This window comes from Ranitomeya imitator, chromosome 8 (assembly GCF_032444005.1).
Source record: "Ranitomeya imitator isolate aRanImi1 chromosome 8, aRanImi1.pri, whole genome shotgun sequence".
NCBI lineage: Eukaryota > Metazoa > Chordata > Amphibia > Anura > Dendrobatidae > Ranitomeya > Ranitomeya imitator.
Window position 1 is genome coordinate 91,613,497 of NC_091289.1, and position 288,358 is coordinate 91,901,854.

The 288,358-nt window shown below is 44.5% G+C and overlaps 1 protein-coding gene and 1 long non-coding RNA gene across 2 annotated transcripts; both read left to right on the forward strand.

The window, feature by feature from the left end:
- Nucleotides 1–44,003: 44,003 nt before the first annotated feature.
- Nucleotides 44,004–217,596, forward strand: SEC22B (SEC22 homolog B, vesicle trafficking protein). Its single transcript, XM_069737155.1, has 5 exons — nucleotides 44,004–44,399; nucleotides 94,605–94,714; nucleotides 142,624–142,784; nucleotides 216,615–216,761; nucleotides 216,955–217,596. The coding sequence occupies exons 1-5, from the start codon at nucleotides 44,325–44,327 to the stop codon at nucleotides 217,107–217,109; spliced, it is 648 nt and encodes a 215-aa protein (XP_069593256.1). The 5' UTR covers nucleotides 44,004–44,324; the 3' UTR covers nucleotides 217,110–217,596.
- Nucleotides 217,597–256,266: 38,670 nt separating this feature from the next.
- Nucleotides 256,267–266,585, forward strand: LOC138647138 (uncharacterized). The gene is made up of 3 exons (XR_011314901.1): nucleotides 256,267–257,060; nucleotides 257,149–257,312; nucleotides 266,457–266,585. It is a non-coding gene; the product is annotated as an uncharacterized lncRNA (long non-coding RNA).
- Nucleotides 266,586–288,358: the final 21,773 nt, after the last annotated feature.

Consider the following 288,358-nt stretch of genomic DNA (forward strand, 5'->3'; position numbering starts at 1 on the left):
GTCAATGTTCCAGTATTGGTCTTGCTTTCTCCTGGATCGTTCTTGTGGCCTGTCTGCCCTGCATAAGCTAAGTTTTGCTTGTGTTACTTTTGTTTGCTATATTTTCTGTCCAGCTTGCTATATTGGTTTTTCTTGCTTGCTGGAAGCTCTGAGACGCAGAGGGAGCACCTCTGTACCGTTAGTCGGTGCGGAGGGTCTTTTTGCCCCTCTGCGTGGTTGTTTGTAGGTTTTTGTGCTGACCGCAAAGCTATCTTTCCTATCCTCGGTCTATTCAGTAAGTCGGGCCTCACTTTGCTAAAATCTATTTCATCTCTGTGTTTGTATTTTCATCTTATCTCACAGTCATTATATGTGGGGGGCTGCCTTTTCCTTTGGGGAATTTCTCTGAGGCAAGGTAGGCTTATTTTTCTATCTTCAGGGCTAGCTAGTTTCTCAGGCTGTGCCGAGTTGCATAGGGAGCGTTAGGCGCAATCCACGGCTACCTCTAGTGTGGTATGATAGGATTAGGGATTGTGGTCAGCAGAGTTCCCACGTCTCAGAGCTCGTCCTATGTTAGTAACTATCAGGTCACTTTGTGTGCTCTTAACCACTAGGTCCATTGTGGTTCTGAATCACCTGTTCATAACAGGATGCCCCCTTGTCCCTGTCTCATGTCTATGATTAAAAACATCATCAGAAAGGTCTTTGTACTGTCCCCTCATATATTTATACATTAAAATAAGATCACCCCTTAGTCTTCGTTTTTCCAAACTAAATAGCCCCAAGTGTAATAACCTATCTTGGTATTGCAGACCCCCCAGTCCTCTAATAACCTTGGTCGCTCTTCTCTGCACCCGCTCCAGTTCAGCTATGTCTTTCTTATACACCGGAGACCAGAACTGTGCACAGTATTCTAAGTGTGGTCGAACTAGTCACTTGTATAGAGGTAAAATTATGTTCTCCTCATGAGCATCTATGCCTCTTTTAATGCATCCCATTATTTTATTTGCCTTTGTATCAGCTGCCTGACACTGGCCACTGAACATGAGTTTGTCATCCAGCCATACACCCAGGTCTTTTTCATTGACGGTTTTGCCCAGAGTTTTAGAATTAAGCACATAGTTATACATCTTATTACTTCACCCCAAGTTCATGACCTTACATTTATCCCCATTAAAGCTCATTTGCCATTTATCAGCCCAAGCTTCTAGTTTACATAAATCATCCTGTAATATAAACTTGTCCTCCCCTGTATTGATTATCCTGCAGAGTTTAGTGTCATCTGCAAATATTGAAATTCTACTCTGAATGCCCCCTACAAGGTCATTAATAAATATATTAAAAAGAAGAGGGCCCAATACTGACCCCTGTGGTACCCCACTGCCAACCGCGACCCAGTCCGAGTGTGCTCCATTAATAACCACCCTTTGTTTCCTATCCCTGAGCCAGCTCTCAACCCACTTACACATATTTTCCCCTATCCCCATTATTCTCATTTTATGTATCAACCTTTTGTGTGGCACCGTATCAAAAGCTTTTGAAAAGTCCATATACACTACATCTACTGGGTTCCCTTGGTCCAGTCTGGAACTTACCTCTTCATAGAAGCTGATCAGATTAGTCTGACAGGAACGGTCCCTAGTAAACCAATGTTGGTATTGGGTCATGAGGTTATTCCTCTTCAGATACTCCAGTATAGCATCCCTTAGAATGCCCTCCAGGGTTTTACCCTCAGTAGAGGTTAAGCTTACTGGCCTTACTGGCGGAAAAGGAAGCAAGTTTCATGGAAACGGACTTACTCACAAGCACATCGTTAAATACAGTATTGAACTTGTCTACTCATGAATTGAGCAAGGCCCACTTATCGGTGTTATCTAAGGGTCTAAATTTTGGTTCGCCGGAAAATTTTGATATAGTCCAATTCAAAATTGACTTATTTAAGTAAGAAAAATGCATTTAAGTTTTTGCTTCTTCCACAGGTGCGGCTAGGGGGTCACACCCGTGTGAAACTCCCTGTTCAGTGGGTCCCTTTGGCTTTATGGTAAATTCTAGTACTGACAATGACACACAGGAGGATGCACTTTTATTACTTAGTCTTATGGACCCCGATGTCTCTTTCAAAATAAGGACGCCAAGTGACGTACCTTTTACGGGTGGAGTACAGTCGACCTTCATGCCTCCTGTTGCCCCGGGTGGTACTATAGAGGTTTTTGAGAGACAGGTCAAAAAGGAGGTAGAGGCACTTATTTATCGACACTCACCGTCTAATTTGACTGTAGAGGAAAAACTGGCTTTGAGAGAAATCAGTAGCTGGGATGATGTAGTGATCCGTGCAGCAGACAAAGGCGGTAATTTGGTGCTATTAACAAAAGAGTACTACATGTTGGAAGCCCATAGACAGTTAAATAAAACAGAAACTTACTGTATATTAAAATCCGATCCTACCGTGAAATTTAAGAACGATTTACGGACGTTGTTGAGACCATTTGTAGAAGATGGGATTTTATCTATGAGACAAGCAGAGAAGTTGTTCATGGATTTTCCAAATAAACCACATTGGTACCACGTACCTAAAGTGCACAAGTCACCAGTTACACCGCCAGGCCATCCAATAGTGTCAGGGGTGGGAACAGTAACAGAACCCCCATCACGTTATTTAAATTGGCTTTTACATCCCCTCCTCCCTGACAGTCCCTCCTACATACGTGACACCAAACATTTTTTGGAAATATTGAGAGGTTTTACTTGGCAGGATAACTTTTGCCTTGCGTCTATTGACGTGGAGAGTCTTTTCACACGCATCCTCCAAGCCCAGGGAGTGGAGGCAGTAAGAGAGGTTTTCTCCTATACCCCGACTGACAATAAGACTATAGCATTCATTTGTGATGGATTACGCTTTGTCTTAACGCACAATGCTTCCAAGTTTGATTCCACCTGGTTCCTTCAAACAGAAGGAACAGCAATGGGTACGCCTGTTGCATGTACCCTAGCTAATCTATACCTAGCGCTGTTTGAAAAACGCTTCGTGAATGTCGAGAATAACCCCTTTTTAAAACACATAAAACTTTATATAAGATTTGTGGATGACGTGTTTGTAGTTTGGGATGGAAACGAATCGGTTTTTCAGTCTTTTGTTAAACATCTGGAACAAGTGAATGACATGAATATGAAATTCACGTCGGTTTTTGGAGGGTCAAACTTAGAGTTTTTAGACGTGAGAATTTGGTTCGACGAGGGGTCGTTACAAACAGAGATGTTCCGAAAGCCCACAGCAACGAATTCACTATTACACTATCAGAGTGCACACCCGCATTACACCAAAAAATCTCTCCCTTACAGTCAATTTCTCAGGGTTTTGAGGGTTAACAGTAGCCAGGCTGGGTTTCAGCGACAATCACAGGAATTGTATACAAGGTTCAGGGAAAGGGGTAACCCTCCCATGATTTTGGATCAAGCTCTAGCAAAGGCAAAAGCAGAAGGTGCCGTAGGGGCGATACGAAAAGCGATACGAAACAACATAAAAAGTTCGTTTTTAGCTTTAAATTTGGTCCTATGGACCATTGTATAAGAACAGCTATAAGAAACAGCTGGCATATCTTAGAGAGAGACTCTATTCTAGCAGGTCCAGTGAGTAGAGGCCCGTTGTTCGCCTGCCACCGGGGAAAAAATCTAAAAGATGTATTAGTGCGCAATAGAGTGGTATCTAAACAAGATAATTGGTTAACAGCGGGTATTCCACAAGGTAATGTCAAATGTGGACACTGCAGTTTTTGTGCTTACCACTTATAAGGGAAAGTGATCCAAATGGGCCCTGTCCGACATGTAGTTCAAGACTTTATATCTTGTAGAACCACGTATGTGGTATATGTCCTGTTCTGTCCGTGCGATTTTTATTATGTGGGGAAGACCATACGTCCCCTTTTCATCAGATTTAGGGAACACTGCAAATCCATTAGCACTGGCAAAGGAGTCCCCAGACTCATAAGTCATATACGTACCCACCACGCAGGAAATGCGGCATGCCTGCGGTTTGCAGGTCTTGAGAGGGTAACCCTGCCAGAACAGGGAGGTGACCTCCATAAGCTGCTATTAAGAAGAGAGGGGAGGTGGATACTGAGGGTTAATGCAACAGGCCCCTTAGGGTTAAATGATAGAACCGATATGTCAGTCTTCTTGTAAAGTAATTTTGGTATTCTGTTGCAATATTCTGTGTTTGGGACTTGTATTTGTTTATTTTTAAGTTTGTCAAGTCATTTGTTCTACTACACATTGTTTTTAATGTTTCTTACCAATTAGTAGGAGTTTCATAGTACGGTGACGCACACTGGTGGGAGAGCACTCCTTGGGTGGATGTGCTTGAGAAGTCCTCCTACCTGACGTTACCATTAGACCCGTAGAAGCGCAGGAGCGCGAAACGGCCGTCGTCACTTGGAACCACAGGTTCTCCCTGCCATGCTCTGCTATTTTGCTATTTTATAATGCAGAGAACCAAAAAAGATGGACACAAGAGCTTAAAACTAACAACTTTATTAAGACAAATTCAAAGCATTACAATAAATACGTCAATAAAATCAAATACGTAAAATGCAAAAAGAGAAGAGAAGAGGCAAACCTAGTACCACGCACAACTACAGCTATTCAATGAGGAGCAAATCAATTATAGTTATTATGCAGAAAAGTCATATATATCTTTGTGTAAGGACATATGAAGATGTGACAAATTGATAAAAAGTGTATTAGCCCAATATTCAGTCTAATAGTAGAATAAACTAATAACAGTAGGTGGGCAGTTACACAAGAGAGAAAGCTCCAAAGTACCTAGCACGCAGCAGGGAAGTTCAACAGGTATATTGCCATATAAACGGGTGTCAAATGTAAACGTTATATGATAATCGACCCCTTATGGCTCATTACAAACATCTGGACAAGTGTCACATATAGGTGTTGTGAGATGACTCACCCCTAATGGCTCAATACAAACATATATTGCACAAAATCCCGGGAAGTCCCATGCAATGAAAGACCGAGCTAAAGTCAGAATAGTAGATAGGGAAAAAATGGAGAACATCAAACGCAAGGTATACCAACCTGCTGCTGCCGTGCGTGGAAGAGGAGGCCCCGACGTGCGTTTCGCAGGTGTTGCTTCCTCGGGGGGCGCTAGTGAGGGGTGAAGTAAGGATCCTTATATACCGAACTGCTAAAACCTCCAGGCGGCAATGGCGGAGCTTACCCAGGCACGGCTGTGGCTGGAGGCGGCGGAGTCGGCGTCCGACGTCACACAGCCGCGCCCCGCACTGACGCGTTAGTGGGAGGGGCCAGATGTGCGACGCAGAGAGGACGCGTATCCACGGCAACCAGGCCACGCCGACCCGGAGAAGCGCACGCCGCTCGGAGGACAGGAAAGCGACTGACAGAAAGTGAGCACCAGGAAGTCTACAAAGGACATGTGCACATACCTGACTGGACGGTGAGTGTAATAAGACAGGAGAGAAGGTGAGGACAAGCAGAGGTGCTCGCAAAGAGACCGGACACAGCTACAATAAGAGAAAATAAAGATATGTGAGTATGCTAATAAGTCATATGGACATTGATGCCAATAATAAGAAATACTGATCTGAGTAACGCCAGATAGTGCAACTAACTGATATAGGTTGTTACAAGAAAAAACATATAAACAGGGGAAAAGATAATAGTAAAAATGATAATAAAAATGATAGTAAAAGCAGACGAATACCCTGCAAATGTGGGATAGTATTGGTGATACTAATGATAATGGTGTGCCAAATATATAAAAAAGAAAAAAAAATAGGTGAAATATAAATATATGATGGAAAGGATATGTGGATAAAAAATAATAAATAAAAGTGGGACCAAAAAATGGGACCTAAAAAAAGAAAAATAGATGTGACATAAAAGCAGTGCATTAGGTCTTTTATTGCTGTGAAGAGATTGAATGATGAAGTAGGAGAGAAAGATAATCCCAGACTTAATACTTCCAACTGTGCATCAGTAAGAGAAACAGAGGAAAGGTTAATCACCTGTAATTTAGATGGTCCTGCGGTGTTGGTATAGGCACGTTTAGAAGAATTATATTTCCGGCTGTAGTTTGTACCCTTTCTTTTATTTCTACCAGCGGAAGAGAAGCGTTGTACATCCAGAGTCTCAGTTTTACCTTCAGCCGAGGATAGGGAGGAAATTGAGGAGGATCGTTTTGACAGCCGTGGTTTATACCACTTGTACACAGAATTGGTTTTGAAGTCTTGTACATCTCGCATAAATTTGCTGGTTTTAACCTCCTGGATCTCCTTTTCCCAGATGACAAATTGTCCATCAAGGTCCTTCTTGAAGACATCCATATCCGCTGGACTCGCGGACTCGGTGAGTTTTTTCTGTAGAGTCTCGATTTCACTCTCCATTGATTCCAGACTTTTTTTGTTTAGTCCAATAAGCAATTCAATAAGGGAACATGAGCATATATTGCAAGCTTCCTCCCATCGAGAGCGAAAAAAGGGGTCCTCAACGGGAAATGAAGGTAAAATTTTAATCCGAAGACCCCTAGGGATCATGTTTTTAGATAGATAACTCTCCAGAGTAGCCTTGTTCCAACAGATACGCATTCTTTTTTTCAACATAAATTTCAAATTGGTTTTAATTTCCATTATAGTCCCATTCTCTGTTTCACCACTAGGTGTCGCCTCACTCTTAAAAATTGCATCGATATGTGCCAGCCAGGATTGATCCCGTGCTTTCAGATCCATAGCCCAGGAAAGAGTGCTGAAACACACAAACTAGATCAGTAAACCTATAGGGAGGGCAGTCAACTTAAATGCTCCGCCATAATCAAGATAGTAGAAAACCAAAAAAGATGGACACAAGAGCTTTTTAATTTGTTAATTTTTGTGTACGTATCTATATTTATTATAATGTCACTAGGGGGCATGACGGGCGTCTGAAGGTGACGGGCACAAGGGGGCATTCTTTGCGTCTGGAGGAGAGAAGGTTTTTCCTCCAACATAGAAGAGGATTCTTTACTGTTAGGGCAGTGAGAATCTGGAATTGCTTGCCTGAGGAGGTGGTGATGGCGAACTCAGTCGAGGGGTTCAAGAGAGGCCTGGATGTCTTCCTAGAGCATAACAATATTGTATCATACAATTATTAGGTTCTGTAGAAGGACGTAGATCTGGGGATTTATTATGATGGAATATAGGCTGAACTGGATGGACAAATGTCTTTTTTCGGCCTTACTAACTATGTTACTATGTTACTACATTGTGTACTGTCAGCTCGTCTCGTACACACAAAAATAAATTTTATTGGTGTACAGCTCTCACTATTTGCCTTTTACAGGAGCTCCCATTAGCAGACTAACGCACTGCTTTTATGTCACATCTATTTTTCTTTTTTTAGGTCCCATTTTTTGGTCCCACTTTTATTTATTATTTTTTATCCACCTATCCTTTCCATCATATATTTATATTTCACCTATTTTTTTTTTCTTTTTTTTTCTTTTTTATATATTTGGCACACCATTATCATTAGTATCACCAATACTATCCCACATTTGCAGGGTATTCGTCTGCTTTTACTATCATTTTTATTATCATTTTTACTATTATCTTTTCCCATGTTTATATGTTTTTTTCTTGTAACAACCTATATCAGTTAGTTGCACTATCTGGCGTTACTCAGATCAGTATTTCTTATTATTGGCATCAATGTCCATATGACTTATTAGCATACTCACATATCTTTATTTTCTCTTATTGTAGCTGTGTCCGGTCTCTTTGCGAGCACCTCTGCTTGTCCTCACCTTCTCTCCTGTCTTATTACACTCACCGTCCAGTCAGGTATGTGCACATGTCCTTTGTAGACTTCCTGGTGCTCACTTTCTGTCAGTCGCTTTCCTGTCCTCCGAGCGGCGTGCGCTTCTCCGGGTCGGCGTGGCCTGGTTGCCGTGGATACGCGTCCTCTCTGCGTCGCACATCTGGCCCATCCCACTGACGCGTCAGTGCGGGGCGCGGCTGTGTGACGTCGGACGCCGACTCCGCCGCCTCCAGCCACAGCCGTGCCTGGGTAAGCGCCGCCATTGCCGCCTGGAGGTTTTAGCAGTTCGGTATATAAGGATCCTTACTTCACCCCTCACTAGCGCCCCCCGAGGAAGCAACACCTGCGAAACGCGCGTCGGGGCCTCCTCTTCCACTCACGGCAGCAGCAGGTTGGTATACCTTGCGTTTGATGTTCTCCATTTTTTCCCTATCTACTATTCTGACTTTAGCTCGGTCTTTCATTGCATGGGACTTCCCGGGATTTTGTGCAATATATGTTTGTATTGAGCCATTAGGGGTGAGTCATCTCACAACGCCTATATGTGACACTTGTCCAGATGTTTGTAATGAGCCATAAGGGGTCAATTATCATATAACGTTTACATTTGACACCCGTTTATATGGAAAAAACCTGTTGAACCTCCCTGCTGTGTGCTAGGTACTTTGGAGCTTTCTCTCTTGTGTAGCTGCCCACCTACTGTTATTAGTTTATTCTACTATTAGACTGAATATTGGGCTAATACACTTTTTATCAATTTGTCACATCTTCATATGTCCTTACACAAAGATATATATGACTTTTCTGCATAATAACTATAATTGATTTGCTCCTCATTGGATAGCTGTATTTGTGCGTGGTACTAGGTTTGCCTCTTCTCTTCTTGCATTTTACGTATTTGATTTTATTGACGTATTTATTGTAATGCTTTGAATTTGTCTTAATAAAGTTGTTAGTTTTGAGCTCTTGTGTCCATCTTTTTTGGTTTTCTACTATCTTGATTATGGCGGAGCATTTAGGTTGACTGCCCTCCCTATAGGTTTACTATTTTATAATGCAGCCTCAATAAAGAAAGGACATTTTGTACGGATGGTAAGTGCTCGTTTTTCTTACAGTTTTCATTGTTGCAAGCACTTTCTTTTTTCAATGAGCACCCGTATTCCGATGTGGCTTTAATAACGCTGACTAGTCCGAAGGAGGTTATACAGGTGTTCAGGAGCTGATTGTGCGTTATACTTTTTTTCTTTTGGTTTACTATCATTTTTTAGTTTCTTACTATTTACGTAGTTAAAGAATATTTTGGGATTATTTTTGCTCTCTCTGGCAATGAGTCTCTCTGTCTCAATCTTTGCTGCCTTGATTTGCGTTTTACAGACTTTATTTAATTTTCTGTATTTATTTAATGCTTCATCACTACCTACTTCCTTTAATTCTCTAAATGCTTTCTTTTTGTCACTTATTGCGCACCTTACAGCTCTATTTAGCCATATTGTTTTCCTCCTATTTCTGGTATGTTTATTCCCATACGGTATATTCTGTGCACAGGTCCTATCCAGGATGCTAATAAACGTCTCCCATTTTCTTTGTGTATTTTTATGTCTCAGGATATCGTCCCAGTTAATTGCACTAAGATCATCTCTCATCCGTTGGAAATTTGCCCTCCTGAAGTTTAGTGTCCGTGTAACCCCTCTACTACACATCTTATTAAAGGATACATGAAAACTTATTATTTTGTGATCACTATTCCCCAAGTGACCCCCAACCCTTATATTTGATATGCGGTCTGGCCTGTTGGTTAATATTAGGTCTAGCAGTGCCCCCCTTCTTGTTGGGTCCTGAACCAGTTGTAAAAGGTAATTGTCTCTCATAGTTGTCAAAAACCGATTACCTTTGCTGGAACTGCAGGTTTCTGTTCCCCAATCTATTTCAGGGTAGTTGAAGTCCCCCATAATAATGACTTCTCCTTGAGTCGCAGCTTCAGCTATTTGCTTTACGAGGATATTCTCCATTGCTTCCATTATTTTTGGAGATTTATAACAAACCCCTATCAGTAATTTATTATTTTTCCCCTTCCCCTTATCTCCACCCACAGGGACTCTACATTTTCATTAAATTCACCTATATTATCACGCCGGATGGGTTTTAAGGACGATTTTTACATACAGACACACCCCTCCCCCTCGCTTATCCATTCGGTCATTTCTGAACAGACTATAACCCTGTAAGTTAACAGCCCAGTCATGACTCTCATCCAGCCACATTTCAGTTATCCCCACCATGTCATAATTATGCTCCAACAACATTAATTCTAATTCGTCCATTTTGTTGGCGAGGCTTCTGGCATTAGTATACATACATTTTATGTAATCACTTAAATGTCCAAAAATAACGTAGGGCACTTCACAAATGCTATACCACAAAATCTCATGTATATATCAATGGGACCAAGAAGAGATCCCACAATGAAAGTATAAAATCATTTTTTATTATAAATAAATATAAAAACAAAACAGTTGATGAATACAGAAAAAAAGAAAAATACCTTACAAAGGGACGCCACAAGAAACAGAAATGAGTATAGGTATATATACAGTGGGGCAAAAAAGTATTTAGTCAGTCAGCAATAGTGCAAGTTCCACCACTTAAAAAGATGAGAGGCGTCTGTGATTTACATCATAGGTAGACCTCAACTATGGGAGACAAACTGAGAAAAAAAAATCCAGAAAATCACATTGTCTGTTTTTTTAACATTTTATTTGCATATTATGGTGGAAAATAAGTATTTGGTCAGAAACAAACAATCAAGATTTCTGGCTCTCACAGACCTGTAACTTCTTCTTTAAGAGTCTCCTCTTTCCTCCACTCATTACCTGTAGTAATGGCACCTGTTTAAACTTGTTATCAGTATAAAAAGACACAATCTGACTCCAAACTCTACTATGGTGAAGACCAAAGAGCTGTCAAAGGACACCAGAAACAAAATTGTAGCCCTGCACCAGGCTGGGAAGACTGAATCTGCAATAGCCAACCAGCTTGGAGTGAAGAAATCAACAGTGGGAGCAATAATTAGAAAATGGAAGACATACAAGACCACTGATAATCTCCCTCGATCTGGGGCTCCACGCAAAATCCCACCCCGTGGGGTCAGAATGATCACAAGAACGGTGAGCAAAAATCCCAGAACCACGTGGGGGGACCTAGTGAATGAACTGCAGAGAGCTGGGACCAATGTAACAAGGCCTACCATAAGTAACACACTACACCACCATGGACTCAGATCCTGCAGTGCCAGACATGTCCCACTGCTTAAGCCAGTACATGTCCGGGCCCGTCTGAAGTTTGCTAGAGAGCATTTGGATGATCCAGAGGAGTTTTGGGAGAATGTCCTATGGTCTGATGAAACCAAACTGGAACTGTTTGGTAGAAACACAACTTGTCGTGTTTGGAGGAAAAAGAATACTGAGTTGCATCCATCAAACACCATACCTACTGTAAAGCATGGTGGTGGAAACATCATGCTTTGGGGCTGTTTCTCTGCAAAGAGGCCAGGACGACTGATCCGGGTACATGAAAGAATGAATGGGGCCATGTATCGTGAGATTTTGAGTGCAAACCTCCTTCCATCAGCAAGGGCATTGAAGATGAAACGTGGCTGGGTCTTTCAACATGACAATGATCCAAAGCACACCGCCAGGGCAACGAAGGAGTGGCTTAGTAAGAAGCATTTCAAGGTCCTGGAGTGGCCTAGCCAGTCTCCAGATCTCAACCCTATAGAAAACCTTTGGAGGGAGTTGAAAGTCCGTGTTGCCAAGCGAAAAGCCAAAAACATCACTGCTCTAGAGGAGATCTGCATGGAGGAATGGGCCAACATACCAACAACAGTGTGTGGCAACCTTGTGAAGACTTACAGAAAACGTTTGACCTCTGTCATTGCCAACAAAGGATATATTACAAAGTATTGAGATGAAATTTTGTTTCTGACCAAATACTTATTTTCCACCATAATATGCAAATAAAATGTTAAAAAAACAGACAATGTGATTTTCTGGATTTTTTTTTCTCAGTTGTCTCCCATAGTTGAGGTCTACCTATGATGTAAATTACAGACGCCTCTCATCTTTTTAAGTGGTGGAACTTGCACTATTGCTGACTGACTAAATACTTTTTTGCCCCACTGTATGTGCATACAGCAACCATCTGCAAATGTCTGCTAGTGGTTGACACAAAAATTCTATGTCAAAAAGAATGCTGACACAATACCTACTCACAGTAAAGGAAGATGGGCAACATGTATGGATCAATACCCTGGACCCTATACCATCAGGACCCTAACTCAATATTTAGCCACCCCAGATACTAAATATATACGCCACAATCAATGGGCCAATACACAGGGCAAAGCTGCCTCAATAAATCCGGGGGGATAAAATAAGATAAAAATCGGGTACACATTACCTGCCACAGAGCTTCCCCTAGGCGTCCCTTCACCCCGACGCGCGTTTCGCCGCCAGCTTCTTTCGGGAGCGTGCCGGGGTGAAGGAGAGCCGAGCTTTTAAATCACAGATGTCCAATAGCCGGCCGGCAGTACGAGTCCTATGGCCGATGACGTAGGCGCATCGCGCGTCTGCCCTCCTCCGAAGCATCTCATTTCCTGCCGACGCTCAGTGACACGCAAGCCCAAAGGCTGCGTCTCAGTGTATGAGCATCATAGGAAGTGACGGAGGATCGGAACGGCGCGCATGCACACTATCGGTCTAGACTCCACTGCCGCTCAAGCCAGGACTACAAAAAGATGGGAGATAAACTAATAGATAATGAATACATGATGGGGGGATAATAGGCAACAAAACAACCAAACCGAAGAAAAAGAAAAGGGTGGTAACATTGACGTGAAGACAGTAGTGATAAATAATTATGATAATTATAATGGTGTCCATGATTAACTAAATATAAAGTGCATGACCACTGAATAAATCTAATATTTCATAGTGACGACACATAATAAATATACATGATAATAATGTGTTATAATACCGGTGAATACATAATGATGAACACCAAAAAGCGAAAAAACAGAACAAGAAAGCAGTAAACACATTGACAACAATAACAAAAGATGTGAATAATAACAAATAAAAATAATAAATGAATAAATAAATATAATAATTCATAATATAAAATATATGGCCGCTAAGTAACTACAACCACATATCTTGATAATTAAATAACATAATAATCATAATAAAAGTGCATACTAACATGATAAACCCCAAAATACACAGAGCTCCCTAAATTAATAATAATTTACCCCCAGTATAAAATACTGATATTATGAAATAAAATAAATATATATATATTTGATATCCAGTATAGGCCATAATTAAAGTGCGAGGCTTCTAGCATTAGTATACATGCACTTGATGTTCCTCTCTGTACCTCTATTCATTCTTAAATTATTAACTGTTCTAACCCCACCCCCCATGCCACCGCCACCCCCAACTTCCTTATTTGTGCCCAGGTCTCTATCTGCACTAACTTCCCCTCCTATAAAATGAATACCCTCCCCCCCCCCCAATTCCTAGTTTAAACACTCCTCCAACCTTCTAGCCATTTTCTGCCCCAGCACAGCTGCACCCTCCCCATTGAGGTGCAGCCTGTCCCTAGCGTAAAGCCTGTAGCCAACTGAGAAGTCGGCCCAGTTCTGAAGGAACCCAAACCCCTCCTTCCTACACCAATTCTTGAGCCACTTATTAACCTCCCTAATCTCCCGTTGCGTCTCTCTGGCGTGACATGTGGTACAGGCAGTATTTCGGAAAATACCACGCTGGAGGTCCTTGCTTTCAGCTTGCAGCCTAATTCCCTGAAATCATCTTTAAGGACCTTCCACCTACCTCTAACTTTGTCATTTGTGCCAATGTGCACCATGACCGCTGGGTCCTCACCAGCCCCTCCCAGTAATCTGTCCACCCGATCAGCGATGTGTCGGACTCGAGCGCCAGGTAGGCAGCACACCGTTCAACGATCCCTGTCTTTGTGACAGATTGCCCTATCTTTTCCCCTAATAATTGAGTCGCCCACTACCAGCACCTGTCTGGCCTGCCCTGCTCTCCTATTTCCCTCCTTACTGGAGCAGTCACTCCTCCGGCTTTCAGAGCAGTGCTACCCCTGTACTGGCACCCCCCTCATCTGCCAACTTAGCAAACTTATTGGGGTGTTCCAGATCAGGACTAGCCTCCCTGGCACTCTTCCCTCTACCCCGCTTCCTAACTGTCACCCAGCTTGCTACTTCACTGTCCTGCGGCTCCATCCTACCATTTCCCCCTCATCTATCCCACTGAGCGTCTGCTCAGTGAGCAGAAGACTCCTCTCCATATTGTCTATGGATCTCAGTGTTGCCAGCTGCACATTTAGATCCAGAATCTGGGCTTCCAAATGCACAACGTGCTCACATCTCGCACAGCAGTATGCACCCTCGACCGGCTGATCAAGGACTGCATACATGTGGCAAGATGTGCACTGGATGGCATTAACAAGAGTGGAGCACATTTCCTAATGGGGATTGCACCAGACAAAAGCTTTAACCCCTTTCTGCCATTAGACGTACTATTGCGTCCATGTGGGGTGGGCTTTACTTCCCAAGGACGCAATAGTACGTCATATGCGATCGGCAGCGCTCACGGGGGGAGCGCCGCCGATCGCGGCCGGGTGTCAGCTGCTTATCGCAGCTGACATCCGGCACTATGTGCCAGGAGCGGTCACGGACCGCCCCCGGCACATTAACCCCCGGCACACCGCGATCAAAGATGATCGCGATGTGCCGGCGGTACAGGGAAGCACCGCGCAGGGAGGGGGCTCCCTGCGGGCTTCCCTGAGCCCCCCGCAGCAACGCGATGTGATCGCGTTGCTGCGAGGGTCTCACCTCCCTCCCTGCTCCCTCCAGCCCCGGATCCAAGATGGCCGCGGATCCGGGTCCTGCAGGGAGGGAGGTGGCTTCACAGAGCCTGCTCAGAGCAGGCACTGTGAAGGCTGCAGCGCTGCATGTCAGATCAGTGATCTGACAGAGTGCTGTGCAAACTGTCAGATCACTGATCTGTGATGTCCCCCCCTGGGACAAAGTAAAAAAGTAAAAAAAAAAAATTTCAAATGTGTAAAAAAAAATAAAAAAAAATATTCCAAAATAATGAAAAAAAAAATAAAATTATTCCCATAAATACATTTCTTTATCTAAATAAAAAAAAAAAAACAATAAAAGTACACATATTTAGTATCGCCGCGTCCGTAACGGCCCGACCTATAAAACTGGCCCACTAGTTAACCCCTTCAGTAAACATCGTAAGAAAAAAAAAAAAAAAACGAGGCAAAAAACAACGCTTTATTATCATACCGCCGAACAAAAAGTGTAATAACACGCGATCAAAAAGACAGATATAACTAACCATGGTACCGCTGAAAACGTCATCTTGTCCCGCAAAAAACGAGCCGCCATACAGCATCATCAGCAAAAAAATAAAAAAGGTATAGTCCTGAGAATAAAGCGATGGAAAAATAATTATTTTTTCTATAAAATAGTTTTTATCGTATAAAAGCGCCAAAACATAAAAAAATGATATAAATGAGGTGTCGCTGTAATCGTACTGACCCGAAGAATAAAACTGCTTCATAAATTTTACCAAACGCGGAACGGTATAAACGCCTCCCCCAAAAGAAATTCATGAATAGCTGGTTTTTGGTCATTCTGCCTCACAAAAATCGGAATAAAAAGCGATCAAAAAATGTCACATGCCCGAAAATGTTACCAATAAAAACATCAACTCGTCCCACAAAAAACAAGACCTCACATGACTCTGTGGACCAAAATATAGAAAAATTATAGCTCTCAAAATGTGGTAACGCAAAAAATATTTTTTGCAATAAAAAGCGTCTTTCAGTGTGTGACGGCTGCCAATCATAAAATCCGCTAAAAAACCCGCTATAAAAGTAAATCAAACCCCCTTTCATCACCGACTTAGTTAGGGAAAAATTAAAAAAATGTATTTATTTCCATTTTCCCATTAGGGCTAGGGTTAGAGTTAGGGCTAGGGTTAGGGCTAGGGTTAGGGCTAGGGTTAGGGTTAGGGCTAGGGTTAGGGCTAGGGTTAGGGCTAGGGTTAGGGTTAGGGATAGGGCTAGGGTTAGGTTTAGGGTTAGGGCTAGGGTTAGGGCTAGGGTTAGGGTTAGGGTTAGGGTTAGGGCTAGGGTTAGGGCTAGGGTTAGGGCTAGGGTTAGGATTAGGGTTAGGGCTAGGGTTAGGGCTACAGTTTGGGTTGGGGCTAAAGTTACAGTTAGGGTTTAGATTACATTTACGGTTGGGAATAGGGTTGGGATTAGGGTTAGGGGTGTGTCAGGGTTAGAGGTGTGGTTAGGGTTACTGTTGGGATTAGGGTTAGGGATGTGTTTGGATTAGGGTTTCAGTTATAATTGGGGGGTTTCCACTGTTTAGGCACATCAGGGGCTCTCCAAACGCGACATGGCGTCCGATCTCAATTCCAGCCAATTCTGCGTTGAAAAAAACAGTGCTTCTTCCCTTCCGAGCTCTCCCGTGTGCCCAAACAGGGGTTTACCCCAACATATGGGGTATCAGCGTACTCAGGACAAATAGGACAACAACTTTTGGGGTCCAATTTCTCCTGCTACCCTTGGGAAAATACAAAACTCGGGGCTAAAACATATTTTTTGTGGGGAAAAAAAAGATTTTTTATTTTCACGGCTCTGCGTTATAAACTGTAGTGAAACACTTGGGGGTTCAAAGTTCTCACAACACATCTAGATTAGTTCCCTGGGGGGTCTAGTTTCCAATATGGGGTCACTTGTGGGGGGTTTCTACTGTTTAGGTACATTAGGGGTTCTGCAAACGCAATGTGACGTCTGCAGACCATTCCATCTAAGTCTGCATTCCAAATGGCGCTCCTTCCCTTCCGAGCTCTGCCATGCGCTCAAACGTTGGTTTCCCCCAACATACGGGGTATCAGCGTACTCAGGACAAATTGGACAACAACTTTTGGGGTCGAATTTCTCCTCTTACCCTCGGGAAAATACAAAACTGGGGGCTAAAAAATAAGTTTGGGGGGAAAGATTTTTTTTTTTTAATTTTCACGGCTCTGCGTTACAAACTGTAGTGAAACACTTGGGGGTTCAAAGCTATCACAACACATCTAGATGAGTTCCTTAGGGGGTCTAGTTTCCAAAATGGTGTCACTTGTGGGAGGTTTCTACTGTTTAGGTACATTAGGGGCTCTGCAAATGCAATGTGACACCTGCAGACCATTCCATCTAAGTCCTCATTCCAAATGGAACTCCTTCCCTTCCGAGCCCTCCCATGCGCCCAAACAGTGGTTCCCCCCCCACATATGGGGTATCAGCGCACTCAGGACAAATTGGACAACAAATTGTGGGGTCGAATTTCTCCTGTTACCCTCGGAAAAATACAAAACTGGGGGCTAAAAAATAATTTTTGTGGGAAAAAATTTTTGTTTTATTTTTACGGCTCTCCATTATAAACTTCTGTGAAGCCCTTGGTGGGTCAAAGCGCTCAGCACACATCTAGATAAGTTCCTAAGGGGGTCTACTTTCCAAAATGGTGTCACTTGTGGGGGGTTTCTACTGTTTAGGTACATTAGGGGCTCTGCAAACGCAATGTGACACCTGCAGACCATTCCATCTAAGTCTGCATTCAAATGGCACTCCTTCCCTTCTGAGCCCTCCCATGTGCCCAAACAGTGGTTCCCCCCACATATGGTGTATCATCGCACTCAGGACAAATTGGGCAACAAATTTTGGGGTCCAATTTCTCCTGTTACCCTCAGGAAAATACAAAACTGGGGGCTAAAAAAATAATTTTTGTGGGAAAAAAATTTTGTTTTATTTTTACGGCTCTGCATTATAAACTTCTGTGAAGCACTTGGTGGGTCAAAGTGCTCACCACACCTCTAGATAAGTTCCTTAGGGGGTCTACTTTCCAAAATGGTGTCACTTGTGGGGGGTTTCAATGTTTAGGCACATCAGTGGCTCTTCAAACGCAACATGACGTCCCATCTCAATTCCTGTCAATTTTGCATTGAAAAGTCAAACGGCGTTCCTTCCCTTCCGAGCTCTCCCATCCGCCCAAACAGTGGTTTACCCCCACATATGGGCTATCAGCGTACTCAGGACAAATTGTACAACAACTTTTGGGGTCCAATTTCTTCTCTTACCCTTGGGAAAATAAAAAATTGGGGGCGAAAAGATAATTTTTGTGAAAAAATATGATTTTTTATTTTTACGGTTCTACATTATAAACTTCTGTGAAGCACTTGTTGGGTCAAAGTGCTCACCACACCTCTAGATAAGTTCCTTAGGGGGTCTACTTTCCAAAATGGTGTCACTTGTGGGGGGTTTCAATGTTTAGCCACATCAGGGGCTCTCCAAACGAAACATGGCGTCCCATCTCAATTTCAGTCAATTTTGCATTGAAAAGTCAAATGGCACTCCTTCGCTTCCGAGCTCTGCCATGCGCCCAAACAGTGGTTTACCCCCACATGTGGGGTATTGGCATACTCAGGACAAATTGTACAACAATGTTTGGGGTCCATTTTCTCCTGTTACCCTTGGTAAAATAAAACAAATTGGAGCTGAATTAAATTTTTTGTGAAAAAAAGTTAAATGTTCATTTTTATTTAAACATTCAAAAAATTCCTGTGAAGCACCAGAAGGGTTAATAAACTTCTTGAATATGGTTTTGAGCACCTTGAGGGGTGTAGTTTTTAGAATGGTGTCACACTTGGGTATTTTCTATCATATAGACCCCTCAAAATGACTTCAAATGAGATGTGGTCCCTAAAATAAAATGGTGTTGTAGAAATGAGAAATTGCTGGTCAACTTTTAACCCTTATAACTCCCTAACAAAAAAAAATTTTGGTTCCAAAATTGTGCTGATGTAAAGTAGACATGTGGGAAATGTTACTTATTAAGTATTTTGTGTGACATATCTCTGTGATTTAATTGCATAAAAATTCAAAGTTGGAAAATTGCGAAATTTTCATAATTTTCGCCAAATTTCCGTTTTTTTCACAAATAAACGCAGGTACTATCAAATAATTTTTACCATTGTCATGAAGTACAATATGTCACGAGAAAACAATGTCAGAATCACCAGGATCCATTGAAGCGTTCCAGAGTTATAACCTCATAAAGGGACAGTGGTCAGAATTGTAAAAATTGGCCCGGTCATTAACGTGCAAACCACCCTTGGGGGTAAAGGGGTTAAATAAAAATAAATACAAAGTATTAATAAAATACAGACAGCAATTCAGTAATTCCTTCCTTGTTAACTGCCTGACTCCAAAGTCACTGAATCACAAGTCACACTTACCGCCGTTCACAGTTACGCTCAGGTCACACTCAGCTCGCTCACACTCGCTAAGCTGGAGATATAAAGATTTTTTTTTTCTTTTTCCCCTCAGCTGCAATCCACCTTGCTGCTCAATGCACTTCCAAAAAGGACTTGAATCCCAACCAGCTGCCCCTTTAAAACCCTTAATTATGAGCCTCCACCCTAAGTTAACCCCTTGTGAATATAGCTACTCCCAATTCAGCAACTCACACCAATTCACACAGGTATTTGTTAAAGGCTTTCCAAATACCTTTTCACTGAATCACAAGTCACACTTACCGCCGTTCACACTTACGCTCAGCTCACACTCAGCTCGCTCACACTCGCTAAGCTGGAGATTTAAAGATTTATTTTTTTCTTTTTCCCCTCAGCTGCAATCCACCTTGCTGACGCCCGAGGGTTGATCGCCAGTAACAAAAGCAGATTTGATAGCAGCCATTAGGGTTGAGCGAAACGGATCGTTCATTTTCATAATTCGGCGACTTTTGGCAAAGTCGGGTTTCATGAAACCCGATCCGATCACAGCGTGGGATCGGCCATGCGGTACGCGATCTACGCGCCAAACTCGCGTTTCATATGACGCGTTTAGTGCCATTTCTCAGCCAATGAAGGTGGACACAGAGTGTGGGCAGCGTGATGACATAGATCCTGGTCCCCACCATCTTAGAGAAGGGCATGGCAGTGATTGGCTTGCTTTCTGCGGCATCACAGGGGCTATAAAGAGGCGTGCACGCCGACCGCCATCTTACTGCTGCTGATCTGAGCATAGGGAGAGGTTGCTGCCGCTTCGTCAGAAGCAGGGATAGCGTTAGGCAGGGTACATTAACCCCCAAACCGCTTGTGCTGTAGTGATTTCCACTGTCCAACACCACCTTTTCTTTGCAGGGACAGTGGAGGCTAGATTTTTCTTCATCAGATCTGTAGCTTATTGGGCTGCCCTAGAAGGCTCCCTGATAGCTGCATTGCTGTTTGTACACCGCTGTGCAAACCAACTGCTTTTTTCAAAGCACAAATCCTTTTGCTCCTTCGTTTCTGCACAGCTATCTTGTTTGTTTGTCCATACTTTTGTGTGCAGCAGTCCTTTTTATTGCTGCCTGCCATACTTTTCTGAGATTATTGTAGGGAGATAGTAATTGTAGTACAGTCCCTTTTTTAAAAAATTGTTTTTTATATATCTTCAAGCCACTTTCTGCCCCTGAAACTGTGTAGTGTAAAACAGTGGGCCTCTATTTTTCTGCACTGTCCCACACCTAAAAAAGGAGATTTATATTGCCAATCAGTGCATCTGCGCCAGTCCTGTCTGTGGTATCTCTGTCAGTCATTTTCTGCCACAGAAACTATACTGTAATACAGTGGGCCTGATTTATTCACTAGTCTCCCATATAAAAAAAGGGGAGATTAATATTGCCTAATCTGTGCATCTGTGCCAGTCCTGTCTGTGGTATCCGTCAGTCATTTTCTGCCACAGAAACTATACTGTAATACAGTGGGCCTGATTTATCTGCGTCAGTCCTGTTAGTGGCATATCTGCCAGCTTCTTTCTGCCAATCAAACTGTGTAGTGTAATACAGTGGGCCTGATTTATTCACTAGTCTCCCATATAAAAAAAGGGAGATTTATATTGCCAGTGTGTGCATCTGTGTCAGTCTTGTTAGTGGCATATCTGCCAGCTTTTTTCTGCCAATCAAACTTAGTAGTGTATATTCTGTCTTCCTCCACGTAGGATGCTGTGTGAATTCCAACATACGGCTAAACCTTCATCCACATCCCAGTAAACAGACTGTGTTGATGCTTAAGTCTTATTTATTAGGGTGATGATAACCAAAACTATAACGTTGAACAACAATGGTGGACAGTATTCATAGTAGATGATCGAATAGTGAATGATGTTGATGTACAAGGTGGATGTTCAGTGAATAATCATAGTTGATGACTGATCATAGTGGATGACTGGTGAAAAACTGTAAAGAATAACAGCATTTCAGTATATGCACATACAGGGTGCAATCACATAAATAACTGGGACATTACAGCAGAAATTATACAGAGTGCATTACACAGTAATTCTGCAGCACTGCCCTATTATATACAAAGATGCATCTATCTAAATGCAGAGTACACATTAACCTAACTGCAAGCTGCAAAGCACAATCTGCCTAACTATATTTGACTGTAGGAGCTGCTGTTGTGATAGGCAATTCAGTAACACAATGTAAATAGCGATCAGAGCACATACAGTGATCTGACAATAACCCAAAATAATAGAACGAGCTCTGAGACGTGGGAACTCTGCAGACCGCAATTCCTGATCCTCTCCAAACACAACTAGAGGCAGCTGTGGATTGCGCCTAACTCTGCCTATGCAACTCGGCACAGCCTGAGAAACTAACTAGCCTGAAGATAGAAAAATAAGCCTACCTTGCCTCAGAGAAATACCCCAAAGGAAAAGGCAGCCCCCCACATATAATGACTGTGAGTAAGATGAAAAGACAAACGTAGGGATGAAATAGATTCAGCAAAGTGAGGCCCGATATTCTAGACAGAACGAGGATAGGAAAGATAACTTTGCGGTCTACACAAAACCCTAAAGAAAACCACGCAAAGGGGGCAAAAAGACCCTCCGTACCGAACTAACGGCACGGAGGTACACCCCTTGCGTCCCAGAGCTTCCAGCAAAACAAATAGACAAGCTGGACAGAAAAAATAGCAACAAATAGCAAAGAAGCACTTAGCTATGCAGAGCAGCAGGCCACAGGAATGAACCAGAGATACACAAGTCCAACACTGGAACATTGACAGGAAGCATGGATCAAAGCATTAGGTGGAGTTAAATAGAGAAGCAGCTAACGAGCTCACCAGATCACCTGAGGGAGGAAACTCAGAAGCTGCAGTACCACTTTCCTCCACAAACGGAAGCTCCCAGAGAGAATCAGCCGAAGTACCACTTGTGACCACAGGAGTGAACTCTGCCACAGAATTCACAACAAGCTGCATAAGGCTTAAATACTAACACAAACATAAGATGCATTAAACCTTTATAAACGTACCGAGATCCATTAGGACAGGGGTAAGAAAGTAAGCGAGACAGGAGCACGTGTGCCTCTCTTCAGACCAGAGGAAAATGGCTACTGAAGCTTGTCTTCCACAAAAAGAATGAGGGCGGAACTTACCCAGAAGACATTGCTGTTCTGAGTGAAAGATTGGTAAACAACATGAAAAGTAGGCAACTGATGACCTCCAGTGGCCACAACTTGAATTACAAGATAATTAACTTTCTGCACAATAAGATGGGCAGAACAGTGTAATACAGTGGGCCTGATTTTTCTGCTGTCTCCCACACATAAAGAGGGAGATTTATATTGCCAGTGTGTGCATCTGTGTCAGTCCTGTTTGTGGCATATCTGTCAGCCACTGTCTGCCACTGAAGCTGTGTACTGTAATACAGTGGGCCTGATTTTCCCTGCAGTCTCATACACCTATCAAGGGAGATTTAAATTCACAACAAGTTTGCGTACACCTTCTAACTGGTTTTACAGTACCATATAACGTTTGTTAGCTTGGTTACATTTTTCCAAGAATGAGGAAGTCTGGTGGAAGATGTCGTGGCCGTGGGCGATCATTGCCAGCTGGTAATGATGGTAGTGGTGGAGCATCAGGTGGTCGTGGGAAAAGCAATATAGCACCTAAGTCTCGAGTTGTTGAGCCAGCGTCATCGTCTGGCTACACAAGGCCTCGAACGCTCCCTTTTCTGGGAGTAGGAAAACCTCTTTTAAAGCCGGAGCAGCAGGAACAAGTTTTGGCTTTCCTTGCTGACTCTGCCTCTAGCTCTTTCGCCTCCTCTTTGGAAAGTGCAAAATTTAAAAGCAGCGCGTCGTCAGTGGATGTTCCCGGTCAGGAACAGGTCGCTTCCTTGTGTCCTTCACCCAGAACAACAGAGAAGGATGCGTCAGGCGACACAACAGGTTACTCCATGGAGCTCTTTACACATACCGTGCCTGGGTTAGAAAGGGAAATTGTTAATAGGCCATGCCCATTACAAGATGAATCAGACATGGAGAGCACAGATGCACAGCCACAGCTAGATTATTATGTTGTTCCATTGACTCAGATCACAACATTGCCCTCGCAGTGTACTGAGCCAGAATCTGACCCTGATGAGACTATGGAGCCCCGTCACGAACGCTATAGCACCGGCTTACACAGAAGAAGGTGCACAGGACAAAGAAGAGGAGGTCATAGATGACCCAGTTGTTGACCCCGATTGGCAGCCATTGGGGGAACAGGGTGCAGCCGGCAGTAGCTCTCAAGCGGAGGAGGAGGAGCCGCAGCAGGCATCAACATCGCAACAGCTTCCATCTGGCAGGCCCGTATCTGGCCAAAAACGTGTGTCAAAACCAAAAACAGTTGTAGGACAGCGTGGCCATCCGGTTAAATTAGCTCAGTGTGCAATGCCTGAAAAGGTATCCAATAGTAGGAAAAGTACAGTCTGGCACTTTTTTAAACAAGATCCACATGATCAGTGCAAAGTTATCTGTAAGAAATGCTCAAGGACCTTCAGCAGAGGTCAGAATGCGAAAAATCTAAATACAAGTTGCATGCGTAGACATTTAACCACCATGCACTTGCAAGCCTGGACTAACTGCCAAACGTCCCTTAACGTTGTTGCACCCTCTCACAATGAAGCTAGTCAGCAACGCTACATTCCTTCCCTCACTGTAAGCCCACCGTTTACCACACCACCTGCAGCAAATGTGGAGGTTTCGTCGCAAGGCCAAAGCAGTCAGGGAATCACCAGGTTCGTGGTAGGAAACACTGTATGTAGGCCAACTGCAAGAATACCATCACCAACCCTCTCTCAGTCTGCCATGTCCACCATCACCCCCGCTAGTTCCACCATATGCAGCACTCCAGTCCAGCTCACCCTGTAAGAGACTCTCCTTAGGAAAAAAATGTACTCATCCTCTCATCCGCGTACACAGGGTTTGAACGCCCACATTGCTAGACTAATCTCGTTAGAGATGATGCCCTACCGGTTAGTTGAAAGCGGAGCTTTCAAAGCCCTGATGGCCTACGCTGTACCACGCTACGACCTACCCAGTCGACACTTCTTTGCGAGAAAAGCCATCCCAGCCCTCCACCAGCATGTAAAAGACCGCATTGTCCATGCACCCCGGCAATCTGTCAGTAGAAAGGTGCACCTCACAACAGATGCATGGACCAGTAGGCATTACGTGTCCATCACGGCACACTGGGTTAATGTGGTGGATGCAGGGTCCACAGGGGACAGCCAGATTGTCCACAGACCGCAGTCGCACGACCTCTCCATCCGCAGCTGCCACTGTTGCACCTGAGGTGTCCCATTATGAAACAGCTAGTGGCAAGCGTCAGCAGGCTGTGTTGGAAATTAAGTGTTTGGGAGACAACAGACACACCACGGAAGTTCTGTCCGAGTTCTTGCAGCAAGAAACTCAGTCATGGCTGGGCAGAGAAAAGGCGCATGGGTGCAGAAGGCAGCCTGCAGCGTCCAGTAATACGAGACAGAGAAAAGGTGCATGGGTGCAGGAGGCAGCCTGTAGCATCCAGTAATACGAGGCAGAGAAAAGGCGAATGGGTGGAGGAGGCAGCCTGCAGCGTCCAGTAATACGAGACAGAGAAAAGATGCATGGGTGCAGGAGGCAGCCTGCAGCATCCAGTAATGCGAGGCAGAGAAAAGGCGCATGGGTGCAGAAGGTAGCTTGCAGAACCAAGTAGGGGAGGCAGAGTAAAGGCGCATGGGTGCAGAAGGCAGCCTGCAGCGTCCAGTAATACGAGACAGAGAAAAGGCGCATGGGTGCAGAAGGAAGCCTGCAGCACCCAGTAATATAAGGCAGAGAAAAGGTGCATGGGTGCAGAAAGCAGCCTGCAGCACTCAGTAATAAGAGGCAGAGAAAAGGCGCATGGGTGCAGAAGCCAGCAGCACCCAGTAATACCCCAGTAATACAAGGCAGAGAAAAGGTGCATGGGTGCATAAGGCACCTGCAGCACCCAGTAATACGAGGCAGAGAAAAGGCGCATGGGTGCAGGAGGCAGCCTACAGCACCCAGTAATAAGAGGCAGAGAAAAGGCGCATGGATGCAGAAGGTAGCCTGCAGCGTCCAGTAATATGAGGCAGAGAAAAGGCACATGGGTGCAGAAGGTAGCCTGCAGCGTCCAGTAATACGAGGCAGAGAAAAGGTGCATGGGTGCAGGAGGTAGCCTGCAGCGTCCAGTAATACGAGGCAGAGAAAAGGCACATGGGTGCAGAAGGTAGCCTGCAGCGTCCAGTAATACGAGACAGAGAAAAGGTGCATGGGTGCAGGAGGCAGCCTGCAGCGTCCAGTAATGCGAGACAGAGAAAAGGTGCATGGGTGCAGGAGGCAGCCTGTAGCATCCAGTAATACGAGGCAGAGAAAAGGCGCATGGGTGGAGGAGGCAGCCTGCAGCGTCCAGTAATACGAGACAGAGAAAAGGCGCATGGGTGGAGGAGGCAGCCTGCATCGTCCAGTAATACGAGACAGAGAAAAGGCGCATGGGTGCAGAAGGCAGCCTGCAGCGTCCAGTAATACGAGACAGAGAAAAGATGCATGGGTGCAGGAGGCAGCCTGCAGCATCCAGTAATGCGAGGCAGAGAAAAGGCGCATGGGTGCAGAAGGTAGCTTGCAGAACCAAGTAGGGGAGGCAGAGTAAAGGCGCATGGTTGCAGAAGGCAGCCTGCAGCGTCCAGTAATATGAGACAGAGAAAAGGTGCATGGGTGCAGAAGGAAGCCTGCAGCACCCAGTAATACAAGGCAGAGAAAAGGTGCATGGGTGCAGAAAGCAGCCTGCAGCACCCAGTAATAAGAGGCAGAGAAAAGGCGCGTGGATGCAGAAGCCAGCAGCACCCAGTAATACAGCAGTAATACAAGGCAGAGAAAAGGCGCATGGGTGCAGAAGGCGCCTGCAGCACCCAGTAATACGAGGCAGAGAAAAGGCGCATGGGTGCAGGAGGCAGCCTACAGCACCCAGTAATAAGAGGCAGAGAAAAGGCGCATGGGTGCAGAAGGCAGCCTGCAGCGTCCAGTAATACAAGGCAGAGAAAAGGCGCATGGGTGCAGGAAGCAGCCTGCAGCATCCAGTAATGCGAGGCAGAGAAAAGGCGCATGGGTGCAGAAGGTAGCTTGCAGAACCAAGTAGGGGAGGCAGAGTAAAGGCGCATGGGTGCAGAAAGCAGCCTGCAGCGCCCAGTAATACGAGACAGAGAAAAGGCGCATGGGTGTTGAAGGAAGCCTGCAGCACCAAGTAATACAAGGCAGAGAAAAGGTGCATGGGTGCAGAAAGCAGCCTGCAGCACCCAGTAATAAGAGGCAGATAAAAGGCGCGTGGATGCAGAAGCCAGCAGCACCCAGTAATACGAGGCAGAGAAAAGGCGCATGGGTGCAGGAGGCAGCCTACAGCACCCAGTAATAAGAGGCAGAGAAAAGGCACATGGGTGCAGAAGGCAGCCTGCAGCGTCCAGTAATACGAGGCAGAGAAAAGGCGCATGGGTACAGGAGGTAGCCTGCAGCGTCCAGTAATACGACACAGGGAAAAGGCGCATGGGTGCAGGAGTGTTGTGAATTCTGTTTTCGTACTCCCTCCTGTGGTCATGAATGGTACTTCGGCGAGTTCTGTCCATGGACTCCCTCTGGTGGCTGTGAGTGGAGCTGCTGCTTCTGAGGTTCCTTCCACAGGTGACGTAGTTTAGTCTTTGGCTGGCTGTTCTATTTAACTCCACTCAGATCGTTACTCCATGACAGCTGTCAATGTTTTTGTACTGGTTCAGTTCGCTCTTGGATCTTTCTGGTGACCTGTCTACTCCAGCAGAAGCTAAGTCACTGCTAGTTAATTATTTGTTCATTGTTTCCTTGTCCAGTTGGCTATCATGATTTTGCCTTGCTAGCTGGAAGCTCTGGGATGCAGAGTGGCACCTACGCACCGTGAGTCAGTGCGGAGGTCTTTTTGCACACTCTGCGTGGTCTTTTGTAGTTTTTTGTGTTGACCGCAAAGATACCTTTCCTATCCTCAGTCTGTTTAGTAAGTCTGGCCTCCCTTTGCAGAAACCTGTTTCATTTCTGTGTTTGTGACTTTCATCTTTACTCACAGTCAATATATGTGGGGGGCTGCCTTTTCCTTTGGGGAATTTCTCTGAGGCAAGGTAGGCTTTATTTTCTATCTTTAGGGCTAGTTAGCTCTTACGCTGTGAAGAGGCGTCTAGGTCGTGTTAGGTACGCTCCACGGCTATTTCTAGTTGTGTGATAGGATTAGGGTTTGCGGTCAGCAGAGCTCCCACTTCCCAGAGCTTGTCCTGTGTGAGTTTAACCATCAGGTCGTTCCGGGTGCTCCTAGCCACCAGGTCCATAACAGTACAGCTGGCCCAAAGTATTAATGCATCTCAATAGAGGGATAAGAGAAGTTCTGAGACCATTTTTTTTTCTCTGCAGTGTTTTTTGTCTTTCTTTTCCCCTTAACCTCTGGGTGGTTCAGGACACAGGTGTAGATATGGACATTCAAGGTCTGTCCTCTTGTGTGGATCATCTCACTGCAAGGGTACAAAACATTCAAGATTTTGTGGTTCAGAATCCGATGTTAGAGCTTAGAATTCCAATTCCTGATTTGTTTTCTGGGGATAGATCTAAATTCCTGAATTTCAAAAATAATTGTAAACTGTTTCTAGCTTTGAAACCCCGCTCCACTGGTGACCCCGTTCAACAAGTAAAAATAATTTTTTCTTTGTTGCGTGGTGACCCTCATGACTGGGCATTTTCCTTTGTGCCAGGAGATCCTGCATTGCGTGATGTAGATGCGTTTTTTCTGGTGCTTGGATTGCTTTATGATGAACCAAATTCAGTGGATCAGGCAGAGAAAATCTTACTGGCTTTGTGTCAGGGTCAGGATGAAGCGGAGGTGTACTGTCAGAAGTTTAGAAAGTGGTCTGTGTTTACTCAGTGGAATGAGTGTGCCCTGGCGGCAATTTTCAGAAAGGGTCTTTCTGAAGCCCTTAAGGATGTCATGGTGGGATTTCCCACGCCTGCTGGTCTGAATGAGTCTATGTCCTTGGCCATTCAGATCGATCGGCGCTTGCGTGAGCGCAAAGCTGTGCACCATTTGGCGGTATTCTCTGAGCATAGGCCTGAGCCTATGCAATGTGATAGGACTTTGACCAGAGCTGAACGGCAAGAACTCAGACGTCGGAATGGGCTGTGTTTTTACTGTGGTGATTCCACTCATGCTATCTCCGATTGTCCTAAGCGCACTAAGCGGTTCGCTAGGTCTGCCAGCATTGGTATGGTACAGTCTAAATTTCTTTTGTCCGTTACTCTGATTTGCTCTCTGTCGTCCTATTCTGTTATGGCATTTGTGGATTCAGGCGCTACCCTGAATTTGATGGACTTGGAGTTTGCCAGGCGCTGTGGTTTTCTCTTGGAGCCCTTGCAGTATCCTATTCCATTGAGAGGAGTTGATGCTACGCCTTTGGCCAAGAATAAGCCTCAGTACTGGACTCAATTGACCATGTGCATGGCTCCTGCACATCAGGAGGATATTCGCTTTTTGGTGTTGCATAATCTGCATGATGTGGTCGTTTTGGGGTTGCCATGGCTACAGGTCCATAATCCAGTATTGGATTGGAAATCTATGTCTGTGTCCGGCTGGGGTTGTCAGGGGTTAGATGGTGATGTTCCATTGCTGTCAACTTCGCCTTCCACTCCTTCTGAAGTCCCTGAGTTTTTGTCGGATTACCGGGATGTATTTGAAGAGCCCAAATCCGGTGCCTTACCTCCTCATAGGGATTGCGATTGTGCTATTAATTTGATTCCTGGTAGTAAGTTTCCTAAGGGCCAACTGTTTAATTTATCTGTGCCAGAGCAAGCCGCTATGCGGAGTTATATAAAGGAATCCTTGGAGAAAGGTCATATTCGCCCGTCGTCATCACCTTTGGGAGCAGGGTACTTTTTTGTGGCCAAGAAGGATGGCTCTTTGAGACCTTGTATTGATTACCGCCTTCTTTTCTAGAAAATTCTCGCCTGCTGAGCGCAATTATGATGTTGGCAATCGAGAGTTGTTGGCCATGAAGTGGGCATTCGAGGAGTGGCAACATTGGCTTGAAGGAGCCAAGCATCGCGTGGTGGTCTTGACGGATCACAAGAATTTGACTTATCTCGAGTCTGCTAAACGGTTGAATCCTAGACAGGCTCGATGGTCGCTGTTTTTCTCCCGTTTTGATTTTGTGGTTTCGTACCTTCCGGGCTCTAAGAATGTGAAGGCTGATGCCCTGTCAAGGAGTTTTGCGCCTGACTCTCCGGGTGTTCCTGAACGGCGGGTATTCTCAAAGAGGGGGTAATTTTGTCTGCCATCTCCCCTGATTTGCGGCGCGTGCTGCAGAAGTTTCAGGCTGATAGACCTGACCGTTGTCCAGCGGAGAAACTGTTTGTCCCTGATAGATGGACTAGTAGAGTTATCTCTGAGGTTCATTGTTCGGTGTTGGCGGGTCATCCTGGAATCTTTGGTACCAGAGATTTGGTGGCTAGATCCTTTTGGTGGCCTTCTTTGTCACGGGATGTGCGTTCTTTTGTGCAGTCCTGTGGGACTTGTGCTCGGGCTAAGCCCTGCTGTTCTCGTGCCAGTGGGTTGCTTTTGCCCTTGCTGGTCCCGAAGAGGCACTGGACGCATATTTCCATGGATTTTATTTCAGATCTCCCTGTCTCTCAAAGGATGTTGGTCATTTGGGTGGTTTGTGATCGCTTCTCTAAGATGGTCCATTTGGTACCCTTGTCTAAATTGCCTTCCTCCTCTGATTTGGTGCCATTGTTTTTCCAGCATGTGGTTCGTTTGCATGGCATTCCGGAGAACATCGTCTCGGACAGAGGTTCCCAGTTTGTTTCGAGGTTTTGGCGGTCCTTTTGTGCTAAGATAGGCATTGATTTGTCTTTTTCTTCGGCATTCCATCCTCAGACAAATGGCCAAACCGAACGAACTAATCAGACTTTGGAGACATATCTGAGATGCTTTGTTTCTGCTGATCAGGATGATTGGGTGTCCTTCTTGCCTTTGGCTGAGTTCGCCCTTAATAATCGGGCCTGCTCGGCTACTTTGGTTTCGCCTTTTTTCTGTAATTCTGGTTTCCATCCTCGTTTCTCTTCAGGGCAGGTTGAGCCTTCGGACTGTCCTGGTGTTGATACGGTGGGGGACAGGTTGCAGCAGATTTGGACTCATGTGGTGGACAATTTGACATTGTCCCAGGAGAAGGCTCAACGTTTCGCTAACCACCGGCGCTGTGTTGGTCCCCGACTTCGTGTTGGGGATTTGGTTTGGTTGTCATCTCGTCATGTTCCTATGAAGGTTTCCTCTCCTAAGTTTAAGCCTCGTTTCATTGGTCCGTATAAGATTTCTGAAGTTCTCAATCCTGTGTCATTTCGTTTGGCACTTCCAGCTTCTTTTGCCATCCATGTGTTCCATAGGTCGTCATTGCGGAGATACGTGGCGCCTATGGTTCCCTCCGTTGATCCTCCTGCCCCGGTGTTGGTCGAGGGGGAGTTGGAGTATGTGGTGGAGAAGATTTTGGATTCTCGTATTTCGAGCCGGAAACTCCAGTACCTGGTCAAGTGGAAGGGTTATGGTCAGGAAGATAATTCCTGGGTTTTTGCCTCTGATGTTCATGCTGCCGATCTAGTTCGTGACTTTCATTTGGCTCGTCCTGATCGGCCTGGGGGCTCTGGTGAGGGTTCGGTGACCCCTCCTCAAGGGGGGGTACTGTTGTGTATTCTGTTTTAGAACTCCCTCCTGTGGTCATGAATGGTACTTCGGCGAGTTCTGTCCATGGACTCCCTCTGGTGGCTGTGAGTGGAGCTGCTGCTTCTGAGGTTCCTTCCACAGGTGACGTAGTTTAGTCTTTGGCTGGCTGTTCTATTTAACTCCACTCAGATCGTTACTCCATGCCAGCTGTCAATGTTCTTGTACTGGTTCAGTTCGCTCTTGGATCTTTTTGGTGACCTGTCTACCCCAGCAGAAGCTAAGTCCCTGCTAGTTAATTATTTGTTCATTGTTTCCTTGTCCAGTTGGCTATCATGATTTTGCCTTGCTAGCTGGAAGCTCTGGGATGCAGAGTGGCACCTACGCACCGTGAGTCGGTGCGGAGGTCTTTTTGCACACTCTGCGTGGTCTTTTGTAGTTTTTTTGTGTTGACCGCAAAGATACCTTTCCTATCCTCAGTCTGTTTAGTAAGTCTGGCCTCCCTTTGCTGAAACCTGTTTCATTTCTGTGTTTGTGACTTTCATCTTAACTCACAGTCAATATATGTGGGGGGCTGCCTTTTCCTTTGGGGTATTTCTCTGAGGCAAGGTAGGCTTTATTTTCTATCTTTAGGGCTAGTTAGCTCTTACGCTGTGAAGAGGCGTCTAGGTCGTGTTAGGTACGCTCCACGGCTATTTCTAGTTGTGTGATAGGATTAGGGGTTTTGGTCAGAAGAGCTCCCACTTCCCAGAGCTTGTGCTGTGTGAGTTTAACCATCAGGTCGTTCCGGGTGCTCCTAACCACCAGGTCCATAACACAGGAGGCAGCCTGCAGCATCCAGTAATGCGAGGCAGAGAAAAGGTGCATGGGTGCAGAAGGTAGCTTGCAGAACCAAGTAGGGGAGGCAGAATAAAGGCGCATGGGTGCAGAAGGCAGCCTGCACCGTCCAGTAATACGAGGCAGAGAAAAGGCGCATGGGTGCAGGAGACAGCCTGCAGCATCCAGTAATGCGAGGCAGAGAAAAGGCGCATGGGTGCAGAAGGTAGCTTGCAGAACCAAGTAGGGGAGGCAGAGTAAAGGCGCATGGGTGCAGAAGGCAGCCTGCAGCGTCCAGTAATACGAGGCAGAGAAAAGGTGCATGGGTGCAGGAGGCAGCCTGCAGCATCCAGTAATGTGAGGCAGAGAAAAGGTGCATGGGTACAGAAGGTAGCTTGCAGAACCAAGTAGGGGAGGCAGAATAAAGGCGCGTGGGTGCAGAAGGTAGCCTGCAGCGTCTGTTGTGAGAGGTAATTCAGTACCACAATGGACATAGAGGTCAGTGCACATGAAGTGACCTGGCAATAACCCAAAAAACAAGAACGAGCTCTGAGACGTGGGAACTCTGTTGACCGCAATCCCTAATCCTCTCCAACCACACTAGAGGCAGCCGTGGATTGCGCCTAATGCTGCCTATGCAACTCGGCACGGCCTGAGAAACTAGCTAGCCTGAAGATAGAAAATAAGCCTACCTTGCCTCAGAGAAATACCCCAAAGGAAAAGGCAGCCCCCACATATAATGACTGTGAGTTAAGATGAAAAGACAAACGTAGAGATGAAATAGACTTAGCAAAGTGAGGCCCAACTTTCTGAACAGAGCGAGGATAGGAAAGGTAACTTTGCGGTCAACACAAAACCCTACAAAAACCACGCAAAGGGGGCAAAAAGACCCTCCGTACCGAACTAACGGCACGGAGGTACACTCTCTGCGTCCCAGAGCTTCCAGCAAGCAGAAAAAACAAATTGACAAGCTGGACAGAAAAAAAACAGCAAACAAATAGCAAAGAGGAACTTAGCTATGCAGAGCAGCAGGCCACAGGAACGATCCAGGAGGAAACAGGTCTAATACTAGAACATTGACTGGAAGCCAGGATCAAAGCACCAGGTGGAGTTAAATAGGGTAGCACCTAACGACTTCACCATATCACCTGAGGAAGGAAACTCAGAAGCCGCAGTACCACTTTCCTCCACCAACGGAAGCTCACAGAGAGAATCAGCCGAAGTACCACTTGTGACCACAAGAGGGAGCTCTGCCACAGAATTCACAACAGTACCCCCCCCCCTTGAGGATGGGTCACCGAACCCTCACCAGAGCTCCCAGGACGACCAGGATGAGCCATATGAAAGGCACGAACAAGATCGGGAGCATGGACATCAGAGGCAAAGACCCAGGAATTATCTTCCTGAGCATAACCCTTCCACTTAACCAAATACTGGAGTTTCCGTCTAGAAACACGAGAATCCAAAATCTTCTCCACAATATACTCCAACTCCCCCTCCACCAAAACCGGGGCAGGAGGATCAACAGATGGAACCACGGGTGCCACGTATCTCCGCAACAATGACCTATGGAATACGTTATGTATGGAAAAAGAATCTGGAAGGGTCAGACGAAAAGACACAGGATTAAGAACCTCAGAAATCCTATACGGACCAATAAAACGAGGTTTAAACTTAGGAGAGGAAACCTTCATAGGAATATGACGAGAAGATAACCAAACCAAGTCCCCAACCCGAAGTCGGGGACCCACACAGCGTCTGCGATTAGCGAAACGTTGAGCCTTCTCCTGGGACAAGGTCAAATTGTCCACTACATGAGTCCAAATCTGCTGCAACCTGTCCACCACAGTATCCACACCAGGACAGTCCGAAGACTCAACCTGCCCTGAAGAGAAACGAGGATGGAACCCAGAGTTGCAGAAAAACGGTGAAACCAAGGTAGCCGAGCTGGCCCGATTATTAAGGGCGAACTCAGCCAAAGGCAAAAAGGACACCCAGTCATCCTGATCAGCAGAAACAAAGCATCTCAGATATGTTTCCAAGGTCTGATTGGTTCGTTCGGTCTGGCCATTAGTCTGAGGATGGAAAGCCGAGGAAAAAGACAAGTCAATGCCCATCCTACCACAAAAGGCTCGCCAAAACCTCAAAACAAACTGGGAACCTCTGTCAGAAACGATATTCTCTGGAATGCCATGTAAACGAACCACATGCTGGAAAAACAATGGCACCAAATCAGAGGAGGAAGGCATTTTAGACAAGGGTACCAAATGGACCATCTTAGAGAAGCGATCACAGACCACCCAAATGACTGACATCTTTTGAGAGACGGGAAGATCTGAAATAAAATCCATAGAGATATGTGTCCAAGGCCTCTTCGGGACCGGCAAGGGCAAAAGCAACCCACTGGCCCAGCACAGCAGGGCTTAGCCCGAGCACAAATCCCACAGGACTGCACAAAAGTACGCACATCCCGCGACAGAGATGGCCACCAAAAGGATCTAGCCACTAACTCTCTGGTACCAAAGATTCCAGGATGACCAGCCAACACCGAACAATGAACCTCAGAGATGACTTTATTCGTCCACCTATCAGGGACAAACAGTTTCTCCGCTGGGCAACGATCAGGTTTATTAGCCTGAAATTTCTGCAGCACCCGCCGCAAATCAGGGGAGATGGCAGACACAATTACTCCCTCTTTGAGGATACCCGCCGGCTCAGATACACCCGGAGAGTCGGGCACAAAACTCTTAGACAGAGCATCCGCCTTCACATTTTTAGAGCCCGGAAGGTATGAAATCACAAAGTCAAAACGGGCAAAAAACAACGACCAACGAGCTTGTCTAGGATTCAACCGCTTGGCGGACTCGAGATAAGTCAAGTTCTTATGATCAGTCAAGACCACCACGCGATGCTTAGCTCCTTCAAGCCAATGACGCCACTCCTCGAATGCCCACTTCATGGCCAGCAACTCTCGATTGCCCACATCATAATTTCGCTCAGCAGGCGAAAACTTCCTGGAAAAGAAGGCGCATGGTTTCATCACCGAGCAATCAGAACTTCTTTGCGACAAAACAGCCCCTGCTCCAATCTCAGAAGCATCAACCTCGACCTGGAACGGAAGCGAAACATCTGGTTGACACAACACAGGGGCAGAAGAAAAACGACGCTTCAACTCTTGAAAGCTTCCACAGCAGCAGATGACCAATTGAACACATCAGCACCTTTCTTGGTCAAATCGGTCAATGGTTTAGCAATACTAGAAAAATTGCAGATGAAGCGACGATAAAAATTAGCAAAGCCCAGGAACTTTTGCAGACTTTTCAGAGATGTCGGCTGAGTCCAATTATGGATGGCTTGGACCTTAACAGGGTCCATCTCGATAGTAGAAGGGGAAAAGATGAACCCCAAAAATGAAACCTTCTGAACACCAAAGAGACACTTTGATCCCTTCACAAACTAAGAATTAGCACGCAGGACCTGAAACACCGTTCTGACCTGCTTCACATGAGACTCCCAATTATCCGAGAAGATCAAAATGTCATCTAAGTACACAATCAGGAATTTATCCAGGTACTCTCGGAAGATGTCATGCATAAAGGACTGAAACACTGATGGAGCATTGGCAAGTCCGAATGGCATTACCAGGTACTCAAAATGGCCCTCGGGCGTATTAAATGCAGTTTTCCACTCATCGCCTCGCTTAATACGCACAAGATTATACGCACCACGAAGATCTATCTTGGTGAAGCAACTAGCCCCCTTAATCCGAGCAAACAAATCAGATAACAATGGCAAGGGGTACTGAAATTTAACCGTGATCTTATTTAGAAGGCGGTAATCTATACAAGGTCTCAGTGAACCATCCTTCTTGGCTACAAAAAAGAACCCTGCTCCCAATGGCGACGATGACGGGCGAATATGCTCCTTCTCCAAAGACTCCTTCACATAACTCCGCATAGCGGCGTGCTCAGGCACAGATAAATTAAACAGTCGACCTTTTGGGAATTTACTACCAGGAATTAAATTGATAGCACAATTACAATCCCTATGCGGAGGTAGGGTATCGGACTTGGGCTCATCAAATACATCCCGGTAATCAGACAAAAACTCAGGAACCTCAGAAGGGGTGGATGACGAAATAGTCAGAAATGGGACATCACCATGTACCCCCTGACAACCCCAGCTGGACACAGACATGGATTTCCAATCTAATACTGGATTATGGACTTGTAGCCATGGCAACCCCAACACGACCCCATCATGCAGATTATGCAACACCAGAAAGCGAATAACCTCCTGATGTGCAGGAGCCATGCACATGGTCAGCTGGGTCCAGTACTGAGGCTTATTCTTCGCCAAAGGCGTAGCATCAATTCCTCTCAATGGAATAGGACACTGCAAGGGCTCCAAGAAAAACCCACAACGCCTAGCATACTCCAAGTCCATCAAATTCAAAGCAGCGCCTGAGTCCACAAATGCCATGACAGAATACGATGACAAAGAGCAGATCAAGGTAACGGACAGAAGAAATTTTGACTGTACCGTACCAATGGTGGCAGACCTAGTGAACCGCTTAGTGCGCTTAGGACAATCAGAGATAGCATGAGTGGAATCACCACAGTAGAAACACAGCCCATTCAGACGTCTGTGTTCTTGCCGTTCAACTCTGGTCAAAGTCCTATCGCACTGCATAGGCTCAGGTCTAAGCTCAGGTAATACCGCCAAATGGTGCACAGATTTACGCTCGCGCAAGCGTCGACCGATCTGAATGGCCAAAGACAGACTCATTCAGACCAGCAGGCATAGGAAATCCCACCATGACATCTTTAAGGGCTTTAGAGAGACCTTTTCTGAAAATAGCTGCGAGCGCACCTTCATTCCACTGAGTGAGTACGGACCACTTTCTAAATTTCTGACAATATACCTCTATTTCATCCTGACCCTGACACAGAGCCAGCAAATTCTTCTCTGCCTGATCCACAGAATTAGGCTCATCGTACAGCAATCCGTGCGCCAGGAAAAACGCATCGATATTACTTAATGCAGGATCTCCTAACGCAAGAGAAAATGCCCAGTCCTGAGGGTCGCCACGCAAAAAAGAAATAACGATCCTAACTTGTTGAACTGGGTCACCAGAGGAGCGAGGTTTCAAAGCCAGAAATAGTTTACAATTATTTTTGAAACTCAGAAATTTAGTTCTATCTCCAAAAAACAAATCAGGAATAGGAATTCTCGGTTCTAACATAGAATTCTGAACCACAAAGTCTTGAATACTTTGTACTCTTGCCGTGAGCTGATCCACACATGATGACAGACCTTTAATGTCCATTGCTACACCTGTGTCCTGAACCACCCAAATGTCTAGGGGGAAAAAAAGGCAAAACACAGTGCAAAGAAAAAAAATTGGTCTCAGAACTTCTTTTTCCCTCTATTGAGAATCATTAGTACTTTTGGCTTCCAGTACTGTTGTGAGAGGTAATTCAGTACCACAATGGACATAGAGGTCAGTGCACATACAGTGACCTGGCAATAACCCAAAAAACAAGAACGAGCTCTGAGACGTGGGAACTCTGTTGACCGCAATCCCTAATCCTATCCAACCACACTAGAGGCAGCCGTGGATTGCGCCTAACGCTGCCTATGCAACTCGGCACGGCCTGAGAAACTAGCTAGCCTGAAGATAGAAAATAAGCCTACCTTGCCTCAGAGAAATACCCCAAAGGAAAAGGCAGCCCCCACATATAATGACTGTGAGTTAAGATGAAAAGACATACGTAGAGATGAAATAGACTTAGCAAAGTGAGGCCCAACTTTCTGAACAGAGCGAGGATAGGAAAGGTAACTTTGCGGTCAACACAAAACCCTACAAAAACCACGCAAAGGGGGCAAAAAGACCCTCTGTACCGAACTAACGGCACAGAGGTACACCCTCTGTGTCCCAGAGCTTCCAGCAAGCAGAAAAAACAAATTGACAAGCTGGACAGAAAAAAACCAGCAAACAAATAGCAAAGAGGAACTCAGCTATGCAGAGCAGCAGGCCACAGGAACGATCCAGGAGGAAACAGGTCCAATACTAGAACATTGACTGGAAGCCAGGATCAAAGCACCAGGTGGAGTTAAATAGGGTAGCACCTAACGACTTCACCATATCACCTGAGGAAGGAAACTCAGAAGCCGCAGTACCACTTTCCTCCACCAACGGAAGCTCACAGAGACAATCAGCCGAAGTACCACTTGTGACCACAAGAGGGAGCTCTGCCACAGAATTCACAACAAGCGTCCAGTAATACGAGGCAGAGAAAAGGCGCATGGGTGCAGGAGGCAGCCTGCAGCGTCCAGTAATGTGAGACAGAGAAAAGGCGCATAGGTGCAGAAAGTAGCTTGCAGAACCAAGTAGGGGAGGCAGAGTAAAGGTGCATTGGTGCAGAAGAAAGCCTGCAGCGTCCAGTAATATGAGACAGAGAAAAGGTGCATGGGTGCAGGAGGTAGCCTGCAGCGTCCAGCAATACGAGACAGGGAAAAGGCGCATGGGGGCAGAAGGCAGCCTGCAGCGTCCAGTAATACGAGACAGGGAAAAGGCACATGGGGGCAGAAGGCAGCCTGCAGCGTCCAGTACTGAGACAGGGAAAAGGTGCATGGGGGCAGAAGGTAGCTTGCAGAACCAAGCAGGGGAGGCAGAGTAAAGGCGCATGGGTGCAGAAGGCAGCCTGCAGCGTCAAGTAATATGAGACAGAGAAAAGGCGCATGGGTGCCGGAGGCAGCCTGCAGCGTCCAGTAATGAGACAGGGAAAAGGCGCTTGGGTGCAGGAGGCAGCCTGCAGCGTCCAGCAATACGAGACAGGGAAAAGGCGCATGGGTGCAGAAGGCAGCCTGCAGCGTCCAGTAATGAGACAGGGAAAAGGCACATGGGGCAGAAGGCAGCCTGCAGCGTCCAGTAATACGAGACAGAGAAAAGGTGCATGGGTGCAAGAGGCAGCCTGCAGCGTCCAGTAATACGAGACAGGAAAAGCCGCATGGGTGCAGGAGGTAGCCTGCAGCATCCAGTAATACGAGGCAGAGAAAAGGCGCATGGGTGCAGAAGGTAGCTTGCGGAGCCAAGTAGGGGAGGCAGAGTAAAGGCGCATGGGTGCAGAAGGCAGCCTGCAGCGTCCAGTAATATGAGTCAGAGAAAAGGTGCATGGGTGCAGGAGGCAGCCTGCAGCATCCAGTAATACAAGGCAGAAAAAAGGTGCATGGGTGCAGGAGGCAGCCTGCAGCGTCCAGTAATACGAGGCAGAAAAAAGGTGCGTGGGTGCAGGAGGCAGCTTGCAGCGTCCAGTAATACGAGGCAGAAAAAAGGTGCATGGGTGCAGAAGGTAGCTTGCAGAACCAAGTAGGGGAGGCAGAGTAAAGGTGCAGGAGGCAGCCTGCAGCGTCCAGTAATACGAGGCAGAGAAAAGGCGCATGGGTGCAGGAGGCAGCCTGCAGCGTCCAGTAATACGAGACAGGGAAAAGGCGCATGGGTGCAGGAGGCAGCCTGCAGCGTCCAGTAATACGAGACAGGGAAAAGGCGCATGGGTGCAGGAGGCAGCCTGCAGCGTCCAGTAATACGAGGCAGAGAAAAGGCGCATGGGTGCAGGAGGCAGCCTGCAGCATCCAGTAATACGAGGCAGAGAAAAGGCGCATGGGTGCAGGAGGCAGCCTGCAGCGTCCAGTAATACGAGACAGGGAAAAGGTGCATGGGTGCAGGAGGCAGCCTGCAGCGTCCAGTAATACGAGACAGAGAAAAGGCGCATGGGTGGAGGCAGTCTGCAGCGTCCAGTAATACGAGACAGGGAAAAGGCGCATGGGTGCAGGAGGCAGCCTGCAGCGTCCAGTAATACGAGACAGGGAAAAGGCGCATGGGTGCAGGAGGCAGTCTGCAGCGTCCAGTAATACGAGACAGGGAAAAGGCGCATGGGTGCAGGAGGCAGTCTGCAGCGTCCAGTAATACGAGACAGGGAAAAGGCGCATGGGTGCAGAAGGCAGCCTGTATCGTCCAGTAATACGAGACAGAGAAAAGGCGCATGGGGGCAGAAGGCAGCCTGTATCGTCCAGTAATACGAGACAGGGAAAAGGCGCATGGGTGCAGGAGGCAGTCTGCAGCGTCCAGTAATACGAGACAGGGAAAAGGCACATGGGGGCAGAAGGCAGCCTGCAGCGTCCAGTACTGAGACAGGGAAAAGGTGCATGGGGGCAGAAGGTAGCTTGCAGAACCAAGCAGGGGAGGCAGAGTAAAGGCGCATGGGTGCAGGAGGCAGCCTGCAGCGTCCAGCAATACGAGACAGGGAAAAGGCGCATGGGTGCAGAAGGCAGCCTGCAGCGTCCAGTAATGAGACAGGGAAAAGGCACATGGGGGCAGAAGGCAGCCTGCAGCGTCCAGTAATACGAGACAGGGAAAAGGTGCATGGGTGCAGGAGGTAGCCTGCAGCGTCCAGTAATACGAGACAGAGAAAAGGTGCATGGGTGCAAGAGGCAGCCTGCAGCGTCCAGTAATACGAGACAGGAAAAGCCGCATGGGTGCAGGAGGTAGCCTGCAGCATCCAGTAATACGAGGCAGAGAAAAGGCGCATGGGTGCAGAAGGTAGCTTGCGGAGCCAAGTAGGGGAGGCAAAGTAAAGGCGCATGGGTGCAGAAGGCAGCCTGCAGCGTCCAGTAATATGAGTCAGAGAAAAGGTGCATGGGTGCAGGAGGCAGCCTGCAGCATCCAGTAATACGAGGCAGAAAAAAGGTGCATGGGTGCAGGAGGCAGCCTGCAGCGTCCAGTAATACGAGGCAGAAAAAAGGTGCATGGTTGCAGGAGGCAGCTTGCAGCGTCCAGTAATACGAGGCAGAAAAGAGGTGCATGGGTGCAGAAGGTAGCTTGCAGAACCAAGTAGGGGAGGCAGAGTAAAGGTGCATGGGTGCAGGAGGCAGCCTGCAGCGTCCAGTAATACGAGGCAGAGAAAAGGCGCATGGGTGCAGGAGGCAGCCTGCAGCGTCCAGTAATACGAGACAGGGAAAAGGCGCATGGGTGCAGGAGGCAGCCTGCAGCGTCCAGTAATACGAGGCAGAGAAAAGGCGCATGGGTGCAGGAGGCAGCCTGCAGCATCCAGTAATACGAGGCAGAGAAAAGGCGCATGGGTGCAGGAGGCAGCCTGCAGCATCCAGTAATACGAGGCAGAGAAAAGGCGCATGGGTGCAGGAGGCAGCCTGCAGCGTCCAGTAATACGAGGCAGAAAAAAGGTGCATGGGTGCAGGAGGCAGCTTACAGCGTCCAGTAATACGAGACAGGGAAAAGGCGCATGGGTGCAGGAGGCAGCCTGCAGCGTCCAGTAATACGAGACAGGGAAAAGGCGCATGGGTGCAGGAGGCAGTCTGCAGCGTCCAGTAATACGAGACAGGGAAAAGGTGCATGGGTGCAGGAGGCAGCCTGCAGCGTCCAGTAATACGAGACAGGGAAAAGGTGCATGGGTGCAGGAGGCAGCCTGCAGCGTCCAGTAATACGAGGCAGAGAAAAGGCGCATGGGGGCAGGAGGCAGCCTGCAGTGTCCAGTAATACGAGACAGGGAAAAGTTGCATGGGTGCAGGAGGCAGGCTGCAGCGTCCAGTAATACGAGACAGGGAAAAGGTGCATGGGTGCAGGAGGCAGCCTGCAGCGTCCAGTAATACGAGACAGGGAAAAGGTGCATGGGTGCAGGAGGCAGCCTGCAGCGTCCAGTAATACGAGGCAGAGAAAAGGCGCATGGGTGCAGGAGGCAGCCTGCAGTAATACGAGACAGGGAAAAGGTGCATGGGTGCAGGAGGCAGCCTGCAGCGTCCAGTAATACGAGACAGGGAAAAGGTGCATGGGTGCAGGAGGCAGCCTGCAGCATCCAGTAATACGAGGCAGAGAAAAGGCGCATGGGTGCAGGAGGCAGCCTGCAGTAATACGAGACAGGGAAAAGGTGCATGGGTGCAGGAGGCAGCCTGCAGCGTCCAGTAATACGAGACAGGGAAAAGGCGCATGTGTGCAGGAGGCAGTCTGCAGCGTCCAGTAATACGAGACAGAGAAAAGGCGCATGTGTGCAGGAGGCAGTCTGCAGCGTCCAGTAATACGAGACAGGGAAAAGGCGCATGGGTGCAGAAGGCAGTCTGCAGCGTCCAGTAATACGAGACAGAGAAAAGGCGCATGGGTGCAGTAGGCAGCCTGCAGCATCCAGTAATACGAGACAGATAAAAGGCGCATGGGTGCAGAAGGCAGTCTGCAGCGTCCAGTAATACGAGACAGAGAAAAGGCGCATGGGGGCAGGAGGCAGCCTGCAGCGTCCAGTAATACGAGACAGGGAAAAGGCGCATGGGTGCAGGAGGCAGCCTGCAGCGTCCAGTAATACGAGACAGGGAAAAGGCGCATGGGTGCAGGAGGCAGTCTGCAGCGTCCAGTAATACGAGACAGAGAAAAGGCGCATGGGTGCAGGAGGCAGTCTGCAGCGTCCAGTAATACGAGACAGGGAAAAGGCGCATGGGTGCAGAAGGCAGTCTGCAGTGTCCAGTAATACAAGACAGAGAAAAGGCGCATGGGTGCAGTAGGCAGCCTGCAGCATCCAGTAATACGAGACAGATTAAAGGCGCATGGGTGCAGAAGGCAGTCTGCAGCGTCCAGTAATACGAGACAGAGAAAAGGCGCATGGGGGCAGGAGGCAGCCTGCAGCGTCCAGTAATACGAGACAGGGAAAAGGCGCATGGGTGCAGGAGGCAGTCTGCAGCGTCCAGTAATACGAGACAGAGAAAAGGCGCATGGGTGCAGGAGGCAGTCTGCAGCGTCCAGTAATACGAGACAGGGAAAAGGCGCATGGGTGCAGAAGGCAGTCTGCAGTGTCCAGCAATACAAGACAGAGAAAAGGCGCATGGGTGCAGTAGGCAGCCTGCAGCATCCAGTAATACGAGACAGATTAAAGGCGCATGGGTGCAGAAGGCAGTCTGCAGCGTCCAGTAATACGAGACAGAGAAAAGGCGCATGGGGGCAGGAGGCAGCCTGCAGCGTCCAGTAATACGAGACAGGGAAAAGGCACATGGGGGCAGGAGGCAGCCTGCAGCGTCCAGTAATACGAGACAGGGAAAAGGCGCATGGGTGCAGGAGGCAGCCTGCAGCGTCCAGTAATACGAGACAGGGAAAAGGCGCATGGGTGCAGGAGGCAGTCTGCAGCGTCCAGTAATACGAGACAGAGAAAAGGCGCATGGGTGCAGGAGGCAGTCTGCAGCGTCCAGTAATACGAGACAGGGAAAAGGCGCATGGGTGCAGAAGGCAGTCTGCAGTGTCCAGTAATACAAGACAGAGAAAAGGCGCATGGGTGCAGTAGGCAGCCTGCAGCATCCAGTAATACGAGACAGATTAAAGGCGCATGGGTGCAGAAGGCAGTCTGCAGCGTCCAGTAATACGAGACAGAGAAAAGGCGCATGGGGGCAGGAGGCAGCCTGCAGCGTCCAGTAATACGAGACAGGGAAAAGGCGCATGGGTGCAGGAGGCAGTCTGCAGCGTCCAGTAATACGAGACAGAGAAAAGGCGCATGGGTGCAGGAGGCAGTCTGCAGCGTCCAGTAATACGAGACAGGGAAAAGGCGCATGGGTGCAGAAGGCAGTCTGCAGTGTCCAGCAATACAAGACAGAGAAAAGGCGCATGGGTGCAGTAGGCAGCCTGCAGCATCCAGTAATACGAGACAGATTAAAGGCGCATGGGTGCAGAAGGCAGTCTGCAGCGTCCAGTAATACGAGACAGAGAAAAGGCGCATGGGGGCAGGAGGCAGCCTGCAGCGTCCAGTAATACGAGACAGGGAAAAGGCACATGGGGGCAGGAGGCAGTCTGCAGCGTCCAGTAATACGAGACAGGGAAAAGGCGCATGGGTGCAGAAGGCAGTCTGCAGTGTCCAGCAATACAAGACAGAGAAAAGGCGCATGGGTGCAGTAGGCAGCCTGCAGCATCCAGTAATACGAGACAGATTAAAGGCGCATGGGTGCAGAAGGCAGTCTGCAGCGTCCAGTAATACGAGACAGAGAAAAGGCGCATGGGGGCAGGAGGCAGCCTGCAGCGTCCAGTAATACGAGACAGGGAAAAGGCACATGGGGGCAGGAGGCAGCCTGCAGCGTCCAGTAATACGAGACAGATAAAAGGCGCATGGGGGCAGGAGGCAGCTTGCAGCGTCCAGTAATAGGAGACAGATAAAAGGCGCATGGGGGCAGGAGGCAGCCTGCAGCGTCCAGTAGAGACAGGGAAAAGGCGCATGGGGGCAGAAGGTAGCTTGCAGAACCAAGCAGGGGAGGCAGAGTAAACGTGCAGGAGGCAATCTGCAGCTAGTTTGTCTCTGCAGTGCACACGGCGTTCACGGTGGTGGGAACCAGCAGCCCTCTAGTTGAAGCGGAACCTTCGTCTCACGGAACGTTTGTTCTGAACCAAGGCGGAAGAACTTAATGGGACACAGTGACCAGTGCAACCAAGAACTAGTGGAATAATCACGTCCGGCCAACTCATCGCTGTAGTTGTCAGTTTGTTGTGTGTTGATCATGGTGTTGCTTACAATGATCGCCAGAGTAGCGGACGGCCTTCCCCTGGCTGCGTCCATGCAGGAGGACGAGCAGGTGAGTGGGGCCCGGCGCTCCCTAATCCCAGACTTCAGCTGTAGGTGGAGCGGAGGAGTCACTGAGTGCAGGGCGCGTGTCCTTACTTTGCCATGTAGTGCTCCGCTCCCCTGTGCGGATGTCTTCAGGTGAACTGTCACGTATCTGCAGTGACCAGTAGTCGGTGGTGTTGGCCAGTAGCACGCTCTCTCGCCCTGCAGGCTGCCATCTCTTCTTTCCATATGTGCAAGTGTCCAGAAAGCCTGAGATTCACTCCCCAGCTTCACTTTAGTAACAGTTTCTTACATACAGAGTTTTTCCAGCCTTCATATACAAATTTAGGCCCAGTGAATGGAATAATGTATACTCACCAAATTATAACCCCCGTGAACCGAGACCAGGCTGCATTGGTGGTCTATGCCAGGGAGGAAGCGATGACATCCTCTTCTTGGGTCACTAAACCAGCGTGTCACCACCACAGCCACATCTGATGATTGTCGCAAGAACAGGCACGTTATTGCTTGTCATGACACAGACCACCAGGAAGGCCTGCCCTGGGTCAGTGGGGGACAGGGCAGGTGAGTATTCCTTATTTCATATGTTTTTAAAACAACGTTCCCCCTGTAAATATTCACCCCTTCATGACCCAGCCTATTTTGACCTTAATGACCTGGCCATTTTTTGCAATTCTGACCAGTGTCCCTTCATAAGGTAGTAAATCAGGAACACTTCAACGGATCCTAGCGATTCTGAGATTGTTTTTTCGTGACATATTGGGCTTTATGTTAGTGGTAAATTTAGGTCGATAATTTTTGCGTTTGTGAAAAAAAAAAGGAAATTTGGCAAAATTTTTTAATTTTTATTCTGTTAAACCAGTGTTATGTGACAGAAAATAGTTAATAAATAATATTACCCACTTGTCTACTTTACATCAGCATAATTATGGAAACAAAATTTTTTTTTGCTAGGAAGTTATAAGGGTTAAAATTTGACCAGTGATTTCTCATTTTTACAACAAGATTCATAAGACCATTTTTTTTTAGGGATCATCTCACATTTGAAGTCAGTTTGAGGGGTCTATATGGCTGAAAATACACCGAAGTGACACCATTCTAAAAACTGCACCCCTTAAGGTGCTTAAAACCACATTCAAGAAGTTTATTAACCCCTCAGGTGTTTAACAACAGCAGAAGCAACATCGAAGGAAAACATTAATATTTAAGGTTTTAGTCCCAAAAATGATCTTTTAGCAACAATTTTTTTATTTTCCCAAGGGTAAAAGGAGAAACTGGACCCCAAACGTTGTTGTCCAATTTGTCCTGAGTGCGCCAATACCCCATATGTGGGGGGAAAACCACTGTTTCGGCGCATGACAGGCTCAGAAGGGAAGGAGCGCCATTTGATTTTTTGAATTAAAAATTGGCTCCAATCTTTAGCGGACATCATGTCGCTTTTTGAGAGCATCTGTGTTAGGGGTCGAGTTCCTGCCTCTGCACAGGGGGAATCTCGGGCCATCTCTGCTGCGGTCTCCCATTCTTCTCCTGCCGCATTGGAGCCTGCTCAGCAGGGACGTCGGTCCCGGCGTCTCGCTCAGTCTGACTCTGTGCTAAGAATTACTGCTGCATTTCCTGCTTCTGCCATTGAAGTCAGTGCTGGGCAGCGGCGAGCGGACGTTTCTGGGGCTAAGTCCTGCTTTTCACGTTCTGAGCATGCCCAGAGTAAGATCTCTCAGTGGAGATCGAGGGTCACATGATCAGATACTGCAGCTAGGTCATTGGTCCTTCTTGGAAGGTCCTTGTAGGTGCTAGGACTAAGTCTTGCTTTGCACTCTGAGCATGCCCAGGGCAAGATCTCTCAGCGGAGATCTGGGGTCACATGCTCAGGTACTGCAGCAACTCCATTGGTCCTTCTTTGAAGGTCCTAAACGTGCTGCAACTATTTAAGGCTCGCATGGCCGCACGGCCATGCGCTAGTATTGACAAATGTAATCGTGTGTGTGTTGATGAGTGCAAGTCGTTCCTTAAAAAACTCATCCCTTTTGTATGACTGTTCGCGAAAGGTGTATGGCTGCAACCTAGCGCCCGGCTGAACGCACAGTGTTTACACATGAAACAGCGCCTACCGCTGTGTCCGCCAGTACAGTGCCACGCGCCAATAGAGCACTTGTTTAACCCAAGTCAGGGTGGTTAGTGGCTTCCGTCAGTACGGCACAGTTCGCACTCTCGTGCTATTTTATTATTTTTGTTGCGTGCGGTACTGCGGCCCTGTGACTCAACAGGGTTCGCTTCCTTCACATTGGGTGAAGTTAACCCGTGTGTGTATTCTCATTGTACCGCCATATCGTCCGTCTCTACTAGCAGCAGGGTTTTCACCTGCACGGTGGACCTCGGACTGCGAACGCACCTAGTACTATTACATCTTTAACTTGGTGCGTTCGCCAGTCCTAACAATCTGTGTGCCTAAATATTGGATCTCCCCCACAAGTGACCCAATTTTGGAAACTAGACCCCCAAAGAAAGTTATCTAGATGCATAGTGAGCACTTTAAACCAGGGCTGTGTAGTCGGAGTCGTGGAGTCGGAGTTAGTTTTGGTTGGAGTCGGTAGAAATGTACCGACTCCAGCTTTAAAAAAAAATGTATTAATATTTCATAATTGAACTTTCATATGAATTTTATAAATGTTGCTCAAATATATATGTTCTATCAAACTATGAACAACAGTGATAAGCAGTTCTTCTGGAGATAGAGACATTTCTTAAGGTACCGTCACACTAAGCGACGCTGCAGCGATACCGACAACGATGTCGATCGCTGCAGCGTCGCTGGAGAGCTGTCACACAGACAGCTCTCCAGCGACCAACGATCCCGAAGTCCCCTGGTAACCAGGGTAAACATCGGGTTACTAAGCGCAGGGCCGCGCTTAGTAACCCGATGTTTACCCTGGTTACCGTTGTAAATGTAAAAAAAAAAACACTACATACTTACATTCCCGGTGTCTGGTCACGTCCCTCGCCTTCAGCTTCCCGCACTGACTGAGCGCCAGCCGTAAAGCACAGCGGTGATGTCACCGCTGTGCTCTTGCTTTACGGCTGGCCGGCGCTCACCAGTCAGTGCGGGAAACTGAAGGCGAGGGACATGACCAGACACCGGGAATGTAAGTATGTAGTGTTTTTTGTTTTACATTTCCAACGGTAACCAGGGTAAACATCGGGTTACTAAGCACGGCCCTGCGCTTAGTAACCCGATGTTTACCCTGGTTACCAGTGAAGACATCGCTGAGTCGGCGTCACACACGCCGATTCAGCGATGTCAGCGGGAGATCCAGCAACGAAATAAAGTGCTGGACTTTCCCCAGCGACCAACGATCTCCCAGCAGGGGCCTGATCGTTGGTCGCTGTCACACATAACGATTTTGTTAACGATATCGTTGCTACGTCACAAAAAGCAACGATATCGTTAACGATATCGTTATGTGTGACGGTACCTTTTACTTCTTGTGTGTCACTGTTCTCCACTGCCCTTATCTAATCTTATACTTGGTTAACCTCATGCTGCCCCAACCCCCCTACTTAGTGTATTAAACTAAAAGTGAAAATGTGTTGCAAATTCTTAGTAGTAAAGCTCCTCCTCTAGACTAGATGTTTACTAGGTGTGCGTCTTCCAAGCATCTCACAGCTGCTACTCAGAAGAGGAAGACTCTAAAGGTACCGTCACACTGAACGATATCGCTAGCGATCCGTGACGTTGCAGCGTCCTGGCTAGCGATATCGTTCAGTTTGACACGCAGCAGCGATCAGGATCCTGCTGTGATGTCGTTGGTCGCTGCAGAAAGTCCAGAACTTTATTTCGTCGCTGGACTCCCTGCAGACATCGCTGAATCGGCATGTGTGATGCCGATTCAGCGATGTCTTCACTGGTAACCAGGGTAAACATCGGGTTACTAAGCGCAGGGCCGCGCTTAGTAACCCGATGTTTACCCTGGTTACCAACGTAAAAGTAAAAAAAAAAAAACACTACATACTTACCTTCCGTGTCTGTCCCCGGCGCTGTGCTTTCCTGCACTGGCTGTGAGCGCCGGCCAGCCGGAAAGCACAGCGGTGACGCCACCGCTCTGCTTTCTGACCGCTGTGCTCACAGCCAGTGCAGGAAAGCACAGCGCCGGAGGACAGACACGGAAGGTAAGTATGTAGTGTTAGCTTTTTTTTAATTTTACGCTGGTAACCAGGGTAAACATTGGGTTACTAAGTGCGGCCCTGCGCTTAGTAACCCGATGTTTACCCTGGTTACCAGCATCGTTGGTCGCTGGAGAGCTGTCTGTGTGACAGCTCTCCAGCGACCAAACAGCGACGCTGCAGCGATCGACATCGTTGTCGGTATCGCTGCAGCGCCGCTGAGTGTGACGGTACCTTAAGAAGTATTATCCTTTCAGCAAACTTTGCATCAGTTAACTGTGAGTACATGAGGAATAAAAGTATTAGCAAGTGGTCTGATTACTTATATGATGGTGAGAAACTGAATAAGCACGATGTTTAAATTTACTGTTGTAAAATATTTTGTTACAAATTGGCGATTTGTGAAGGAGTCGGAGCCGGAACCTGATAAAATCCAGGAGTCTGTGTCGCAACTGTGGCTTACCGACTCCACAGCCCTGCTTTAAACCCTCAGGTGCTTCACAAATTGACCCGTAAAAATGAAAAAGTACTTTTTTTCACAAAAATTTTCTTTTAGCCTCAATTTTTTCATTTAATTTTCACATGTGCAACAGGATAACATGGATCCTAAAATTTGTTGGGAAATTTCTCCTGAGTACACCGATACCTCACGTGTGGGGGTAAACCACTGTTTGGGCACACGGCAAGGCTCAGAAGGGAAGGAGCGCCATTTGACTTTTTGAATGGAAAATTAGCTCCGGAAAATTAGCTCCAATCGTTAGCTGAAACCATGTCGCGTTTGGAGAGCTCCTGTGTGCCTAAACATTGAAGCTCCCAGACAAGTGTCCCCATTTTGGAAACTAGACCCCCCAAGGAACTTATCTAGATGTGTGCAGAGCACTTTGAACCCCCAAGTGCTTCACAGAAGTTTATAAAGCAGAGCCGTGAAAATAAAAAATCATTTTTTCCATTCGCCACGACAGCACCCACGAGAGAGGGGATCCGCCCCTAGGAACAGGAAACCTACAGAGAGATAAAAGGGGCGGCCCCCCTCGCTCCTCAGTTGGTTTCCTGTTCCTAGATGGAAACCCTCAGAGAGAATCTCTGCATGTTAAGGAAGAGGAAAGCTCGTCTGGACTGCCGCCTGTACGTCTCTGCTAAGCGGCAGGGGCTCCAGAGCGAGTATCAGAGACGGGGGAATGTTCCTGCTGGCTCCCCCCTCTGCTGATCACGTCAGAATGGCTGTCAGAAACAACAGTCTCCCTGCTGGGAGAAGGTTGTAGCGCTCCACCGCAGAATGGCCGGTGAGTACCCGTGTTGTGGGTCCCCTCCCCGAGGCTCCGGTGTGCGGTATGGCGATGTCTGCGGGACGCCTTTCTCCTCCATGGCGGTGGATTCAGCCACATGGGGAAGGTTTTTTCGCACATGTGCGGTATGGTCGGCGTCCCGGAAGTAGTTCTTTGAACTTCCGGGGGCGCGGGGTCAGACTGGTGTTTCCTGTATGGACGCCATTGGAAGCAGCTGCGGTGGACGCTATGTCTGAGGCCCCTAATGCAAAAAGGTAAAAAAAAAAGAAGGGGGCAGGAAAGTGTGTGTGTGTCCTCCGGCGCTATAAATTACAGTGCAGCTGTGCAGGGGGTGCATCAGAATGTTTTCCCACGAGGATGTTTGTGAGCGCCCTGTGGAGGAGGTAGTTGCACCTAGTGTCACTATTAGAAAAAGAGGCAGTGGATTATCCAAAGTGAGCGACTCCACTGACAGGTCAGAAAGGAGGTCGTCTCATGGCACACCCCAGGCCGAGCAAAGGAGCCAAAACCCGGTATACAAGTATACTTCAGGGTGAGTGGTTTGTTTAGCTTCATGGAAGCTTATGTGGGTCTCCCCTCCTTATTTTTTAATAGGCGAAGAGGACTGAGAAGACCAAGCACAAGCAATGTGCAATATGTACTGAGCCCTTACCTGACTCATATACTAAAAAACTGTGTCAGGCTTGTATAGAGAACACCCTGCGGCAGGAAGAGTCCGTTAGAGTGAATGAGATACGCCTTATGATTCGGGAGGAGCTTCAGAGTTTGAAAGGAAGCAGTCCATCCATAAATATTGAAAGGAAAGTTAGCAGAGCATCCTCGCCTAAAGCCGACACGTCGGCAGAAAGCGGGGAGGTCGAGTCAGATGTGTCTCAATTATCGGCGTCATCAGATGAGGAGGACTATTTCTGCTTTCCTACGGATGGCATAAATAACCTGGTTAAGTCTGTAAGGAGTACTATGGGGGTTTCAGAATCAAAAGAACCCCAGACCCAGCAGGAGGTGATGTTCGCGGGTCTTTATCAACAGAAAGGCCATGTGTTTCCTGTAAACCAGGCTATAAAAGACCTTGTCAAGAAAGAATGGAGTAAAGGTCAGAAGGGGTTTGTGCCAGTGTCCTGTAAAAGACGCTACCCCTTTGATGATGAGGACTTGGCCACCTGGGCTAAAGTACCGAAAGTTGATGCAGCTGTAGCATCTACCGCTCGCCGCTCCTCTTTGCCAGTAGAGGATGCGGGTTCTTTGTCCGACCCAATGGACAGAAAATCTGATGCGCTTCTAAAAAAATCCTGGGAAGCCTGTGTTACTGCATTTAAGCCAGCAATTTCAGCTACATGTACTAGTAGATCCATGTTGGTCTGGCTGGAACAACTGGATCAGAATATCAGGAGTGGCGTCTCCAGAGAGAAGTTACGGGCCTCCATTCCATTGATTAAGGGGGCTGCGGCATTTATATCCGATGCCTCAATAGACTCACTCCGCCTGGCGGCTAGATCAGCTAGCCTCTCTAATACGGCTCGTCGGGCATTATGGCTAAAGAACTGGAAGGGAGATGCCCAGTCCAGGTCTAAGTTGTGTGCCATACCCTGCCAGGGTGAGTACCTCTTTCGATCTGTCCTGGATGACATACTCACTAAGGCGGGCGAAAGGAAAAAAGGGTTTCCTAATCCCTTTATTCCTTCCTACAGAAGGGCGTTCAGGAAGCCACCATTTGGAAGGAAAGGAGGCTTTAAGGACCGCTGGAGTAACAGGGAGTTCAGGCAGAAGGGCAATTTGTTCAACAAGCACCCCTTCAGACCAGCGGATAAGTTCCGAGAACCCTATTCCACCGGTGGGCGGTAGACTACTACAATTTGTTGAACAGTGGAAAGAGATAACGGCCAACACATGGGCCTTAAATTTAATTTCGTCAGGTCTCACCTTAGACCTCATCCGGATGCCTCCGGATTCTTTTCTTCTTACCTCCCTAAAATCCAGGCTACAGCAAGAGGCACTGGAAACTGAAATCAAATCTCTTTTGTCCAAACGAGTACTAATAAAAGTTCCATCATCTGAAATAGGAAAGGGCTTTTACTCTCCCTTATTTCTAATTACTAAGCCTGATGGGTCCTTTAGGACTATATTTAATTTGAGGAAATTGAACACCTTCATAAGACCTAAAGCCTTTAAAATGGAGTCCGTTCGGTCAGCCATTAAAAATTTATTTCCCAACTGTTTCATGGTGGTACTAGATCTTAAGGATGCTTACTACCATCTGCCTATACACCAGTTACACCAGCAGTTTCTTAGGGTAGCCGTTGTAATAGATGGTCAGGTTTGTCATCTGCAATACAGGGCAATGCCCTTTGGCCTATCAATGGCTCCGAGGGTCTTTACTAAATTATTGTTGGAAGTAATGTCTTTTTTTGCGGTTAAAGGACACACTAGTCATCCCGTATCTAGATGATCTACTAATAGTGGGAAGAGACTCCCTACAGTGTGAACAGAGATTAGAGGAGGTAGTTTTTTCCTTACAATCTCTTGGTTGGATTATTAATTGGGAGAAATCCAGACTCCGGCCTGTTACATGTCAGAAGTTCCTTGGTCTCCTTTTGGATTCGGTTGATCAAGTATGTTGGCTGCCAGATAGTAAAAAAACCTCCATAATTGATAAAGTGAACTTAGCAATAAATAGGCGTAGTATGACCTTGAGAAGTGCCATGTCATTGCTGGGGTCTTTAACTTCTTGTATTCCTGCAGTTGAGTGGGCACAATTTCATTCCAGGCAGCTACAGAAATTTGTATTACAAGAGCGTATTAAAAATCAGGGACGTTTAGTTCAGATAGTTTTTCTACCGTCAGAAGTGGTACACTCCCTTACATGGTGGTTAGATTGGGGAAATCTGTCAAAAGGAGTTCTATGGGTAATCTCTCCTTCAAATATAGTCACCACAGATGCTAGTCCTGAAGGTTGGGGAGCACATTTTCGAGATCTGTGGGTTCAGGGTCTCTGGTCCAGATCAGGATATAGTGATTCTTCTAATGTTAAAGAATTAAGAGCTAGATATTATTCCCTGCTCCACTTTCTTCCTCAGCTGCGAGGCTCTCACACAAGGGTCCTCTCCGACAACACCTCTGCGGTGGCCTATCTAAACCGTCAAGGAGGTACACGGTCAGACACTCTTATGGAGGTGGCATCAGACATCATAATGTTAGCCGAAGGTCATCTGTTGTCCTTGTCAGCGGTACACATAAGAGGGATAGACAACTTTCAGGCCGATTTCCTCAGTCGTCATACTCTTCATCAAGGAGAATGGATGCTCAACAGGAAGATTTTCAAAATGATAACAACTCGTTGGGGCATGCCTCAAATAGACTTGTTCTCAACAAGATCCAATCGTCAGGTCAGAATGTTTGCCTCCCTATGCAGGCTAGACAATCCAGACATACTAGATGCCCTTCAGGTACCATGGACATTCGACCTGGCATACGCATTTCCCCCATGGAATCTATTGCCCATGGTGATAAGGAAGATAAGAGAGGAAGGGGCAAGAGTTCTGTTAATAGCCCCCTTTTGGCCCAAGAGGCCATGGTTTTCATGGCTCAGAGCCATGTCAATTACAGACCCGTGGATTCTGCCTCTGACCGACAACATGCTGTCTCAAGGTCCGTTTTTCCATCCTCAGGTGAAGGGCATGAACTTAACTGCCTGGAATTTGAGAGGCAATTACTAAGCAGGAGAGGGTTTTCTAGTGGGTTGATAGATACCCTTATGAAGAGTAGAAAGCCTTCTACCACCAAAATTTATGTTAAGGTCTGGAAAAAAATTCTTCAGTTTCACAGTACACAAATTTCTTCAGAGGTACCTATATTTTCAATACTAGAGTTTTTGCAAAAAGGTCTAGAATTGGGACTTTCGGTTAATACTTTGAAAGTTCAGGTTTCAGCGTTGGGAGCTCTTTTCAGTTACGATGTCGCAGGTGATAGATGGATATCCCGTTTTATATCGGCATGTCAACGGTCGAAACCAATAAATATACCACAGGTGCCCCAGTGGGATCTATCTTTGGTCCTGGATGCATTGACACAAAGCCCGTTTGAGCCTATTCATGCAGCTTCATTAAAGAACATCTCGTTGAAAGCGATATTATTAGTAGCATTGGTATCAGCTAGAAGAGTGAGTGATCTGCAGGCATTGTCAATCGATCCTCCATACTTATCTATAACACCTGATAGAATAGTTTTGAAAACAGATCCATGTTACCTACCTAAGGTGGCCACTAGTTTTCATAGATCCCAGGAGATCTTATTACCTACCTTTTATAAAGACCACTCGTCTCCAGAGGAAGTAAGACTTCATACCCTAGACATAAAAAGGACTATTCTGGCCTATTTAGAGAGAACTAGGGACTGGAGGAAGAGTAGGGCCCTGTTTGTGTCTTTTCAGGGTAAAACCAAAGGATCCAGAGTCACGAAGGGGACGTTATCTCGTTGGATCAGAGAAGCCATAATCTTGGCTTATAGAGCCAAAGGAAGAGATCCTACAATGCATGTGGGGGCGCATTCTACAAGGGCCTTGTCGACTTCCTGGGCAGAAAGGGCGAACGTGCCAATATAGCTTATATGTAAGGCCGCAACTTGGGCTTCGCCGGGCACCTTTTATAGGCACTATAGATTAGACCTATCAGCTGCTTCTGATCTAACCTTTGGGGTTTCGGTTCTTGACACAGTTAACCCACCCAATCTATAGTTTCTGAAAATCTCTCGTGGGTGCTGTCGTGGCGAATGGAAAATACCGGATTACTCACCGGTAATGCTCGTTTTATAGAGCCCATGACAGCACCCATTCACATCCCTCCCTTTTCTTTGTATAGTTGCACGTGGTGCTTTTTGGTGAGGTGTAAATATTAGATATAGTATAAGGTTGTAAATATGTATATATGCCTAAAGCCTGTTAACTAAAACCTGGCGGCGGTTCCTCCTATTCTCTGTAAAACAACTGAGGAGCGAGGGGGGGCCGCCCCTTTTATCTCTCTGTAGGTTTCCTGTTCCTAGGGGCAGATCCCCTCTCTCGTGGGTGCTGTCGTGGGCTCTATAAAAGAGCATTACCGGTGAGTAATCCGGTATTTTTTTCCTCAAAAATTATTTTTTAGCCCGCAATTTTTTATTTTTACAAGGGTAACAGGAAAAATTGGACCCCAAAAATTGTTTTCCAGTTTGTCCTGAGTATACTGGTACCCCATATGTGGGGGGGAACCACTGTTTGGGCACACGGCGGGGCTCGGAAAGGAGGGAGCACCATTTGACTTTTCAAACGCAAGATTGGCTGGAATCAATGGTGGCGCCATGTCGTGTTTGGGGCCCCTCTGATGTGCCTAAACAGTGGAAATCCCTCAATTCTAACTCCAACACTAACCCCAACACACCCCTAACCCTAATCTCAACTCTAACCATGACCTTAATCACATCCCTAACCCCAACACACCCCTAACCCTAATCCCAACCCTAACCACAAGCCTAACCCCAACACACCCCTAACCCTAATTTTAACCCTGATTCCAACCCTAACTCTAATTCTAACCCTGACCCTAAGGCTATGTGCCCACGTTGCGGATTTGTGTGCGGAGTTTTCCGCACCGTTATTGAAAAATCCGCAGGTAAAACACACTGCGTAGGTGAAATATAACAAATTGCTATGATTGGCTGTTGAAAGTGAAACAGCTAATCAGAGCGATCGTAGCCACGTGGGGGCAAAGCCACCCCGGGGCTGAAGTACCACTCCCCCCTGTCCCTGCAGGTCGTGTGAAATTTGAGTTAACCCTTTCACCCAATCTGCAGGAACGCGATCATTCTGTTACGCAGCATATACGTCACAGGTTGGATTGGCACCGACTTGCATGACACATACGCTGTATCACAGGTCGGGAAGGGGTTAAGGTAGTGTTTAGATAACCCATTTAACAGGTTGTATAGCACTTTTTTTTTCACGTAGGGTGCAGACAGACAGCGTGATTCTTGTGCGAGGATCACATCGCAGGGCACGGACTGGTCTGATACCTCTTCCTACCTGATTGTGACAGTGTGATGTATTTCTATGCAGCGTTCACTCTCCGGTCAGGAAATATGGCTGTCTGTTTGCCCCATAACCCCTTCCTGACATGCGCCGTACTAGTACTTCTCTGCGGGACCTGAGTTCCCGCAAACAGCAGTACTAGTACGGCGGCACGATCGCGCAGCTTCACAGTGAGTGTCGCGGCGATCGCGTGCGGGTGTCAGGTGTATATGACAGCTGACACCCTGCAGCAATGCCCACGATCGGCGTTAACGCCGATCGTGGGCATTTAACCCCTCTAATGCCGCTGTCAGTAGTGACAGCGACATAGAGAGACATCGCGTAGGGACGGGGGCTCCCTGCGCTCTCCCACCGAAACAACGCGATGCGATCGCGTTGTTCCGGTGTTCCGGCAGGAGTCCCCGGATCCAAGATGGCCACGCGGTTCCTTCCGGGTCCTGAAGTGAGGTGGCTTGCTGGCGCCTGCTCAGAGCAGGCGCTGGAAAGCCTCCTGCACTGCCTGTCAGATTGCTGATCTGACACAGTGCTATGCACACTGTCAGATCAGCAACGAAAAAAAAAAAAATTCCCAATAAATCCATTTATTTATGTAAATAAAAAAAAAACAATAAAAGTACACATATTTGGTATCGCCGCGTCCGTAACGACCCGCTCTATAAAACTATCACACTAGTTAACCCTTTCAGTGAACACCGCAAAAAAAAAAAATGAAAAAACAAGGCAAAAAACAACGCTTTGTTATCATACCGGCGAACAAAAAGTGGAATAAAACACGATCAAAAAGACAAATATAAATAAACATGGTACCGCTGAAAACTTCATCTTGTCCCGCAAAAAAAGCCGCCATACAGCATCATCAGCAGAAAAATAAAAAAGTTATAGCTCTCAGAATAAAGCGATGCAAAAACAATTTTTTTTTAATATAAAATAGTTTTTATTGTGTAAAAAGCACCAAAACATAAAAGTTGCTGCTCATTAGAAGAAACGGACTCCCTGGTTAAAGCTGTCAGAAGCACCATGGGACTAACTGATTCTCATCCCAAAAAAACAGTCCAAGACCTCATGTTTGGGGGACTTGAGCAGAAGAAAAGAAGAGTATTTCCTCTCAATGATAAAATACAGGCTCTAATTAATAAAGAGTGGAAAAAACCTGTAAGGAAGGCCTTGCTTACTCCCAAAAGGAAATATCCTTTTGAGGAACCAGCATGCTCCTTCTGGGAAAAAGCTCCCAAATTAGACGTAGCTATTGCTAAGGCGTCAAAAAAGTTTGCCCTACCTTTTGAGGATATGGGGGTCTTAAAGGACCCCATGGACAAAAAAGCGGATGCTTTTCTAAAAAGTTCCTGGGAAGCAGCCAGAGGGGGACTGAAACCAGCAGTGGCCGCTGCTTGTACTTCCGGCTCCCTGATGGTATGGTTAGACCAGCTAGAACAGACCTGGGCAAGATGCGGCCCGCGGGCCGCATCCGGCCCGCCTGACGGTTGTAAACGGCCCGCCGCCCGCCACCCCAGGCACCGCTCGGCTCCCCTTCCCTTGCCGCCCGCCGCCCCAGGCACCGCTCGGCTCCCCTTCCCTTGCCGCCCGCCGCCCCAGGCACCGCTCGGCTCCCCTTCCCTTGCCGCCCGAGGCACCGCTCGGCTCCCCTTCCCTTCAGCCACGCCTGCGCCTGTGCGCCCTGCATTCAAACTCCTGTCCGCTGAGAGGCGCTGACCGCCGCTGGCACTTCCGCATCAGGGAAGCGCTAGCAGCAGGTGACGTCCCTCAGCGTGACACATGCTGCTGCTCTGCTCCGTTGCGCCGGTGTTCTGTGTGGCACTGCAGCGCTGTACTGAGGTCACTTGTGGAGTCGGACGGTGCCGGTGGTCGGTGGTAAGGGCTCTGGGTTATCTGCTCCTCAGTACTTGCGCACTGGGTCATCTGCTCCGCTGTACTTGGGCTCTGGGTTATCTGCTCCTCAGTACTTGTGCTCTGGGTTATCTGCTCCTCTGTACTTGTGCTCTGGGTTATCTGCTCCTCTGTACTTGTGCTCTGGCTTATCTGCTCCTCAGTACTTGTGCTCTGGGTTATTATCTGCTCCTCAGTACTTGTGCTCTGGGTTATTATCTGCTCCTCAGTACTTGTGCTCTGGGTTATTATCTGCTCCTCAGTACTTGTGCTCTGGGTTATTATCTGCTCCTCAGTACTTGTGCTCTGGGTTATTATCTGCTCCTCAGTACTTGTGCTCTGGGTTATCTGCTCCTCTGTACTTGTGCTCTGGGTTATCTGCTCCTCAGTACTTGTGCTCTGGGTTATCTGCTCCTCAGTACTTGTGCTCTGAGTTGTCTGCTCCTCTGTACTTGTGCTCTGGGTTATCTGCTCCTCTGTACTTGTGCTCTGGGTTATCTGCTCCTCAGTACTTGTGCTCTGGGTTATTATCTGCTCCTCAGTACTTGTGCTCTGGGTTATTATCTGCTCCTCTGTACTTGTGCTCTGGGTTATCTGCTCCCCTGTACTTGTGCTCTGAGTTATCTGCTCCTCTGTACTTGTGCTCTGGGTTATCTGCTCCTCTGTACTTGTGCTCTGGGTTATTATCTGCTCCTCTATACTTGTGCACTGGGTTATTATCTGCACTAATGAAATCTGGACATTATGGGGGCACTAATGAAATCTGGACATTATGGGGGCACTAATGAATGAAATCTGGACATTATGGGGGCACAAATGAAATCTGGACATTATGGGGGCACTAATGAAATCTGGACATTATGGGGCCTGGATAATCTCTGCATTGTTTAACATACTGTTTGTTCATGAAAATATAGCATATGTATACTACAGTATTGGGTAAAAATTAGTTAATTATATTAGTCCGGCCCTCTAAAACCATCCAAATTTCTCATGCGGCCCCATGGCAAAATTAATTGCCCACCCCTGAGCTAGAATCTCAACTCAAAGGGAGATCATCCAGAGACAGTAACATAGTAACATAGTTAGTAAGGCCGAAAAAAGACATTTGTCCATCCAGTTCAGCCTATATTTCATCATAATAAATCCCCAGATCTACGTCCTTCTACAGAACCTAATAATTGTATGATACAATATTGTTCTGCTCCAGGAAGACATCCAGGCCTCTCTTGAACCCCTCGACTGAGTTCGCCATCACCACCTCCTCAGGCAAGCAATTCCAGATTCTCACTGCCCTAACAGTAAAGAATCCTCTTCTATGTTGGTGGAAAAACCTTCTCTCCTCCAGACGCAAAGAATGCCCCCTTGTGCCCATCACCTTCCTTGGTATAAACAGATCCTCAGCGAGATATTTGTATTGTCCCCTTATATACTTATACATGGTTATTAGATTGCCCCTCAGTCGTCTTTTATCTAGACTAAATAATCCTAATTTTGCTAATCTATCTGGGTTTTGTAGTTCTCCCATCCCCTTTATTAATTTTGTTGCCCTCCTTTGTACTCTCTCTAGTTCCATTATATCCTTCCTGAGCACCGGTGCCCAAAACTGGACACAGTACTCCATGTGCGGTCTAACTAGGGATTTGTACAGCAGCAGTATAATGCTCTCATCATGTGTATCCAGACCTCTTTTAATGCACCTTTTAATGCACCCCATGATCCTGTTTGCCTTGGCAGCTGCTGCCTGGCACTGGCTGCTCCAGGTAAGTTTATCATTAACTAGGATCCCCAAGTCTTTCTCCCTGTCAGATTTACCCAGTGGTTTCCCGTTCAGTGTGTAATGGTGATATTGATTCCTTCTTCCCATGTGTATAACCTTACATTTATCATTGTTAAACCCCATCTGCCACCTTTCAGCCCAAGTTTCCAACTTATCCAGATCCATCTGTAGCAGAATACTATCTTCTCTTGTATTAACTGCTTTACATAGTTTTGTATCATCTGCAAATATCGATATTTTACTGTGTAAACCTTCTACCAGATCATTAATGAATATGTTGAAGAGAACAGGTCCCAATGCCGACCCCTGCGGTACCCCACTGGTCACAGCGACCCAGTTAGAGACTCTACCATTTATAACCACCCTCTGCTTTCTATCACTAAGCCAGTTACTAACCCATTTACACACATTTTCCCCCAGACCACCAAGCATTCTCATTTTGTGTACCAACCTCTTGTGCCGCACGGTATCAAACGCTTTGGAAAAATTGAGATATACCACTTCCAATGACTCACCTTGGTCCAGCCTATAGCTTACCTCTTCATAAAAACTGATTAGATTGGTTTGACAGGAGCGATTTCTCATAAACCCATGCTGATATGGAGTTAAACAGTTATTCTCATTGAGATAATCCAGAATAACATCCCTCAGAAACCCTTCAAATATTTTACCAACAATAGAGGTTAGACTTACTGGCCTATAATTTCCAGGTTCACTTTTAGAGCCCTTTTTGAATATTGGCACCACATTTGCTATGCGCCAGTCCTGCGGAACAGACCCCGTCGCTATAGAGTCCCTAAAAATAAGAAATAATGGTTTATCTATTACATTACTTAGTTCTCTTAGTACTCGTGGGTGTATGCCATCCGGACCCGGAGATTTATCTATTTTAATCTTATTTAGCCGGTTTCGCACCTTTTCTTGGGTTAGATTGGTGACCCTTAATATAGGGTTTTCATTGTTTCTTGGGATTTCACCTAGCATTTCATTTTCCACCGTGAATACCGTGGAGAAGAAGGTGTTTAACCCCTTCATGACCCAGCCTATTTTGACCTTAACCCCTTTACCCCCAAAGATGGTTTGCACGTCAATGACCAGGCCAATTTTTACAATTATGACCACTGTCCCTTTATGAGGTTATAACTCCGAAACGCTTCAACGGATCCTGGTGATTCTGACATTGTTTTCTCGTGACATATTGTACTTCATGATAGTGGTAAAATTTCTTTGATAGTACCTGCGTTTATTTGTGAAAAAAACGGAAATTTGGCGAAAATTTTGAAAATTTCGCAATTTTCAAACTTTGAATTTTTATGCAATTAAATCACAGAGATGTCACACAAAATACTTAATAAGTAACATTTCCCACATGTCTCCTTTACATCAGCATAATTTTGGAACCAATTTTTTGTTTTGTTAGGGAGTTATAAGGGTTAAAAGTTGACCAGCAATTTCTCATTTTTACAACACCATTTTTTTTTAGGGACCACGTCTCATTTGAAGTCATTTTGAGGGGTCTATATGATAGAAAATGCCCAAGTGTGACACCATTCTAAAAACTGCACCCCTCAAGGTGCTCAAAACCACATTCAAGAAGTTTATTAACCCTTCAGGTGTTTAATAGGAATTTTTGGAATGTTTAAATAAAAATGAACATTTAACTTTTTTACACAAAAAATTTACTTCAGCTCCAATTTGTTTTATTTTACCAAGGGTAACAGGAGAAATTGGACCCAAAAAGTTGTTGTCCAATTTGTCCTGAGTACGCTGATACCCCATATGTGGCAGTAAACCACTGTTTGGGCGCATGGGAGAGCTCGGAAGGGAAGGAGCGCAGTTTGACTTTTCAATGCAAAATTGACAGAAATTGAGATGGGACGCCATGTTGCGTTTGGAGAGCCACTGATGTGCCTAAACATTGAAACCCCCCACAAGTGACACCATTTTGGAAAGTAGACCCCCTAAGGAACTTATCTAGAGGTGTGGTGAGCACTTTGACCCACCAAGTGCTTCACAGAAGTTTATAATGCAGAACCGTAAAAATAAAAAATCATATTTTTTCACAAAAATTATATTTTTGCCCCCAATTTTTTATTTTTCCAAGGGTAAGAGAAGAAATTGGACCTCAAAAGTTGTTGTCCAATTTGTCCCGAGTATGCTGATACCCCATATGTGGCAGTAAACCACTGTTTGGGCGCATGGGAGAGCTCGGAAGGGAAGGAGCGCCGTTTGACTTTTCAATGCAAAATTGACAGGAATTGAGATGGGACGCCATGTTGCGTTTGGAGAGCCACTGATGTGCCTAAACATTGAAACCCCCCACAAGTGACACCATTTTGGAAAGTAGACCCCCTAAGGAACTTATCTGGATGTGTGGTGAGCACTTTGACCCACCAAGGGCTTCACAGAAGTTTATAATGCAGAGCCATAAAAATAAAACAAAATTTTTTTCCCACAAAAATTATTTTTTAGCCCCCAGTTTTGTATTTTCCCTAGGGTAACAGGAGAAATTGGACCCCAAAAGTTGTTGTCCAATTTGTCCTGAGTACGCTGATACCCCATATGTGGGGGGGAACCACCGTTTGGGCGCATGGGAGGGTTCGGAAGGGAAGGAGCGCCATTTGGAATGCAGACTTAGATGGAATGGTCTGCAGGCGTCACATTGCGTTTGCAGAGCCCCTAATGTACCTAAACAGTAGAAACCCCCTACAAGTGACACCATTTTGGAAAGTAGACCCCCTATGGAACTCATCTTGATGTGTTGTGAGAACTTTGAACCCCCAAGTGTTTCACTACAGTTTATAACGCAGAGCCGTGAAAATAAAAAATCTTTTTGTTTTCCCACAAAAATTATTTTTTAGCCCCCAGTTTTGTATTTTCCCAAGGGTAACAGGAGAAATTGGTCCACAAAAGTTGTTGTCCAATTTGTCCTGAGTACGCTGATACCCCATATGTTGGGGTAAACCCCTGTTTGGGCACACAGGAGAGCTCGGAAGGGAAGGAGCACTGTTTTACTTTTTCAACGCAGAATTGGCTGGAATTGAGATCGGACGCCATGTCGTGTTTGGAGAGCCCCTGATGTGCCGAAACAGTGGAAACCCCCCAATTATAACTGAAACCCTAATCTAAACACACCCCTAACCCTAATTCCAACGGTAACCCTAACCACACCTCTAACCCTGACACACCCCTAACCCTAATCCCAACCCTATTCCCAACTGTAAATGTAATCTAAACCCTAACCCTAACTTTAGCCCCAACCCTAACTGTAGCCCCAACCCTAACCCTAGCCCTAACCCTAGCCCTAACCCTAGCCCTAACCCTAGCCCTAACCCTAGCCCTAGCCCTAACCCTAGCCCTAACCCTAGCCCTAGCCCTAACCCTAACCCTAGCCCTAACCCTAGCCCTAACCCTAACCCTAGCCCTAACCCTAGCCCTAACCCTAGCCCTAACCCTAGCCCTAATGGGAAAATGGAAATAAATACATTTTTTTTAATTTTTCCCTAACTAAGGGGGTGATGAAGGGGGGTTTGATTTACTTTTATAGCGAGTTTTTTAGCGGATTTTTATGATTGGCAGCCGTCACACACTGAAAGACCCTTTTTATTGCAAAAAATATTTTTTGCAATACCACATTTTGAGAGCTATAATTTTTCCATATTTTGGTCCACAGAGTCATGTGAGGTCTTGTTTTTTGCGGGACGAGTTGACGTTTTTATTGAAAACATTTTTGGGCGCGTGACATTTTTTGATCGCTTTTTATTCCGATTTTTGTGAGGAAGAATGACCAAAAGCCAGCTATTCATGAATTTCTATTGGGGGAGGCGTTTATACCGTTCCGCGTTTGGTAAAATTGATAAATCAATTTTATTCTTCGGGTCAGTACGATTACAGCGATACCTCATTTATATCATTTTTTTATGGTTTGGCGCTTTTGTACGATAAAAACTATTTTACAGAAAAAATAATTATTTTTGCATCGCTTTATTCTCAGGACTATAACTTTTTTATTTTTTTGCTGATGATGCTGTATGGCGGCTCTTTTTTTGCGGGACAATATGACGCTTTCAGCGGTACCATGGTTATTTATATCTGTCCTTTTGATCGCGTGTTATTCCACTTTTTGTTCGGCGGTATGATAATAAAGCGTTGTTTTTTGCCTCGTTTTTTTTTTTTTTTTCTTACGGTGTTTACTGAAGGGGTTAACTAGTGGGACAGTTTTATAGGTCGGGTCGTTACGGACGCGGCGATACTAAATATGTGTACTTTTATTGGTTTTTTTTTTTATTTAGATGAAGAAATGTATTTATGGGAATAATATTTTTTTTTTTTTCATTATTTTGGAATATTTTTTTTTATTTTTTTTACACATTTAGAAAAATTTTTTTTTACTTTTTTACTTTGTCCCAGGGGGAGACATCACAGATCAGTGATCTGACAGTTTGCACAGCACTCTGTCAGATCACTGATCTGACATGCAGCGCTGCAGGCTTCACAGTGCCTGCTCTGAGCAGGCTCTGTGAAGCCACCTCCCTCCCTGCAGGACCCGGATCCGCGGCCATCTTGGATCCGGGGCTGGAGGAAGCAGGGAGGAAGGTGAGACCCTCGCAGCAACGCGATCACATCGCGTTGCTCCGGGGGTCTCAGGGAAGCCCGCAGGGAGCCCCCTCCCTGCGCGGTGCTTCCCTGCACCGCCGGCACATCGCGATCATCTTTGATCGCGGTGTGCCAGGGGTTAATGTGCCGGGGGCGGTCCGTGACCGCTCCTGGCACATAGTGCCGGATGTCAGCTGCGATAAGCAGCTGACACCCGGCCGCGATCGGCCGCGCTCCCCCCGTGAGCGCGGCCGATCGGCTATGACGTACTATCCCGTCCAGGGTCAGATAAGCCCAGGGCACCTCGACGGGATAGTACGTCTAAGGTCACAGAGGGGTTAATGACCTTGCCGTTTTTTGCAATTCTGACCAGTGTCCCTTTATGAGGTAATAACTCAGGAACGCTTCAACGGATCCTAGCGGTTCTGAGATTGTTTTTTTCGTGACATATTGTGCTTCATGATAGTGGTAAATTTAGGTCAATAAATTCTGCGTTTATTTGTGATAAAAACGGAAATTTGGCGAAAATTTTGAAAATTTCGCAATTTTTACATTTTGAATTTTTATTCTGTTAAACCAGAGAGTTATGTAACACAAAATAGTTAATAAATAACATTTCCCACATGTATACTTTACATCAGCACAATTTTGGAAACAACATTTTTTTTTGCTAGGAAGTTATAAGGGTTAAAATTTGACCAGGAGATGGAACAGGATCCTTGATGCAAACAACTGGCTAAGACGATGGTGCAGACAACAAGGATTCGGATTCCTGGACCACGGTGTGAATTACTTGTACGATGGACTCCTCGCCAGAGACGGACTACACCTCAACAAACCTAGGAAACACACATTCGCCAGAAGACTCGCTACACTCATCAGGAGGGCGTTAAACTAGAAGAAGAGGGGACGGGAAGAAAAACATTAGACTTGAACAAAGAAGATCCAGGAAAACATACTCAGAAGGGAGGTAAGAACATTTCTAAAACAATCCACAGCGAGGAGATTGGAACAAAACAAAATCCTCTAAACTGCATGCTCGCAAACGCCAGAAGCCTGACAAACAAGATGGAAGAACTAGAAGCAGAAATATCTACAGGTAACTTTGACATAGTGGGAATAACCGAGACATGGTTAGATGAAAGCTATGACTGGGCAGTTAACTTACAGGGTTACAGTCTGTTTAGAAATTATCGTAAAAATCGGAGAGGAGGAGGGGTTTGTCTCTATGTAAAGTCTTGTCTAAAGTCCACTTTAAGGGAGGATATTAGCGAAGGAAATGAGGATGTCGAGTCCATATGGGTCGAAATTCATGGAGGGAAAAATGGTAACAAAATTCTCATTGGGGTCTGTACAAACCCCCAAATATAACAGAAACCATGGAAAGTCTACTTCTAAAGCAGATAGATGAAGCTGCAACCCATAATGAGGTCCTGGTTATGGGGGACTTTAACTACCCGGATATTAACTGGGACACAGAAACCTGTGAAACCCATAAAGGCAACAGGTTTCTGCTAATAACCAAGAAAAATTATCTTTCACAATTGGTGCAGAATCCAACCAGAGGAGCAGCACTTTTAGACCTAATACTATCTAATAGACCTGACAGAATAACAAATCTGCAGGTGGTCGGGCATCTAGGAAATAGCGACCACAATATTGTGCAGTTTCACCTGTCTTTCACTAGGGGGACTTGTCAGGGAGTCACAAAAACACTGAACTTTAGGAAGGCAAAGTTTGACCAGCTTAGAGATGCCCTTAATCTGGTAGACTGGGACAATATCCTCAGAAATAAGAATACAGATAATAATTGGGAAATGTTTAAGAACATCCTAAATAGGCAGTGTAAGCGGTTTATACCTTGTGGGAATAAAAGGACTAGAAATAGGAAAAACCCAATGTGGCTAAACAAAGAAGTAAGACAGGCAATTAACAGTAAAAAGAAAGCATTTGCACTACTAAAGCAGGATGGCACCATTGAAGCTCTAAAAAACTATAGGGAGGAAAATACTTTATGTAATAAACTAATTAATGCTGCCAAAAAGGAAACAGAGAAGCACATTGCTAAGGAGAGTAAAACTAATCCCAAACTGTTGTTCAACTATATCAATAGTAAAAGAATAAAAACTGAAAATGTAGGCCCCTTAAAAAATAGTGAGGAAAGAATGGTTGTAGATGACGAGGAAAAAGCTAACATATTAAACACCTTCTTCTCCACGGTATTCACGGTGGAAAATGAAATTCTAGGTGAAATCCCAAGAAACAATGAAAACCCTATATTAAGGGTCACCAATCTAACCCAAGAAGAGGTGCGAAACCGGCTAAATAAGATTAAAATAGATAAATCTCCGGGTCCGGATGGCATACACCCACGAGTACTAAGAGAACTAAGTAATGTAATAGATAAACCATTATTTCTTATTTTTAGGGACTCTATAGCAGGGGTCCCCAACTCCAGTCCTCAAGGCCCACCAACAGGTCATGTTTTCAGGATTTCCTTTGCATTGCACAGATGATGCAATTATTACCTGGGCAAGACTAAGGAAATCCTGAAAACATGACATGTTGGTGGGCCTTGAGGACTGGAGTTGGGGACCCCTGCTCTATAGCGACAGGGTCTGTTCCGCAGGATTGGCGCATAGCAAATGTGGTGCCAATATTCAAAAAGGGCTCTAAAAGTGAACCTGGAAATTATAGGCCAGTAAGTCTAACCTCTATTGTTGGTAAAATATTTGAAGGGTTTCTGAGGGATGTTATTCTGGATTATCTCAATGAGAATAACTGTTTAACTCCATATCAGCATGGGTTTATGAGAAATCGCTCCTGTCAAACCAATCTAATCAGTTTTTATGAAGAGGTAAGCTATAGGCTAGACCACGGTGAGTCATTGGACGTGGTATATCTAGATTTTTCCAAAGCGTTTGATACCGTGCCGCACAAGAGGTTGGTACACAAAATGAGAATGCTTGGTCTGGGGGAAAATGTGTGTAAATGGGTTAGTAACTGGCTTAGTGATAGAAAGCAGAGGGTGGTTATAAATGGTATAGTCTCTAACTGGGTCGCTGTGACCAGTGGGGTACCGCAGGGGTCAGTATTGGGACCTGTTCTTTTCAACATATTCATTAATGATCTGGTAGAAGGTTTACACAGTAAAATATCGATATTTGCAGATGATACAAAACTATGTAAAGCAGTTAATACAAGAGAAGATAGTATTCTGCTACAGATGGATCTGGATAAGTTGGAAACTTGGGCTGAAAGGTGGCAGATGGGGTTTAACAATGATAAATGTAAGGTTATACACATGGGAAGAAGGAATCAATATCACCATTATTACACACTGAATGGGAAACCACTGGGTAAATCTGACAGGGAGAAGGACTTGGGGATCCTAGTTAATGATAAACTTACCTGGAGCAGCCAGTGCCAGGCAGCAGCTGCCAAGGCAAACAGGATCATGGGGTGCATTAAAAGAGGTCTGGATACACATGATGAGAGCATTATACTGCCTCTGTACAAATCCCTAGTTAGACCGCACATGGAGTACTGTGTCCAGTTTTGGGCACCGGTGCTCAGGAAGGATATAATGGAACTAGAGAGAGTACAAAGGAGGGCAACAAAATTAATAAAGGGGATGGGAGAACTACAATACCCAGATAGATTAGCGAAATTAGGATTATTTAGTCTAGAAAAAAGACGACTGAGGGGCGATCTAATAACCATGTATAAGTATATAAGGGGACAATACAAATATCTCGCTGAGGATCTGTTTATACCAAGGAAGGTGACGGGCACAAGGGGGCATTCTTTGCGTCTGGAGGAGAGAAGGTTTTTCCACCAACATAGAAGAGGATTCTTTACTGTTAGGGCAGTGAGAATCTGGAATTGCTTGCCTGAGGAGGTGGTGATGGCGAACTCAGTCGAGGGGTTCAAGAGAGGCCTGGATGTCTTCCTGGAGCAGAACAATATTGTATCATACAATTAGGTTCTGTAGAAGGACGTAGATCTGGGGATTTATTATGATGGAATATAGGCTGAACTGGATGGACAAATGTCTTTTTTCGGCCTTACTAACTATGTTACTATGTTACCAGCGATTTCTCATTTTTACAACGAAATTTACAAAACCATTTTTTTTAGGGACCACCTCACATTTGAAGTCAGTTTGAGGGGTCTATATGGCTGAAAATACCCAAAAGTGACACCATTCTAAAAAATGCACCCCTCAAGGTACTCAAAACCACATTCAAGAAGTTTATTAACCCTTCAGGTACTTCACAGCAGCAGAAGCAACATGGAAGGAAAAAATGAACATTTAACTTTAGTCACAAAAATTATCTTTTACCAACAATTTTTTTATTTTCCCAATGGTAAAAGGAGAAACTGAACCACGAAAGTTGTTGTGCAATTTGTCCTGAGTACGCTGATACCTTATATGTGGGCGTAAACCACTGTTTGGGCACATGGTAAGGCTCGGAAGGGAAGGAGCGCCATTTGACTTTTTGAATGAAAAATTATCTCCATCGTTAGCGGACACCATGTCGCGTTTGGAGAGCCCCTGTGTGCCTAAACATTGGAGCTCCCCCACAAGTGACCCCATTTTGGAAACTAGACCCCCCCAAGGAACTTATCTAGATGCCTAGTGAGCACTTTAAACCCTCAGGTGCTTCACAAATTGATCTGTAAAAATGAAAATGTATTTTTTTTCACAAAAAAATTATTTTCGCCTCAATTTTTTCATTTTCACATAGGCAATAGGATAAAATGGATCATAAAATTTGTTGAGCAATTTCTCCTGAGTACGCCGATACCTCATATGTGGAGGTAAACCACTGTTTGGGGACACGGCAGGGCTCGGAAAGGAAGGCGCGCCATTTGACTTTTTGAATGGAAAATTAGCTCCAATTGTTAGCGGACACCATGTCGCGTTTGGAGAGCCCCTGTGTGCCTAAACATTGGAGCTCCCCCACAAGTGACCCCATTTTGGAAACTATACCCCCCAAGGAACTTATCTAGATGCATATTGAGCACTTTAAACCCCCAGGTGCTTCACAGAAGTTTATAACGCAGAGCCATGAAAATAAAAAATAATTTTTCTTTCCTCAAAAATGATTTTTTAGCCTGGAATTTCCTATTTTGCCAAGGGTAAAAGGAGAAATTGGACCCCAAATGTTGTTGTCCAGTTTGTCCTGAGTACGCTTATACCTCATATGTGGGGGTAAACCACTGTTTGGGTGCACGGCAGGGCTCGGAAGGGAAGGCACGCCATTTGGCTTTTTAAATGGAAAATTAGCTCCAATCATTAGCGGACACCATGTCACGTTTGGAGAGCCCCTGTGTGCCTAAACATTGGAGATCCCCCACAAATGACCCCATTTTGGAAACTAGACCCCCAAATGAACTAATCTACATGTGTGGTGAGGACTTTGAACCCCCAAGTGCTTCACAGAAGTTTATAACGCAGAGCCATGAAAATAAAAAAAATAATTTATTTTCTCAAAAATGATCTTTTAGCCTGCAATTTTTTATTTTCCCAAGGGTAACAGGAGAAATTTGACGCCAATATTTGTTGTCCAGTTTCTCCTGAGTACGGTGATACCCCATATGTGGGGGTAAACTACTGTTTGGGCACATGCCGGGGCTCGGAATTGAAGCAGTGACGTTTTGAAATGCAGACTTTGATGGAATGCTCTGCGGGCGTCACGGTTGCGTTTGCAGAGCCCCTGATGTGGCTAAACAGTAGAAACCCCCCACAAGTGACCCCATTTTGGAAACTAGACCCCGAAAGGAACTTATCTAGATGTGTGGTGAGCACTTTGAACCCCCAAGTGCTTCACAGAAGTTTATAATGCAGAGCCATGAAAATAATAAATACGTTTTCTTTCCTCAAAAATAATTATTTAGCCCAGAATTTTTTAATTTTCCCAAGGGTAACAGGAGAAATTTGACCCCAATATTTGTTGTCCAGTTTCTCCTGAGTACGGTGATACCCCATATGTGGGGGTAAACTACTGTTTGGGCACATGCCGGGGCTCAGAAGGAAGTAGTGACTTTTGAAATGCAGACTTTGATGGAATGGTCTGCGGGCGTCACGTTGTGTTTGCAGAGCCCATGGTGTGCCTAATCAGTAGAAACCCCCCACAAGTGACCCCATTTTAGAAACTAGACCCCCCAAGGAACTTATCTAGATGTGTGGTGAGCACTTTGAACCCCCAAGTGCTTCACAGACGTTTACAACGCAGAGCCGTGAAAATAAAAAATCATTTTTCTTTCCTCAAAAATGATGTTTTAGCAAGCAATTTTTTATTTTCACAAGGGTAACAGGAGAAATTGGACCCCAGTAATTGTTGCGCAGTTTGTCCTGAGTACACTGATACCCCATATGTGGGGGTAAACCACTGTTTGGGCGCACGTCGGGGCTCGGAAGTGAGGGAGCACCATTTGACTTTTTGAACACAAGATTGGCTGGAATCAATGGTGGCGCCATGTTGCGTTTGGAGACCCCTGATGTGCCTTAACAGTGGAAACCCCTCAATTCTACCTACAACACTAACCCCAACACACCCCTAACCCTAATCCCAACTGTAGCCATAACCCTAATCACAACCCTAATTCCAACCCTAACCCTAAGGCTATGTGCCCACGTTGCGGATTCGTGTGAGATTTTTCAGCATTATTTTTGAAAAATCTGCGGGTAAAAGGCACTGCGTTTTACCTGCGGATTTACCACGGATTTCCAGTGTTTTTGTGCGGATTTCACCTGTGGATTCCTATTGAGGAACAGGTGTAAAACGCTGTGGAATCTGCACAAAGAATTGACATGCTGCGGAAAATACAACGCAGCGTTTCCGCGCGGTATTTTCCACACCATGGGCACAGCGGATTTGGTTTTCCATAGGTTTACATGGAACTGTAAACCTGATGGAACTCTGCTGCGAATCCGCAGCGGCCAAATCCGTACCGTGTGCACATAGCCTAATTCTAAAGGTATGTGCACACGCTGCGGAAAACGCTGCGGATCCGCAGCAGTTTCCCATGAGTTTACAGTTCAATGTAAACCTATGGGAAACAAAAATCGCTGTACACATGCTGCAGAAAAACTGCACGGAAACGCAGCGGTTTACATTCTGCAGCATGTCACTTCTTTCAGCAGATTCCGCAGCGGTTTTACAACTGCTCCAATAGAAAATCGCAGTTGTAAAACCGCAGTGAAAGGCGCAGAAAAACTGGTAAATCCGCAGCGGATTAGCACTGCGGATTTATCAAATCCGCAGCGGAAAAATCCGCAGAGGAACAGAATACGTGTGCACATACCGAAACCATAACCCTAACCCTATTCTAACCTTAGTGTAAAAAGAAAAAAAAAAAAAAAAAATCTTTATTTTTTTATTGTCCTTACATATGGGGGTGACAAAGGAGGGGGGGGGGGTCATTTATTATTTTTTTTATTTTGATCACTGTGATAGATTATATCTCAGTGATTAAAATGCACTTTGGAACGAATCTGCCGGTCGGCAGATTCGGCGGGCGCATTTTGGAAGATGGCGGCGCCCAGAGAGAAGACGGACGGACCCCGGCAGGATCGGTAAGTATGATGGGGTGGGGGGGGAGCACGGGAGGGGGGGTCGGAACATGGGGGGGGGTGGATTGGAGCGCGGGGGGGTGGACCAGAGCAAGGGGGGGTGGAACGGAGCACGGGGGGGGGGTGGATCGGAGCACGGGGGTGGTGGATCGGAGCAGGGGGTTGGATCGGAGCACGGGGGGTGATTGGAGCACGGGGGGGGAGCGGACAAGAGCACGGGGGGAGCGAAGCACATGACGGAGGGGAGCCGGAGCAGTGTACCCGACAGATCGGTGGCTTGGGGGGGCGATCGGTGTTGTGGGGGCACATTAGTGTTTCCAGCCATGGCCGATGATACTGCAGCATCGGCCATGGCTGGATTGTAATATTTCACCAGTTTTAATAGGTGAAATATTACAAATCGCTCTGATTGGCAGTTTCACTTTCAACAGCCAATCAGAGCGATCGTAGCCACTGGGGGGTGAAGCCACCCCTCCCCCCTGGGCTAAACTACCACTCCCCCTGTCCCTGCAGATCGGGTGAAATGGGAGTTAACCCTTTCACCCGATCTGCAGGGACGCGATCTTTCCATGACGCCACATAGGCGTCATGGGTCGGATTGGCACTGACTTTCATGACGCCTACGTGGCGTCATGGGTCGGGAAGGGGTTAATATGTTAGCTTTTTCCTCGTCATCTACAACCATTCTTTCCTCACTATTTTTTAAGGGGCCTACATTTTCAGTTTTTATTCTTTTACTATTGATATAATTGAAGAACAGTTTGGGATTAGTTTTACTCTCCTTAGCAATGTGCTTCTCTGTTTCCTTTTTGGCAGCTTTAATTAGTTTTTTACATAAAGTATTTTCCTCCCTATAGTTTTTTAGAGCTTCAATGGTGCCATCCTGCTTTAGTAGTGCAAATGCTTTCTGTTTACTGTTAATTGCCTGTCTTCTTTGTTTAGCCACATTGGGTTTTTCCTATTTCTAGTCCTTTTATTCCCACAAGGTATAAACCGCTTACAGTGCCTATTTAGGATGTTCTTAAACATTTTCCATTTATTATCTGTATTCTTAATTCTGAGGATATTGTCCCAGTCTACCAGATTAAGGGCATCTCTAAGCTGGTCAAACTTTGCCTTCCTAAAGTTCAGTGTGTTTGTGACTCCCTGACAAGTCCCCCTAGTGAAAGACAGGTGAAACTCTACAATATTGTGGTCGCTATTTCCTAGATGCCCGACCACCTGCAGATTTGTTATTCTGTCAGGTCTATTAGATAGTATTAGGTCTAAAAGTGCTGCTCCTCTGGTTGGATTCTGCACCAATTGTGAAAGATAATTTTTCTTGGTTATTAGCAGAAACCTGTTGCCTTTATGGGTTTCACAGGTTTCTGTGTCCCAGTTAATATCCGGGTAGTTAAAGTCCCCCATAACTAGGACCTCATTATGGGTTGCAGCTTCATCTATCTGCTTTAGAAGTAGACTTTCCATGGTTTTTGTTATATTTGGGGGTTTGTAACAGACCCCAATGAGAATTTTGTTACCATTTTTCCCTCCATGAATTTCGACCCATATGGACTCGACATCCTCATTCCCTTCGCTAATATCCTCCCTTAAAGTGGACTTTAGACAAGACTTTACATAGAGACAAACCCCTCCTCCTCTCCGATTTTTACGATCCTTATATATATATATATATTGAGTACCTTGCCAGTAATGAAAGGGGCAGCCGCTTTCCTGGCCGATGTGTCAGCAGATTCTATCAGGCTGACGGCCAGATCAGCAGTTTTCTCCAATGCGGCCTGAAGAGCTCTCTGGCTCAAGTGTTGGCCGGGAGACCTTCAAACAAAGTCAAAACTTTGTAATATTTCCTGTGAGGGAGAATTTCTATTTGGCTCCACTCTGGATGATATTTTGGAAAAAGCAGGGGACAAAAAGAAGTCCTTCCCCATCCTGACATATCCATCTTACAAACGTCCCTTTCGGAGTAAGAGATTCAACCGTAGAAAAACCCCTAGAACACAGGACAGGTGGGAAGACAAAAAGAACAAGAATAAGGGGTTTATATTCAACAAAAGCCCCACCGATACCAAAAAACCCTCACAATGAACTTTCGTCGCAGGTGGGAGGAAGATTGTCCCTCTTTTTCTCAGCCTGGGAAAAGATAACCAGCAGCACCTGGATTCTAGAACTGATAAGATCGGGACTAAAGTTCAGATTCCTCACTTTTCCTCAACCGTCTTTTCTGGTAACATCTCAGAGAGCTTCTCCGCAGGAGCGAATAGCTCTGAAAAAGGAAGTCGCAACATTGCTAAGCAAAGGGGTTCTTCTGGAAGTCCCTCCTCGAGAAAGAGGGAAAGGGTTCTACTCTCCGGTTTTTCTCAGGAAAAAAACAGACGGGTCCTTAAGGACAATTATCAATTTAAAGAAGTTAAACAAACACCTGATAGTGGTACCATTCAAAATGGAAACAATAAAAACAGCAGTCGAAATGTTGTTTCCGCGTTGTTTCATGGTAGTATTAGACCTAAAGGACGCATACTACCACGTCCCCATTCACAGAGACTTCCAAAAATTTCTCAGGGTGGCGATCGAGATCGAGGGGGTTGTAAGGCATTTTCAATTTGCAGCTCTCCCTTTCGGTCTCGCGATAGCCCCGTGTTCACCAAACTGATAGCAGAAGTCATGGCAGATGTAAGAAAACAAAACACCCTAATCGTTCCATACTTAGACGATTTCCTGGTGATCGGCCACTCTCCCCAGCATTGCAAAAATCAGCTGGAAATAGTCATGGACTCTTTAAAAAACTTGGGTTGGCTCCTAAATCTAGAAAAGTCCAGATTAACACCGAGTCAGATTCAGGAGTATCTGGGCATTACGCTAGATTCCATCTCCCAAGAGTGTCACCAACCCCAAGGGAAAATCCCAAAAATGGTGGGGCTAGTGTCCCGGGCAAGGGAACTCCCCTCTATATCGCTCCGAGAAGCAATGTCTCTTCTGGGGTTTATGACCGCCTGCATTTCCGCGGTCCAATGGGCCCAGTCACATACGAGGGAACTCCAGTGGCAGATATTGGTAGAGAAAATTTCTCTGGAAGGAAATTTAGAGAGTCAGTTCACCTTCTCGTCAAACACAACCCTCTCACTAAATTGGTGGACAAAGGAGAGCACTCTGAGCCGCGGCCTTCCATGGGTAGTCCCAATATCAAAAGTGGTGACCACAGACGCAAGTCCCATAGGTTGGGGGGCTCACCTAGACGATCTAGTGGCTCAGGGGACATGGTCAGACGACTTAAAAGCAGTATCCTCCAATATGAAGTAATTACTAGCAGTGAAATTCGCACTTATAGAATTCCTGATCCCCCTCCGCTCACATCATGTAAGAATATTTTCAGACAACAGGGTGGTAGTGGCCTACCTGAACCATCAGAGAAGGCACCCACTCTCAACCACTGATGGAAGTGACACACTCAATCTTACAGATGGCCGAGAACAATTTAGCATCCTTGTCGGCCCTTCACATAAAAGGGGTGGACAATCTCAAGGCAGATTACCTAAGTCGGTTCCACCTGAGACAAGGGGAATGGGAGCTGAACCAAACCATATTCAATCAGATCACAGAGAAATGGGGAACTCCTGTTATAGATCTCTTTGCGAACAATCTAAACCGAAAGGTGACCACCTTTTGTTCCATAAACCCAGTAGGGAACCCGGTGGCATTGGACGCCTTCCTAATTCCTTGGAATCACAAACTGGCTTATGCGTTTCCCCCAATCACATTGATACCGGCAGTTCAGAGGAAGATAAGGGAGGACAGGGCCCCAGTAATATTAATAGCCCCCTTCTGGCCAAAAAGGATTTGGTTTTCTTGGGTCAGGAGAATGTCCGTAACAGATCCTTGAGTACTCCCAGATCTGCCCAATCTCCTAATCCAGGGACCAGTAACACATCCACAGGTAGCAAGTCTACATATGACAGCTTGGAATTTGAAAGGGGGTTATTGATAGAGAAAGGCTTTTCTCAAGGTTTAGTGTCAACCCTCCTGAAAAGTAGGAAACTAACAACCACCAAGCAATATGGTAAAATTTGGAAGAAATTCCTCTCTTCCTCAGGCTCTAAAATGTCTGAAGGAATTCCGCTTAAAGCTGTATTAGAGTTCTTGCAAAATGGGCTAGAGAAAGGGCTAGCCACAAGCACACTTAAGGTTCACATTGCAGCACTGGGGGCATTGTTTAACTACAACCTAGCAAGGAATTATTGGGTCTCCAGATTCGTTAAGGCGGCAGAAAGATCTAGACCTTTACCCGTACAAAGGGCCCCACAGTGGGACCTGAATTTAGTCCTCACAGCCCTAACAAAACCCCCTTTGAGCCCTTAGAGGAACTTCCCTTAAAGATCCTATCCTTTAAAACCTCCCTTTTGGTAGCCCTTACTTCAGCCCGAAGGGTTAGTGACATACAAGCCTTGTCAGCCTGCCCACCCTTCACACAAATCCTAGATGACAGTGTGGTATTAAAAACAGATCCGGCATATTTACCAAAAGTGACTTCCCGGTTCCATAGATCCCAATAGATCTCCCTTCCCTCCTTCTGTCCAAACCCTAAAAACGAAGGGGAAAAAACATTACACACATTGGATGTTAGAAGGTGTCTCATCCATTAACCTGGAAGCTACTAGGGAGTGTAGGGAGGATAGATCTCTTTTTCAGGGCCCTCGAAAAGGCAAAAAACCCTCCAAGGGTACACTGGCAAGATGGATCAGAGATGCCATCAACCTCTCGTATACCTCAAGCGGGATGCCAGTTCCAGGGGAGGTTAAAGCTCATTCAACTAGAGCAATGGCGGCTTCCTGGGCAGAAAGAGCCGGCGCTTCAATTGACCAGATATGTAGAGCAGCTACTTGGTCTTCACCCTCAACTTTCTTTAAAGGGAACCTGTCACCCCCGTTTTTTCAGATTGAGATATAAATACTGTTAAATAGGGCCTGCGCTGTGCGTTACAATAGTGTATGTAGTGTAGCCTGATTCCCCACCTATGCTGCGAAATACATTACCAAAGTCGCCGTTATTGCCTGTCAATCAGGCTGGTCAGGTCAGGTGGGCGTCGTGACATCGCTCTTTTCTTCCCCAGCTTTCCGTTGGTGGCGTAGTGGTGTGCGCATGTCGCAGTGACGAATCCACTGTGCGCACGTGAAGAAGCTTGCGCAATCTGCGCTATTACCCCCTGTCATCGGTGGGGGCGGCCATCTTCCTGGGGCCGCGCGTGCACAGATGGAGTGCTCTGCTGCACGGGGCTTCAGGAAAATGGCCGCAGGATGCTGCGCGTGCGCAGAAGAGATCGCGGCGGCCATTTTCCAAAGTCGAGTTTGCATCTCGGCTTTGGGAAAATGGCCGCTGCGATCTCTTCTGCGCACGCGCGGCATCCCGCGGCCATTTTCCTGAAGCCCCGTTCAGCAGAGCACTCCATCTGCGCACGCGCGGCCCCAGGAAGATGGCCGCCCCCACCGATGATGGGGTAATAGCGCAGATCGCGCGCTGCTTCTTCACGTGCGCGCAGTGGATTCGTCACTGCGACATGCGCACACCACTACGCCACCAACGGAAAGCTGGGGATGAAAAGAGCGATGTCACCACGCCCACCTGACCTGACCAGCCTGATTGACAGGCGAAAACGGCGACTTTGGTAATTTATTTCGCAGCATAGGTGGGGAATCAGGGTACACTACATACACTATTGTAACGCACAGCGCAGGCCCTATTTAACAGTATTTATATCTCAATCTGAAAAAACGGGGTGACAGGTTCCCTTTAAGCACTATCGGTTGGACTTAACTTCTTCTTCAGACCTTACGTTTGGTAAAAGGGTTCTGGAAGCGGTAGTCCCTCCCTAATGTACAGTCTCTGCAATTCTCTCCGTGGTGCCGTGAGGGGGGACAGAGAGAATGGTAGTTACTCACCGATAACGGTGTTTCTCTGAGCCCATGATGGCACCCGTACATTCCCTCCCTTTGCGTGTGGGTGTGCACACTATTATGAATGCGTAGTTAAATATTCAGCAATAAGCACGCGGTATCACTATTAAGGCTTAGTAATGTTGAAACTATTAACCTGATATTCCCTTCATGCTCTGTAAACAACTGATGCGGGAGAGAGGTACCACCTTTTTATCTGTATGTTTCCTGTCCTTGGTGGGCGGATCCCCTCTCTCCGTGGTGCTGTCATGGGCTCAGAGAAACACCGTTATCGGTGAGTAACTACTATTTTTGCAATAAAAAGCGTCTTTAAGGCTACTTTCACACTAGCGTTAACTGCAATACGTTAAAATGCGTCGTTTTGCAGAAAAAACGCATCCAGCAAAATATTTTGCTGGATGCGTTTTTTCCCCATAGACTTGTATTGGCGACGCATTGCGACGGATTTGCATACGTCGGTATACGTCTTTTGATGGATGCATCGAAATTAGGCGACACGTCGTCTGGAAAAACGTAGATTGCAACGTTTTTTGGCTCCGACAAAAAAAGTGTCTCGGCGCATCCATCGGCATGCGTCTTTGGCTACAATAAAAGTCTATGAGCGACGGATGCGTCGAGACACGTCGTACGACGCAATGCAGCGCTGCAATACGTTTTTTTCTACTGAGCATGCTCAGAAACAGGATTTTTTTAGCCAATTGGCCAGACATCCCCAAATAGATGGATCCGTCGAAATGCTGTATGCGTTGCATACATTTTGCACTTTTTTGACGCATCCGTTTTTTCGGCAAACAGACGTTTTTGTGACGGTTTGCAGTTAACGCTATTGTGAAAGTAGCCTTAGTGTGTGACGGCTGCCAATCATAAAAATCCACACAAAAAAAAACGCTATAAAAGTAAATCAAACCCCCCTTCATCACCTCCTTAGTGAGGGAAAAATAATAAAATTTTAAAAAATGTATATATTTCCATTTTCTCATTAGGGCTAGGGTTGGGGTTAGGGTTGAGGTTAGAGTTAGGGTTGGGGCTAAAGTTAGGGTTTGGATTACATTTACTGTTGGGATTAGGGTTAGGGGTGTGGTTAGGTTTATGATTGGGATTAGGGTTAGGGGTGTGTTAGGGTTTCAGTTAGAATTGGGGGGGTTTCCACTGTTTAGGCACATCTGGGGCTCTCCAAACGCGACATAGCGTCCGATCTCAATTCCAGCCAATTCTGCGTTGAAAAACTAAAACAGTGCTCCTTCCCTTCCGAGCTCTGCCGTGCGCCCAAACAGTGTTTCCCACCACATATGGGGTATCAGCGTACTCAGGAGACATTGGACAACAACTTTAGCTGTCCAATTTCTCCTGTTACCCTTGGGGGTAAAAAATTGCGGGCTAAAAGATCATTTTGTGGAAAGAAAAAATGATTTTTTAATTTTCACGGCTCTGCATTCTAAACTTTAGTGAAACCATTGGGGGTTAAAAGTGCTCACCACACATCTAGATAAGTTCCTTAGGGGGTCTTCTTTCCAAAATGGGGTCACTTGTTGGAGGTTTCCACTGTTTAGGCACATCAGGGGCTCTCCAAAAGCGACATGGGTTCCGATCTCAATTCCAGCCAATTTTGCATTGAAAAGTCAAACGGCGCTTTTTCCCTTCCGATCTCTGCCATGCGCTCAAACAGGGGTTTAAAGGGAACCTGTCACCCCGTTTTTTGAGATTGAGCTATAAATACTGTTAAATAGGGCCTGCGCTGTGTGTTCCTATAGTGTATGTAGTGTACCCCGATTCCCCATGTATGCTGAGAAATAACTTACCAAAGTCGCCGTTTTCGCCTGTCAATCAGGCTGGTCAGGTCGGGAGGGCGTGGTGACATCGGTGGTTCTTCCTCAGCTTTACGTTGGTGGCGTAGTGGCGTAGTGGTGAACAAGCAGCGCGCGATCTGCGCTGTAATCCCTTGCATCGGTGGGGGCGGCCATCTTCCTGGGGCCGCGCGTGCGCAGATCGAGTGCTCTGCTGCACGGGGCTTCAGGAAAATGGCCGCGGGATGCCGCGCGTGCGCATTAGAGATCGCGGCGGCCATTTTCCCAAAGCCGAGATGCAAACTCGGCTTTGGGAAAATGGCCGCCGCGATCTCTAATGCGCACGCGCGGCATCCCGCGGCCATTTTCCTGAAGCCCCGTGCAGCAGAGCACTCGATCTGCGCACGCGCGGCCCCAGGAAGATGGCCGCCCCCACCGACGAAAGGGATGACAGCGCAGATCGCGCGCTGCTTGTTCACCACTACGCCACTACGCCACCAACGTAAAGCTGAGGAAGAACCACCGATGTCACCACGCCCTCCCGACCTGACCAGCCTGATTGACAGGCGAAAACGGCGACTTTGGTAAGTTATTTCTCAGCATACATAGGGAATCGGGGTACACTACATACACTATAGGAACACACAGCGCAGGCCCTATTTAACAGTATTTATAGCTCAATCTCAAAAAACGGGGTGACAGGTTCCCTTTAACACCATATATGGGGTATCCGCGTACTCAGGACAAATTGCACAACAACTTTTGGGGTCCAATTTCTCCTGTTACCCTTGGTAAAATAAAACAAATTGGATCTGAAGTAAAAATTGTGAAAAAAAGTTAAATGTTCAATTTTTTTAACCCCTTTACCCCCAAGGGTGGTTTGCACGTTAATGACCAGGCCAATTTTTACAATTCTGACCACTGTCCCTTTATGAGGTTATAACTCCGAAACGCTTCAACGGATCCTGGTGATTCTGACATTGTTTTCTCGTGACATATTGTACTTCATGATAGTGGTAAAATTTCTTTGATAGTACCTGCGTTTATTTGTGAAAAAAACGGAAATTTGGCGAAAATTTTGAAAATTTCGCAATTTTCAAACTTTGAATTTTTATGCAATTAAATCACAGAGATATGTCACACAAAATACTTAATAAGTAACATTTCCCACATGTCTCCTTTACATCAGCATAATTTTGGAACCAATTTTTTTTTTTGTTAGGGAGTTATAAGGGTTAAAAGTTGACCAGCAATTTCTCATTTTTACAACACCATTTTTTTTTTAGGGACCACGTCTCATTTGAAGTCATTTTGAGGGGTCTATATGATAGAAAATGCCCAAGTGTGACACCATTCTAAAAACTGCACCCCTCAAGGTGCTCAAAACCACATTCAAGAAGTTTATTAACCCTTCAGGTGTTTAATAGGAATTTTTGGAATGTTTAAATAAAAATGAACATTTAACTTTTTTACACAAAAAATTTACTTCAGCTCCAATTTGTTTTATTTTACCAAGGGTAACAGGAGAAATTGGACCCAAAAAGTTGTTGTCCAATTTGTCCTGAGTACGCTGATACCCCATATGTGGCAGTAAACCACTGTTTGGGCGCATGGGAGAGCTCGGAAGGGAAGGAGCGCTATTTGACTTTTCAATGCAAAATTGACAGGAATTGAGATGGGACGCCATGTTGCGTTTGGAGAGCCACTGATGTGCCTAAACATTGAAACCCCCCACAAGTGACACCATTTTGGAAAGTAGACCCCCTAAGGAACTTATCTGGATGTGTGGTGAGCACTTTGACCCACCAAGTGCTTCACAGAAGTTTATAATGCAGAACCGTAAAAATAAAAAATCATATTTTTTCACAAAAATTATATTTTTGCCCCCAATTTTTTATTTTTCCAAGGGTAAGAGAAGAAATTGGACCTCAAAAGTTGTTGTCCAATTTGTCCCGAGTACGCTGATACCCCATATGTGGCAGTAAACCACTGTTTGGGCGCATGGGAGAGCTCGGAAGGGAAGGAGCGCCGTTTGACTTTTCAATGCAAAATTGACAGGAATTGAGATGGGATGCCATGTTGCGTTTGGAGAGCCACTGATGTGCCTAAACATTGAAACCCCCCACAAGTGACACCATTTTGGAAAGTAGACCCCCTAAGGAACTTATCTGCATGTGTGGTGAGCACTTTGACCCACCAAGGGCTTCACAGAAGTTTATAATGCAGAGCCATAAAAATAAAACAAAATTTTTTTCCCACAAAAATTATTTTTTAGCCCCCAGTTTTGTATTTTCCCTAGGGTAACAGGAGAAATTGGACCCCAAAAGTTGTTGTCCAATTTGTCCTGAGTACGCTGATACCCCATATGTGGGGGGGAACCACCGTTTGGGCGCATGGGAGGGTTCGGAAGGGAAGGAGCGCCATTTGGAATGCAGACTTAGATGGAATGGTCTGCAGGCGTCACATTGCGTTTGCAGAGCCCCTAATGTACCTAAACAGTAGAAACCCCCCACAAGTGACACCATTTTGGAAAGTAGACCCCCTAAGGAACTCATCTTGATGTGTTGTGAGAGCTTTGAACCCCCAAGTATTTCACTACAGTTTATAACGCAGAGCCATGCAAATAAAAAATATTTTTTTTTCCACAAAAATTATATTTTAGCCCCCAGTTTTGTATTTTTCCAAGGTTAGCAGGAGAAATTGGACCCTAAATGTTGTTGTCCAATTTGTCCTGAGTACGCTGATACCCGATATGTGGGGGGGGACCACCGTTTGGGCGCATGGGAGGGCTCGGAAGGGAAGGAGCATCATTTGGAATGCAGACTTAGATGGATTGGTCTGCAGGCGTCACATTGCGTTTGCAGAGCCCCTAATGTACCTAAACAGTAGAAACCCCCCACAAGTGACCCCATATTGGAAACTAGACCCCTCAATGAACTTATCTAGATGTGTTGTGAGAACTTTGAACCCCCAAGTGTTTCACTACAGTTTATAACGCAGAGCCGTGAAAATAAAAAATCTTTTAGTTTTCTCACAAAAATTATTTTTTAGCCCCCAGTTTTGTATTTTCCCAAGGGTAACAGGAGAAATTGGTCCACAAAAGTTGTTGTCCAATTTGTCCTGAGTACGCTGATACCCCATATGTTGGGGTAAACCCCTGTTTGGGCACACAGGAGAGCTCGGAAGGGAAGGAGCACTGTTTTACTTTTTCAACGCAGAATTGGCTGGAATTGAGATCGGACGCCATGTCGTGTTTGGAGAGCCCCTGATGTGCCGAAACAGTGGAAACCCCCCAATTATAACTGAAACCCTAATCTAAACACACCCCTAACCCTAATTCCAACGGTAACCCTAACCACACCTCTAACCCTGACACACCCCTAACCCTAATCCCAACCCTATTCCCAACAGTAAATGTAATCTAAACCCTAACCCTAACTTTAGCCCCATCCCTAACTGTAGCCCTAACCCTAGCCCTAACCCTAGCCCTAACCCTAGCCCTAACCCTAGCCCTAACCCTAACCCTAGCCCTAACCCTAGCCCTAACCCTAGCCCTAGCCCTAACCCTAGCCCTAACCCTAGCCCTAATGGGAAAATGGAAATAAATACATTTTTTTTTATTTTTCCCTAACTAAGGGGGTGATGAAGGGGGGTTTGATTTACTTTTATAGCGAGTTTTTTAGCGGATTTTTATGATTGGCAGCCGTCACACACTGAAAGACCCTTTTTATTGCAAAAAATATTTTTTGCAATACCACATTTTGAGAGCTATAATTTTTCCATATTTTGGTCCACAGAGTCATGTGAGGTCTTGTTTTTTGCGGGACGAGTTGACGTTTTTATTGAAAACATTTTTGGGCACGTGACATTTTTTTATCGCTTTTTATTCCGATTTTTGTGAGGAAGAATGACCAAAAGCCAGCTATTCATGAATTTCTATTGGGGGAGGCGTTTATACCGTTACGCGTTTGGTAAAATTGATAAATCAATTTTATTCTTCGGGTCAGTACGATTACAGCGATACCTCATTTATATCATTTTTTTATGGTTTGGTGCTTTTATACGATAAAAACTATTTTACAGAAAAAATAATTATTTTTGCATCGCTTTATTCTCAGGACTATAACTTTTTTATTTTTTTGCTGATGATGCTGTATGGCGGCTCTTTTTTTGCGGGACAATATGACGCTTTCAGCGGTACCATGGTTATTTATATCTGTCCTTTTGATCGCGTGTTATTCCACTTTTTGTTCGGCGGTATGATAATAAAGCGTTGTTTTTTGCCTCGTTTTTTTTTTTTTTTTTCTTACGGTGTTTACTGAAGGGGTTAACTAGTGGGACAGTTTTATAGGTCGGGTCGTTACGGACGCGGCGATACTAAATATGTGTACTTTTATTGTTTTGTTTTTTTTATTTAGATAAAGAAATGTATTTATGGGAATAATATTTTTTTTTTTTTTCATTATTTTGGAATATTTTTTTTTATTTTTTTTACACATTTGGAAATTTTTTTTTTTACTTTTTTACTTTGTCCCAGGGGGGGACATCACAGATCAGTGATCTGACAGTTTGCACAGCACTCTGTCAGATCACTGATCTGACATGCAGCGCTGCAGGCTTCACAGTGCCTGCTCTGAGCAGGCTCTGTGAAGCCACCTCCCCCCCTGCAGGACCCGGATCCGCGGCCATCTTGGATCCGGGGCTGGAGGGAGCAGGGAGGGAGGTGAGACCCTCGCAGCAACGCGATCACATCGCGTTGCTCCGGGGGTCTCAGGGAAGCCCGCAGGGAGCCCCCTCCCTGCGCGGTGCTTACCTGCACCGCCGGCACATCGCGATCATCTTTGATCGCGGTGTGCCAGGGGTTAATGTGCCGGGGGCGGTCCGTGACCGCTCCTGGCACATAGTGCCGGATGTCAGCTGCGATAAGCAGCTGACACCCGGCCGCGATCGGCCGCGCTCCCCCCGTGAGCGCGGCCGATCGGCTATGACGTACTATCCCGTCCAGGGTCAGATAAGCCCAGGGCACCTCGACGGGATAGTACGTCTAAGGTCACAGAGGGGTTAAACATTACAAAAATTCCTGTGAAGCATCTGAAGGGTTAATAAACTTTTTGAATGTGGTTTTGAGTACCTTGAGGGGTGTAGTTTTTAGAATGGTGTCATTTGTGGGCATTTTCTGTCATATAGGCCCCTTAAAGTCACTTCAAGTGTGAGGTGGTCCCTAATAAAATTGGCTTTGCAAATTTTTTTGTAAAAATGAGAATTCGCTGGTCAATTTTTAACCCTTACAACTTCCTAACAAAAAAAAATTATGTTTCCAAAATTGTGGTAATGTAAAGCAGACATGTGGGTAATGTTATTTATTAACTATTTTGTATGATATGACTCTCTAACTTAAGGGCATAAAAACTAAAAGTTTAAAAATTGCATTTTTCAAAATTTTTGCCAAATTTTCATGTTTTTTCACAAATAAACGCAAGTCAAATCGAAGAAATGTTACCACTATCATAAAGTACAATATGTCACGAGAAAACATTCTCAGAATCACCAGGATCCGTTGAAGCATTTCAGAGTTATGACCTCATAAAGTGACAGTGGTCAGAATTGAAAACAGGCTTCGGGGTGAAGGGGTTAAAAAAATACTCTGTCAGCACAAAACAACTGTTTAAACCAAATACAGGTGCTCAGTGCATCATAATGTTTGGCCACACCAAGGGTGAGCTGAGTGAGTGCCTGTACTTGTTTGAATAGTCATTCTCATCTTATAAAACGCCGCAGCTGTATGTGTCGCAGGATGAGAATGACTGTGACAGCCTGTTTGTTGGACTCTCCATGCATGGGTTGTGACTGTTAAACAGCCACGACACATATAGCTGCGGCGGCGGACAGCTGATTATCGGGAGCGCTCCAGGTATCCAGGATACTCAGGCAGCTATTCGGTAAACACTTATCCAGAGCTATTCGATCATCCCTACGTATCACGTCCTGTCATAGACCTTGCCATTTTGATGGCAGTGTTTTTTTAATCCCTTAACGACCGCTAATACGCCTTTTAATGGCAGCAGTAAAGATGCCTTATTCCTCAGTGCCGCTTTTTAATGGTGGTGAGAAATAAAGGTATAGGGCCCCCCAGAATCTGAAAATCTCTGAGGTCGTCTTGGCTATCAGGGGTAGATGAGACCCTGGAGAACACAATTCGGGTCGGATTTTACAATCTTCAGTCTTGTTTTCAGCGTTAATCACTAAATAACGGCAATCGCAAAAAAAAAAGTCTGATTTCTCATTCATTTCTCCTCTGATATGATCTAGCATACCAGAGGAGATAGAAATGGGACCCCCCGGTACCTCCGCCATCCCCGTACCCTCCTGCTCCATCCCCTAGCCCTCCACGTCATCTTCCCGGAAGAAAACGGCAGGCGCATGCATAGTGTGCCCTCCGTGATCTGCCTGCTGTTACCCAGCAACAATAGGAGATTTTTCCTATTGGTTCATTTTGATTACTGTGATCAAACTAAGAAAAGCAGTAAAGCAAACCCCCCTTTATTTACCCTTAGGTAAACATAATGAAACTAAAAAAAAAAAATTTTTTATACTTTTTCTTTAACCCCTTACCGGCATCGGACGTACTATACCGTCCGATGCCGGCTCCCCTGCTTTGATACAGGGCTCCGCGGTGAGCCCGCATCAAAGCCGGGACATGTCAGCTGTTTTGAACAGCTGACATGTGCCCGCAATAGGTGCGGGCAGAATCGCGATCTGCCCGCACCTATTAACTAGTTAAATGCCGCTGTCAAACGCAGACAGCGGCATTTAACTACCGCTTCCGGCCGGGCGGCCGGAAATGACGTCATCGCCGACCCCCGTCACATGATCGGGGGTCGGCGATGCTTGTATATTGTAGCCATAGAGGTCCCAGAGACCTCTATGGTTACTGATGAGCGGTGGCTGTGAGCGCCACCCTGTGGTCGGCGCTCACAGCACACCTCCATTTCTGCTACATAGCAGCGATCAGCAGATCGCTGCTATGTAGCAGAGCCGATCGTGCTGTGCCAGCTTCTAGCCTCCCATGGAGGCTATTGAAGCATGGCAAAAGTTAAGAAAAAAAGTTTAAAAAAATGTGAAAAAAATAAAAAAAACATAAAAGTTTAAATCACCCCCCTTTCGCCCCAATCAAAATAAATCAATAAAAAAAATATCAAATCTACGCATATTTGGTATCGCCGCGCTCAGAATCGCCCAATCTATCAATTAAAAAAAAGTATTAACCTGATCGCTAAACAGCGTAGCGGGAAAAAAATTCGAAACGCCAGAATTACGTTTTTTTGGTCGCCGCGACATTGCATTAAAATGCAATAACGGGCGATCAAAAGAACGTATCTGCACCAAAATGCTATCATTAAAAACGTCATCTCGGCACGCAAAAAATAAGCCCTCAACCGACCCCAGATCATGAAAAATGGAGACGCTACGAGTATCGGAAAATGGCGCAATTTTTTTTTTTTTTTTAGCAAAGTTTGGAATTTTTTTTCACCACTTAGATAAAAAATAACCTAGTCATGTTAGGTGTCTATGAACTCGTACTGACCTGGAGAATCATAATGGCAGGTCATTTTTAGCATTTAGTGAACCTAGCAAAAAAGCCAAACAAAAAACCAATGTGGGATTGCACTTTTTTTTGCAATTTCACCGCACTTGGATTTTTTTTCCCGTTTTCTAGTACACGACATGCTAAAACCAATGATGTCGTTCAAAAGTACAACTCGTCCCGCAAAAAATAAGCCCTCACATGGCCAAATTGACGGAAAAATAAAAGTTATGGCTCTGGGAAGGAGGGGAGCGAAAAACGAATACGGAAAAACGAAAAATCCCCCGGTCATGAAGGGGTTAAGGTTGGGATTATGGTCAGGGCTGTGTTAGGGTATGTGCACACGTTGCTGATTTGTCTGTGAAATTTTCTGCACAGATTCTGCATCTCTTGGAAGAAAACGCAGGTAAAAATACGCACATTTTTGATGCGGATTTTCATATTTTTTTTTCATGCTCATTTGTACGCGTTTTTGTAGGCTAAATGAAGATCTATTATTTAAAAAAAAATATAATTGTGATGTCGTTTCTTGTCCAACCTCTTCATTTACATGCTTCATTCAAGAATAATGTTTACATACACAGATAGAGAGATAGATAATACCAAGTCCGATGTTTAGTAATAAACATAATAAAATGGTACATAGAGTTAAGTAAAGACACACACACACAATCTGCGTTAGGCCGGGGTCACACTTGCGAGAAACTTGCACAAGCCTCTCACACCTCGGTACCCGACACTGCCACCGCACTTGGACCGGATCGTTCAGATGCCTTGAAATACATGCAGCCTCACACTCCGGTCCCGAGTGCTGGCGGCAGTGCCGAGTATTGAGGTGCGAGGCTCATGCGAGTTTCTCACCTATGTGACCCCGGCCTTAAACGCAATATCTATTTAATTGAAAAAAAATGGTGTGGACTCACGCACACTTTTCTGCGCCAGAGAGGGAAAGCCAGCGACTGGGGGCCGATGTTTATAGCCTAGGAAGGGGTTAATACCTGCGGATCTTCCCAGGCTATGGATATCAGCCCACAGCTCTATAATAAGCCTTTACTGGCTATTAAAATAGGGGGATTCCCCCCAAAAATGGCGTGGGGTCCCCCTATAATTAATAGCCAGAAAATGCTATGCAGACAGCTGCAGACTGATATTCATAGCCTAGGAAGGGACCATGGATATTTCACCCCCCCGCTAAAAGAAACCAGCACTCAGCCGCCCCAGAAATGGCTCATCTGTTAGATGTGCCAATTCAGCACTTAGCCTCTCTCTTCCCACTGCCCTGTAGAGGTGGCATATGGGTTAATAGGGGTTAATGTCACCTTTAGGTGACCTCAAGCCGGCTTAGTAATGGAGAGGTGTCAATAAGATACCTATCCATTACTAATCCTATAGTTGTGAAATGGTTAAATAAACGCACAGCCAGAAAAAAGTGTTTTAATGAAATAAAACACTACAGGTTTTTACCATCTTTATTGTTCTGCCAATCCATGCCACGCCCCCGATTTCCTGCAAAAAAAATAATAAAATAAACCAACTCAAATACTCCCTGGTCCGATGCAGCCTATTTAATAATGACTGTCCCAAGACGATCTCCCCTATAGAGCAGTTCTCCTACATATTTCCTCTCTGTGTCTGCATTACAATGTTTTTGGATACTACATTTGTATGAGATTTTTTTTCTAAATAAAAGTTGTTTATTTTTTACCATGCCTTGTGGGCCATTATACATACTCCATTTTTTTTTTTTGCGAAATATGTCACGTTGAAGCGTTCCAGAGCTATAACTTCATAAAGTGACAGTGGTCACAATTGCCTTGGTCATTGAGGTCAAAATTGGCTGTCACTAAGGGGTTAAGAACATTGGCTTTCTCTAAAATAAAATTGCAGATATCAAGGTATTATTTTTCTCTTTCTGTGACCTACTTGCCCCTATAGACTGCTTAGAAGCATCGATCCTAATGACAGATTCTCCCTAAACTGCCACTTGTGTTTTTCAAAAAAACTCAGCACATTAAAAAACATTACTGTGTTTTGAGGATCTGCCATCATCTGACTACAAGGATATTGTAGCTGTGATGCTTGTAAGGGTATGTGCATACAGCAGCTTTTAGACTCCAATGTTCCCCCTCATGTTTTGAAGCAGAATACACTACAGTAAAACACCAGCAGTGTTTTTCCTGAATCGTTTTCTGGCACTTTTTTTTTTTTAATTCCAACTCCACAGCTCAGGTTCTGGGTTCAGTTCCACCAAGTACAACACCTGCAAGGAGTTAATTTCTCCCCGAGTTTGTGTCGGGTGTCCTCCAGGTTGTCTTTTTTTTTCTCACTGTCCAATGACCGACTGGTAGGGAATTTAGATGTGAGTCACAAAGGGGACAATGATGATGATGTTTGTAAAGCGCCGTGGAATTAATATACAGTACAGACCAAAAATTTGGACACACCTTCTCATTTAACCCCTTAACGACCGCCGGTACGCCTTTTATCAGCAGTAGGTAAGGGTACTTAAACCACAGCGCCGTTAATTAATGGCACTGTGGAAAAAGTGTATAGCACCCCCCAGAGTCATATTTTCTCTGAGGTCTCGGTTGCCGAGAGGTAGCCTAGACCCCAGAGAACATTATTCGGGTTGGTTTTTACTGACCCCTGTTTTGCGATCGCAGGTAATTAACCGTATACCAGCGACCGCCCCCCCAAAAATGCGGTGTGTTATTCTCTGTCCTCTGATGTGATCGCACATCAGAGGACAGAGAAATAGGGCGATCGGGGACCCTGTCATACTTACCGGTGTCCCTGGGTCCTCCTGCTTCCTCTCTTGGCCGCCAGCTTCTTCCTCCGGTAAGAAAATGGTGGGCGTGTGCACAGTGCGCCCGCCGTGATCTGCCGGCCGGCAGAGGAAGATTCTTCCTCCTGTCATTTTGGTCACTGTGATAGATCCTATCACAGTAATCAAAATAAAAAAAATAGTAAATAACCCCCACCCTTATCACCTCCTTAGTTAGGAAAAAATAATAAAATAATAAAAATGTAGGTATTTCCATTTTCCGGTTAGGGTTAGGGTTGGGGCTAGGGTATGGGCTAGGGTTAAGGTTGGGGCTAAAGATAGGGTTGGCATTAGGGTTAGGGTTGGCATTAGGGTTAGGGTTGGCATTAGGGTTACATTTGGGATTAGGGTTAAGGTTAGGGTTGGGATTAGGGTTAGGGGTGTATTGGGTTTAGGGTTGTGATTAGGGTTGTGATTAGGATTATGGATCGGGTTGGGATTAGGGTTAGGGATGTGTTGGGTTTAGGGTTGGAGTTAGAATTGGGGGGTTTCCACTGTTTAGGTACATCAGGGGGTCTCCAAATGCGACAGCCAATTTTGCGCTCAAAAAGTCAAATGGTGCTCCCTCCCTTCTGAGCTCTGCCGTGCGCCCAAACAGTGGTTTACCCCCACATATGGGGTATCAGCGTACTCAGGGCTAATTGCACAGCAACTTTTGGGGTCCAGTTCCTCCTCTTGCCCTTGCAAAAATAAAAAAAGTTGGGGGCTAAAAAAAATCATTTTTGTGGAAAAAAATGATTTTTTATTTTCACGGCTCTGCGTCAAACTTCTGTGAAGCACTTGGGCATTCAAAATGCTCACCACGTGTCTAGATAGGTTCCTTGGGGGGTCTAGATTCCAAAATGGGGTCACTTGTGGGGGGTTTCTACTGTTTAGGTACATCCGGGGCACTGCAAACGCAACATAACGCCCGCCAGACTATTCTATCAAAGTCTGCATTCCAAAAAGGCGCTCCTTTCCTTCCGAGCTCTGCCATGCGCCCAAACAGTGGTCCCCCCTACATATGGGGTATCAGTGTACTCCGCATAAATTGCTCAATAAATTTTGGGGTCCAATTTCTCCTGTTACCCTTATGAAAGTAAAAATTTGGGGGTGAAAAGATCATTTTTGTGGAAAAAAAATATGATTTTTTATTTTCATGGCTCTACATTATAAACTTCTGTGAAGCAGTTGGGGGGTTCATAGTGCTCACCACACATCTAGATAACCTCTTTGGGGGGTCTAGTTTCCAATATGGGGTCACTTGTGGGGGGTATCTACTGTTTAGGTACATCTGGAGCTCTGCAAATGCAACATGATGCCCGCAGACCATTCCATCAAAGTCTGCATTTTAAAGGGAACCTGTCACTCCCCCCAGGCGTTTGTAACTAAAAGAGCCACCTTGTGCAGCACTAATGCTGCATTTGGACAAGATGGCTCTTTTAGTTATGCTCCCTGCACACGCTGAAATAAACACTTATAAAATGTGCCAGGGAGGTGGGACTTTCCTTCCTAATCAGACGCAGCACAGCCATCATTCATACCCCCTTGGCGCCGCCTCCTTAGCGTTGTTTGAATCTGTCCAGGAGCCTGCGCTGTTATGGGATCCCTTGGGCATGCGCAGTTAGCACTGCCCATCTTCTGACATCATTTGATGTCAGGCTGACTGCGCCTGTGCGGCCGCGCTGCCCGAGATCCCGCCCTGCAGTGTCTTCTGATTTATTCACACTATGGGGCTGGGATTCATGGGCATGCGCAGTGCATATCTTCGCCTCTCACTCATCTCCCTCCGCCTTCTTGAGACTGTGCGGCGTCAGCTGATCCCTAATCGCCGCGGCATGCGATTCAAACAACGCTGAGGAGCCGGCGCCAAGAAGGTATATATGATGGCTGTGCTGCGTCTGATTAGGAAGGAAAGTCCCGCATCCCTGGTGATTTCACGGTATGAGGGGACACATTTTATAAGTGTTTATTTCAGCGTGTGCAGGGAGCATAACTAAAAGAGCCACCTTGTCCAAATGCAGTATTAGTGCTGCACAAGGTGGCTCTTTTAGTTACAAACGCCTGGGGGGGATGACAGATTCCCTTTAAAACGTCGCTACTTCCCTTCCGAGCCCCGATGTGTGCCCAAACAGTGGTCCCCCCACATATGGGATATCAGCATACTCAGGACAAATTGGACAACAAATTTTGGGGTCCAATTTCTCCTGTTACCCTTGAGAAAATAAAAAATTGCGAGCTAAAAAATCATTTTTGAGGAAAATAAAAAGGATTTTTTATTTTCACGGCCCTACGTTATAAACTTCTGTGAAGCACCTGGGGGTTCAAAGTGCTCACCACACATCTAGACAATTCCTTAAAGGGTCTAGTTTCCAAAATGGGGTCACTTGTGGGGGGTTTCTACTGTTTAGGCACATCAGGGGCTCTCCAAACGCAACATGGTCGATCTCAATTCCAGTCAATTCTGCATGGAAAAAGTCAAACTGAGCTCCTTCTCTTCCAAGCTCTGCCGTGCGCCCAAACAGCGGTTTACCCCCACATATGGGGTATCTGTGTCTTCAGGAGAAATTGCTCAACAAATTTTGTGGTTCATTTTCTCTTTTTACACTTACGAAAATAAAAAAAAATTGGTTCTGAAGTAAAATGTTCGCAAAAAAACAGTTTAATGTTCATTTTTTCCTTCCACATTGTTTCGGTTCCTGTGAAGCACGTAAAGGCTTAATAAACTTCTTGAATGTGGTTTTGATTACCTTCAGGGGTGTAGTTTTTAGAATGGTGTCAAGTTTGGGTATTTTCTGTCATGTACGCCCCTCAAAGTGACTTTAAATGTGAGATGGTCCCTAAAAAAAATGGTTTTGTAAATTTTGTTGTAAAAATGAGAAATCGCTGGTCAACTTTTAACCCTTATAACTTCCTAACAAAAAAAATGTTTTTTTCCAAAATTGTGCTGATGTAAAGTAGACTTGTGGGAAATGTTATTTCTTAACTATTTTGTGTGACATATCTCTCTGATTTAAGGGCATAAAAATTCAAAGTTTGAAAATTGCAAAAGTTTGGCCATATTTCAGTTTTTTCATCAATAATCCCAAGTAATATAGAAGAAATGTTACATCTAACATGAAGTACAATATGTCACGAAAAAAACAATCTCAGAATCAGCGGGATCCGTTAAAGCGTTCCAGAGTTATAACCTCATAAAGCGACAGTGGTCAGAATTGTAAAAATTGGCTCTGTCACTAAGGGGTTAAAGATTTGTCTGTATTTTCATGACTATGAAAATTGTACATTCACACTGAAGGCATCAAAACTATGAATTTACACATGTGGAATTATATACTTAACAAAAAAGTGTGAAACAACGGGGATGGTCTTCCAACAATCTTGAAGGAGTTCCCTGAGATGCTTTGCATTTGTTGGCCCTTTTGCCTTCACTCTGCGGTCCAGCTCACCCCAAACCATCTCGATTGGGTTCAGATCTGGTGACTGTGGAGGCCAGGTCATCTGGCGTAGCACCCCATCACTCTCCTTCTTGGTCAAATAGCCTTTACACAACCTGGAGGTATGTTTGGGGTCATTGTCCTGTTGAAAAATAAATGAGGGTCCAACTAAGCGCAAACCAGATGGAATAGCATGCCACTGCAAGATGCTGTGGTAGACATGCTGGTTCAGTATGCCTTCAATTTTGAATACATTTTTAACAGTGTCACCAGCAAAGCACCCCCACACCATCACACCTCCTCCTTCATGCTTCACGGTGGGAACCAGGCATGTAGAGTCCTTCTGCGTTGCACAAAGACACGGTGGTTGGAACCAAAGATCTCAAATTTGGACTCATCAGACCAAAGCACAGATTTCCACTGGTCTAATGTCCATTGTTTGTGTTCTTTAGCCCAAACAAGTTTCTTCTGCTTGTTGCCTGTCCTTAGCAGTGGTTTCCTAGCAGCTATTTTACCATGAAGGCCTGCTGCACAAAGTCTCCTCTTAACAGTTGTAGAGATGTGTCTGCTGCTAGAACTCTGTGTGGCATTGACCTGGTCTCTAATCTGAGCTGCTGTTAACCTGCGATTTCTGAGGCTGGTGACTCAGATAAACTTATTTTCAGAAGCAGAGGTGACTCTTGGTCTTCCTTTCCTGGGACGGTCCTCATGTGAGACCGTTTCTTTGTAGCGCTTGATGGTTTTTGCCACTGCACTTGGGGACACTTTCAAAGTTTTCCCAATTTTTCGGACTGACTGACCTTCATTTCTTAAAGTAGTGATGGCCACTCATTTTTCTTACCTGTTTTTTCTTGCCATAATACAAATTCTAATAGTCTATTCACTAGGACTATCAGCTGTGTACCCACCAGACTTCTGCACAACACAAGTGATGGTCCCAACCCCATTTATAAGGCAAGAAATCCCACTTATTAAACCTGACAGGGTGAAGTGAAAACCATTCCCAGTGACTACCTCTTGAAGCTCATCAAGAGAATGCCAAGAGTGTGCAAAGCAGTCATCAAAACAAAAGGTGGCTACTTTGAAGAACATAGAATATAAGACATATTTTCAGTTGTTTCGCACTTTTTTGTTAAGTATATAATTCCACGTGTTAATTCATAGTTTTGATGCCTTCAGTGTGAATGTACATTTTTCATAGTCATGAAAATACAGAAAAATCTTTAAATGAGGTGTGTCCAAACTTTTGGTCTGTACTGTATATAAGCAAAAAAAATATAATTTTTATATTTGTCTGTGAATTTTATTTTTTTTATGTAGTCTGGCCGAGATTTGCAGCAATATCAAAACCAAGCCAAACAGCTCTTCCGTAAATTAAATGAACAGTCGCCTGCTCGATGTACACTGGAGGCAGGAGCAATGACATTCCAGTGAGTAAATAAAAATAATTTCATTGTTTTTCATTGCTGTTGATGTATGAAGTGTTACTTTCATCTTCTGTCTCATTGCTATAATTTGTGTGCAGTTACACACCAGCTATTATACTGCATGTACTTGACCTGTAATTGTTTTATGCTCAGGACTTAGAACATTGAACATTCTTGTTTACATCCAAGTTGAAAACTGATTCATCCTGCCTTCACCTGAGGAGCTGGTATAAATATATTCCTGGGAGCCAAGAAGCCTGGATTCTGGATGATACATTGTATCTCAAACTGTCAAGAGAGAGTTGTTCAGCTGATATACCGTATATACTCGAGTATAAGCCGACCCCCCTAATTTTGCCACAAAAAACTGGGAAAACTTATTGACTCGAGTATAAGCCTAGGGTAGGAAATGCAGCAGCTACCGGTGAATTTCAAAAATAAAAATAGATGCTCCTTACCGTTCATTATTGCCCCATAAGATGCTCCATGTAAAGCTGTGCCACATATAATGCTGCATACCGTTCATTATTGCCCCATAGATGCTCTGTATAAAGCTGTGCCACATATAATGCTCCATATTGTTCATTATTGCCCCATAGATGCTCCATATAAAGCTGTTCCATATATAATGCTCCATACTGTTCATTATTGCCCCATAGATGTGCCATATAAAGCTGTGCCATATAGTGCTCTGCACCGTTCATTATTGCCCCCTAGAAGTGCCATAGAAAGCTGTGCCATATAGTGCTCTGCACCGTTCATTATTGCCCCGTAGATGTGCCATAGAAAGCGCTGCCATATAGTGCTCTGCACCGTTCATTATTGCCCCATAGATGTGCCATAGAAAGCTCTGCCATATAGTGCTCTGCACCGTTCATTATTGCCCCATAGATGTACCATAGAAAGCTCTGCCATATAGTGCTCTGTACCGCTCATTATTGCTGCATAGATGTGCCATATAAAACTGTACTACTGGTATATATAATGCTGCGGCTGCTGCAATAAAAAAAAAAAATGCCATACTCTCCTCTCTTGCTTGCAGCTCCTCAGCGTCCCGTCTCGGCGTCTCTCCGCTCTGACTGTTCAGGCAGAGGGCGGCGCGCACACTATATGCGACATCGCGCCCTCCAACCTGAACAGTCAGAGCCAGAGGACGGGAAGATGGAGCGGCGCCCTGCGTGTGGAACGTGGACAGGTGAATATGTAATACTTACCTGCTCTCGGCGTCCCGCTCCTTCTCCCGGACAGCTGGTCTTCGGGTGCCGCAGCTTCTTCCTCTGTCAGCAGTCACTGGCACCGCTCATTAGAGGAATGAATATGCGGCTCCACCCCTATGGGAGTGGAGTCCATATTCATAAGTTTAATGAGCGGTCCCACGTGACCGCTGAACAGGGGAAGAGCTGCAGCACCGAAGACCGTGGGACGGCAGGGGGAGCGCCGGGACTAGGTGAGTATGCCTCAGACCTCTCACCCCCCCCCCCCCTCACCCGCCGACCCCCACCGCCGACCGTGACTCGAGCATAAGCCGAGAGGGGCACTTTCAGCCCAAAAAATTTGGGCTGAAAATCTCGGCTTATACTCGAGTATATACGGTATTTAAAAGGGTCATCCGAGCCAACTACTTAGCGCACTGTCACTCTAGAATAAAAAGAATATTGCACAGTGTCAAGAGCCTACTGAACATCCATCGGAACTGTCAAATGATAATGCCCAGTCCCTGAAACAGACGTCACTAATGATGCTTCATTTCAGGGTGGGGGCAGACGGAGCTGAACTAACTGCAGCCTCTTCGTCCTGATGACATGTTGTTTGAGTATCCCTTAAACAGAAAAAAATGATCGGCATATCCAACTAGTATGTACAGGATATATTCACAGTATTAATTTGCTCAATATTCTCAATATCCTCCCCATCTGGGGGACTTTGTACCTCCACAATAATTATATCACAAAAGGCTTGATCACCTAGTGTAAGAAAATAAGTGACCTAGACTGAGGTACTGATAAAAACTAACAGTTTATTGAAAATCATTAAAAACAATGTATAAATACTACAGAGAAGAAAGGTATTGGACCTAAAAGGAGGGACACAAAAAGCCATAGGCTACATCCAAATCGTGGACCAGTTTAACATGTATGCATGATATTACATCCATACGAACTATACTCTATGTGCATCATAATATATGGTGAAACATCCCCCATAGAAATGTGCTAATATGATCTATGTCATGCGGAGGCGGGCTATACCCATCCTCTAATATGATACATGATTGTCAATAACAGGTATAGGATCTTATGTTAGAATAGGTATATTACCTTAAGGTCAGCCACGTGGATGTATGCCCCGGCGTCCCTCTGCCCCGACGCGCGTTTCGCACTGCTTCTTCGGGAGGCGTGACATAGATCATGGACCTTTTAGGTCCAATACCTTTCTTCTCTGTAGTATTTATGCATTGTTTTTTATGATTTTCAATAAACTGTTAGTTTTTATCAGTACCTCAGTCTAGGTCACTTATTTTCTTACACTAGGTGATCAAGCCTTTTGTGATATAGTATGTACAGGAGCAAGCTAGGACAATCAAGTCAATAAAACTAAGAAATAGTAGCCGCACTCTGAAATGCAGAATATTGAATCTGGAAAATTGGAACTGCATTACTGCCATAGATAATAGCTGAATGCTGCAATATATGTTTCCTCCCTCTACTAACCTACCTATATCCAACATTGCCATTTCCATGTGTGATTCCCACATTACTCCCCAGCAATATGTCCCTGTCTTGGGTCATACTTGATTCCGAGGCTTTCCTTCACCCCCCACATCCGATCACTGGCTCGCTCTTGTTATCTGCACTTCAAAAACATTTCTAGAATTCGCCCTTTTCTTACTTTCAACTCTGCAAAAACTCTCACTGTTTCTCTTATTCATTCACGTCTGGACTATTGTAACTCTCTACTGATCGGTCTCCCTCTTACCAAACTCTCCCCTCTCCAGTCTGTCTTGAATGCTGCAGCCAGGATCATATTCCTCACCAATCGTTACACCGATGCCTCTACCTTGTGCCAGTTATTACATTGGTTACCCATCCACTACAGAATCCAGTACAAACTTATTACTCAAATACACAAAGCTCTCCATGGCTCAGCACCACCCTACATCTCCTCCCTGGTCTCAGTCTACCACCCTACCCGCACACACTTCTTCTGCTTATGACCTGAGGTTAACTTCTTAAATAATCAGAACCTCCCACTCCCATGTCTAAGACTTTTCACGTGCTGCACCAATTTTTTGGAATGCACTGCCCAGGTTAATACAATTAATCCCCAATCCTCACATTTTTAAACGCATTTGTTCAGAGTGGCCTACCTCCTCAGCGAATAAACCTAACTATCCCTGTGTTGCCCATTCAAAATTTTTACCATAACCAGGTTCCTTGTATCATGTTCTCACACGCTTTATGCATTTAACAGCCCTCTTTGTCTGTACTGTTACATACTTACACTACAGACCAAAAGTTTGGACACAGCTTCTCATTTAAAGATTTTTCTGTATTTTTATGACTATGAAAATTGTATATTCACACTGAAGGCATCAAAACTATGAATTAACACATGTGGAATTATATACTTAACAAAAAATGTGAAACAACTGAAATTATGTCTTATATTCTAGGTTCTTCAAAGTAGCCACCTTTTGCTTTGATGACTGCTTTGCCACTCTTGGCATTCTCTTGATGAGCTTCAAGGGGTAGTCACCGGAAATGGTTTTCACTTCACAGGTGTGCCCTGTCAGGTTTAATAAGTGGGATTTCTTGCCTTGTAAATGGGGTTGGGACCATCAGTTGTGTTGTGCAGAAATCTGGTGGATACACAGCTGATAGTCCTAGTGAATAGACTGTTAGCTGCTTTTTTCTTGCCATAATACAAATTCTAAGTAAAGAAAAATGAGTGGCCATCATTACTTTAAGAAATGAAGGTCAGTCAGTCCGAAAAATTGGGAAAACTTTGAAAGTGTCCCCAAGTGCAGTGGCAAAAACCATCAAACGCTACAAAGAAACTGGCTCACAATGAGGACCGCCCCAGGAAAGGAAGACCAAGAGTCACCTCTGCTTCTGAGGATAAGTTCATCCAAGTCACCAGCCTCAGAAATCGCAGGTTAACAGCAGCTCAGATTAGAGACCAGGTCAATGCCACCCAGAGTTCTAGCAGCAGACACATCTCTACAACTGTTAAGAGGAGACTTTGTGCAGCAGGCCTTCATGGTAAAATAGCTGCTAGGAAACCACTGCTAAGGACAGGCAACAAGCAGAAGAGACTTGTTTGGGCTAAAGAACACAAGCAATGGACATTAGACCAGTGGAAATCTGTGCTTTGGTCTGATAAGCCCAAATTTGTGATCTTTGGTTCCAACCACCGTGTATTTGTGCAACGCAGAAAAGGTGAACGGATGGACTCTACATGCCTGGTTCCCACCGTGAAGCATGGAGGAGGAGGTGTGACGGTGTGGGGGTGCTTTGCTGGTTACACTGTTGGGGATTTATTCAAAATTGAAGGCATACTGAACCAGCATGGCTACCACAGCATCTTGCAGCGGCATGCTATTCCATCCGGTTTGCATTTAGTTGGACCAGCATTTATTTTTCAACAGGACAATGACCCCAAACACACCTCCAGGCTGTGTAAGGGCTATTTGACCAAGAAGGAGAGTGATGGGGTGCTACGCCAGATGACCTGGCCTCCACAGTCACCAGATCTGAACCCAATCGAGATAGTTTGGGGTGAGCTGGACCGCAGAGTGAAGGCAAAAGGGCCAACAAATGCTAAGCATCTCTGGGAATTCCTTCAAGATTGTTGGAAGACCTTTCTTGGTGACTACCTCTTGAAGCTCATCAAGAAAATGCCAAGAGTGTGCAAAGCAGTCATCAAAGCAAAAGGTGGCTACTTTGAAGAACCTAGAATATAAGACATAATTTCAGTTGTGTCACACTTTTTTGTTAAGTGTATAATTCCACATGTGTTAATTCATAGTTTTGATGCCTTCAGTGTGAAGGTACAATTTTCATAGTCATGAAAATACAGAAAATTTTTTAAATGAGGTGGTGTGTCCAAACTTTTGGTCTGTACTGTAGGCTGATAACCGGTTAAAGCAGCATTACATGAACACCAGGTTCTTACATTATGGCTGGTCTGAACAACGAAAGCAATTGTTACCATCATCCTTTCGTGTCTCCCCTATTTCCTCATAGATTGTAAGCTTGCGAGCAGAGCCCTTATTCCTCTTGGTATCTGTTTTGAACTATGTGTTTATTGTTTTGCTGTAATGTCTATTGTCTGTACAAGTCCCCTCTAAAATGTAAAGTGCTGCGGAATATGTTGGCGCTATAGAAATACAATTATTAATATTATTATATGAAGTATAGAAAAATATAATTGCAATATTGCTACTGAAAAAATTGCTACATAAAAAATTAAGGTACTTAGAGCATAAATTGGCCAATTCATGAGTCCAACAGCATTGTTGTCCTATAAATTGTAGGCTTTTCATCCCAGGAGAGGTGTCATGTCAGGTTAGGTCCCCAACAATAAGATACTTTTTGTCGTTGGCTGTTGGGCTCTCATGAATTGAACTATTTATGCTCTAAGTACCTTCATTTTTTTCTGTAGCATTATTGCAGTTCTATTTTTCTGTATTTCATATGTATGTATTACAGCATTCTATGGCAGTATTATTATTATTGTTCATTATTATAGTGCCATTTATTCCATGGCGCTTTAGATGTGAAAAGGGGTATGCTTAATAAAAATAAGTACAATAGTCTTAAACAATAAAATTCACTGACTGGCACAGGAGAAGAGAGACCCTGCCTGTGAGGGCTCACAGTTTAAAAGAATAGGTGAGGATGCAGTAGGTGATGGTGGAGTTGGTCGTGCAGCGGTATGGTGGAAAGAGGTTACTGCAGGTTGGTCTTTAGGTTCCTTTTGAAGACTTCCACGGTAGGTGACTCTGATATGTTAGGATAGAGAGTTTCAGAGTAAAGGGGTGCACAGGAGAAATCTTGTATGAGATTGTGGGAAGATGAGATAAGAGGGTGAGTAGAAAAGTAGATGTTGTGAGGATCAGAGATTGCATGCAGGTAAGTAACGGGAGACTAGGTCACAGATGTCTGGAGGAGACAGGTTGTGGATGGCTTTGTATGCCATGGTTAGGGTTTTGTACTGGAGTCTCTGGGCAATGGGGAGCCAGTGTTGGAATTGAGAAAAACAAGAGGCTGGAAAACAGTGGGGGGTGGGGGGGCAGGTGGATTAATCAGGCAGCAAAGTTTTGGATATATTTGAGGGGTATGAGAGTGTTAGAAGGGAGGCCACAAAATAGGAGGTTGTAGTAGTCAAGGCGAGTGTTGATGAGGGCATGCACTAGTGTTTTTGTAGATTCTTGATTAAGGAATGTGCTGATCCGGGAAATATTTTTGAGTTGGAGTCGGCAGTAAGTGGAAAGGGCATGGATATATGTTTAGAAGGAGAGATTAGAGTCTATAGGGTTACCCTGAGGCAATGAGTTTGCGAAAATGGGGAGAATGAGCAGACATTTACTTTAATGGATAGGTGTGTTGGGGGGGTTAAGTGAGAGTGGGGAAAGATGATGAATTATATTTTGTCCATGTTAAGTTTTAATCGAGATCGAGAAATCGAGAAGAGAAGGAGGGTGATATAGCAGACAGAGATTGTGGGATTCTGATTAACCCCTTTCTGACATTAAACGTACTATCCCGTCGAGGTGGGGTGGGCCCCTATGACCAACGACAGGATAGTATGTCATATGCGATCGGCAGCGCTCACGGGGGGAGCGCGGCCGATCGCGGCCGGGTGTCAGCTGCCTATTGCAGCTGACATCCGGCACTATGTGCCAGGAGCGGTCACGGACCGCCCCCGGCACATTAATCCCCGGCACACCGCGATCAAACATGATCGCGATGTGCCGGCGGTATAGGGAAGCATCGCGCAGGGAGGGGGCTCCCTGCGGGCTTCCCTGAGCCCCCCGAAGCAACGCGATGTGATCGCGTTGCTGCGAGGGTCTCCTCCCTGCAGCAAGGCCCGGATCCAAGATGGCCGCGGCATCCACGTCCTGCAGGGAGGGAGGTGGCTTCACAGAGCCTGCTCAGAGCAGGCACTGTGAAGCCTGCAGTGCTCTGAGACAGATCGGTGATCTGACAGAGTGCTGTGCAAACTGTCAGATCACCGATCTGTGATGTCCCCCCCTGGGACAAAGTAAACAAGTAAAAAAAAATTTTTCCAAATGTGTAAAAAAAATTAAAAAAAATGTTCCTAAATAATGAAAAAAAAAAATAAATATTATTCCCATAAATACATTTCTTTATCTAAATAATAAAAAAAAATAAACGTACACATATTTAGTATCGCCGCGTCCGTAACGACCCCACCTATAAAACTGGCCCACTAGTTAACCCCTTCAGTAAACACCGTAAGAAAAAAAAAAAAAACGAGGCAAAAAACAACGCTTTATTATCATACCGCCGAACAAAAAGTGGAATAACACGCGATCAAAAAGACAGATATGCATAACCATGATACCGCTGAAAACGTCATCTTGTCACGCAAAAAACGAGCCGCCATACAGTATCATCAGCGAAAAAATAAAAAAGTTATAGTCCTGAGAATAAAGCGATGCAAAAATAATTATTTTTTCTATAAAATAGTTTTTATCGTATAAAAGCGCCAATACATAAAAAAATGATGTAAATGAGGTATCGCTGCAATCGTACTGACCCGAAGAATAAAACTGCTTTATCAATTTTACCAAATGCGGAACGGTATAAACGCCTACCCCAAAAGAAATTCATGAATAGCTGGTTTTTGGTCATTCTGCCTCACAAAAATCGGAATAAAAAGCGATCAAAAAATGTCACGTGCCCGAAAATGTTACCAATAAAAATGTCAACTCGTTCCGCAAAAAACAAGACCTCACATGACTCTGTGGACCAAAATATGGAAAAATTATAGCTCTCAAAATGTGGTAATGCAAAAAATATTTTTTGCAAGAAAAAGCGTCTTTCAGTGTGTGACAGCTGCCAATCATAAAAATCCGCTAAAAAAACCCGCTATAAAAGTAAATCAAACCCCCCTTCAACACCCCCTTAGTTAGGGAAAAATTAAAAAAAAGTATTTATTTCCATTTTCCCGTTAGGGTTAGGGCTAGGGTTAGGGTTAGGGTTGGGGCTACAGTTAGGGTTGGGGCTAAAGTTAGGGTTAGGGTTGGGGCTAAAGTTACGGTTAGGGTTTAGATTACATTTACAGTTGGGATTAGGGTTAGGGGTGTGTCAGGGTTAGAGGTGTGGTTAGGGTTACTGTTGGGATTAGGGTTAGGGGTGTGTTTGGATTAGGGTTTCAGTTATAATTGAGGGGTTTCCACTGTTTAGGCACATCAGGGGCTCTCCAAACGCGACATGGCGTCCGATCTCAATTCCAGCCAATTCTGCGTTGAAAAAGTAAAACAGTGCTCCTTCCCTTCCAAGCTCTCCCGTGTGCCCAAACAGGGGTTTACCCCAACATATGTGGTATCATCGTACTCAGGACAAATAGGACAACAACTTTTGGGGTCCAATTTCTCCTGTTATCCTTGGGAAAATACAAAACTGGGGGCTAAAAAATAATTTTTGGGGGAAAAAAAAGATTTTTTATTTTCACGGCTCTGCGTTACAAACTGTAGTGAAACACTTGGGGGTTCAAAGCTCTCACAACACATCTAGATGAGTTCCTTAGGGGGTCTAGTTTCCAATATGGGGTCACATATGGGGGGTTTCTACTGTTTAGGTACATTAGGGGCTCTCCAAACGCAATGTGACACCTGCAGACCATTCCATCTAAGTCTGCATTCCAAATGGAGCTCCTTCCCTTCCGAGCCCTCCCATGCGGCCAAACAGTGGTTCCCCCCCACATATGGGGTATCAGCGCACTCAGGACAAATTGTACGACAAATTTTGGGGTCCAATTTCTCCTGTTACCCTCGGGAAAATACAAAACTGGGGGCTAAAAAATAATTTTTGTGGGAAAAAATTTTTGTTTTATTTTTACGGCTCTGCATTATAAACTTTTGTGAAGCCCTTGGTGGGTCAAAGCGCTCAAAACACATCTAGATAAATTCCTTAGGGGCTCTACTTTCCAAAATGGTGTCACTTGTGGGGGGTTTCAATGTTTAGGCACATCAGTGGCTCTCCAAACGCAACATGGTGTCCCATCTCAATTCCTGTCAATTTTGCATTGAAAAGTCAAACGGTGCTCCTTCCCTTCCGAGCTCTCCCATGCGCCCAAACAGTGGTTTACCCCCACATATGGGGTATCAGCATACTCAGGACAAATTGTACAACAACTTTTGGGGTCCAATTTCTTCTCTTACCCTTGGGAAAATAAAAAATTGGGGGCAAAAAGATAATTTTTGTGAAAAAATATGATTTTTTATTTTTACGGTTCTGCATTATAAACTTCTGTGAAGCACTTGGTGGGTCAAAGTGCTCACCACACCTCTAGATAAGTTCCTTAGGGGGTCTACTTTCCAAAAATGGTGTCACTTGTGGGGGGTTTCAATGTTTAGGCACATCAGGGGCTCTCCAAACGCAACAGGGTGTCCAATCTCGATTCCAGTCAATTTTGCATTGAAAAGTCAAATGGTGCTCATTTGCTTCCGAGCTCTGTCATGCGCCCAACCAGTGGTTTACCCCCACATATGGGGTATCGGTGTACTCGGTACAAATTGTACAACAACTTTTGGGGTCCATTTTCTCCTGTTACCCTTGGTAAAATAAAACAAATTGGAACTGAAGTAAATTTTTGGTGAAAAAAAGTTAAATGTTCATTTTTATTTAAACATTCCAAAAATTCCTGTGAAGCACCAGAAGGGTTAATAAACTTCTTGAATATGGTTTTGAGTACCTTGAGGGGTGCAGTTTTTAGAATGGTGTCACACTTGGGTATTTTCTATCATATAGACCCCTCAAAATGACTTCAAATGAGATGTGGTCCCTAAAAAAAAAATGGTGTTGTAAAAATGAGAAATTGCTGGTCAACTTTTAACCCTTATAACTCCCTAACCAAAAAAAATTTTGGTTCCAAAATTGTGCTGATGTAAAGTAAACATGTGGGAAATGTTACTTATTAAGTATTTTGTGTGACATATCTCTGTGATTTAATTGCATAAAAATTCAAAGTTGGAAAATTGCGAAATTTTCATAATTTTCGCCAAATTTCCATTTTTTTCACAAACAAACGCAGGTACTATCAAAGAATTTTTACCACTATCATGAAGTACAATATGTCCCGAGAAAACAGTGTCAGAATCACTGGGATCCGTTGAAGCGTTCCAGAGTTATAACCTCATAAAGGGACAGTGGTCAGAATTGTATAAATTGGCCTGGTCATTAACGTGCAAACCACCCTTGGGGGTAAAGGGGTTAATAAGGAGGTGTTATCCGGTCCAGAGAGGTAGATCTTTGTGTCATGAGCATAGAGATTATACTCAAAGCCGGTGGATTCTGAGCTGTGCCAAGCCTAAGATGTAAATGGAGAAGGTCAAGGGTCCTAGGAGGAGGTGATGTGGTAGAATGTCTGGTCTGTTAAGTATGAAGAGATCTAAGATACTGCCAAGTCTGTGATGTTAAAAGATGAGAAAATCTGTAGTAAGACTGTGTCAAAAGCAGTTGACAGATCCAGGAGAAGGAGGACAGAGTAGTGTAGTTTGGATTTGGAGATTAGTAGGTCATTGGTGACTTTAGTGAGGGCATTTTTGGTTGAATGATGCGGTCGGAAGCCAGACTGTAATCGGCCGAAGAGGGAGCAGGAAGTGAGATGGGAGGACAGTTCGAGATGGATGTTTTGTTCCAGTAAGTTTGAGGCATAGAGGATGGGTCAAGGGAAGGCTTTTTGAGGATGGGTGTGATCGAGGCATGTTTGAAGCATGAGGGAAGAACACCCATTGTTATAGTTTAAGGAGATGAATTAGGGTTGGGATGAAGACTATGGTGAGGTTTGGAAGGAGGTGGGACGGGATCGGGTCGAGTGCACAGGTGGTGAGATGTGATCTTCAGAGAAGAGAGGAAAGTTGATTTTCTGTAATGGTGGAGAAGCTGGTTTTGGAGGAGGAGGGCTGTGTGGCTGAGTAGTTAAGAGGAGGGGCTGTGTGGGCTGTAGGCCAAAGCTATCACTAGTGTCATTGATCTTCTGCTTGAAGAATGATGCAAAGTCTTCAGCTGAGAGAAGAGGGAGAAGGCGCTAGCGGAGAGGGGAGAGGATTGAAAGTGTTGAATAATTGTTTATGATTGTGTTACAGGGATGATATGTATGAGAGTTGAGAAATATGTTTGTTTTGCTGTAGTGAGTGTGGACTGGAAAGTGGTGAGGGACTGTGTGAATATGATGAAGTGGTCGTTGGAGTGGGATCTTTTCCATCACCGCTCAGCAACCTTAGAAGCCTGCCTCAGTTCTTTAGTCAGGCTGGAGTGTCAGGGTTGCCTGTTGAGTGTGATAGCTTTGGTGTGTGTGGGGGCAACCAATTGGAGAGCTGCAGCTGTTGTGGTGTTATATAAAGTGTCAGTATCATCTGCATCATGTAAGGAAACTATGTCTGCGAGAGTGAGAAGGGACTCAAAGTGAGAGCAAATCAAGTAGTCTGAGATTTCTGCAAGATTGTGGAGTGGGGATTGTGCACCGGGAGAGGAGAGAGAAGAGAATGTGATTAAATTGTGGTCAGAAAGAGGGAGAGGTAAGGTAGAGAGGTTAGCTAGGGAACATCGGTGGGTGAAGATGAGGTCCAGTGTGTGAGTGACTGCAGAAGACCATTGAACAAGACCGAATGAAGAAGATAGAAGTTTAGAAACGGCTGAGAGGGAGGTGTCAGTGGGGTTGTTAAAGTCGTCAACCATTCGCCAGGTAGTGAAGTGGTCAAAAATAGTGGTGGGTGGCCCTGGTGCGCGCTAAATGACAGCGAGTTGGAGATTGGAGGGGGTGTAGATGTGCACAGAGTGCACCTAAAAAGAGAGGAGAGTAGTAGAGGGTGGCAGTGGAATTGGGATAATAGAGCAATTATCTAACAAGAGAAAAACAACTCATCCCCTTGGGCTTACTGCTGGGGTAGGGGGTGTGAGAGAAAGATGGAGTCCCCATAAGTGCAGCTGGAGAGGCTGTGTCAAAGGGAGTGAGCCAGGTTTCAGTGATGCTGAGGAAGGAAAGTTTGTTAGTAATGAAAAGATCATAGATGTATGAAAGTTTGTTGCAAGACAGAGCGAGCGTTCCATAAAGCTGCTGTTAGAGGTGCTGGGCTAGTGGGGGCTAAGCGATAGATAGGTATAAGGTTAGAAAGGTTGTGGAAATTTGTGATAGATCGTGGATAGGAGGTACAAGTTACTGTGGGGATGTAGGGAGGAGGAGCAAAGAAAGTGTTAGTAGGTGGGAGCAGGAGAGGACATGAGGTGGTTGTGTTTGAAGACTGGATTGTATACTGAGGAGGAGGGGTGAGATGGAGGGAGAGATGGCCAGTTCCATACTAGGTGTAGGGATTTGAGGGGTTAGTAGGAAGTAAAGGACTATGGGGTGATAGTGAAGACAGTCACAGTACACAATGTTTAAGTATCGTGATCCCTTCTGGTTAAATTCTAGTATAATTCTGTATAATACAGTTATATGATGCAGGACAGACTACATCATGCAGACTTGTCACTCAAAATACATTTGCTAACAAATGCATTCAGGTGTGAAACATGGGGGGGGCGGGAGACCTGGACTCATCTTCATGATCAGTTAATCAAGATGAGCCAGATGTAGGATATTGCAGTCAGTAAAGAAAAATGGGGAGGGGTAGCAACACACCAGGGGTGAGTAGCAGAGACCAAATAATGTCAGGATTTGGAAAAGCTTGATTGCTTTGTCACAAATACCTGAGGGAAGAGGAGATAAATAGACGTGCTGATAAGAGAGCGATAATGGACGATAACTAGGTGCATTCCGTACCCATCACATTAAATTCTGCTACAATTTATCCCATCTTTTAAGATGCAGTATATGTGCATCTTCTCCCCTCCAACCAGCTGTCATTTACCGCCCTCCAGGGCTAGCCACCACCTTCTTCAACAACTTCACTACCTGGCTACTTAAATTCCTCTTCCCTGACATTCCCACTATCATCATGGGTGACTTCAACATTCCCATTGACACGTCTCTCTCAACTGTCTTTAAGCTTCTATCTCTCTCTTAATAATAAATTCAGCCGTGGTATAGTCCTCCCAAAAAATTGTCAACTCCTATAGGACTAAAACATAACTTTTACTAGACCAGTTAAAATAAGTACAAAAAGTGCAAGGTGCAGACTAACAGACAAACAAACACATGTGAGCTGCGCTGTAGATATAACTCAGAGAGTCTCAAAACAACACCAATCGCAGCATACACAATATCCTCTAAAATAATCCAGAACGCCCCCAGGCGCGGATTAGAGGACCCAATAGGCTTAAGTCACGGATATATGACACCCCTCTCTCTGTCCGCACTTTATAGGGTAAAGGGAACTAGATACACTACTGATACCCCATATACAAAGTGCTATGGACCGGGGTTACGAACAGTAAACACTCTGTAACATCACATACTGGCTTAACAACCTACCACTCGCGTGTTACCCTAATGAGTGCCTGTCCAATGATAGTAAGACTGGTAATAGAAAATACAGAACGGTCTCACCCGCCCGGAACCGTATATTAATTCCTTGTTCGGTACTCCATCTGGCGGTGGACACTATCCCCTCCTCTCCCGACGCGTTTCGGTAAATCTTCATCAGGGGGTGATTACGGGGTTCCTTGCATGTGCATCTTCCAGCCGACGCCAAAATCCGTGGTAGGCTGTTAAGGCAGTATGTGATGTTACAGAGTGTTTACTGTTCGTAACCCCGGTCCATAGCACTTTGTATATGGGGTATCAGTGTATCTAGTTCCCTTTACCCTATAAAGTGCGAACAGAGAGAGGGGTGTCATATACCCGTGACTTAAGCCTATTGGGTCCTCTAATCCGCGCCTGGGGGCGTTCTGGATTATTTTAGAGGATATTGTGTATGCTGCGATTGGTGTTGTTTTGAGACTCTCTGAGTTATATCTACAGCGCAGCTCACATGTGTTTGTTTGTCTATTAGTCTGCACCTTGCACTTTTTGTACTTATTTTAATTGGTCTAGTAAAAGTTATGTTTTAGTCCTATAGGAGTTGACAATTCTATCTCTCTCTTCCTCCTTCAGCCTCACTAAATGGTCTTGTGCAGCCACTCACAAAGATGGTCACACACTGGACCACATCTTCATCCTCCTCTGTTCCCTATTTAACCTTTCCAAGTCACATCACTTTCTGACCACAACCTACTTACATTCTCATCCCTCTCCTCTCCAGGTACCACTCCACAAACTTGCACAACCTCACAGAAATCTTGAACACCTTGATCCACACTCACTCTCCGAATCCTTTGTCCCGGTTACAGACATTAGTTACTTACACAATGCAGACACTGCTGCCGCTTTATATAACGCCACAAAAGCTGCAGCTCTCGAATCAGTTACCCCTCTCACAAATGCCAAAGCTCACAAAATCAGTAGGCAACGCTGGCACACCAGTCTCCCACTCCAACGTGCACTTAATCGCATTCAAACAGTCCCTCACTACTTTCAAGTCCTCACTCACTTCAGCAAAACAAACATATTTCTCATATCCTCCCTGTCTCACAACCCTAAACAGCTATTCAACACTCCCTCCCTACTAACCAGAATCCCACAATTTGTCCTCTATTTCATTCTTCTTCTCTGCTAGATTTCTAAAACTTAATATGGACACAACAGAATTCATCATCTTTCCCCCATTTCACTCAACCCCCTCAACTGACATATCCATTAAGGTAAGTGGTTGCTTGCTGCCTCGGGTAACCCTGGACTCTGATCTCACTCAAACCACATATCCAAGCCCTTTTCACTTCCTGCCGACTCTAACTCAAAAATATTTCCTGGATCCACACATTCTTTCATCAAGACTCTGCATAGACCCTAGTTTCTGCTCTCATCATCTCCCTCCTCGACTACTGCAACCTATTGTTTTGTGTCCTCCCTTCTTACACTCTCTCACCCCTCCAATCTGTCCTAAACTCTGCTGCCCGACTAATCCACCTGTCCCCTTGCTATTCCCGGGCCTCTCCTCTCTATCAATCCCTTCCCTGGCTCCTCATTACCCAGAGACTCCAGTTCAAAACCCTAACCATGGCATACAAAGACATTCACAACCTGTGTCCTCCATACATCTGTGACCTAGTCGACTGGTACTTGCCTGCATGTGACCTCCGATCCTCAAAACATCTCCTTCTCTACTCCCCTCTTTTCTCCTCTTCCAACAATCGCATACAAGATTTCTCCCGTATATATGTCCCCTACTCTGGAACTCTCTATTCCAACATATTAGGCTGTTGCCTACCATAGAAACGTTCAAAAGGAACCTGAAGACCTACTTCCGACAAGCCTACAACCTGCAGTAACCCTTGTTCCACCAAACCACTGCATGAACAGCTCTACCCTCACCTATTGTATCCTAACCCATCCCTTGTAGATTGTGAGCCCTCGCGGGAATGGTCCTCTCTCCTTCTTTACCAATCGATGAATTCTATTGTTTAAAGGGAACCTGTAACCAGGAATAACGCAGGTTGACAGCATTCTTAAGGTACCTTCACACTAAACAACTTCACAACGATATCGCTAGCGATCTGTGACGTTGCAGCGTCCTGGCTAGCGATATTGTTGTGTTTGACACGCAGCAGCGATCTGGATCCTGCTGGGAGATCGCTGGTCGGAGCTAGAAGGCCAGCACTTTATTTCGTCGCTGGATCTCCCGCAGACCTCGCTGAGTCGGCGTGTGTGACGCTGATTCAGCGATGTCTTCACTGGTAACCAAGGTAAACATCGGGTTACTAAGCGCAGGGCCGAGCTTAGTAACCCGATGTTTACCCTGGTTACCAGCGTAAACGTAAAAAAAAACAAACACTACATACTTACATTCCAGTGTCTGTCCCCCGGCGCTATGCTTCTCTGCACCGTGTGAGCGCCGGCTAGCCGTAAAGCACAGCGGCTGGCTGTCAGTCAGGGCTGGTGGCTCGATTACAGCGGCCCCTCTGTGTATTCAGAGTGGTGACAGAAAAGATTTATTTATGGTAAAGTAAATTTGTCCAATTAAAAGAGAAATGGTTGCAAAAATGTTTTACAGGATATTTTTGTTCAAACCCTTCAATTAAACCTGAAAGTCTACACGGCACTTGCATCAGTTTCATTTTAATTAAAAACCGTGGCAGGCAGAGCTCAAATCATGAATATTCCATCATTGTCCAAATTTTTCTGGACTTAACTGTATACTTTATAATGGTCTTCTCACAAATACCGTACATCTGCCTCATGGTACATGTAATCACAGGCGATGTGCCCAGCACGATCACCTCAAAAACTTTGCTGGACTGATAGCCGCCCTCGTGCAGTTACAGTGAGTGTCTTTGTCTGGGCCAGCACTGACACTGGCTGTCTAACTGATATAGTGGCCCGATTCTAACGCATCACGTATTCTAGAATATGCATGCCCACGTAGTATATTGCCCAGTCACGTAGTATATTGTCCAATCATGTAGTATATTGCCCAGTCGCGTAGTATATTGCCCAGTCACGTAGTATATTGCCCAGTCACGTAGTATATTGCACAGCGACGTATTATACAGCACAGAGCCACGTAGTATATTACCCAGCCACGTAGTATATTGCACAACGACGTAGTATACAGCACAGAGCCACGTAGTGTACAGCACAGAGCCACGTAGTATACAGCACAGAGCCACGTAGTATACAGCACAGAGCCACGTAGTATACAGCACAGAGCCACGTAGTATATTGCCCAGTCACATAGTATATTGCCCAGCTACGTAGTATATTGCCCAGCCACGTATGTAACAGGTTAAAAAATAAAAAAGAAACATATACTCCCCTTACGAAGAGCCCGTTGTAGTTCCGGCGCTTGTGTGCGGTGCACCCGGCAGCTTCCGGTCCCAGGATTGGTATGAGCGCAGGACCTGTGATGACGTCGTGGTCACATGACCATGACGTCATGGGAGGTCCTTCTCCCATAACATCTTTGGAAGCGGAACCTGCCGCTTGCAGTGCCGAGGACAGGACGCAACGGCGGAGGGTGAGTATAACGTTTTTTTTTTTATTATTATTATTTTTAACATTAGATCGTTTTACTATTGATGCTGCATACGCAGCATCAATAGTAAAAAGTTGGTCACACAGGGTTAATAGCGGCGTAACCGGAGTGCGTTACACCGCGGTCCGGTAACGCTGGCATTAACCCTGTGTGAGGGCTGACTGGAGGGGAGTATGGAGTGGGCACTGACTGACTGCGGGGAGGAAAGAGGGGCCATATTGCCGCCGGACTGCGGGCGTCACTCATTGGTCGTGGCAATGGTCGTGGGCATTTTGCCACGACCAATCAGCGACTTGGATTCCATGACAGACAGAGGCCGCGACCAATGAATATCTGTGACAGAAAGGCGGAAGTGACCCTTAGACAATTATATAGTAGATATACAGTACAGACCGAAAGTTTGTACACACCTTCTCATTTAAAGATTTTTCTGTATTTTCATGACTATGAAAATTTTAAATTTACACTGAAGGCATCAAAACTATGAATTAACACTTGTGGAATTATATACTTAACAAAAAGTGTGAAACAGCTGAAAATATGTCTTATATTCTAGGTTCTTCAAAGTAGCCACCTTTTGCTTTGATGACTGCTTTGCACACTCTTGGCATTCTCTTGATGAGCTTCAAGGGGTAGTCACCGGAAATGGTTTTCACTTCACAGGTGTGCCCTGTCAGGTTTAATAAGTGAGATTTCTTGCCTTATAAATGGGGTTGGGACTATCAGTTGTGTTGATACACAGCTGATAGTCCTACTGAACAGACTGTAAGAATTTTTTATTATGGCAAGAAAAAAGCAGCTAAGTATAGAAAAATGAGTGGCCATCATTACTTTAAGAAATGAAGGTCAGTCAGTCCGAAAAATTGGGAAAACTTGTAAAGTGTCCCCAAGTGCAGTTGCAAAAACCATCAGGCGCTACAAAGAAACTGGCTCACATGAGGACCGCCCCAGGAAAGGAATACTAAGAGTTACCTCTGCTTCTGAGGATAAGTTTATCTGAGTCACCAGCCTCAGAAATTGCAGGTTAACAGCAGCTCAGATTAGAGACCAGGTCAATGCCACCCAGAGTTCTAGCAGCAGACACATCTCTACAACTGTTAAGAGGAGACTTTGTGCAGCAGGCCTTCATGGTAAAATAGCTGCTAGGAAACCACTGCTAAGGACAGGCAACAAGCAGAAGAGACTTGTTTGGGCTAAAGAACACAAGCAATGGACATTAGACCAGTGGAAATCTGTGCTTTGGTCTGATGAGCCCAAATTTGAGATCTTTGGTTCCAACCACCGTGTCTTTGTGCGACGCAGAAAAGGTGAACGGATGAACTCTAAATGCCTGGTTCCCACCATGAAGCATGGAGGAGGAGGTGTGATGGTGTGGGGGTGCTTTGGTGGTGACACTGTTGGGGATTTATTCAAAATTGAAGGCATACTGAACCAGCATGGCTACCACAGCATCTTGCAGCGGCATGCTATTCCATCCAGTTTGTGTTTAGTTGGACATATATAGTACATAATTTCAGTTGTTTCACACTTTTTTGTTAAGTATATAATTCCAAATGTGTCAATTCATAGTTTTGATGCCTTCAGTGTGAATGTTCAATTTTCATAGTCATGAAAATACAGAAAAATCTTTGAATGAGGTGTGTCCAAACTTTGGTCTTTACTGTGTGTATATATATATATATATATATATATATATATATATATATATATATATATATGTGTGTGTGTATGTATATATATATATATATATGTATCTATGTCTGTATATATATGTACATATGTGTATATATATATATGCATATATGTGTATATATAGTTACATAGTTACATAGTTATTAAGGTTGAAGGAAGACTATAAGTCCATCTAGTTCAACCCATAGCCTAACCTAACATGCCCTAACATGTTGATCCAGAGGAAGGCAAAAAAACCCATGTGGCAAAGAGTAAGCTCCACATTGAGGAAAAAAATTCCTTCCCGACTCCACATACGGCAATCAGACTAGTTCCCTGGATCAACGCCCTATCAAGGAATCTAGTGTATATACCCTGTAACATTATACTTTTCCAGAAAGGTATCCAGTCCCCTCTTAAATTTAAGTAATGAATCACTCATTACAACATCATACAGCAAAGAGTTCCATAGTCTCACTGCTCTTACAGTAAAGAATCCGCGTCTGTTATTATGCTTAAACCTTTTTTCCTCCAAACGCAGAGGATGCCACCTTGTCCCTGTTTCAGGTCTATGATTAAAAAGATCATCAGAAAGGTCTTTATACTGCCCCCTCATATATTAATACATTAAAATAAGATCACCCCTTAGTCTTCGTTTTTCCAAACTAAATAGCCCCAAGTGTAATAACCTATCTTGGTATTGCAGACCCCCCAGTCCTCTAATAACCTTGGTCGCTCTTCTCTGCACCCGCTCTAGTTCAGCTATGTCTTTCTTATACACCGGAGACCAGAACTGTGCACAGTATTCTAGGTGTGGTCGAACTAGTGACTTGTATAGAGGTAAAAATATGTTCTCCTCATGAGCATCTATGCTTCTTTTAATGCATCCCATTATTTTATTTGCCTTTGTAGCAGCTGCCTGACACTGGCCACTGAATATGAGTTTGTCATCCACCCATACACCCAGGTCTTTTTCATTGACGGTTTTGCCCAGAGTTTTGGAATTATGCACATAATTATACATCTTATTACTTCTACCCAAGTGCATGACCTTACATTTATCCCCATTAAAGCTCATTTGCCATTTATCAGCCCAATCTTCTAGTTTACATAAATCATCCTGTAATATAAAATTGTCCTCCTCTGTATTGATTACCCTGCAGAGTTTAGTGTCATCTGCAAATATTGAAATTCTACTCTGAATGCCCCCTACAAGGTCATTAATAAATATGTTAAAAAGAAGAGGGCCCAATACTGACCCCTGTGGAACCCCACTGCTAACCGCTACCCAGTCCGAGTGTGCTCCTTTAATAACTACCCTTTGTTTCCTATCCCTGAGCCAGCTCTCAACCCACTTGCACATATTTTCCCCTATCCCCATTATTCTCATTTTATGTATCAACCTTTTGTGTGGCACCGTATCAAAAGCTTTTGAAAAGTCCATATACACTACATCCACTGGGTTCCCTTGGTCCAATCCGGAACTTACCTCTTCATAGAAACTGATCACATTAGTCTGAAAATATATGTATATATATATATATATATATATATATATATATATATGTGTATATATATGTGTATATATGTGTGTATATATATATATATATATATATATGTGTGTACATATATATGTTTATATATGTATATATGTGTATATATATATGTATATATATATATATATGTATGTATCTATAATATAACGCTGGGAGCGTCACTCTGTCCGAAGCCTTTATGGACTGCGCAGGCGCAAGCGCCGGCGCAGTCTGGCCCCCACAGAGTAACGCTCCCAGGAGATCGCGGTATGTGTAAGCACTGAACGCATACCGCGATCTCCACCGGAGAGTCAGGGACCGCCAGGAGGGTAAGTATATTCACCTTTCCCCGTTCCAGCGCTGCGTGCGGCTCCGTCTCCCGGCTCATCTGCTGTGACAGTACAGAGGGAGCGATGACGCGCTTAATGCGCGCCGGCGCCGCCCTCTGACCAGTCACAGGCAGAGGAGCCGGAGTGTGTCTTCAAGAAAATGGCGCCGGAAAGCGCGGACTGCGCAGGCCCCGATTCCTGCTGCTGGAATCGGCGCCTGCACAGTCCGCGATTTCCGGCGCCATTTTCTTGAAGACACACTCCGGCTCCACTGCAGGTGTGTCTTCAAGAAAATGGTGCCGGAAAGCGCGGACTGCGCAGGCGCCGATTCCTGCTGCCGGAATCGGCACTGATTCCTGCTGCCGGAATCGGCGCCTGCGCAGTCCGCGCTTTCCGGCGCCATTTTCTTGAAGAGACACTGCCGGCGCCATTTTCTTGAAGACACACTGCAGGTGTGTCTTCAAGAAAATGGCGCCGGAAAGCGCGGACTGCTCTGGCGCCGATTCTGCCAGCAGGAGGACCAAGAAAATGGCGGCGGAAAGGAATCAGGTGGCGCAAGTAACAAATTGCTGTAGCATGAGGCTGTGGCACTTCATGCCACAGCTATTTGTTACTTACGCCACCTGATACGGGGCATATACTATGGAGCATCTTATGGAGCAGCGTATGGGGCATATGGATGGGAGCAGCAAATTAAAGAATGGTGCCGCAGGATGGGAGCAGCACATGACAGAACGGGGACGCAGGATGGGAGCAGCACATGACAGAACGGGGGGTGCAGGATGGCAGCAGCACATGACAGAACGGGGCGCAGGATGGGAGCAGCACATGACAGGATGGGAGCAGCAAATGACAGAACGGGGGCGCAGGATGGGAGCAGCACATGACTGAACGGGGGCGCAGGATGGGAGCAGCACATGACAGAACGGGGGCGCAGGATGGGAGCAGGACATGACAGAACGGGGGCGCAGGATGGGAGCAGCACATGACAGAACGGGGGCGCAGGATGGGAGCAGCACATGACAGGATGGGAGCAGCAAATGACAGAATGGAGGCGCAGGATGGGAGCAGCACATGACAGAACGGGGGTGCAGGATGGGAGCAGCACATGACAGAACGGGGGCGCAGGATGGGAGCAGCACATGACAGAACGGGGGCGCAGGATGGGAGCAGCACATGACAGAACAGGGGCGCAGGATGGGAGCAGCACATGACAGGATGGGAGCAGCAAATGACAGAATGGAGGCGCAGGATGGGAGCAGCACATGACAGAACGGGGGTGCAGGATGGGAGCAGCACATGACAGAACGGGGGTGCAGGATGGGAGCAGCACATGACAGGATGGGGATGCAGGATGGAGCAGCACATGACAGAATGGGGGCGCAGGATGGAGCAGCACATGACAGGATGGGGACGCAGGATGGAGCAGCACATGACAGGATGGGGACGCAGGATGGAGCAGCACATACCAGGATGGAGACCATATACCAATATAAATGCTCGCCACCCGGGTGTAGAACGGGTTCAATAGCTAGTATATATATATATATTGTGTGTGTGTGTGTATATATATATATATATATATATATATATATATATATATATATATATATATATATATATATATATATATATATATATATATATATATATATATATATATATATATATATATATATGCATATATATGTGTGTGTGTATGTATATGTATGTGTGTGTATATATATATATATATATATATACTAGCTATTGAACCCGTTCTACGCCCGGGTGGCGAGCATTTATATTGGTATATGGTCTCCATCCTGCGTCCCCATCCTGTCATGTACTGCACCCATCCTGCGTCCCCATCCTGTCATGTGCTGCACCCATCCTCCGTCCCCATCCTGTCATGTGTTGCACCCATCTTGCGCCCACATTCTGTCATGTGTTGCACCCATCCTGCGCCCCCATTTTGTCATGTGTTGCACCCATCCTGCGCCCCCATTCTGTCATGTGCTGCTCCCATCCGGCGCCCCCATTGTGACATGTGCTGCTCCCATCCTGGTCCCCCATTCTGACATGTGCTGCACCCATCCTGCGCCTCCATTCTGACATGTGCTGCTCCCATCCTGCGCCTCCATTCTGTTATTTGCTGCTCCCATCCTGCGCCCCCATCCTGTCATGTGCTGCTCCCATCCTGTGCCCCCGTTCTGTCATGTGCTGCTCCCATCCTGTCATGTGCTGCTGCCATCCTGCGCCCCCGTGCTGTCATGTGCTGCTTCCATCCTGCACCCCCGTTCTGTCATGTGCTGCTCCCATCCTGCGCCCCCGTTCTGTCATGTGCTGCTCCCATCCTGTGCCCCTGTTCTGTCATGTGCTGCTTCCATCCTGCACCCCCGTTTTGTCATGTGCTGATGCCATCCTGCACCCCCGTTCTGTCATGTGCTGCCCTATTTTGTCATGTGCTGCTCCCATCCTGCGTCCCCGTTCTGTCATGTGCTGCTCCCATCCTGTGCCACCATTCTTTAATTTGCTTCTCCCATCCATATGCCCCATACGCTGCTCCATAAAGGTTTATGGCCCCCATAAGATGCTCCATAGTATATGCCCCCGTACACTGCTCCATTATGGTTGATGGCCCCATAAGATGCTCCATAGTGTATGCCCCGTACACTGCTCCATAAAGGTTTATGGCCCCCATAAGATGCTCCATAGTGTATGCCCCCGTACACTGCTCCATAAAGGTTTGTGGCCCCCATAAGATGCTCCACAGTGTATGCCCCCCGTACACTGCTCCATAAAGGTTTATGGCCCCCATAAGATGCTCCAGTGTGTATGCCCCGTATGCTGCTGCGATATATATATATATATATAAAAAAAAAAAAAACATACTCACCTATCGTCGCTGGACGCCGAGTGCTGGGGGGCCTGAGCAGGCGGGGACACCGGCGCGCTGTGGGGGTCAGGTGCCGGTATCGCCGCTAGCTCAGGCCCCCGACACTTGCTATATTCACCTGTCCCCTGTTCCAGCGCTGCGTCCGCTCCTTGTACCGGCTCCTCTGGCTGTGACTGTTCAGTCAGAGGGCGGCGCGCATTAAGCGCGTCATCGCGCCCTCTGAACTGTGAACGTCACAGGCAGAGGACCCGGAACACGGAGCCGCACGCAGCGCTGGAACGGGGGACGGGTGAATAAACTTACACTCCTGGCGCGTCCACGGTCCCTTCCTCTCCGGTGGAGATCGCGGTGTGCGTTCAGTGTTTACGCATACCGCGATCTCCTGGGAGCGTCACTCTGTGGGGTCCAGACTGCGCCGGTGCTTGCGTAGTCTATAAAGGCTTCGGACAGAGTGACGCTCCCAGCGTTATATTATAGATATTTGTGTGTGTGTGTATATATATATATATATATATATATATATATATATATATATATATATGTGTGTGTGTGTATATATATATATATATATATATATATATATATATATATATATATATATATATATATATACACACATATATATATGTATAAATATATATAATATGCATGTTACTATTGTAAATAAAAAAAAGTGTGTGTATGTATATATATATATATATATATATATATATATATATATTTATTGGTGGGAGCGTCACTGTGTCCGAAACCTTCACAGACTGCCGCAGGCGCAACGCCATAATGGGGGTGCATTATACAATATAGAGTAAGCCTATGGGGAGTGCATTATACTATATTGAGGACTATCTGATGCATTATACTATATGGAGGCTATCTAGGGGGCCATCATACAGTGTGGAGATTACAGTGAGGGGGTCATCTTAGTGTTGGAGCCTTCAAACAGTTTGGGGGCTACTAAGGGGCCAGTATACTGTGGGTGGTACTATACAGTGAAGGGGCATTATACTGTGTATAAAATATCATCATAACGTGTATAGGGGAGTTGTAAGGGGGGGGATTCGGGACATTATTCAATGTTAAGTGGGCACTTATTGTTATAGGGGAACTCAGGTTACTGTGACTATTAAAGGGGCACACAGGACAAAATATGGACACGGTTTTCTAGGGCACTTGCACCTGGAATTACTATATTATAGAGGGTTGCTTTAGAATTTAGAGGTCACAGAGAACCACACAGCAGGTGCAGTAATAGGGTCACATACGGCAGCAGTGGCTCAGTTTTGGGATATCAGCAGGATGAGGAGTTTGTGCAGGTTGGGAATAGATGGTGATGGCTGAAAATATGAGGCGTGAAATGTGTCTTTGTTGTTTTCTTTGGCTGGAAGAAGTTGTCGTGTCGGTCTGAGCCAGATGGAAAAGACGTGAAAAGTGACGACTCCATCAGAAAGAACATCAGCTTTTAGTTATCTACTATATAATTGTCTAAAAGTCACTTCCATCTGTCTGTCTGTCCTTCTGTCTGTCACGGATATTCATTGGTCGCGGCCTCTGTCTGTCATGGAATCCAAGTCGCTGATTGGTCTCGCCAGCTGCCTGTCATGGCTGTCGCGACCAATCAGCGACGGCCACAGTCCGATTAGTCCCTCCCTACTCCCCTGCAGTCAGCGCCTGCTCCATACTCCCTGCAGTCACCGCTCACACAGGGTTAGTGCCAACGGTAACGGACCGCGTTATGCCGTGGGTAACTCACTCTGTTACCGCCGCTATTACCCTGTGTGACCAAGTTTTTACTATTGATGCTGCCTATGCAGTGTCGATAGTAAAAAGATCTAATGGTAAAAAAAATAAAAAATCATCATATACTCACCCTCCGGCGCCTTTTCCGCTCCTCGCGACGCTCTGGTGACCGCTCCAGCAAGGTGGCAGGTTCCGGTGCTAAGGATGGTATGCGACAAGGATCTTCCATGACTTCACGGTCGCGCAACCAATCAGCGACATTGGCGTAGGATTTAAATCCCGCTTCGCTGATTGGTAGCGCCCAGCCGGCGCGACGAATCAGCGACATTGGGGTGGGATTTGAATCCCGCTTCGCTGATTGGTTGCTCCCAGCCGGCGCGCGAGACCAATCTGCGACATTTGCGCGGGATTTAAATCCCACTTCGCTGATTTGTCGCGCCCATTCCGCTCACACAGGGTTAATGCCAGTGGTAACGGACCACGTTATGCCGCGGGTAACTCACTCCGTTACCGATGCTATTAACCCTGTGTGACCAAGTTTTTACTATTGATGCTGCCTATATAATAGTAAAAAGATGTAATGTAAAAAATAATAAAAAAAAGGAAAAAAAACTGCTATTCTCACCTTCCGTAGTCCGCTGAGTCGTGCGCGGCTGCCGCCATCTTCCGTTCCTAGAGATGCATTGCAAAATTACCCAGAAGACTTAGCGGTCTCATGAGACCGCTAAGTCATCTGGGTAATTTCGCAATGCATTCTGGGAACAGAAGATGGCGGCATCCGCGCTTATCGCCAGAGCTTCGCTGGATTGGATCCCGGCGGGTGAGTATAGAACTATTTTTTTTTTTTTTTAACAGGGATATGGTGCCCACACTGCTATATACTGCGTGGGCTGTGTTATATACCGCGTGGCTGCTATATACTATCTGGCCAGTGTTACATACTATGTAGGCTGTGTTATGTACTGCGTGGGCTGTGCTATATATTTTGTGGCCAGTGTTCTATACTGCATGGGCTGTGTTATATATTTTGTGGCAAGTGATATAGACTGCGTGGGCTGTGTTATATACCGCGTGGCTGCTATATACTTCCTGGCCAGTGTTAAATACTATGTGGCCAGTGTTATGTACTGCGTGGGCTGTGCTATGTATTACATGGCCAGCGTTATATACTGCGTGGGCTGTGTTATATACCGCATGGCTGCTATATACTACCTGGCCAGTGTTAGATACTATCTGGCCAGTGTTATGTACTGCGTGGGCTGTGCTATATATTATGTGGCCAGTGTTATATACTGCGTGGGCTGTGTTATATATTGCGTGGGCTGTGTTATATACTGTTTGGGCTGTGTTATATACTGCGTGGCCACTGTTATATATTGCGTGGCCTGTATTAACGCATCGGGTATTCTACAATATGTATGTATGTATATAGCAGTCGCATAGTATATAGCACAGGCCACGTAGTATTTGTCTGCTATATACTAGATGGCCCCTATATACTACGTGGCCTGTGCTATATTCTATGTGGCTGCTATATACATACATACATACATACATACATACATATTCTAGAACAGAGGTCCCCAACTCCAGTCCTCAAGGCCCACCAACATGTCATGTTTTCAGGATTTCCTTAGTTTTGCCCAGGTAATAATTGCATCACCTGTGCAATGCAAAGGAAATCCTGAAAACATGACCTGTTGGTGGGCCTTGAGGACTGGAGTTGGGGACCTCTGTTCTAGAATACCCGATGCGTTAGAATCGGGCCACCATCTAGTTATCTATAACTGTGCTGTGATGTCTTATATGTTCTGTAGGACGGATTGGGGCGCAGGATTGGGAGCACATGACAGGATGAGGGCACAGGAAGAGAGAAGCACATGACAAGATTGAAGCGCACAAAACAGGATGAGGGTGCAGGATGGGGCCTGCACATGGCAGGAAGGGGGCACAGGATGGGGGCTGCACATGACAGGAAGGGGACGCAGGATGGAAGCAGCACATACCAGGATGGAGACCATATACCAATATAAATGCTCGCCACCCAGGTGTAGAACGGGTTCAATACTTAGTATATATACATACATACATACATACAGTGCCTTGCGAAAGTATTCGGCTCCCTGGAACTTTTCAACCTTTTCCCACATATCATGCTTCAAACATAAAAATACCAAATGTAAATTGTTGGTGAAGAATCAACAAGTGGAACACAATTGTGAAGTTGAATGAAATTTATTGCGTATTTAAAATTTTTGTGGAAATTCAAAAACTGAAAATTGGGGCGTGCAATATTATTCGGCCCCTTTAACGTAATACTTTGTTGCGCCACCTTTTACAGCTGCAAGTCGCACGGGTTATGTCTCTATCAGTTTTGTACATCGAGAGACTGAAATTCTTTCCTATTCTCCCTTGACAAACAGCTCAAGATCAGTGAGGTTTGATGGAGATCGTTTATGAACAGCAGTTTTCAGCTCTTTCCATAGATTCTCGATTGCATTGAGATCTGGACCTTGACTTGGCCATTCTAACAACTGGATACGTTTATTTGTGAACCATTCCATTGTAGATTTTGCTTTATGTTTGGGATCATTGTCTTGTTGGAAGACAAATCTCCGTCCCAGTCTCAGGTCTTTTGCAGAAACAGGTTTTCTTCAAGAATGGTCCTGTATTTGGCTCCATCCATCTTCCCATTAATTTTAACCATCTTCCATGTCCCTGCTGAAGAAAATCAGGCCCAAACCATGATGCTGCCACCACCATGTTTGACAAACATGCAAACTTTAAACAACACTTTTTATAGATATCTTTGAGAAATGGCTTTCTTCTTGCCACACTTCCATAAAGGCCAGATTTGTGCAGTGTACAACTGATTGTTGTCCTATGGACAGACTGTCCCACCTGAGCTGTAGATCTCTGCAGTTCATCCAGAGTGATCATGGGCCTCTTGGCTGCATCTCTGATCAGTCTTCTCCTTGTTTGAGATGAAAGTTTAGCGGGACGGCCGGGTCTTGGTAGATTTGCAGTGGTATGATACTCCTTCCATTTCAATATGATCACTTCTTGACAACTATGAGAGACAATTACCTTTCACAACTGGTTCAGGACCCAACAAGAAGGGGGGCACTGCTAGACCTAATATTAACCAACAGGCCAGACCGCATATCAAACATAAGGGTTGGGGGTCACTTGGGGAATAGCGATCACAAAATAATAAGTTTTCATGTATCCTTTAATAAGATTTGTAGTAGAGGGGTTACAAGGGCACTAAATTTCAGGAGGGCAAATTTCCAACGGATGAGAGAGGATCTTGGTGCAATTAACTGGGACGATATCCTGAGACATAAAAATACACAAAGAAAATGGGAGACGTTTATTAGCATCCTGGATAGGACCTGTGCACAGTATATACCGTATGGGAATAAACATACTAGAAATAGGAGGAAACCAATATGGCTAAATAGAGCTGTAAGGGGCGCAATAAGTGACAAAAAGAAAGCATTTAGAGAATTAAAGGAAGTAGGTAGTGATGAGGCATTAAATAAATACAAAAAATTAAATAAATTCTGTAAAAAGCAAATCAAGGCAGCAAAGATTGAGACAGAGAGACTCATTGCCAGAGAGAGAAAAAATAATCCTAAAATATTCTTTAACTACATACCATATATACTCGCGTATAAACCGACCCCCCTAATTTTGCCACAAAAAACTGGGAAAACTTATTGACTCGAGTATAAGCCTAGGGTGGAAATGCAGCATTTACCGGTGAATTATAAAAATAGATCATTCTTGCCCCATAGCTGTGCCATATAGTGCTCTGCACCGTTCATTATTGCCCCATAGCTGTGCCATATAGTGCTTTGCACCGTTCATATTGCCCCATAGCTCTGCCATATAGTGCTCTGCATGTTCATTATTGCCTCATAGCTGTGCCATATAGTGCTCTGCACCGTTCATTATTGCCCCATAGCTGTGCCATATAGTGCTCTGCACCGTTCATATTGCCCCATAGCTCTGCCATATAGTGCTCTGCACCGTTCATTATTGCCCCATAGCTGTGCCATATAGTGCTCTGCACCGTTCATATTGCCCCATAGCTCTGCCATATAGTGCTCTGCACCGTTCATATTGCCCCATAGCTCTGCCATATAGTGCTCTACACCGTTCATATTGCCCCATATCTCTGCCATATAGTGCTCTGCACCGTTCATATTGCCCCAGAGCTCTGCCATATAGTGCTCTGCACCGTTCATTATTACCCCATAGCTGTGCCATATAGTGCTCTGCACCGTTCATATTGCCCAATAGCTCTGCCATATAGTGCTCTGCACCGTTCATATTGCCTCATAGCTCTGCCATATAGTGCTCTGCACCGTTCATATTGCCCCATAGCTCTGCCATATAGTGCTCTGCACCGTTCATTATTGCCCCATAGCTGTGCCATATAGGGCTCTGCACCGTTCATATTGCCCCATAGCTCTGCCATATAGGGCTCTGCACCGTTCATATTTCCCCATAGCTCTGCCATATAGTGCTCTGCACCGTTCATATTTCCCCATAACTCTGCCATATAGTGCTCTGCACCGTTCATATTTCCCCATAGCTGTGCCATATAGTGCTCTGCACCGTTCATATTGCCCCATAGCTCTGCCATATAGTGCTCTGCACCGTTCATTATTGCCCCATAGCTGTGCCATATAGTGCTCTGCACCGTTCATATTGCCCCATAGCTCTGCCATATAGTGCTCTGCACCGTTCATATTGCCCCATAGCTCTGCCATATAGTGCTCTGCACCGTTCATATTGCCCCATAGCTCTGCCATATAGTGCTCTGCACCGTTCATTATTGCCCCATAGCTGTGCCATATAGGGCTCTGCACCGTTCATATTGCCCCATAGCTCTGCCATATAGGGCTCTGCACCGTTCATATTTCCCCATAGCTCTGCCATATAGTGCTCTGCACCGTTCATATTTCCCCATAACTCTGCCATATAGTGCTCTGCACCGTTCATATTTCCCCATAGCTGTGCCATATAGTGCTCTGCACCGTTCATATTGCCCCATAGCTCTGCCATATAGTGCTCTACACCGTTCATATTGCCCCATAGCTCTGCCATATAGTGCTCTGCACCGTTCATATTGCCCCATAGCTCTGCCATATAGTGCTCTGCACCGTTCATTATTGCCCCATAGCTGTGCCATATAGTGCTCTGCACCGTTCATATTGCCCCATAGCTCTGCCATATAGTGCTCTGCACCGTTCATATTGCCCCATAGCTCTGCCATATAGTGCTCTGCACCGTTCATATTTCCCCATAGCTGTGCCATATAGTGCTCTGCAACGTTCATATTTCCCCATAGATGCTCCACATAAATCTGTGCCATTGCTGCTGCTGCTGCAATAAAAAAAAAAAAATGCCATACTCACTTGTCTTGCTTGCAGCTCCCGGCGTCCGGTCCCGGCGTCTCTCTGCTCTGACTGATCAGGCAGAGGGCGCCGCGCACACTATATGAGTCATCGCGCCCTCTGACCTGAACAGTCAGAGCAAGAGGACGCGAAGACAGAGCGGCGCCGGGAAGATGGAGCGGCGCCCGGCGGCTGGAACGGGGACAGGTGAACATGACATACTTACCTGGTCCCGGCGTCCGGCTCCTTCTCCCGGACAGCTGTCTTCGGTGCCGCAGCTTCTTCTTCCTCTATCAGCGGTCACCGGCACCTATGGGAGGTGGAGCCGCTTATTCATTTCTCTAATGAGCGGTCCCATGTGACAGCACAGAAGACCGTGGGACGGCAGGGGCAGCGTCAGGATCGCTGGGACTAGGTAAGTATGCCTCAGCGCCCTCACCCGCCGACCCTGCCACCCACCTTGACTCGAGTATAAGCCGAGAAAAATTTGGGCTGAAAATCTCGGCTTATACTCAAGTATATACGGTAAATAGTAAGAAACTAAAAAATGATAGTGTTGGCCCCCTTAAAAATAGTCTGGGTGAAATGGTGGATGAGGATGAGGAAAAAGCCAATATGCTAAATGACTTTTTTTCATCAGTATTTACACAAGAAAATCCCATGGCAGACAAAATGACTAGTGATAAAAATTCCCAATTAAATGTCACCGGCTTAACCCAGCAGGAAGTGCGGCGGCGTCTAAAAATCACTAAAATTGACAAATCTCCGGGCCCGGATGGGATACACCCTCGAGTACTGCAGGAATTAAGTACAGTCATTGATAGACCATTATTTTTAATCTTTAGAGACTCCATAATAACAGGGTCTGTACCACAGGACTGGCGTATAGCAAATGTGGTGCCAATATTCAAAAAGGGGACAAAAACCGAACTCGGAAACTATAGGCCAGTAAGCTTAACCTCTTCTGTGGGTAAAATCCTGGAGGGAATTCTAAGGGACGCTATACTGCAGTATCTGAAGAGGAATAACCTCATGACCCAGTATCAGCACGGGTTTACTAGGGACCGTTCATGTCAGACTAATTTGATCAGTTTCTATGAAGAGGTAAGTTCCGGATTGGACCAAGGGAACCCAGTGGATGTAGTGTATATGGACTTTTCAAAAGCTTTTGATACGGTGCCACACAAAAGGTTGATACATAAAATGAGAATAATGGGGATAGGGGAAAATATGTGCAAGTGGGTTGAGAGCTGGCTCAGGGATAGGAAACAAAGGGTGGTTATTAATGGAGCACACTCGGACTGGGTAGCGGTTAGCAGTGGGGTTCCACAGGGGTCAGTATTGGGCCCTCTTCTTTTTAACATATTTATTAATGACCTTGTAGGGGGCATTCAGAGTAGAATTTCAATATTTGCAGATGACACTAAACTCTGCAGGGTAATTAATACAGAGGAGGACAATTTTATATTACAGGATGATTTATGTAGCCTAGAAGCTTGGGCTGATAAATGGCAAATGAGCTTTAATGGGGATAAATGTAAGGTCATGCACTTGGGTAGAAGTAAGAAGATGTATAATTATGTGCTTAATTCTAAAACTCTGGGCAAAACCGTCAATGAAAAAGACCTGGGTGTATGGGTGGATGACAAACTCCTATTCAGTGGCCAGTGTCAGGCAGCTGCTACAAAGGCAAATAAAATAATGGGATGCATTAAAAGAGGCATAGATGCTCATGAGGAGAACATAATTTTACCTCTATACAAGTCACTAGTTCGACCACACTTAGAATACTGTGCACAGTTCTGGTCTCCGGTGTATAAGAAAGACATAGCTGAACTAGAGCGGGTGCAGAGAAGAGCGACCAAAGTTATTAGAGGACTGGGGGGTCTGCAATACCAAGATAGGTTATTACACTTGGGGCTATTTAGTTTGGAAAAACGAAGACTAAGGGGTGATCTTATGTTAATGTATAAATATATGAGGGGACAGTACAAAGACCTTTCTGATGATCTTTTTAATCATAGACCTGAAACAGGGACAAGGCGGCATCCTCTGCGTTTGGAGGAAAAAAGGTTTAAGCATAATAACAGACGCGGATTCTTTACTGTAAGAGCAGTGAGACTATGGAATTCTCTGCCGTATGATGTTGTAATGACTGATTCATTACTTAAATTTAAGAGGGGACTGGATACCTTTCTGGAAAAGTATAATGTTACAGGGTATATAAACTAGATTCCTTGATAGGGCGTTGATCCAGGGAACTAGTCTGATTGCCGTATGTGGAGTCGGGAAGGAATTTTTTTCCCCAATGTGGAGCTTACTCTTTGTCACATGGGTTTTTTTTGCCTTCCTCTGGATCAACATGATAGGGCATGTTAGGTTAGGCTATAGGTTGAACTAGATGGACTTAAAGTCTTCCTTCAACCTTAATAACTATGTTACTATGTTACTTGCACAGTGCTCCTTGGGAAGTTTAAAGTTTTGGAAATCCTTTCGTATCCAAATCCGGCTTTAGGCCACATTCACATGTTGCTTTTTATTCTGCGGGTTCTCCCGCAGCGGATTTGATAAATCTGCAGGGCAAACCCGCTGCGGTTATCCCTGCAGATTTATCGCGGTTTGTCCTGCGGGTTCCGCTGCGGGTTCCGCTGCGGGATTTACCCCTACTATTGATGCTGCATATGCAGCAATATGCAGCATCAATAGTAGTGTAAAAATAATAAAATAATGATGATATACTCACCCTCCGACGTCCCGATCTCCTCGGCGCTGCAGGCGGCGGTCCGGTTCCAAAGATGCTGTGCGACCAGGACCTTCGGTGACGTCACGGTCATGTGACCGCGACGTCACTGAAGGTCCTGGTCGCATAGCAAACCTGAGACCGGACGGCCACGTGCAGCGCTGAGACTTCCAAGGGTGAGTATACATGATTTTTTATTTTTATTCTTTTTTTTCAATACAAATATGGTTCACGGGGCCTGGAGGAGAGTCTCCTCTCCAACACCCCGGGTGTAACCCGCACATTATCCGCATTACTTCCCGCATGGTGGGCACAGCCCCATGCGGGAATTAAGTGGATCAATGCACTTCTATGGGTGCAGAATCGCTGCGATTCTGCACAAAGAAGTGACATGGTCCTTCTTTTTTTCCGCAGCAATTCTGCGCGGTTTTTTTCGGGTTTTTCCGCATCATGTGCACTGCGGTTTCTGTTTTCCATAGGGTAACATTGTACTGTACCCTGCATGGAAAACCGCTGCGGACCCGCAGCGGCAAAATCGCCGCGGTTCCGCAGTAAAAAACGCACAGTGTGAACATGGCCTTAAACTTCTCCACAACAGTATCACGGACCTGCATGTTGTGTACCTTGTGTTCATCAAGAGGATGATAGATAGTCACAAGCCAACAAACAAAGAAGAACTGCTTACATTTTTTGCGCCAGAAGCAGCGTGGAAGACTGGTGGAAAGCATGCCAAGACACATGAAAACTGTGATTAAAAATCATGGGTATTCCACAAAATATTGATTTCAGAACTCTTCCCGAGTTTTAACATTAGTATGGTTGTTTCTAAGTGATTATGAACTTGTTTTCTTTGCATTATTTGAGGTTTGAAAGCATGTTTGTTTTTTGTTTTTTTTAAATTTGACCATTTTACTTTTTTGGGGAAAAAAATACAACATTTATTGCTTGGAAATTCAGAGACATGTTGTCAGAAGTTTGTTGTAGCCCTGCTCTGTGTAGCAGAAATGCTCACTTGCTATGAGCGCTGACCTCTGGGAGGCATACCCCGGTTGTCATGCTAACCCATCCGGCCATGTTAAATGCCACTGCCTGAATTTGACAGCATCATTTAAAATGTTAACAGGCGCGGGTGGATCACTATTCCACCCACGGCTGTTAGGGTCACATAACAACTGATCAGATCAGCTATCATGTGCCGGAAAAGGTCTCATTGCCGAAGCCCACACCAAATGGGGGGCGCTTTGTCGGATATATCTGTCATTGGACTTTAATGGGTTAAGGATAAATGTATAATTTTCACTTAAAGGGACACTGTCACCTGGATTTGGAGGGAACAATCTTCAGCCATGGAGGCGGGGTTTTGGGGTTTTTGATTCACCCTTTCCTTACCCGCTGGCTGCATGCTGGCTGCAATATTGGATTGAAGTTCATTCTCTGTTCTCCATAGTACACGCCTGCGCAAGGCAAGATTGCCTTGTGAATGCGTGTACTACGGAGGACAGAGAATCAACTTCAATCCAAAATTGTAGCCAGCATGCAGCCAGCGGGTAAGGAAAGGGTGAATCAAAAACCCCGCCTCCATGGCTGAAGATTGTTCCCTCCAAATTCAGGTGACAGTGTCCCTTTAAAGAAGCACTCCCATCAAAGTTATGATCCTATTAATACTCTTATTCCTTGTCTATTTTGCAATCATCACATTATATAGCACTGTGTACTTACAATTGCTCATTTTGCTTTTCTACCCTGATAATTCTATTTTCCATTAGGTCTAAGACATCACGTGATTAAAAACAGACTAGCTGAATCCTCCTAAGCTCTATGTAGAAACAGGAGGTCAATTTTCCCTGTATCACTCATAAGTCACTGCAAAAGTTTCTGGCAGGGGAGAAGGGAAGCAGCCCGGTCAGGAGTAGAGAGGAGCAAACTTGTTCGGAAAACGTTCACCAATCTCAAATTCATCACGAATGTTGCACATTCAGATTCGTGTTCGGATTCCCGAGCATTTTTCCTAAAAATCGGGAACTTTCAGCTAAAGTTCAGTAAATCATTGAGTTTCCCCTAAGGCCTCTTTCCGGTAGAAAAAGGTCCTGCACACGTGCACACTGATGACACATGATTGACATGGATGGATGGCACTTTTCTCCAGCGCCAGGTGCTGAAGACAGCTCACATCACTATCCCCTTCTCGTGCTGTAATGCTGTAATCAGCGCTAGCTATGTAAAATGTTGAGAGTTGTATTCTACTGTTAACAGCGGGAGCAGGCGGCAGCTGATGGGATTATTCATCAGCCGCTGAATGTGCTATAAATATTAAAATTATGTGGAGTCCCCCTGTATTTTTGATAAACAGCCAGGCAAAACTGAAAATATTGATTATCAAAAATAGAGGGGTCCCCACACCGTATTTTTATTTAAATAAACAATTTAAAAAATGGTGTGGGATATCCCCCCCTATTTTTACATCTTTTCCCACAGCACTCGCACTGACGTTAGTGAATTGAACAGGCTTTATAGTCCGATCATGCAACAATGCAGCCTGCCAATATAGATGTAACATAGCAAGACCCATCTTCTTCTTTGTGAACAGGTGATGAATATTGTTGTTTATTATTTTAATTCTGTTACAGGAAACATTGGCATCAGTGGACTGGGCGATGACATGAGTATGGTTTACTTTAGATTCATTAAAGAAGTCTGTGTCGTTCTGTGTGGTTTTTTTATACAATATCACAGCGGTTTAGTAATTGGGGGCATCTTATAGATGCCTCTCCATTACTACTCTCTGGGCTTGATGTCCTACATATCGCCTTGCTTGCCACCACACCAGGGCAAAGAAATAATGATTGTTAATTTAGTGACCGGTCTGGGCCAAGGGTTGTGAAACAGCTGGTTAAAAGAGGGGAAGGGTACATCCAACATGATTGGGGAAAAACCGAGGTCACGGTGGAAGGAAGAATCGGCTTGGTGATCGAGGTGTACGTCGGGTAGGTGGTAATGTTACTGAAAGCTTTGATGAACAAATACTGTTTCGTCCTATCCAAAGATGACGGACAACACCTGATACTGGACGGGCTACTCGACTCCCTTTCTTTGGCAGCCGCACAGTGGTACTCCTCGTATGTGAGGGCCAGAAACTGCATGTTCTCCAGGAGATGGCGAGCGCTGCATCAAGCAGCCTCTCTTCCTCCACCTTAGCATCACACATAGTACAATCCCTAGAGGTGGCACCCCAATTACCCTTGTTTCCCCTTCCTGTGTCACAACCCTCCGACCGACCAACCAACCAATTGACTGTGGTGAACCACAGATGGATGAGTCTGCAGAGCTGTTCACCCACTCTATTCCATGGGCAGCAGCTGTCTGCTCCAAAGATTAAAAAAATCAAGAGGAGGAAAGCATCTGCACCGATACCCAACATTTTTTTCAGTTGGATCTGGGGCCGGATGAAGGCGGGTCTGAGCAGAATCCAGACACTCCTCAACAAACGTTAACCCCCGTGGGTGGAGGTGATCCTGATGACTCGGATGCCTAAGGTGCATGTAGCTGTACTGTGCTGTCAGGGCTGGAGGAGAAGGAGGGTGACTCTCAGGGTGAGGAGTGGAAGAACAGAAGGGATGACAGAGGTTGTAGATTCCACTTGGTGTGAACCCAGAGGCATGCAGCCGAGTAGCTCAGCAGAGGAGGAGGATTAGGATACATTTTGGCTTGCCACACAGACAAAGAGTGATGCAACCAAGCAAGCACTGCATCCTCACCCTCAACTCTGGCTGTGGGCCAACCGCTGTCGCAGGTCTGTAGTACTCAGGGGCTGCAAGGGTTGCCTAACCTGGGCCTATTTCAAGGGCACAAAGGATGACCCAACTCACATTATCTGCCAACCTTTGCAAAAAATGACTCAGTACCTGAAAAAATTACAATAATTTAACTACTACATACATGAACCTGGGCATGCGCGATTAACATTTGTTAGTCTGGGAATCTCACTGCCTAAAAATGCAGACTAGCGGGCCTCGCTAATCACCGGTCATCCCATCAATTGCATCTGTTACTTCTTCCTCCTCCATCACTGTGACAAGTGTTCTCACACAGATCTCCGACCGCATAGCCTCCAATTGTTTACCCCCTACAGGCAGGGTGAGTGAGAGCCAGTCAGCTGTTACGGAAGTGGAGATGCCTGCTGTTTCTTTTTCAACGAGCACACCACATCTTTCTCAATCCACCATAACATCTCCGCCTGCACCTCATTCAGAGTCCAACCATTTGTCCTGTTAAACCATACTCCACCATCTCTCAGCACAGCAGCCAGACCTCGGTGCCACAGTTGTGGTCGCGTAAAATAATGTTTATTCGAACGTCCATGACAGCACAACCTAGGAGATTGGATCCGCCCTTCAGGAACAGGAAACCTACAGATACAAAAGGGCAGCACTTCTCCCACGCATCAGTTGGTTTCCTGTTCCTGGAGGACAGGATGCCTACAGATTGTCATCTTGACAATAGGATTCCCAGACCGGCTGTCCGACTCAGGTAGCGAGGGGGTCTCCTACCTCAGTCAGTGAGCGGTCCCTTGAGACACCACGGTGGGCCCAGGTTGCGCTCCACAACAGTATGCGGAGCAGGTGGAGCGGGGTTCGGAGGATTGCCTTCTCCAGTTCCAGCGCTGGTAAGTAAGTATGCCCCCGATTCTGTCCTGGTCCTCCTGTCATGCGGTGGTTGGCGCCAGCCGGCGTGGCGTGGCGGCATGCATGGGGGCTGTGCCGGGCCTTGGCGCTGCTCCGCTGCCCTCCTGCGCGTCCCCGTGCATTCATTTGAGCCCCGGAAGTGACTCGGCAGGTGGGCAGGGTCTGAGCGCCAGTCTGGAAGTCAGATGCCGGCCGGCTTTTTTTCTTATGGGCGCCCCGAGTCGCGGCGGTGCGGGGCGGTGGTTTTAGCGACGGGGGGAGCACAGAGGGATGGGATAGGTAGCGTCCCAATGGGGGGTCGAATCCCCTGGCTACACTTACACCTGCTGACCCGGATGCGGGGGAGGGCTATATAAAGCACAAGACATGCTGCAGGGTTGCTTTTTAGCCCATTACTACAATGAATGAGCCGGAAGCTCCCGTAGAGCAGGAGCGTGCCTCAGAGAGGTCCCATGCTAACTCCCAGCTGAAGAATCTTGGACGAAGCGAGCAGCCCAGCCGCAGAGGTTCCAGGCTGAAGGATCCAGCTCGTCCCTCCCCCCCCCCCCCATGATCCGGTACCCTGATGCAGTATTCCCTTATTTATTTTTCTAGGGGAAGAAATGCTCTGGTAAAGTGAAAAACGGAGTGTGCCCTTTTTAATTGTCCCTTGCCAGATACCTGCCCTAAAAAGTTGTCAGCCGTGTTTACGACAGACGGTAGAGGATTAAATAAAGGGGAGCGGTAGTCCCTAGTTAAGGCGTTGTCCTTTACTCATTCCCCCACTTTCACAGGTGGCAGAAGAAACCCCTGACTTCACCGAGCCCATGAGGGTTCAACAGTTCTTAGGCCTAATCCTAGACTCCCAGAATCAGGAATGCCGTCTGCCTCCTGAAAAGTCAGTCCACCTACACTATCAGGTCCTGAACGCCTCCAACAATCCCACCATGTCTCTGAGGAAAGCCATGTCTCTTTTGGGCTCTCTCTCGTCCTGTATTCCCGCTGTCCGTTGGGCCCAGTTCCATACAAGGAAACTGCAGGGCAAGGTTTTATTACATCAAAAAATTCTTGTGGGTTATCTTAAGGGCCAGCTGACTCTATCCCGAAATACTATAAAATCCCTCAATTGGTGGCTAGACAGAAATAATCTATCCAGATTGGACCCCTGGGAATAAAACATAACCCGTATTGTCACCACGGATGCAAGCCCTTCCGGTTGGGGGGCTCATATGGGTGGGGTTTTCGTCCAGAGCCTATAGGAGCATCACCAGGTAGTGATGTCTTGTAACCTGAAAGAGTTAACAGCTGTGGAACAGGCGGCTAAAACACTCCTTGTGTATCTACAGGGCCATCACGTACGAGTGTTCTCTGACAATCAGGTCACCGTGGCGTATATAAGTCACCAAGGCGAGACTCGTTCCATACCGCTGATGTATGTAGCAGAACGGTTGTTCCAACTAGCAGAGCATCATTTTCTGTCTTTAACCGCTCTGCACATAAATGGAAAAGACAACACCACAGCGGATTACTTAAGCCGCAATCTCCTAAAACAAGGGGAATGGTTCCTAATAACCTCCATCTTCGACCTGATTGTGCAGAGGTGGGGTCAGCCAGAGGTGGATCTCTTCGCCACCAGAGAAAACAGGAAGGTGAGATGGTTCTGCTCACTAAATATCAGAGAAGACCCTTTGGCAGTAGACGCCTTCTTAGGAAAGTGGGACTTCAGGCTAGCCTATGCCTTCCCTCCACTGTCTCTACTGCCCCTGGTGATGAGAAAAATCAAGAAAGGGCGAGAGTTATAGTAATCGCCCCGCTTTGGCCCAGGAGGACATGGTTCTCTTGCCTCAGGACTATGTCAGTGTCCGACCCGTGGCTCCTACCAGACATCCCGTATCTCCTATCCCAGGGCCCAGTCTACCATCCTCAAGTGGATGGCCTTCATCTGTTGGCGTGGATTTTGAATAGTCACTGCTGAAAGATAGAGGTTTTTCCCCAGGCCTGATTAATACCCTCCTTAAGAGCAGGAAAGTAATCACGACCCAAATATACGTCAGAATTTGGAAAAGGTTCCTTCAGGACATAGGGGTGGTAGCCGGCCAATCAACACCGATAAATGAGATCCTTGAATTCCTACAAAGAGTTCTGGACATGGGGCTATCCACTAGTACCCTTAAAGTACAGGTGTCAGCCTTAGGAGCTCTTTTTAGCTGTAACATCGCCGGTAATCACTGGATCGATAGGTTCATTAAGGCGGCAAGTAGGTCCAGACCAATGATGAAAGATAGGGTTATGCTGTGGGATTTAAACCTAGTCCTCATGACAGAGGCCCCATTTGAACCTATATCTGCGGCCTCTATAAAAGTTCTATCCCTTAAAGTAGCCTTCCTGGTAGCACTGACTTCAGCTCGTAGAGTAAGTGGCATCCAGGTGTTATCCAGGCGTCCTCCTTATACACAATTTACGGACGATAGAGTTATACTTAGACCTGACCCAGCATACCTGCCTACGGTAGTCTCCACTTTCCATAGAACACAGGAAATAGTCCTCCCGTCCTTCATCCCTAATCCTACTAACGGAAAGGAAGAGAAACTCCACGCCCTGGACGTTAGTTCGATGTCTCCTAGAATACCTGGCAGTTACTGATCCCTGGAAAAAATATAACGCCATGTTTGTCTCCTATCAGGGCACTAGGTAGGGCCTTAGGGCATCAAAAATCACACTAGCTAGGTGGATCAGGGAGGCTATTTCACTAGCATACATTTTAAAGGGCAGGTCGGCACCTGGAAGACTGAGGGCGCATTCCACTAGAGCCATGGCAGCCTCATGGGCTGTGAGATCGGAGGTTTCGATTGACCAAATATGTAAGGCTGCTACTTGGTCCTCTCCAAGCACTTTTTTTTAACCATTAAAGACTAGATCCGGGTGCTTTCTCAGACATCTCTTTTGGTGTAAGGGTGCTGCAGGCTGTAGTCCCTCCCTAAATTAGTTTTTACTCTGTAAATCTCTCAGGTGGTGCTATCCTGGACGTTCAAATAAAGTCTGTTACTCACCGGTTAACGGTGTTTTTCGAAGGTCCATGACAGCACCCGTATATTCCCTCCCTTTTTTCTTTAGTTCTGGGTGTGCACGTCTTCCTCTTATGATCCACATTTTAGTGGATTACTTAGTAGTAATAGTATTGTACATAAATCATGTCATTAACCTTGGTGGTTCTCTTGGGCTCTGTAATCCAACTGATGCGTGGGAGAGGTGCCGTATCTGTAGGTTTCCTGTTCCTGAAGGGCGGATCCCCTCAGGTGGTGCTGTCATGGACCTTTGAAAAACACCATTAACCGGTAAGTAACTAAGACTTTCCTCCTACACTTGCCAAAGCTATGACCTTAAACTCCACCATCTCCAATCTGTTGGCCACAGAAATGCCTTTCCGCCTGGTGGATACAAATGCTTTCCGAAAGCTGATGGCAATTGTAGTTTCCCAGTAGCAATTGCCCAGTTGCCATTACTTCTCAAAGAAAGCTGTGCCTGCACTACACCAGCATGTCTCAGACAACATCACTCGTTCCTTGAAAAATCTAAGTCTGCCAAGGTGCATTTCACCACTGACACCTGGACGAGTAAACATAGCCCGGGGCATTACATCTCACTGACTGGGTTCTCAGTGACTCTGGTGGCTGTGGGAGCAGGTGGACAAGGGTCTGCTCCACAAGTCTTGCAATCCCCAAGGCTTACGGGACAATCCTCTGTATCAATCACTTCCTCCACTGCTTCTGTCTCCACCACCTGTGTCCTCATCCTCTCCGATAATGGGATACGCGTTCTAACTGTGCAGAGATCATCCCCCCAACCTCCGTACTGCTCAGCCAGGGCTTAACGCAGTCGGGCAGTTTTTAAATTAATATGCCTTGGAGATCGCTGTCACACAGCTCAAGAGTTGAGGACAACTATTCAGGCCAAGTTTGAGAAATGACTGTCTCCTCTGAACCAGGAGCCAGGGAAGGCTGTGTGTGATTATGGTGCAAACCTGGTGGCGGTCCTACGCTGGGGCAACCTCACACACGTGCCTTGCATGGCTCAAGTCCTCAACATGGTAGTACAGCAATTTCTCTGCCACTATCCCGGCCTGGATGCGCTACTGCAGAAAGCATGGTGTCACCGTGTGAACCAGCCAAACAGGAGGTCGGTCAACGGACGGAACAACTCACAAACAGCTGGATGGAAAAGGTGAGAGGAAGGCCCTTCCCGTAGGGAATGGTCACCACCTGAGCTCAAACCTGAGTCTTACCCTGCACTACCCTAATGCCCTATGCTGGTCCATCCCCCCATCACCGTCAGGATACCTCATCCCTAACTGTCACCTAACTCTGCCCTGGCTAGTGCACCGACCAATGACGGCCACTGGCCGCACCACTGCAGATAATAAACCGGGAAGTGACAGACACCTAAGGGGCAAGGTAACAAAAATTTCACACTTGGCTTTCTCTGCTGCAAAGCACTGCACAGCAGAAGAAAGGCACCAGATCAGCGAACTCAGCAGAAGCACAACTGCACCCAGAGAGCTCCTTACTCCAGCTTGGTCACTGCAGATTGCTTTAACACCGACAGTTAGCTGATGCATCAGGTGACCTTTTAAAGGATGGTGGGAGTAGTCACCGCCCACATCAGCTGACCCAGCAGCAATGCAATTACACCAGCTTGCCAGCGGGGAAAAACTGACATTAACCCCCGATAGTCCAAAAGGAAAAAAGGTTTAACTCCATGGAACCAGATCTGTGTTCAATTCCGCCATTCACACCCCGAACGTCATCAATTTCCATTACTACATAAGTCTTTTGGCCTACCGGTTAACCGTTTGTTATGCGATGTTCCCACATTGTGGAATTCCACTCTGCACATGTAGCAGCCATTGTGGCAGCAGTGACAAACCCTGGTGCAGTATGTCCTTTTGCATAGCCTGGTCCATCGCAGTGCGTATGTGGTGCAAATCACGCTTGCGGAGTGGGCACAGATGAAGGACTCTCTGCACAGTTTCGAAATGGCTACTAAGGTGGTTAGCGCTGACGACGCTGTCATCAGCAGCACTAATCTAGTCATCTACATACTGGAACACATGATGAATAGTCAGCGGGAGGAGGTGATGGTCCCAGATGATGAAGTGAAGCAGGGGAGGTTGTGGAAGGGATAACAATAACTCTTAAGTCCCGGACTGTCATCACACAGGCGGGTGCCATGAAAGGGTGGAATACAGTGATGGAGGGGAGCTCATTGTACCAGATAAACTGTTAATGAAGGTGCAGGAGCTGAGATGCAAATGGAGGAGGATGAGACGGAGGAGCTGATGGCCGCGCAACAGTCAGGAGATGAAGAGAATAATGATACCCTCTCTGTTGTCTGTGGTTGGTGGAAGGAGACAGAGGAAGAAAGCTTGAGTGTTACCTCACCACTAACACACCATGGACCTGGATCTCATGGAAAACGCATGACACATGAATGCCTTCTTGCTACACTATCTGCAACATTATGCCCATATTCTTATGGTTAGAAATAGTGCTGACTGCTCGGTTGCCACTTTGTTAGATCCACGGTACAAACGTAAATTTTGTCAGATGCTTCCCACCCCTGGAAAGGGACCCGCACGCCTGCTGGAGTATTAAAACACGCTTGTAGACCATCTTAAAGGGAAGGTACCGTGTTTGTAGATCATTAATAAATCACTGTAATGTAGCATAACATGCTGCTATAACCAAGTTTTAAATGCATGTGAAACAGATTACGTGTGTAATATGAGTTTAAAGAAGGCACTGGGGGCTGACATCTTGGTTTCACAGCAGTTCACAACACGATCAGTGTCATTTTATGGCACCCCATGGACATAGGGTCAGCGCCGGTCTATTATCTCCTATCTCTAACCTTGTAGCTGCTTTAGCAGTGAGCTGGGCACGCCTCTGTGGGCTGCACAACTCACTGCTGTAGGTGTGACTAGCTGCCATTTTATAATAGCCCAGTGCTATCTGCCAATCTCCTGTGTGCTTCTCCTGCTCTGTCTCCGCCTTCTCACACACAGACCCTGTGATCTCTGGTAAGCTGCATTCACAGCCTGCCTCTCTCTCTCTGCCATACAATGTATCTTTCCCCTCCCTCCACAATGCCTGGCCATTCTCTGCAGACCTTAATCTCCTCCTTCTTATCTTACTGAGGGATGAGTCACAGACAGCTCTGCTCAGATAATGCTGCTCCATACATAAACACCACATGTCTTCACTTTTCCTCCAGTCCACCATGCTGCTGAGCCCACTGTGTTTTGCTTTTTTGTAAACTCTGTAGCTGTGTTTCTGATGCAGTAACTGCTGGTGATAGCAGGTCACAGGGCAATCACACACAAAATGGCTCTGCCCTGTGATGCTGCTCTTCATTCTGCCCCAGGGATATTAGACCACCCAAAAGGGGAGGGAAATGGTGATGTCAGCAGTTACTGCCCCAATTTTCCAGCAAAGAGTAAGGCCACATTCACACGTTCCTTTTTTATCCTGCGGGTTCTCCCGCAGCGGATTTGATAAATCTGCAGGGCAAACCCGCTGCAGTTATCCCTGCAGATTTATCGCGGTTTGTCCTGCGGGTTCCGCTGCGGGATTTACCCCTACTATTGATGCTGCATATGCAGCAATATGCAGCATCAATAGTAGTGTAAAAATAATAAAATAATGATGATATACTCCCCCTCCGACGTCCCGATCTCCTCGGCGCTGCAGGCGGCGGTCCGGTTCCAAAGATGCTGTGCGACCAGGACCTTCAGTGACGTCACGGTCATGTGACTGCGACGTCACCGAATGTCCTGGTCGCATAGCAAACCTGAGACCGGACGGCCGCGTGCAGCGCTGAGACTTCAGAGGTGAGTATAACATTATTTTTTATTTTAAATTCTTTTTTTTTTAATACAAATATGGTTCCCGGGGCCTGGAGGAGAGTCTCACATTATCCGCATTACTTCCCGCATGGTGGGCACAGCCCCATGCGGGAAGTAAGCGGATCAATGCATTTCTATGTGTGCAGAATCGCAGCGATTCTGCACAAAGAAGTGACATGGTCCTTCTTTTTTTCCGCAGCAATTCTGCGCGGTTTTTTTCGGGTTTTTCCGCATCATGTGCACTGCGGTTTCTGTTTTCCATAGGGTAACATTGTACTGTACCCTGCATGGAAAACAGCTGCGGACCCGCAGCGGCAAAATCGCCGCGGTTCCGCAGTAAAAACCGCATAGTGTGAACATGGCCTTAAGCTGGTAAGTCTTACTATAGCTGCTTGAGGTCTAAAACGGAAAATGCTCCCCCTAGTGGTCAATATATATATTTTTAAGAAAATATATAATATTTTTCATATAGAAATGTTTGCAAACAGTGCAAACATTGCATTAATACATTTTATTTACTATTTTAAGCTTAATTTCACAAAAAAAAAATACAAAAAAACTGGTGGCACCTTCCCTTTAAGAGTGGTTTTCCCCAAGACAGCGGTGAGGCACACAGTGTGCATCTCAGTTATAGACTTCCAACCCCGGGAATGTCAAGTCGTCAATGCAAAAACATTAGCAGCAGCAGTGTAAGTGGTAGAAGTAATCTCTGTGAGTCATTTCACACATTTTTTTTTATACCAGCCTGTGGACCAGCAGAACAGAGTACAAGTATGACATGTTGTGAACAACTGGAGAGAATGGTGCAGGAATATCTCGAGCTCAATATCAATGCCATCTGGGGGGTGGTTGGCCCTTTTGCATTTTAGTCTTCAAAAATGAAAGAGTGGCCTGAGCTTGTCTGTCACACCTGGCAGCCAGTGTTCTCTCAGGTGTCTTCAGCGATTCTTCTAGTGTCCTAACGGATAAGCTCATCCGGTTTCCCCTGAAAGTGTAGACTACCTAGCTTTCATCAAGATGACCAAGTCCTGTATCTCCATTGACTTTTGCACCAGTCGCAGACTAGGCGATGGTATAGTTTTTAATGTGCTGCATTGATCTTGAATTATTGCATTCTGTGGCTCCTTTGTTGTGGCTTCTGTGCCTGCTGTTGCTACATCTGATGTTCCAAACCATTTTTTGAAATGTGAAGCTTCCAAGTTGGGTCTCCATCTGATGTGTTGCCTGTAGTGGAAGGAGGGTCAGAGACCCATTATACTATTTCTAATCTGGGGAAATTGATACCTCTTTAGAGGTGCTTGGCAATATTTTTTTTAAATGTTTGGACTCCAAGTTGGATCTCCTTCATGTGTTGCCTGTAGCAATAGGGCTCTCAAACCGGCAGGCCTGCACTTACTTTGTCAACTACCTGTATTACTATCCTTATGTTTCTAACATTAGTTGTCTACCAATGTGATATTTGTGCCACCTGAGTGTGGCTGAGAAAAATGGCAGTTTGAGCTGTTGCATGAGGTATCAGTTCTCTCAGCACAGCAGGCCTACACCGGTCCTTCACCCACTCCATCTTAATTTAAACTTCAGTTCAAAGATGTAAGTGCTGGCCCAGATCCTGATACCTCATGCATGGCCTATGGCTAACTGCTGGGGTGACATTATCAAATTTCTGCTGTGGGTGAATTGATGCCACTTTTCCTGGTGTCTGCACCTAATTTTTAAAATGTTTTGGACTCCAATTTGGTTCTCCTTAATGTGTGTTGCCTTAATTTGGCAGGGCTCTTAGAGCACCAGGCCTACACCTGTCACTCATCTATCCAACATCAGATCAAGCCTCAAAAAATAAGCCTTCACCCAGCCCCATATCCCGAAAAATGGAAACTCTACAGGTCTCGAAAAATATCAGCAAATGCAAAAACTTTTTTTCATTCAAATTTTGCATTTTTTCACCTCTTCAATAAAAAACATGTTTGGTATCTACAAACTCGTACTTACCTGGGAAATCTATTGCTTGTCAGTTTTACTATTTATTGAACATGGTAAATAAAAAAAATTGTGGAATTTCACTTTCTTGCAATTTCACTGCACTTGGAATTTTCAAGTCATTCAAAAGTACAGCTCATCCCGCAAAAACTATCCTTCATACGGCTATGTGGATGGAAAAATAAAAAAGTTATGGCTCTGGGAAGAAGGGTAGCAAAAAGCAAAAAAAAACAGAAAATCGCCTGGGGGAGGGGGAAGCAGTTAAATAGGGTAAACAAAAATTATCCCCCTTGAAAATAATTTAATAGATATGCATACCCCATAGTCTTTATTTATGTAGGGTGCTAGGTAGTATGAATTTATAGGATTTATCTGTAGGGTATTGTTAGTGTCCTGTGGCTGTGCCTGGCATCGAAGTGGGCCATTTTACATAGAGACTCCCTTTTTCTGACTCCTTTTTGGGGGCTTTTTTTTTCACTGTGTTTTATCTGTTTTTCTCTTTTGTTTTGCGGGTATTTTTAATGCATATGTAATCTATTTTAGGGGGATAATTTGTGTTCTCTACTTAATGATCCCCATAGTATTGATAGCTAGTTTTACTTCGAATTAGACACAATGATTTTAAATTTAGTGTACTAGCGTTCAAAATGTTGTCCACTCCAGCAGCACAGATTAACAGCATTAAATTTGCAACTTACTTTTAAAACAGCTGTTACTTGAATGACAGGGCTTTTGATATGAAAAAGATTCATGGATAACTCATTGACGTCATTAATCACTGTATAAATCATTTTTGTACTTCACTACAGCTACTTAATTGAAAAGGGCGTTTGCTATCTTGTGCTCTGTGAAATGTCATTTCCTAAGAAACACGCATTTGCTTATCTTGAAGATCTGTATAATGAATTTGATGAGCAACATGGAAAGAAGGTTCCCACCGTATCTAGACCTTACTCCTTCATTGAGTTTGGTAAGTTCTTACTATTTGTCATTCCTTTGATTGTTACATGTCAAACTTTAAACCAAAAAACACACAAATCAATGTCATAGCAAAGTGCTTTGTCCTAATGTAATGTAATAATTTTTTGCCCACTTACCGAATATACTCAAGTATAATCCGACCCAAATATAAGATGAGGCACCTAATTTTATCACAAAAACCTGGGAAAGCTTATTGACTCAAGTATAAGCCTGGTATGCTTGGCCACATCGTCTCTATCCTGGCATGCATAGCCCCCTCATCCCTATCCTGGTATGCATGGCCCGCTCATCCCTATCCTGGTATGCATTGCCCGCTCATCCCTATCCTGGTATGCATGGCCCCTCATCCCTATCCTGGTATGCATGGCCCTCATCCCTATCCTGGAATGCATGGCCCTCTTCCGAAAAACATTTGAAAAAAAAAGCCATCCTACTTGCCTTCCCTGTGCTCCCTTGCAGCGTTTTGTTCTGATGCCAACAGCTGATTTCAGCTCGTAAGCAGCGCATGACAGTAATGTTATGCACTGCTTACAAGCAGAGGAAAGCTGCCAGAATACTCGCTGCCCTCCACGTTGGTACTTTGGGCATGAAGCGCAGTGAATATTATTTTCTATTTAATTGTGATACAGGAAAGATATATATATATATATACTAGCTGAAGAGCGCGGCGTTGCCTGGGCATAGTAAATATCTGTGGTTAGTTATAGCACCTCACTTCTCTTATTTTCCCATCACACCTCTCATTTTCCCAATCACATCTTTCATTTTCCCCCTCACATCTCTCATTTTCTCCCTCACACCTCTCATTTTGTCCCTCACTCCTCTCATTCCCCCCTAACACTTGTCATTTCGACCTCACATCTGTCATTTTCCGATCACTCCACTATTTTCCCTCGCTCCTCTCATTTTGCACTCACACCTTTTCATTTTCACCTCACACCCCTCATTTTCACCTCAGTATATACATGTTTGCATCTCCCTTATATAGTATACACCTGTATGTCATCTCCTGTATATAGTATATACCTGTATGTCATCTCCCCTGTATATAGTATATACCTGCTGTGTCATCACCCCTGTATATAGTATATACCTGTATGTCATCTTCTATATATAGTATATACCTGTATGTCATCTCCTTCTATATATAGTATATACCTGTATGTCATCTCCTCCTCTATATAGTATATATCTGGGTCATCTCCTCCTGTATATAGTATATACCTGTATGTCATCTTCTATATATAGCATATACCTGTATGTCATCTCCTCCTGTATATAGTACATTCTTGTAGGTCATCTGCTCCTCTATATAGTATATACCTGTGTGTCATCTCCTCCTGTATATAGTTTATACCTGTATGTCATCTCCTCCTGTATATAGTATGTACCTGTATGTCATCTCCTCCTCTATATAGTATATACCTGTGTGTCATCTCTCCTGTATATAGTATATATCTGTGTGTCATCTCCTCCTGTATTAGACCTCGTTCACACGTTATTTGCTCAGTATTTTTACCTCAGTATTTGTAAGCTAAATTGGCAGCCTGATAAATCCCCAGCCAACAGGAAGCCCTCCCACTGGCCGTATATATTAGCTCACACATACACATAATAGACAGGTCATGTGACTGACAGCTGCCGTATTTCCTACATGGTACATTTGTTGCTCTTGTAGTTTGTCTGCTTATTAATCAGATTTTTATTTTTGAAGGATAATACCAGACTTGTGTGTGTTTTAGGGCGAGTTTCATGTGTCAAGTTGTGTGTGTTGAGTTGTGTGTGGTGACATGCATGTAGCGACTTTTGTGAGATGAGTTTTGTGTGGCAACATGCGTGTAGCAACTTTTTGTGTGTCGAGTTGCATGTGACAGGTTAGTGTAGCAAGTTGTGTGCAGCAAGTTTTGTACATGGCGAGTTTTGCGCATGGCGAGTTTTATGTGTGGTGCCTTTTGAGTATGTGCAAGTTTTGTGTGAGGCAACTTTTGCATGTGTTGCAACTTTTGTGCATGTGGCAATTTTTCCGCGTGTGCAAGTTTTGCGTGTGGCGAGTTTTCCATGAGGTGAGGTTTGCACTTGTGACGAGTTTTGCGTGAGCCTAGTTTTTGCATGTGGCGAGTTTTGCACGTGGCGAGTTTTGAGTGGCGACTTTTGTGTTTCGACTTTTATGTGGCGAGGTTGGTGTATGTGTGGTGAAATGTGTGCTGAGGGTGGTATATGTGTTCAAGCACGTGGTAGTGTGTGGCCCATTTTGTGTGTGCTCATATCCCCGTGTGTGGTGAGTATCCCATGTCGGGGCCCCACCTTAGCAACTGTACAGTATATACTCTTTGGCGCCATCGCTCTTGTTCACATCTGGCAGCTGTCAATTTGCCTCCAACACTTTTCCTTTCACTTTTTTCCCATTATGTAGATAGGGGCAAAATTGTTTGGTGAATTGGAAAGCGCGGGGTTAAAATTTCACCTCACAACATAGCCTATGACGCTCTCGGGGTCCAGACGTGTGACTGTGCAAAATTTTGTGACTGTAGCTGCGACGGTGCAGATGCCAATCCCGGACACACATACACACACACACACACACACACACACACATACACACATTCAGCTTTATATATTAGATATAATTGTACCGTGTTAGCCAGTAGATAGAAAAATATTTAGAATTGAGAGTCCTCAGTGGTTGATACCTTTTAATGGCTAACTGAAAAGATGGTAACAAATTGCAAGCTTTCAAGACTATTCAGGTCTCTTCATTAGGCATAGACTAATAAAAAATCTGAAGAATCACATATTTATAACACAGCACAGAAATATAATGCAATGGATAAGACCGGTGACGTGAAGCAGAACTACCAATATGGGAGAGTGATGAACAGTTGTGTCCATAAATATTGGAACAGTTCATAAATTATGAGCGTGAATGTTTTATTGTCCTCTGATTGGGGTCTGGTTCTGTGGTGTGATGCCCCCACAAGGTCTGAGGAGCAAATTCCTTGATTGATGTAAAAAGACATAAATCGCATAAATCCATATGACACATTCATTCCTACTCTGAGTGTCAAAGGTTGTTATAAGTTTATACTCCCAGACTCTTCTGTCTCTCTGAGATTTTAATGGTGCTGTGACCTGGGATACAAAAAAATATTTGGCCACAGGTAGATCCATTCTTTTTTCTTTTATTGTATGGCGGTGAGAATTCTCAGTTTTTGCCCTGTCTCCCCCACATACAGACCCCCAGTTGGACATTTAGTACAAATAAGTACACCACATTAGAAGTGACGCAGCTGAAAGTACCTGGGATCTTGTAGTCCTGATGTGAATTGGGGATCTTTATCTTGTCCGTGGTCATTATAAATGGACAGGTTTTAAATTTTTTCTGGTTTCAAGGAAAGGTTCCTGCAGCTGTTGGAGAGGACAGGGAGCTTCTGACAATGATGCTTCTTAGATTTGGGGGCTGCCTAAAACACAGTAGTGGGGGGTGTGGAAAAACGGATTGTAAGCGGGCATCGCTTTGTAGTAAAGGTTGTAATTTCCGTGCAGCTCACCTTAGCACCCCCAGATTTGGATTGTAGGTGACTACTAGATACACCCTGTTATTTTGTTCTTTGGCTTTGTAATGTAGCAGATGATTCCTTGATATTCTAGTGGCTCTTGTAATTTGGTTTTGAATTGTTCTTGGATCGTAGCCCTGATTCAAAAAGGTCTTTGAGGTGACCAAGGTGTTCATCCCTATCCATGGGGTTGGAACATATACGATTGTATCTGATGGCTTGGCTGTAGACAATAGAGTTTTTTTTATGTGTTTTGGATGGAAACTGTCCCATTTAAGGTATGTTGGACGGGTGATTGGCTTCTGATACAAGGATGTCTCTATTTCATTGTTTTGCAGCTTAATGATGGTGTCCAAAAAGTTAATTTCAGTACTGGAGTAGTCGAGTGTTAATTTGATGGTGGGATGATATTGATTAAACTGTTCATGGAGCATCTTTAGCTGTTAGCTACATTCAGCTGTGTCACTTCTAATGTGGTGTACTTAATTATTTGTACTAAATGTCCAACTGGGGGGGTCTGTATGTAGGGGAGACAAGGCAAAAACTAAGAACAAGGATGAATTTTCACCGCCACACAATAAGAGAAAAAATAATGGATCTGCCTGTGGCAAAACATTTTTGTATCCCAGATCACAGCACCATGGACATGAGATTACGTGTATTAAAAGGTAACTTCAAATCTCAGAGAGACAGAAGAGTTTGGGAATATAAACTTATAACACCCTTTGACACTCTCAGTGCAGAAAGGAATGTGTCACATGGATTTATGTTTTTTTTTTACATCTATTAAGGAATTTGCTCCTCAGACCTTGTGGGGGCGTCACAATACAGAACCAGACACCAATCAATGAACTGTCTGTTACAGGTATCATTCAACAAGGCAAAAATCAAAATTCACAACCTCCTATAACTAATTTGACACAAAAAGAAGTGTCTTTACGACTGAGCAATTTAAATATTGACAAATCCCCTGGCCCAGATGGCATTCATCCACGGATACTGAGGGAATTGAGCTCAATAATTGACAGACCACTGTATCTCATATTCTTAGACTCTCTTGTAACAGGGGTGGTGCCACAGGATTGGAGGATGGCTCACGTGGTACCAATATTTAAGAACGGTAAGAAGGTGGATCCGGGCAACTACAGTCTGGTAAGCCTGACATCAGAAATGTTCAAAATTATTGAGGGCATTATTAGAGATGACATGCAGAGATATGTTGTAGATAATAATATAATAACTGACAAACAGCATGGATTCTATGAGGAGGTGAGTGCAAATCTGGATGTAGGGAATGCGGCTGAAGTGATTTATCTGGACTTTGCAAAAGCATTTGAAACAGTTCCATATAACAGCCTTATACTGAAGCTCCATAAGCAGGGACTGGGGGAAACTACAGTGGGGCAAAAAAGTATTTAGTCAGTCAGCAATAGTGCAAGTTCCACCACTTAAAAAGAAGAGAGGCGTCTGTAATTTACATCATAGGTAGACCTCAACTATGGGAGACAAACTGAGAAAAAGAAATCCAGAAAATCACATTGTCTGTTTTTTTAACATTTTATGTGCATATTATGGTGGAAAATAAGTATTTGGTCAGAAACAAAATTTCATCTCAATACTTTGTAATATATCCTTTGTTGGCAATGACAGAGGTCAAACGTTTTCTGTAAGTCTTCACAAGGTTGCCACACACTGTTGTTGGTATGTTGGCCCATTCCTCCATGCAGATCTCTTCTAGAGCAGTGATGTTTTTGGCTTTTCGCTTGGCAACACGGACTTTCAACTCCCTCCAAAGGTTTTCTATATGGTTGAGATCTGGAGACTGGCTAGGCCACTCCAGGACCTTGAAATGCTTCTTACGAAGCCACTCCTTCGTTGCCCTGGCGGTGTGCTTTGGATCATTGTCATGTTGAAAGACCCAGCCACGTTTCATCTTTAATGCCCTTGCTGATGGAAGGAGGTTTGCACTCAAAATCTCACGATACATGGCCCCATTCATTCTTTCATGTACCCGGATCAGTCGTCCTGGCCCCTTTGCAGAGAAACAGCCCCAAAGCATGATGTTTCCACCACCATGCTTTACATTAGGTATGGTGTTTGATTTATGCAACTCAGTATTCTTTTTCCTCCAAACACGACAAGTTGTGTTTCTACCAAACAGTTCCAGTTTGGTTTCATCAGACCATAGGACATTCTCCCAAAACTCCTCTGGATCATCCAAATGCTCTCTAGCAAACTTCAGACGGGCCCGGACATGTACTGGCTTAAGCAGTGGGACACGTCTGGCACTGCAGGATCTGAGTCCATGGTGGCGTAGTGTGTTACTTATGGTAGGCCTTGTTACATTGGTCCCAGCTCTCTGCAGTTCATTCACTAGGTCCCCCCCGTGGTTCTGGGATTTTTGCTCACCGTTCTTGTGATCATTCAGACCCCACAGGGTGGGATTTTGCGTGGAGCCCCAGAACGAGGGAGATTATCAGTGGTCTTGTATGTCTTCCATTTTCTAATTATTGCTCCCACTGTTGATTTCTTCACTCCAAGCTGGTTGGCTATTGCAGATTCAGTCTTCCCAGCCTGGTGCAGGGCTACAATTTTGTTTCTGGTGTCCTTTGACAGCTCTTTGGTCTTCACCATAGTGGAGTTTGGAGTCAGACTGTTTGAGGGTGTGCACAGGTGTCTTTTTATACTGATAACAAGTTTAAACAGGTGCCATTACTACAGGTAATGAGTGGAGTAAAGAGGAGACTCTTAAAGAAGAAGTTACAGGTCTATGAGAGCCAGAAATCTTGATTGTTTGTTTCTGACCAAATACTTATTTTCCACCATAATATGCAAATAAAATGTTAAAAAAACAGACAGTGATTTTCTGGATTTTTTTTTTTCAGTTTGTCTCCCATAGTTGAGGTCTACCTATGATGCAAATTACAGACGCCTCTCATCTTTTTAAGTGGTGGAACTTGCACTATTGCTGACTGACTAAATACTTTTTTGCCCCACTGTATATGCAGATGGGTAAGGAATTGGCTAAATGACCGGAAGCAAAGAATTGTCATAAATGGTGCGTTCTCTAACTTATTATTATTATTATACATTTATATAGCGCCATTTATTCTATGGCGCTTTTCATGTGAGAAGGGACACATGTGAGAAGGGACAACTATAGACAAGTATAATGAACGTGAGCAATACAAGGCACACACAGGTACAGAAGGAGAGAAGACCCTGCCCGCGAGGGCTCACAGTTTACAGGGTAAATGGGATATAATCAGCGCTGGGGGACTGCAGGGATCTGTGCTAAGACCAACCCTTTTTAACCTCTTTATTAATGACCTTGTGGATGGGATTGAGAGGAAAGTGTCAGTCTTTGCTGATGACACCAAACTATATAGGATATTTGTCACGATTCACACCGTGACTGTCACCCCTACGTCATGGATCGGGGTGAGTTTAGGCCAACAGACGGCTATCACATGTGCAGGGGGACTTATCTTAGTTATCCCTCCACTGCTACACTGTGAAGAAAACACACACAAGGCTATTGACCTCTTTATTTACAGCAGGGGCTTATTTTAGTTATCTCACTGCTCTTACAATAAAACACGAACTGCAGGGATTTATGTATATCCCGCTTTACTGTTACGTTTGAAAACTTGCGGCTCTCTGGCGCCCCCTTACCCTCAGGTCAGATAAGGTACTGCACCTAGGGTAATTAGTCGCGAGAAAGGCTGCCTGCTATGTACTGACTATTGGGCACGCTGCAGCGAGGCGATATAACCACTCCCACTCAGGCAGGAACAATAATTATCAACGCCGCCGTCTGTTATGATAAGGTAATTCAGTACCACAATGGACATAGAAGCCAGAGCACATACAGTGACCTGGCAATAACCCAAAAACATAGAACGAGCTCTGAGACGTGGAAACTCTGCTGACCGCAATCCCTAATCCTCTCCAACCACACTAGAGGCAGCCGTGGATTGCGCCTAACGCTCCCTATGCAACTCGGCACAGCCTGAGAAACTAGCTAGCCTGAAGATAGAAAATAAGCCTACCTTGCCTCAGAGAAATACCCCAAAGGAAAAGGCAGCCCCCACATATAATGACTGTGAGTTAAGATGAAAAGACAAACGTAGAGATGAAATATATTTAGCAAAGTGAGGCCCGACTTTCTGAACAGAGCGAGGATAGGAAAGGTAACTTTGCGGTCAACACAAAACCCTACAAACAACCACGCAAAGGGGGCAAAAAGACCCTCCGTACCGACTAACGGCACGGAGGTACACCCTCTGCGTCCCAGAGCTTCCAGCAAGTAAGAAAAACCAAATAAGCAAGCTGGACAGAAAAAAACAGCAAACAAAATAACAATAGCAGAACTTTGCTATGCAGAGCAGCAGGCCACAGGAACGATCCAGGAGGAAGCAAGTCCTATACTAGAACATTGCCTGGAGGCCAGGATCAGAGCACCAGGTGGAGTTAAATAGAGCAGCACCTAACGACTTCCCCACATCACCTGAGGAAGGAAACTCAGAAGCCGCAGTACCACTCTCCTCCACCAACGGAAGCTCATAGAATCAGCCGAAGTACCACTTGTGACCACAGGAGGGAGCTCTGCCACAGAATTCACAACAGTACCCCCCTTCCTTGAGGAGGGGTCACCGAACCCTCACCAGAGCCCCCAGGACGACCAGGATGAGCCATATGAAAGGCACAAACAAGATCGGGAGCATGGACATCAGAGGCAAAGACCCAGGAATTATCTTCCTGAGCATAACCCTTCCACTTAACCAGATACTGGAGTTTCCGTCTTGAAACACGAGAATCCAAAATCTTCTCCACAATATACTCCAACTCCCCCTCCACCAAAACCGGGGCAGGAGGATCAACAGATGGAACCATAGGTGCCACGTATCTCCGCAACAATGACCTATGGAATACGTTATGGATGGAAAAAGAATCTGGAAGGGTCAAACGAAAAGACACAGGATTAAGAACCTCAGAAATCCTATACGGACTAATGAACCGAGGTTTAAACTTAGGAGAGGAAACCTTCATAGGAATATGACGAGAAGACAACCAAACCAAATCCCCAACACGAAGTCGGGGACCCACACAGCGTCTGCGATTAGCGAAACGTTGAGCCTTCTCCTGGGACAAGGTCAAATTGTCCACCACATGAGTCCAAATCTGCTGCAACCTGTCCACCACAGTATCCACACCAGGACAGTCCGAAGACTCAACCTGCCCTGAAGAGAAACGAGGATGGAATCCAGAGTTGCAGAAAAACGGCGAAACCAAGGTAGCCGAGCTGGCCCGATTATTAAGGGCGAACTCAGCCAAAGGCAAAAAGGACACCCAGTCATCCTGATCAGCAGAAACAAAGCATTTCAGATATGTTTCCAAGGTCTGATTGGTTCATTCGGTCTGGCCATTAGTCTGAGGATGGAAAGCCGAGGAAAAAGACAAGTCAATGCCCATCCTAGCACAAAAGGTTCGCCAAAACCTCGAAACAAACTGGGAACCTCTGTCAGAAACGATATTCTCTGGAATGCCATGTAAACGAACCACATGCTGGAAGAACAATGGCACCAAATCAGAGGAGGAAGGTAATTTAGACAAGGGCACCAAATGGACCATCTTAGAGAAGCGATCACAAACCACCCAAATGACTGACATTTTTTGAGAGACGGGAAGATCTGAAATAAAATCCATAGAGATATGTGTCCAAGGCCTCTTCGGGACCGGCAAGGGCAAAAGCAACCCACTGGCACGAGAACAGCAGGGCTTAGCCCGAGCACAAATCCCACAGGACTGCACAAAAGAACACACATCCCACAACAGAGATGGCCACCAAAATGATCTAGCCACTAACTCTCTGGTACCAAAGATTCCAGGATGACCAGCCAACACCGAACAATGAACCTCAGAGATAACTTTATTTGTCCATCTATCAGGGACAAACAGTTTCTCCGCTGGGCAACGATCAGGTTTATTAGCCTGAAATTTTTGCAGCACCCGCCGCAAATCAGGGGAGATGGCAGACACAATTACTCCCTCTTTGAGAATACCCGCCGGCTCAGATAAACCCGGAGAGTCGGGCACAAAACTCCTAGACAGGGCATCCGCCTTCACATTTTTAGAGCCCGGAAGGTACGAAACCACAAAGTCAAAACGGGCAAAAAACAGTGACCAACGAGCCTGTCTAGGATTCAACCGCTTGGCAGACTCGAGATAAGTCAAGTTCTTATGATCAGTCAAGACCACCACGCGATGCTTAGCTCCTTCAAGCCAATGACGCCACTCCTCGAAAGCCCACTTCATGGCCAGCAACTCTCGATTGCCAACATCATAATTTCGCTCAGCAGGCGAAAACTTCCTGGAAAAGAAGGCGCATGGTTTCATCACCGAGCAATCAGAACTTCTCTGCAACAAAACAGCTCCCGCTCCAATCTCAGAAGCATCAACCTCGACCTGGAATGGAAGCGAAACATCTGGTTGACACAACACAGGGGCAGAAGAAAAACGACGCTTCAACTCTTGAAAAGCTTCCACAGCAGCAGAAGACCAATTGACCACATCAGCACCTTTCTTGGTCAAATCGGTCAATGGTTTAGCAATACTAGAAAAATTGCAGATGAAGCGACGATAAAAATTAGCAAAGCCCAGGAACTTTTGCAGACTTTTCAGAGATGTCGGCTGAGTCCAATCATGGATGGCTTGGACCTTAACAGGGTCCATCTCGATAGTAGAAGGGGAAAAAATGAACCCCAAAAATGAAACCTTCTGAACACCAAAGAGACACTTTGATCCCTTCACAAACAAAGAATTAGCACGCAGGACCTGAAACACCGTTCTGACCTGCTTCACATGTGACTCCCAATCATCCGAGAAGATCAAAATATCATCCAAGTATACAATCAGGAATTTATCCAGGTACTCTCGGAAGATGTCATGCATAAAGGACTGAAACACTGATGGAGCATTGGCAAGTCCGAATGGCATCACTAGGTACTCAAAATGGCCCTCGGGCGTATTAAATGCAGTTTTCCATTCATCGCCTTGCTTAATACGCACAAGATTATGCGCACCACGAAGATCTATCTTGGTGAACCAACTAGCCCCCTTAATCCGAGCAAACAAATCAGATAACAGCGGCAAGGGGTACTGAAATTTAACCGTGATCTTATTTAGAAGGCGGTAATCTATACAAGGTCTCAGCGAACCATCCTTCTTGGCCACAAAAAAGAACCCCGCTCCTAATGGCGACGATGACGGGCGAATATGCCCCTTCTCCAAGGACTCCTTCACGTAACTCCGCATAGCGGCGTGCTCAGGCACAGATAAATTAAACAGTCGACCTTTTGGGAATTTACTACCAGGAATCAAATCGATAGCACAATCACAATCCCTTTGCGGAGGTAGGGTATCGGACTTGGGCTCATCAAATACATCCCGGTAATCAGACAAGAACTCTGGAACCTCAGAAGTGGTGGATGACGAAATAGACAGAAATTGGACATCACCATGTACCCCCTGACAACCCCAGCTGGACACAGACATGGATTTCCAATCTAATACTGGATTATGGACTTGTAGCCATGGCAACCCCAACACGACCACATCATGCAGATTATGCAACACCAGAAAGCGAATAACCTCCTGATGTGCAGGAGCCATGCACATGGTCAGCTGGGTCCAGTACTGAGGCTTATTCATGGCCAAAGGCGTAGCATCAATTCCTCTCAATGGAATAGGACACTGCAAGGGCTCCAAGAAAAACCCACAACGCCTAGCATAGTCCAAGTCCATCAAATTCAGGGCAGCGCCTGAATCCACAAATGCCATGACCGAATACGATGACAAAGAGCAGATCAAGGTAACGGACAAAAGAAATTTTGACTGTACCGTACCAATGGTGGCAGACCTAGCGAACCGCTTAGTGCGCTTAGGACAATCAGAGATAGCATGAATGGAATCACCACAATAGAAACACAGCCCATTCTGACGTCTGTGTTCTTGCCGTTCAACTCTGGTCAAAGTCCTATCGCACTGCATAGGCTCAGGTTTATGCTCAGATAATACCGCCAAATGGTGCACAGATTTACGCTCACGCAAGCGTCGACCGATCTGAATGGCCAAAGACATAGACTCATTCAGACCAACAGGCAGAGGAAATCCCACCATGACATCCTTAAGGGCTTCAGAGATACCCTTTCTGAAAATAGCTGCGAGCGCACCTTCATTCCATTGAGTGAGTACGGACCACTTTCTAAATTTATTATTATTATTATTATTTATTATTATAGCGCCATTTATTCCATGGCGCTTTACATGTGAGGAGGGGTATACATAGTAAAACGAGTACAATAATCTTTAACAATACAAGTCACAACTGGTACAGGAGGAGAGAGGACCCTGCCCGCGAGGGCTCACAATCTACAAGGGATGGGTGAGGATACAGTAGGTGAGGGTAGAGCTGGCCGTGCAGCGGTTTGGTCAATCGGTGGTTACTGCAGGTTGTAGGCTTATTTCTGACAATATACCTCTATCTCATCCTGACCCTGACACAGAGCCAGCAAATTTTTCTCTGCCTGATCCACTGAATTAGGTTCATCGTACAGCAATCCGAGCGCCAGGAAAAACGCATCAATATTACTTAATGCAGGATCTCCTGGCGCAAGAGAAAATGCCCAGTCCTGAGGGTCGCCACGTAAAAAAGAAATAATGATCCTAACTTGTTGAACTGGGTCACCAGAGGAGCGAGGTTTCAAAGCCAGAAATAGTTTACAATTATTTTTGAAACTCAGAAATTTAGTTCTATCTCCAAAAAACAAATCAGGAATAGGAATTCTTGGTTCTAACATAGAATTCTGAACCACAAAGTCTTGAATATTTTGTACTCTTGCCGTGAGCTGATCCACACATGAAGACAGACCTTTAATGTCCATCGCTACACCTGTGTCCTGAACCACCCAAATGTCTAGGGGGAAAAAAAGGCAAAACACAGTGCAGAGAAAAAAAATGGTCTCAGAACTTATTTTTTCCCTCTATTGAGAATCATTAGTACTTTTGGCCTCCAGTACTGTTATGATAAGGTAATTCAGTACCACAATGGACATAGAAGCCAGAGCACATACAGTGACCTGACAATAACCCAAAAACATAGAACGAGCTCTGAGACGTGGAAACTCTGCTGACCGCAATCCCTAATCCTCTCCAACCACACTAGAGGCAGCCGTGGATTGCGCCTAACGCTCCCTATGCAACTCGGCACAGCCTGAGAAACTAGCTAGCCTGAAGATAGAAAATAAGCCTACCTTGCCTCAGAGAAATACCCCAAAGGAAAAGGCAGCCCCCACATATAATGACTGTGAGTTAAGATGAAAAGACAAACGTAGAGATGAAATAGATTTAGCAAAGTGAGGCCTGACTTTCTGAACAGAGCGAGGATAGGAAAGGTAACTTTGCGGTCAACACAAAACCCTACAAACAACCACACAAAGGGGGCAAAACGACCCTCCGTACCGACTAACGGCACGGAGGTACACCCTCTGCGTCCCAGAGCTTCCAGCAAGTAAGAAAAACCAAATAAGCAAGCTGGACAGAAAAAAACAGCAAACAAAATAACAAAAGCGGAACTTAGCTATGCAGAGCAGCAGGCCACAGGAACGATCCAGGAGGAAGCAAGTCCTATACTAGAACATTTCCTGGAGGCCAGGATCAGAGCACCAGGTGGAGTTAAATAGAGCAGCACCTAACGACTTCCCCACATCACCTGAGGAAGGAAACTCAGAAGCCGCAGTACCACTCTCCTCCACCAACGGAAGCTCATAGAGAGAATCAGCCGAAGTACCACTTGTGACCACAGGAGGGAGCTCTGCCACAGAATTCACAACAGCCGTCACTACAACTACTCCCAAAGGCACAGAACACGGTATGCTGCCACCAGCTTCGATTAACAGGTCCGAAGCTAACCCAAAACAGCGTAATTCCCTTCAGAAGACTTAAGGTATGTTTTAGAGCAGGAAGAATGAATCTAGTATTTTAAATATTTTACTCCATAAAATTAGGCAGTGTTTTATCAAAATATTACAAGGATGTTACAAAAGAGACAATTGGAAATATGTACAAAGGTAATTATAACATAATGGGATTAAATGAGAAAAGGTAAAACTCGCATGTTCTCAGATCATTGCAGGCAAACCATGCTGGCCGGCAGAGCCCAGATGTCCCAGTGCATAGTACAGCTCCTCAGGTAAGACTCCAGGCTGGGCTAAGTGTAGACACTTATAAACTGCAGCCCTGTGACAGCACTAACAGGGCTGGTTTTCCCAGCTCCTCCCCTCTCCTCAGACTTAGCAAATTTAACACAAATTTGTATAATGCTCGTATCTCCGCTCCAGAACATGTCAGAATCCCAGCACACCCCTCATTCTTCTTATTTTACAATTGGCTTTCTATTGGTATCAAGTTCGGGCTAGTTGGGACACACAGTTCCGGAGAAATCCGTACTTTTTTCCCGTTGGAATTAGAGGCTTGCGCTTACAGTGGCTGATAGATCCACCGATGAAGATTCGCAAAATGTACTTATTATTTTCATAGCCCAAATCGGTGGCCCGATATCTCACTATAACAGGACAAAGAACCGCATGTCTTCAGAGGGATATCAGACCAGTTCTAGCTGGCACAACTGTCAACTGCAGCTATAGCGGTCGTAAAAATTCCTCTTCTACACAAACATTCCAGCAAGCAAAACACAGAGTGAAGGGGGGTTTTTAGCCCACAGCATGGGTCTAACAGGCAAAGCTATAAAATCATATTACATTTTGTACATTATCGTGACTATATTAAAATCTGACCTTGACATTGCAATATTGCAAAAGAAAGGGCAAACACTTGGCAAATGAGATTTAATTGAATTTTTGTATACCTCATTGAATCTTTGAGGAACAAAAATTAATTGAAGTTACAAAATCATTTAAAATACGGAAATGTATTAATTCATCAAAAATCTTTAAAATTCAGGAACAAACTGTACTGGAAAATGGAGGCTGTTTATGAAGTCCATACAAATGATTTTTTTCTGGAAATCAGTCTATCAAAATACTTTCACAATTTTAATCATGATAATTTTTATAAAAAGCTTGGTTAAATCCCAATCCAAAGTGCAAAATGCATAAGATTTTTGATTACCCTATATACTCGAGTATAAGCCGACCCAAGTAGAAGCCGAGGCACCTAATTTTGCCACAAAAAAACTGGGAAAACTTATTGACTTGAGTATAAGCCTAGGGTGGGAAATGTAGCAGCTACTGATAAATTTCAAAAATAAAAATAGATTCCAATAAAAGTAAAATTAATTGAGACATCAGTAGGTTAAATGTTTTTGAATATCCATTTTGAATCAGAAGCCTTATATAATGCTCCATACAGTTCATGATGGGCCCCATAAGATGCTCCATACAAAATATGTCCCATATAATGCCCCATAAAGTTTATGATGGGCCCCATAAGATGCTCCATACTAAAATATGTCCCATATAATGCTACATAAAGGTTAATGATGGCCCCATAAGATGCTTCATACAAAGATATGTCCCATGTAATGCTCCATAAAGGTTAAAGATGGCCCCATAAGATGCTCCATAGAAAAATATGTCCCATATAATGCTGCACAAAGGTTAATGATGGCCCCATAAGATGCTCCATATTAAAATATGCCCCATATAATGCTCCATAAAGGTTAATGATGGCCCCATAAGATGCTCCATATTAAAATATGCCCCATATAACGCTGCACAAAGGATAATGATGCTCCATATTAAAATATGCCCCATATAATGCTGCACAAAGGATAATGATGCCCCATAAGATGCTCCATATTAAAATATGCCTCATATAATGCTCCATAAAGGTTAATGATGGCCCCATAAGATGCTCCATATTAAAATTATTATTATTATAGTGCCATTTATTCCATGGCACTTTACATGTGAGGAGGGGTATAGATAATAAAAATAAGTACAATAATCTTGAACAATACAAATCACAACTGATACAGGAGGAGAGAGGGCCCTGCCCGCAAGGGCTCACAATCTACAAGGGATGTGTGAGGATACAGTAGGTGAGGATAGAGCTGGTCTTGCAGTGGTTTGGGCGATCAGTGGTTACTGCAGGTTGTAGGTTTGTCGGAAGAGGTGGGTCTTCAGGTTCTTTTTGAAGGTTTCTATGGTAGGTTAGAGTTTGATATGTAGTGGTAGAGAGTTCCAGAGTAGGGGTGATGCGTGTGAGAAATCTTGTATGCGATTGTGGGAAGAGGAGATAAGAGGGAAGTAGAGAAGGAGATCTTGTTCGGATCGGAGGTTGCGTGCAGGAAAGTACCGGGAGATGAGGTCACAGATTTCTGGAGGAGACAGGTTGTGGATGGCTTTGTATGTCATGGTTAGGGTTTTGTACTGGAGTCTCTGGGTAATGGGGAGCCAGTGAAGGGATTGACACAGGGGAGAGGCTGGGGAATAGCAGGGGGACAGGTGGATTAGTCGGGCAGCTGAGTTTAGAATAGATTGGAGAGGTGTGAGAGTGTTAGAGGGGAGGCCACAGAGCAGGAGGTTACAGTAGTTGAGGCGGGAGATAAGGGCATGGACTAGGGTTTTTGCAGATTCATGGTTGAGGAATGAACGGATCCGTTAAATAATTTTGAGTTGAAGGCGGCAGGAAGTGGAAAAGGCTTAGATATGTGGTTTGAAGGAGAGATCAGTGTCAAGGATTACCCCGAGACAGCGAGCTTGTGGGACTGGGGAGAGTAGGCAGCCGTTTACTGTAATGGATAGGTTCGTTGGGGGGGTCACGTGAGATGGGGGAAAGACGATGAATTCTCTTTTGTCCATGTTAGTTTTAGAAATCTAGCGGAGAAGAAGGATGAAATAGCGGATAGACATTGAGGGATTCTGGTTAGTATTGTGGTGATATCTGGTCCAGAGATGTAGATCTGTGTGTCATCAGCATAGACATGATACTGAAAACCGTGAGATTCTATGAGCTGTCCCAGGCCAAAAGTGTAAATGGAGAAGAGCAGGGGCCCTAGAACTGAACCTTGTGGGACTCCAACAGATAGGGGGCGAGGTGAGGAGATGGTGTGAGTGGGAGACGCTGAATGTCCGGTCAGTTAGGTATGACGAGATCCAGGATAGGGCCAAGTCTGTGATGCCAAGGGTGAGAGGGTCTGCAGCAACAGGGAATCGTCCACTGTGTCAAAGGCGGAGGACAGATCCAGGAGGAGGAGGATAGAGTAGTGTCACATGCTCTTGGCAGTTAATAGGTCATTGGTGACCTTAGTTAGGGCAGTTTCAGTCGAGTAGTGTGACCGGAAGCCTGATTGTAAGCTGTCGAAGAGGGAGCAGGAAGATAGATGGGAGGACAGTTCAAGATGGATTTGTTGTTCCAGTAGTTTTGAAGCATAGGGGAGAGGTGATATAGGGCAATAGCTAGATACAGAGGATGGGTCAAGAGAGGACTTTTTGAGGATAGGTGTGATTTTGGCATGTTAAAAACTGGAGGGGAAAACACCAGTTGTCAGTGATAGGTTGAAGAGATGGGTTAGGGTTGGGATGAAGACTGTGGCGAGGTTTGAGATGAAGTGAGAAGGGATCGGGTCAAGTGCACAGGTGGTGAGATGCGATCTTGAGAGTAGAATAGAGAGTCGATCTTCTGTAATGCTGGAGAAGTTGGTTTTGGAGGTGGAGGGCTGGGTCGTTGGGAGGAAGGGCTCTGGGGGTTGTCGACTAAAACTGTCTCTGATGTTCTCAATATTCTGCTTGAAAAATGTGGCAAAGTCTTCAGCTGAGATTAATGGGGAGGGAGTAGGTGCTGGGGGATGGAGGAGAGAATTGAAGGTGTTGAATAACTGTTTAGGGTTGTGAGACAAGGAGGATATGAGCGATGAGAAGTAGCTTTGTTTTGCTGTGGCGAGTGTGGTCTTGAAAGTAGTGAAGGACTGTTTGAATGCGATGAAGTGCTCGTTGGAGTGGGATCTTTTCCATCTCCGCTCAGCAGCCCTGTAAGCTCGCTTCAGTTCTTTGGTCAGGCTGGTGTGCCAGGGCTGTCTTTTGATTTTGCGAGCTTTGATATGTGTGAGAGGGGCAAGAGATTCCAAAGCTACAACTATTGTGGTGTTACATAGAGCTACAGTGTCATCCGCATTGTGAAGGGAACTTATGTCTGTGGGAGGGAGGAGGGATTCAGAGAGTGAGTGTAGATCAAGGTGTTTAAGATTTCTGCGAGGGTGTGCAAGTTTGTGGGGTGGGGATTGTAGACAAGAAGTGGAGAGGGAAGAGAATGTGAGTAGGTTGTAGTCAGAAAGAGGAAGAGGTGAGTTAGATAGGGAGCAGAGGTGGAAGAAGATGAGGTCCAGTGTGTGACCATCTTTGTGAGTGGCTGCAGAATATAACATTGCACAAAGGATAATGATGCCCCATAAGATGCTCCATATTAAAATATGCCCCATATAATGCTGCACAAAGGATAGTGATGCCGCATAAGATGCACCATATTAAAATATGCCCCATGTAATGCTGCTGCAATTAAAAATAAAAAAAAGGTCATACCTCTTGTCGCTGCCCACTGCTCCTCAATGTTGCCGGCTCTCTGCAGTGACTGTTCAGGCAGAGGGAGCGCACTAACCACATCATCGTGCCCTCTGACAGCCAGAGGACCTGGAAGACACAGCGCGGCAGTGGGACAGGTGAATATCGCATGGCTCACCCTCCCCCAGTCCTACTCACCCTCCTTGCACTGCATATCAGTCTCTGCATCTCGGGCGCCGGCATCTTTCTTCCCGTCTTCCTTCCAGTGCTGAGCGGTCAGTGATACCACTCATTAAAGTAATGAATATGCGCTCCACCCCTATGGGAATGGAGACATGTGCATATTCATTACTTTAATGAGTGGTACCACGTGACCGCTCAGCACAGGAAGGAAGACAGGAAGAGAGATGCCAGCGCCCGAGATGCAGGGACTGATATGCAGCGCCAGGAGGGCGAGTATGATGTCTTCTGGTCCCCCACCCCCTCCCCCACCGGCAATGACTCGTGTATAAGCCGAGAGGGGCGTTTTTAGCACAAAAAAATGTGCTGAAAATCTCTGATTATACACGAGTATATACGGTACTTTGTAAACATTATCACAATTTAAAGTTCTTAAATGCATAAAAAGTGCTGTTATAGTAGCCACTATATGGATATAAACCTAGCAGTTGCTATTTACTCAATTGGCCACTAGATGGTGCTTTTGCCATATATTAACCCCTTTTTATCGGTCGTCTATGACAGCACTACGGAGAGAGGGGATCCGCCCTTCAGGAACAGGAAACCTACAGATACATAAGGGCGGTACCTCTCCCACGCATCAGTTGGTTTCCTGTTCCTGGAGGACAGGATTCCCTTCAGATACGACTTCGTTCTCCTATCAACACCCAGGCCGGCTGTCCGACCCAGGTAGCGAGGGGGTCTCCTACCTCGGGCAGTGTGGACCGGAAGTCAAACGCCGGCCGTTTTTTTGCTTACAGCACCGCTGTCCTGCATGCGGCGGGGGGGGGGGAGCGATTGGGGGTGGAGGAGTGTCCTGCACGTGGGGGGGTTGATTTGGCCACACAGCTGCACATGTTCTGGATCCGGGGGAAGGGCTATTTATAGCCGAACAGAACGCTGCAGGGCTGCTTGTGTGCCCATCTGCAGCTATGGATGATTCAGAAGCTGCCGTCGGTCTGCTGGAGCAGGAGCAGGACAGATCCTCGGAGAAGTCCCATGCGAACCCCCAGCCAAAGACCCGCGGACGCAGTTATCAGCCCAGTCGCAGATCTAGAGAACAGGATCTGGACCGACCCCCCCAGTGATCCGGTACCTACCGCTACTGCCCGGGTAAGAGATCTTCGTGAACGTACCCTGATGCAGTCTTTTCCTATGTTTATTTCCTTAGGGGAAAAAATGCGCTGGTAAAGTAAAAAACAAGGAGTGCGCACTATGCGCTTGCCCTTTGCCAGACGCCTACCCTAAAAGACTTTGTCAGTCGTGTGTGCGGCAGACGGTAAGGAATAGATTGATGGGAACACTGTATAGCGGTAGCACCGGGTGAATTACATAGCCTTTTTCTCCGCTCCCATAGGTGGCGGAAGAGTCTCCTGATTTTATGTCAAACCTTAGGGAGATTATCAGGAAGGAGGTGAAAGATTCCCTGAAATCCCTGTCCCGCGGGAGCCCTCCAAAAGAAGAAGGGAGCCTAGCGCCTCAAATTCGGATTCGTCCGCTGGCCCTAGAAGGGTGAATGATTCAGACGCCTCTGGCTCCTCAGCATCCTCTTCAGAAGAGGATTCTAATCGTTTCTGTTTCCCGCTGGACCAGATGGACAAGCTGATTAAATCAGTTAGATCCACCATGGGGGTGGCTGACGAAAGGCAAGAACTTTCAGCGCAGGACCTAATGTTTGGCGGTCTAGACCCAAAAAAGCGTAGGTCATTTCCGCTTAATGACAAGGTTCAGAACCTTATCAAAAGGGAATGGAAAAAGGCAGAAAAAAAAGGCTCCTTTCCACCGGCCTTTAAACATAGATATCCCTGTGAGGACCCCCTGGTGAACATGTGGGATAAAGCACCAAAATTGGACGCAGCGGTGGCTAAGGCGTCTAAAAAATCATCAATTCCCTTTGATGACATGGCTTCCCTAAAGGATCCTCTCGATAAGAAGGCTGACTCATTTCTTAAAGGGACATGGGAGATGTCGGCAGGTGCCCTAAGGCCTGCAGTAGCTGCGACGTGCAGCCAGATCAATGATGGTCTGGCTGGATCAGCTAGGGTCCAAATTGGAAGAGGGAGTCTCCAGAGAATCCATGTTAAAATTCCTGCCAACAATTCAGAATGCCGCTGCCTTTCTCGCGGACGCATCTGCAGATTCTGCAAGAATGGCGGCTAGAGCGGCAGGATTGTCAAACGCAGCACGCAGGGCCCTGTGGCTGAAATGTTGGCCGGGTGACCTTCAATCCAGATCCCGTCTGTGCTCTATCCCATGGCGAAGGGGAATACCTGTTCGGTCCAGTCCTAGACGAACTGCTGGAGAAAGCCGGAGACGAGAAGAAGAAATTTCCCAGTCTACCGACCACTTCTTACAGGCGTCCCTTCGCAGGGAAAAGGTTCTTTTTCGCAGGAGACCAGCTAGAGACCAGAGCAGATGGGACGATAAAAAGAAGAAAGGTACTGGATATATGTTTGGAGGTAGGGGACGTCAGGAGCCTTCCCGTGAGGTCAAAAAACCACCCCAATGACTAGTCGCCCCGGTGGGAGGTAGACGATCTGCCTTCTACCCGGCCTGGTCCAAAATCTCCAGTAGCGGTTGGATTTTGGGAATAATAGCTACGGGTCTGCGGCTAGAGTTCTCCTCTATCCCTCAGAATTTGTTCAGAGTTACCCCACTCAGGTCCTCTCCAGCGGAACAGGCGGCCCTAGAAACGGAAGTTCACGACCTGCTGGTTAAGAATGTCCTATCAGAGGTTCCTGAAGGAGAACAGGGTAGATGGTTCTACTCTCCTCTATTCCTGATACGTAAACCTGACGGCTCCTTCAGAACAATTATTAACCTTAGGGCGCTTAACAATTTCCTGATCATACAATCATTTAAAATGGAGACTATTAACACCGCAATAAAGCTACTGTTTAAAAACTGCTTTATGGTAGTATTGGATTTAAAGGAAGCCTATTACCATATCCCCATTTATGCAGGACACCAACGATTCCTGAGGGTGGCGGTGCGGTTGGATGGGGTAGTCAGACACTTCCAGTATCGGGCCCTCCCCTTTGGCATATCGGTTGCCCCTCGGGTGTTTACCAAGGTAATGGCTGAAGTTATGGCACACCTACACGAGTCTGACATTCTAATAATCCCCTACCTGGATGATCTCCTTATCGTAGGTAAAACGGCGGATCACTGTCTGGAACAGTTACATAAAGTAATGTCGACCCTGGAGCATCTGGGGTGGATGCTAAACATTAAAAAATCACGGTTACAGCCCATGACGGTGTAGCGATTTTTAGGCCTGACCTTGGATTCCCAGGTTCAGGAATGCCGTTTGCCTCACGAGAAAATTGATCGCCTGCACCTTCAGGTGCTGAATGCCTAAAAAAAAAACACCATGTCCCTACGAAGAGCCATGTCTCTGTTAGGCTCTCTCTCTTCCTGTATTCCATCGGTCCGATGGGCCCAGTATCATACGAGGATACTTCAGGACGAGGTGCTGTTACAACAAAAAAGGTTGGGGGGATGTCTGGAGAGCCTGCTGACCCTATCCCAAGACACTATTGTATCCCTCGAGTGGTGGCTAGACCGAGAAAACCTGTCCTCGGGGGTCCCCTGGGAATATAATGTAACTCGTATAGTCACCTCAGACGCTAGCCCTTCTGGGTGGGGGGCTCACATGGGGGATATATTGGTCCAGGGGCTTTGGGATCAGTGTCAGATGGAAATGTCCTTCAACCTGAAGGAGTTGACGGCAGTGGAACAGGCAGTTAAATCACTCCTTGTCTATCTACAGGGCCACCATGTGTGGATATTCTCGGACAATCGGGTCACCGTGGCATACATAAACCACCAAGGCGGAACCCGTTCCAAATCCCTAATGTGCGTAGCAGATCGTCTGTTCCAGCTAGCAGAGCAACATCTTCTCTCATTGACGGCTCTTCACATAAGGGGAGCAGAAAACACTATGGCGGATTTCTTAAGCCGCAACACATTAAGGCAGGGAGAGTGGTCCCTGAACGGCTCCATCTTCGGCCTCATCGTGCATAGGTGGGGTCAACCGGAGGTAGACCTGTTTGCCACAAAAGGAAACAGAAAAGTGACACAATTCTGCTCTCTGAACCCCAGAGAAAATCCTCTGTCAGTAGACGCCCTCCTCATAGACTGGAACTTCAGGATAGCTTACGCCTTTCCTCCCCTGTCTCTACTTCCTCTGGTGGTGAGGAAAATCAGGAAGGACAAGGCCACAGTGATAGTAATTGCCCCCTTCTGGCCCAGAAGGATGTGGTTTCCATGCCTAAGGGCTATGTCAATATCCGACCCATGGGTCTTGCCAGACATCCCGGATCTCCTATCCCAGGGCCCAGTCTACCATCGTCGGGCGGTTGGCCTTCATCTGACGGCGTGGATTTTGAGCGGGCGCTGTTAAAGGATAGGGGGTTCTCTCCGGGCCTCATTAACACTCTGCTGAAGACCAGAAAAATAATCACCACAAAAATTTATGTCAGGATCTGGAAGAGATTTCTTCAGAACTCGGGGGTAATAGCTGGTCAGTCAATACCAATAGACCAGATTTTGGAATTCTTACAGAAGGGGTTAGATATGGGGTTATCCCCAAATACTCTTAAAGTGCAGGTATCAGCCTTAGGGGCCCTCTTTGGCTGCAACATTGCTGAGAATCACTGGGTCAGCAGATTCATCAGGGCTACAAAACGGTCTAGGCCAATTGTAAAGAATAGGGTCATGCCATGGGACCTGAACCTAGTCCTCTCAGCCATGACAGAGGCCCCATTTGAGCCAATTACTTCAGCCTCTATTAAAAATCTATCCCTTAAAGTAGCCTTCCTGGTAGGCCTAATATCGGCACGTAGGATAGGCGACATCCAAGCATTATCCGGGGTTCCCCCTTACATGCAGCTTAGGGATGATAGAGTAATACTGTCCCCTGATCCAGCATATCTTCCTAAAGTAGTGTCCAGATTCCACAGAACACAGGAAATAGTTCTTCCATCTTTTCTCCCCAATCCTACTAACGATAAGGAAAGGAAGCTACACACTTTAGATGTAAAAAGATGTATCCTGGAATATCTAGCAGTAACCGATCCATGGAAGATGGATAACGCCCTGTTCGTGTCCTATCAGGGTAGTAGGAAAGGTCATAGAGCATCAAAATCTACTTTAGCTACATGGATCAGGGAGGCTATTTCGCTGGCATACATCTCAAAGGGCAAGCCGGCGCCTGAAGGTCTAAAAGCGCATTCCACTAGAGCTATGGCGGCTTCGTGGGCGGAAAGATTGGAGGTGTCAATCGACCAAATTTGTAAGGCTGCTACTTGGTCTTCTCCAAACACATTCTATAACCACTATAGATTGAACCTGGGTGCCTCTTTTGACCTCTCTTTTGGTGTAAGGGTGCTGCAAGCTGTAGTCCCTCCCTAGTTAGTTACTCTCTGTAATTCTCTCCGTAGTGCTGTCATGGACGACCGATAAAGTCTTAGTTACTCACCGGTTAACGGTGTTTCTCGGAGTCCATGACAGCACCTGTTCATACCCTCCCGTCTTCTTAAGTTTTGGGTGTACACCTCTTCCTTTATTTATATAATTCACGGGTAGTGAATAGTTTATTATTGTATCATGGTTTATTATGTATGCTATTAACCTTCGTGGTCCTCTTGTGCTCTGTAAACCAACTGATGCGTGGGAGAGGTACCGCCCTTATGTATCTGTAGGTTTCCTGTTCCTGAATGGCGGATCCCCTCTCTCCGTAGTGCTGTCATGGACTCCGAGAAACACCGTTAACCGGTGAGTAACTAAGACTACCCCCAAGGGTGGTTTGCACGTCAATGACCAGGCCAATTTTTACAATTCTGACCACTGTCCCTTTATGAGGTTATAACTCTGGAACGCTTCAACGGATCCTGGTGATTCTGACATTTTCTCGTGACATATTGTACTTCATGATAGTGGTAAAATTTCTTCGATATTACCTGCGTTTGTTTGTGAAAAAAACGGAAATTTGGCTAAAATTTGGAAAATTTCGCAATTTTCCAACTTTGAATTTTTATGCAATTCAATCAAAGAGATATGTCACACAAAATACTTAATAAGTCACATATCCCACATGTCTACTTTACATCAGCACAATTTTGGAACCAATTTTTTTTTTTGTTAGGGAGTTATAAGGGTTAAAAGTTGACCAGCAATTTCTCATTTTTACAACACCATTTTTTTTAGGGACCACATCTCATTTGAAGTCATTTTGAGGGGTCTATATGATAGAAAATACCCAAGTGTGACACCATTCTAAAAACTGCACCCCTCAAGGTGCTCAAAACCACATTCAAGAAGTTTATTAACCCTTCAGGTGTTTCACAGGAATTTTTGGAATGTTTAAATAAAAATGAACATTTAACTTTTTTTCACAAAAAATTTACTTCAGCTCCAATTTGTTTTATTTTACCAAGGGTAACAGGAGAAAATGGACCCCAAAAGTTGTTGTACAATTTCTCCTGAGTACGCCGATAACCCATATGTGGGGGTAAACCACTGTTTGGGCGCATGACAGAGCTTGGAAGCGAAGGAGGGCAATTTGACTTTTCAATGCAAAATTGATAGGAATTGAGATTGTACGCCATGTTGCGTTTGGAGAGCCCCTGATGTGCCTAAACAGTGGAAACCCCCACAAGTGACACCATTTTGGAAAGTAGACCTCATAAGGAACTTATCTAGAGGTGTGGTGAGCACTTTGACCCACCAAGTGCTTCACAGAAGTTTATAATGCAGAACCGTAAAAATAAAAAAATCATATTTTTTCACAAAAATCATCTTTTTGCCCCCAATTTTTTATTTTCCCAAGGATAAGAAGAAATTGGACCCCAAAAGTTGTTGTACAATTTGTCCTGAGTACGCTGATACCCCATATGTGGGGGTAAACCACTTTTAGGGTGCATGGGAGAGCTTGGAAGGGAAGGAGCGCCGTTTGACTTTTCAATGCAAAATTGATAGGAATTGAGACGGGATGCCATGTTGCGTTTGGAGAGCTACTGATGTGCCTAAACATTGAAACCCCCCACAAGTGACACCATTTTGGAAAGTAGACCCCCTAAGGAACTTATCTGGATGTGTGGTGAGCACTTTGACCCACCAAGGGCTTCACAGAAGTTTATAATGCAGAGCCGTAAAAATAAAACGAAAATTTTTTTTCCCACAAAAATTATTTTTTAGCCCCCAGTTTTGTATTTTCCCGAGGGTAACAGGTGAAATTGGGCCCCAAAAGTTGTTGTCCAATTTGTTCTGAGTACGCTAATACCTCATATGTGGGGGGGAACCACCGTTTGAGCGCATGGCAGAGCTCGGAAGGGAAGGAGCATCATTTGGAATTAAGACTTAGATGGATTGGTCTGCAGGCGTCACATTGCGTTTGCAGAGCCCCTAATGTACCTAAACAGTAGAAACCCCCCACAAATGACCCCATATTGTAAACTAGCCCCAAGGAACTAATCTAGATGTGTTGTGAGAACTTTGAACCCCCAAGTGTTTCACTACAGTTTATAACGCAGAGCCGAGAAAAAAAAAATTTTTCCCACAAAAATTATTTTTTAGCCCCCAGTTTTGTATTTTCCCAAGGGTAACAGGAGAAATTGGACCCAAAAAGTTGTTGTCCAATTTGTCCTGAGTATGCTGATACCCCATATGTTGGGGTAAACCCCTGTTTGGGCACACGGGAGAGCTCAGAAGGGAAGGAGCACTGTTTTACTTTTTCAACGCAGAATTGGCTGGCATTGAGATCGGACGCCATGTCGTGTTTGGAGAGCCCCTGATGTGCCTAAACAGTGGAAACCCCCCAATTATAACTGAAACCCTAATCCTAACACACCCCTAACCCTAATCACAACGGTAACCCTAACCACACCTCTAACCCAGAAACACCCCTAACCCTAATCCCAACCCTATTCCCAACCGTAAATGTAATCCTAACCCTAACTTTAGCCCCAACCCTAACCCTAAGTTTAGCCCCAACCTTAACTTTAGCCCCAAACCCTAACTGTAGCCTTAACCCTAGCCCTAACCCGAATGGGAAAATCTAAATAAATATATTTTTTTAATTTTTCCCTAACTAAGAGGGTGATGAAGGGGGGTTTGATTTACTTTTATAGCGAGTTTTTTAGCGGATTTTTATGATTGGCAACCGTCACACACTGAAAGACGCTTTTTATTGCAAAAAATATTTTTTGTATGACCACATTTTGAGAGCTATAATTTTTCCATATTTGAGTCCACAGAGTCATGTGAGGTCTTGTTTTTTGCGGGACGAGTTGACGTTTTTATTGGTAACATTTTCGGGCACGTGACATTTTTTGATCGCTTTTTATTCTGATTTTTGTGAGGCAGAATGACCAAAAATCAGCTATTCATGAATTTCTTTTGGGGGAGGCGTTTATACCGTTTCGCGTTTGGTAAAATGGATAAAGCAGTTTTATTCTTTGGGTCAGTACGATTACAGCAATACCTCATTTATATCATTTTTTTATGTTTTGGCGCTTTTATACGATAAAAACTATTTTACAGAAAAAATAATTATTTTTGCATCGCTTTATTCTGAGGACTATAACTTTTTTTATTTTTTTGCTGATGATGCTGTGTGGTGGCTCGTTTTTTGCGGGACAAGATGATGTTTTCAGCGGTACCATGGTTATTTATATCCGTCTTTTTGGTCGCGTGTTATTCCACTTTTTGTTTGGCGGTATGATAATAAAGCGTTGTTTTTTGCCTCGTTTTTTTTTTTTTTACGGCGTTCACTGAAGGGGTTAACTAGTGATATAGTTTTATAGGTGGGGTCGTTACGGACGCGGCGATACTAAATGTGTGTACTTTTATTGTTTTGTTTTTTTATTTAGATAAAGAAATGTATTTATGGGAATAATATTTTTTTTTTTCATTATTTAGGATTTTTTTTTTTTTTTTTTACACATTTGGGAAAAATTTTTTTTTACTTTTTTACTTTGTCCCATTGGGGGACGTCACAGATCGGTGATCTGACAGTTTGCACAGCACTCTGTCAGATCACCGATCTGCCTTAGTGCTGCAGGCTTACCAAGCGCCTGCTCTGAGTAGGCACTTGGTAAGCCTCCCTCCCTCTTGGATCCGGGCCTGGAGCAGGGAGGGAGGTAGGGAGACCCTCGCAGCAACACGATCACATCGCGTTGCTGCGGGGGTCTCAGGGAAGCCCGCAGGGAGCCCGCTCCCTGCGCGACGCTTAACTATACCGCCGGTACACCGCGATCATGTTTGATCGCGGTGTGCCGGGGGTTAATGTGCCGCGGGCGGTCCGTGACCGCTCCTGGCACATTGTGCGGATGTCAGCTGCGATAGGCAGCTGACACCCGGCCGCGATCGGCCGCGCTCCCCCGTGAGCGCGGCCGATCGCTTTGACGTACTATCCGTCAAGGGTCAGATAGGCCCAGGGCACCTCGACGGAATAGTACGTCCAAGGTCAGAGAGGGGTTAAAGGGAACCTGTCACCCCCAAAATCGACGGTGAGCTAAGCCCACCGGCATCAGGAGCCTATCTACAGCATTCTGTAATGCTGTAGATAAGCCCCTGATGTATCCTGAAAGATGAAAACTAAAGGTTATATTATACTCACCTGGGCGGGCAGTCCGGTCCGATGGGCGTCGCAGTCCAGGGCCTCCCATCTTCATATTATGACGTCCTCTTCTTGTCTTCACGCTGCGGCTCTAGCGCAGGCGTACTTTGTCTGCCCTGTTGAGGGCAGAGCAAAGTACTGCAGTGCGCAGGCATCGGGAAAGGTCAGAGGACCCGGCGCCTGCGCACTGCAGTACTATGCTCTGCCCTCAACAGGGCAGACAAAGTATGCCTGCGCCAGAGCTGCAGCGTGAAGACCAAAAGAGGACATCATCTGATGAAGATAGGAGGTGCCGGACCGGGACACCCATCGGACTCGACCGGGACCGCCCTTGGTGAGTATAATCTAACCTTTTTCTCATCTTTTAGGATACATTGGGGGCTTATCTACAGCATTACAGAATGCTGTAGATAAGCCCCTGATGCTGGTGGGCTTAGCTCACCCTCGATTTTGGGGGTGACAGGTTCCCTTTAATGTGTTAACCTTTAAAGGGAACCTGTCACCCCCCCAGGCATTTGTAAGTAAAAGAGCCACCTTGTGCAGCACTGATTCTGCATCCTGACAAGGTGGCTTTTTTACTTTGGGTCCCTGGCACTGCTGAAATAATCATTTTTGAAATGTGTCCCTCATACCTCGAAATTGCCAGGGAGGCAAGTCTTTCCCCCCTAATCCGGTGTGCAGAGGCCCTGAGTGACGACTGGGAGGCTTCTGGATTAGGGGTGAAAGACCTGCCTCCCTGGCAATTTCGAGGTATGAGGGACAAATTTCAAAAACGATTATTTCAGCAGTGCCAGGGAACCGAAGTAAAAGAGCCACCTTGTCAGAATACAGCATCAGTGGTGCACAAGGTGGCTCTTTTAGTTACAAACGTCTGGGGGGTGACAGGTTCCCTTTAAGCCAAGCTTTTATCTATACAACAATTTCACACAATTACCGTATCACACAATGCCTTCATTATAACTTTGTCACACTATAATGACATTATACTCCCACATAATAGATCACTAAACTCTAGTGTTGAGCATTTCGATACTGCAAATTTTGGGTATCTGCCGATATTCGCTGTATCGGAATCCCGGTACCGAGTTCCGAGACTTATGCGATATCGGATACCGGAATCGGAAGTTCCCATAGTGCAATGATGCACTATAATGGAGTGTGGGCGGTGCGTGGGCGGAGACTGCGTGTGTGTGCTGGTGGGGTCTGCGCGTGCGTACTTGCCGGGGGTCTGTGCGTGCCTGCCCGGGGGTCTGCGTGCCTGCCCGGGGGTCTGTACGTGCCTGCACGGGTGTCTGTGCGTGCCTGCCCGGGTGTCTGTGCGGGCCTGCCGGGCGTCTGTGCGGGCCTGCCGGGCCTCTGTGCGGGCCTGCCGGGGCTCTGTGCGGGCCTGCCGGGGCTCTGTGCGGGCCTGCCGGGGCTCTGTGTGTGTGTGCAGGCATCGTCCGATGGGACTACAAGTCCCATCGGACGATGCCTGCTACAGTGACAGTGATTGACACATTAGCCAATGATGGGACAATAGTAGTCCCATCATCCGGCTAATGTGTTGAATACTTCAGTACCTGCAAAGAACGTAAAATAAACCGTATACTACCTGTCCGCCGTAGTCCAATTAATAACAAGTGTCCCACGATGATCTCCCCTCTAGAACAGTGACATCGGGTGATGTCACTGCTCTATAGGACCCTCAGTGACACACTGACAGGAGACAATGGCTCCTGCAGTGCATCACTGAGTTACTATAGTTCAAAGTCTGACTTTATGGCAATTGCTGTGTGGGAAAATTTCTCACACAGCAATACCAAAAGTGAGACTAGTGACTATTTTTTTTACAGCGGCGGAGGAATACAGTGCAGAAGGATATTTTCCTCCCGTCATTGTGTTCCTGAAGAGCGGTCGCATCAGCTGATGCTGCCGTTCTCCACGGGAGATCATCGTGGGACACTCGTGGATTTCTGCGGACAGGGAGTATATTGGTTGTTTGTTATTTTAATATTTTTTACAGGTGACACTGGCTTCGGGGATCAAAATGACAAGTAATGGTGAGTATGTAATCTATGTTTAATGTACTGTATGTCTACATGTATGTATTGTATGTAATGTATGAATGTACTGTATGTAGTATGTATGTATGTTGTATGTATATTTTTGTTTTTTTCATTCAACACATTAGCCGGATGATGGGACTACTACTGTCCCATAATTGGCTAATGTGTCAATCACTGTCACTGTAGCAGGCATCGTCCGATGGGACTTGTCCCATCGGACGATGCCTGCACACACGCACAGAGCCCCTGCAGCCCGCACAGAGCCCCTGCAGCCCGCACAGAGCCCCTGCAGCCCGCAGCCCGCACAGAGCCCCTGCTGCCCGCGCAGAGCCCCTGCTGCCCGCGCAGAGCCCCTGCTGCCCGCGCAGAGCCCCTGCTGCCCGCGCAGAGCCCCTGCTGCCCGCGCAGAGCCCCTGCTGCCCGCGCAGAGCCCCTGCTGCCCGCGCAGAGCCCCTGCTGCCCGCGCAGAGCCCCGGCAGGCCCGTACAGATCCCCGGCAGGCCCGCACAGACCATGCTCGCACACACAGACACGCACAGTGTCTGCCCACGCACCGCCCACACTCTTCCCCCCTCCAGAGTAGGATGTAGAAGGACAGAAAGGGCTTATTTTCATTCCGATATTTGTGTCACACTGACTTGCATTGGTATCGGTATCGGCGATATCCGATATTTTTTGGATATCGGCCAATCCAATCCGATACCGATACTTCTGGATATCGGAAGGTATCGCTCAACACTACTAAACTCCCTTTATTTGTTTTCTTGGGGAATATACCAAAGGCACCATGGATACCTATATGGGCATATAATGTTATTATAGTGTGACAAAGTTATAATGAATGCATATTGTGATAATAATTGTGCTAATGTCTCTAGTGCTTGTTTTTGGCAATATAGCAGTATAGTTTACTTGTTGCTAAATTGTTGAGTAGATAAAAGCTTGGTTTAACCCCTTTACCTCTGAGGGTGGTTTACATGTTAATGACCAAGCCAATTTTTACAATTCTGGCCACTGTCCCCTTATGAGGTTATAACCCTGGAATGCTTCAACGGATCTTGGCAATTCTGAGATTCTTTTTTCGTGACATATTGTACTTCACGTTGCATTTTTGTGTAAAAAAAAAAAAAAACACGAAATTTTACAATTTTCAAACTTTGAATCTTTATGCCCCTAAAACAGAGAAATGTGTCACACAAAATAGTTAATAAATAACATTTCCCACATGTCTACTTTATATCAGCACAATTTTGCAACCAAAATTTTTTTTTTAAGAAGTTATAAGGCTGGGTTCACATTGCGTTAGTGGGTGTCCGCTAACGGAATCCGTTACATGGCGAAATTGGCGCAAATAACGCTATGTAACGGATCAGTTAGCGCACCCATTGACCGCAATGTTCTAACGGATCGCTAACGCATCGCTAGCGTATGCCAATTTGGCATGCGTCAGCGATGTCCCGTTATTTTCGGACAGACCTCGAACGCTACTTGCAGCGTTCAGGGTCCGTTCTTCGCTAGCGCAGATCGAGCATCTGCGCTAGCGGGATCGCCAAACGCAATCCCTTTTTGGACATTGCGCTAGCACATTCCGTTAGCGTATGCGCTAAACAGATTGCACTAATGCAATGTGAACCTAGCCTAAGGGTTAAAAGTTAAAAAGCGATTTCTCATTTTTACAACACAATTTTTTTTTTTTTAAGGGACCACCTCACATTTGAAGTCACTTTCAGGGGTCTATATGATAGAAAATACCCAAACGAGACACCATTCTAAAAGCTGCACCCATCAAGGTGCTCAAAACCACATTCAAGATGTTTATTAACCTTTCAGGTGCTTCACAGAAATTTTTGGAATGTTTAAAAAAAAATGTGCAAATTGCCTCTTCTGAGAAAAAGAGGACATAAACTCTATAGCGCCGCCTGTTGGAAGTAGCGATCCTACAAGTCACAATCAACCCTTTAACGAGTTGTGCAATATGACTTAGGATAAAAGCCAAATCAATATCTCAATTCGCAGACACGGTGTTTCGGGCTGTTGGCCCTCGTCAGTGCGAAGCATGAGAACTGATTTGGCTAGGTGAGAGGCTCTGGACTGGGGTCTAAGGGGTATTGTTTCTCCTTATGGAGGGTGACATACCATCTCTGGCTTGTCAAGGTAAGGAGGCTTATTCGCCGTGCAATGAACACTTAACTTTTTTTTCACAAAAAATTTAATTCAGATCAAACATTTTTTTATCTTTTTTTATTTTACCAAGGGTAACAGGAGAAATTGGACCCCAAAAGTTGTGCAATTTGTCCTGAGTACGCTGATACCCCATATGTGGGGGTAAACCACTGTTTGGGTGCATGCCAGATCTCGGAAGGGAAGGAGCGCCATTTTACTTTTTCAACGCAAAAATGGCTGGAATTAATATCGGACGCCATGTCACATTTGGAGAGCCCTGATGTTCCTAAACAGTGGAAACCCCCAACAAGTGACACCTTTTTGGAAACTAGAGCCCCTAAAGAACTTATCTAGATGTGTGGGTCGCACTTTGAACCCCCAAGTGCTTCACCGAAAATTATAACATAGAGCCGTTAAAATAAAAAAAATAACATTTTTTTTCACAAAAATGATCTTATTTCCATCATACATGACGGCACCACGAGAAAGGGGATCCGCCCTTCAAGGACAGGAAACCTTCAAGATAAAAGGGGCGGCTCCTCTCTCCACATCAGTTGGTTTCCTGTCTTTGATGGGGAACCCTCAAGATGGACTTCTGAAGAACAGAAGAAGATGCCTGGGTCAGGTGGATTTGGGCAGACATTTGTTTGCTGCACCCGTCATCATGTACCAGTAGTCACCTCGGGGGCCATGTACTCCATGCACCCCTGAGCGAAGCATGGCCACAGCCCGTGAGGCAATGCCCGGGTGAAGAAATAGAGCATCGGAGGCCACGGTCAGTCAGTGCGGGAAGCTGAAGGCGAGGGACGTGACCAGACACCGGAATGTAAATATGTAGTGTTTTTTTTTTTTTTTACATTTACAATGGTAACCAGGGTAAACATCGGGTTACTAAGCGCGGCCCTGCGCTTAGTAACCCGATGTTTACCCTGGTTACCAGTGAAGACATCGCTGAATCGGCGTCACACACCCCGTTTCAGCGATGTCAGCGGGAGATCAGCGACCAAAATAAAGTCCTGATCTTTCCCCAGCGACCAACGATCTCCCAGCAGGGGCCTAATCGTTGGTCGCTGTCACGCATAACGATTTCGTTAACGATATCGTTGCTACATCACAAAAAGCAACGATATCGTTAACAAAATCGTTATGTGTGAAGGTACCTTTACTTAGACAATTTCCTGATAGTGGGGAAAAACTTTTCTGTGTCAGGAGCAGGAGGGAATAGTGATGGACACTCTACGGACACTAGGATGACAGCGGAACATCAAGAAATCCAAACTGGAGCCAGCAATGGTCCAGAATTTCCTGTGGATAATGGTAGACTCGGTGGCGCAGGAGTGTCGCCTCCCAGAGGAAAAAGAGGAAAAAATCAAACAAATGATTATGACAACATTAAAAAAAACAGATGACTTTAAGAAGAGCCATGTCGGTGTTAGGGTCCCTAACCTCCTGCATTCCGGCAGTAAAATGGGCCCAGTTCCATGCAAGAGAACTGCAATGGTGTGTGCTGCAGAACGACCTGGAACTTCAGGGGCAGCTAGAGCAAAAGCTCATTCTCCCGCTCTCTGTACTCCAATCACTCGGATGGTGATTACAGATAGTCATCTCCGAGAGGAGTTCCCTGGACATTCACAGCCTCCAAAATAATCACAACGGACGCCAGTCCATGGGGGTGGGGAGCTAACTCAGACACACTATGGGTCCAAGACCCCTGGGCTCAAGAGGAAAAAAAATCTATCCTCAAACGAGTGGGAACTCGTAGCAATCGAAAAAGCACTAAGGAGGTTACTTCCACACAGGGCATCATGTGAGAGTCCTATCGGACAATCGAACTGCGGTCGCATACGTGAACCACCAGGGGGGCACCCGTTTTCGGTCATTGATGCACATAACCAAAAGACTCATCACTCTAGCCGAAAGGCATTTCCTCTCATTATCGGCCCTGCATATTCGAGGTGTGGACAATATAAAGGCAGACTTTCTAAGCAGGAACCACTCAAGGCAAGGGAATTGGTCGCTACAGAAGTCAATTTTTCATCGAATAGTACACATGTGGGGAAGACCCAGTGTAGACCTCTTTGCCTCAAAAGCCAACAAGAAAGTTCAGAAGTTCTGCTCCCTGAACCCAGACAGGCCGTTGGCAGTAGACGCCTTCAGCATAGAATGGACGTCAGGACTCTTGTATGCCTTCCCACCTATATGTCTAATCCCAGCAGTTCTGAAGAAGATCAGGGAGGACAAGGCCAATTTAATTGTAATAGCTACCTTCTGGCTGATAAGAACGGGGGGGAACGGAGCGCTATTTGCTTATTCAAGTGAATGGGTCTGTGCACATGTCAGTGTGTTTCCACGGACCGTGTGTCCGTGAGCAGAACACACTGACATGTCCATTTTTTAATATCAGCACGGGCCATAAAATGTCCGTTGTGTCCCACGCCGTAATCCATGTCCAGGTTTCAACCTGGACGGTGCCAAGATGCGACCGTCCCAGCTGAAAACCACTGGTGACTAAGCTGCTTGGGAATGCAGCGACGGTGACCGGAGGTGACGTCATAGAGCTAACCTCCGGTCACTGAGTTCCGTTCCAACCGGGCTGAGCTGCGGTGACTTCTGTGAGATCCCCTCTAGCACCGTGAGCCCTGAGCGCTTACTGTGCTAGCGGGGATCTCATCGCAGCTCAGCCCAGCTGGGAACGAAGCTCGGTGTGACCGGAGGTTAGCTCTATGACGTCACCCCCGGTCACTGATGCTGCATTCCCAAGCAGCTCATTCACCAGTGTTTTTTTTTAGCTGGTGGCATCTTGGCACCGTCCAGGTTGAAAACTGTATATCCCCCAGATATGGATTACTGCGTGGGACACAATGAATGACAGGTACGGTATATTGTTGTTTTTTTTTCATTTTACTTTTGTTACAGGAGATAGAGGGCTTTGCTTGGATTAGGCGTGGTTGTAAGTTTAATTAAGAATAACAAATGTCTGTCATTTTTTTTTTCAAATAAAGAACTTTATTCTGGCTGTGTCTTTATTTACCATACAACTATATGATTAGTAATGGATAGGTGTCTTATAGACGCTTCTCCATTACTAAGCTAGTAATACTCGATTCTAGTATGAAGTGTTTTACTATGGGAACGCAAACTTAGGCTTAAGAGATAACGGTCATCAGAACTGTCACGGACCAAAAAGGAGCCATCTGGCACAGTAGCCAATTTTTCTTCTGCTTCCCAGAAGAATATCGGTGACATCAACCCCACAACTGTTACCCCACTTGCCACCGCTACAAGGCAAGTGGGAAGAGCTGGGCAAAGTGCCAGAATTGGCACATCTAATGGATGTGTCTTTTCTGGGCAGCTGGAGGGTCAATATCCATGGCCCCTTACCAGCCTGAAAATACCAGCCCCAGCTGTGAGTTTTAGCTAGACAGGTTGTCAAAAATGAGGGGGGGACCCTACTCCGTGTTTTTTTTTTTATTTTTTTAATTATTTAAATAATTAAAAAAATATGGCGTTGGGACCCCTCTATTCTTGATATCCAACCTTGCTGACAGCTGAGGTTTGCAGCCCCCAGCTGTGAGTTTTGTTTGGCTGGTTATCAAAAATGTGGGGGAACCCACACCGTGTTTTTTTTTTTTAATTAAGATTTTTATTTACAGCGCAGGAGCGGCAGATGAATACTTCCATCCGCCACTACTGCTGTCACTGTTATAAGCAGCAGGGGTAGGCTGATGGGAGTAATAGTCCCATCAGCCGCTGCCTGTTGTCTCTTTTATTACTTAAATGTAACTCTCATCATTCTACCCTGCTCTCACCGTTCGCCGGCAGAGCAGGGGAGAATGATGAGAGCCGTGTTCAGCAGCCAGCACCGCAGAACAGCACTTACTGTAACGCTTCTTCCCTGGCGCTCGTCCTTGTGGTACTGATGCGGCACACGCATGCCACACGTGTGATGCAAGTATTACGCACACGAACACTGACATCTCCAATACCGGAAATATCAGGACGTGTGAAAGAGGCCTTATAGCGGGTTTTTATGTTTGGCTGCTGTCACACACTAAAAAATGGTTTTTATTGCAAAAATAGTTTTTGCATCACCATATTTTGAGAGCTATAATTTTTCCATATTTTGGCCCACAGCGTCATGTGACGTCTTATTTTTTGCGGGACGATTTGATGTTTTTATTGGTACCATTTTTGGGCACATGACATTTTTTGATCGCTTTCTATTCCGATTTTATTCTTCGAGTTAGTATAATTACAGTAAAACCTCATAATTTTTTTTATGTTTTGGCGCTTTTATACAATAGAAACTATTTTACATTAAAAAAAAAATTATTATTATTTTTGCATCCCTTTAGTCTAAGGCTAGTTTCACACTAGCTTTCGGCAGGGCTGCGGACTTACTCAGTGAAGCTCTGCCCACTGCCGTGCTTCTTCATTCAGCTCCGCCTACGGCTGCATGCGGCGTGGGTACCCTATCTTTAACATTGGGTACGCAGGCCATGCGGATGCCTCATGCGTTGTTTTGACGGTGCGGCGACCTGCGCCAAACGCAACGAGTTACAATTTGGTGTGGTTGCCGCACCGTCAAAACGACGCATACGGAGGCATCCGCATACATCCGCATGGCCTGCGTACCTAATGTTAAAGATAGGGTACGCAGGACACATGTAGCCATAGGCGGAGCTGAATGAAGAGGTGCGGCAGTTGGCGGGGCTAAACGGAGGAAGTCCGTAGCCCTGCCTAAAGCTAGAGTGAAACTAGCCTAAGAGCTATAACTTTTTTATTTTTCTGCTGATAGAGCTGTATGGGGGCTTGTTTTTTGAGGGACAAGATGATGTTTTCAGCGGAACCATGTTTATTTATATGTCTTTTTGATCGCGTGTTATTCCAATTTTTGTTCGGCGGTATGATAAAGCATTGTTTTTTGCCTTGTTTTTTTTATAGTGTTCAATAACTAGTGGTATAGGTTTATAGGGCGGGTCTTTGCGGATGCGGCAATACCAAATATGTGTACTTTTATTGTTTAGATTTTTTTTCATTAAAATATTTATTTGATAGAATAAATATTAATCTATTTATTCTTTTTTTGAAAATATTTTTGCAATTATTTAAAAAAAATTTTTTTAACTTTTTTCTAACTTTTTTTTACTTTGTCCCACTATGGGACAATCATTTTTTGCAGGCTGATTGCTTCTATGGCATGCAGATGAATAAGCAGCTGCATGTCATATAAGCTGTCAGTGCTGCACTGACAGGGAGACTTGGTTATCATGCACTGCGCATGATCACCAAGTTTCCTAGCTCTGGTGACCCGGATGTCTTCATGACGACATCGGGTCACCATGGCAACATCGGGACCCCGCCTAACGCCATGGTGTCTCCGATGCAAAGGCAGAAGGACCGTCAGCCCCTGCACCGCCTTCCGGAATGCTGCAATCGTGCTCGATCGCAGTATTTCGGGGGTTAAAGTGCCTTGAGCGGTCTGTGCGCTCTTGGCATTAGTCAGAATCAGCTGACACCCGGCGGCGATTGGCCTAGATCCCGTCGTGATCGTGGCCAATCGCTGAGACGTATTATTCCGTCCATGGTCAAATTGGCCCGGGTCATATGGACCGAATAGTATGTCTGATGTCAGGAGGGGTTAGGCTGCTTTCACACATTATTTTTTTTTCCGTCAGGCACAATCCGGCGAATTTTGAAAAAAACGGATCCGGCAAAAGTTGCCGCCGGATCCGTTTTTTTCCCATAGACTTGTATTAGTGACGGATGGCCTCACGTTTCACCCATTTTTCACCAGATCCGTTGAAAATTCATTTTCCAGTGGCCGGAGAAAACGGACATAGGAACGTTTTTTCTGTCCTTCAAGAAAACGGACAGCAGCCGTCCGTCGTTAGCTATAATGTAGTATTTCCCAAACTCCAGTCCTCACGGACTCCAACAGGTCATGTTTTCAGGATTTCCATAGCATTGTACAGGTGAGAGAATTCCTGATACTTCCATCACCTGTGAAATACTAAGGAAATGCTGAAAACATGACCTGTTGGGGTCCGTGAGGACTGGAGTTTGGGAAACACTGCAATGGAACCCTATGGCGCCGGATCCGTCAAATGATGGAATCCGGCGACGGATTCCGTTTCTTTAAACAAATCATGCATTTTCCATTCTGGGGTCTCTGTCTCTACTAGTCGGATCCGGCGAAAAAACGGATCCGTCACATCAGTTTTTCACAATTTGCAACGGATCCATTTTTTCAAAATTCGACAGATTGAGCCTGACTGCAAAAAACTGATGTGTGAAAGTAGCCTTAAAGGGAATCTGTCACCCCAAAAATCGTAAATGAGCTAATGGTACCTTCACATTAAGCGACGCTGCAGCGATCCAGACAACGATCCGGATCGCTGCAGCGTCGCTGGAGAGCTGTCACACAGACAGCTCTCCAGCGACCAACGATGCTGGTAACCAGGGTAAACAGGGCCGCGCTTAGTAACCCCATGTTTACCCTGGTTACCAGCGTAAAAGTAAAAAAAAAAAAAACTTCATACTTACCTTCCGCTGTCTGTCCCCCGGCGTTCTGCTTCTCTGCCCTGTGTAAGCACAGCGGCCGGAAAGCACAGCGGTGACGTTACCGCTGTGCTCTGCTTTCTGGCCGCTGTGCTTACACAGTGCAGAGAAGCACAGCGGGGGACAGACAGCGGAAGGTAAGTATGTAGTGTTTGGTTTTTTTTACTTTTACGCTGGTAACCAGGGTAAACATCGGGTTGCTAAGCGCGGCCCTGCGCTTAGTAACCCGATGTTTACCCTGGTTACCAGTGAAGACATCGCTGAATCGGTGTCACACGCGATTCAGCGATGTCTACGGGGAGTCCAGCGACGAAATAAAGTTCTGGCCTTCTAGCTCCGACCAGCGATATCACAGCAGGATCCTGATCGCTGCTGCCTGTCAAACTGAACGATATCGCTAACCAGGACGCTGCAACGTCACGGATCGCTAGCGATATCGTTCAGTGTGAAGGTACCTTAAGACTACCGGCATCGGGGGCTTATCTGCAGCATTCTGTAATGCTGTAGATAAGCCCCCTATGTGACTTGAAAGGTAAGAAAAACAGGTTATATTATGCTCACCAAAACACCTAAGCAACAAGGATCCCTAAAATATAACCTTTATTAAGCAATAATTTAAAAACTCTCTAATCATGAAAAAACGTAGTAATAATATATTTAACAATTTGTGTACCTGTTAGGTCCTAGGAAAAGAATAGGGGTAACCAAGGACAGATAGTATCTATAACCTAACATCTGGGAAAATTGTAACCAAAATATAACACAAAAATAATATATATATGAGAATATTCCCAGTAGAACTAATTCTGCCCTGGTAACGGATCAAGACAGTTATCAGAAACATATACTACAAAGAAGGGGGGGGGAGGAAATAAATCCAAGAAGATGACCTTATGTCTTAAATAAAATTGCTTTATTATAAAGTGCAAGGCAAGGGGACAATGATGACAACAGAGTCATCCAACAGTACTTAAAAGCAAATAATGCATGTGGGACACTGAGACAGCTGCCTACCAATCCATAGTAACAAATTAGTGCACCACATTAGTGCAACAAATAAGAGTTGCCAGGGCAATATGGGGCGGACACTGAGGCGCTGCGCTTACCTAGGATCGGTCTCTCTTTGGGGTGATGTATCCATGTTTATTATCGCTTTATATAGCTTCTATTAGTGTCAATGTTGTATGTTGTGCTTAATACTATTGTCTATTACATTGTGACTTGTCAGCACCTTAGTCTATTATGACTTTATTTTTGCCCCATATTGACCTGGCTACTCTTATTTGTTGCACTAATGTGGTGCACTAATTTGTTACTATGGATTGGTAGGCAGCTGTCTCAGTGTCCCACATGCATTATTTGCTTTTAAGTACTGTTGGATGACTGTTGTCATCATTGTCCCCTTGCCTTGCACTTTATAATAAAGCAATTTTATTTAAGACATAAGGTTATCTTCTTGGATTTATTTCCTCCCCCCCCTTCTCTGTTAGGTCCTAGGGAGTCTCTACGTTGGGTCCTACCTAGCAGTGGGGGTTGGCACCCTAATTTACTGCGGTAGGCGCCCCCACTCCGCGTCAGCTTGACCCTCACAAATCCCTCGAATTCCCTAAATAAGGAACCCTAGAAAAATCTGACAATATCCCTATAGGAAAAAATTCTACCTGACAGTGGGGGTAGGCACCCTAATGTGAAGCGGTAGGCGCCCCCCACTCCGTGTCGACTGACCCTAGGAATCCTTTGGGGTGCCAACCCCCACTGCTAGGTAGGACCCAGCGTAGAGACTCCCTAGGACCTAACAGGTACACAACTTGTTAAATATATTATTACTACCTTTTTTTCATGATTAGAGAGTTTTTAAATTATTGCTTAATAAAGGTTATATTTTAGGGATCCTTGTTGCTTAGGTGTTTTGATTTTTCTAGGGTTCCGAGTTATTTCTTTTTTGGTTTTGTTCTATATTATACTCACCCAGGGGTGGTCCCGCTGCGGTCTGGGTCCGATGTGCGTCGCGGTCCGGGTCCTATCTTCATACGATGACGTCCTCTGCTTGTCTTTCTCCCGCAGCTCCGGCGCAGGTGTACTTTGTCTGCCCTGTTGAGGGCAGAGCAAAGTACTGCAGTGTACTGCACTGTAGTACTTTGCTCTGCCCTCAACAGGGCAGACAAAGTACGCCGGAGCTGCGGCAGGAAGACCAAATGCTGTAGATAAGCCCCTGATGCCGGTGGCCTTAACTCATATACGATTTTTGGGGTGACAGATTCCCTTTAAAGGTGGTAAACACATTAATATATGGCAAAAAGCACCATCTGGTGGACAAATGAGTAAATATGGTAGGTTTATATCCATATAGTGAATACTATAACATCACTTTTTATGCATTTAAGCACTTTAAATTGTGATATTGTTTACAAAGTAATCAAAAATCTTATGCACTTTTTTTTGCATTTTGCACTTTGGATTGGGTTTTAGCCAAGCTTTTTAAAAAAGTTATGATTAGGATTTGTGATGAGCGAATTTGCTCGTTGCTCTGGTTTTCCAGAGCACGCTCGGGTGGTCTCCGAGTATTTGTGACTGCTTGGAGACTTAGTTGTTGTTGATTCAGCTGCATGATTTACAGCTGCTAGCCAGCCTGAGTACATGTGGGGGTTGCTAGGGAGTCCCCACATGTAATCAAGCTGTCTATCAGCTGTAAATAATTCTGCTGCAGCGAAGAAAACTACATCTCTGCGAGGACTAACAAATACTCGGAGATCACCCGAGCAACGAGTATATTCGCTCATCACTAATCATAATTAAAATTGTGAAAGTATTTTGATCGACTGATTGCCGGAAAAAATCATTTGTATGTACTTCATAAACAGCCTCCATTTTCCAGTACCGTTTGTTCCTGTATTTTAAAGATTTTTGATGAATTAATACATTTCCGTATTTAAAGTGATTTTGTCACTTCAATTAATTTTTGTTCCTCAAAGATTCCATGAGGTATACAAAAATTCAGTTAAATCTCATTTGCCAAGTGTTTGCCTTTTCGGTCATCTTATTCAGATCATTTTGCAATCTTGTAATTTCAAGGTCAGATTTTAATATCCTACATAGTTTGGTGTCATCAGCAAAGACTGACACTTTCCTCTCAATCCCATCCAAAAGGTCATTAATAATGAGGTTCAGAAGAATTGGTCCTAGCACAGATTCCTGCAGTCCTCCAGCGCTGATTATATCCCATTTAGAGAGCTCACCATTTATGACAACTCTTTGCTTTCGGTCATTTAGCCAATTCCTTACCCATCTGCATATACCGTATATACTCGAGTATAAGCCGAGATTTTCAGCCCATTTTTTTAGGCTGAAAGTGCCCCTCTCGGCTTATACTCGAGTTATTGTCGGCAGGGGGGGTAGCGGCGGCTATCACATCAGGAGGGCGTTAAACTAGAAGAAGAGGGGACGGGAAGAAAAACATTAGACTTGAACAAAGAAGACCCAGGAAAACATACTCAGATGGGAGGTAAGAACATTTCTAAAGCAATCCACAGCGAGGAGATTGGAACAAAACAAAATCCTCTAAACTGCATGCTCGCAAACGCCAGAAGCCTGACAAACAAGATGGAAGAACTAGAAGCAGAAATATCTACAGGTAACTTTGACATAGTGGGAATAACCGAGACATGGTTAGATGAAAGCTATGACTGGGCAGTTAACTTACAGGGTTACAGTCTGTTTAGAAAGGATCGTAAAAATGGGAGAGGAGGAGGGGTTTGTCTCTATGTAAAGTCTTGTCTAAAGTCCACTTTAAGGGAGGATATTAGCGAAGGAAATGAGGATGTCGAGTCCATATGGGTCGAAATTCATGGAGGGAAAAATGGTAACAAAATTCTCATTGGGGTCTGTTACAAACCCCCAAATATAACAGAAACCATGGAAAGTCTACTTCTAAAGCAGATAGATGAAGCTGCAACCCATAATGAGGTCCTGGTTATGGGGGACTTTAACTACCCGGATATTAACTGGGAAAGTGAAACCTGTGAAACCCATAAAGGCAACAAGTTTCTGCTAATAACCAAGAAAAATTATCTTTCACAATTGGTGCAGAATCCAACCAGAGGAGCAGCACTTTTAGACCTAATACTATCTAATAGACCTGACAGAATAACAAATCTGCAGGTGGTTGGGCATCTAGGAAATAGCGACCACAATATTGTACAGTTTCACCTGTCTTTCACTAGGGGCACTTGTCAGGGAGTCACAAAAACACTGAACTTTAGGAAGGCAAAGTTTGACCAGCTTAGAGATGCCCTTAATCTGGTAGACTGGGACAATATCCTCAGAAATAAGAATACAGATAATAAATGGGAAATGTTTAAGAACATCCTAAATAGGCAGTGTAAGCGGTTTATACCTTGTGGGAATAAAAGGACTAGAAATAGGAAAAACCCAATGTGGCTAAACAAAGAAGTAAGACAGGCAATTAACAGTAAAAAGAAAGCATTTGCACTACTAAAGCAGGATGGCACCATTGAAGCTCTAAAAAACTATAGGGAGAAAAATACTTTATCTAAAAAACTAATTAAAGCTGCCAAAAAGGAAACAGAGAAGCACATTGCTAAGGAGAGTAAAACTAATCCCAAACTGTTCTTCAACTATATCAATAGTAAAAGAATAAAAACTGAAAATGTAGGCCCCTTAAAAAATAGTGAGGAAAGAATGGTTGTAGATGACGAGGAAAAAGCTAACATATTAAACACCTTCTCCACGGTATTCACGGTGGAAAATGAAATGCTAGGTGAAATCCCAAGAAACAATGAAAACCCTATATTAGGGTCACCAATCTAACCCAAGAAGAGGTGCGAAATCGGCTAAATAAGATTAAAATAGATAAATCTCCGGGTCCGGATGGCATACACCCACGAGTACTAAGGGAACTAAGTAATGTAATAGATAAACCATTATTTCTTATTTTTAGGGACTCTATAGCGACAGGATCTGTTCCGCAGGACTGGCGCATAGCAAATGTGGTGCCAATATTCAAAAAGGGCTCTAAAAGTGAACCTGGAAATTATAGGCCAGTAAGTCTAACCTCTATTGTTGGTAAAATATTTGAAGGGTTTCTGAGGGATGTTATTCTGGATTATCTCAATGAGAATAACTGTTTAACTCCATATCAGCATGGGTTTATGAGAAATCGCTCCTGTCAAACCAATCTAATCAGTTTTTATGAAGAGGTAAGCTATAGGCTGGACCACGGTGAGTCATTGGACGTGGTATATCTCGATTTTTCCAAAGCGTTTGATACCGTGCCGCACAAGAGGTTGGTACACAAAATGAGAATGCTTGGTCTGGGGGAAAATGTGTGTAAATGGGTTAGTAACTGGCTTAGTGATAGAAAGCAGAGGGTGGTTATAAATGGTATAGTCTCTAACTGGGTCGCTGTGACCAGTGGGGTACCGCAGGGGTCAGTATTGGGACCTGTTCTCTTCAACATATTCATTAATGATCTGGTAGAAGGTTTACACAGTAAAATATCGATATTTGCAGATGATACAAAACTATGTAAAGCAGTTAATACAAGAGAAGATAGTATTCTGCTACAGATGGATCTGGATAAGTTGGAAACTTGGGCTGAAAGGTGGCAGATGAGGTTTAACAATGATAAATGTAAGGTTATACACATATATATATATATATATATATATATATATATATATATATATATATATATATATATACATTTTTTTCGGCCTTACTAACTATGTTACTATATCATACAATTATTAGGTTCTGTAGAAGGACGTAGATCTGGGTATTTATTATGATGGAATATAGGCTGAACTGGATGGACAAATGTCTTTTTTCGGCCTTACTAACTATGTTACTATGTTACATGGGAAGAAGGAATCAATATCACCATTATTACACACTGAATGGGAAACCACTGGGTAAATCTGACAGGGAGAAGGACTTGGGGATCCTAGTTAATGATAAACTTACCTGGAGCAGCCAGTGCCAGGCAGCAGCTGCCAAGGCAAACAGGATCATGGGGTGCATTAAAAGAGGTCTGGATACACATGATGAGAGCATTATACTGCCTCTGTACAAATCCCTAGTTAGACCGCACATGGAGTACTGTGTCCAGTTTTGGGCACCGGTGCTCAGGAAGGATATAATGGAACTAGAGAGAGTACAAAGGAGGGCAACAAAATTAATAAAGGGGATGGGAGAACTACAATACCCAGACAGATTAGCGAAATTAGGATTATTTAGTCTAGAAAAAAGACGACTGAGGGGCGATCTAATAACCATGTATAAGTATATAAGGGGACAATACAAATATCTCGCTGAGGATCTGTTTATACCAAGGAAGGTGACGGGCACAAGGGGGCATTCTTTGCGTCTGGAGGAGAGAAGGTTTTTCCACCAACATAGAAGAGGATTCTTTACTGTTAGGGCAGTGAGAATCTGGAATTGCTTGCCTGAGGAGGTGGTGATGGCGAACTTGGTGATGGCGAACTCAGTCGAGGTGTTCAAGAGAGGCCTGGATGTCTTCCTGGAGCAGAACAATATTGTATCATACAATTATTAGGTTCTGTAGAAGGACGTAGATCTGGGGATTTATTATGATGGAATATAGGCTGAACTGGATGGACAAATGTCTTTTTTCGGCCTTACTAACTATGTTACTATGTTACTATGTTACATGCTCACCTGCTCCTGACACGGTCCCTGCATGTCCGATGATCTCCGGAGCCGGCAGCTTTTCCTGTGTTCAGCAGTGGTACCGCTCATTAAAGTAATGAATATGGATGCATATTCATTATTTTAATGAGCGGTACGTGACCGCTGAACATAGGAAGAAGCTGCCAGCTCCCAGAGACCATCTGACAGTGAGAAGCTGCCAGGGACCGCGCTGGGAGCAGGCGAGTATAACGGGGGAGGGTGAGCATTGCGCGATATTCACCTGACCCCGTTCCACCGCCGGGCGCCGCTCTGTCTTCCATGTCCTCTGCCTGTGACTGTTCAGGTCAGAGGGCACGATGACGTGTTTAGTGTGCGCCCTCTGCCTGAACAGTCAGAGAGCCGGAAGACAGAGCGGCGCTCAGCGGTGGAAAGAGTATTGGTGACTATCGCAAGTGCCGGGGACCTGAGCGACGAGAGGTGAGTATGTGATTTTTTTATTTTAATCGCAGCATATGGGACATAGTCTATGGAGCATCTTATGGGGAAGTGTTCCCCAACTCCGGTCCTCAAAAGCCACCAACAGGTCATGTTTTCAGGATTTCCTTAGTATTGCACAGGTGATTGAATGCTTGCCTGTCCAGGTGATGCAATTATCACCTGTGCTGCAATTATCACCTGAGCAATACTAAGGAAATCCTGAAAACGTGACCTGTTGGTGGCTCTTGAGGACCGGAGTTGGGGAATACTGTTATGGGGCATAATCTATGGAGCATCTTATGGGGCATAATCTATGGAGCATTTTATGAGGCCATCAACCTTTATACAGCATTGTATGGGGCATAATCTATGGGGCATCTTATGGGGCCATAATAAACATTTATACAGCTTTGTATGGAGCAAATGTTTCTTTGGAGCATCTTATGGGGCCATTATTAACCTTTGCAGCATTGTATGGGGCATATTTTAATATGGAGCATCTTATGGTGCCCATCATGAACTGTATGGGGCTCCTGATTCAATATGGATATTCAAAAACACTTACCAATAAAAGTTAAATTAATTGAGACATCAGTAGGTTATCTATTTTTATTTTTGAAATTTACCAGTAGCTGCTGCATTTCCCATCCTAGGCTTATACTCGAGTCATTAAGTTTTCCCAGTTTTTTGTGGCAAAATTAGGGGTCTCGGCTTACACTCGGGTCGGCTTATACTCTAGTATATACGGTAGTTTCCCCCAGTCCCTGCTTATAGAACTTCAGTATAAGGCTGTTATGTGGAACTGTATCAAATGCCTTTGGAAAGTCCAGATAAATCACATCAGCCGCATTACATAGTTATTAAGGTTGAAGGAAGACTTTAACCCCTTCATGACCTTGGGATTTTTCGTTTTTCCGTGTTCGTTTTTCACTCCCCTCCTTCCCAGAGCCATAACTTTTTTTATTTTTCCGTCAATTTGGCCATGTGAGGGCTTATTTTTTGCGGGACGAGTTGTACTTTTGAACAACATCATTGGTTTTAGCATGACGTGTACTAGAAAACGGGAAAAAAATTCCAAGTGCGGTGAAATTGCAAAAAAAGTGCAATCCCGCACTGGTTTTTTGTTTGGCTTTTTTGCTAGGTTCACTAAATGCTAAAACTGACCTGACATTTGGATTCTCCAGGTCATTACGAGTCCATAGACACCAAACATGACTAGGTTATTTTTTACCTAAGTGGTGAAAAAAAATTCCAAACTTTGCTAAAAAAAAAAAAAATTCTAAATAAATAAATTTAAAAAATATATATTATTCCCATAAATACATTTCTTTATCTAAAAAAAAAAAAAAAAAACAATAAAAGTACACATATTTAGTATCGCCGCGTCCGTAACGACCCGACCTATAAAACTGTCCCACTAGTTAACCCCTTCAGTGAACACCGTAAGAAAAGAAAAAAGAGCCAAAAAATAACGCTTTATTATCATACCGTCGAACAAAAAGTGGAATAAGACGTGATCAAAAAGACGGAAATCTTGTCCCGCAAAAAACGAGCCACCACAAAGCATAATAAGCAAAAAAATAAAAAAGTTATAGTCCTGAGAATAAAGCAATGCCAAAATAATTATTTTTTCTATAAAATAGCTTTTATCGTATAAAAGCGCCAAAACATAAAAAAAATGATATAAATGAGATATCGCTGTAATCGTACTGACCCGACGAATAAAACTGCTTTATCAATTTTACCAAACGCGGAACGGTATAAACGCCTCCCCCAAAAGAAATTCTTGAATAGCTGGTTTTTGGTCATTCTGCCTCACAAAAATCGGAATAAAAAGTGATCAAAAAATGTCACGTGTCCAAAAATGTTACCAATAAGAACGTCAACTCGTCCTGCAAAAAACAAGACCTCAGATGACTCTGTGGACCAAAATATGGAAAAATTATAGGTCTCAAAACTTTTTTGCTATAAAAAAAAGCGTCTTTTAGTGTGTGACAGCTGCCAATCATAAAAATCCGATATAAAAAACGCTATAAAAGTAAATCAAACCCCCCTTCATCACCCCCTTAGTTAGGGAAAAATAATAAAATTAAAAAAAATTTATTTATTTCCATTTTCCCATCAGGGCTAGGGTTAGGGCTAGGGTTGGGGTTAGGGTTGGGGCTAGGGTTGGGGTTAGGGTTGGAGCTAAAGTTAGGGTTAGGGTTGGGGCTAAAGTTAGGGTTGGGGCTAACGTTAGGGTTAGGGTTGGGGCTAAAGTTAGGGTTAGGGTTGGGGCTAAAGTTATGGTTAGGGTTTGGATTATATTTACGGTTGGGATTAGGGTTGGGATTAGAATTAGGGGTGTGTCAGAGTTAGGGGTGTGGTTAGGGTTACCGTTTAGATTATGGTTAAAGGTGTTGTTGGATTAGGGTTTCAGTTATTATTGGGGAGTTTCCACTGTTCATGCACATCAGGGGCTCTCCAAACGCGACATGGCGTCCGATCTCAATTCCAGCCAATTCTGCGTTGAAAAAGTAAAACAGTGCTCCTTCCCTTCCGAGCTCTCCGGTGCGCCCAAACAGGGGTTTACCCCAACATATGGGGTATCAGCGTACTCAGGACAAATTGGACAACAACTTTTGGGGTCCAAGTTCTCTTGTTATCCTTGGGAAAATAAAAATGTGGGGGGCTAAAAATCATTTTTGTGGGAAAAATAAGATTTTTTTATTTTCGCGGCTCTGCGTTGTAAACTGCAGTGAAACACTTGGGGGTTCAAAGTTCTCACAACACATCTAGATAGGTTCCTTGGGAGGTCTAGTTTCCAATATGGGGTCACTTGTGGGGGGTTTGTACTGTTTGGGTACATCAGGGGCTCTGCAAATGCAACATGACGCCTGCAGACCAATCCATCTAAGTCTGTATTCCAAATGGCGCTCCTTCCCTTCCGAGCTCTGCCATGCGCCCAAACAGTGGTTCCCCCCCACCCACATATAGGGTATCAGCGTACTCAGGACAAATTGGACAACAATTTTTGGGGTCCAATTTATCCTGTTACCCTTGTGAAAATACAAAACTGGGGGCTAAAAAATCATTTTTGTGAAAAAAAAAAAAAGAATTTTTATTTTCACGGCTCTGCGTTATAAACTGTAGTGAAACACTTGGGGGCTCAAAGCTCTCAAAACACATCTAGATAAGTTCCTTAGGGGGTCTACTTTCCAGAATGGTGTCACTTGTGGGTGGTTTCAATGTTTAGGCACATCAGGGGCTCTCCAAACGCAACATGGCGTCCCATCTCAATTCCAGTCAATTTTGCATTGAAAAGTCAAATGGCGCTCCTTCCCTTCCGAGCTCTGCCATGCGCCCAAACAATGTTTTACACCCACATATGGGGTATCGGCGTACTCAGGACAAATTGCACAACAACTTTTGTGGTCTAATTTCTTCTCTTACCCTTGGGAAAATAAAAAATTGGGGGCAAAAAGATCATTTTTGTGAAAAAATATGATTTTTTATTTTTACGGCTCTGCATTATAAACTTCTATGAAGCACTTGTTGGGTCAAAGTGCTCACCACACATCTAGATAAGTTCCTCAAGGGGTCTACTTTCCAAAATAGTGTCACTTGTGGGGGGTTTCAATGTTTAGGCACATCAGGGGCTCTCCAAACGCATCATGGCGTCCCATCTCAATTCCAGTCAATTTTGCATTGAAAAGTCAAATGGCGGTCCTTCCCTTCCAAGCTCTGCCATACGCCCAAACAGTGGTTTATCCCCACATATGGGGTATCAACGTACTCAGGACAAATTGTACAACAACTTCTGGGGTCCATTTTCTCCTGTTACCCTTGGCAAAATAAAACAAATTGGAGCTGAAATAAATTTTGTGTGAAAAAATGTTAAATGTTCATTTTTATTTAAACATTCCAAAAATTCCTGAAAAAAAAATGGTTAATAAACTTCTTGAATGTGGTTTTGAGCACCTTGGGGGTGCAAAAAAATTTTGGTCCCAAAATTGTGCTGATGTAAAGTAGACATGTGGGAAATGTTACTTATTAAGTATTTTGCATGACATATCTCTGTGATTTAAGGGTATAAAAATTCAAATTTAAAAAATTGCGAAATTTTCAAAATTTTCGCCAAATTTCCGTTTTTTTCTCAAATAAACGCAAGTTATATCGAATAAATTTTACCATTAACATGAAGTACAATACTGTTATGAACTGGTGGTTTAGGAGCAACATGGGACGAGCTCTGAAGGAGGTGGTATCTGTACTGACCGCAAACCCTGAACCTAGCAGCGCAACTAGAAATAGCCGTGGGGGGTACCTGACACTACCTAGACCCCTCGGCACAGCCTAAGATCTAACTTCCCCTAAAGACAGAAACAGGAAACCTATCTTGCCCCAGAGAAAATCCCCAAAGGAAAGATAGCCCCCCCACAAATATTGACGGTGAGAGGAGGGGAAAATAACATACTCAGAAATGAAATCAGATTTTGGCATAGGAGGCCATACTAGCTAGATAGATAGGACAGGACAGGATACTGTGCGGTCAGTGTTAAAAACTACAAAAATCCACACAGAGTTTACAAAAATCTCCACACCTGACTAAAGAATTAATCCATACTGACAAGCTGGACAAAACATAGAATGCACAGAACAATTAAGTCCACAGCATGTGGACAGAAATGAGCAAAGCAAGAACTTATCTTTGCTGAACTGGACAGGCTATCGGGGAAATCCAAGCAGAGATGTGAATCCAACCAGGAACAATTGACAAGTGGCACTGGCTAAAGGGAAGAGCCAGGCATAAAAGCCGAGCAGAGAGACAATTAGTGGAAGCAGCTGCAGACTGCTAAATCCAAGGATCAGCCATTCCACTTAAAACCACCGGAGGGAGCCCAAGAGCAGAACTCACAAAAGTGCCACTTACAACCACCGGAGGGAGCCCAAGAGCGGAATTCAGCATAATAACAGACGCGGATTCTTTACTGTAAGAGCAGTGAGACTATGGAACTCTCTGCCGTATGATGTTGTAATGAGTGATTCATTACTTAAATTTAAGAGGGGACTGGATACCTTTTTGGAAAAGTATAATGTTACAGGGTATATACACTAGATTACTTGATAGGGCGTTGATCCAGGGAACTAGTCTGATTGCCGTATGTGGAGTCGGGAAGGAATTTTTTTCCCCAATGTGGAGCTTACTCTTTGCCACATGGGTTTTTTTTGCCTTCCTCTGGATCAACATGTTAGGGCATGTTAGGTTAGGCTATGGGTTGAACTAGATGGACATATAGTCTTCCTTCAACCTTAATAACTATGTAACTATGTAACAATACGTCACGAGAAAACAATGTCAGAATCGCCAAGATCCGTTGAAGCGTTCCAGAGTTATAACCTCATAAAGGGACAGTGGTCAGGATTGTAAAAATTGGCCCGGTCATTAACGTGCAAACCATCCTCGGGGCTTAAGGAGGCTAACAGTATAATTTTTTAGTTTCTTACTATTTACGTAGTTAAAGAATGTTTTGGGATTATTTTTACTCTCTTTGGCAATGAGTCTCTCTGTCTCAATCTTTGCTTGCCTACATCTAGGTTTGCACTCACCTCATCATAGAAACCCAACATGTTAGACACAACAAAATTATTTTGTCACTTCAATTAATTTTTGTTCCTCAAAGATTCAATGAGGTATACAAAAATTCAAATATATGAACTATTTCAAGAAAGTGCAGCCCATGATTAAAGGGCACCTAATATATGTATGGACTAATTGTATGGATCTAAATGAGATTTAATGTAGATAAATGTAAAGTAATGCACCTAGGACGGAGTAATCCTATTGCTGCATATACATTAAATGGGAGTTTACTCAAGATTACAGATCAAGAGAAGGACTTGGGTATTCTCATTAAAAAGTAGGCTGAGCAGCAGTACTCAATGTCAAGAATGTATAAAAAGAGAGAGAAAATCCAGTGATTCCAACGTATTATTACACCTTTATAAATCACTGGTGAGGCCACATCTAGAATATGGGATCCAGTTTTGGGCTCCACATTTTAAAAAGCATATTCAGAAGTTAGAATCAGTTCAGTGACGGGCAACTAGATTATTACAAGAGATGGAAGGCCTTTCATATGAGGAGAGGTTGCAAAAGTTAGGCATGTTTAGCTTAGAAAAGACGCCGCAGAGGGGATCTCATTTACATGTATAAATATATTTGTGGCCAGTACAAAACACTGGCACATGACTTTCTCCTTCCATGGACCGTGCTGAGGACTAGGGGGCACTTATTACAGGTGGAAGAAAAGCGATTCCGACAGCTAAACAAGAAAGGGTTCTTTACAGTTAGAGCAGTTAGACTGTGGGATGCCCTACCACAGGAGGTAGTAATGGCAGACACTTTAACAGCCTTTAAGAAAGGGCTGGATGATTTCCTTGATACACATAACATTGCGGGTTATGGCTAGATAAGTGATGAAATGTACAGTTTGTGGAGAAAGGTTGAACTTTGATGGGCCTAGGTCTTTATTCAACCTACGTAACTATGTAACTGTGTACATGCATGAACCTTCGCATGCGCAATCATCATGTGTTACTCTGGGAATCCCTCTGCGTTAAAATGCAGACCAGCGGACCTCAACAACCATCATCCTCCTCATCAACAGCATCTGCTGCTTGTTCCTCCACCTCTGTTTCCATTCTAACTATTGTCATGCAGGTCTCCGACTGCAGAACCTCCAGTTCTTTACCTGCTCCAGTCAGGCTGAGTGAGAGACCGTCAGTTGTAATGGAAGCGGACATGCCTGCTGTTTTTGACCGATCTCCGAGAACGAGCACAGCATAACTTTTATCAATCCACCATAACATCTCTGCCTGCACCTCACTCACGGTCCAAGCGTTTGTTCGGTTCACTGTACTCCGCCCTCTCTCAGTACTGCAGCCAGTCCTAGGTCCCGCAGTTGTGGTCACATAAAATATTGTTTTCGCCTACACATGACAAGGCCAAGAGTCTGAACTCCACCATCTCCAATCTTTTGGCTAGGTACAGACGGTTTCCAAAAGCTGATGGCCGTCGCAGTCCCCCAGTACCTGTTGCTCAGTCGCCATTACTTTTCTAAGAAAGCTGTGCCTGCGCTACACCAGCATGCTGGCAAGCCACCTCACCCGTTCCTAGACTAAATCTATGTCTGCCGGGGTGCATTTCACCACAGACACTTGGATGTGTAAGCATGTCCAAGGGTGTTACATCACGCTGACTGGGTGACTGTGGGGGCAGGCGAGGAAGGGTTTGCTCCACAAGTCTTGGAATCCCCAAGGCTTGCATCACTAACCTCTAGTTAACACATCCTCCACTTCTTCTGCCTTCTCCACCTCCTCTAGGGCCTCCACCTGCGCCCTCATCCTCTGCCCTAATGAGACACGCGTTCCAGCAGTGCAGAGCAAATCCCCACTACCTCCGTATTGTGCAGCTCACTGCAATCAGGCAGTGTTAAAATTGATATGCCTTGGAGATCCAGGGATTTATAAGGGTTAAAAATTGACTAGCGATTTAGCATTTTTTCAACAAAATTTACAAAAGCATTTTTTTAGTGGCCACATTACATTTGAAGTGACTTTGGGGGGCTAATAATGACAGAAAATACCCAAAAGTGACCCCATTCTAAAAACTGCCCCCTCAAATCCACATTCAAGAAGTTTATTAACCCTTCAGGTGCGTAACAGGAATTAAAGCAATGTGGAATAAAAAAATACACATTTTACTTTTTCCGTAAAAATGTTACTATACCCCACATTTTTTTTATTTCACAAGTGTAACAGGAGTAAATGCACAGTACAATTTGTTGTGCGATTTCTCCTTAGTATGCCGATACCTAATTTCTAGAGGAAAATACTGTTTGGGCACATGGCAAGGCTCGAAAGGTAAGGAGCACCATTTGAATTTTTAAATGCAAAATTTGCTGGAATCATTAGCAGATGCCATGTCGCTTTTGGTGAACCCCTAATATGCCTAAACAATGGACACCTCCCCCATGAGTGACCCCATTTTGAAAACGAGACCCCTCAAGGAATGTATCTAGATGTGTTGTGAGCACATTGCCTGTGAAAACAAAAAAAATCTCGTTTTTCCCACAAAAATGTTCCTTTAGCCCCAGTTATTTAATTTTTACATGGGTAACCTACAATTTGTTGTGCAATTTCTCCTGAGTATGCCGATACCCCCATATGCGGGGGGAAACTATTGTTTGAGCGCATGGCAGGGCTCTGAAAGGAAGGAGAGCCATTTGACTTTTTTAACTCAAAATTGGCTGGAATCGTTAGCAGACGCCATGTCGAGTTTGGAAAGCCCCTGATGTACCTATACAGTGGTAAATCCCTCACAAGTGAGGCCATTTTGGAAACTAAACCCTTCAAGGAATTTATCTTAAGTGTGGTGAGCACTTCAAACCCCCAGTTGCTTCTCAGAAGTTTATAGCGTTGAGCTGTAAAAATGTTGGTTTTGCCCAAAATTTTTCATTTTCTCAAGGGAAATTAGCAAAATGGACCATACAATTTGTTGTGCAATTTCTCCTGATTACACAGATACATCATGTGGTTGAAAACTACTTTGAGGCACAGTGGAAAGCTCAGAATGGAAAAAGCGCCATATTGGGAGTTCAAATTTTGCTGGGATGGCTTAAGGATGCCATGTCACACTAGCAGAGCCCCTGGGTTCCAGAACAGCAGAAGGACAGAAGTGACACAATTTTGCAAAGTACACCTCTCAATGAATTCATGTAGGGGTGCAGTGATCGTGTTGACATCACATGTGCCTCACAGAAATATATACCACTGACCGGTGAAGAAAGAATACCGTATATACTCGTGTATAAGTCGAGATTTTCAGCACATTTTTTTGAGGGGACAATGCATACCCGAGTTAATAAGCTTACCCAGTTTTCCGTGGCAAAACTAGGTGCCTCGGCTTATACTCGGGTCAGCTTATACTCAGGTAGATACAGTAATTACATTTATGCCTCTAAAATGTTTTTAGCCCCAAATTTTTAATTTTCATAAGGGCTAATTGGAAAAAATTGACCCCTTAGTTTGTTGTGCAATTTTTCCTGAGTACGACAATACCTTATATGTAATCAGGAACTACTTTTGAGGGACAGTGCAAAACCCCGAAGGGAAGTAGCGCCATAATTTAGTGCATATTTTACTGTTATGGTTTACGGGTCCGCTACAAGACCGCTAAATCATCTGGGTAATTTCGCAATGCATCACTGGGAACGGAAGCTGGCGGCAGCATCGTGCGAATCGGTGGACGGCGGTAGGTGAGAATAGCACAATTTGTTTTTTTTTATTATTTTTAACATTATATCTTTGTACTATTGATGCTGCATATGCAGCTGGCAGACATTACATCTGTTACCGGAGCATTTGTAAAAGCCTTTTATTGATAGCCATGATGTGGGAGTTTTTCTTTACACACCATGCTGGGAGATAGTATATTACCCAGTGTGCAGCCTCTCCTAGCCACTATTCTGCATCCATTCTGGAGGATTGTGTATAAGGATTTATCCTGATTGACTATAGGGAGATATTAGAGTATTATCTGCCTGATTTTATTGTACTGACTACTATAAGTAGTGGAAAACGTAACCTGTGTTTCAGAAATGTCATTTAGATTTGTGTTATCAGAATATAGTAAATCAGCACATGGGATTTTGGAAACATTTCTGTGTGTGTGTTTTATGATAGGTTTTTTTGTATCCCCTGTCAAGCAGCCTGTTAGTAATAGCACTGCTCTTCTTGTGAAAACTTTCCTCGTTGGAGCAGATTCTTCTCACTCTAGTGAGCTCGCCCCTAGGAATAGCATGAATGGTGTGTCAGGGATGTGCGCTTGAAGACATCAGGATCGTGTTACCAGAATTGTTTTTTCTGTAAAGAGAGGTATTAGCCCTGTGTGTTATGTTGCTGCCTGTGAGAAGCACGTCTAGAAAGGGGACTTCATTTGATGGAATACCACAAGTAAAACACAAGTTACATTTGTTATTATTCAAGTAAGGCCTCTTTCACACTTCCAGATAATTACGGTACTGGAAAAATCGGTACCGGAGTTATCCGTGTCAGTGTGCTCACGTGGCACATCATTGTGGCACACGTGTGGCAGCCATGTGCCGCCTGAGGACCTGCAGGAGACAGCGCTACAGTTAAGCGCTGTCCCCTGCTTTTGGTGCTGAAGCCGGCATTCATTCCTTCTCCCCAGCAGCGTTCGCTGGAGGGAAGGAATGTAAAATCAAGGTTTTTTTATTTTTTTAGTTAAAAATAAAGTTTGTGGGTCACCTCCCACCTCCCATCCCCTGTGCGCCCGCCGACTTGCAGAAAAATACTCACCCAGCTCCTGCGATGTCTCCTCTCAGCAGCCGCCGGCAGCTTGTCCTGTGTGAGCGGTCACATGGTACAGCTCATTACAGTGATTAATATGCGCTGAGTGAGTATTTTTCTGCAAGCCGGCGGGCGCACAGGGGATGGGAGGCGGGAGGTGACCCAAACTATATTTTTAAGAAGAAAAAAAATTGACTTTTCATCTCTTCTCTCCTGCGAGGAGAAGAGATGAATGCACTAATCCAAGAACAAGAAGACTAACACAAAAGCAGGGATCACCTTATAACAAAGTAACAAAATATTTTTATTGCACACCAAAACCTACAACATGGACGTATAAAAACAATTAAAAAACATTAACGCCGCTCAGTGTGATTATAACCAAATGGGTACATCATATAGCTACATAATACCAAATATTCAGAAATATATATATATAAAGGACCATGGGGTACCAAAGGTTGAGTACAGAGTAATAGAAAAATTCAAATATATTTTTCCAGCAGCAATTGCAATATAGTTGATGATTGGCACCAAATATCGGAGAGGGATTTATAACCATAAATTATTAATTATTAAACAGGGAAAATATACCATATACAGCATACTAATAATGGGTTAAATGCCCATTTGGAAGAAAAAAAATCCGTTACACAACCCCTGAAAAACAATTCCTCCTAAGGTTACCATGAAGCCAGTCATGCACCAACAAAAATACATTACCATTCATACCGCAGATACAGCGTACTCAAGATGGACCCCATGCCTCATAAACTCTCAAGACAGTGGAAAGCCATAAAGATGCCCTGTTTGCCCGACGAGAAGAGATGAATGCCGCCTTCAGCACCACACACAGGGGGGACAGCGCTTACTGTAGCGCTGTCTCTCCTGCGGGCGGTACGTGCACACGGAGGAGAGTGCACACTGTTCTCTGTGTTCACGTGTGCGGGACGTATTGCGGTACCTGCTGCCGGAGAAAAGCGGACATGTCTCCGTGTTTTGCACACGGACACCTGGTCTGTGAAAACACGGAGACATGTGCATAGACCCATTCATTTGAATGGGTCTACGTTAGTGTTGAGCATTCCGATACCGCAAGTATCGGGTATCGGCCAATATTTGCGGTATCGGAATTCCGATACCGAGTTCCGATATTTTTGCGATATCGGGAATCGGTATCGGGATGAAGAGTCACATGTAAAATAAAGAATAAAAATAAAAAATATGGCTATACTCACCCTCGGACACTCCCTGGTTGTAACCGCTGCAACCGCCATGCTTCCCTTCCTAAGAATGAGCGCGTGAAGGACCTACGTGTGTCAGTGTCTCCGGTACGTGAGAAAACTGTCAGTACACGTACCGGAGACACTGACGTGTGAAAGAGGCCTAAGATATGAAATTAGAAAAGTGAGTCACATCAACCTGCCAAATTAGCAAGATATCATCCACATATCTCCCGTACCAATTAAGGTATGAGTGAAATGGATTATCCTCTGTAAATATGTAAATTTCTTCCCACCACGCCATGAATAAAATGGCAAGAGATGGGGAGAATTTAGACCCCATGATATTCAATAGCTGTCGTGGCCAAGGAGTGGGGAATGCATGAATATAGATTTGTGACATCACAGGTTACAAAGAAATAATTGTGACACCATTGAAACGTGTCAAAAACCTTCAAAACTATTGAGGTATCTTTGAGATTACCAGGAATTCTTGGAATAAGAGGTTGAAGATATTCATCAATTAAGTGACTGAGGTTTTCATTGAGAGAACCTATCCCAGAAATTATAGGTTGGAAGGGTGGAGGAAAAATGTCTGTGCATTTTTGGAACCCATGAAAAATGGGGGTGATTGGAGGTTAAGGCTGTAACCATTTGTAAATTTTACTATTGATAACCCCCAATCTCTGTGCTTCATTGAGTATTTCAGTCTTGTCATATCTAAATGATAAGGTAGGATCAGATCTTAAAGGTGTGTATGTGCTGGAGTCTCGTATAATTGACCATATCAGTTTACAATACAAAGCAGTATCCATAACTACCTCACAACCCCCTATATCCGACTGTCGAACTGTCAAATTTTGATTAAGTTGTAAGTCTTTAATAGCCTGGAATTGATCTCTGCTTAAGTTGCTCCGATGGTTGGTACCCTCGGTTTCAGCATGCAGTTTTTTCAGATCTTGTTCGACCAAAGTCTGAAAGAGGTCTAAGGAGGGAACCCTTGATTGAAGGGGATAGTATGCTGAATTAGACCTGTATGTCCTTATCCTTTATTTTGTCTTCATCAAATTTTTCTTTTTGGAGAGAAGTTAACGTAAGCAAAGTACATTGTTCCATAAAGGAAAAAGACGCATTATTTTCCCTGGTGCAGTCCAATTTCCTACTCCTGGACTTGGGATTATTCTGATTGTCTGTAAGAAAATGTCTTTGAACAGTAAGAAGGCAAGTAAATTTGTTAACATCTTTGATCGTTTCAAATAAATTGAAGTTACAAGTAGGAACAAAATGTAAAGGTACCGTCACACATAACGATATCGTTAACGATATCGTTGCTTTTTGTGACGTAGCTACGATATCGTTAACGAAATCGTTGTGTGACAGCGACCAACGATCAGGCCCCTGCTGGGAGATCATTGGTCGCTGGGGAAAGTCCAGCACTTTATTTTGTCGCTGGATCTCCCGCTGACATCGCTGGATCGGCGTGTGTGACGCCGATCCAGCGATGTCTTCACTGGTAACCAGGGTAAACATCGGGTTACTAAGCGCAGTGCCGCCCTTAGTAACCCGATGTTTACCCTGGTTACCGTTGTAAATGTAAAAAAACAAACACTACATACTTACATTCCCGGTGTCTGGTCATGTCCCTCGCCGTCAGCTTCCCGCACTGACTGGTGAGCGCCGGCCAGCCGTAAAGCACAGCACAGCGGTGACGTCACCGCTGTACTTTACGGCCGGTGCTCAGTCAGTGCGGGAAGCTGACGGTGAGGGACATGACCAAACACCGGGAATGTAAGTATGTAGTGTTTGTTTTTTTACATTTACAACGGTAACCAGGGTAAACATCGGGTTACTAAGCGCGGCCCTGCGCTTAGTAACCCGATGTTTACCCTGGTTACCCGGGGACCTCGGGATCGTTGGTCGCTGGAGAGCTGTCTGTGTGACAGCTCTCCAGCGACCAAACAGCGACGCTGCAGCGATCGACATCGTTGTCGGTATCGCTGCAGCTTCGCTTAGTGTGACGGTACCTTAAGCCTTTAGCCAATATTTCAGTCTGTATAGAAGATAAGATGGTGGGAGTTAGGATTATAACACTGTCCAGATGCTGGCTCAATAGTATTGTCTGTTTCCTTCCCCTCCTGGGATATCTTCTCCATTTGTCTATGGGCTCTCCTGCCCCCCCCCCTCCCCCCTCCTCCTCCTGCGTTTTTTGACATAGCAGTGCTGTGAACGTGCCTGCGCTGGAGATAGACATGTATGTTTCACAGTCTGATGGATTATACTCTGATGAGGAAAAAGACAGATTTTCTGTGTGCATACTCCCATTGACGCGAATGAGGTTGATTTCTGAGTATAGGCTTAGGTGTATTTTCCATGCGTTTTCTCCATGAGAAACCTTATCATTTTTATAATCAGATGAATCTCTGTTAAACTTAGATTTTTTTCATTTTTATGATGGAATCTTCCATAGTTTTGAAATGATCAGTCATTTTTTTGGAGAGTATATTGAAATCAGGCTGATCAGCATATTTGAAAACTTCGCTGTTGGAATTATCAGTATCCACCTTGAGTTGATGAAGTTTAATTTGTTCATGTGATATAATCAAACTCATGAGTTTAAGTGAGCATTGTGAAAGAATCATATTCCATTCTGATAGAAACTTGTGAGAAAAAATATAAGTAGGAGATTTTTTCATGTGTAAACCTCTAGGAACCATTTTTTTTTTCCAACATATTTCTTTAAGGTATTATGGTCCCACCAGGTGCGTATTTCTTGATGAGAAAATTTCTCTAATTTTGAAAAAAGATCTTTCCGCTTACTGGGTGGTGCAGAAATACCATCTGTGTTATCAAACACTGAGGCTAATTTAGCCATGCGACACTCCATGATTTAATGAAAGAGTGCAAAATATATATGAATAAATCACACTGTGTGCTGATTACTGTGGTTTCCAAGCATAAAGGTTTTGCAATGAAAATAAATAATGATCTATTATATAGTTCAATCCATGTTATTGAGTAAATATACAAAAAGATGAAAAAAATACATTTGTTGGTTCCTGTAAACTTTCAAAATGGCCAGAAAAAAAGAACTTTCATGTAAAACTCGACAGTCTTTTCTTGCTCTTACAAATTAAGGATATTCCATGCGAGATAAACACCAGTGTCAACGTCTACAGTGAAGAGGCGAATCCAACGCCAACCATACCCTGTGGACAGAACTTGATTGGAGCCAGTTTCATCCTACAACAGGACAATGACCCAAAGCACATCTCCAAATTATGCAAAAACTATTTAGGGAAGAAGCAGGCAGCTGGTATTCTATCTGTAATGGAGCGGCCAGCGCAGTCACCAGATCTCAACCCCATTGAGCTGTTGTGGGAGCAGCTTGACCGTATGGTACGGTACGCAAAAAGTGCCCATCAAGCCAAACCAACTTGTGGGAGGGGCTTCTGGATGCATGGGGTGAAATTTCTCCAGATTACCTCAACAAATTAACTGCTAGAATGCCAAAGGTCTGCAATGCTGTAATTGCTGCAAAGTGAGCATTCTTTGACGAAAGCAAAGTTTGAAGGAGAAAATTATTTCAAATAAAAATCTTTTTTTCGAACCTCGTCAATGTCTAGACTAGATTTTAAATTCATTTGGCAACTCATTTGATCAATAAAAGTATGAGTTTTCATAGAAAAAGCAAAATTGGGTGACCATAAACTTTTGAATGGTATTGTTTGTCCCTCACATGTTCTAATGTTCTAACTCTAAGCTGGCAAGTAGTCATCCCATATAAATGAGGTTGCAGGACTATATGCAAAATACATGATCATATCACTCTTGTATGTAATATGGTGCATAATGGTATACATACAAGAAATATCACTGTTATGGAATGTAACTGCCCGTTCTACATACAGTTATATGAAAAAGTTTGGGCATCCCTATTAATCTTAAGCTTAATGTTTTATAAAATTTTTTTTTTTTTTTGCAACAGCTATTTGTTTCATATATCTAATAACTGTTGGACATATTAATGTTTCTGCCTTGAAATGAGGTTTATTGTACTAACAGAAAATGTGCAATCTGCATTCAAACAAAATTTGACAGGTGCATAAGTATGGGTACCCCACCAGAAAAGTGACATTAATATTTAGTAGATCCTCCTTTTGCAAAAATATTAGCCTCTAGTCGCTTCCTGTAGCTTTTAATGAGTTCCTGGATCCTGGATGATGGTATTTTTGACCATTCCTCTTTACAAAACAATTCCATTTCAGTTAAGTTTGATGGTCGCCGAGCATGGACAGCCCTCTTCAAATGATCCGACAGATGTTCAATAATATTCAGGTCTGGGGACTGGGATGGCCATTCCAGAACAGTGTAATTGTTCCTCTGTATGAATGCCTGAGTAGATTTGGAGAGCTGTTTTGGATCATTGTCTTGCTGAAAGATCCATTCCCTGCGTAACTTCAACTTTGTCACTGATTCATGAACATTATTGTCAAGAATCTGCTGATACTGAGAGGAATCCATGCGTCCCTTAACTTTAACAAGATTCCCGGTGCCGGCATTGGCCACACAGCCCCAAAGCATGATGGAACCTCCACCAAATTTTTACTGTGGGTAGCAAGTGTTTTTCTTGGAATGCTGTGTTTTTTGGCCGCCATGCATTACGCCTTTTTGTATGACCAACAACTCAATCTTGGTTTCATCAGTCCACAGGACCTTCTTCCAAAAATAAATTGGCTTCTCCAAATGTGCTTTTGCATACCTCAGCCGACTCTGTTTGTGGCGTATTTGCAGAAACGGCTTCTTTCGCATCACATTCCCAAACAGCTTCTCCTTGTGCAAAGTGCGTTGTATAGTTGACCGATGCACATTGACACCATCTGCAGCAAGTTGATGCTGCAGCTCTCTGGAGGTGGTCTGAGGATTGTCCTTGACTGATCTCACCATTCTTCTCTGCCTTTCTGATGTTTTTCTTGGCCTGCCACTTCTGGCCTTAACAAGAACTGTACCTGTGTTCTTCCATTTCCTTACTATGTTCCTCACAGTGGAAATTGACAGGTTAAATCTCTGAGACAGCTTTTTGTATCCTTCCCCTAAACAACTATGTTGAATAATCTTTGTTTATAGATCATTAGACAGTTGTTTTGAGGAGCCCATGATGCCACTCTTCAGAGGAGATTCAAACAGGAGAACAACTTGCAAGTGGCCACTTTAAGTAGCTTTTCTCATGATTGCATACACCTGGCTATGAAGTTCAAAGCTCAATGAGGTTAGAAAACCAAAAAAAGTGCCTTAGTAAGTCAGTAAAAACTAGGTAGGAGTATTTAAAACAAGAAAATGATAAGGGTGCCCATACTTATGCACCTGTCAAATTTTGTTTGAATGCAGATTGCACATTTTCTGTTAGTACAATAAACCTCATTTCAAGGCAGAAACATTACTGTGTCCAACAGTTATTAGATATATGAAACTGAAATAGCTGTTGCAAAAAAAACAATTTTTATAAAACATTAAGCTTAACCCCTTTACCCCCAAGGGTGGTTTGCACGTTAATGACCAGGACAATTTTTACTATTCTGACCACTGTCCCTTTATGAGGTTATAACTCTGGAACGCTTCAAAGGATCCCAGTGATTCTGACATTGTTTTCTCGTGACATATTGTATTTCATGATAGTCGTAAAATTTATTTGATATTACCTGCGTTTATTTGTGAAAAAAACTGAAATTTGGCGAAAATTTAGAAAATTTCGCAATTTTCCAACTTTGAATTTTTATGCAATTAAATCACAGAGATATGTCACACAAAATACTTGTAAAGTACACGTGATAAATGTTACTTATTATCAGCACAATTTTGGAACCAAATTTTTTTTTTTTGCTAGGGAGTTATACGGGTTAAAAGTTGACCAGCAATTTCTCATTTTTACAACACCATTTTTTTTAGGGACCACATCTCATTTGAAGTCATTTTGAGGGGTCTATATGATAGAAAATACCCAAGTGTGACACCATTCTAAAAACTGCATCCCTCAAGGTGCTCAAAACCACATTCAGGAACTTTATTAACCCTTCAGGTGTTTCACAGGAATTTTTGGAATGTTTAAATAAAAATGAACATTTAACTTTTTTTCACAAAAAATTTAATTCAGCTCCAATTTGTTTTATTTTTCCAAGGGTAACAGGAGAAAATGGACCCAAAAGTTGTTGTACAATTTGTCCTGAGTACACCGATACCCCATATGTGGGGGTAAACCACTGTTTGGGCGCATGACAGAGCTCGGAAGCGAAGGAGCGCCATTTGACTTTTCAATGCAAAATTGACTGGAATTGACATGGGACGCCATGTTAGGTTTGGAGAGCCACTGATGTGCCTAAACATTGAAACCCCCCCCACAAATGACACTATTTTGGAAAGTATACCCCCTTAGGAGCTTATCTAGAGGTGTGGTGAGCACTTTGACCCACCAAGTGCTTCACTGAAGTTTATAATGCAGAACCGTAAAATAAAAAATCATATTTTTCCACAAAAATTATCTTTTCGCCCCCAATTTTTTATTTTTCCAAGTGTAAGGGAAGAAATTGGACCCCAAAAGTTGTCCAATTTGTCCTGAGTATGCTGATACCCCATATGTGGGGGGGAATCACCGTTTGGGCGCATGGGAGGGCTCGGAAGGGAAGGAGCGCCATTTGGAATGCAGACTTAGATGGAATGGTCTGCAGGTGTCACATTGCGTTTGCAGAGCCCCTAATGTACCTAAACCGTAGAAACCCCCACAAGTGACACCATTTTGGAAAGTAGACCCCCTAAGGAACTTATCTAGATGTGTTGTGAGAGCTTTGAACCCCCAAGTGTTTCACTACAGTTTATAACGCAGAGCCGTGCAAATAAAAAATATTTTTTTCCAAAAAAATTATTTTTTAGCTTTTAGTTTTGTATTTTCCCAAGGGTAACAGTAGAAATTGGACCCTAAATATTGTTGTCCAATTTGTCCTGAGTACGCTGATACCAGATATGTGGGGGGGCACCACCGTTTGAGCACATGGCAGAGCTCGGAAGGGAAGGAGAATCATTTGGAATGCAGACTTAGATGGATTGGTCTGCAGGCGTCACATTGCGTTTGCAGAGCCCCTAATTTACCCAAACAGTAGAAACCCCCCACAAGTGACCCCATATTGGAAACTAGACCCCCCCAAGGAACTTATCTAGATGTGTTGTGAGAACTTTGAGCCCCCCAGTGTTTCACTACAGTTTATAACGCAGAGCCGTGGATAACAGGAGAAATTGGACCCCAAAAGTTGTTGTCCAATTTGTCCTGAGTACGCTGATACCCCATATGTTGGGGTAAACCCCTGTTTGGGCACACGGGAGAGCTGAGAAGGGAAGGAGCACTGTTTTACTTTTTCAACGCAGAATTGGCTGGCATTGAGATCGGACGCTATGTCGTGTTTGGAGAGCCCCTGATGTGCCTAAACAGTGGAAACCCCCCAATTATAACTGAAACCCTAATCCTAACACCCCCCTAACCCTAATCCCCATGGTAACCCTAACCACACCTCTAACCCAGACACAACCCTGATCCCAACCCTATTCCCACCGTAAATGTAATCCTAACCCTAACTTTAGCCCCAACCCTAACCCTAACTTTAGCCCCAACCTTAACTTTAGCCCCAACCTGTAGCCTTAACCCTAGCCCTAACCCGAATGGGAAAATGTAAATAAATACATTTTTTTAATTTTTCCCTAACTAAGGGGGTGATGAAGGGGGGTTTGATTTACTTTTATAGCGGGTTTTTTAGCAGATTTTTATGATTGGCAGACACACACTGAAAGACGCTTTTTATTGCATAAAATATTTTTTGCGTTACCACATTTTGAGACCTATAATTTTTCCATATTTGAGTCCACAGAGTCATGTGAGGTCTTGTTTTTTGCGGGACCAGTTGACGTTTTTATTGGTAACATTTTCGGGCACGTGACATTTTTTGATCGCTTTTTATTCCGATTTTTGTGAGGTAGAATGACCAAAAACCAGCTATTCATGAATTTCTTTTGGGGGAGGCGTTTATACCGTTCCGCATTTGGTAAAATTGATAAAGCAGTTTTATTCTTCGGTCAGTACGTTTACAGCGATACCTCATTTATATCATTTTTTTATGTTTTGGCGCTTTTATACGATAAAAACTATTTTATAGAAAAAAGAATTATTTTTGCATCGCTTTATTCTGAGGACTATAACTTTTTTATTTATTTGCTGATGATGCTGTATGGCGGCTCGTTTTTTGCGGGACAAGATGACGTTTTCAGCGGTACCATGGTTATTTATATCTGTCTTTTTTTGATCGCGTGTTATTCCACTTTTTGTTCGGCGGTATGATAATAAAGCGTAGTTTTTTGCCTCGTGTTTTTTTTTTTTTCTTACGGTGTTTACTGAAGGGGTTAACTAGTGGGACAGTTTTATTCTGCATCCATTCTGGAGGATTGTGTATAAGGATTTATCCTGATTGACTATAGGGAGATATTAGAGTATTATCTGCCTGATTTTATTGTACTGACTACTATAAGTAGTGGAAAACGTAACCTGTGTTTCAGAAATGTCATTTAGATTTGTGTTATCAGAATATAGTAAATCAGCACATGGGATTTTGGAAACATTTCTGTGTGTGTGTTTTATGATAGGTTTTTTTGTATCCCCTGTCAAGCAGCCTGTTAGTAATAGCACTGCTCTTCTTGTGAAAACTTTCCTCGTTGGAGCAGATTCTTCTCACTCTAGTGAGCTCGCCCCTAGGAATAGCATGAATGGTGTGTCAGGGATGTGCGCTTGAAGACATCAGGATCGTGTTACCAGAATTGTTTTTTCTGTAAAGAGAGGTATTAGCCCTGTGTGTTATGTTGCTGCCTGTGAGAAGCACGTCTAGAAAGGGGACTTCATTTGATGGAATACCACAAGTAAAACACAAGTTACATTTGTTATTATTCAAGTAAGGCCTCTTTCACACTTCCAGATAATTACGGTACTGGAAAAATCGGTACCGGAGTTATCCGTGTCAGTGTGCTCACGTGGCACATCATTGTGGCACACGTGTGGCAGCCATGTGCCGCCTGAGGACCTGCAGGAGACAGCGCTACAGTTAAGCGCTGTCCCCTGCTTTTGGTGCTGAAGCCGGCATTCATTCCTTCTCCCCAGCAGCGTTCGCTGGAGGGAAGGAATGTAAAATCAAGGTTTTTTTATTTTTTTAGTTAAAAATAAAGTTTGTGGGTCACCTCCCACCTCCCATCCCCTGTGCGCCCGCCGACTTGCAGAAAAATACTCACCCAGCTCCTGCGATGTCTCCTCTCAGCAGCCGCCGGCAGCTTGTCCTGTGTGAGCGGTCACATGGTACAGCTCATTACAGTGATTAATATGCGCTGAGTGAGTATTTTTCTGCAAGCCGGCGGGCGCACAGGGGATGGGAGGCGGGAGGTGACCCAAACTATATTTTTAAGAAGAAAAAAAATTGACTTTTCATCTCTTCTCTCCTGCGAGGAGAAGAGATGAATGCACTAATCCAAGAACAAGAAGACTAACACAAAAGCAGGGATCACCTTATAACAAAGTAACAAAATATTTTTATTGCACACCAAAACCTACAACATGGACGTATAAAAACAATTAAAAAACATTAACGCCGCTCAGTGTGATTATAACCAAATGGGTACATCATATAGCTACATAATACCAAATATTCAGAAATATATATATATAAAGGACCATGGGGTACCAAAGGTTGAGTACAGAGTAATAGAAAAATTCAAATATATTTTTCCAGCAGCAATTGCAATATAGTTGATGATTGGCACCAAATATCGGAGAGGGATTTATAACCATAAATTATTAATTATTAAACAGGGAAAATATACCATATACAGCATACTAATAATGGGTTAAATGCCCATTTGGAAGAAAAAAAATCCGTTACACAACCCCTGAAAAACAATTCCTCCTAAGGTTACCATGAAGCCAGTCATGCACCAACAAAAATACATTACCATTCATACCGCAGATACAGCGTACTCAAGATGGACCCCATGCCTCATAAACTCTCAAGACAGTGGAAAGCCATAAAGATGCCCTGTTTGCCCGACGAGAAGAGATGAATGCCGCCTTCAGCACCACACACAGGGGGGACAGCGCTTACTGTAGCGCTGTCTCTCCTGCGGGCGGTACGTGCACACGGAGGAGAGTGCACACTGTTCTCTGTGTTCACGTGTGCGGGACGTATTGCGGTACCTGCTGCCGGAGAAAAGCGGACATGTCTCCGTGTTTTGCACACGGACACCTGGTCTGTGAAAACACGGAGACATGTGCATAGACCCATTCATTTGAATGGGTCTACGTTAGTGTTGAGCATTCCGATACCGCAAGTATCGGGTATCGGCCAATATTTGCGGTATCGGAATTCCGATACCGAGTTCCGATATTTTTGCGATATCGGGAATCGGTATCGGGATGAAGAGTCACATGTAAAATAAAGAATAAAAATAAAAAATATGGCTATACTCACCCTCGGACACTCCCTGGTTGTAACCGCTGCAACCGCCATGCTTCCCTTCCTAAGAATGAGCGCGTGAAGGACCTACGTGTGTCAGTGTCTCCGGTACGTGAGAAAACTGTCAGTACACGTACCGGAGACACTGACGTGTGAAAGAGGCCTAAGATATGAAATTAGAAAAGTGAGTCACATCAACCTGCCAAATTAGCAAGATATCATCCACATATCTCCCGTACCAATTAAGGTATGAGTGAAATGGATTATCCTCTGTAAATATGTAAATTTCTTCCCACCACGCCATGAATAAAATGGCAAGAGATGGGGAGAATTTAGACCCCATGATATTCAATAGCTGTCGTGGCCAAGGAGTGGGGAATGCATGAATATAGATTTGTGACATCACAGGTTACAAAGAAATAATTGTGACACCATTGAAACGTGTCAAAAACCTTCAAAACTATTGAGGTATCTTTGAGATTACCAGGAATTCTTGGAATAAGAGGTTGAAGATATTCAGGACAATTTTTACAATTCTGACCACTGTCCCTTTATGAGGTTATAACTCTGGAACGCTTCAAAGGATCCCAGTGATTCTGACATTGTTTTCTCGTGACATATTGTATTTCATGATAGTGGTAAAATTTCTTTGATATTACCTGCGTTTATTTGTGAAAAAAACTGAAATTTGGCGAAAATTTAGAAAATTTCGCAATTTTCCAACTTTGAATTTTTATGCAATTAAATCACAGAGATATGTCACACAAAATACTTGTAAAGTACACGTGATAAATGTTACTTATTATCAGCACAATTTTGGAACCAAATTTTTTTTTTTTGCTAGGGAGTTATACGGGTTAAAAGTTGACCAGCAATTTCTCATTTTTACAACACCATTTTTTTTAGGGACCACATCTCATTTGAAGTCATTTTGAGGGGTCTATATGATAGAAAATACCCAAGTGTGACACCATTCTAAAAACTGCATCCCTCAAGGTGCTCAAAACCACATTCAGGAACTTTATTAACCCTTCAGGTGTTTCACAGGAATTTTTGGAATGTTTAAATAAAAATGAACATTTAACTTTTTTTCACAAAAAATTTAATTCAGCTCCAATTTGTTTTATTTTTCCAAGGGTAACAGGAGAAAATGGACCCAAAAGTTGTTGTACAATTTGTCCTGAGTACACCGATACCCCATATGTGGGGGTAAACCACTGTTTGGGCGCATGACAGAGCTCGGAAGCGAAGGAGCGCCATTTGACTTTTCAATGCAAAATTGACTGGAATTGACATGGGACGCCATGTTAGGTTTGGAGAGCCACTGATGTGCCTAAACATTGAAACCCCCCCCACAAATGACACTATTTTGGAAAGTATACCCCCTTAGGAGCTTATCTAGAGGTGTGGTGAGCACTTTGACCCACCAAGTGCTTCACTGAAGTTTAAAATGCAGAACCGTAAAATAAAAAATCATATTTTTCCACAAAAATTATCTTTTCGCCCCCAATTTTTTATTTTTCCAAGTGTAAGGGAAGAAATTGGACCCCAAAAGTTGTCCAATTTGTCCTGAGTATGCTGATACCCCATATGTGGGGGGGAATCACCGTTTGGGCGCATGGGAGGGCTCGGAAGGGAAGGAGCGCCATTTGGAATGCAGACTTAGATGGAATGGTCTGCAGGTGTCACATTGCGTTTGCAGAGCCCCTAATGTACCTAAACCGTAGAAACCCCCACAAGTGACACCATTTTGGAAAGTAGACCCCCTAAGGAACTTATCTAGATGTGTTGTGAGAGCTTTGAACCCCCAAGTGTTTCACTACAGTTTATAACGCAGAGCCGTGCAAATAAAAAATATTTTTTTCCAAAAAAATTATTTTTTAGCTTTTAGTTTTGTATTTTCCCAAGGGTAACAGGAGAAATTGGACCCTAAATATTGTTGTCCAGTTTGTCCTGAGTACGCTGATACCAGATATGTGGGGGGGCACCACCGTTTGAGCACATGGCAGAGCTCGGAAGGGAAGGAGAATCATTTGGAATGCAGACTTAGATGGATTGGTCTGCAGGCGTCACATTGCGTTTGCAGAGCCCCTAATTTACCCAAACAGTAGAAACCCCCCACAAGTGACCCCATATTGGAAACTAGACCCCCCCAAGGAACTTATCTAGATGTGTTGTGAGAACTTTGAGCCCCCCAGTGTTTCACTACAGTTTATAACGCAGAGCCGTGGATAACAGGAGAAATTGGACCCCAAAAGTTGTTGTCCAATTTGTCCTGAGTACGCTGATACCCCATATGTTGGGGTAAACCCCTGTTTGGGCACACGGGAGAGCTGAGAAGGGAAGGAGCACTGTTTTACTTTTTCAACGCAGAATTGGCTGGCATTGAGATCGGACGCCATGTCGTGTTTGGAGAGCCCCTGATGTGCCTAAACAGTGGAAACCCCCCAATTATAACTGAAACCCTAATCCTAACACCCCCCTAACCCTAATCCCCATGGTAACCCTAACCACACCTCTAACCCAGACACAACCCTGATCCCAACCCTATTCCCACCGTAAATGTAATCCTAACCCTAACTTTAGCCCCAACCCTAACCCTAACTTTAGCCCCAACCTTAACTTTAGCCCCAACCTGTAGCCTTAACCCTAGCCCTAACCCGAATGGGAAAATGTAAATAAATACATTTTTTTAATTTTTCCCTAACTAAGGGGGTGATGAAGGGGGGTTTGATTTACTTTTATAGCGGGTTTTTTAGCAGATTTTTATGATTGGCAGACACACACTGAAAGACGCTTTTTATTGCATAAAATATTTTTTGCGTTACCACATTTTGAGACCTATAATTTTTCCATATTTGAGTCCACAGAGTCATGTGAGGTCTTGTTTTTTGCGGGACCAGTTGACGTTTTTATTGGTAACATTTTCGGGCACGTGACATTTTTTGATCGCTTTTTATTCCGATTTTTGTGAGGCAGAATGACCAAAAACCAGCTATTCATGAATTTCTTTTGGGGGAGGCGTTTATACCGTTCCGCATTTGGTAAAATTGATAAAGCAGTTTTATTCTTCGGTCAGTACGTTTACAGCGATACCTCATTTATATCATTTTTTTATGTTTTGGCGCTTTTATACGATAAAAACTATTTTATAGAAAAAAGAATTATTTTTGCATCGCGTTATTCTGAGGACTATAACTTTTTTATTTATTTGCTGATGATGCTGTATGGCGGCTCGTTTTTTGCGGGACAAGATGACGTTTTCAGCGGTACCATGGTTATTTATATCTGTCTTTTTTTGATCGCGTGTTATTCCACTTTTTGTTCGGCGGTATGATAATAAAGCGTAGTTTTTTGCCTCGTGTTTTTTTTTTTTCTTACGGTGTTTACTGAAGGGGTTAACTAGTGGGACAGTTTTATAGGTTGAGTCGTTACGGACGCGGCGATACTAAGTATGTATACTTTTATTATTTGTTTTTTTAATTTAGATAAAGAAATGTATTTATGGGAATAATATTTTTTTCTTCTTTATTTAGGATTTTTTTTTTTTTTTTACACATGTGGACATTTTTTTTTTACTTTGTCCCAGGGGGGGGGACATCACAGATCGCTGATCTGACAGTCTGCACAGCACTCTGTCAGATCACCGATCTGACTTACAGCGCTGCAGGCTTACCAAGCGCCTGCTCTGAGCAGGCACTTGGTAAGCCACCTCCCTCCCTGCAGGACCCGGATGCCGCAACCATTTTGGATCCGGGGCTGCTGCAGGGAGGAAGGTAAGAGACCCTCACAGCAACGGGATCACATCGCGTTGCTGCGGGGGTCTCAGGGAAGCCCGCAGGGAGCCCCCTCCCTGCGCGATGCTTCCCTGTACCGCCGGCACACCACGATCATGTTTGATCGCGGTGTCCCGGGGGTTAATGTGCCGGTTAATGTGCCGGGGGCGGTCCGTGACCGCTCCTGGCACATAGTGCCGGATGTCAGCTGCGATAGGCAACTGACACCCGGCCGCGACCGCGGCCAATCGCGCTGGACGTACTATTCCGTCCTTGAGAATTAAGGCACACCCCACATGGACGGAATAGTACGTCCAATGGCAGAAAGGGGTTAAGATTAATAGGGGTGCCCAAACTTTTTCATATAACTGTAGCTACAGCCTGAACAGTCACCACATTTAAAATAGCCCCATTTTGGGCCTACTTTATCCGAGAAAAAAATATTTTTGGGGAGCCACATAATGACTACGAGTCAGTATATTTTTTAGATTTTTGGAGCATCTCCAGGTAATTGATGGAGCTTTTGGTAGATACCTGATAAAAGTCATCGTCCGCCCTAAGAACTCACCAATGTTTTCTCAATATCTGCAAAATATCTGTCCATCTAGAATTAAAATCTGTTATTAACCCGACTGGTTGTTCTTGTTGTATAGATTTTACTTTTTTCCATCAATAATTGGTTCCTAGGTGTAACTTTTGCACGCCATAATCTGCTCTAATATATTTGTGGTTATAACCCCGATGTTTGAAGTTCTACATCAAAATTTGAGCCTGATTCTCGAATTTCTTATCATCAGATCATATATGTCTCATACGTAAAAATTGTCTTACCAGGACGGCAGGGTTGTGTGATGGAGAGTGTTAGTAGCCCTTTCTTTCCGATATACATCCATAATCAGAAATCTATATATGTCAATTTCAATAAGTACATCAAGAAGCTCCACTCTTTTCTTACTGTACTTCCAAGCAAGATTAATATTAAGCGAGTTATCATTCAGTAACCTCTTCATGCCCGTGCCCTTTTCCGTTTTTGCGTTCTCGTTTTTCACTCCTCTCCTTTCCAGAGCCATAACTTTTTTATTTTTCCGTCAATATGGCCATGTTGTGGGCTTGTTTTTTGCGGGACAAGTTGCACTTTTCAACGACATCATTGGTTTTAGCATGTCGTGTACTAGAAAACGGGGGAAAAATTCCAAGTGCGGTGAAATTGCAATAAAAATGCAATCCCACACTTGTTTTTTGCTTGTCTTTTTTGCTAGGTTCAATAAATGCTAAAACTGACCTGCCATTTTGATTCTCCAGGTCATTACGAGTTCATAGACACCAAACATGTCTAGGTTACGTTTTATCTAAGTGGTAAAAAGAAATTCCAAACTTTACTAAAAAAAAATTAAAAAAATTGTGCAATTTTCCGTTACCCGTATTGTCTCCATTTTTCGGGATCTTGGGTCAGTTGAGGGCTTATTTTTTGAGTACCGAGCTGGCGTTTTTAATGATACCACTTTTGTGCAGATACGTTCTTTTGATCGCCCGTTATTACATTTTAATGCAATGTCGCGGCGACAAAAAAACGTAATTCTGGGGTTTCTAATTTTTTTTTTTTGAATCGCGATTTCACCCGCCGCTATTGCGGGCACATGTCAGCTGTTCAAAGCAGCTGACATGTCCCAGCTTTGAGGTGGGCTCAGCGCCAGAGCCCACATCAAAGCAGGGGACCCGACCTCCACCGTAATAGTACGGCGGAGGTTGGAAAGGGGTTAAAAAGGAGATCAATGAATCTTCAGTCCCTTTCCAGATGAAAATATCATCAATATATCTGGACCATGAGATCACGGCAGCAAAGTCCTCCAACTCATAAACCAATTCTCCACAGCCCCTGGAACAAATTGGCATACGAGGGCGCACAAGTCGCCGCCATAGCTGTGCACTGGAGCTGTAGGAAAAATCTGTCTTTAAATGTAAAAAAATTATGAGTCAAAGAGAATTGCAAAAGATTAATGATGAAACAGATTAAATCACTAATTGGAATTGTTTTGTATGAACTTGTAGATAATTATATTCAGAAGACAAAGAAGACCTATATTGACAGTAGAGCTAGAAGAAACTTGGGTTCAATCAACACTGAGTTACAAGATGTTCAAAGGATCATGGTGGCAAACATTGAAGAAGTACTGCTTCGTGGTGAAGCCTTATCAGGTAGGTCATTTCACCATAGTGGCTGCAGGCAGCCCGCCTCAGATGGACTGGCAGTATGTTTGCATATCTGTCACGTGCCATACTGGCTGGTATCTGTAATCATCCTTATTTTTCTTGGAAAACGCCATTATCACATTGGCAATTGCCTAAGAAATTCATTGGGTAATTTTTTTATTGTTTACTTCTTTTTCAGCACTGGATACAAAGGCCAGCAATCTCTCAACCTTGTCAAAAAAATACCGTCAAGATGCAAAGTACCTGAACATGCGCTCCACCTATGCTAAACTGGCTGCAGTTGCTGTATTTTCAGTCATGTTGATAGTTTATGTCCGATTTTGGTGGCTGTGAAGTACAAGAATCTTCTAACAAACTGTGAAAGTCAACAATAGGAATATATGGCAACTTTGGATGGGTTAATCTTTCAATGTCACTTGTTAGTTTGAGGCCTGTCACCAAGAAGTTAACAGTGGTACACCTTGTAAATTACTCTAGTTCGTTTGCATTGGATTACACTGTATAAATATTAGACTTTTATCTGTTTTTGGAGACAAGGCAAGACTAGAAAGACTGTTGGCGAAGTGTTCCTGTATTGTTCCTACATTCATTTTGGAATACACTTCATGCAACTTGTGACTTCATATTATCTACGTTGTCTTTTCTGTTTTAACACTTTTCCTGTTGTATAAAATGACCAACTGCAAATAACAGCCAATCTATTTACAGTTCTGTTTATTTACCGTCTATGTAGATAGTCTATTTTTTTTTCACTCTGCCGATTGCCCCGTAGTGCTTCTGTACCTATTACTATAAAGAAAACTTATTGAGGGGAAATTTATTTATTTCACTCGTATTGAGGTTTACGGAAGACAATTTCAAACAAGAAAGTATGCCTAAAACGCTCTTCATATGTGTTTTAAAAAATAGATGTAAAATAATGGCGAAGGGGAGCCATCCTAGATATATACAGAATAGTCCTATCAAGTCATACAGCCATATTGTACTTACTAGAAACAATTTTAATTAAAATATATATTATGAGCCAAATTCAAATTAAAGATGGTCTGCAGAAAATGTGTATTAATTTTGTCTCAATGATGGCAATAATACAATTGCATTTGTCTTAACCCCTTCATGACCCAGCCTATTTTGACCTTAATGACCTGGCCGTTTTTTGCAATTCTGACCAGTGTCCCTTTATGAGGTAATAACTCAGGAACGCTTCAACGGATCCTAGCAGTTCTGAGATTGTTTTTTCGTGACATATTGGGCTTCATGTTAGTGGTAAATTTAGGTCAATAAATTCTGCGTTTATTTGTGATAAAAACGGAAATTTGGCGAAAATTTTGAAAATTTCGGAATTTTCACATTTTGAATTTTTATTCTGTTAAACCAGAGAGTTATGTGACACAAAATAGTTAATAAATAACATTTCCCACATGTATACTTTACATCAGCACAATTTTGGAAACAACATTTTTTTTGCTAGGAAGTTATAAGGGTTAAAATTTGACCAGCGATTTCTAATTTTTACAACGATATGGCTGAAAATACCAAAAAGTGACACCATTCTAAAAACTGCACCCCTCAAGGTGCTCAAAACCACATTCAAGAAGTTTATTAACCCTTCAGGTGCTTCACAGCAGCAGAAGCAACATGGAAGGAAAAAAATGAACATTTAACTTTTTAGTCACAAAAATGATCTTTTAGCAACAATTTTTTTATTTTCCCAATGGTAAAAGGAGAAACTGAACCACGAAAGTTGTTGTCCAATTTGTCCTGAGTACGCTGATACCTCATATGTGGGGGTAAACCACTGTTTGTGCGCACGGCAGGGCTTGGAAGGGAAGGAGCACCATTTGACTTTTTGAATGAAAAATTGGCTCCACTCTTTAGCGGACACCATGTCACGTTTGGAGAGCCCCCGTGTGCCTAAAAATTGGAGATCCCCCACAAGTGACCCCATTTTGGAAACTGGACCCCCCCAAGGAACTTATCTAGATGCCTAGTGAGCACTTTAAACCCTCAGGTGCTTCACAAATTGATCCGTAAAAATGAAAAAGTACACAAAAAATTTATTTTCGCCTCAATTTTTTCATTTTCACATGGGCAATAGGATAAAATGGATCCTAAAATTTGTTGGGCAATTTCTCCCGAGTACGCCGATACCTCATATGTGGGGGTAAACCACTGTTTGGGCACACGGCACTGCTCGGAAGGGAAGGCGCGCCATTTGACTTTTTGAATGGAAAATTAGCTCCAATTGTTAGCGGACACCATGTCACGTTTGGAGAGCCCCTGTGTGCCTAAACATTGGAGCTCCCCCACAAGTGACCCCATTTTGGAAACTAGACCCCCCAAGGAACTTATCTAGATGCATATTGAGCACTTTAAATCCCCAGGTGCTTCACAGACGTTTATAACGCAGAGCCATGAAAATAAAAAAGAATTTTTCTTTCCTCACAAATGATTTTTTAGCCTGGAATTTCCTATTTTGCCAAGGGTAATAGGAGAAATTGGACCCCAAATGTTGTTGTCCAGTTTGTCCTGAGTCCGCTGATACCCCATATGTGGGGGTAAACCACTGTTTGGGCCCACGGCAGGGCTCGGAAGGGAAGGCACGCCATTTGGCTTTTTAAATGGAAAATTAGCTCCAATCATTAGCGGACACCATGTCACGTTTAGAGAGCCCCTGTGTGCCTAAACATTGGAGATCCCCCCACAAATGACCCCATTTTGGAAACTAGACCCCCAAAGGAACTAATCTAGATGTGTGGTGAGCACTTTGAACCCCCCAACTGCTTCACTGAAGTTTGTAACGCAGAGCCATGAAAATAAAAAAAAATGTTCTTTTCTCAAAAATGATTTTTTAGCCCGCAATTTTTTATTTTCCCAAGAGTAATAAGAGAAATTTGAAAGTTGTTGTCCAGTTTCTCCTGAGTACGCTGATACCCCATATGTGGGGGTAAACTACTGTTTGGGCACATGCCCGGGCTCGGAAGTGAAGTAGTGACGTTTTGAAATGAAGACGTTGAGGGAATGCTCTGCGGGCGTCACGTTGCGTTTGCAGAGACCCTGATGTGGCTAAACAGTAGAAACCCCCCACAACTGACCCCATTTTGGAAACTAGACCCCGAAAGGAACTTATCTAGATTTGTGGTGAGCACTTTGGACCCCCAAGTACTTCACAGAAGTTTATAACGCAGAGCCGTGAAAATAATAAATACGTTTTCTTTCCTCAAAAATAATTTTTTAGCCCAGAATTTTTTATTTTCCCAAGGGTTACAGGAGAAATTGGACCCCAAAAGTTGTTGTCCAGTTTCTCCTGAGTACGCTGATACCCCATATGTGTGGGTAAACCACTGTTTGGGCACACGTCGGGGCTCGAAAGTGAGGGAGCACCATTTGACTTTTTGAATACAAGATTGGCTGGAATCAATGGTGGCGCCATGTTGCGTTTGGAGACCCCTGATGTGCCTAAACAGTGGAAATCCCTCAATTCTACCTCCAGCACTAACCCCAACACACCCCTAACCCTAAAGCCAACTGTAGCCATAACCCTAATCACAACCCTAACCACAACCCTAATTCCAACCCTAACCCTAAGGCTATGTGCCCACGTTGCGGATTCGTGCGAGATTTTTCAGCACCATTTTTGAAAAATCTGCGGGTAAAAGGCACTGCGTTTTACCTGCGGATTTTCCGTGGATTTCCAGTGTTTTTTGTGCGGATTTCACCTGCGGATTCCTATTGAGGAATCCGCAGCCAAATCCGCACCGTGTGCACATAGCCTAATTCTAAAGGTATGTGCACACGCTGCGGAAAACGCTGCGGATCCGCAGCAGTTTCCCATGAGTTTACAGTTCAATGTAAACCTATGGGAAACAAAAATCGCTGTACACATGCTGCAGAAAAACTGCACGGAAACGCAGCGGTTTACATTCTGCAGCATGTCACTTCTTTGTGCGGATTCCGCAGCGGTTTTACAACTGCTCCAATAGAAAATCGCAGTTGTAAAACCGCAGTGAAATGCGCAGAAAAACTGCGGTAAATCCGCCATAAATCCGCAGCGGTTTAGCACTGCGGATTTATCAAATCCGCTGCGGACAAATCTGCAGAGGACCAGAATACGTGTGTACATACCGAAACCCTAACCCCAACCTTAGTGGAAAAAAAAAATTCTTTATTTTATTATTGTCCCTACCTATGGGGGTGACAAAGGGGGGGTCATTTACTATTTTTTTTATTTTGATCACTGTGATAGGTTTTATCACAGTGATCAAAATGCACATTGGAACGAATCTGCCGGCCGGCAGATTCGGCGGGTGCACTGCGCATGCGCCCGCCATTTTGGAAGATGGCGGCGCCCATGAAGAAGACGGACGGACCCCGGGAGGCCCGGTAAGTATGATGGGGTGGGGGGAAAGACACGGGGGGGGGGTGAATCGGAGCACGGGGGTGGATCGAAGCGCGGGGGGGTGGATCGGAGCACGGGGGGGTGGATCGAAACGCGGGGGTGGATGGGAGCACGGGGGTGGGTCGGAGCACGGGGGTGGGATTGGAGCACGGGGAGCGGACAGGAGGACGGAGGGGAGCGGAGCAGTGTACAGGACTGATTGGAGGACTGGGGGAGATCGTGGGGGGGGGGCAGACCAGTGTTTTCAGCCATGGTCGATGATATTGCAGCATCGGCCATGGCTGGAATGTAATATTTCACCAGTTTTAATAGGTGAAATAATACAAATCGCTCTGATTGGCAGTTTCACTTTCAACAGCCAATCAGAGCGATCGTAGCCACGGGGGGGGGGGGGGGTGAAGCCACCCCCCGGGCTGTACTACCACTCCCCCTGTCCCAGCAGATCGGGTGAAATTGGAGTTAACCCTTTCACCGGATCTGCAGGGCCGCGATCTTTCCAATACGCCACATAGGCGTCACAGGTCAGATTCCCACCGACTTTCATGACGCCTACTTGGCGTAATGGGTCGGGAAGTGGTTAAAGATAACCTCTTAAGTTGAACATGCTGTCCCTTTTGTGTGCAGTCTGTTAGACTACATTCGTACAATCCGAAACTAGCAAGTTTTGTACACCGTGTATTTTCGCTGCATCCAAAACGCTGCCTTCTATTGAAAGCAGGTAAATCCACATATGTTCACTGATCCGTGCGGATTTATTGCATTCAGTACATTCTATTGATGGAATTTCTGCTACAGAGACTCGCGTCATCAAGAGAAATTGGCAAACTGCGGTCTGGAAAGACGCGCCACATGTCAGTTTTCGTGGGTGATCTGCAGGCACACAAATGCATGCATAGTGGACATGGGATTTCTAGAAATCCCATCCACTATACTGTAACATCTGGCCCCTGCGGCTTTGATGCATAAATACGCAGCGTCACTGCCGCAGCAATTCCTGATCGTGGGCATATACCTTAATAGAGCAGGAGAAGATGAGCAGAATAATGTGTAGTTCTGTGGGAAAAGATTTAGGTTGTGTTCCCACAGAGCCTAAATACTGTGGGGGGTTTTTGTGTGTAGAAAATCTGCACGTAACTGTCCAAGGAAAGTGGATGCGATTTCATAGAAAAAGCTCATGCCCAATTTGGATAGAACTATGAACTATGAGCTTTCTCCTTATAGGCATTTAAGGGGAGCCTGGGAAAACACAATTGCATTTTTAAGAGCAGTTAACTACAAGAAAAAAGTCAAAAACACTGAGAAGATGCAGCAAAAACACATAAAGAAGATGCAGCATGAACACAATAGTCAGACAAAATTGTTGATGCATATTTTAGTGCAGAAACCTGCAGAAAACATGTGGATGGAAAGTAGAAAAACAGCATTTACACAACATGTGAACACTGCTTTAGTACAACTAGTTAAATCCATGCTCATTTTGTGTTTAGGAATCCGTTGCAACCTCTTTCTCAATGAATGACACCCTTTATGGAAAAGTATATATAGTGGTCAGTCATAGACTAGAGCCCACTTACTGTACAAAGTCACGGAAGAGCTGTTTTTACAATGCTAGATTACAAAATCATAAATCAATCTGTCAAGTTTTTCTTAGGCACAAAACACCGGCACATCGCTAGCGCGTGCCGAAACTAGCACGCGCTAGTGATGCGTGTCCTTATTGCTGTTAATGGGCGCGCTAACGGACGCGTTGCACGGCGTTAATTTTGCCATGCAACGCTGTCCGTTAGCGCGGTCCCATTAACGCAATGGGAACCTAGCCTTAGTCTATAATGTGTTATTTGCCATCAACCAACACACTGAACAGTAAAGCTTTCCATTAACCCCTTTACCCCCAAGGGTGGTTTGCACGTTATGGACCAGGCCAATTTTTACAATTCTTACCACTGTCCCTTTATGAGGTTATAACTCTGGAACGCTTCAACGGATCCCGGTGATTCTGAAACTGTTTTCTCGTGACATATTGTACTTCATGATAGTGGTAAAATTTCTTTGATATTACCTGCGTTTATTTGTGAAAAAACGGAAATTTGGCGAAAATTTCGCAATTTTCCAACTTTGAATATTTATGCAATTAAATCACAGAGATATGTCACACAAAATACTTAATAAGTAACATTTCCCACATGTCTACTTTACATCAGCACAATTTTGGAACCAAAATTTTTTTTTGTTAGGGAGTTATAAGGGTTAAAAGTTGACCAGCAATTTCTCATTTTTACAATACCATTTTATTTTAGGGACCACATCTCATTTGAAGTCATTTTGAGGGGTCTATATGATAGAAAATACCAAAGTGTGACACCATTCTAAAAACTGCACCCCTCAAGGTTCTCAAAACCACATTCAAGAAATTTATTAACCCTTCAGGTGTTTCACGGGAATTTTTGGAATGTTTAAATAAAAATTAACATAGAGAACAGGAGAAAATGGACTCCAAACGTTGTTGTACAATTTGTCCTGAGTACGCCAATACCCCATATGTGGGGGTTAATCACAGTTTGGGCGCATGGCAGAGCTCGGAAGGGAAGGAGCGCCATTTGACTTTCAATGCAAAATTGACTGGAATTGAGATGGGACGCCATGTTCCTTTTGGAGAGCCACTGATGTGCCTAAACATTGAAACCCCCCACAAGTGACACCATTTTGGAAAGTAGACCCCCTAAGGAACTTATCTAGAGGTGTGGTGGGCACTTTGACCCACTAAGTGCTTCACAGAAGTTTATAATGCAGAACCGTAAAAATAAAAAATAATTTTTTTTCACAAAAATTATCTTTTCGCCCCCAATTTTTTATTTTCCCAATGGTAAGAGAAGAAATTGGAACCAAAAAGTTGTTGCACAATTTGTCCTGAGTACGCCGATACCCCATATTTGGGGGTAAACTACTGTTTGGGCGCATGGGAGAGCTCGGAAGGGAAGGAGCACCATTTGACCTTTCAATGCAAAATTGACAGGAATTGAGATGGGACACCATGTTGCGTTTGGAGACCACTGATGTGCCTAAACATTGAAACCCCCCACAAGTGACACCATTTTGGAAAGTAGACCCCCTAAGGAACTTATCTAGATGTGTGGTGAGCACTTTGACCCACCAAGAGCTTCACAGAAGTTTATAATGCAGAGCCGTAAAAATAATAAATACGTTTTCCCACAAAAATTATTTTTTAGCCCCCAGTTTTTTATTTTCCCGAGGGTAACAGGAGAAATTGGACCCCAAAAGTTGTTGTGCAATTTGTCCTGAGTGCGCTGATACCCTATATGTGGGGGGAACCAGCGTTTGGGCGCATGGGAGGGCTCAGAAGGGAAGGAGCGCCATTTGGAATACAGACTTGGATGGATTGGTTTGCAGGCGTCACATTGCGTTTGCAGAGCCCCTAATGTACCTAAACAGTAGAAACCCCCCACAAGTGACCCCATATTGGAAACTAGACCCCCCCCAAGGAACTTATCTAGATGTGTTGGGAGAACTTTGAGCCCCCAAGTGTTTCACTACAGTTTATAATGCAGAGCCGTGATAATAAAAAATTTCCCCCCAAAATTATTTTTTAGCCCCCAGTTTTGTATTTTCTCGAGGATAACAAGAGAAATTGGACCCCAATAGTTGTTGTCCAATTTGTCCTGAGTGCGCTGATACCCCATATGTGGGGGGGAACCACCGTTTGGGCGCATGGGAGGGCTGGAAAGGAAGGAGCGCCATTTGGAATGCAGACTTGGATGGATTGGTCTGCAGGCGTCACATTGCGTTTGCAGAGCCCCTAATGTACCTAAACAGTAGAAACCCCCCACAAGTGACCCCATATTGGAAACTAGACCCCCCCCTACGAACTTATCTAGATGTGTTGTGAGAACTTTGAGCCCCCAAGTGTTTCACTACAGTTTATAACGCAGAGACGTGAAAATAAAAAATCTTTTTTTTCCCCCAAAAATTATTTTTTAGCCCCCAGTTTTGTATTTTCCTAAGGGTAACAGGAGAAATTGGACCCCAAAAGTTGTTGTCCTATTTGTCCTGAGTACGCTGATACCCTATATGTTGGGGTAAACCCCTTTTGGGCACACGGGAGAGCTCTGAAGGGAAGGAGCACTGGTTTACTTTTCCAACGCAGAATTGGCTGGAATTGAGATCGGACGCCATGTCGCGTTTGGAGAGCCCCTGATGTGCCTAAACAGTGGATACCCCCCAATTATAACTGAAACCCTAATCCAAACACACCCCTAACCCTAATTCCAACGGTAACCCTAACCACACCTCTAACCCAGACACACCCCTAACCCTAATCCCAACCCTATTCCCAACCGCAAATGTAATCTAAACCCCAACCCTAACTGTAGCCTTAACCCTAGCCCTAACCATAACCCTAACCCTAGCCCTAACCCTAACGGGAAAATGGAAATAAATACATTTTTTAAATTTTTTAATTTTTCCCTAACTAAGGGGGTGATGAAGGGGGGTTTGATTTACTTTTATAGCGGGTTTTTTTTAGCGGATTTTTATGATTGGCAGCCGTCACACACTGAAAGACGCTTTTTATTGCAAAAAATATTTTTTGCGTCACCACATTTTGAGAGCTATACTTTTTCCATATTTGAGTCCTCAGAGTCATGTGAGGTCTTGTTTTTTGCGGGACCAGTTGACGTTTTTATTGGTAACATTTTCGGGCACGTAACATTTTTTGATCGCTTTTTATTCCGATTTTTGTGAGGCAGAATGACCAAAAACCAGCTATTCATGAATTTCTTTTGGGGGAGGCGTTTATACCGTTCCGCGTTTGGTAAAATTGATAAAGCAGTTTTATTCTTCGGGTCAGTACGATTACAGCGATGCCTCATTTTTTTTTTTTTATGTTTTGGCGCTATTATACGATAAAAACTATTTTATAGAAAAAATAATTATTTTTGCATCGCTTTATTCTGAGGACTATAACTTTTTTATTTTGTCGTTGATGATGCTGTATGGCGGCTCGTTTTTTGCGGGACAAGATGACGCTTTCAGCGGTACCATGGCTATTTATATCCGTCTTTTTGATCGCGTGTTATTCCACTTTTTGTTCGGCGGTATGATAATAAAGCGTTGTTTTTAGCCTCGTTTTTTTTTTTTCCTTACGGTGTTTACTGAAGGGGTTAACTAGTGGGCCAGTTTTATAGGTCGGGTCGTTACGGACACGGCGATACTAAATATGTGTACTTTTATAAAAAAAAAATTATTTAAATAAAAAAATGTATTTATGGGAATAATGTATTTTTTTATTTCATTATTCAGGATTTTTTTTTTTTTTTTTTTTTTTTTACACACTTGGACATTTTTTTTAACTTTTTTACTTTGTCCCGGGGGGGGGACAAAGTAGGGCCCACCCCACATGGACGGAATAGTACGTCCATTGGCAGAAAGGGGTTAATATGAAATGAATGTCAAAAATGACTCTTATAATGTTCTCTGCTGGACTTTTCTATACAAGTACGAATTTTAGATCAGCTGTTAAAAAAATGTCATGTTATGCAATGTCATAGTTATGCAAGTATAAACACGGGAATTTGTCAGTAGAATCAAATCTCCCTATATGGGTATGTAGATCTTGGGAACCTGAGTAAAATGACACCTTGATAACTGTGATCCGATTTTTTTTTTTACATGTTTTTTTCTGTAAAGTCTGTTCCAAGCTATGGCCTGGACAATACTCTCCCTTAGAATCGGCCTCCAGACATTATTTTGAATGAAAGCTGAAGTTACTAGTGTGAGATGTAGCTGACACAGAACTGAAACTTGTGTGACACATTTTTTGTAGCAATGTGAGCTCTACTGTACTTCAACTATATGAATTTATTGCCAGATCAATCAGTTTCTCGTAGCATTTTCAAGAATATAAGAGGCCTCCCCATCGGGGAATCAAACCCCGGCAGGGGCTGACTGGCAAATTTTAGCCTGGGGGGCAAGCACACAGCAGTGGCCCATGAGTAGCGGCCCATCCTTAAAGGAGTTGTCGGATCTTAAGCTACATGTCTACAGTCACTATGTGTGAATCCTCATATCGCGCGCACTGTGGGCTGTGAGGATTCTCCGATGCCTGCGCCGGGGACAGGTGGTCTTGTGACTGCAAGCATGTGATTTTATATATATATATATATATATATATATATATATATATCTATTATGACACGCACAGGCACAGTCCCACTGTATAATCACTCACACACACACAGGGCTGGAAAGGGACAAAAAAGCACCCCTGCCACAAAAAACCCCACCAGTCCACATACTCAAACACTCCCCACCCCCAATCAGTGAATTTTGCTATACTTTGTCCTGCCCTTCAACACTCCTCTTAAAGGCGTTGTTTGAAGAGCCACATGTGAATGGCACCGAAGTGCGCATGATCGACCACAGGTCAATTTACATGGTGCTCTTTAGAGCTCCAGCTCTCGGGATCGTGGGGGTCTGAGTAGTTTGACCCCGGCGATTCTAAGTTCTCGGCACAGGAGATTACTTGGGATAATCCATTTAAATGGATTTTCCAATATTTTTTTTAATTTTCCCATAAAAAAACTGAAAATAATAAACCAGTTTTGACCTTCCCAAAGACCAATGTCACCTCTCTGACAACAGAACAGGAGAAATGGTACTGTACAGTGTATATATACAGGACAGGAGAAGTGGTACTGTGCAGTGTATATATACAGGACAGGAGAAGCGGTACTGTGCAGTGTATATATACAGGACAGGAGAAGCGGTACTGTGCAGTGTATATATACAGGACAGGAGAAGCGGTACTGTGCAGTGTATATATACAGGACAGGAGAAGCGGTACTGTGCAGTGTATATATACAGGACAGGAGAAGCGGTACTGTGCAGTGTATATATACAGGACAGGAGGAGGTACTGTGCAGTGTATATATACAGGACAGGAGGAGCGGTACTGTGCAGTGTATATATACAGGACAGGAGGAGCGGTACTGTGCAGTGTATATATACAGGACAGGAGAAGCGGTACTGTGCAGTGTATATATACAGGACAGGAGATGCGGTACTGTGCAGTGTATATATACAGGACAGGAGGAGCGGTACTGTGCAGTGTATATATACAGGACAGGAGGAGCGGTACTGTGCAGTGTATATATACAGGACAGGAGGAGCGGTACTGTGCAGTGTATATATACAGGACAGGAGGAGCGGTACTGTGCAGTGTATATATACAGGACAGGAGGAGCGGTACTGTGCAGTGTATATATACAGGACAGGAGGAGCGGTACTGTGCAGTGTATATATACAGGACAGGAGGAGCGGTACTGTGCAGTGTATATATACAGGACAGGAGGAGCGGTACTGTGCAGTGTATATATACAGGACAGGAGGAGCGGTACTGTGCAGTGTATATATACAGGACAGGAGGAGCGGTACTGTGCAGTGTATATATACAGGACAGGAGGAGCGGTACTGTGCAGTGTATATATACAGGACAGGAGGAGCGGTACTGTGCAGTGTATATATACAGGAGGAGCGGTACTGTGCAGTGTATATATACAGGAGGAGCGGTACTGTGCAGTGTATATATACAGGACAGGAGAATTGGTACTGTGCAGTGTATATATACAGGACAGGAGGAGCGGTACTGTGCAGTGTATATATACAGGACAGGAGGAGCGGTACTGTGCAGTGTATATATACAGGAGGAGCGGTACTGTGCAGTGTATATATACAGGACAGGAGAAGCGGTACTGTGCAGTGTATATATACAGGACAGGAGAAGCGGTACTGTGCAGTGTATATATACAGGACAGGAGGAGCGGTACTGTGCAGTGTATATATACAAGAAAGGAGAAGCGGTACTGTGCAGTGTATATATACAGGACGGGAGAAGCGGTACTGTGCAGTGTATATATACAGGACGGGAGAAGCGGTACTGTGCAGTGTATATATACAGGACGGGAGAAGCGGTACTGTGCAGTGTATATATACAGGACGGGAGGAGCGGTACTGTGCAGTGTATAGATACAGGACGGGAGGAGCGGTACTGTGCAGTGTATATATACAGGACAGGAGGAGCGGTACTGTGCAGTGTATATATACAGGACAGGAGGAGCGGTACTGTGCAGTGTATATATACAGGACAGGAGGAGCGGTACTGTGCAGTGTATATATACAGGACAGGAGGAGCGGTACTGTGCAGTGTATATATACAGGACAGGAGGAGCGGTACTGTGCAGTGTATATATACAGGACAGGAGGAGCGGTACTGTGCAGTGTATATATACAGGACAGGAGGAGCGGTACTGTGCAGTGTATATATACAGGAGGAGCGGTACTGTGCAGTGTATATATACAGGAGGGGGCGGTACTGTGCAGTGTATATATACAGGACAGGAGGAGTGGTACTGTGCAGTGTATATATACAGGACAGGAGGAGTGGTACTGTGCAGTGTATATATACAGGAAAGGAGGAGCGGTACTGTGCAGTGTATATATAGAGGACACGAGGAGCGGTACTGTGCAGTGTATACAGGACAGGAGAAGCGGTACTGTGCAGTGTATATATACAGGACAGGAGAAGCGGTACTGTGCAGTGTATATATTCAGGACAGGAGGAGCGGTACTGTGCAGTGTATATATACAGGACAGGAGGAGCGGTACTGTGCAGTGTATATATACAGGACAGGAGAAGCGGTACTGTGCAGTGTATATATACAGGACAGGAGGAGCGGTACTGTGCAGTGTATATATACAGGAGGAGTGGTACTGTGCAGTGTATATATACAGGAGGAGTGGTACTGTGCAGTGTAAATATACAGGACAAGAGGAGTGGTACTGTGCAGTGTATATATACAGGAAAGGAGGAGCGGTACTGTGCAGTGTATATATACAGGACAGGAGGAGCGGTACTGTGCAGTGTATATATACAGGACAGGAGGAGCGGTACTGTGCAGTGTATATATACAGGACAGGAGGAGCGGTACTGTGCAGTGTATATATACAGGACAGGAGGAGCGGTACTGTGCAGTGTATATATACAGGAGGAGCGGTACTGTGCAGTGTATATATACAGGAGGAGTGGTACTGTGCAGTGTATATATACAGGACAGGAGGAGCGGTACTGTGCAGTGTATATATACAGGACACGAGGAGCGGTACTGTGCAGTGTATATATACAGGACAGGAGGAGTGGTACTGTGCAGTGTATATATACAGGACAGGAGGAGTGGTACTGTGCAGTGTATATATGCAGAATAAGGGCACAGTCACATGTTCAGTATTTGGTCAGTATTTTACATCAGTATCTGTAAGGCTCTTTTCACACTAGCGTCAGAATCTCCCCGTCGCAATGCGTCGGGGAGAGATTCCGATGCTAGCGTTTGCTGCATTGCACAATGGGTGCAGCGGATGCATTTTTCCGGCGCATCCGCTGCCCCATTGTAAGGTGCGGGGAGGTGGGGGCGGAGTTCCGGCCGCGCATGCGCGGTCAGAAAAAGTGGTCCGTCAGGAGAAAAAAACGTTACATGTAGCGTTTTTTTCTCCCGATGGTCCGCAAAAGCACGACGCATCCGTCGCTCGACGGATGCGACGTGTGGCAATCCGTCGCAAATGCGTCGTCAATGCAAGTCTATGGGGAAAAAAACGCATCCTGAAAGCACTTTTGCAGGATGCGTTTTTTCTGCAAAACAACGCATTGTGACGGATTGCAGAAAACGCTAGTGTGAAAGTAGCCTAAGGCCATGTTCACACAGTGCGTTTTTTTCTGCGGAACCGCTGCGTTTTTGCCGCTGCGGTTCCGCAGCTGTTTTCCATGCAGGGTACAGTACAATGTACCCTATGGAAAACAGGAACCACTGTGCACATGATGCGGGAATCGGGAAAAAAAGCCGCGCTGAATAGCCGCGGTAAAAAAGAAGTACCATGTCACTTCTTTTTTCGGAGCCGCAGCAGTTCTGCACCCATAGACCTCCATTGTGAGGTCAAACCCGCAGTAAAACCCGCAGATCAAAAATATATCTGCGGGTTTTATTGCGGTTTGTGGTTTTGAACCGCTGCAGCAGGAAGTGCGGGGAAGCGGGCGGAAGTGCGTGGGCGGAGTGTGGCTGCCCCGATCCCACGCCCCCATGCTCCGATGCCCACCCCCCGTGCTCCGATGCCCACCCCCGTGCTCCGATGCCCCCCCCGTGCTCCGATGCCCCCCCCCCGTGCCCTAATCTCCCCCCCTTATACTTACCCGGCCTCCCGGTGTCCGGCCGGCCGTCTTCTCCCTGGGCGCCGCCCAGATTCGTTCCAAAGTGCATTTTGATCACTGAGATAGGTTATATCTCAGTGATCAAAATAAAAAAAATAGTAAATGACACCCCCCCCCTTTGTCACCCCCATAGGTAGGGACATAGTAACATAGTAACATAGTAACATAGTTAGCAAGGCCGAAAAAAGACACTTGTCCATCCAGTTCAGCCTATATTCCATCATAATAAATACCCAGATCTACGTCCTTCTACAGAACCTAATAATTGTATGATACAATATTGTTCTGCTCCAGGAAGACATCCAGGCCTCTCTTGAACCCCTCGACTGAGTTTGCCATCACCACCTCCTCAGGCAAGCAATTCCAGATTCTCACTGCCCTAACAGTAAAGAATCCTCTTCTATGTTGGTGGAAAAACCTTCTCTTCTCCAGACGCAAAGAATGCCCCCTTGTGCCCGTCACCTTCCTTGGTATAAACAGATCCTCAGCGAGATATTTGTATTGTCCCCTTATATACTTATACATGGTTATTAGATCGCCCCTCAGTCGTCTTTTTTCTAGACTAAATAATCCTAATTTCGCTAATCTATCTGGGTATTGTAGTTCTCCCATCCCCTTTATTAATTTTGTTGCCCTCCTTTGTACTCTCTCTAGTTCCATTATATCCTTCCTGAGCACCGGTGCCCAAAACTGGACACAGTACTCCATGTGCGGTCTAACTAGGGATTTGTACAGAGGCAGTATAATGCTCTCATCATGTGTATCCAGACCTCTTTTAATGCACCCCATGATCCTGTTTGCCTTGGCAGCTGCTGCCTGGCACTGGCTGCTCCAGGTAAGTTTATCATTAACTAGGATCCCCAAGTCCTGCTCCCTGTCAGATTTACCCAGTGGTTTCCCGTTCAGTGTGTAATGGTGATATTGATTCCCTCTTCCCATGTGTATAACCTTACATTTATCATTGTTAAACCTCATCTGCCACCTTTCAGCCCAAGTTTCCAACTTATCCAGATCCATCTGTAGCAGAATACTATCTTCTCTTGTATTAACTGCTTTACATAGTTTTGTATCATCTGCAAATATCGATATTTTGCTGTGTAAACCTTCTACCAGATCATTAATGAATATGTTGAAGAGAACAGGTCCCAATACTGACCCCTGCGGTACCCCACTGGTCACAGCGACCCAGTTAGAGACTATACCATTTATAACCACCCTCTGCTTTCTATCACTAAGCCAGTTACTAACCCATTTACACACATTTTCCCCCAGACCAAGCATTCTCATTTTGTGTACCAACCCCTTGTGCGGCACGGTATCAAACGCTTTGGAAAAATCGAGATATACCACGTCCAATGACTCACCGTGGTCCAGCCTATAGCTTACCTCTTCATAAAAACTGATTAGATTGGTTTGACAGGAGCGATTTCTCATAAACCCATGCTGATATGGAGTTAAACAGTTATTCTCATTGAGATAATCCAGAATAACATCCCTCAGAAACCCTTCAAATATTTTACCAACAATAGAGGTTAGACTTACTGGCCTATAATTTCCAGGTTCACTTTTAGAGCCCTTTTTGAATATTGGCACCACATTTGCTATGCGCCAGTCCTGCGGAACAGACCCTGTCGCTATAGAGTCACTAAAAATAAGAAATAATGGTTTATCTATTACATTACTTAGTTCTCTTAGTACTCGTGGGTGTATGCCATCCGGACCCGGAGATTTATCTATTTTAATCTTATTTAGCCGGTTTCGCACCTCTTCTTGGGTTAGATTGGTGACCCTTAATATAGGGTTTTCATTGTTTCTTGGGATTTCACCTAGCATTTCATTTTCCACCGTGAATACCGTGGAGAAGAAGGTGTTTAATATGTTAGCTTTTTCCTCGTCATCTACAACCATTCTTTCCTCACTATTTTTTAAGGGGCCTACATTTTCAGTTTTTATTCTTTTACTATTGATATAGTTGAAGAACAGTTTGGGATTAGTTTTACTCTCCTTAGCAATGTGCTTCTCTGTTTCCTTTTTGGCAGCTTTAATTAGTTTTTTAGATAAAGTATTTTTCTCCCTATAGTTTTTTAGAGCTTCAATGGTGCCATCCTGCTTTAGTAGTGCAAATGCTTTCTTTTTACTGTTAATTGCCTGTCTTACTTCTTTGTTTAGCCACATTGGGTTTTTCCTATTTCTAGTCCTTTTATTCCCACAAGGTATAAACCGCTTACACTGCCTATTTAGGATGTTCTTAAACATTTCCCATTTATTATCTGTATTCTCATTTCTGAGGATATTGTCCCAGTCTACCAGATTAAGGGCATCTCTAAGCTGTTCAAACTTTGCCTTCCTAAAGTTCAGTGTTTTTGTGACTCCCTGACAAGTCCCCCTAGTGAAAGACAGGTGAAACTGCACAATATTGTGGTCGCTATTTCCTAGATGCCCGACCACCTGCAGATTTGTTATTCTGTCAGGTCTATTAGATAGTATTAGGTCTAAAAGTGCTGCTCCTCTGGTTGGATTCTGCACCAATTGTGAAAGATAATTTTTCTTGGTTATTAGCAGAAACCTGTTGCCTTTATGGGTTTCACAGGTTTCTGTTTCCCAGTTAATATCCGGGTAGTTAAAGTCCCCCATAACCAGGACCTCATTATGGGTTGCAGCTTCATCTATCTGCTTTAGAAGTAGACTTTCCATGCTTTCTGTTATATTTGGGGGTTTGTAACAGACCCCAATGAGAATTTTGTTACCATTTTTCCCTCCATGAATTTCAACCCATATGGACTCGACATCCTCATTCCCTTCGCTAATATCCTCCCTTAAAGTGGACTTTAGACAAGACTTTACATAGAGACAAACCCCTCCTCCTCTCCGATTTTTACGATCCTTTCTAAACAGACTGTAACCCTGTAAGTTGACTGCCCAGTCATAGCTTTCATCTAACCATGTCTCGGTTATTCCCACTATGTCAAAGTTACCTGTAGATATTTCTGCTTCTAGTTCTTCCATCTTGTTTGTCAGGCTTCTGGCGTTTGCGAGCATGCAGTTTAGAGGATTTTGTTTTGTTCCAATCTCCTCACTGTGGATTGTTTTAGAAATGTTCTTACCTCCCTTCTGAGTATGTTTTCCTGGGTCGTCTTTGTTCGAGTCTAATGTTTTTCTTCCCGTTTTTTTTTTTTTTCCACTAAGGTTAGAATAGGGTTAGGGGTAGGGGTAGGGGTAGGGTTAGGGTATTTTCAGCCATTTTAACCCTAAAAAACTTCCTAGAAAACACACAGACTCTGCATAGAAAACTGCATCAAAAAACGCACCAAAAAAGCACCAAAAAAAGGACCTGCGTTTTCTGCAAAGAGCTGCGGTTTCAGTCCTGAAAAAAAAAGGATGGAAATCAGGAACGTGTGAACATACCCTAAGCCAAAACCAGGAGTGGGTGATAAATGCAGAAGTGGTGCATATGCTTCTATTATACTTTTCCTCTAATTGTTCCACTCCTGGTTTTGGCTACAAATACTGATGTAAAATACTGACCAAATACTGCTCGTGTGAACGTGGGCTTAATACAGGTACTCATTAGGGTGGAATCACAGTAGAATATGGCATCAGATGTGAGAAGAAAATCATACCACTTTTGTGGAAGAAAATGGAACAGATTTTTTTTAATACTCTTTATTAGCCCATGTGGCAACATTTCACTTCCATATCAGAGAAATGTTCAGTTATGGATCCGAAATGTTGACACATGGACTAATAAAGAGTCCGCTAGTTTTCTCACAATTAATCAGAATGATAGCTAGATATATAGATGCACACATACATAATAAGAATAGATACTGAGAATTACACCATTTATGCAGGACAGTAGAAGTATACACAGCTCCGCAATATACCGTATATACTTGAGTATAAGCCGACCCGAGTATAAGCAGAGGCACCTAATTTGGCCACAAAAAACTGGGAAAACTTATTGACTCGAGTATAAGCCGGGTATACATTGTCCCCACATCCCCGTCCTTGTATGCATGGCTCCCCTGTCCCTGTATCCATGGCTCCTTATCCCCGTCCTTGAATGCATGGATCCTTATCCCTGTCCTTGTATGCATGGCTGCTTATCCCCGTCCCTGTATGCATGGCTCCTTATCCCTGTTCTTGTATGCATAGTTCCTATTTAAAAAAAAAACACATCCTACTTACCTTCCCTGCATGCCCTCGCAGCATCTCGTTCTGGTGCCAGTAGCTCCTATGGCTGGGCGATCACGTGTCCCCCGGTAAGTAGGATGTGTGCTGGAAACCGGCAGCTGTGGCTGTGCACACTGTATGAGAAATGAATAGTCACTGCCAGCGCAGTGACTATTCATTTCTCTTTAGCAGCGGCACAGGCTTTAGCCTCAGCCACCGGCTCCTGCCTCTGTGACCCGCTGCTCCCCCTCCATCTTTCTGTGACAATGACTCATGTATAAGCCGAGGGGGGCGTTTTCAGCACAAAAAAAATATGCTGAAAATCTCTTCTTTATACACTAGAATATACAGCATACTACAATCTATTATATACCGTGTTAAGGAATATAGAGCGGTGTATATATTATATAGTGTAGAGATGTGGCAGCAGTGTATATATAGTGTGAATTCCACAATATATACTTAGCGCCACATTATATAAACTTCTCTACACCATATAAACATCTCTACAGTATATAAACAGCTCTACTATATATATATATATATATATATATATATATATATATATATATATTTTACTAGATGGTGGCCCGATTGTAACGCATCGGGTATTCTAGAATATGCATGTCCACGTAGTATATTGCCCAACCACGTATATTGCCCAGTCACGTAGTATATTGCCCAGCTACGTAGTATATTGCCCAGCTACGTAGTATATTGCCCAGTCACGTAGTATATTGCCCAGCACAGAGCCACGTAGTATAGGGACTTTAAAAAAATAAAAAAAACATATACAGTACTCACCTTCCGAAGGCCCGTTGGAAGTCCTGCTATACTTACCATCTGCCGCCTTTCTCGCTCCTCTCCACGCTCCTGGGAACGCTCAGCTTCCGCTCCCAGGGCTGGTGCGAGCAGGACCTATGATGACGTCGCGGCAGGTCCTTGTCGCATACCAGTGCTGGGACGGGAGCGGAAGCTGCCGCTTGCAATGGAGCGATCCCGGGAGCGTGGTGAGGAGCGAGAAAGACGGCGGAGGGTGAGTATAGCAGGTTTTTTTTTATTATTATTTTTAACATTATCTATTTTTACTATTGATGCTGCGTAGGCAGCATCAATAGTAAATAGTTGGGGACACACAGGGTTAATAGCAGCGGTAACGGAGTGCGTTACACCGCGGGCCGTTACCGCTGCCATTAACCCTGTGTGAGCAGTGAGTGGAGGGGATTATGGAGCGGGCGCCGGGCAGTGAGAGCAGGGGAGGGACTAATCGGACTGAGCCCGTCGCTAATTGGTCGCGGCAGCCATGACAGGCAGCTGCCGAGACCAATCAGCGAATGAATAACCGTGACAGAAGGACAGACAGACGGAAGTACCCCTTAGACAATTATGTATATAGATATATATCTAAGTGTGCGCAGCGTCCAATCTGCAGCAAATACGCCACGTGTGCACACAGCCTAATACACTACAGCGGCGCTCAGGTATTTAATTACATTCCATGCGGACATCACATATTGGATCTTTCTTTGGATGAGAGACGATGATGAATTCATTGTCCCAGGAGCATTGCACTGCTGCCGAGTCAGATGGCCACTAACAGCACTCTACAGCAGTCTGTGCAGCCAGGATAGGAGATGTATGGACGTGGTGATGGGCAGTCCGGCTCTTTTTGGTGATCCGGCTCACTCGGCTCTGCTCACCAAAAAGGCTTCATCACTGATTCACTCTCCCTGTGCTGAGTGACCCAGCACCAGCTAATATCTGCGGTCCCTTTAAGAAAGGATGTATAGCAAGTCAAGCATTGTAAACACTGCTCTAAAGGTACCATCACACTAAGCGACGCTGCAGCGATACCGACAACGATCCGGATCGCTGCAGTGTCGCTGTTTGGTCGCTGGAGAGCTGTCACATAGACAGCTCTCCAGCGACCAACGATCCCGAGGTCCCCGGTAACCAGGGTAAACATCGGGTTACTAAGCGCAGGGTCGCGCTTAGTAACCCGATGTTTACCCTGGTTACCAGCGTAAAAGTTAAAAAAAAAACGTCACCGCTCTGCTTTCCGGCCGCTGTGCTTACACAGGGCAGAGAAGCAGAGCGCCGAGGGACAGACAGCGGAAGGCAAGTATGTAGTGTTTGGTTTTTTTTTACTTTTACGCTGGTAACCAGGGTAAACATCGGGTTACTAAGCGCCGCCCTGCGCTTAGTAACCCGATGTTTACCCTGGTTACCAGCGAAGACATCGCTGAATCGGCGTCACACACGCCGATTCAGCGATGTCAGCAGGAAGTCCAGCGAAGAAATAAAATGCTGGACTTTCTGCAGTGACCAACGACATCACAGCAGGATTCTGATCGCTGCTGTGTGTCAAACTGAACGATATCGCTATCCAGGACGCTGCAACGTCACGGATCACTAGCGATATCGTTTAGTGTGATGGTACCTTAAGTTTCACCTTCAACTCCTCCCAGCCCCCAGTCTGGTGGGAAGAGAAATCTAAGCAAACACCAGGAGAAAAAAAACAAAACAGCTCAGCTCCCAGTGGTGAGCCAGCTGCCGTCCTTCATATCAAAGCGCCCACATTTCATCTGGATCCTTCACAAAGGACACATCACTACTTCATTTACCTGCAGGGTGCAGGCACTGGGCAGCAGCCTGGGAATGTGGTAGACACCGGAGTGGACTGTGGGATGGGACCACTATATAGACTACTAGATCATCATTCAGCCTGCCTGTGTAATGGCTGTGGCTGCATGTCTTCCTGCTCAGCCTCAGGGGTCAGACAGGGTTCAGAGGCATGCTTACGTAGCACGCTGTACACAACAAGTTTCTCTAAACCCTACGTGAACCCTGGCCTGCTCGCACATCCAGTCCCAGCGTGCAGGGTGCCATAGCAACGGGGTCTCAGCTTGCTCGCTGTGTGAAGTGTCCAGACACAGCTGTGTGTGGCTGCAAGCAGATAGTCTTGAATAAACAGTTAACAATACATGCTGCACGGAGGAAGGGTGGCCCTGTCTGTTGATAATTAACGGCCCGGGGGGCAAATGCCTCTTTGCCACCTGGCCCAGTCCGCGCCTGAACCCCGGTCTCCCGTGTGACAGACGGGGATACTTACCACTATACTAACAAGGATTGGCTAAAAGCTCCTATGAATTTATTGCCAGATCAGTTTCTCGTAGCAATCTCAAGAATATAAGAGGCCTCCCCGTCAGGAGATCGAACCCCTGTCTCCCACGTGACAGCCCAACAAACAGGATCTCCATGCATGGGCTGTGACTATGACACAGCCATGACACATGCAGCTGTGGTGCCTATCATCCGGAGCAATCCAGTAAGCCTGGTTCTCTCTGCAGTTTATTCAGTACAAATTGGCTCAACTCTAAACACGAGTGCTATTAACGATGAGCAAGACTGTGTCAAGGTATTGTTTTTTATCAGCTTATTATGACCTGTTTGCCCATATAGACTACATAGGATGGCTGATCCTATTGACATTCTTTTAAATCATACTCATCCTTTCACTGTTGAAGAGCTAGTGCTGCCATCAGGGCAGTACAGCTGGGATTGCTGTCAAATCCATGGATAAAAGTGGCCCAACAGTGCCTCTGTCACCACAGGACAGGGTTCAGAGCATGTCCTAGCCCATCTATTCACTCCTGACAGTAATATGTATGAGATGACTGCAGTGGATTGGATAAAATACTGCTACACTAGGAAACGGGAGCCATATCAGAAGACCAGCAGTGAGACAGAATCAATGTCCTGTACTGTAGGAGAAAGATCAGTGCGCACCTAGAGCTACTGTTGATTCTGCACAGACACAAACTTCAGGTAACAGGAAATTCAATTCTTCTAAAGACATGTCTGCCAGAAACACATGCATACCCTCACTCGCACTCTACAGCAGTGCAATGTCCGTTCTCAGCATGCATTAGACACTCAAAAGTCTGGCAGGAACTATGATTTTGGTTTGTTAATATTAGATTGTGTAGAGAGAAGGGAATGGGAAGTTGCACATTATATGTGTAAACGAATGAAGGATTCTTTACTTGTCATTATTGTAGGAGACGTTGACTTGGCTCTAAATAGTATGTGTGGTGAAAGTGGGCTACCCTATAGATCAATTCTGTGCGACGAGATAACTTTCAATGCGATTTATGAAGGAAGATAATAGGCTTTAACCTGTGTGTGGCAGTGTGTGACCCCCTTCATAAATCAATTTTGTGTTGCAGGGGTTAATTGGCTATAGATGCTGTGTGTGGTGATTGGGGAATCCATGATAAAACTTTTTGTGGAATAGGAGGGCCTTGTCTATGAATGCTGTTAAGAGGGAATGGAAGTCATTTAATAGATTTAGCTAGTGGGGAATTATTGGCAATGATCAATGTTGAAGTTGGAGGGGGTCCATTTTAGATTAGGCTACTTTCACACATCAGGTTTGTTCATTCCGACTCTTTTTTAAAAAAAACGGAACCGACTAATTTAAAAACCAGAACCGGCTAATTTAAAAACCGGAAGCGGCTAATTTAAAAACTGGATGCGTTTTTTCCCCATTAACGCCGCATGACCCACCGTTCCTTCCGTTTTTTTCCGGATCCGGCGAAAATTTCCATTCCGGCGTCTGTAAAAAAACGTCTATAGTAAATTTTTTTGTCTGCGGCGACAAAACCGGAAGGGCAGGATCTGACGCTACCGGCTTTTTGCTACAATGTAAGTCTATGGGCGCCGGATCCGGAAAAAGACGGTTCTGGTACCCTGATCCGTTTTTTTAATCTGAGCATGCTGAGAAACAATTGCCCGGCCCACAGGACACATATATAAACAATCCCAGTGAGGCCCTCATTACCAGCCAGCAAGAGAGCCTGCCTGCCACAGACTCTGCCAGCAAGCCACAGACTCTGCCAGCCAGCAACAGAGCCAGCCAGCCACAGACTCTGTCAGCCAGCCACAGAGCCTATTAGCCATGTCTTCTTCTGGAAGCCCTCCCCCACGTCGGCAGGGCATTGAGGTAAATAAATGTTTTGTTTTTACTGAATTTTATTTTTGCCCTGTCTATCTTTATCTTATATCTATCTATCTATCCCATATCTATCTATCTATCTATCTATCCCCATATCTATCCCATATCTATCTATATATATATATGTTTTATTAATTAATGTATTTATCAATCTATCATTTTTGTATAACAGGAAGCTGCAGCAAAAGAGATGCTCCCAGGAGAAGATCGAAGGGGTGGAGAGAGACCTGGAGTGGGATCGCAATTGGTAAGTTTCTTGCATGCATCGCAGAACCACAACCTCACACTACACCCAACACATAAAAAACAAAGTTCATTACAGAAATAATACTGCACACAACACATACAAACTGATCATTACAGACATCACACAACATACAACACATGCAAACTGATCATTATAGACATCACAGTGCACACAACACCTAAATATAGTGATGAGCGAATATACTCGCTACTCGAGATTTCTTGAGCATGCTCAGGAGTCCTCCGAGTATTTTTTAGTGCTCGGAGTTTTAGTTTTTGGCGACCACATCTGAATGATTTACATCTGTTAGCCAGCATAAGTACATGTGGGGATTCCCTAGCAACCAGGCAACCCTCACATGTACTTATGCTGGCTAACAGATGTAAATCATGCAGCTGCGGCGCTAAAAACTAAAACTCCGAGCACTAAAAAATACTCGGAGGACCCCCCGACCATTCTCGAGTAACGAGTATATTCGCTCATCACTACTAAAAAACCAACATACAAGCACATAATTTTTTTTTTCTTATTGTCTTCGGATTCTGGTGCCCGATCCAGAGGTCCTCAGAGCGGCTCCCAGGGCCATCGGCGTGCGAGTCAGGGCAGTGGTCATCGGGTAAGCACTTTCTTTTTTTTTTTTTTAACCTTTATGTTGTTTTGAATCTATCTTTTTTTTTTTTTTTCTTTTTTAACAGGCTTCACAGCGTGCTCCCCAGACGGACGGTGAGGAGGCCCAGCTAAATATCGACCTCCTCATCGATCTGATCTGAGAGAGGGAGCCACTGTGGAACATGTGGGTGACCGCCGCCACGCTGATGTAATTGTGACCCGTCGGCTCTGGGAGCAAGTCTGCCAACAGCTTGTAGACAACTGGGAGGACCTTGATGTTCGGGCCCAGAATCAAGCACGTAAGTATACAAAGTTCAGTTATGTTGGTGGATATAAAGTGTTGTATACTAACCAATTTGTGCTTTCACTTTTCAGGCGAGAGAATTGTCAAGCAGTGGCGGTCGATCAGGGATCGCTTCAAGAAGGAGTTCAACAAAGAGATGCGGACCCCGAGTGGATCTGAAGGACGCAGGAGCAAGTATAAATATGCAAGGGCCATGTCGTTCCTCAGGTCAACGATGGTGAGCCAAAGGTAAATATTACCCACCCCATTTAATAACAAATGTTTACATGTTTAACCCCTTTTTGGTGTTTCAGCCAGGGCCATGCAATATCAATATATTATGTATTTTTTTCTCTTTGTTCCACAGCATCGTCGGCAGCACTCGGACACCTGCAGCAGAGGTGAACCCTTCTGGGGCGATCCCTCAGGAGTCCGCCACCGCCGGATACTTTGACAGTCCCGGCCCCTCTGCACCTTCCCAGCCTTCCTTTACATCTGATCCCTCGGTCCCATCCACCAACGCTGGAGCATCTTGGCCGCCTGCGTTGCATGAATCTGCTGGTGAGGATATAGCTTTTCCTGTACCCCACCCCTCTGATGCTGCTACCTCTAGTACACCTGTGGCTTCGGGGCGGCAGCGCCAGAGGGGTCAGGTACAGAGCTATGCGCCCGAGTTCTTTCACCTGAATGCAGGTTTTAATTTGATAAACAAAAGTATTCTTGAGTTGCATACACTTCTGCAATGGATGCATTCAGATGTCAATCACCGAACCACACTTTTTTCCGGTGGTACTCGAGCGCATGGATAAGCGATCTCCTAATCAGAAGATGCAAGTAATGCAATCGTGCCAGTCTGCTCTAGCGCTTGTTACCTCCTAAGCCACCACATCTGGCCCCTCTCCAGCTACTGTCCCTCCAGCCACTACCAGCATCCTGTCCCTGACCTGTACCAGGATCCTGCCCCTGACCCATACCAGCATCCTGACCCATCCCAGCATGCTGCCCATGCCCCATCCCAGCATCCTGCCCATGCCCCGTCCCAGCATCCTGACCCGTACCAAATCCCGCCCCATACCAGTTCCCACCATCATCTGCGCCTCCTCTCCCTGCCCACTACTACCAGTCTCCTTCACCCATCATGCCACTATCACAACACTCTTCTCCACCCATCACCTCTTCTGCCTCCCAATCCATCCACTCCACCCCTCCAACATTCCAAATACTACTCCCGGCTTCATGTCCACCCCTTCTCTTTCTTTCTCCACCCCCTCGCCTGTTTTACCTACTGATCCTTCACCATCACATTCCTTTCCACACTCCCAATGTCGAAGTGTCCCAATCTGACAGCCCCTCCAGCAATATCTCCACCCCGAACTATGCAAACTTATAAAAATTATATTTCTTAAAAAATGTTGTTTAATAAAATTATATGTGTTAAAAATTTGTCTTTTATTTATAAGGTATAAGGTTAAATAAGTTGGGTAAAACAAGGTTTAATAATGTGGTTAAAGGGAAAATACTTTGGGTACAACCCAAAAAGCTACACAACTTGGGTAAAATACTTTGGGTTACAAGGTCCAAGACAAATTGTTCAAACTCTCTCATCCTGCCAATCTACTCTTCCGTCAGGTGAAATAAAGTATTCTGAAAATTTGTCCCTCAATCTGGAAACTGACACAGAACTTCTATACGTAATGTTGTGGTAATCAGCCAAGGTGGTTTCTTCAGAGTGGTCTTCAATGGAAATATGTTCCTTGCATAGCACATAATTGTGCAGGACTACACACGCTTTCACCACCTCATCAACAGTCTCAGTCTTGATGTTTATAGCTGTCAATAGAACTCGCCATTTGGCGGTCAAAAGCGCACTCCACCATTCTGCGTTCTCGTGAGGCGGTAATTAAAAATTTGTTTAGTTTACATTATTCCACTACTGGAGTAGGGTTTCAGCAGGTGTTCCGACAGCTGGAAGGCTTCATCCCCAACACAAACAAAAGGCATGGTGGCCCAGAGGTTTGAGGCAGTGGTCTTGGGGGGAATTGGAAGGTGTTTCCATACAGATGATGGCCCATAGCAGGCAATTTGAAAACTTGGGAATCATTGGAGCGGCCATACACCCCAATGCCCACCACTATAAACTTGTATTCCGCGTCTGCGATGGCCATAAGCAGAATAGAGAAGTATTTTTTATAGTTACATAGTAACATAGTTATTAAGGCTGAAGGAAGACTTTAAGTCCATTTAGGTCAACCCATAGCCTAACCTAACATGATGATCCAGAGGAAGGCAAAAAAAAACACTACTGAATGTCCATAGAAAAATAGATTGTGCCTCAAAAACAACACTCGCAAAGAATCAAAACAACAAAATCCAAAATCTTTATTACAAAAATAAGTTAAAAAAACCTAATCGGTGACAGGGCTAAAAAAACCTCCATAGGGAAGGACCAACAGCATGGCAGACGCGACAAATGAGTATACATGAATCATACAAAATGTAAATTACCTAACAGTGTATAGCAAAAAATAAATGTATAATAAATATACAGACAATAAGTCCAACTGCAAGTAATATAAATGTATACAGATCAGCGGAAGATAAATAACCCTCACCTAACAACAAGGGAACCCAAAAAATATAGTAACCATGTATAAATATACACAGTGTCAATGTGCAAAGTGACACTGTCAGGCCATAATGGTATAATGCAGAGAGAAATATACACAAGCTGTAGCCATAAGTAAAAGAATGGCAATCTGATAGCGCAGGTAATCAGCTAAAGAATAACTAAAAGTGCCCCCTGGTATGGCCAGATATCAGGAGAAAGTGCCCAAAAAGGGTATAACACCATGAGACAAAGTACAGATGCTGCCACAGAGTAAACAGGAATGGCAATATAACACGGCAGATACACAAGTAATAGGCCAAATGGTTAGCACCAGTGGTGCCAAGTAGTAGTTGAAAATGTGGGGGAGCTTACCGCCGGAGTACACTGCGTCTGGTGTCCTTCCCTCCCACCCAATGGGTGCCGTTTCGCTGCTCGCTTCTTCCGGGGGCGTGTGAGGTGAGGGGTGCTGACGCTGTATAAATGGGCCATGAGCGATCGTGATAGGATGCGCCTCCCGAAATAACGGCGCATGCGTCAAGACGAATCATCCCCGTAGGAAAAAGTGACTTCCGGGAGATGCCTGTTGGAATGCAGTGACAAGCACTGCGGTCACATGATAGGCACTCCCGAAAGTCCTGGGGAATCAGACCCAGCGCATGCACACCCAGGAGGAAAGTGGAGAGAATAGAAAGAGATAGAGCCTGCAAAAGCTGGCGAACGTATATCCCCCAGGAGGAAGCTGTCGTGAAACGCGCGTCGGGGTTTGTGGAAAGCGGCGTGCCATGTGCGGCTGGAAGCGAGAAGCACCTCACAATTAGGTAATATGTATATGTGTGGGTCTTTTTGTACCCATTATTTAGGCATGCGTTAATGTACACAGGTGACTGATTACACGGCATTTAAATCCATCTGGGACCGGGTAATGGGCGCATTGTTTATTTATGTATTTATGAGTGGCCATATCGCTCTATTATAGTTCTTAGTATTGCTTGCTAGCTTGTTCATAGCACCATATGGAAATCTTTGATATAGAGCGTACTTACCTCATGCGGTGTTGAAATCAGGGCGTGCAGCGGCTCTGCATCGTTGGTTTATCGCAGCTAGTGTTGTCAACACTTGGTATGTGTTGGAATACATCTATCCAGTGTATGTTGTGTGGCCAAATTCAGCTTTTGATATTTTGGAGCTATTTACCCTCACGGCAACAAACGCTTATGTATAACGGGCTGTGCTGTCTATATTATTATTAGTCCAGCGGTCACGGCACCAATAGTAGTTGATTTGACATTTTAGAGCCGTGTATCCATACGGCAGCAAGCGCGTAGTTATAACAGGCTGCCCTGTGTTTATAATCATTAATCCTATAGTTACGGTATCAACAGTAGCTAGTCTGTCATCTTAAAGCTATTTACTCATACGGCGGCAAGCGCTTATTTCTATCAGGCGGCTCGGTTTATATAATTATTAATCCAGCGGTCACGGCACTAATAATAGCTGGTTTGATATTTTGGGGGTATTTACCCATATGGCAATTAACGCCTATTCATAATAGACTGCCCTGACTATATAATCATCAGTCCAGTAGTTGTTGTACTAGCTGGGGTTTAAGTAGGGGATTCTCCGATGGTGTATGCAAATCATCACCAAGTAGCACTTTAAACGAAATTATTAATTGTAGACTCTATACTCTTTGCGCCTTTTGGCAGTATCTATTTTGATATAAACTATACCGTGAATAAGGCATTTGCAATAGTGTGCCCAGCGCCTGTGCGCAGTAATTTGCTTTAGTGCTCTCTAGTGCCTGTTTTTTAGCATGCCTTTAATAGAAATGATACAATCTATATCTTCATTAAATTACTTAGATGTATGGAATTAGTGCATAGATTGGTATTATCAGGTAATAAAGAATAAATACTAAACTTTATCAAGAATTTTCTTAGCATGCTTTAGTGCCAAATACAACATGTTTACTTATATGAATATTACCTAGTGCTTTCCTAGAATTCTATAAACGCCTATTTCCAGTGTATATTGTGCATGGTTTTGAGGCATTGTTTTATTAAGTGTATTGTTTGTGTTAATAAATTTCTAACTTTTTATTAAAAAAATATATGGCACTCTTTTTGATTCGACATGCAGCTTAATATCTGCTTAGTGGATCAGTATGTTTAGTGTTGTATCGGAGTGTTACCCATCCTAAGTGTGTGGTAATGGGTTTGGGTTATATGTTTACATAATGGTATAATGCCAAGAGAAATATACACAAGCTGTAGCCATAAGTGAAAGAATGGCAATCTGATAGCGCAGGTAATCAGCTAAAGAATAACTAAAAGTGCCCCCTGGTATGGCCAGATATCAGGAGAAAGTGCCCAAAAAGGGTATAACACCATGAGACAAAGTACAGATGCTGCCACAGAGTAAACAGGAATGGCAATATAACACGGCAGATACACAAGTAATAGGCCAAATGGTTAGCACCAGTGGTGCCAAGTGGTAGGTGAAAATGTGGGGGATATTACCGCCAGAGTACACTGCGTCCGGTAAACGGGCGCCGTTTCGCTGCTCGCTTCTTCCGGGGGCGTGTGAGGTGAGGGGTGCTGACGCTGTATAAATGGGCCGTGAGCGATCGTGATAGGATGCGCCTCCCGAAATAACGGCGCATGCGTCAGGACGAATCATCCCCGTAGGAAAAAGTGACTTCTGGGAGATGCCTGTTGGAACGCAGTGACACGCACTGCGGTCACATGATAGGCACTCCCGGAAGTCCTGGGGAATCAGACCCAGCGCATGCGCACCCAGGAGGAAAGTGGAGAGAATAGAAAGAGATAGAGCCCGCAAAAGCTGGCAAACGTATATGGAGTGCAACCAAGTTAAAAGATGGAGTAATACGGGGACATCCATGGTATGAAATGAAAAATATTACTGTGAACCAATAAAGAAAAAGAATAGAAAAGGAGAAAGTGCCCAGGATGCGCGTGTAATGTTTATTAATAAACATCTTTGTATGAAATGAATCTAAAAATACATAATATGAACACAATATGTGTAAACCGTGAAAATATATAAATATATGAACAAATATAAAAACGCTAATATCTATAAAATAGCGATAAATATGTTATGCAAAAAATACATGTAGAAAAATATATATGTGATAATATAAATATTGATTAAATAATTTATCGGTATACCAGCACATGTATTATAATAAATTACACCCATTAATAATATATAGAAAAGACAACAATACATTAACGGCAAAATACATAACTACATAAAGATGACATAAAAAATATATATTTAAAATATTAATAATAAATATTATACCAGGTGATATAAAAGGATTTTTTTTTGGGTGTCCAATATATATATTTATATATATATATATATATATATATATATATATATATATATATATATATATATATATATACATATATATATATACAGTTAGGGCCAGAAATATTTGGACAGTGACACAATTTTCGCGATTTGGGCTCTGCATGCCACCACATTGGATTTGAAATGAAACCTCTACAACAGAATTCAAGTGCAGATTGTAACGTTTAATTTGAAGGGTTGAACAAAAATATCTGATAGAAAATGTAGGAATTGTACACATTTCTTTACAAACACTCCACATTTTAGGAGGTCAAAAGTAATTGGACAAATAAACATAACCCAAACAAAATATTTTTATTTTCAATATTTTGTTGCAAATCCTTTGGAGGCAATCACTGCCTTAAGTCTGGAACCCATGGACATCACCAAACGCTGGGTTTCCTCCTTCTTAATGCTTTGCCAGGCCTTTACAGCCGCAGCCTTCAGGTCTTGCTTGTTTGTGAGTCTTTCCGTCTTAAGTCTGGATTTGAGCAAGTGAAATGCATGCTCAATTGGGTTTAGATCTGGAGATTGACGTGGCCATTGCAGAATGTTCCACTTTTTGGCACTCATGAACTCCTTGGTAGCTTTGGCTGTATGCTTGGGGTCATTGTCCATCTGTACTATGAAGCACCGTCCAATCAACTTTGCAGCATTTGGCGGAATCTGGGCTGAAAGTATATCCCGGTACACTTCAGAATTAATCCGGCTACTCTTGTCTGCTCTTATGTCATCAATAAACACAAGTGACCCAGTGCCATTGAAAGCCATGCATGCCCATGCCATCACGTTGCCTCCACCATGTTTTACAGAGGATGTGGTGTGCCTTGGATCATGTGCCGTTCCCTTTCTTCTCCAAACTTTTTTCTTCCCATCATTCTGGTACAGGTTGATCTTTGTCTTATCTGTCCATAGAATACTTTTCCAGAACTGAGCTGGCTCTTGAGGTGTTTTTCTGCAAATTTAACTCTGGCCTGTCTATTTTTGTTATTGATGAATGGTTTGCATCTAGATGTGAACCCTTTGTATTTACTGTCATGGAGTCTTCTCTTTACTGTTGACTTAGAGACAGATACACCTACTTCACTGAGAGTGTTCTGGACTTCAGTTGATGTTGTGAACGGGTTCTTCTTCACCAAATTAAGTATGCGGCTATCATCCACCACTGTTGTCATCCGTGGACGCCCAGGCCTTTTTGAGTTCCCAAGCTCATCAGTCAATTCCTTTTTTCTCAGAATGTACCCAACTGTTGATTTTGCTACTCCAAGCATGTCTGCTATCTCTCTGATGGATTTTTTCTTTTTTTTCAGCCTCAGGATGTTCTGCTTCACCTCAATTGAGAGTTCCTTTGACCGCATGTTGTCTGCTCACAGCAACAGCTTCCAAATGCAAAACCACACACCTGGAATCCACCCCTGACCTTTTAACTACTTCATTGATTACAGGTTAACGAGGGAGACGCCTTCAGAGTTAATTGCAGCCCTTAGAGTCCATTGTCCAATTACTTTTGGTCCCTTGAAAAAGAGGACGCTATGCATTACAGAGCTATGATTCCTAAACCCTTTCTCCGATTTGGATGTGGAAACTATCATATTGCAGCTGGGAGTGTGCACTTTCAGCCCATATTATATATATAATTGTATTTCTGAACATGTTTTTGTAAACAGCTAAAATAACAAAACTTGTGTCACTGTCCAAATATTTCTGGCCCTAACTGTATATATATATATATATAGGGTGTGCATAAATAACTCCATTCGTCCCTGATAGATTCTTCCACTTGATCCTCCAAAGGCCATTTTTAAGATAATTGGCATCATCCTTGCCATTTGTAGCGGGAATAAATATATTAATATTTCTCATAACACGGTGTGTTATCCCATATTCAAACTCTCCTATCACGAACGCTTCTGTAAAGAAAAAATATATTAAAACCAAATAAAAAAAACAATGACTAACAACAATAAATTAAAAAGGAACCCCTAACCTACATTCAGGAAAATTACCATTGGAAACAACCAACTATGCTATAAGAAGGCATTGAAACCCAAGTTTTCATTAAGGCCTTGTGGTGTGAGTGTGCCGAGACGAAAAATCCATCTGCTGTCATATTGAGCCAGCACTTGGCCTAAATCTCCTCCCCTAATACCAAGATCGACCTGATCAATTCCCCAAATAACTATCCCTCTTGGATTACATTGATGGTGGGCCTTAAAGTGCCTGGGGAGGGTTTTAAGTATGTAGACGTCTTCAACTGTTGCTGCTTTCTATATGTCTCTTACATGTTCTCTCACCCTTATTTTAAGTTCTCGAGTGGTGAGACCAATATAGATCATATTACAAGGACATTTGGCATAGTAGATGACGTCTAGTGATGCGCATGTCAGAAGTTTTCTAATCTCGTATTTTTTGGATCCATTCCAATTAGAAAAGGAGGATGATTTGCGCAGATTTAGGCAAGCTTTACAAAAGCCACAAGGAAAGAACCCATCCTGCAAGGTCTTCTTCTTGGTCTTCCGATTCGAATCATAGTGGCTATGAACTAGCAAGTCTTTGATGTTCTGACTACGCTTGGCTACCATCTGTGGAGATGCAGGAATCACTTCCCATAACATGGAATCTGATTTCAAAATATCCCAATGTTTTCTCAGGATGCTCCTAAGTTCATCCCACTGATTATTAAAATTTGAAATGAATCTCACTGGCTCCCCAGTGTTAGAGTGACACTTTTTAAGAGGGGGATGGATCAGTCTTGCACGAGGGGTGTTGATGGCTCTCTTATAACCTCGTCTGATTGATTTTTTACTGTACCCTATATTCGTGAATCTCCATGCCAAATCTACCGCCTGATCTTCAAAGGTCTCTTGTTGGGAACACATTCTTCGAGCCCGAAGAAATTGACCAATCGGTATTCCTCTAATCGTGGAAGCAGGATGTGATGAGGAATAATGCAGTAAAGAATTAGTGGAAGTAGGCTTCCTATACAAATCTGAAGACACAAAAGAGAATAGTAAAACCAAAAACACTCAGTTTGAAAAAATGTTGCAGTAATCCGCAAGTGCTAGTAAAAGATGTAAAAAACAGGGTATTTGGTTGATACGTTTTTTGCAAAAAATGTATACTAAGCTGCTCTACCAATCTTCACGGTATACCCTTATCAGAGCAGTCCTAACTAATGTATGCAATCCCTATCTGATGTATTTAAAAACCTGATCATCTGTATATAACCTGTGTGAACAGGGTTCAGAGAGGAAAAATCCATGTGTGCATACAGGGTATAACAGCTTTTGTGCAGATAGCCCAAGAGGAGTGGTGGAACTCCCCAGTCTTGTAGACACAAGAGAACAATTATGGAAACAGGAACACATGGGCTACTTGCACAGTGAACAAGTCTGTATGATCATGTTCACACACCACCAAGAAACCTGAAGACACAAAAGAGAATAGTAAAACCAAAAACACTCAGTTTGAAAAAATGTTGCAGTAATCCGCAAGTGCTAGTAAAAGATGTAAAAAACAGGGTATTTGGTTGATACGTTTTTTGCAAAAAATGTATACTAAGCTGCTCTACCAATCTTCACGGTATACCCTTATCAGAGCAGTCCTAACTAATGTATGCAATCCCTATCTGATGTATTTAAAAACCTGATCATCTGTATATAACCTGTGTGAACAGGGTTCAGAGAGGAAAAATCCATGTGTGCATACAGGGTATAACAGCTTTTGTGCAGATAGCCCAAGAGGAGTGGTGGAACTCCCCAGTCTTGTAGACACAAGAGAACAATTATGGAAACAGGAACACATGGGCTACTTGCACAGTGAACAAGTCTGTATGATCATGTTCACACACCACCAAGAAACCTGAAGACACAAAAGAGAATAGTAAAACCAAAAACACTCAGTTTGAAAAAATGTTGCAGTAATCCGCAAGTGCTAGTAAAAGATGTAAAAAACAGGGTATTTGGTTGATACGTTTTTTGCAAAAAATGTATACTAAGCTGCTCTACCAATCTTCACGGTATACCCTTATCAGAGCAGTCCTAACTAATGTATGCAATCCCTATCTGATGTATTTAAAAACCTGATCATCTGTATATAACCTGTGTGAACAGGGTTCAGAGAGGAAAAATCCATGTGTGCATACAGGGTATAACAGCTTTTGTGCAGATAGCCCAAGAGGAGTGGTGGAACTCCCCAGTCTTGTAGACACAAGAGAACAATTATGGAAACAGGAACACATGGGCTACTTGCACAGTGAACAAGTCTGTATGATCATGTTCACACACCACCAAGAAACCTGAAGACACAAAAGAGAATAGTAAAACCAAAAACACTCAGTTTGAAAAAATGTTGCAGTAATCCGCAAGTGCTAGTAAAAGATGTAAAAAACAGGGTATTTGGTTGATACGTTTTTTGCAAAAAATGTATACTAAGCTGCTCTACCAATCTTCACGGTATACCCTTATCAGAGCAGTCCTAACTAATGTATGCAATCCCTATCTGATGTATTTAAAAACCTGATCATCTGTATATAACCTGTGTGAACAGGGTTCAGAGAGGAAAAATCCATGTGTGCATACAGGGTATAACAGCTTTTGTGCAGATAGCCCAAGAGGAGTGGTGGAACTCCCCATTCTTGTAGACACAAGAGAACAATTATGGAAACAGGAACACATGGGCTACTTGCACAGTGAACAAGTCTGTATGATCATGTTCACACACCACCAAGAAACCTGAAGACACAAAAGAGAATAGTAAAACCAAAAACACTCAGTTTGAAAAAATGTTGCAGTAATCCGCAAGTGCTAGTAAAAGATGTAAAAAACAGGGTATTTGGTTGATACGTTTTTTGCAAAAAATGTATACTAAGCTGCTCTACCAATCTTCACGGTATACCCTTATCAGAGCAGTCCTAACTAATGTATGCAATCCCTATCTGATGTATTTAAAAACCTGATCATCTGTATATAACCTGTGTGAACAGGGTTCAGAGAGGAAAAATCCATGTGTGCATACAGGGTATAACAGCTTTTGTGCAGATAGCCCAAGAGGAGTGGTGGAACTCCCCAGTCTTGTAGACACAAGAGAACAATTATGGAAACAGGAACACATGGGCTACTTGCACAGTGAACAAGTCTGTATGATCATGTTCACACACCACCAAGAAACCTGAAGACACAAAAGAGAATAGTAAAACCAAAAACACTCAGTTTGAAAAAATGTTGCAGTAATCCGCAAGTGCTAGTAAAAGATGTAAAAAACAGGGTATTTGGTTGATACGTTTTTTGCAAAAAATGTATACTAAGCTGCTCTACCAATCTTCACGGTATACCCTTATCAGAGCAGTCCTAACTAATGTATGCAATCCCTATCTGATGTATTTAAAAACCTGATCATCTGTATATAACCTGTGTGAACAGGGTTCAGAGAGGAAAAATCCATGTGTGCATACAGGGTATAACAGCTTTTGTGCAGATAGCCCAAGAGGAGTGGTGGAACTCCCCAGTCTTGTAGACACAAGAGAACAATTATGGAAACAGGAACACATGGGCTACTTGCACAGTGAACAAGTCTGTATGATCATGTTCACACACCACCAAGAAACCTGAAGACACAAAAGAGAATAGTAAAACCAAAAACACTCAGTTTGAAAAAATGTTGCAGTAATCCGCAAGTGCTAGTAAAAGATGTAAAAAACAGGGTATTTGGTTGATACGTTCCTGTTTCCTATACAAATCTGTTGTGATGGTTACATCATCTAGAACCTCAATTTTTAAATCCAGGAAATCCAGTTTCCTACCGCATTTGTAAGTTAAGTGGATATTCAAAGAGTTGTCATTAAGTTTATCCATGAGACTATGTAATTCCTCCATCATCCCCTCCCACACAAACCATATATCATCGATATATCGCATCCATCCCTGAACTTTATCCATTTCAGGGATGGTGCCGTCTTGGAAAATACTTCTCTCCCAAGCCTCCATAAATAAGTTGGCATAAGAGGGGGTACAGACAGCCCCCATAGCTGTGCCTTGTAGTTGGAGGTATGTCTGATTATTGAATGTGAAGATGTTATGAGTTAAGACGTATTCCAAAAGAATAAGGATCAATTCGATCAGCTCGGGCATGAAATTGGTGCATCTTAGATAAAAAGCCACTGCACGGAGGCCGTCCTGATGTTTGATTGACGTATATAATGCCTCGACGTCTGATGTCACCATGATCATATTATCCTCTAAACTAAGACTATCCAGTCTCTGTAAGGCGGCCGTTGTGTCATGTATGAAGTAGGGTAATGTGGACACAAGGGGTTTTAAGTACCAATCAATGAAATTACAAATAATTTCATTGAGTCCCCCATTACCGGCCACAATTGGTCTGCCGGGTGGGTCCAAAGAATTTTTGTGCAATTTTGGGATCAAATAGAATGTAGGTAATTTAGGATGTAAATTACGAATTGAATCTACCATCTTTTTTTAAATAATTCCTTGGTCCCAAGCTTTGTCCAGAATGCTAACCAACTTGGTTTGGAAGTTAAGGGTTGGATTAAAATTCAATTTTTTATATCCTGAGGGAGCATAACATATTTATCGCTATTTTACAGATATTAGCGTTTTTTTATTTGTTCATATATTTATATATTTTCACGGTTTACATATATTGTGTTTATATTATGTATTTTTTAGATTAATTTCATACAAAGATATGTTTATTAATAAACATTACACGCGTATCCTGGGCACTTTCTCCTTTTCTATTCTTTTTCTTTTTTCTTTATTGGTTCACAGTAATATTTTTCATTTCATACCATGGATGTCCCCGTATTACTCCATCTTTTAACTTGGTTGCACTCCATATACGTTCGCCAGCTTTTGCAGGCTCTATCTCTTTCTATTCTCTCCACTTTCCTCCTGGGTGTGCATGCGCTGGGTCTGATTCCCCAGGACTTCCGGGAGTGCCTATCATGTGACCGCAGTGCTTGTCACTGCATTCCAACAGGCATCTCCCGGAAGTCACTTTTTCCTACGGGGATGATTCGTCTTGACGCATGCGCCGTTATTTCGGGAGGCGCATCCTATCACGATAGCTCACGGCCCATTTATACAGCGTCAGCACCCCTAACCTCACACGCCCCCGGAAGAAGCGAGCAGCGAAACGGCACCCATTGGGTGGGAGGGAAGGACACCAGACGCAGTGTACTCTGGCGGTAAGCTCCCCCACATTTTCAACTACTACTTGGCACCACTGGTGCTAACCATTTGGCCTATTACTTGTGTATCTGCCGTGTTATATTGCCATTCCTGTTTACTCTGTGGCAGCATCTGTACTTTGTCTCATGGTGTTATACCCTTTTTGGGCACTTTCTCCTGATATCTGGCCATACCAGGGGGCACTTTTAGTTATTCTTTAGCTGATTACCTGCGCTATCAGATTGCCATTCTTTCACTTATGGCTACAGCTTGTGTATATTTCTCTCTGCATTATACCATTATGGCCTGACAGTGTCACTTTGCACATTGACACTGTGTATGTTTATACATGGTTACTATATTTTTTGGTTCCCTTGTTGTTAGGTCAGGGTTATTTAGCTTCCGCTGATCTGTATACATTTATATTACTTGCAGTTGGACTTATTGTCTGTATATTTATTATACACTAGATGGCAGCCCGATTCTAAAGAATCGGGAGTCTAGAATCCATATATACTTTATTTATTCAAATGTAAGAATAATACAATTAATAAATAATAGTAAGAAGGAACAAAAATAATAGGCAGTATATGGAGAAAACACCAAACAAAAGTTCAAAATTGGTGTGAAAATGTCACTGAACCACTTCACAACTAAATATATATAGTTTTGGTAAATGGTATTATCATTTTTTTGACGAAATTCGGCAGGAGCTTGAAGAGCAACGTCACTGGGCCCGCCTCCACGCAGAAGAAACTTGCTGTGAGGTAAAAATTCAAAAATCACACCAAAATGGCGGGCGGAGTGTGTCACAGTACGGCACGTTTCTGATTGGTCGCTCGCAGCAGGCGGCAACCAATCAGACACTGGACACTGTTGACGTCACTTATCTCCGGACATTAGCTCCGGACATTAGCTCCGGACATTAGCTCCGGACAGGAAGTTGGCACAAATTGCAGGAAGTAGTATTCTAGGCAATTATATATTAGATTTATTTTTTTCTATACACTGTTAGATAATTTACATTTTGTATGATTCATGTATACTCATTTGTCGCATCTGCCATGCTGTTGGTCCTTCCCTATGGAGGTTTTTTTAGCCCTGTCACTGATTAGGTTTTTTTAACTTATTTTTGTAATAAAGATATCATTTTAAATTTACCCTCTGCCTTATCACTTTTTTTCCATGGGCTATGATACCATCATGGATTTTGTTGTTTTGATTCTATGCGAGTGTTGTTTTTGAGGCACAATATATTTTTCTATGGACATTCAGTAGTAATATATCTTTTCTGTTTTGCGTGACAGCTTTTTATCCTAGATATATAATATGGACTTCAAAGCTAAGGATAAAGACTGGCAGTCCAAAGCATCGGACCTATTCAAACAGGGCACCTCCTCAGGAACCCAGGAAACGACCACTGCTAATAAGGATCTTATGAAATCCTATAAAAATGCTCTCTACAAAAAAACCCGCCTTTGGTGGAATAAATCATCGTTGGAAAATTACTTGGACAAACAGATAATACCACGGGGTCTCCGTGTCCAGATATATCCCTCATTTGAATTAGGAGATGACACACTCATAAAAAGGTGGATATCTGCGGCTATGACATGTTTGTTTGACTTTATGCAAATCATTGTTGACAAAAACTCCCAGTCCTTAAAAATCCTTGATGAGGAAATTGATGAAATGGAAAAAAAATATTTTAAAACAGATACCTGTAGATAGTTTTGATAATACTCTAGCAGAAATTAATAAAGAGGTGGACAAAAGGGAAAGTAACATCAGCCAAAACAAACTGAAAAAACTACAACGAGATCTTAAGGACTATGAAAATGATAAAATTTACCGATGGCAATATAAAAATGTAAGAAAAACTAATAAAGAAGATATAGAGGGAAGCAGGCCAGATTTGCCTCAAGAAAGAACAGTATCAGAGAGTTCTTGTGCTTCAACATCTGATAACCATAACACTTCGACAAGCGAGAGTGAGAATTATGTCAGAGAGAGAAGACCTCGTAGGGGTAATCAAAGGAATGAGAAACGTCTACACGACATCTTTACAAGAACTAAGGGGAAGAAATCGTCTGGAGAACAATATAAGGTAGTTAACTTGTCACAACATATGATAACAGAGACGCAATTGCGTCTTCTAGAAAAAGGACTAACGTTCTCTTCCTCATGCCGTTTAGACCCGTTTACAGCGGTAAAAGACCTACACCTGTTCGCCAGGAAATTAATCTTTAAAAAGTTCCACTACAAGAAAGAGATTGAGGACATGACTACGACATGCGAGGAAAGTGAAGCTTTACAAATCTTGGAATCATTACTGGATGAAAATACAACCTCAACAACAGTAAGTACCTTCCCTGATAGCCTTCTAGGTAAATAAAAAAAAATTCCACCGCTTAGTACTTGTTCTGCTATAAAAATATTTACCAAAATGGTTACAGCAGATATTGAGGGCCTAGCATCTAAGCCTACATATAATACTAATATCACTCGAGAAGAGAAACAGGCTCTGAGGGAATTCCTGATGTTGTATTTAAAGAAGCAGATAAGGGTGGGAATTTGGTCATTTGGCCCATTGACCAATAAGAGAGGCAAGCTTACAAATTATTGAATGCTCCCTCAGGATATAAAAAATTTAATTTTAATCCAACCCTTAACTTCCAAACCAAGTTGGTTAGCATTCTGGACGAAGCTTGGGACCAAGGAATTATTTCAAAAAAGATGGTAGATTCAATTCGTAATTTACATCCTAAATTACCTACATTCTATTTGATCCCAAAATTGCACCAATATTCTTTGGACCCACCCGGCAGACCAATTGTGGCCGGTAATGGGGGACTCAATGAAATTATTTGTAATTTCATTGATTGGTACTTAACCCTGCTGTTCTGTTGGTCAAAAATGACCGACTTTGAACTTCAATATTCTTTAAAATATTCAAGATGCGGCTCTGAAACCCGTGGCCGACCGACCCATCCTCATTTAAGTCAATCAACCAAAAGTTTCAGAACCGCATCTTGAACACCCCAAAAAATACCAAAGTTCAAAATAGGTCTCCCCAGACCGAACAGAACAGCAGGGTTAAAACCCCTTGTGTCCACATTACCCTCCTTCATACAAGACACAACGGCCGCCCTACAGAGACTGGATAGTCTTAGTTTAGGGGATAATATGATCATGGTGACATCAGACGTCGAGGCATTATATACCTCAATCAAACATCAGGACGGCCTCCGTGCAGTGGCTTTTTATCTAAGATCCACCAATTTTATGCCCGAACTGATCGAATTGATCCTTATTCTTTTGGAATACGTCTTGTGACAAAACACTCTGGGATCGCCTTTGCTGGGGTCAAAGGACACGTGGTTTGTGCATTGAATCTGAGGCGTACAGCAGGTTTCTGAGCAGGCTGACCTCAGGTCAGATTTATTAACGTGAAAGCAACACAAAAAACAAAACATAAAAATAAACCCTAGCCTGTCCGGCACTAACTAAACAAATACGTTGCTATCTCAACAACTGGGGGGGCTTCTCCCACCCAGCTAACATCATACAGATCTTGAGCAGAGCTCTTCACTCACGTTTGTCTCACACAGGCAGGCAATCTGTGTGCCCCAGGCAGACACTGGAAACACCCAGCTGGTCATCTTTTATTCCTGCAATCATTAACCCATTAGCACCCTGAAGATACTGAGTGGCCTAATTCACATAGGACAAACACCTGGGCGAGATATACCTGCCTCCATCTACCACACCAGCATGAGTCTTACATATCCCCCCCCCTTGCTCAGACCACTCCGGTCGAGCAAGAACACTTTTGAAACAGTGCACTCGGGATAGGGCATCGGCGTTCCCCATCTGCACCCCAGGTCGGTGCTCCACCGTAAAAGAGTAAGCCTGCAGGGCAAGGAACCACCTGGTTACCCGACTATTACGGTCCTTGTGGAGGTGCATCCACTTGAGAGGGGCATGGTCTGTGACCAGCCTAAACTTCCTACCAGCCAGGTAATACTTGAGGGAGTCGAGAGCCCATTTAATGGCTAGGCACTCTTTTTCAACCACGGCATACCTCTGCTCATGTACATTAAGTTTCCGACTGAGATAGAGGACCGGGTGTTCGACTCCGTCCCTCACCTGGGAAAGTACAGCTCCGACACCAGTATCAGAGGCATCAGTTTGTACCACAAACTCGCTGCTGAAATCAGGAGTCACTAGTACGGGCTGAGAGCACAAAGCCCGTTTCAGGCTGTGGAAGGCCTCTTCAGCAGCTGAGGTCCATTTTACCATGACGGAACCCTTCCCCTTGGTAAGATCCGTCAAGGGAGTAGCCATGGCTGCAAAATTGGGTATGAACCGGCGATAATAGCCGGCAATCCCCAGGAAAGCCTGCACTTGTTTCTTGTTCACTGGTTGTGGCCAGCCCTGAATTGCCTGTATTTTGTCGATCTGGGGTTTAACCACTCCTCGGCCAATCACGTAGCCCAAGTATCGGGCTTCTTCAAGCCCGATGTGGCATTTCTTGGGGTTTGCCGTTAAACCTGCATCTCGCAGGTCATCAATCACGGCTTGTACCTTCTGGAGATGAGTTTCCCAGTCCATGCTGTAAATTACGATGTCATCCAGGTAGGCAGAAGCGTACTGTCTGTGAGGCCTCAAGACTCGATCCATCAATCTCTGGAACGTTGCGGGAGCTCCGTGAAGTCCAAACGGCATATAGACATACTGGAACAGACCTTCCGGTGTAGCAAATGCCGTGTTCTCTCTGGCCGCCTCGGCCAGAGGAATCTGCCAGTACCCCTTTGTTAAATTCAGGGTCGTAATGTGTCGGGCTTTACCAAGCCGGTCGATCAACTCATCGACCCGGGGCATAGGGTACGCATCAAATTTAGAAACTGCATTCAGTTTCCTAAAGTCATTACAAAACCTGGATGGAGCCATCCGGTTTAGGTATCAACACAATTGGACTGGACCAGGCGCTGTGTGACTCCTCAATGACTCCTAAGTCCAACATTGCCATCACTTCCCGGGAGACGGCTTCACGGCGGGCTTCCGGAATCCGGTAGGGCTTCACATGAACAGTGACGCCAGGCTCTGTGACAATCTCATGTTTCACCAACTTCGTCCGGCCAGGTTTTTCGGAGAAAAACTGTCGGTTCTGTAACAAAAATTGCTTAACCTCAGATTTTTGTCGTTCTGAGAGAGTCTCAGCAACCTGCACCTCTGGTACAGTAGGTGAACAAACCGGACGGGGCAGATCCGCCGTTAGGGCAGAGCGGTCTTTCCAGGATTTTATCAGATTCACATGATAAATCTGTTCCGGTTTTCTCTTACCCGGCTGGTACACTTTATAGTTCACTTCACCAACTCTTTCTCGGACCTCAAATGGGCCCTGCCATTTCGCCAGGAATTTACTATCCACCGTAGGGATTAGGACCAACACCCTATCGCCGGGTGCAAATGTACGGACCTTAGCGCCTCTATCATAACTTTGCCTCTGGTCCCTAACAATGGGCATGACAGCGGCAATACGATCCTGCATTTGGGTTACATGGTTGATCACCGTTTTAAAGGGAGTGACTTGACCTTCCCAGGTTTCTTTTGCGACGTCCAGCAGTCCCCGGGGACGACGGGCGTACAACAGTTCGAAAGGCGAAAATCCTGTGGAAGACTGGGGAACTTCCCTAATGGCAAACAGCAAATAGGGTAACAAGTAATCCCAGTTCTTCCCATCTTTGTCTATCGCCTTCCGGAGCATCTGTTTTAAGGTTTTGTTGAAGCGCTCAACCAGGCCATCTGTTTGAGGGTGATAGACAGACGTACGCAACGGGTCTATTTGTAAGAGCCTGCAGAGCTCCTTCATTACCCTCGACATAAAGGGAGTCCCCTGGTCGGTGAGTATCTGTTTTGGAATTCCCACCCGACTAAACACTTGTACCAATTCCTTGGCGATCGTCTTGGTAGCTGTGTTACGCAAAGGGACGGCTTCCGGGTAACGAGTGGCATAGTCCACGATGACGAGGATATGTTGGTGCCCACGTGCGGATCGGGGAAGGGGCCCAACCAAATCCATCCCAATTCTCTCAAAAGGGACCCCGATGATAGGAAGGGGTACCAAAGGGCTACGGAACTGAGATTTAGGGGCCGCGATTTGGCACTCTGGACAGGACTCACAATAGTTACGCACATCACAATGTATTCCAGGCCACACAAAACAATGCAATATCCTTTCTGTGGTTTTCTGTACCCCCAGATGTCCCCCCATTATATGTCCGTGGGCCAAATCCAGTACCTTCCGCCGATAAGGTTTGGGTACCACTAACCGTTGCACTGTGTCTTCCCCTTTTTTTTCTACCTGGTAGAGCAAATCATTTTCAAGAACCATATACGGGTACGCTAGCCTAGTGTCAGGTTCTACGGGTACCCCATCTATCATTTTTACATTTTTCCTAGCCGGAGTCAGGGTAGGATCTTTCATTTGCTCGCTGTGGAAGTCATCCACCTGGACTCCCAAATCTGGCAGGCAGGGTGCCGCATGGCTGTCTGCCTCCGCCTCTCGCTGAGGTTCCTCAGTTTCCTCTGTTTCCCCCGCCATGACGGAGAAGGGGTACTGAAGGTTAGATTCACTAACCTCCCCAGCAACATCTTCCTGTGGGGTCTCCTCTAGGGACTCGGGACCTCCAGATGGCATGGGAGAAGATTCACGGGTACAGCTACCGTGAAGGAGTAACTGATTCTCCCACAACTGCCAGAAATAGGGAAAATCCCTGCCCAGGATTACATCATGTAACAATGCGGGAACGAGTCCCACTTTGTGCTGCACTGACCCATAGGGAGTAGAAATCCATATGACCGCTGTTAAGTACGAGCGGGTGTCACCATGCACACACATAGTTACATAGTTACATAGTTATTAAGGTTGAAGGAAGACTATATGTCCATCTAGTTCAACCCATAGCCTAACCTAACATGTTGATTCAGAGGAAGGCAAAAAAAACCCATGTGCAAAGAGTAAGCTCCACATTGGGGAAAAAAATTCCTTCCCGACTCCACATACGGCAATCAGACTAGTTCCCTGGATCAACGCCCTATCAAGGAATCTAGTGTATATACCCTGTAACATTATACTTTTCCAGAAAGGTATCCAGTCCCCTCTTAAATTTAAGTAATGAATCACTCATTACAACATCATACGGCAGAGAGTTCCATAGTCTCACTGCTCTTACAGTAAAGAATCCGCGTCTGTTATTATGCTTAAACCTTTTTTCCTCCAACCGCAGAGGATGCCCCCTTGTCCCTGTTTCAGGTCTATGATTAAAAAGATCATCAGAAAGGTCTTTGTACTGTCCCCTCATATATTTATACATTAAAATAAGATCACCCCTTAGTCTTCGTTTTTCCAAACTAAATAGCCCCAAGTGTAATAACCTATCTTGGTATTGCAGACCCCCCAGTCCTCTAATAACCTTGGTCGCTCTTCTCTGCACCCGCTCCAGTTCAGCTATGTCTTTCTTAAACACCGGAGACCAGAACTGTGCACAGTATTCTAAGTGTGGTCGAACTAGTGACTTGTATAGAGGTAAAATTATGTTCTTCTCATGAGCATCTATGCCTCTTTTAATGCATCCCATTATTTTATTTGCCTTTGTAGCAGCTGCCTGACACTGGCCACTGAATTTAAGTTTGTCATCCACCCATACACCCAGGTCTTTTTCATTGACGGTTTTGCCCAGAGTTTTAGAATTAAGCACATAATTATACATCTTATTACTTCTACCCAAGTGCATGACCTTACATTTATCCCCATTAAAGCTCATTTGCCATTTATCAGCCCAAGCTTCTAGTTTACATAAATCATCCTGTAATATAAAATTGTCCTCCTCTGTATTGATTACCCTGCAGAGTTTAGTGTCATCTGCAAATATTGAAATTCTACTCTGAATGCCCCCTACAAGGTCATTAATAAATATGTTAAAAAGAAGAGGGCCCAATACTGACCCCTGTGGTACCCCACTGCTAACCGCTACCCAGTCCGAGTGTGCTCCATTAATAACCACCCTTTGTTTCCTATCCCTGAGCCAGCTCTCAACCCACTTGCACATATTTTCCCCTATCCCCATTATTCTCATTTTATGTATCAACCTTTTGTGTGGCACCGTATCAAAAGCTTTTGAAAAGTCCATATACACTACATCCACTGGGTTCCCTTGGTCCAATCTGGAACTTACCTCTTCATAGAAACTGATCAAATTAGTCTGACATGAACGGTCCCTAGTAAACCCGTGCTGATACTGAGTCATGAGGTTATTCCTCTTCAGATACTCCAGTATAGCATCCCTTAGAATGCCCTCCAGTATTTTACCCACAGTAGAGGTTAAGCTTACTGGCCTATAATTTCCGAGTTCAGTTTTTGTCACAGAAAACTTGTCAGATGGACCAGACGGAAGTGCCACCAGACTAGCTTTCACCAGAGTCACCACACTTCCAGAGTCTAGTAATGCCACAACATTTTTCCCATCAACAGATAATTCACACAGGTGTTTCACTGTATCATTTTGACCCGCATTCACACTCACTAGCTGTGTAACCAAAGACATACGTTTTCTAGAGTCTATAATGTCGCACTGCATGGGTTCAGCGGTAACAGGACAGTTCGCAGAAACATGACCCTTCTCATGGCAGCAGAAACACCTAACAGGTCCCCTACTGAGACCACCGTCCAATACTCTTGGTCTCGGAGTGCGAGCAGTCCCGGACTCCTCCCCCACAGTTTTAAGCGATTTTCCTTCACCCGTGGTCCCTGGAACAGTCTTACCGGTTCCACGAGGAGGAGGCACAGTCCGGGGTTTGGCGGTGTCGTCGGGAAGTCCTTCTGCCACGGAATAACGCTCGACCAACTCCACAAGTTGATCCGCTGTCGTGGGATTTCCTTGGCTTACCCACCTTTTCAGCGCTGGGGGTAGTACTCTCAGGTACTTGTCCAGGACAACCCGCTGGATTATTTCGGGTATTGTCAATACCTCGGGTTGCAGCCATTTCTTTGTCAAGTAGATCAGGTCGAACATCTGAGACCGCGCTGGTTTATCTTGCTGGTATGTCCACTGATGTACCCTCTGTGCACGGACAGCCGTCGTCACACCCAGCCGGGCCAGGATCCCAGCTTTCAGCTCCTCAAAGTCCTGAGCGACCTCCGGGTCCAAATCATGGTAAGCTTTTTGGGCCTCGCCGGAGAGAAACGGGGCAATCAAATCGGCCCATCGTGCCTTCGGCCACTTCTCTCTCAATGCCGTCCGCTCAAAAGTTGTCAGATATGCCTTGACGTCATCTTCTGCAGTCAGCTTTTGCCAGTATCGACTCACATGGATCCTTCTGGACTCTGCTTCCGGGTCAGCGTCAGGCATGCTCACCAGGCGCTGCGCCACCTGTTGGAGAAGTTGGCGGTCTGCAACCGTCATGTCCAGTAACTCCTTCAGCTGTGCGGCCATCAAGTGATTAGCTTCGTGCTGTGCGGCAGTGGCCTGCTGCTGTACGGCAGTGGACTGTACTAAGGCTTTCACCACGTCTTCCATGCTGTCGCCTGTGCCACGGTATGCCCGCGTTCTCCACCACAATGTGACAAAACACTCTGGGATCGCCTTTGCTGGGGTCAAAGGACACGTGGTTTGTGCATTGAATCTGAGGCGTACAGCAGGTTTCTGAGCAGGCTGACCTCAGGTCAGATTTATTAACGTGAAAGCAACACAAAAAACAAAACATAAAAATAAACCCTAGCCTGTCCGGCACTAACTAAACAAATACGTTGCTATCTCAACAACTGGGGGGGCTTCTCCCACCCAGCTAACATCATACAGATCTTGAGCAGAGCTCTTCACTCACGTTTGTCTCACACAGGCAGGCAATCTGTGTGCCCCAGGCAGACACTGGAAACACCCAGCTGGTCATCTTTTATTCCTGCAATCATTAACCCATTAGCACCCTGAAGATACTGAGTGGCCTAATTCACATAGGACAAACACCTGGGCGAGATATACCTGCCTCCATCTACCACACCAGCATGAGTCTTACAGTCTTAACTCATAACATCTTCACATTCAATCAGACATACTTCCAACTACAAGGCACAGCTGTGGGGGCTGCCTGTGCCCCCTCTTATGCCAACTTATTTATGGGGGCTTGGGAGAGAAGTATTTTCCATGACGGCACCATCCCTGAAATGGATAAAGTTCAGGGATGGATGCGATATATCGATGATATATGGTTTGTGTGGGAGGGGACGATGGAGGAATTACATAGTCTCATGGATAAACTTAATGACAACTCTTTGAATATCCACTTAACTTACAAATATGGTAGGAAACTGGATTTCCTGGATTGAAAAATTGAGGTTCTAGATGATGGAACCATCACAACAGATTTGTATAGGAAGCTTACTTCCACTAATTCTTTACTGCATTATTCCTCATCACATCCTGCTTCCACGATCAGAGGAATACCGATTGGTCAATTTCTTCGGGCTCGAAGAATCTGTTCCCAACAAGAGACCTTTGAAGATCAGGCGGTAGATTTGGCATGGAGATTCACGAATAGGGGGTACAGTAAAAAAATCAATCAGACGAGGTTATAAGAGAGCCATCAATACCCCTCGTGCAAGACTGATTCATCCCCCTCTTAAAAAGTGTCACTCTAACACTGGGGAGCCAGTGAGATTCATTTCAAATTTTAATAATCAGTGGGATGAACTTAGGAGCATCCTGAGAAAACATTGGGATATTTTGAAATCAGATTCCATGTTATGGGAAGTGATTCCTGCATCTCCACAGATGGTAGCCAAGCGTAGTCAGAACATCAAAGACTTGCTAGTTCATAGCCACTATGATTCGAATCGGAAGACTAAGAAGAAGACCTTGCAGGATGGGTTCTTTCCTTGTGGCTTTTGTAAAGCTTGCCTAAATCTGCGCAAATCATCCTACTTTTCTAATTGGAATGGATCCAAAAAATACGAGATTAGAAAACTTCTGACATGCGCATCACTAGACGTCATCTACTATGCCAAATGTCCTTGTAATATGATCTATATTGGTCTCACCACTCGAGAACTTAAAATAAGGGTGAGAGAACATGTAAGAGACATTGAGAAGGCAGCAACAGTTGAAGACGTCTCCATACTTAAAACCCTCCCCAGGCACTTTAAGGCCCACCATCAATGTAATCCAAGAGGGCTAGTTATTTGGGGAATTGATCAGGTCGATCTTGGTATTAGGGGAGGAGATTTAGGCCAAGTGCTGGCTCAATATGATAGCAGGTGGATTTTTCGTCTCGGCACACTCACACCACAAGGCCTTAATGAAAACTTTGGTTTCAATGCCTTCTTATAGCGTAGTTGGTTGTTTCCAATGGTAATTTTCCTGAATGTAGGTTAGGGGTTCCTTTTTAATTTATTGTTGTTAGTCATTGTTTTTTTATTTGGTTTTAATATATTTTTTCTTTACAGAAGCGTTCGTGATAGGAGAGTTTGAATATGGGATAACACACCGTATTATGAGAAATATTAATATATTTATTCCCGCTACAAATGGCAAGGATGATGCCAATTATCTTAAAAATGGCCTTTGGAGGATCAAGTGGAAGAATCTATCAGGGACGAATGGAGTTATTTATGGACACCCTTTATATATATATTGGACACCCAAAAAAAATCCTTTTATATCACCTGGTATAATATTTATTATTATAGAGCAAGAGACACTCTCACAAATCATTTAACCATCTGCTCACTCTTTCGATCCTCCTTCTCCTAGTCGCTGGAGACATCTCTCCAAACCCCGGCCCCCATGTTATAGCCAGTCAAACCTCCCAACTGCTACACTCAGAAACCCCTCTAATCTTATTAATATTCCCTGCATGCCTTCTGTCTCTTTGAATTGTGCCCTTTGGAATTCTCGCTCTGTGTGTAATAAACTCTCCTTCATTCATGACTTCTTCCTTTCTAATTCTCTTAATCTCCTGGCTCTTACTGAAACCTGGATCCAGCAGTCAGACACCACCGTGGCTGCTGCTCTTTCATATGGTGGACTACACTTTTCTCATACCCCAAGATCAGACAACCGAGCAGGTGGAGGCGTTGGTCTGCTCCTTTCACCCAAATGTACTTTCCAAGTTATCCCCCAAGTACCCTCACTTGTCTTCCCTTCCTTTGAGGTCCATGTCGTCAGACTCTACGTCCCTCTCTCCATGCGAGTGGCGGTGGTGTATCGTCCTCCCGGCCCCTCTCATCAGTTCCTGGATCACTTTGCCACCTGGCTTCCACACTTTCTCTCCTGTGACACCCCCACCCTTATCACGGGTGATTTCAACATCCCCATTGCCTCTCCCCTCTCCCCATCTGCTTCTCACCTTTTATCTCTATCCTCCTCTTTCAGCCTCTCGCAGCATACTAACTCTCCAACACATGAAGATGGAAACTCCCTTGACTTGGTCTTCTCCCGGCTTTCCTCAGTGGATGATTTCACAAACTCCCCTCTCCCACTCTCTGACCACAACCTTCTTTCATTCTCTATCAAGAACTGCCATCCCGCTCAGATCACCCCCACTTTCCACACTTATAGAAACATACAGGCCATTAACACCCAGAAACTTATGAAGAACTTGCAGTCCTCATTGGCCCCAATCTGCTCCATCTCATGTCCTGATTCTGCTCTGAAGCATTACAATGAAACCCTGCAAAGTGCTCTGGATGAAGCTGCTCCTCCTATACATAAAACAACTCGGCACAGACGGCAACAACCGTGGCACACGCTGCAAACACGTTTCCTGCAGCGGTGCTCCAGGTGCGCAAAACGTCTGTGGAGAAAATCTAATCTACCCGAAGATTTCATCCATTATAAGTTCATGCTAAAGACATACAATTTTGCCCTTCACCTCTCCAAACAAACCTACTTCAACACCCTCATCACCTCCCTGTCCAATAACCCTAAACGTCTCTTTGACACGTTCCAGTCCCTACTCAACCCAAGAGAGCAGGCCCCAACCACGGATCTCCGTGCTGACGATCTGGCCAATTACTTCAAAGAAAAAATTGACCACATTCGACAGGAAATCATCTCGCAATCTCTTCATACCATGCACTGTCCTCCCTCCCCCACTGCATCTAGTTCACTCTCTGACTTTGAAGCAGTTACAGAAGAAGAAGTAAGCAGGCCCCTTGCATCTTCTCGCCCGACCACTTGCACCAGTGACCCCATTCCGTCACATCTCCTCCAGTCCCTTTCCCCGGCTGTCACCTCTCACCTAACAAAAATATTCAACCTTTCCCTCACTTCCGGTATTTTTCCCTCCTCATTTAAGCATGCCATCATACATCCATTACTTAAAAAACCATCCCTTGATCAAAACTGTGCTGCTAATTATAGACCTGTCTCTAATCTTCCCTTCATCTCTAAACTCCTCGAACGCCTGGTCCACTCCCGTCTTACCCGCTATCTCTCAGATAACTCTCTTCTCGACCCTCTTCAATCTGGCTTCCGCTCTTTACACTCTACTGAAACTGCCCTCACTAAAGTCTCTAATGACCTACTAACAGCTAAATCTAATGGTCACTACTCCATGCTAATTCTCTTGGATCTCTCTGCAGCATTCGATACTGTGGATCATCAGCTCCTCCTCACTATGCTCCGCTCCATCGGCCTCAAGGACACCGTTCTCTCCTGGTTCTCCTCCTATCTCTCTGACCGATCCTTCACTGTATGTTTTGCTGGTTCCTCCTCCTCTCACCTTCCCCTTACTGTTGGGGTTCCTCAAGGATCAGTCCTAGGCCCCCTCCTCTTCTCGTTGTATACTGCCCCTATTGGACAAACAATCAGTAGATTTGGTTTCCAGTACCATCTCTATGCTGACGACACCCAATTATACACCTCTTCTCCTGTTGTCACGCCGACCTTTTTAGAAAAAAAACAGTGATTGTCTTACCTCTGTCTCTAACATCATGTCCTCCCTCTATCTAAAACTAAACCTGTCAAAAACTGAACTCCTCGTGTTCTCTCCCTCTACTAACCTACCTTTGCCTGACATTGCCATCTCCGTGTGCGGTTCCACCATTACTCCAAAGCAACATGCCCGCTGCCTTGGGGTCATCCTTGATTCTGACCTTTCATTCACCCCCCACATTCGATCACTGGCTCGCTCTTCTTACCTGCATCTCAAAAACATTTCTAGAATTCGCCCTTTTCTTACTTTCGACTCTGCAAAAACTCTTACTGTTTCACTTATTCATTCTCGTCTGGACTATTGTAACTCTCTACTAATCGGCCTCCCTCTTACCAAACTTTCCACGCTCCAATCTGTCCTGAATGCTGCTGCCAGGATCATATTCCTCACCAACCGTTACACCGATGCCTCTACCTTGTGCCAGTCATTACACTGGCTACCCATCCACTCCAGAATCCAGTACAAAACTACTACCCTCATCCACAAAGCACTCCATGGCTCTGCACCACCCTACATCTCCTCTCTGGTCTCAGTCTACCACCCTTCCCGTGCCCTCCGCTCCGCTAATGACCTCAGGTTAGCATCCTCAATAATCAGAACCTCCCACTCCCGTCTCCAAGACTTTACATGTGCTGCGCCGATTCTTTGGAATGCACTACCTAGGTTAATACGATTAATCCCCAATCCCCACAGTTTTAAGCGTACCCTAAAAACTCACTTGTTCAGACTGGCCTACCGCCTCAATGCATTAACCTAACGATCCCTGTGTGGCCTATTTATATAAAAAAAAAAAAAAACAGGTTCCTCGCATCATGTTCTAATTCACTTTATGCAGTTAGTAGCCCTCTGTGTCTGTACTGCTACATACTTAGGCAGTTAACTGGTTCATGCAGCTTTACATGAACACCCGAGCCTTACACTATGGCCGGTCCGAATAACTAAAGCAATTGTTACCATCCACCTCTCGTGTCTCCCCTTTTCCTCATAGTCTGTAAGCTTGCGAGCAGGGCCCTCATTCCTCCTGGTATCTGTTTTGAACTGTATTTCTGTTATGCTGTAATGTCTATTGTCTGTACAAGTCCCCTCTATAATTTGTAAAGCGCTGCGGAATATGTTGGCGCTATATAAATAAAAAAATTATTAATTATAATTATAATATTTTAAATATATATTTTTTATGTCATTTTTATGTATTTATGTATTTTGCCGTTTATGTATTGTTGTCTTTTGTATATATTATTAATGGGTGTAATTCATTATAATACATGTGCTGGTATACAGATAAATTATTTAATCAATATTTATGTTATCACATATATATATTTTTCTACATGTATTTTTTGCATAACATATTTATCGCTATTTTATAGATATTAGCGTTTTTATATTTGTTCATATATTTATATATTTTCACGGTTTACACATATTGTGTTTATATTATGTATTTTTTAGATTAATTTCATACAAAGATATGTTTATTAATAAACATTACACGCGTATCCTGGGCACTTTCTCCTTTTTTATTCTTTTTCTTTTTTCTTTATTGGTTCACAGTAATATTTTTCATTTCATACCATGGATGTCCCCGTATTACTCCATCTTTTAACTTGGTTGCACTCCATATACGTTTGCCAGCTTTTGCGGGCTCTATCTCTTTCTATTCTCTCCACTTTCCTCCTGGGTGCGCATGCGCTGGGTCTGATTCCCCAGGACTTCTGGGAGTGCCTATCATGTGACCGCAGTGCTTGTCACTGTGTTCCAACAGGCATCTCCCGGAAGTCACTTTTTCCTACGGGGATGATTCGTCCTGACGCATGCGCTGTTATTTCGGGAGGCGCATCCTATCACGATTACTCACGGCCCATATATACAGCGTCAGCACCCCTCACCTCAAACTCCCCCGGAAGAAGCGAGCAGCGAAACGGCGCCCGTTGGGCTGGAGGGAGGGACACCGGACGAAGTGTACTCTGGCGGTAAGCTCCCCCACATTTTCACCTACTACTTGGCACCACTAGTGCTAACCATTTGGCCTATTACTTGTGTATCTGCCGTGTTATATTGCCATTCCTGTTTACTCTGTGGCAGCATCTGTACTTTGTCTCATGGTGTTATACCCTTTTTGGGCACTTTCTCCTGATATCTGGCCATACCAGGGGGCAATTTTAGTTATTCTTTAGCTGATTACCTGCGCTATCAGATTGCCATTCTTTCACTTATGGCTACAGCTTGTGTATATTTCTCTCTGCATTATACCATTATGGCCTGACAGTGTCACTTTGCACATTGACACTGTGTATATTTATACATGGTTACTATATTTTTTGGTTCCCTTGTTGTTAGGTCGGGGTTATTTAGCTTCCGCTGATCTGTATACATTTATATTACTTGCAGTTGGACTTATTGTCTGTATATTTATTATACATTTATTTTTTGCTATACACTGTTAGGTAATTTACATTTTGTATGATTCATGTATACTCATTTGTCGCGTCTGCCATGCTGTTGGTCCTTCCCTATGAAGGTTTTTTTAGCCCTGTCACTGATTAGGTTTTTTTAACTTATTTTTGTAATAAAGATATAATTTTAAATTTACCCTCTGCCTTATCACTTTTTTCCATGGGCTATCATACCATCATGGATTTTGTTGTTTTTAAAAAAAAAAAAACATGTGGCAAATAGTAAGCTCCACTTTGGGGGAAAAAATTCCTTCCCGACTCCACATACGGCAATCAGACTAGTTCCCTGGATCAATGCCCTATCAAGGAATCTAGTAAATATATACCCTGCAACATTATATTTTTCAAGAAAGGTATCCAATCCCCTCTTAAATTTAAGTAATGAATCACTCATTACAACATCATACGGCAGAGAGTTCCATAGTCTCACTGCTCTTACAGTAAAGAACCCGCGTCTGTTATTATGCCAAAACCTTCTTTCCTCCAGACGTAGAGGATGCCCCCTTGTCCCTGTCTCAGGTCTATAGTTACATAGTTATTAAGGTTGAAGGAAGACTATAAGTCCATCTAGTTCAACCCATAGCCTAACCTAACATGCCCTAACATGTTGATCCAGAGGAAGGCAAAAAAAAAACATGTGGCAAAGAGTAAGCTCCACATTGGGGAAAGAAATTCCTTCCCGACTCCACATACGGCAATCAGACTAGTTCCATGGATCATCGCCCTATCAAGGAATCTAGTGTATATACCCTGTAACATTATGCTTTTCCAGAAAGGTATCCAGTCCCCTCTTAAATTTAAGTAATGAATCACTCATTACAACATCATACGGCAGAGAGTTCCATAGTCTCACTGCTCTTACAGTAAAGAACCCGCGTCTGTTATTATGCCTAAACCTTCTTTCCTCCAGACGTAGAGGATGCCCCCTTGTCCCTGTTTCAGGTCTATGATCAAAAAGATCATCAGAAAGGTCTTTGTACTGTCCCCTCATATATTTATACATTAAAATAAGATCACCCCTTAGTCTTCGTTTTTCCAAACTAAATAGCCCCAAGTGTAATAACCTATCTTGGTATTGCAGACCCCCCAGTCCTCTAATAACCTTGGTCGCTCTTCTCTGCACCCGCTCTAGTTCAGCTATGTCTTTCTTATACACCGGAGACCAGAACTGTGCACAGTATTCTAAGTGTGGTCGAACTAGTGACTTGTATAGAGGTAAAATTATGTTCTCCTCATGAGCATCTATGCCCCTTTTAATGCATCCTATTATTTTATTTGCCTTTGTAGCAGCTGCCTGACACTGGCCACTGAATATGAGTTTGTCATCCACCCATACACCCAGGTCTTTTTCATTGACGGTTTTGCCCAGAGTTTTAGAATTAAGCACATAATTATACATCTTATTACTTCTACCCAAGTGCATGACCTTATATTTATCCCCATTAAAGCTCATTTGCCATTTATCAGCCCAAGCTTCTAGTTTACATAAATCATCCTGCAATATTAAATTGTCCTCCTCTGTATTGATTACCCTGCAGAGTTTAGGGTCATCTGCAAATATTGAAATTCTACTCTGAATGCCCTCTAAAAGGTCATTAATAAATATGTTAAAAAAAAGAGGGCCCAATACTGACCCCTGTGGTACCCCACTGCTAACCGCTACCCAGTCCGAGTGTGCTCCATTAATAACCACCCTTTGTTTCCTATCCCTGAGCCAGCTCTCAACCCACTTACACATATTTTCCCCTATCCCCATTATTCTCATTTTATGTATCAACCTTTTGTGTGGCACCGTATCAAAAGCTTTTGAAAAGTCCATATACACTACATCCACTGGGTTCCCTTGGTCCAATCCGGAACTTACCTCTTCATAGAAACTGATCAAATTAGTCTGACATGAACGGTCCCTAGTAAACCCGTGCTGATACTGGGTCATGAGGTTATTCCTCTTCAGATACTCCAGTATAGCATCCCTTAGAATGCCCTCCAGGTTTTTCCCACAGTAGAGGTTAAGCTTACTGGCCTATAATTTCCGAGTTCAGTTTTTGTCCCCTTTTTGAATATTGGCACCACATTTGCTATACGCCAGTCCTGTGGTACAGACCCTGTTATTATGGAGTCTTTAAAGATTAAAAATAATGGTCTATCAATGACCGTACTCAATTCCTGCAGTACTCGAGGGTGTATCCCATCCGGGCCCGGAGATTTGTCAATTTTAGTGATTTTTAGACGCCGCCGCACTTCCTGCTGGGTTTAGCAGGTGACATTTAATTGGGAATTTTTATCACTAGTCATTTTATCTGCCATGGGATTTTCTTGTGTAAATACTGATGAAAAAAAGTCATTTAGCATATTGGCTTTTTCCTCATCCTCATCCACCATTTCACCCAGACTATTTTTAAGGGGGCCAACACTATCATTTTTTAATTTCTTACTATTTATGAACTTAAAGAATATTTTAGGATTATTTTTACTCTCTCTGGCAATGAGTCTCTCTGTCTCAATCTTTGCTGCCTTGATTTGCTTTTTACAGAATTTATTTAATTTTTTGTATTTATTTAATGCCTCCCCACTACCTACTTCCTTTAATTCTCTAAATGCTTTCTTTTTGTCACTTATTGCGCCCCTTACAGCTCTATTTAGCCATATTGGTTTCCTCCTATTTCTTGTATGTTTATTCCCATACGGTATATACTGTGCACAGGTCCTATCCAGGATGCTAATAAATGTCTCCCATTTTCTTTGTGTATTTTTGTGTCTCAGGATATCGTCCCAGTTAATTGCACCAAGATCCTCTCTCATCCGTTGGAAATTTGCCCTCCTGAAGTTTAGTGTCCTTGTAACCCCTCTATTACACATCTTTTTAAACGATACATGAAAACTTATTATTTTGTGATCGCTATTTCCCAAGTGACCCCCAACCCTTATATTTGCTATGCGGTCTGGCCTGTTGGTTAATATTAAGTCTAGCAGTGCCCCCCTTCTTGTTGGGTCCTGAACCAGTTGTGAAAGGTAATTGTCTCTCATAGTTGTCAAAAACCGATTACCTTTGCTGGAACTGCAGGTTTCTGTTCCCCAATCTATTTCAGGGTAGTTGAAGTCCCCCATAATAATGACTTCCCCTTGAGTCGCAGCTTCATCTATTTGCTTTACGAGGATATTCTCCATTGTTTCCATTATTTTTGGAGATTTATAACATACCCCTATCAGTAATTTATTATTTTTTCCCCCTCCCCTTATCTCCACCCACAGGGATTCTACATTTTCATTAAATTCACCTATATTATCACGCAGGATGGGTTTTAAAGACGATTTTACATACAGACACACCCCTCCCCCTCGCTTATCTGTACTGTCATTTCTGAACAGGCTATAGCCCTGCAAGTTAACAGCCCAGTCATGGCTCTCATCCAGCCACGTTTCAGATATCCCCACCATGTCATAATTATGCTCCAACAACATTAGTTCTAATTCGTCCATTTTGTTGGCGAGGCTTCTGGCATTAGTATACATGCACTTGATTTTCCTCTCTGTACCTCTATTTCTTAAATTATTAACTGTTCTAACCCCACCCCCCATGCCACCGCCACCCCCATCTTCCTTATTTGTGCCCAGGTCTCTATCTGCACTATCTTCCCCTCCTATAAAATGAATACCCTCCCCCCCAATTCCTAGTTTAAACACTCATAGTAACATAGTAACATAGTAACATAGTTAGTAAGGCCGAAAAAAGACATTTGTCCATCCAGTTCAGCCTATATTCCATCATAATAAATACCCAGATCTACGTCCTTCTACAGAACCTAATAATTGTATGATACAATATTGTTCTGCTCCAGGAAGACATCCAGGCCTCTCTTGAACCCCTCGACTGAGTTCGCCATCACCACCTCCTCAGGCAAGCAATTCCAGATTCTCACTGCCCTAACAGTAAAGAATCCTCTTCTATGTTGGTGGAAAAACCTTCTCTCCTCCAGACGCAAAGAATGCCCCCTTGTGCCCGTCACCTTCCTTGGTATAAACAGATCCTCAGCGAGATATTTGTATTGTCCCCTTATATACTTATACATGGTTATTAGATCGCCCCTCAGTCGTCTTTTTTCTAGACTAAATAATCCTAATTTCGCTAATCTATCTGGGTATTGTAGTTCTCCCATCCCCTTTATTAATTTTGTTGCCCTCCTTTGTACTCTCTCTAGTTCCATTATATCCTTCCTGAGCACCGGTGCCCAAAACTGGACACAGTACTCCATGTGCGGTCTAACTAGGGATTTGTACAGAGGCAGTATAATGCTCTCATCATGTGTATCCAGACCTCTTTTAATGCACCCCATGATCCTGTTTGCCTTGGCAGCTGCTGCCTGGCACTGGCTGCTCCAGGTAAGTTTATCATTAACTAGGATCCCCAAGTCCTTCTCGCTGTCAGATTTACCCAGTGGTTTCCCGTTCAGAGTGTAATGGTGATATTGATTCCCTCTTCCCATGTGTATAACCTTACATTTATCATTGTTAAACCTCATCTGCCACCTTTCAGCCCAAGTTTCCAACTTATCCAGATCCATCCACTCCTCCAACCTTCTAGTCACTTTCTCCCCCAACACAGCTGCACCCTCCCCATTGAGGTGCAGCCCGTCCCAAGCGTAGAGCCTGTAGCCAACTGAGAAGTCGGCCCAGTTCTGCAGGAACCCAAACCCCTCCTTCCTACACTAATTTTTGAGCCACTTATTAACCTCCCTAATCTCCCGTTGCCTCTCTGGCGTGGCACGTGGTACAGGCAGTATTTCGGAAAATACCACGTTAGAGGTCCTTGCTTTCAGCTTGCAGCCTAATTCCCTGAAATCATCTTTAAGGACCTTCCACCTACCTCTAACTTTGTCATTAGTGCCAATGTTCACCATGACCCCTGGGTCCTCACCAGCCCCTCCCAATAATCTGTCCACCCGATCAGCGATTTGTCGGACTCGAGCGCCAGGTAGGCAGCACACCGTTCGACGATCCCTGTCTTTGTGACAGATTGCCCTATCTGTTCCCCTAAAAATTGAGTCACCCACTACCAGCACCTGTGTGGCCTGACCTGCTCTCCTTTTTCCCTCCTTACTGGAGCAGTCACTCCTCCGGCTTTCAGAGGACATGCCTGGCTGCAGCAGTGCTACCCCCTTACTGGCACCCCCCTCATCTGCCAACTTAGCAAACTTATTGGGGTGTTCCAGATAAGGACTAGCCTCCCTGGCACTCTTCCCTCTACCCAGCTTCCTAACTGTCACCCAGCTTGCTACATCATCGTCCTGCAGCTCCATCCCACCATCCCCCCCCCCCTCATCTATCCCATTGAGCGTCTGCTCCGTGAGCAGAAGACTCCTCTCCATATTGTCTATGGATCTCAGTGTTGCCAGCTGCACATTTAGATTCAGAATCTGGTTTTCCAAATGCACAACGTGCTCACATCTTGCACAGCAGTATGCACCCTCGATCGGCTGCTCAAGGACTGCATACATGTGGCAAGATGTGCACTAGATGGCATTAACAATAGTGGAGCACATTTCCTAATGGGGATTGCACCAGACAGAAAAGTTAAATAAAAAAAATACAAAATAAATACAAAGTATTAATAAAAAACAGACATCAATTCAGTAATTCCTCCCTTGGAAACTCCCTGACTCCAAAGTCACTGAATCACAAGTCACACTTACCGCCGTTCACACTTACGCTCTGGTCACACTCAGCTCACTCACACTCGCTATGCTGAAGATTTATAGATTTTTTTTTCTCTAGTTCCCTTAACAGCAATCCACCTTGCTGTCCAAATGCACTTCCAAAAAGGAAGGATTAAAATGATCATCAGAAAGGTCTTTGTACTGTCCCCTCATATATTTATACATTAAAATAAGATCACCCCTTAGTCTTCGTTTTTCCAAACTAAATAGCCCCAAGTGTAATAACCTATCTTGGTATTGCAGTTGAAATATCCTGATCCAGCCGGTTATGGCTTACTGAAGACTGACCTTCAGACGCTCTGCCGGTGAAATGGAGAATCTGCAATACGTGTCACTCCTTCGGATGAGATGTGCAATTCGGTCCACCAATAGATCAAAGTTCTCCGCTTTCATCCCCACATATGAGAAAAATGTCTCTGGGTCTCCTTGTAGCTCCATTTACAGTGTATAAAACACCCCATGTGTCATTCTCTGTGCAGTGATGGGGTGGATCCACAAACACCGTCGGCGCAGACACATAATGCGCTGTCTCTCTTGCTCCTCCAGAACAATTGTTTTCAAGCGATTTGCCTCTACAGTAAAATCCACGTTGATCTTCAGAATATTTTGCAATAACGACATCCATCTTGCTCTCAAAACACTTGCTCCTCTACAACCTGTCACAGATGGGCTGTAGGAAAACTTTAGGTTTTCAGTGGCCAATCACAGTTGGTAGCCTCCCAGGGGTGTTTTTAAAAACCGGATCCATCAAAAAACGGAAGAAACGGATGCAAACTGAAGGAACGGATCCAGTTAGCGGAACCGGTGGAAAACCGGATCCGTTCCATCAGTTTTTCAAATTTTACGCCAGAGCCGGTGCTGCGGCACGACGCCAGAACCGACATGACGGCAAAAGCCTGATGTGTGAAAATAGCCTACTATAGGTGGAGAAGGTCCAGATCTAAATGGTATGTGTGGCGGAGGGGGACCTGGCTTTAAGTCTGTTCCAATGTGTCAGATTTTCTGCAGAAAAGTCCCCAAATAAATTCACAGCTGCAAATCCAAATCGTATGGGATTGATGAGGATTTTGTTCTGAAATAGATCCTGCTATATTCCTCTCTAGCCATTCCGTGATTCTCATGCCTTGTCCAATGTGGGTCTCTGTACAACCTGACCCCTGTCATGATGTCTCATCCTGTGTGACCTCTGCAACATGGGAAGAAACATCATCAGAGTAGATAAGTCCAATGCATGAGATCAATGGAAGTACTCGTTTCTTCAGTAGTGAGTGCCGCTTCATGCATTCATCTTATTGAAGAAAACTAATTGTTCATCCTTATAAGTTGAGGTGTGTGTCTGACATAGCTCACATATTGAGTGTTATATTATTGAAACAAGTGTGTAGTAGCTGTGTTGGCATTTTTCTTAATCGATTGCTAAAATATGATGAGGCACCTGGTGAATAAGGTAACAATCTAAAAAGGATCTAATGGAGTCTTAATTAGTATAATGTCATCAAAGCCAGAAATTTAGACAAAGACATTTTGAAATTTAGACAAAGAAGCAGAACTGGGGTTCTAAGAGTTTAGTCAACCTAAGGCTAAAAAAGTCAACAACCTACAAAACACCGGAAGGTTCAGCTTTATCTTAGTGTCTATTCTAGCTGATTGTTCCTTGGGAGCAGTGGCCCTCCTGGTGTATTGTAGGTTGTTGACTTTTTCATTGAGAAGCTGACTTTGGAACAAAACTGGCAGTCCATTACATTCTATTTGAGGTCACTGACTTGGTAAGCTCTATTAACATGTGTTGACTTTTATTAGTTTAAAAAAGGTGATGTTTTGCAGAGGGTCCATACTTTTCTAATGCCTGTCTTTTGATAGCTATAGGGTTGATTATTCTTGAAAAGTGCAAATCATGCCACTGCTACACTAAAAAAAGAGTACGGTAGTTTATCAGCTCGCAGCTTGAAGACATGAGGAATACAATACAAAGAAAGGGTATTGTTTCCAGCACCTGGTTAAAAACTTCCACTTTATTTGAAAATTTTAACCCCTTAACCCCTTCATGACCCAGCCTATTTTGACCTTAAAGACCTTGCCGTTTTTTGCAATTCTGACCAGTGTCCCTTTATGAGGTAATAACTCAGGAACGCTTCAACGGATCCTAGCGGTTCTGAGATTGTTTTTTCGTGACATATTGGGCTTCATGTTAGTGGTAAATTTAGGTAAATAAATTCTGCGTTTATTTGTGATAAATACGGAACTGTGGCGAAAATTTTGAAAATTTCGGAATTTTCACATTTTGAATTTTTATTCTGTTAAACCAGAGAGTTATGTGACACAAAATAGTTAATAAATAACATTTCCCACATGTATACTTTACATCAGCACAATTTTGGAAACAAAATTTTTTTTTGCTAGGAAGTTATAAGGGTTAAAATTTGACCAGCGATTTCTCATTTTTACAACGAAATTTACAAAACCATTTTTTTTAGGGACCACCTCACATTTGAAGTCAGTTTGAGGGGTCTATATGGCAGAAAATACCCAAAAGTGACACCATTCTAAAAAATGCACCCCTCAAGGTACTCAAAACCACATTCAAGAAGTTTATTAACCCTTCAGGTACTTCACAGCAGCAGAAGCAACATGGAAGGAAAAAATGAACATTTAACTTTTTAGTCACAAAAATGATTTTTCAGCAACAATTTTTTTATTTTCCCAATGGTAAAAGGAGAAACTGAACAACGAAAATTGTTGTCCAATTTGTCCTGAGTACGCTGATACCTCATATGTGGGGGTAAACTACTGTTTGGGCGCACGGCAGGGCTTGGAAGGGAAGGAGCGCCATTTGACTTTTTGAATGAAAAATTGGCTGCACTCTTTAGCGGACACCATGTCACGTTTGGAGAGCCCCCGTGTGCCTAAAAATTGGAGCTCCCCCACAAGTGACCCCATTTTGGAAACTAGACGCCCCAAGGAACTTATCTAGATGTATAGTGAGCCCTTTAAACCCCCAGGTGCTTCACAAATTGATCCGTAAAAATGAAAAAGTACTTTTTTTTCACAAAAAATTCTTTTAGCCTCAATTTTTTCATTTTCACATGGGCAACAGGATAAAATGGATCCTAAAATTTGTTGGGCAATTTCATCTGATTACACCAATACCTCACATGTGGGGGTAAACCACTGTTTGGGCACATGGTAAGGCTCGGAAGGGAAGGAGCGCCATTTGACTTTTTGAATGAAAAATTATATATCTCCATCGTTAGCGGACACCATGTCGCGTTTGGAGAGCCCCTGTGTGCCTAAACATTGGCGCTCCCCCACAAGTGACCCCATTTTGGAAACTAGACCCCCCAAGGAACTTATATAGATGCCTAGTGAGCACTTTAAACCCTCAAGTGCTTCACAAATTGATCTGTAAAAATTAAAAAGTATTTTTTTTCACAAAAAAATTATTTTCGCCTCAATTTTTTCATTTTCACGTGGGCAATAGGATAAAATGGATCATAAAATTTGTTGGGCAATTTCTTCCGAGTACGCCGATACCTCACATGTGGAAGTAAACCACTGTTTGGGCACACGGCAGGGCTCGGAAGGGAAGGCGCGCCATTTTATTTTTTGAATGGAAAATTAGCTCCAATTGTTAGCGGACACCATGTCGCGTTTGGAAAGCCCCTATGTGCCTAAACATTGGAGCTCCCCCACAAGTGACCCCATTTTGGAAACTAGACCCCCCAAGGAACTTATCTAGATGCATATTGAGCACTTTAAACCCCCAGGTGCTTCAAAGAAGTTTATAACGCAGAGCCATGAAAATAAAAAATAATTTTTCTTTCCTCAAAAATGATAAAAATGATTTTTTTAGCCTGGAATTTCCTATTTTGCCAAGGGTAATAGGAGAAATTGGACCCCAAATGTTGTTGTCCAGTTTGTCCTGAGTACCCTGATACCCCATATGTGGGGGTAAACCACTGTTTGGGTGCACGGCAGGGCTCGGAAGGGAAGGCACGCCATTTGGCTTTTTAAATGGAAAATTAGCTCCAATCATTAGCGGACACCATGTCACGTTTGGAGAGCCCCTGTGTGCCTAAACATTGGAGATCCCCCACAAATGACCCCATTTTGGAAACTAGACCCCCAAAGGAACTAATCTAGATGTGTGGTGAGGACTTTGAACCCCCAAGTGCTTCACAGAAGTTTATAACGCAGAGCCATGAAAATAAAAATAAAAAATTATTTTCTCAAAAATGATCTTTTAGCCTGCAATTTTTTATTTTCCCAAGGGTAACAGGAGAAATTTGACCCCAAAAGTTGTCCAGTTTCTCCTGAGTACGCTGATACCCCATATGTGGGGGTAAACCACTGTTTGGGCACATGCCGGGGCTCGGAAGTGAAGTTGTGACGTTTTGAAATGCAGACTTTGATGGAATGCTCTGTGGGCGTCACGTTGCATTTGCAGAGCCCCTGATGTGACTAAACAGTAGAAACCCCCCACAAGTGACCCCATTTTGGAAACTAGACCCCGAAAGGAACTTATCTAGATGTGTGGTGAGCACTTTGAACCCCCAAGTGCTTCACAGAAGTTTATAATGCAGAGCCGTGAAAATAATAAATACGTTTTCTTTCCTCAAAAATAATTATTTAGCTCAGAATTTTTTATTTTCCCAAGGGTAACAGGAGAAATTTGACCCCAATATTTGTTGTCCAGTTTCTCCTGAGTACGGTGATACCCCATATGTGGGGGTAAACTACTGTTTGGGCACATGCCGGGGCTCGGAATTGAAGTAGTGACGTTTTGAAATGCAGACTTTGATGGAATGCTCTGCGGGCGTCACGTTGCGTTTGCAGAGCCCCTGATGTGGCTAAACAGTAGAAACCCCCCACAAGTGACCCCGTTTTGGAAACTAGACCCCGAAAGGAACTTATCTAGATGTGTGGTGAGCACTTTGAACCCCCAAGTGCTTCATAGAAGTTTATAATGCAGAGCCGTGAAAATAAAAAATATGTTTTCTTTCCTCAAGAATAATTATTTAGCCCAGAATTTTTTATTTTCCCAAGGGTTACAGGAGAAATTGGACCCCAGAAGTTGTTTTCCAGTTTCTCCTGAGTACGCTGATACCCCATGTGTGGGGGTAAACCACTGTTTGGGCACACGTCGGGGCTCAGAAGGGAAGTAGTGACTTTTGAAATGCAGACTTTGATGGAATGGTCTGCGGGCGTCACGTTGCGTTTGCAGATCCCCTGGTGTGCCTAAACAGTAGAAACCCCCCACAAGTGACCCCATTTTAGAAACTAGACTCCCCAAGGAACTTATCTAGATATGTGGTGAGCACTTTGAACCCCCAAGTGCTTCACAGACGTTTAGAACGCAGAGCCGTGAAAATAAAAAATCATTTTTCTTTCCTCAAAAATGATGTTTTAGCAAGCATTTTTTTATTTTCACAAGGGTAACAGGAGAAATTGGACCCCAGTAATTGTTGCGCAGTTTATCCTGAGAATGCTGGTACCCCATATGTGGGGGTAAACCACTGTTTGGGCACACGTCGGGGCTCGGAATTGAGGGAGCACCATTTGACTTTTTGAATACAAGATTGGCTGGAATCAATGGTGGCGCCATGTTGCGTTTGGAGACCCCTGATGTGCCTAAACAGTGGAAACCCCTCAATTCTACCTCCAACACTAACCCCAACACAACCCTAACCCTAATCCCAACTGTAGCCATAACCCTAATCACAGCCCTAACCCCAACACACCCATAACCACAACACTAACCCCAACACACCCCTAACCCTAATCCCAACTGTAGCCGTAACCCTAATCACAACCCTAACCACAACCCTAATTCCAACCCTAACCCTAAGGCTATGTGCCCACGTTGCGGATTCGTGTGAGATTTTTCAGCATCATTTTTGAAAAATCCGCGGGTAAAAGGCACTGCGTTTTACCTGTAGATTTTCCACGGATTTCCAGTGTTTTTTGTGCGGATTTCACCTGCGGATTCCTATTGAGGAACAGGTGTAAAACGCTGCGGAATCCGCACAAAGAATTGACATGCTGCGGAAAATACAGCGCAGCGTTTCCGCGCGGTATTTTCCGCACCATGGGTACAGCGGATTTGGTTTTCCATAGGTTTACATGGTACTGTAAACCTGATGGAACACTGCTGCCAATCCGCTGCGGATCCGCAGCCAAATCCGCACCGTGTGCACATAGCCTAATTCTAAAGGTATGTGCACACACTGCGGAAAACGCTGCGGATCCGCAGCAGTTTCCCATGAGTTTACAGTTCAATGTAAACCTATGGGAAACAAAAATCGCTGTACACATGCTGCAGAAAAACTGCACGGAAACGCGGTTTACATTCCGCAGCATGTCACTTCTTTGTGCGGATTCCGCAGCGGTTTTACAACTGCTCCAATAGAAAATCGCAGTTGTAAAACCGCAGTGAAATGCGCAGAAAAAACGCGGTAAATCCGCCATAAATCGGCAGTGGTTTAGCACTGCGGATTTATCAAATCCGCAGCGGAAAAATCCGCAGAGGACCAGAATACGTGTGCACATACCGAAATCCTAACCCTAGCCCTAACCCTAAACCTAGCCCTAATCCTAACCCTAGCCCTAACCCTAACTCTATTCTAACATTAGTGGAAAAAAAAAATCTTTATTTTTTTATTGTCCCTACCTATGGGGGTGACAAGGGGGGGGGTCATTTATTATTTTTTTTATTTTGATCACTGTGATAGATTATATCTCAGTGATCAAAATGCACTTTGGAACGAATCTGCCGACCGGCAGATTCGGCGGGCGCACTGTGCATGCGCCCGCCATTTTGGAAGATGGCGGCGCCCAGGGAGAAAACAGACGGACCCCGTCAGGATCGGTAAGTATGATGGGGTGGGGGGGCACGGGGGGGGAATCGGAGCATGGGGGGTGGATCGGAGCGCGGGAGGGTGGAACGGAGCACGGGGGGTGGAACGGAGCACGGGGGGGTGGATCAGAGTGCAGGGGGGGTGATTGGAGCACGGGGGGGTGATTGGAGCACGGGGGAGCGGACAAGAGCACGGGGGGAGCGGAGCACATGACGGAGGGGAGCCGGAGCAGTGTACCGGACAGATCGGAGGGCTGGAGGGGCGATCGGTGGGGTGGGGGCACATTAGTGTTTCCAGCCATGGCCGATGATATTGCAGCATCGGCCATGGCTGGATTGTAATATTTCACCAGTTTTAATAGGTGAAATATTACAAATCGCTCTGATTGGCAGTTTCACTTTCAACAGCCAATCAGAGCGATCGTAGCCACTGGGGGGTGAAGCCACCCCCCCTGGGCTAAACTACCACTCCCCCTGTCCCTGCAGATCGGGTGAAATGGGAGTTAACCCTTTCACCCGATCTGCAGGGACGCGATCTTTCCATGACGCCACATAGGCGTCATAGGTCGGATTGGCCCCGACTTTCATGACGCCTACGTGGCATCATGGGTCGGGAAGGGGTTAAGGTGCCATTACACTAAACGATTTACCAACGATCACGACCAGCGATACGGCCTGGCCGTGATCATTGGTAAGTCGTTGTGTGGTCGCTGGGGAGCTGTCACACAGACAGCTCTCTCCAGCGACCAACGATCCGGGGAAAGACTTCGGCATCGTTGAAACTGTCTTTAACGATGCCGAAGTCCCCCTGCAGCACCCGGGTAACCAGGGTAAACATCGGGTTACTAAGCGCAGGGCCGCGCTTAGTAACCCGATATTTACCCTGGTTACCACTGTAAAAGTAAAAAAAAAAAACCATTACATACTTACATTCCGATGTCTGTCACGTCCCCCACCGTCAGCTTCCCGCACTGACTGTGTCAGCGGCGCCGACCGTAAAGCAGAGCACAGCTCAGTTATTTTATTATGTTAGCATTTTAGGAGGTTTAAAAATGTAGCAGTTATTTTTAATTTTTCACGGAAATTTACTAAATGTATTTTTTTAGGGACCCATCCAGGTCTGAAGTGACTTTTAGGGGTCATATATTGGACAAACCCCAAAAGTGATACCATTTTAAAAACAGCACCCCTCGACATTAAAATTTGCCATCACGTAGTTTATGAACCCTTCAGGTGATTTTCAGGAATTAATGCAAAGTGACATGACAGAATTAAAAAGTGTATTTTTACTTCTTAAATGTCGCTAACTTTTGAACAGGCCACTGTAGCCGGCAGACTCTAAGGCCGCTATTTGGTCCTGAATTGCCATGGCAAACATCAGGACCACACAATCGTGATCTCAGGGTGCTAATGGGGATAAAGAGGAATAAACCACACTCTTAAATATTTATATGATACTAGCTGAAGAGCCCGGCGTTTCCTGGGCATAGTAAATATCTGTTGTTAGTTATAGCACGTCACTTCTCTCATTTTCCCATCACGCGTCTCATTTTCTCAATCACATCTTTAATTTTCCCCCTCACATCTCTAATTTTCTCCCTCACACCTCTCATTTTCTCCCTCACTCCTCTCATTCCCGCCTAACACTTGTCATTTCGACCTCACATCTGTCATTTTCTGATCACTACAGTATTTTCCCTCACTCCTCTCATTTTGCACTCACACCTTTTTATTTTCACCTCACACCTCTCATTTTCACCTAAGTATATACATGTTTGTCATCTCTTATATATAGTATACACCTGTATGTCATCTCTCCTGTATATAGTATGTACCTGCTGTGTGTCATCTCCCCTGTATATAGTATATACCTGTATGTCATCTCCTCCTATATATAGTATATACCTGTATGTCATCTCCTCCTATATATAGTATATACCTGTATGTCATCTCCTCCTATATATAGTATATACCTGTATGTCTACACCTGTATGTCATCTCCTATATATAGTATATACCTGTATGTCATCTCCCCTGTATATAGTATGTACCTGCTGTGTGTCATCTCCCCTGTATATAGTATATACCTGTATGTCATCTCCTCCTATATATAGTATATACCTGTATGTCATCTCCTCCTATATATAGTATATACCTGTATGTCATCTCCTCCTATATATAGTATATACCTGTATGTCATCTCCTCCTATATATAGTATATACCTGTATGTCATCTCCTTCTATATATAGTATATACAGTTAGGTCCATATATATTTGGACAGAGACAACATTTTTCTAATTTTGGTTATAGACATTACCACAATGAATTTTAAACAAAACAATTCAGATGCAGTTGAAGTTCAGACCTTCAGCTTACATTTGAGGGTATCCACATTAAAATTGGATGAAGGGTTTAGGAGTTTTAGCTCCTTAACATGTGCCACCCTGTTTTTAAAGGGACCAAAAATAATTGGACAATTGACTCCAAGGCTATTTCATGGACACATATGTGCAATCCCTTCGTTATGTCATTCTCAATTAAGCTGATAAGAGGCCTGTAGTTGATTTGAGGTGTGGTGCTTGCATTTGGAAGGTTTTGCTGTGAAGTAAACATGCGGTCAAAGGAGCTCTCCATGCAGGTGAAACAAGCCATCCTTAAGCTGCGAAAACAGAAAAAAACCTATCCGAGAAATTCCTACAATATTAGTAGTGGCAAAATCTACAGTTTGGTACATCCTGAGAAAGAAAGAAAGCACTGGTGAACTCATCAATGCAAAAAGACCTGGGCGCCCACGGAAGACAACAGTGGTGGATGATCGCAGAATAATCTCCATGGTGAAGAGAAACCCCTTCACAACTGCCAAACAAGTGAACAACACTCTCCAGGAGGTCGGCGTATCAATATCCAAATCTACCATAAAGAGAAGACTGCATGAAAGTAAATACAGAAGGTTCACTGCACGGTGCAAGCCACTCATAAGCATCAAGAATAAAAAGGCTAGACTGGACTTTGCTAAAAAAAATCTAAAAAAGCCAGCACAGTCCTGGAAGAACATTCTTTGGACAGATGAAACCAAGATCAACCTCTACCAGAATGATGGAAAGAGAAAAGTATGGCGAAGGCGTGGTACAGCTCGTGATCCAAAGCATACCCCATCATCTGTAAAACACAGCGGAGGTAGTGTGATGGCTTGGGCATGCATGGCTGCCAGTGGCACTGGGTCACTAGTGTTTATGGATGATGTGACACAGGACAGAAGCAGCCGAATGAATTCTGGGGTATTCAGAGACATACAGGGTGCTCAGATCCAGCCAAATGCAGCAAAACTGATTGGTCGTCATTTCATTCTACAGATGGACAATGACCCAAAATATAAAGCCAAAGCAACCCAGCAGTTTATTAAAGCAAAGAAGTGGAATATTCTTGAATGGCCAAGTCAGTCACGTGATCTCAACCCAATTGAGCATGCATTTCACTTGTTAAAGACTAAACTTCAGACAGAAAGGCCCACAAACAAACAGCAACTGAAAGCCACCGCAGTGAAGGCCTGGCAGAGCATCAAAAAGGAGGAAACGCAGCGTCTGGTGATATCCATGAGTTCAAGACTTCAGGCAGCCATTGCCAACAAAGGGTTTTCAACCAAGTACTAAAAATGAACATTTTATTTAAAATTATTGAATCTGTCCAATTACTTTTGGTCCCTTTAAAAACAGGGTGGCACATGTTAAGAGGATGAAACTCCTAAACCCTTCATCCAATTTTAATGTGGATACCCTCAAATGAAAGCTGAAAGTCTGAACTTCAACTGCATGTGAATTGTTTTGTTTAAAATTCATTGTGGTAATGTATATAACCAAAATTAGAAAAATGTTGTCTCTGTCCAAATATATATGGACCTAACTGTACCTGTATGTCATCTCCTCCTGTATATAGTATATACCTGTGTGTCATCTCCCCTGTATATAGTATATATCTGTGTGTCATCTCCTCCTGTATATAGTATATACCTGTATGTCATCTTCTATATATAGCATATACCTGTATGTCATCTCATCCTGTATATAGTATATACCTGTAGGTAATCTGCTCCTGTATATAGTATATACCTGTGTGTCGTCTCCTCCTGTATATAGTATATACCTGTATGTCATCTCCTCCTGTATATAGTATGTACCTGTATGTCATCTCCTCCTCTATATAGTATATACCTGTGTGTCATCTCTCCTGTATATAGTATATATCTGTGTGTCATCTCCCCTGTATATAGTATATACCTGTGTGATCTCCTGTATTAGACCTCGTTCACACGTTATTTGCTCAGTATTTTTACCTCAGTATTTGTAAGATAAATTGGCAGCCTGATCCCCAGCCAACAGGAAGCCCTC

Excerpts from the sequence above, each read along its gene's own strand:
- SEC22B (XM_069737155.1), top strand. The coding sequence starts at position 44,325 with ATGGTGTTGCTTACAATGATCGCCAGAGTAGCGGACGGCCTTCCCCTG. Across the intron at positions 142,785-216,614 it reads TTACTCCTTCATTGAGTTTG|ATAATTATATTCAGAAGACA; the intron begins GTAAGTTCTTAC and ends ATGAACTTGTAG. Across the intron at positions 216,762-216,954 it reads TCGTGGTGAAGCCTTATCAG|CACTGGATACAAAGGCCAGC; the intron begins GTAGGTCATTTC and ends CTTCTTTTTCAG.